This window comes from Stegostoma tigrinum, chromosome 1 (genome assembly GCF_030684315.1).
Source record: "Stegostoma tigrinum isolate sSteTig4 chromosome 1, sSteTig4.hap1, whole genome shotgun sequence".
NCBI classification, from domain to species: domain Eukaryota; kingdom Metazoa; phylum Chordata; class Chondrichthyes; order Orectolobiformes; family Stegostomatidae; genus Stegostoma; species Stegostoma tigrinum.
In genome coordinates, this window is record NC_081354.1 from 51507885 (window position 1) to 51796242 (window position 288358).

The following is a 288358-nucleotide window of genomic DNA, read 5'->3' on the forward strand; positions in this document are numbered from 1 at the left end:
GCAACCCAGAATCATATACTACCCAGCACTGCTGACAGCAAGATCCTTCCTATATCTCCACTGGCAGTCTGGAAGTGACTGAATCTGAGTAAATTAAGGATGGTGTTAACTTTCACAGTCACTGGTAATGAACAGCCAGCAGAAAGCAGGTCTTCTTAAAGAAGAGATAGTAGGAACTGCCAATGCTGGAGAATCTGAGATAACACGGTGTGAAGCTGGATGAACACAGTAGGCCAAGCAGCATCAGAGAAATCCTCTGACACTCACTTTTTGTAGGAGACTCCAGATATCTGAACTGACTTGACATCAAATGACCCTCAAGGTAGGAAACTGAGCTTTTATGTACCTTATAGATTAGACAGTGCCTTCAGTCATCTTCTTCTCTATGTTCTTTCTTTCTTTCTCTTGTGGCCATCTACAGGTCCCTCTTGTTGCAGTAGATTTCTTTGTGTTCTCCTTCTCCCTCCCCAGCCCAATGGAAAGCAGTCATGTTGAGGTTGCGAGTCTATAGAACTCCAAACATTTCGAGTCATTGACACACACCAAGTACTATCACCAAATAAATGCCCAGTGGCAACTGGGAAACTGTGAGTACTGAGCTTTTCCCTTTTATTCTAATCAATCATTCAAGATGTTACTACACATCTCGTATGGAGGTGGGACTTGAACCCTGGGCTCTCAGTGCATGGGTATGGACACTTCCACTGTGCCACAAGAGGATTCCACAGCACTGAACTTTTGTCTATTTTTCAATCCAGCCTCTTCAATGAAACATTATTACACAATTCTGGAGCAGGGGATCTTGACCTTTAAGCATTCTGATAAAAGAAGTACTCAAGAATCTTACCTTTGTTTCTCCGGCACCTTTGGTGGGTGGGGGTTGCACTCTATAAATATTACATGTTGACCCCAAACCTCTCCTTCCCAATTTGGGCAGGACTGAATGAAATTCCTTTAGTCTGGTTTCCAATTGACACACAACAGTCGATTACACTGCTCAAGGGAATGGAAAATGGCAACGTCCTTTTGTTGCAACTTTCCACAGACTCTTGCTGGAAAATATGCTTTTGCAGATGTTGGACAAAAATAAGATAGGTTAAACATGTAGTGTTCTCAGTCTGAATGTGCTATCACCAATGAAATTAAATTCTTCAAGATTCAGCATTTAGGACAGCAAGAGTGACATTTGGAATACAAAGAAGGAAAACAATTTTTTTTTATTAATTCAAGAGATGTGCATGTAGCTGGATAGGCCAGCGTTTATTGTCCATTCCCAATTACCCTGGAGAAAGTGATGGTGATCAACCTTCTTAAACCTCTGCAGTCTACAGGGGTTAGGTTCGTCCACAATACTGTTCAGGAAGGACTCTCAAGATTTTCATCCAATGACAGTAAAAGAACAATGAAATAATTCCAAATCTGGGTGATAAATGGCCTGGAGGACAATGTACAGGAAGGCGGTGATATTCCCATGTATTGGTTGCCTTTGTCTTTCTAAATGGTCGAGGTTTTGGGTTTAGTGCATGCTGTGTAAGGAGCCTTGGTGAGTTACTGCAGATCGTATTTAGATGGTACACATTGCTGTCACTGCATGTCAGTGCTGAAGGTAATGAATATTGAATGTGGTAGATAGAGTGCTACTGGGTTTATCCTGAGTGATTTCAAGCTTCTTGCGTGTTGTTAGAACTGTATTCATCCAGGCAAGTGGGGAAATATTCCTTCACATTGTTGGTGTTATAAATGGTGATTGTCCCAATATAATGCGATGCTCAAATGTTAGCTATTAATTGAAGCTAACTTTTTTTTAACCAGTTACCTTAAGTTAAGTGTAATTTTTGAGAATGTTCCCTGAAGTATTCCTTTAACAAACAGGATTTCAATCTTTCACTTGGAACTGCTGTATATTAAATATGACATACCCAGGTGTGGAGGGATGTGGAATTATTTTATTTGACAAAATATATGACAGTAGAATATTTTAATAAAATAAAATGTTAAATGCCACTAAATTCTGGAGAATTAATACAGGGCAAAGTCAAATCAGATAAATCCTCTACTTATGGAAAGTATTTTATTTGACCTCTTCCTCTACTTTATTCGCAGTGACTCAGCTTAAATGATTGTATACTCCTGGCAGTGATTCTGATCTCACATTTGAACATGTCAAAGTTGATTACTGTTATGCAAGTGAAGTATGAATATATAAACACTTGACTGCCATCAGCACTAACAGGGGTTATCCTCTAATGTCTAACAATGATGTTTGGAAAGTGGAGCAAGTGGAGAAAATTTGGGAATAAACTTTACATTATGACAACTGGGAAACTAGGATCAGACTGAATACTGCTGAGGACCCTCAGAGAGGCTTGCTGACCTTAGGATACTTTCCAGGTTGTGAGCTGAATTATGTAACTTACTGCAGTCAGACAGCAAAGTGAAGCCAGCAATGTAGACAATGAATTTTGAAGCCAAAAGATAGAAGATTTTGGCAGAGTGCTTCCAAGCTGTAAGAAATGTTCTGATCTGACGAAGTTGAAAAAGTGAAATGTTTACAGTTGATCTTGCCACCTGACCTTTTGGCACCACAGCTGAAAGCTGAACAAAAAAAGAGTTGGAAGAATATCTTGTTTTTTTATCATACCTGTCCCTTGATTCACACAGGAGCATGTTAATGTGTCCTTAATCTTGCTGTAAGGCCTACTAGTTGTAGCCTCATTGAGTAGGCACATAGTTACTGTTTGGTAATTCCATATTGTCAGTGTGCCTGGCAGTGTCCATTTCCATAGCTGATGTATTTCACATGCCTTCCTTCTTATCATAGCAGAATATCCATATGGCCAGAGAAAGGTTACTACAGTAGATATGGGAGACTGTCATGAGGCAGTAATTCCTGTGTTTTCTCTCACCTACCCAGACTACAGGGGAGATGTAATAAAATTGCTGGGGATACCTGCTGCAGTTTGTTGATGATGAAGAAATAGAGGGCTTATGTATGCACTGGATTACTTCCCCTGATCATAATTGCCAGTCCTGATAATGGCGATGGAGTAGGATGCTCCAGCTGGAGCTCATCCACTCCATCCATTTCCTTTTTTTTTCTCTTTTTATGTTTATTTTTTGTGTTTTTTTCTTTCTTGGCAAGGGTCTGAACTCCCGGCTTCAGCGTGGACTCGAACTCTTGGCCTCAGTGCAGACCCGATATGGCAGTCTCCCCTGGCCCGGCATCGCCTCAGCATGGACGTCTAGTCTTGAGATGATTCCAGAACGATCTCCCAAACTCAAGGTGAAGCCTGGCGCAATCAGGAGTCAAGGGTTGGCATGGACTGAAGGCTGGGTACTAGTGTTGGAAGGACTGTTGTTCTGAACTTTTTATTTCTCTATGTTCTGACATAGTCCTACAATCTGTAATATTGGACTTTTTATTTCTTTATTTTACAAACTTTTTTGAAGTACTTGTACTGAAGAATCTGTATCTAGGTATCGTGTCGTAAGTGGCGTCTTGTAAACTTTTCACTGTACACACTGGAGGACATGTGACAATAAACCTAATTCAAATTCAAAAACACCAAAGACCAAATGATTGCTCTCTCCTCTGAGCTCTGAGGATGTGTTAACTGAGTATTTGCAGACCTTCAGCATATGACATACTTCAGTTTCCTGATATCAAATTATCATTATCTTGAGATCCCAGGAAGCTGCAAGTCAAGTCATGGAGGACAATCAGAAACAGAAGGAAGGAAGAAATATGTCAAGATAGTGTGGAACTGGAGGAACACAGAAGATCAGGCAGCATCAGAAGAGCAGGAAAGTTGATGTTTTGGATCAAGACCTTTCTTCAGAAATGGGGAGGGGGGAAGGGAGCAAGGAAATAAATAGAGAGGAGGGGTGGGCTATGGAAGGTAGGTGGGATGGTGATAGGTGAGTGCAGGTAGGGCTGTAGTTCCTCCAGTGCCACCATGACGCCACACACAAACTGGAGGAGCAACACCTCATATTCTGCCTCGGGAGCCTCCGGCCTGATGGCCTGAACATGGAATTCATAAGTTTTAAAATCTCCCCACCTCCTGCCTCATACCATACCCAACCCTCCCCCTCATCTCTGCCTCCCTGACCTGACACAACCTGTTCATCTTCTTCTCCACCTATCCGCCCCACCCTTCCCACTGACCAATCCCTACTACCTCCCACTGCATCCACCTATCACTACCACACCTCCCCTCCCCAAACCCTACCCCTTCTCCCTCTGTTTCCCAGCTCCCTTCCCCTCCCCTACTCCTCTGATGCTGCCTGACCTGCTGTGTTCCTCTAGCTCCACACTGTGTTGCCTCTGACTCCAGTATCTGCAATTCTTGGTATCTTGAAGGAAGAAATCTTGTCTCTCAAGCTCCCAAGCATCTCTCAGTTCTTTGAACTGAATAAGATCAGAATGAACCCAAAAACAGATGGTACTGATGGCTTGCATGCGAACCTGCTGCTCCATGGCAGTCCACGGATTTTTGTAACAATGGGAGTAGGGTAGGTTAGGGCAGATAAATAAACTTACTTACAGTAATGATCAAGCCAAGTAAGACAATTAAAAAAATTCTTTAGAACTTTCATAGAATTCCAGCTGTGTGGAAGCAGGCTATTTGGCCCATTGGGTCCACACCAATCCTTCAAAGAGCATCCCCCTATCCTTACCCTAGCTTGCATTTACCACCTTAGACACGATGGGCAACTTAACATAGCCAATCCACTTACCCTGCACATCTTTGGACTGTGGGAGGAAACTGGACCACCCGGAGGAAATCCATGCAGAGACTTGGAGAATGCGCAAACTCCACATTGACAGTTGCCTGAGGGTGACTTTGAAGCCAGGTTCCTGGCACTGTGAGGCATCAGTGCTAACTACTGATTCACTGTGCTGCATATATACTAATATTCTGAACATTATTTATGTCGCTGAATTTATATTCTTCACATTCTGTAGATTTTATAAATTTTCATGGGGAATGTAGCCTTTGGGAGCTGTCCAACAGAGGCAGTTCAAGGGTGACATGAAGAGGGATTGCTGTGGTTTGAACGCAGAATATAAATTTTACAGGCTACTCTGAGATTCAGTGAAGTTGCAGGGACCTGCTTCATCGCAGGAGAAGCTGACATTTATTTTTTAAAATACTCATGTTCTTGACCTAGCCCATGTTCTTGTCTTCATCTGTTCTCTGAATTTTTAAAAATGTACTTCCCATTTTTCCAAATGTAAAAATTACTGATCGAACAACCATCCTCAGAACATGGCCTTCATCTCCAGTGACCTGGCTGTAACTCAACTCCCTGGCCATTAATTGGCCAGGAGGGAGATAATAGGAACTGCAGATGCTGGAGAATCCGAGATAACAAGGTGTGGAGCTGGATGAACACAGCAGGCCAAGCAGCATCTTAGGAGCAGGAAAGCTAATATTTCGGGCCTAGACCCTTCATGAGTCTAGGCCAGAAACATCAGCTTTCCTGCTACTAAGATGCTGCTTGGCCTGCTGTGTTCATCCAGCTCCACACCTTGTTATCTCTAATTGGCCAGGAGACCTGTCTCTGAGCCACTGCCAAAATGCTAATTTTCACTGGGACTGATTGTCCTTCCATCATGTAAATCCAGCTATTTAGATCAGACATCACCTTAGATCACATTACATAGGGGTCCACACAGATTTGCAGTTGCAGAATCTCTCAAGGGAAATCACTGAAACTAGATGTCATATTAAGGGTGCAGCAGAATACTAAAAGATTTTGATAGATGACTGAAGGTACAGTTAATATCAAGCAACAGTTGAAGAATCAATTGATCCTGAATTCACCAGCTTAGAGTTTAGAAAGTGGACATTAGCTAAAAATTGACTTCATTTGGAAATTCTGCAAAGACTCCCATAATGTCTTCAGACAAGTGACAAGTTCATTGATACATTACGCTATGTTTTAGAGATGCCTTCTGGTGCCTGAAGATCATCATACATAAGGAGTGGCTGTTGCAATAGGCTCACGGGAGACGTTACTTATGCAGAAAGCACAAAGACATCTTATTTCTCTACACTGGTAACCTTGGGCAACCAGGTAAAAGGTACAATATGCAATGATTTCTCATGATTGAATGATGGACTAGTTCTGACTAGGCTGTTTTGAAATATATTGTATCCTTCCAAGTTTTAAGCAGCAATTAAATGTTCAATGGACATAGCAGCATTAGATAAAGGCCCTTTGTTTGATAAAACTTTTCCAAAGGAAATATTTTACTACAAATGTGAGACTATAATTTGGTTATGTTTTAATGTGTCTCTTTTAGATTATGGCAATATTGAAGGATGGTTTGTGTGATCATAACATGTCTTCAGGCAGAATTGTTAGGCCTGTGACAGGAGGGACGTGCTGAAATTCAAGTCTCACTCGTCACCCCATTAATGTAAATGTGTTCAATGAATTGCCAAAATGGCTTCTTTTTTGTATTACTATCCAGAATAAAAGTTATTTCCACTAGGCTTCTTTAATTAATTCAAAATAATCCATTGATTTTTACAAACAATATTCTTAAAATAAGTGGCAAAAATTGGTTAATATCTAAGCTATGATCTGGAATTAAAAGTACATTCTTTTAATACTGAACATAGGTTACATGTGTAGGTGTGCGTGCCTATCTCTGTTGGCCAAGGGTTGGGAAGCAAAAGATAGAATTTAGTGACTTCTCACAGTCCTCTAGGTTTTCAATTGACAAGACTGAATGACTGACAGCCATAGACTGATGGGAAGTCTTTAGTTCTGGATCCGACTCTTTGGAGAGTGGTTATTGTCCAGATTTTCAGGTTTTAAAAGGTAGTCACAAATGCTAGTGTTTTAAAACTTTATTGGGTATATAAGGATCTCATCACCTTGTACCTTCTTGAAACCTTTGCTTGCCTTTGTCAAAGGAGGTAGATTTTTCTGTAAATAGCAAGTGGCATATAGCCACCAGCCAGATTAAATAACAGAGTGCTGGGGAAACACAGCAAGATGTTCTGATGGGGGATCACTGGACTTGAAACGTTAACTCTGTTCCTCTCTCTACAGATGCTGCCAGACCTGCTTTGTTTCTTTAAGAACTCTGCTTTTGCTTCAGATTTCCAGCATCTGCAGTTCTTTGTGTTTATCATAGCCAGATTAAACTATTGACCTAATTTCATGATCAAGCCACATGATACCTTTTTCAATCCTGGAAAAGGTCCAAATTTTTCCGTGCCTTCCAAGTTTTCCACACAGTACTTAAACATAAATATGTTTTCTCAAAATAGGTCAATATAATTTTGTTGCCATGGGATAAAAGCTCAGGTTAAAACCTGTTAGAAATTATGTGATAGATTTCACACATCAACAAATTTGACTCCAATACTCCTGGTTAATTTATCCAAATCATAAATACAGATTGACCCCTGTGCCACTCCATTTATTTTGGCAATCCTCTATCCATGGAAATATATTTCACCATGAGTTTTTGTGCAGTAGTCTTTTATATGACTTGAGGAACTCCAAGTACATTATATCTACTAGTGCCCCTTTATCCACCTTGCTCATTAAATTCTCAAAGTGTTTTAATAAAGTTGTCACATGATTTCCCTTTCATTAAAGCACACAGACTCTCTTTGTATTATGATTCTTTAAAGTCCTGCTATAACTCTATAATAGTGGATTCCAACACTTTCCCTATGATAGTTATTAGTGTAACTAGAATAAAGTTCATGCTTTCAGTCTCCATGTTTTATTTTCTAGTGGTGTTCCATTTGTGGTTTTCCAATCCACTGGGATCGCTCCAATGTCTAGCAAAGTTTTGAAAGTGATCACCAATGGATCCATTGTCTCTGCAGCTCCTTCTTTAAGCAGCTCACAATGCAGGCGTTGGGTTCAGGGAACTTGTCAGTTTTGGTCCCATTCATACTACTTCTTCCTTACAGCCTTACATTTTAACCCATTTTCCCAGTCAACTATAATCACCTCTGTCTTCATAATTCTGCAACTTCTGTTATTTAATTTTAGGATACTATTTCAGATCCAAGTTTCTTACCCACAAACTGTATGTGAAAATCTATCATTCTATGAGTACTGTTGTCTTGAGAATTCTTTATTATGAGATTATTAATTAATTTTGTCTCATTACACAGATTTAAAATAGTCTGTTTTCTGGTTTGTTCGAAGTACCAAAACCCTCTGAACTCATTCCCTATGCTACCTTTGCCACTTTGATTTGTATATACAAAGATTAAAACTGCTCATATTTATTGTAATATCTTTCTTACAAGTACCTATTATATTGTTAGAGGCCAATTAATTCTCCTACCAGCGACTTTTTGTCTCCAGCCACACTGATTCTCCATCTTGATCTTCCATGTCAAGATCATTTGCCATGACTGTACTAATCTTAACTTTAACTAATAAAGTTCCTGTAGCTTACTTTTGTTTCCTTCTATCTTTCTGACAAGTCAAATACCCTTGATTATTCAGTATCCAGCCTTGATTCTGTTGCAACCACATCTCTGTAATGGCAATAGCAGACCTATTTACAATATTTCAATTTGTGCTGTCAATTCATCGATCTTGTTACAATTGTCTCCTGTGTTCTGAAAAAGAGCCTTTAATTATATGTTTTAATCAATTTCCCTACTCTGACCCAATTTGCTGGCTGACATTTAGATTTGTATGCTGTGTCTCTTCCTGTCACAATCTGGTTATCATTTCTCATATCACAGCCTGGCATTACTGCCTCATTAGGCCATAAGAGATTGGTGTGGAAGTAGGGCATTCGGCCCATTGAGTCCACCCCGCCATTTAATCATGGCTGATGGGCATTTCAACTCCACTTACCTGCACTCTCCCCGTAGCCCTTAATAAGACCATAAGATATAGGAGATATTCTTATTCATTGTTTCTTGTTAACTTTCTGTTTCCTTTTAAGTGAACCTTCACCCTTGTTCTCTGTAATTTAAAGCCCTCTCTGTCACCCTAGTTATATGAATCACCAGAACACTGTCCCAGCACAGTGAAAGCCAACCCAATTATACAGCTCTTTCACTCGCTGCTATACACCCTCAGCAGAAACCTTTTCTTTGTCCTGACTACGTTGTTAGTACTGATAAAGACCAAGACAATAGGACTCTTCCCCTCTTACTCCAAATTCCTTTCCAGCCCTGAGGAGATGGCCTGGGCCCTGGCACTAGGCATGTAACAGGTGTTCAGGACTCATGCGCTCAACTGCAATGACCCTGTCCACAAACCACAATCTGAAGTAATAAGCCTCAGGAATGTGACTGCCTCCTGGAATCAAGAATCGAGGTAACTTGCCCCATTGCTGATGCTCAGACTGCAGCTCATTGGCTCTGAGCCAAAGTTCCTCAAGCTGTAGACACTGACTGCAGATGCTGTTGCTTGGATCACACTGATAATCATCAAATTCCATATGTTAAAGCTGCAACTCCCCACCTCTCCTGCCAGCTTTGTTGTACTTTATTTAACGAACAAGCATTTCTAATTTAAAAACACCACTTGATGTTATTAGTATTTATTCACATACTTCAACTAGTTAAGCTAGATAGAATTCAAATAGTAAATAAAAACCAAAAGAACTGTGGATGCTGTAAATCAGGAACAAAAATAAAGTTGCTGGAAAAGCTCAGCAGGTCTGGCAGCATCTGTGGAGGAGAAAACAGAGTTAACGTTTCAAGTCAGGTGACCTGAAACGTTAACTCTATTTTCTCCTCCACAGATGCTGCCAGACCTGCTAAAATTAATACAGTCCTTATTTCTCCTTGGTACTTACTTAAACGATTAATCCAAGATCAAAGTTTAAAAAAAAACTTAAAAGTCATCAACCATTCACCTGTGTGCTCCCTCAACTGCTGCCTCAGGTCTCAGGTATAACTACCTCTCATTCCCTCACCCTGGGCACTCCTTATTCTATAAATGACCGAGCCTCTTCCATCACATCGTGAGTTCCTTCTTAATCATTACATTCCTTTGACTTAAGCAAGGAGTCTGTCTCAGTCTATTGATCTGGACTTTGTCCTACTTCTTGGAAACTCAGTATCATTCTGATGTGTTTCAATAATGAATTGTTAAGCTTTCACAGCATTCCACTGCCACTCTATAATCTTACTCATTCCTGCCCTTGTAGGGTACTGCGATGAAAGACCTTACGGCTACAGTGACGTTAATTTCAACTGACGAGACAGTTGGATTTCTTCAAATAGGTTTAAGATCGTTTGAATAAACAATAGATTTTTTGAATGATCTCCTAGAGGAAGCATATTGTTTGGCTATAAGGCTCTGAGGATGACTTCTCTCTCTGCATCTCCTGGGTGGCGGTAGAGTTTCATGGAAGCAAACATTACCTGTGTAATCTCATTTTTGCCCTCTTTCTCTGATTCTGCCTCACCCCACCCCTCACTGTCCATCATAGCCCATGAATGATAGGACTCTGGAAAGGAGAATCATAGGTTTTCAAACAGTATTTTGTGGGACGATGTTAAATTGAAGGGGAATGAGTAGCAATAATGATTGTCTGTTCGAATTGAGCTGATGGAAGAATATCCTAAAGATGAACAATTTAATTCCACAAATAACAAGTCAAGAATAATTAAGAAACAATAATAGGTATATTTGGAAAAATAGAACAATTTCTGAACTCAGTAGCAACATTTGCTTTTCTTTTCATAGTGTTAGGAGTATACAGATTTCATGGCTTTGCATAGATTCTTTATCATAGACTGTCTTTAAAGAAGGGCACAAAGCAAGGGTGTGCCTCTCTAACAGACTTCTTGGGCTCCAGCTAGAATATTGGGTCAAATGAGAAGTAATTTCTTCTCCCTGAGATAGATGAGCTTGTGGAATTTGCTGCCAAAGAAAGCATCTGAGGCAGCTTTGAATTGAATGTGTTCAAGGAGTTAGATACAGTTCTTGGCGCTAAAGGGTTCAAGGGTATAGGGAGGAATAGGAACAATGTACTGAGTTGGGTGATCAGCCACGATCATATTGAATAGCACAGCAGACTAAAAAGGCTGATTGGCTTACACCTGCTCTTTTGTCTGTTTTTAAATTCTAGACAACACATTTCAAGCCTGGTGTCTCTGTCTAGCAAGAATGCGGTGATGACAGACCCTGGTTTTGCAAAAAGACATTGGGACGGGATTGTTATTCTTAAAGAAAATAAGGTTCGGGGAAGGGTTGCTCAAACTACTGAAGGATTTTGAAAGAGCAAATAGAAAGTTACTGTTTCCATTGGATCAATGTTCGAAGACGCAGACTTAAGTTCATTAGCAATGAATCTGTGTGGAGATGGGGTGGACTGCTTTCATGCAATGAGCTGTAAGTGTCTGAAGAGCTGATGGATGCAGATTCAATAGTCTCATTGAAAGGGAATTGCTTACATACATGGAGTGTATAGGAGGAGTGGGGAAATGGGATTAAATGGGCAGCTCTTTCAAACAGTGGACACAGGCATAAGAGGAGAATGGTCTCTTTCAATTAATCTACATACAAACCAAGACCCTGCTTAGCATGGACAGAATGTTGGTTCATTGAGATTGGCCTCAGCATCGACTGAGGTGACTGGAATTCATACATCCCTCTATGAATGCATGGATAGCTCCAAGCCCCAGTTAGATCTTTATTTACCTAAAGAATATTAGTACTGGTCCTGCATGGTAGGCTCAGAGTTAGAACAACAGTACTCATTCCTTGCTGAACCCTGTAACAGGGCACTGGCACAGATCCTGTTGAGCCCAGTCTCAGGCACTAGCACAGTCCTTGCTGAGCCAAGTCTCAAGTTGTAGAGTCACATAGCAAAGAAATAGGGTTTTTGAACCACCATGTCTATACCAATCATCAAACACCAACCTACACTAACACATTTACCTGCATTTGGTCCATACCCGACAATGCCCTGGCATTTCAGGTGCTCATCCAGATGCTTCTTAAATGTTGCAAGGTTACCAACCTTCATAGGCAGCATGGTGCATATTTCTACACCCTCTGTGTGAAAAGATTATTTTTCATATCTCCTCTAAACTACCTGGTTCTTAATTTAAACTTATGCCTTCTGTCTTAGACATATTCTCCATGGGGAAGAGATTCTCATAATTTAATCTGTCTATACCTCTCATAATTTTGTACCTCAACCAGATCCCCACTTGGCCTCCTCTTCTCCAAGGAAAACAAACCCAGACTATCCAGTATCTCCCATAACTGAGACTTTTCATCCCAGGAAACATCCAGACGAATCTCCTCTGCACCCTCTCGAATGCAATGATGTCCTTCTGACAGTGTAGCAGTCACAATTGGACACAGTAGTCATCCAAGCCCTAACCAATGTTTTATGAAGTTTTAATAAGACTTCTTTGCTCCTGTATTCTCTGCCCTGGCTAATGAAGGCAAGCATCCTGTATGTATGTATCCCTACCTACCTGTGCTGACACCTTCAGGGATTTATGGGCTTATACACCAAGGCCCCTTTGTTCCTCACTACTCCCTAGGGACCTATCATTCATTATTTATATTCTTCCCTTATAAGACTTCCCAAAATGCATCACTTCATACTTACTGATATTAAATTCTGCCTTGCTCCACTCAATTTACTAGACTGCAGCCTGAGACCATCATCCTCCATATCAATACCACCAATGTTCATGTCATCTGCAAATTTACTAATTATACCTTTGACATTCACATTCAAGTCATTAATGTAAATAACAAACAGCACGAATCCCAACACCAATCCCTGTGACATACTGCTAGTTATGGGCTTCCAACTGCAAAAACAATCCTACACAATCACTCTTTGCCTCTTATGTGAAAGCCAATTTTGGATCCAGTTTGCCAACTCACCTTGGATTCCATGGGCATTTATCTTTTGAACCATCCTTCCATGTGGGACTTTGTCAAAGGCCATACTGGAGTCCATGTAAACCACATCAACTGCACCACGCTCATTAATATATTTTGTTACCTTTTCAAAATCTCAATTAAATAAATCAGACAGGATCGTCCTCTAACAAATTTGTGTTGACTATCCATGATCAATCCTTGCTTTTCCAAGTATTGATTATTGTTGTCCCTCAGAATTTTTTCCAATAATGTCCCTACCATTGACATTAAACTGACTGTTCTTTAATTATCTGGCCTATCCTTCTTAAACAAAGCAACCACATTAGCGATTCTCCTATCATCTGGCACTTCACCTGTAGCCAGCAAAATATTAAATATCTCTGCCCCAGCAATCTCCTCCCATAGCCTGGGATATATCCCATCACACGCTGAAGATTTGTGTACATATACACCTATTAAAACATCTAATACCTCTTTATTAATCTTGAAATGTTACCTCACCACTGCAAATGAAATCCTGGCTATAGTGTTTTTCTCCTCTGCTGATTTATTTAAGACCTCATTCTACACACAGATTTTCTCTTTGGTCTCTATTAGTCCTACCCTTTCCCTGTAATCCTGTATATTAATACTAATAAAAAGCCTTGGGACTTTTCTTAATCTGATCTGACATAGATATTTAATGGCCCCTATTTACCGTCTTAATTTCCTTTTTAAGCAACCTCAATTCTCTATATCCCTCATGTCCCTCAGCATCCAGGGTTCTGTAGTCCTGCTGCACTTGCCCTTCAATCTTAGAGGAATACTGCAGGCCTGAATTCTCACTGTACTACCTTTAAATGACCCCCACTTTCCAAATGTAGACTTCTTTGCAAGTTGCTCTCCCAAGGCTATGTTTGCCAGATCTTGTCTACTGATATTGAAATCAGCCTTTCGCCCCAATTTAGACAGTAATTTCTGCACAATCCTCATCCCTTTTCCTAATTACTTTGAAACTTACAGAGTTATGGTCACTGTTCACAAAGTAGTCACCCACTCAAACTTCACAACTTGTCCTTTGTGAGCCCAGTCCCAGGGTCTGGCACTGTCCTCGCTGAGCCCAGTTTCAGTGTATAACACAGACTCAGCTGAGCCCAGTCTCCAGGGTCTGACACTGTCCTCGCTGAGCCCAGTTTCAGTGTATAACATAGACCCAGCTGAGCCCAGTCTCCAGGGTCTGACACTGTGCTCGCTGAGCCCAGATTCAGTGTATAACACAGACCCAGCTGAGCCCAGTCTCAGGGTCTGGCACTGTCCTCGCTGAGCCCAGTTTCAGTGTACAACACAGGCCCTGCTAAACCCAATCTCCATATCTGCTTAGTGCCTGCTGAGCCCGTTTTGACCTGAGTGTGGAGAGCAGCTTCCTCTGGCGGTAGCGGCTATCCCAGGGAAGGCTGCGCTCCAATTCTTGCTTCGGCACAGGTTACTTCCGCAACTCCTCCCACCTCGGCCTGACTTTTGCACGTCGCTCCCCACAACGTGGGCACATTACCCTCGCTCTGGGGAATTGGTGTCGCTCAGGTGCCTTCGAAAGAAGCTGCTGAAGTTGTCAGTGTTTGAACCGCGAGGAAGTGATCCAGGGCATTAGAAAGTGAGGAAAGCTCTCGCTTCCCCCACCTACCCACCCACCTGGGCTCTGTGCTCCCGCCGAGGAGAAAACGGACTCCTCCCGGCCTGAACACGCGATCTTGAGCCAGGGAAGGTGGAGGCAGTAATTTTACCGTGTCTGCTCTGGGTAAGTGTAAAATGTGTTACTTTGTTATCAGTTAGTACGCCTGAGCTGCAGATTTGAGAGTTTTAAGGCTCCTTTACTGTTTTGCGTGTTTACTCCCTCCCTCTGCTGTTAATCTAGTGGCAGAATCCTGCGTTCGTTTGTGGCTGGCTTCCGGCAGCAAGGTAACTCGATGCTTTTTTATTTACACCCCATGAGAAGGGAGTACAACACCTCCCAGATGAGTTTTAGCCGCGCCATCAGGGAAACAGGGCTATTCTCTGATAATTGTTCATGCGGCCAACTTTACTTTTTATTCCCAACTCTGCGGTCTTGTACCTATTCGTGGCGACACTTGGTTTGCTTTTCTTGTTGTACCTGTTTTGTTGGGTGTGAGCTGTATACACGGCTTATTTGACCAGATGACAATATGTTTGCAAATGTTCCAGAGGGAGCTGGGACTTTATTTTTAACAGTACCTTGTTCAGTTGCTCTGACAGTCCCGCGATTTTCCAGATGACCCGAACACACAACTTTGTTGTTTTTTTGCCTGGAGGGAACACCACACAAAGAAACGGGATCTAACTCCATGTCAATTGTTGTGAGACGCTTCTTTGCTGCAGTTTTATCACCTCCCCACCCACCCCGGGCATGCTTGGTTCGCATATATTAACAGCTTGCTGTCGGTGGGATAAACTTGGAACTTCACCAATCCCTATTCAAACCCAGGACCGGAGGAACAAAACGCAACGAGGAGCGATTTTTAAAAGACATCTATTTCCTGGGGTAAGCAGGTTGACCTGACAATTATCATGTGACGTGTCCCTTAGGATTGAGCTGGCTCTGTTGTTAAGTGAAGTGTTTTGGGACGTTACATCACTATTAACTCTTTGTGGACTGCAGCACAACCCAGAGAAAGCAGGCAACATGCTTCTGTGGCTTAAGGTACACGGCCGGAGTGTATTTATTTGTTTTTCTTTAAGTACTTCGGTATTCATCTAAAATTCTGGGAAATAGTTTTAATAGTCATGAGTGAAAGTGCCTATTTTGAGAACTTTTAGAAGTTGAATTTTTTTTTGGCTTCAGACTTGTTCTTTGCAATGTTTTGTTTTCTGTTGGAGATGCCCACAGTGTAGTGAGTGCATGTGGTGATGTGATAGACTGAAGTGGAATTGCTGAGTTTGGATTTTTTTGCTTAAAAATGTGTAATAAAACTAGGTTTCGATTTATATTACTACTGTAGTTATTGGTAGTGAAATAATCTTATTGCATTTGGGGAAGTGTACCCATGTTTGGGCTGTACTATGCTTATCATCTGAAATAATATTCAGTGGTGTGTTTGTTTTGCCATAGCTTAATGGGTTACTTGGTAGCTACAAAGGCATTCTTTTTTGGTATTCAAATGGCTCACAACTGCTGAGAAAACAGACTAGCGTTCAGTTGTAGGACAGCAATTAAGATAAAATATTTTAAAAATAATTATTTCTGATAGCTGACGGGAATACATAACACAACACTGGTGTAACTCAGAGATAGTAGGAACTGCTGATGCTATAGAATCTGAAATAACATGGTATAGAGCTGGATGAACACAGCAGTCCAAGCAGCGTCAGAGGAGCAGGAAAGCTGAAGAAGAGTCTCGACCCGAAACATCAGCTTTCCTGTTCCTCTGATGCTTGGCCTGCTGTGTTCATCCAGCTCTGTACCGTGTTACTGGAGTAACTCAGTGGGTCTGGCAGTATCTGCGGAAAGTGGGACAGAGTTAAGGTTCTGAGTCTGTGACTTCAGTTCTGAAGAAAAGTTGTAATGAACTTCAAAATATTCTCTGCTTGTTTCAGATTTTCAGCATCTGCAGAATTTTGCCTTATTTGCCTAATTACATATTTGTAGGCAATCCTTTTCCAATTTACTGATCTCTGCTCGTGGAAGATGTAAAAGGTGAATTGGAAATAATTACAAACAATTTCTAACAAGTACGCTTGTCATTATGTTCAAAGTTTATCTTGTAAATCTTGAATTTTACAGTGTGATGACTACATGTGAATCTAGCTGATGAAAGTGAAAATTACAATTGAGAGAGCATGCTTTCACAACAAAATAATCACTTTTTATGTTACTTTATTTTTGAGTTTATTTTCCTTTTATAGCCCCATACCAATCTGTGTAAGTGATTCTTCCAATACCCACTACCATTTGAACAACATGATCCAAACTATCCCCTTTTTGCCACAGACATCTGATCATTTTATACCACACCCTCCACCAGGATGGTGTGCAGAATGTTTGCTTCTTGCTTCGATGTCAACTCAAACATTCCCTGTCTACCACAAGCCTTTTTTGTCTGGCTGAACCTGTTTCTAAATTGGCCCGCTTCTTTTTTTGATTTCAAATTAAAACATGTTGCTATAATCTGTATCTCAATGGGAACTAAACAGCTGTTGTTTTCCCTTCTCACCATCCAGAATCCTGGATGTGTTTTCCTGGTGAAGAGGTGATTTATTTTTTTCCCCCAGTGTGGTGTATTGTCAGCACTATACATGATGTGGCCTTACCCACACTGAGGAGACCCAGCATAGCTCAGTCACTTTGCTGAGCACCTCTCTTCAGTCGATGTGACCCTGACCTTCCACTGTTTTGTCATTTTAAGTGTCTGTTGCATTCCCATTCTGACTCCTCTGCTTGGCCTCCCATATTGTCCTGACAAAGTTCAACAGAAGCTAGAGGAATAGTACCATCTTTTTATTGGATAGCTTACAGGGGTCAGACCTCAATATTTTGACAAATAGCAGATGACGGTTGTGATCCTCATGTTGCTTTTACACCTTCTCTGGACCTGTTATTTGTTTACTTATCGTTTTACAATGCCTTTTTGCCTTGCAACATTGTCCCTTTTATTATTTAAATTATTATGCCTTCCAACATAAGCGTAGGCTTCTGTTCTTCCCTCGTCTCTATCTACGTTCCTTTATTTGACCTCCGACCTCTGTGTTTGATTAAAATCTGTTACAAAAGTTGGATTTTCCTGTTCTGACTCAAGTAAGTTGCAGACATGAAGCATTAACTCTTGATAACATTGTTGCCTGACTTGCTGACTATTCACAGTATTTTGTTTATTTTATTAAATGTTGCGCTTGATCAGTGATGTGACTGAAAAGAGTCAACTGGTAACGTTTTATTCATGACATTTTCAAAGAACTTTCTGTCAGTGGCGTGTTCAAAAATTGCCAATGATGTTGCACAGTTGCTTGTACTAATGTTAAGAATCTCATTCTTTAATTTAGAAGTACTGGCTTGTTTTAACTACTTGAGCATCCTATCATGCATGATAAAACTCAACACAAACAGCATTTCTATAGTGCTTTAAATGTATAAAATGACCCCAAGGTATGTCACAGAAGGGGTGGCAATGAATTTCATGAACTTTGGAAAAAAAAGGAGATTGGAGATGATGTGGTAGGTAGCAAGTGTGGAGGGGTCAAAGGCGGATACTTTGAGGAGATAATTATTTTGTCAGAGAGGATAACGTTACCTTTGAAGATGAAGCGATACAGTTAACATGGAGATCAGGAAGGGACCTGGAGTCGTCAGCCGTTTTGTGTGGATAGCGTGGAGAGGAAAGCGGGGATTCTCCAAGTGCATTTCAGAATTTCATGCTGAGCCGATCATGGAAATGTGGAAAACAACCTATAACATTTTCTGAAGAAGCGTTCCAACCTGAAGCATCAGGCTTTCCTGCTCCTCTGATGCTCCTTGGCCTGCTGTGTTCATCCAGCTTCACACTGTTATCTCAGATTCTCCGGCATCGGCAGTTCCTACTATCTCTGTAACTCTGGCTCTCAGTTTTAATCCCAACATCATTGTTGTTGCAATATATGCTGTTTATCTTTTCCAGATAATGGATTTGCCATAGTGTCCTCACTGGCTGAAAAGGAGGCCACTCAGCCAGTCTGCTTGGTTCCACATGTTAGCCTTGTGTTCAACTTTGAAGCTCATGGCAAGAGTATAATGAAGGAGAGAGAAGTTAGATTAGGCTTTGGATGAGATGGTGCTGGAGCTACATGTTTGAGAGACATGTTGAGTTAAGGGAAAGACAGAGTACAGGAAAGAGATTGAGTGCGTGCTGAACAGCATGGTATAAAGACAATCTCTGCATCAACAACTGCAAAATCAAGGAGCTGGTCAGTGATTTCAGGAAACTGTATGGAGGCCATGCCACGGTTTGCATCAGTGGTTCTGAGGTGGATGGTCAAGAGCATCAAGTTCCCAGGAGTGATGATCACCAATAATCTGTCCTGGTCCACTATGGTCATGAAAGCACAGCAGCACTTCTACTTCCACAGGAGCCTAAGGAAATTCTTCATGTCCATAAAGATTCTTGAATTTTTGTAGACACTACGCAGAAAGCATTCTGAGTGCATCACAGCAACTGTTCTTCCCAAGAGAGAAAGAAACTACACCAGAGTTGTGAACACAGCCTAGTCCAACATGCAAACCAGCCTCTCATCCACTGACTTTGTCTGTGCTTCTCACTGCCTCAGGCAAGTAACCAACATAATCAAAGACCCCTCCCCCTCTAGCTATACTGTTTTCCATCCTCATCCGTTGGGCAGAAGATATGACAGTTTGTATACACGTATCAACAGATTCAAGACAGCTTCTTCCCTGCTGTTCTCAGACTTTTGAAACCTGTTCTGAGGAAGGGCCACTGGATTTCTGTCTGATTTCTCTCTTCAGATGCTGCCAGACCTTCTGAGTTTGTTCAGCAATTACAGTTTTTATTTCAGATTTACAGCATCCGCAGTTCTTTCGGTTTTTCTTTGTTTTAACTATCATCAAAACCTGCCATAGGAATATAGTGGCAAGGAAAGGCCATTCAGCTCTTTGAGCTGGTTCTATCATTTAACTAGATTATGGCCGATCTTCTACCTTAATGCTACTTCCTCACACACTTCCCCCATATCCCTTGGTATTGTTAGTATCAGGAAATCAATGCATCTTGATCCTTAATATGTTCAGTGGCTGAACCTCTACACCTTCCTGGGTTAGATATTCTGTAGATTTGTTGTCTTCTAGGTAAATAGATTTCTCTTCATCACAGTCATAAATGGCCAACCAAATGTTCTGAGACTGTGCCTCCAGTTCTAGACCTGTAGCCGAAACATCTTTCTACTTTGTTGAGCTCTGAGGAATCTGTCTCTATGGAATCACTCTTATTCTCTAAACCCTAATACAGGTCCAGACTCCATCCACCATTCTGGGAATCAGTCTGGTGAATCTTCGTTACTCCAGCTTTCTGCCAACTATTGTATCACATCTGATGCTAATACTGAACAAGTTCAATCCTAGAGTGAGATCATAAGTTGTACATTTCATTTTCTTTTTGTTTACCATGGAGGTTTAGTTACTGAACGAACTCACAAGAGACTGCCAAGATGCTTTTAGCAAAGAGAATAATCAAGTTTACTATAGAAAAGATAAATGTAAACTGTTAGATAGTACAAGAACTATCTGAAGCAAACTTATTGCAAGTATTGGAAAGAAAGATTCAACCCTTTTATTCCTACAATACCCTTATTATCACGCAAACCCCAGTAACACAGCACCCATGCTAAAGCTCCATGTTCAGCTGGTGCAGCCGTAACTACTTCCTTTTTGGCAATTTCTGCCATATCTTGATGCTTTTTTAAAAAATCAGTTAATGGTGCTTCTTGATTCCTTTTTAAGAAAGTTTCCAACTCAGCTCACTTATTTCTTAACCCTTATTAACTTCATGCTTGAACAGCTTTGTCTGATGTCATCCTCTACTTCACCAGCACAACATTCTGTTTCTGATTTATTTTCTAAGCATCCCCAGCATTTCTCCTCTTCTATCCTTGACTGTTTTCATTGTTTTTTTGGAGACAGCTAAACTCACAGCACCTCTGTTGTTATGAACATATTGGTCCAGATACTCTGAGTCAGGATCCTCTAGAATTCCAGATGCAGCAGACTGTGTGGGAATTGGCCATGAAATTGAAGATTCTGAGGGGTAATTCCCCTGCGTCTGGAACTCCTTGTTAAGGTTAGACTTCAGAGGAGTCTGCTTCCATTAAGTTAATAGGTACACAGGAAAAGTTAGGTGGTTTTAAATAAAAAGTCTGACTCCTACGCACACAGACACAGGTGCTGACAGAGGCACATGCTCGCTCACTCTCTCTCCTTGTATACTTAGCTTTTTACAGCTTTCGAAAAGTCTAGCTGTGCTGCTGGACGATAAAATGTAAAAACACTCCAAATTCTGCAGAAGGGGAGGTGTTTTGACTTTCTCGGACGGTCCCTCACAGCAACTGAATTGATTTCAGGTACACTCTCTAATCCTGATTCCTTCGACAGTGTAATTATGGCGAGAAATGCAGAGCTCAATACTAACGTGGAAGAAAGGGAATGGAAAGGAAAGTTGGACTGCGACTGCAACTGCTGTCTGTCTGTCTGTCTGTTTCTCTTGGTTGTCCAGCTCAGTCAGCAAACACCGGAACAAATATCTTATTGGGCGCTTTGGATTAATTCCTCTTGGGAAGATAGGGGTTTAGTGGTGACATCGTTGGGGAAGATAGGGGTTTAGTGGTGACATCGTTGGACTAGTAATCCAGAGCCCTTGGCTCATGTGCTGGGACTGTGTTCAAGTTCCACCCAAATCTCAAATCATGAAATTTTTAATTCTGTAAAAATCTATAATTTAAAAAAAACTAGCCTAACGGAGACCATAAGATCACTGTTAATTGTTACAAAAACCCATATGGATCACCTAATGCCCTTTTGGGAAGGAAATCTGCCATCTTTACCTGTGACTCCAGATCCACAGCACTGTGGTTGACTCTTAATTGACAATGGGCAATTGGGAATTGGTAATAAACGCTAGTCCAGTCTATGATGCCTGCTTCCCATGACTGATTTTTTAAAAAATGCTGATTTTAGCTCACTGTTTAACTTTAATTTCGGACTTTTTTTTGGAAAAGAAAACAGGTCGGACTTTCACAGAACTGAAAGTAAAATCCATTTTTTTCACCACTTTAGGACGTAAATTTCGAAACTATATTCTGAACCGTCCTCACATAAATACATCCTTTCTTAGGTAAGGAGATTAAACTGCACAGAGTACTCGAGGTGGAGTCCTATCAATTTGACTCTGTTAGCTGTGTGTGGGAGAATTATTTTTTTCAGTGTTGGTGGAAATATTTTTGTTGTGAAATGTGCTTGGAAATAAATGGAAATTTAAGTCAAAGTTTTTGCATCACAACTAATTGAGAGAAGAAAATACAAGGACTTCACCAGTGGGTGATGGTGAAGATGATTAATCTGCAGTCTTAAAAGTCACAATGTCAACAACACTTACAAGAGTAGTGTTTCTGGATGGCCCTCTATCTTCTTTTTGTTTTAGAGACCAGATGTTCACCAGATGCTGGCCTTGGATACAGTTCCTCTTCTGGTAGATATTCCTTTGATATAGCTGCCCATAAATTTCTGTGAACAGTCCAGGTAGAATAGTGGTTGGGTTAAAATAAACTGCAGATGCTAGAGATCTGAAACAAACATAATGCAACATTGCTGCAGAACCTCAGCAGGGCTATCAGAATCTGTGGGAGAAAGCTGAGTTGACATTTTGAGTCCACCAACCCTTGTGGTTATATTACTGGGCTACTAATCAGGAGGCCTGGCCTAAAAAACCAGAGAGCATGCGTTTCAATCTCACACCAAAGAAGTTAAAACATTTAAGGAAACCTTTTGGGCGTTGCTGTTTTCAAATTAATGGAATTGTGCTCCTATCCACACACCATACACCAACTAATGCCAGCAAACCTGACTCTTCTGCACTGGAGGGATTCTATGAACGATGAGTTGAAGCAGTCAGGCACACAAAAAATTAGTATGAATTTTTATATGAATATGCAAAAAAAAAATCTGTCTGTATGTATGAATACATGGACAATCAGAACTGAGAACTAGTCATGGCACAGTACTAATCATGTCCTCAGAAGAAGGTGGAAATCATATTGTTAAACAGTAAAATACTTTGCTATTAAATGTCAGTTAATTCATTCCATTGACATCAATGACGTCCTGTTCAGTTTAGAGCTTCAGTATGTACTTGCTCATGATTATATGGGGGCTGCACTTTATAAATCCAGCCTCAGTATGTGAGGAGTGTTCATGTAAATTCAGATAAATTACAGTTAAAATATTGCTGATTGACTGCAGCTCTTTTTGTTATACTAGTCAGGGATTGGGATCTTGAGGCTGCAGAGAGAAACATAAAGATTTGTGTTTCTCATGAGCTGTCACCTTTTCCCAAGGTGGTGTTAAGATAATGGAGCTTGATGTGTAGCTGAGGGTAGCAAATTGGAAACAGACAGATGTATTGTTGAATCTTGCCTTCAGTGTGAGCATCACTTCCTTGCTCTCCTGCTCAGTGGCCTGCTCCTCAAAAGGATTTATGTCAGATATCTGCCATCTCCCCATCCCACCAGCTGCAGTCTGTGAATGTTTGAGTTTATTGTGAATGTTCTCCAGTGGCAGGTGAGAAGCATTAAGACGGGTACAAGGGCACAATGCCTGCTTTGGTAGAGGTGTCAGGCCCTAGGGCTGTGATTGTCCATGTGCATTCTAAGAAGAATGTGGTATAGGGGAGTTGGGCGTTAAAGGCTTCTGAATGAAAGGTAGTTTGTTGTCAAAGAGCTATATTTGAAATGATGTTTGTGCCCAAGATACCTGTACCAAAGAAGACCACTCTCAGTGGTTTCTGATGTCTCTGCTTTTCTTGAATTTGTGATTATCTCCCATTCTGTTCTGATGCTGATCTATACATCTAAGGTTTTAGAATAGATTTGTAGCTCGGATGATGGATTAGTTGGTTGGCTTGCTGAGCTGGCTTGTTGTTTCGCAGATGTTTCATTACCATGTTGGGTAACATCATCAGTGCGGCCTTCGATGAAGCGCCGTTGTGTCAAGCTCTGTGTTGCTGATGGCTTTCTCAGTGGAGTACCACATTTCTAGGAACGAGGTACAAGCAAAGCAGAGACAAGCACAAGAATTTCCAAAAGCATGGCACTCCACAACAAAAGCCATCAACAAACACATAGAGCTCGACCCCATATACGCATCACTGTGAAGGAAAGCTGGGAGTCAGGTAATCCAGCTCAACGGACTCCAGAGTCCAAATAACAGGCGGGAAAACACAGTGGCGCTTCATCAGAGGCTGCACTGATGATGTTACCCAGCAAGGTAACGAAACGTCTGCAAAACAACGAACCGGCTTGGCAGGCCAACCAACTACAACATGATCCATACATCATTAGTTTCACATTAAAGACTTGTGCGGAATCAAGGACACAAACACAAATGGTGGTTTCAGGAAACACCTCCTCACAAAGGCCTTAACTCTGTCAACCAGCAGGGAATCTGGCACATCCACCTAACATTTGGTTGCCTGCAGAAATTCATCACATTTGTCTGCTTGCTGCAGGATACTTTTCAAGTCATGGTCCTGACCAATAAACTCATCATTGACCCACTAAATGTGCAAACTCAAGTGTGCAAGGCAGTGTCATTGCACCAGTGCTCTTCTTCATCTTCCTTGCTGTAATACTGCAGCCCATATTCCATGAAGTGCCCAATGGTGTGGAGCTAATCTACTCAAGTCCATCAGCTGGGTTGCCTTTAGCTGCTATTCAGCCCCTGTGCTTCCTTGATATTGAAGCAAATTGCAGTTCTGTGTGTGCTCAACTCATTAGTTCAACTCCAAACTATTGCTAATGCTTTCACAGAGTCATATGAGAGAATAGGCCTTTGGTCAACCACCAGTAGGCACAGGTCCTACACCAGCCTGCCCCATTGTGCTTTACTCTCCCCTAGGCGCCAAGGTCTGTGGCCAATGTGCATCAAGTTTCATGCTTTGGGAGCTTGGTTGCAGTGAGGCCAGACCTCTATGATGAAATTTGACCATTTCCTATGTGTCAGTGCAGCCGTCAGCTGCCTGAGGATCAGAGGGCTTGTTTGATGATAAAGATCTTGTGCCAAACACCATGCTCAGTGTTATGAGCCCTACTGTCTATCTAGGAGACATGAACGTTGCAGACGAGACCTCTCCAATCCCTTAAGAAATATCACCAGCAATGCCAATGCAAAGTCCTACAAATCTACTGGCAGGATAGGTACTCCATGATCAAGCATCCCCTCTCAGGCCAACATCCCCACTGTCGAGACACTGGTTTCAGTCAATCATCTCAATTAGGTGGGCTGCATCATCCATGTGCTTTACACAAGACTCCAAAACCAAGCTCTGCTCTGAATTCTGTTGCCGTAAGTAGTTACTGAGGAGGTGGGTGGGCAGTGGAAATGTTTCAAAGATGTCTTTAAAGCAAATGCAATGCCTCCAATGACTTTGAATGTTATGACCTTGAAGTGCTCAAACACAATTTTTTTAAAGGTTGTGAGGTTTCCTGCTCCGACCGACCACTGAGGCAGTGTTTTCCAGATTCTCGCCATCCCCCACCCCCCCAACTGTGGGTGGAAATGTGATACCTCCAGACCCCTCATAACCTCTTGCCTTTCACCTGAATGTTATGCCTGCTCACCTGCTAAGTTCACCTATTTGAACTAAGGCCTGGAGTTCAATGGCCTTGGAGGAACCCAGTATTTTATTTAGCCACTTCAATATTTTTTAGTGTGTCTGCAGGTTAATTCCATGAATTATTGCTCTGAAATTTTAGGGAACAGATTAACTTTTATTTCCTGATTTTTTTTTTGTTTCTTTATTTATATTCCTTCAGAGGCCCATGACTAGAATTAAATCCTTTGGGTGAATATGAATTTATTTTGATTGATTCTAGGGATTTATGCCTATATGAGCTTTTATTATTGGTGGAAAACTAAAATAATTTGCTGTGTTATTTAAACTAGAACTGCATGAGCGTAGAAACAAAGAACTTAGCAGAAATTGCAGGCCGCTTGGTCCTTTGAACCTGCTGTATCATTTGTTGAGATCATGGCTGATCTGGTTGTGGTCTCTTCCACTTTCCTGTCTCTTGCCCGTAAACCTTAATTCACTTCATCAAAAATCTAACTTGTCATTGATTCAGCCCCCATACTTCTTAGATGTTGAAGCAAATTTAAAAGACTCCCAACACACTGAGAGGAAAATAATTTCACCTTTTTTCCTTAAAACTGAGCCTTCCTATTCTTAAATTGTATCCTAATTGTAGTCTCTTGATCAAAAGGAAGCATCCTTTCAGAATCTACCATGCCAAGTCCTCTCAGAATCCTATCAAGGCCTCTCAGGACCTTGAGAAGATCAACTGTCATTCTTCTAAACTGCAATATGTATTGGCTATCTTTCTTTGCAAACCCTTCATCTCAAGAATGAGTTAAATGAACCTTCTGTCAACTGTTTCTATTTCAATTTTATCCTTTTTCCAAGTACAGTCTAAAACTACACATGGTACTCCACACGAGATCTCACCAAGGCCCTGTACAGCTGCAGTAAAACCTCCCTACTTGTATACTCCATTATCCTTGCAATAAACAGCAATACTCCATTTACCTACCCGATCAATTCCTGTACCTGCAAAACTAACCTTTTCTTGCATGTACCAGGATATAGCTCTGAATTGATCAATCTTTCTCCTTTTAAATTATGTTGTTCTTCTGTCTGGCTTGCCAAAGTGAAAAGTTCATATTTTCCTACGTTATGGCTCACCTGTCAAATGTTTGATACTCGTTTGTACCACTTTGCTGGCTCTCTACCTCTGATAAATAACTTTCTTACCTATTTTGATGGCAAAATTAGCTACCATACGATCAGTCTCCTTGTCCGAGTCATGGACATAGAATATGAATAGCTGAGGCTCCAGCACTCGACACGGTGGCAATCCACTAGTTTTCCTTTATATTCATTCATGGGATGAGGGTATTGCTGCTGAGGGCAGCATTTATTGTGGATTTCTACTTGCCTTTGAATAATAGTGAGCTGCCTTCTTAAACGACTGCAATTCTTGGGTGGTGTGACAGTTGTTGTGCTGTTATGAAGGGACTTCCAGGTTTTTGACCAGTGATTACTGATGATATTTCTAAGTCTGGGTGGTGAATGAAGTTAAACATTGTAGTAACTGTAGTGCAGCATAAAACATTTAAAGTAAAGTTGAAAGTTAAGTTGCAGACCTTCTTGGTTTCAAGTATAAAATAAAAATATAAAGTTGAAAGATCAAACTGTGCAGTCTGAGGTGTTTAGCCAAGGAGGGTCTGCACTTTGAGGAATTCCCCTCGAGACCAGAGGTTCATGCTGGTTCCTTGAGAGACTGTTCAGCCAGGTCAAAGATCCACCTCCCCAAACTGGGAGGCTGCTATGTGGCTCTGTGCCGAGTTGAAGGCCAGAGAGAAGGCAAAAAACACAAAAGAGAGTGGGGGAGAAAAGAAGAAAAGGAAGCGAATGGAGCAGATGAGCTCTGTCTGAAGCAAACTACTTCGCTGCGATCATGTCTAACTTGTACAGTGTTGATGTTGGACATGGTTTGGGAGATAGGAGTTTCTTGTTTCAAAATTCCTACCCTCTGCCAAGCTGCTCTTGTAGCCACAGTATATTTTTGATCCTGTTCAATATCTAGTCAATAGTAAGCTCCAGGGTGTTGACAATAAGGAATTTGTTTATGGTAATGCCATTGAACATCAAAGGGTGATGGTTAGATTCATTCGTAGTCATTGCTTAGGACTTGTGTGGTGCAAAGCTTGGTTGCCAGTTATCAGACTTAGCTTGGACATTGTCCAGGCCTTGCTGCATTTGGACACGGACTGCATCAGTATCTGAGGATTGGCGAATGGTGCTGAACATTGTGTAATCCTCAATGAACACCCCTACTACTGACTTTCCCTCCGTCATTGGTGAAGCAGCTGAAGATGATTTGGCCCAGGACATTGCCCTGAGGAACTCCTACAGAGATGTCTGTGTCTTAGATGATTGACCTTCAGACGTAACTCTTTTGAGTCAAGATGACTCCATCTTGGTGGAGAGTTTGCTTCCGATTCCCATTGGTTTCAGTTTTGCTAGGGGTCTTGGATGACACACTCAGTTAAACATGGCCTTGATGTCAAGGGTAATCGCTCTCGTCTCACTTCTGGAATTCAGCTGTTTTGTCTTGGTATAGACCAAGGCTGTAATAAGGTCTGGAGCTGAGTGACACAGTTCTAGCATGCCAAGCTGAAAAAAGACCCATTTATGCCTCCTGTGTACCTCCTGGTGGCTAATCAATCATTTGTCTATGATGATATATAACGCCTTCACACTATGAACTCATCCTATGTCGGAATCTTTGTAATACGTTAGCGACTGCCTTTTTCTGGAATGCAAGAACACCACATTCACACATCTGCCTTTTATTCACCCGGTTTGTTATTCCCTCAAAATTTCTTAAAGTTTTTAATGTAATGTTCCCTTCACAAAACCACATGGACACGTTAAAGTAGACCCAAACTCCTAGCAGAATGTATAAACAGGACTATAGTAACGTTCAAACCATGAAAGTAGCAGAAAAATGGTGCGTTTATGGGCACAATTCTATTAGTCAAAGTGATGATGAACTATTGCCTACAACCATTGTAGCCTGCTGGGGTGGCACGATGGCTTTGTGTGTGTGTATTTGGAATTTGCACTTTCTCCCTGTGTCATTGTGGGAGAATGGTTTCCTCCCATAGTGCAAAGATATGCAGTTTAGGTGGATTGGCCATGCTCAATTGCCCATGGTGTTCAGGGATGTGCAGGCTGTGTAGATTGGTCATGGGAAAAGCAGAGTTGCAGGCATAACGTGTGGGAATGGATCTAGTTGGGATGTTATTTTGGATGGTCCGTGTGGAATCAGTGGGCTGAATGGCCTGCTTTTTCGCTGTAGGGATTCTATGGTTTGGTGTAGATAGACCCACAATGCTGTTGGGGAGGGAGATCCAGGATTTTGATGAAGTTAAAAGTAAGATAATGAATATGATTATGGAACAAATGCAGTTCTAACATCAAAATGTGTAATGATTCATAACAAGAAATTAGCAAGAAGGATAATTGGAACCTAGTAAATGTTACAGGTTAAGTCTCATTGGAAAAAGGGGTAAGGTGCCAGCAGGTAGATGTATCCATTCAGGATAACTTGATGATGGTAGACAAAAGGATGAAAGTAACCTTTAAGATGGAAGGTTAAGAAGGGATTGTTCCATGCTAACAGGGATATTGCACAGACAGCCTGGTAGGAGAATGGTTTGTACATGAAGAAATAGGTTCACAAGTTATGAAATTATGAAACAAACATACAATAATGAAGGTGAATCAGAGGAGAAAAAAGAAACAGGCACGTAGGAACACCAGGGCAATAAGTTACTGCAATATATTTTCAGAGAACAATCGAGTGGGATTTATGTAAGGTAAGTGCCAAAACAATGGATTGGAGGGATAATGATTTCGAGATAGAGAGAATGTAACCAAGGAAATAAACTGCAAAGAAATATAGACAACAAATGCAACATCATTGTGCACGTTAGACTTTAGGATATGTGTACTGTACCAAAAACCAAGCACAGACTCATCAATAATTAAACATGATGAATAAAATGGAAGCTTTGCATCTATGTAACTTGTTACTTGACCACTGGATGTTTTGACGCGCTTTTGGTGAATGAAGTGCTTTCAAAGTCTCGACGTTGTAATGTGGGAGATGCGGCAGTTCATTTGCACTGAGGGAACTTCCACCAGCGATAGTGGATAACCACGGAGATAATTTATTGGGTAAGGTTATATGGGTATGAATACTGGCCATGAGGCAAAATGCAGCTCCTGTTCTGTTCGAAGTAGTGCTGTGGCACAGTTTGCATCCACTCTAGACAGTGGCCTTGGTTTAATGTCTCATCAGAAAGACTGCACCTCTGGCACTTCACATCTCACTGTGCTACCCTTTAAGTGTCAGCCTCAATTTCAGTGCGCAAGCTGTGGGGTAGACTGGGAACCTTTATATTCGAGAGCCAATTGTGCCTCATACTAAGAAGCAGCTGACACACTTTGACGGTTACAAAAATGTCAATATTGAGCATCATACAGAAACATAGAAATTGTGTAAACTGGAGAAGATAGATATACAATGGGAACATAAACAACAAAAGGAAATATGATGTTGACAAAATGTGCAATGTTGACAAAGTAGATCTACAATGTTTCCTTATGGGGCAATCTCGAATGAGAGGTCATAGTTTTAGGATAAGGGACAGGTTTAAAACAGATGAGGAGGAATTGCTTCTCTCCCAGGGTTGTAAATCTGTGAAATTCACTACCTCAGAGTGTGATGGGTGCTGGGACAATGAATAAATTTAAGAAGGAGATAGACAGACATTTTAAATTAGTAATAGAGACAAGTGTTCTGGAGAGTGGGCAAGAAAGTCGAGTTGAGGCTGAGATGAGATCAGCCATGTTCATATTTAATGGCAGAGCAGGCTTAAGGGGCTGAATTTGCCTGTCCCTCATGGTTCTTGTGTTGGGATAGATATTAGACAAAGCAAAGAATTAAACAACAAAATTAAACTGTCAAGGAACATGAGATAAAATGAATTACCCTGCAGACCATAAGAAAGGAAAATCAGAATGGAGATCAGGCCACTGAGCGATACACAAGCATATTTCCACAGGCAGTGACAGTGAAATTGAATAATTACTTAGAAAATACTAAGGCAAAGGAGATTAACGGGATGGATGTAACGTTAGAAGGCAAGAGGTTAAAAAAAGCATTTAAGATAAAATGCATTGAGATAATAGATAAACTAATCAAATTCTTAGAAGATAAATCATGTTGTTTCAGTGGCAACTAAAATGAGCAAGGGAAGAGGCACTGCTATTTAAGTACAGAGTGGTAGGAAAGGTTGTGGATTCTTTATTCAAAAATGTAATTGAAAAAAAATCTACAAACCAAAAATACCATTAAAGAATAGTTAATGGATCAAAGCAGAATGCTAAACTTAACCAACCATTTGACTTTTGTGATGAACATGATGTAGGTAGACTAAGAGCTTAAGGTAGCATGGTACATGTGAATTTTCTTGAATCATAGAAGGCCCTTGATAAGATGTAAAACAAAGGAATCCTAACAAAGGTTACAGTGTGCTGAGTCCAGGAGCAAGTAGCAGAATGATTACTGACTGAAAAACAGAAAACGAAGGCATAGTGTTAAAGATAGTTACTCAGATTAGTGGAAGGTGGGAAGTTAGTGTTCCACAGGGGATCAGTTTGCATTCCATATACTCTGACCATGGTCATGAATCTACTAAGACCTTGTCAAAAAGTCTTTGAAAATCCAAATTTGCTGTCTCTGCATCAAGTATGAGCTTTGGTTTTGAAATCTGTGCTAACTACTTTCTTTCTTTATTTTGAACCCAGGGATATAATATTTTTCTGTGGGGCCAGAAGATCTGGGATCTAGCCCTACATGCCACAAAGGTGTGTTGTAACATTTCTGAACAGGTTGATTTAGAAACATCTATAATAAACTTTTCTTTTACATTTTTGAGTGAAGATTCCATTACTTTTCCTGTTGCCAATGTTAAGTGAATACGTTCTTAGAATGCATTCAGGAACTATGTCTTTTCACTAATGACAAACAACAGATCAGTTGGTGCAAAAAGCATAACTGCATTACATGGGAAGCTAGATAAGTACATGAGGGAGATGTAACAGAAGAATGTGCTGCTGGGTTTATGCGGAATAGAATGGGAGAAACTTTGTGGGGAACATAAATACTGGAATAGAATAATTGGGCTGAAAAGCCTGTTCCTGAGCTTCAAATTCTGTGACTTTGGAAAATGAATATGAACGTGTTAATCCTTTCAACAAGTACTATCCCAGGAATACCACTGTCTCAATATGTGGCCTCCTCTTCTTTTTTTTTCTTTGCTTCTTTCTTGTTTTTTTTTCACTTTGTCCTCCTCTCTTAAAGCTGTGGAAAAATGTTAACCATTAACTTGTGTGGGAGCAGCAGTTGGCCATTCAGCCTTTTGTAACTGTTCTGCAATCATCTACCGCAGTGGTACTTTCCTGCACTTTCTCCATGACCCTCATAGTTATTAGTCTTCAGAAATCTATTGATTTCTGTCTTTAGCTAGCTCAGTATTGAACTTCCATGCTCTCAGGGATAGAGAATCCTAAAGATACATCAGCCTTTGAAGAAATACCTCTCTGTGTCAGTCTTAGCTTGTCCCTTATTCTAGATTATGTTCCCAGTTCTAGAGTTAACAGCCAGGGCGAAATTCTGATTTACACCCATCCTGTCACGCCGTCTAAGAATTTTGTAAGTTCCAATGAGATCATCTCTCATCCTTCAGATCCAATTTCTCATGAGACAATCCTGCCAACTTAACCTCTGTTGCACCCCTTGCTGTGGGAAGAATATCCTCCCTTAGAAGACCAAATCTGTGCATTGTATTCCTGGTGCAGTCTCACCAAAGCTGTATACATTTGTATCAAGACATATTTACTCTTATACTCAAATTCCCTTGCTATGAAAGCAAATGTGCCATTTGCCTTTCTTACCAGGTGTTACAACTGCATGCATCTTTTAGTGACTCGTGAACAAGGATCCAGGTTCTTTTTGACAACAATACTTTCCAACCTCTCACCCTTGAACAAATATTTCACACTTATTCGCATTACGCTATGTCTGCCATATTTTTTGTCCGACCTATTCAAGCTTGTTGTAGCCTTCTTGCATCTTCCTCACAACTTGCATTGTCATCCAGTGTTGCGTCATAAGCAAATTTGGAAATATTGAAATTGGTCTGTACATCCATATCATTTTACATAATTTGTGTACAACTGTGGTCCTGGCCCTAATCCTTACCTACCTCATTAATACCAGTTTGGCAACCTGAGATAGATTAGTTACTTCTTAATCTCTGATTTCTGTTTGTTAACCAATTCTCAGTCCACATTAATATATTGCCATCAGTGTCATGAGCTCCAATTTTACTAACCTGTGTGAGACACTGTCAAAAGTCTGCTGAAAACCGAAATGCTAGGCATTCACCTGTTGTTTCATCTATGCTACTGTAACATCCTCAAAAAATTCCAACACGTTTATCAAACAAGACTTCGCCTTCATATATCCATGACAAATTTGCCCAATTCTTGGTTATTTTTAAACTATTCCATTTCCACATCTTTCTTCTGTAATAAATTGGCACATTTTCCCTACTACTGATGATACATTAATAAGCCTGTAGTTCTCCATTCTCCATCTCCCTCCCTTCTTAAATTGTTACATTTCCATCTTCATATGAGCATGGTGGCTCAGTGGCTAGCATTGTTGCCTCTCAGTGCCAAGGACACGGGTTCAATTCCACCCTCTGGAGACTGTCTGTGTGGAGTATGCACGTTATCCCCGTGTCTGCGTGGGTTTCCTTCGTGTGCTCCGGTTTCCTCCCCGTAGTCCAAAGATGTGCAGGTTAGTTGGATTGGCCATGCTAAATTGACTGGAGTGTTCAGGGATATGTAGATTAAGTGTGCTATTGGGGGTGGAGGGGGAGAGGAATGGGTCTGTGTGGGTTGTTCTGAGAGTTGGTGTGACTTGTTGGGCCTGTTTCCACATTGTAGGGATTCTGATTCCATGGTTCTAGTCCGCAAGAATTTTTCTGTAATCCATAGAAATAATGGATGCATTGATGAATATAATTCATTATTTCTATAATCACCTCCTTTAACACTCTGGGGTGCAGCTTGTCAGGTCACAGATTTATCAATTTTCAATTCAGTTAACTTTTCGAAAAGTTATGTCTCCACTATTACAATTTCCATCTATGCTGCCACACTTCTATGACTTACTGCATTTTGCCTCGCTGTTAGGTAGTCATGGTCAAGTCAATCTTGTTTAAACCCTCCTGAACAGCAGTTAAATACCTCACTGAGAATATTAGTCCCAGTTGGGTTGCTGAGATGCAACCTGCCTGTCTCTTACAGGCCCATCTGCCCAATAATCTATCCCAGTACCTCTGAAATCTAAAGTGTTCCCTCCTACTGCAATTCTCCAGCCACATGTTTACTTCCTGTGTTCTCCTATTCCCATGATCATTAACACATGACACTCACCTTAGCTTATCCTCAGAATACTGTTTTTGAGATCCTACTTCTTCTTCACTTTCCTAGCTCCCTAAAATCTGCCTTCAGCCCCTCCATGATTTTGTTGACCCTGGCCCCAGGGAATCAACATATTGTCATGCAGAAATGCCTGCCTGTTCCCTAAACCAACACATTCCCTCTCAATTATGCTTTTCCACACTTCCTACTTCCCTTTCTGTCCAACTTAGCCAGGTGTAGTGCCACAGGCTAGGCTTTTGCAGTACACCACTGAGGAACCATCCTCCTCAACAGTATCCAAACTGGAAATCCGATTACTGAGTAAGACTGTCTTGGGGACACCTGCACTACTCACCTGGCTTCATTAAATTGTTCAGTGTCCACCCATTCCATATGTGGCTTCATGCTCCTATGGTGTGACCAGCTCCTTAAGCATGCTAACCATGTAGTCATGTGCTGTGCGGATGTACCTCAATAACCGTGGCTACAGCTTGAGGTTTGAAATGCAGAGCTCCGGGTTGTGCAGCTGCTGACGCTTTCTGCTGATGTGTTCCTCCAGCACAGATTGTGCGACTGTAACTTCTCACATGTCACAGGCTGGATGTTCCACTTGGCTGAGCTGTCCTGTCATATCTTAACTTTACACATTATTTATTTTAAGTAGAATAGTTTAACACTTACTTATCAACTAGTCCCTTCTACTACCTCAAAGTAGGAACCCAATATCACAGGTTGAAAAGAAAGGAGAAAAAAAAGCCTCATCCCCTCTCTCCTACTTCTGTGAAAGCCCCATTCACCAAATTCTGTTGCAAGCTGCACCGAAATATCGGTTTATTATCTTTGCAGCTAAACTGTAGTAGGCTGATTGCACTAGTTACTTAATGAACCAATATGCTTCTGACCAGTAAAGCTTTCATTTACACGAACTTAAAAGAGAGAGTTTCTACCTAACTGAGTTTTGCTTCTCTCACATACTGCATTTGCCCATCAAAACAATTGCCACAGTTGTAAAAAAATCTTTCCAGTTTTGTTTCACTGCATTCTGCTATTTCTATGCAATGAAGAAAGTCCATTCTTTGCTGTGTATTGTGATGTTAAATGCTCCAGCCCCTGGAACTTTAATTATTTAATTTGGTAATTACTTACTTTGATAACTCCTAACATCGATCAGAATGCCAGTTGTTGCTAAAGCACATGACTGTTTGCACGTTACAATAACGTGCCTAGTTTTGATTCACGTTTTATTATGTTCAAATTAATTTATGCTAGATTGCTGGAATTTAATCATTCACTGTTTAGTTCTCTGCACTGCATTGAAAAAGAACGCATAGTTATAGTTGTTTGAAATGCGTTATGCATGTGTTGGAATTTAACAGTGACCGGAAGAAAACTCACTTTATTGTACATTTGTCATGAGCCGAGGGAGGCTTCAGGCAGTTGTTAATGTGACCCTGAAACACTGCTCAACATTGTTACTGGGTTGGAAAAAATCCTTTAACTTGGCTTCATTTCACGTATTAGTATCTGAATCCAACATGCCAGATGGTATTCCAGCCGATCAGAGAAGGAACATATTTGACCTGAGAATAGAATTGATATATCTCTGCCAAGACAATTCTCTAATGTTTTCTAATTCCTATATCAGAAGGGTAACCCTGTTGGAGAGGAACAATGTGTGTCTGTATATGCTTGTATGCAAACTTGTGTGAAAAACACAGTGACTTGAGGGACTGTGTAAGTGTAATTGAGAAGAATCTCACCACAATTGTGTATTTTGATGTGGATAGTGATTATCAGCAGCAGTTTGCTTGTGAGCATTAAGGTAAGACTTGGGGATTAATTTTCTAACTCTGGGAAGCTGATGTTGTTGTTGGTGGTGCATATGAGAAGCTTGAATGTGCACCATACATGAATTACCCGGCCACTTCCTTTTTAATGTGCTACGCGGAGCTGAATTTCCAACATAGAATTCACATTTAGCAGGAGAGACGCTCCATCACATTGTGAAATCATAAAATGGCCCCTTTGATTTTGTGCAGGCTTCGCTTTTTAGCCAAAGTCATTTGGATGATAATCAGAATCAAGAAATTTGACTGATTTTATTTTTGCCCCTCCACTTTTCTGTCAAGCCAGGGACAATAATACTTGAGAGTACTGCAGAACCATCAGGCAATGTGTTGGTGTACATTTTAAAGATGTAGGGATAGAAATGAGCTACTCAACCCATCGAATTCACTCCTTGAATTAAAGAATGTTATACATAAATGAGTGCCTTGAAAACGTACCATTTGTGAGCCTTTTCTGAATAATTTATTTGAAGTTTCTGTTTTTGATGCATTCCACAGTTTGAAAGTTGAAAACAGTTGAGTCCATTTCTTGAAGGAATGTAGATACCCTGCCAGCTTGCTTTCTGAAAATATTATTCCAGTCATTATGGTTATTTGGAGACTTAGAAAATATTGTTAACTTTCCTTGAATTTCAAAAAAAATGTTGATTTGGCCAAAACACATCTTGTGAAGCAGTAGGGAAGAGGGGCTGTAGAATTCACGAATGTTCTGACTGTCAAGCTATTTCAGCACGACCTAAATGAAGTGTAAAACGTTGATGCCACAGGAAAGATCAGATGGTGATTAAAAATAAACTATCCTATTGCAATCATTTCAACAGAACAATGAGGCAAGGTCAGTGGGATGGAGGAATGTTTTATCCTGCACACCCAAATTCTCCCACACTAGTGCAAAAAGCTGTTAGACTTATGCCAAGGTCTAACATGGCAGACTGGTTAAGAAGCTAAGACCCTATGGGATACAGGGTAATTTGGCAAATTAGATTCAAAGCAGACTAGGTGGCAGGAAGCAGAGTGTGATGGTCAAAAGGTGTTTTGTGACTGAAAACCTGTATCCACTCAGATAACACCGAAATTAGTGCTGGGTCACCTTTTGTTTGTAGTGTACATTAATTGTCTAGACATAAGTTTGTAGATGACATGAAATTTTATGTAGTAAATAGTGCAGAGAAAAGTCTTAGACTGCAGGATGATGTAGGCAGGCTCATCAGGGGGGTTGAACAGTGGCAAATGGAATTTAGTTATGAGAAGTGTAAGGTGATACGTTTTGGGAGGACAAACATAGCAAGGGAGTATATGTTGAATGGTGGGGAATAACAGAGGATTAGAGGAACACTGATGTACATGTCCACAGAACTTTTAAGGCAACTGGGCAGGTGGATAAAGTGGTTATGAAGGCACGTGGGACACTTGCCTTTATTACTCAAAGTATTGAACACGAGCAAGGAGGTTGTGATGGAGCTGTATATGATGTTAGTTAAGCCACAACTGGAGTAGTATATTCTGGTCAGCACAATATAGAACGGAAGTGATTGCACTAGAGAGGGTGCAGAAGAGATTTCTCAGGATTCTGGACTTGTGAATAGAGGCATAAAGTGCAAAAACAAAGAAGTTTGAATTTTTACAAAACACTGGTTTAACCTCAACTGGAATAATTGTGTTTAATTCTGGGACACAATTCTTTTTGGGATTTTTATGACGTCTTTAGAGGGGGTGTGCAGGAAATATTTCCAGGAGGGGCGTGATTTCACTTGTGTAGACAGTTTGGGGAACCTGGAGTTTTCCTTGGCGATGGTTGAGAGGAGCTTTGAAGGAGGTGCTCAAATCTTAAAGAACGGAGGGACTCAAGAGCAGTATTGCTAATGGCAGAGAAAACCAAAATTGCTGGGCTTTAATTTTAAAGTGGTTGGCAAATAAAAATCAATTTCATTATGCTCCAGAATTTAGTGCTTGTGACTGTGATTTGGGCAGGTTCAGTTATGGCTTTTAAAGGGAATTTGATAAGCACCTGAAGAGACAAGATCTGTAGAACTGTGGGGTGGGAAATGGAAACTGGAAGGAACTGCCTTACTCTTGGGGAAAGCCAGCACAGACACTGGATCAAATGGCTTCCTTTTCTGCTGTTAGCACTTTATAATTCTAGGGTAGGTTAGTTGACAAGTGGGGCAAAAAAAGTGAACACAAATCACACATCAGCATTTTCACTTTCTTTGTTTGTATACTTTATTTTACAGTTGTTTATTTATGATTTGCTGGCAGTTTCAGCAAGATGTGAATTAAAATACCTGAAATTTGGTGCTATTGCAGTTTAATTATTGTTAGTGATGGTGGAATGGTCACAGTTGCTAATTTTCCATGGACTCATCATTACTTCACAGAAGTGAATTAGTTGATACAGAAAATACAGGGCTAGGAAATTAACTGAAACATATTGCATTGATGGTGTTTCCAATTGATTCTCTTGCAAAAAATAGTATGAAGGGAATTACTAAAGAGTCCTATTACATCAAATGGGTATCTGATAAAGAATTATGGACATTTATAACACAGAAAGTACTGTTCAGCTCACTGAGTCCACATTGGGGCTAAAAATGTGTCCCAGCCTAATTCTATTTATGATCTGTGCATCATACCCTTGAAGTACCATAATCTACAAGGCTATATCTAAGTGATTTAAAATATTAAGATGGTAGAGGTAGAAATTCTGACTGCGGGCAGTGAGCTCCGGATGCCCACTAAGTGAAATCTTTCTAAGGGAAAATACTTCCCTGAATACCTTCTAAGTTTCCCTTTGTTTACCTTAAATTTATGGTTACGGCCCCCTCAACTAAGGGAATAGGGCTTACCTACCCATTCTCTTTGTACCCTTCATAGTTTTATCTACTTCTGTTAGGGCCCTCTTAGCCCTTTGTTCCAAAGAAAGCAGGCCTGGCCTGTGAAATCTTTGCCCATAACTGAAGTTCTCTCATGTTGATAACGTTCTTGTAAATCTGCTCTGTGCATTATCTCTAATACTATCACATCTTCTATAGAACTGCATACAGCGTGTTATAATTCTTGTTTTATTTAGTTCCGTGTTGAGAGTAGCTGTAATAAGATATGATTGGAAAGATTCAGTAAAGATTGACTTGGAAAATTTTAAATCTTTGCAATCCAGGAAATTTTGAATGTTGGCACTTGTGCATTTGACCAATGATCATGTAAATTTTTAATTTGATGGTAGCCATGATGTGGAGGTGCTGGTGTTGGACTGGGGTGGACGTAAGTCACACAACTCCAGGTTATAGTCCAACAGGTTTATTCAAAATCAAAGTTTCATAGCGCTGCCCCTTCATCAGGCAAAGTGAGGAGAGGCACACAGGCACAGCATTTATAATCAAAGATAATACAAATGGTGTGAGTGGAGTGTTGACAGGTTGAATAATGTCTCTGCAGGTGATCAAGAGTAGCAGATGATGTGAGTAAAATGTCAACAGCTAATTCACAAATGAAGTGATGACCGATAATCAGATTAATTGAGGCAGAGAGGTATTTAGAAAAAAATCAATACTAAGGTGGTGCTGGAGACAGACCAAATGACTAGAATAACATGGGTACGAGTCACGTGCTGTGGGTCTAACTAAGGTAAAAAATAATCCAAAACTGTACAAATTAATTAAGGTTGAGAGATCATAACAAGTTATCAAGGTGATGGTGTCTAAACAGGACAGTAAGGAAGATTTTACAGAACAGTGTGGTGGTGTCACATGTCACGTGACAAGAGCCCAAGATCACAGTTGAGACCGACTTCATGGGTACCGAACTTAGCTATCAGTTTCTGCTTTAGTAATTCTGTGTTGTTGTGTATCTCGAAGGCTGCCTTGCAGGTCGCTCACCTGAAGATTGGAGTCTAAATGTCCTTGATCGCTGAAGTGTTCAGTGACTGGGAGGGAACATTCATGTCTGGCGATTCTGGCGCGGTGTCCATTCATCTGTTGTCTTAGTGTCTGCATGGTCTCACCAATGTATCACATCTTGGGACATCCTTGCCTGCAGCAAACAAGATGGACAGCATTGGCTCAGTCAGAGGAGCATCTGTCATGTACCTGGTGGTTGGTGTTCCCATATGTGATGGTAGTATCCCTGTCAATGATCTGGCATGTCTTGCAGAAGTTGCTATGGCAGTGTTGTGTGGTGTTGTGGTTGATGTTGTCCTGGATACTGGGTTGTTTGAGGCAAACAATGGTCTGTTTAAGGTTTGGTAGTTGTTTTGAAGCCAAGAAGTGGAGGTGTGGGGGGTGGGGATGATCTTGGCAAGATGTTCGTAACTGATAACATGCTGAAGGCTGTGAAGAACATGGCACTTCGGGGACGTATTGGACGATGAAGTGTACTGTATTGGTTGTGCCCTGCGTTTATCTTCTGAGGAGACTATTGTGATTTTTTTACTGTGCAGCACTGGAACTGGAGATCAATGAGTTGAGGATCGTATTCTGTTCTTATAACAGTGAAAAACCACAACAGCCATGTCACGAGACACTACGCCATGCTGTTGACAGCCTTCAACATGTTAATGATGATGACGAACATCTCGCCAAAATCATCCCTACGCCTCCACTTCTCTCATTCAGACAACTGCCAAATCTTAAACAGATAATCATTTGCAGCAAACTACTCAGCCTTCAGGACAACATTGACCACAACAACCCCTGCAAGACATGCCAGATCATCAACATAGTACCATCACACGTGAGAACACCACCCCCATCACGTACATAGCAGATATTTGTGGCTGGGCCAATGTTGTCTGTCTCATACACTACAGACAAGGATGCCCCAAGGCATGATACATTGGCGAGACAATGCAATGGCAATGGAGAATGAACACGGCACAACAGCAGTCAAGGGCATTTAGCCTCCGATCTTAAGATAGGCTGTCTGGAAGGATGCTTTTGAGATACACAACAACACAGAATTGCCGAGAAGAAACTGATAGCCTAGTTCTGTACCCGTGAAGATGGCCTCAAGCATGATCTCTGGTTCGTGTCATATGACGTGTGACCCCACCACACTTTTCTCCATCGTTAAAATCTTCCTTACTGTCCTGTTTTGACACCATCACCTTGATAACTTGTTATGATGTCTCTATCTCAAGTACTCCAAAACTGTACAAATTAATTCTTACTTTTGGTAAGACCCTCTGCATGCATCTCATACCCATCATGTTATTCCAGCCATTTGTTTTGTCTCCAGCGTCACCTTAGTTTTGTTTTTTTTTTAATTGGTATCTCTCAGCCTCAGTTAATCACTCCACTTGCGATTTAGCTGTTGACGCTTTACTCACATCGTCTAACGCTTAATCACCCACAGAGACTTACCATTTGGCCTGCTGATACTCCAGTCCCACCATTTGTATGATCTTTTGATCTCTCTGATTGCAAATTTTGTGCCTGTGTGCCACTCCTTACTTCACCTGATGAAGGGGCAGTGCTTTGTAAGCTCATGATTTCAAATAAACCTGATGGACAGTAATCCGGAGACTTCTGGCTGTAAATTTTTAGAGTCTTATGTCTCAAACCCTCGAGCTGTGCACAATTCCCAGCTAAGAGAATGGATATATGCAGATCACTCTCAGCATTTATGTAGGTCTGTGATATACTTATCCTTTTAAGAAATGTGCAAAAGCAGATCAGGATCATGTTCAGCATCCCGCCCAGACCTACCCTCCCCACTCCACTCCACGCAGTCTCTGTGACCTCACAGCTAATATGGCTAATCCACCTAATCTGCACAAGATTCCTGGTCCTTGAGTTCTCTTTTTTTTCTTCCTTTTGCCTTTACAGAGCAATTTAAGGAAATTTGTGCTGGCATGACCTACCTACCTTGATTTACTGTTTGAAAATACTACAATAAGTAACAATGACTTTTTAGACTAAATCCGTTTCCAAGTACTAAGATTTAAGCCATGCTTTCTTTGTTAGCTTGCAGAAGAAGCTGTTTAGTTGAAAGAAACGTTCACTTAATATTTTAGCTTCTCCAGCTGAAGTTGGCACCTTCAGTTGTGGTTTTATATGAAATACAATAGTTGGGCACAAAAGAGGCTTCAAAGTCATTTCTGGTGTAGGTGTGGCAGCACAGCAGCTCTGAGATAACCCTAGACTGATGTGTACTAGTCAGTTTAAGAGTCGGGTTGTGTGATTTTTTTGCTGACATCACTGGTTATTTTGGAGGGAATGAACTCTATCTTGGTGCTTGTAGAGTGAACATCTCCTTTTAATAACAGCTTGTTGTTAAACACTTTGACCGCTTATCCTTGAAAAGTAATATTGATGATCTTTATAAATTTGCACTGGTAACGTGAAGTGTTGTTAGACTAGAGCCTGGGTGTACGTTATTCTTAACTTTGCATTTTTTAAAATGAACAGAGAGAAAATCCTGTGGTGAGTATACTTTTGTTTGGCTGCTTGATGTCCACAGCTGGAACACTAGTTTGTAAAATGACCCCTTGTCATAGTCGTACAACAGAGAAACAGACCCTTCAGTCCAACCAATCCATGTTGACCATAATCCCAAATGAAACAAGTCCCACCTGCCAGTGCTAACCTGCTTTTAATTATTTTTAATCAACCTGACCCAGCATGTTATGACATGTTGGGTGCAAGTGGAACTTGAATTGAGACCTTCAGGCTGAGAAATTGGGATACTACCACTGCATCATATGGACCTTTTGAGTGTTGCTTCTAGATTGTGTAAAGGAGCCTAACTGATTATCTTAGACAAGTTGTTAGTGTAGCTATTGGCGCACTCAATTGTACAAGAACTGCCACCCAATTACAAAATCATAGAACAAACCATTCTTTCTGCAGCCAAAACAAGTGCATTCATCACTTTTGCCTTTTTCACTTCGGAGCCTGGCCACCTATGGTTTACTATTGCGTTTCCATTGGCAAGACCTTGGCCAATTAGAATCAACTTGCCAACCCAACAGCATCATTTTATCATTTCATATAAATTGTGATTATTTGAAACTTTTTACTTTCTTGAGCCTATCCTGATGTGTGCAACAGGAAAGAAATATTGACAGTGTTTCTTTTTTTTGGAATAATGTTCAAGTTTTGTAATACCAAATGACTTCCAACAAGTGAAGTGTAGAGTTTGACCAAAATAATTTTCAAATGCATCCACAGAAGTGCACCTCATCCTTTTAAATTCAGGATTCCTTGATTAGTAAGTGATAAGACAAGGTTCATTTATAGTCACTAAATGCATGCCTTTTCTTGCTATTCATAAATAATGATGGAGTATATTCCCTGTGAAATGCAGCAGTTGTGGTTGACACAAAGATATCTAACGTAAGTGCAGAAAAGTTAGGTTGCTGTTTTGCCATTGGCATTATTTTCCACCCGCCAGTTCAGGTAGCTATAAAAAATCCCGAAAAAAAAAAAAAAAACCGGGAATTTTCCGATGTCTTGGCCAACCTTCATCCTTCTTATAACACCACAAAAGATTAGTGCTTTGTATATGTGGCTCATGATAATCTGACTTTAGTGCTGACCTGCTGACCACTTTTTTTTTGCTCTTTCCTGTTGGTAGGGTCTTGCTGTGCGCAATTTGATTACCAACTTGTCCTGCAAAACAGCGGTTGTTGCACTTCAGAGGTAACTTATTGGCTGTGATTTACTTCGAAACATTTTGGAGATGTTATGTAAAGGTAAGTTAATTCTGTCTGTTTTCTACATAAAGATCTAAGTGAACAATACAAGGAATAAAATCTGAATTATAATATGAATAAATATTTTGAACAGCATAACAAGACATATATGAAATAATGACATGTTGAGGAAACATTCATTAATCGTGAGGGAAAGTGTTAAGTGTGTGAGATTATTTCTTTTTCGTTGGAGTGAACAAGGTACAGGGAAACCTCCCATGATATTTCAGTTGTGATCCAAAACAAGTTGCGTAGATCGTAAAGTAGAGTGACTTTGTAAAACTGGGGATGATTTGAATTGTCACTTGTGGTGCATTGGACATTTACTACTTCTGCCTTGGAACACTAATACTTACACCCTGTTCATTGTTGCACAGTTATGATGGCCAGATGGCTCAATTTTGCTTGGCAGTACCAATTTTTCACTAAAGGGCCTGGTGTCCCAACAGTTTTCTTCAAATTGCTCAAATGTCTGCGTTTTCCCCCCCCCTGCCTTTTTTACAACACGGCATCTGTATACTTTCTCTTCTTCGAGGCCCTTTTCCTTTTAGCTACCATTAAATCTGAGATTATAGTTTAAGCACGATCTCCTGCACCATGTCAACTGTGATATTTTAAAGCTCTGGATCAAAGCTTAAGACTTATGATTTAAGTTGACTATTTTTGTTCTCCCCCCCCCCCCCCCCCCTCTCTCTTCACATTCTCTCTTTACATTCACAATATCGATACGAAGGGGCCGTTTTGCAATGTGGGCAACTGAATCAAAGAAAACTAGGAATCCTTTTTGTTTGTCCCCAGCGATGCCTTTACTGTTTTGACAGGAGAGAGAGTACACTCCTTCCATGAGGCTAGAAATCGAACAATTGATGAAAGTGCACTGAATTCTTGAATTGAACATTTGGTACAGAACAGTGTACCTGCCACCGATACAAATAATTCAGTGCTTGCCATTTAGTTTGGAAGTGGTCTCCAATGAGATCTTGTTGCTTTAGGATATCATCCTTTCTTTTAATTTGCAACTTTTAATCTTCATAGAATCTCTACAATGTGGAAGTAAGTCTTAGGCCCATCGAGTCCACACCAACTCTACAAAGAGCATCCTACCCAGCCCTTGGCTAATGCACACAGCCTGCACATCCCTGGACACAATGGGAAATTTAGCACGGCCAATACACCTAATCTGTACATCTGTGAACTGTGGGAGGAAACCAGAGCACCTGAAGGAAGACATTCTCCCACACAGACACGGAGAGAATGTGAATACGCCACATAGACAGTCCCCAAGGCTGGACTCAAACCCAGCTCATGGTGTTGTGAGGCAGCAGTATTAAGCACTGAGCAACCATGTTGATTTTCATAGACACTTTACATAGTTAGGTAATTATTCTACTAGTATTGAAGAATGACAGGGAAAGTTTAGATGTATTGTAAATCAAAGTTTTGTTATCATCCTTAATTTATCTATGGGTCGATAAAACATTTTTCTCCTGGCACCGTGCCATCTCACCAAACCATCTCTGAAAGCCACACAATCTTGTGGCTTTGTACAGGCAGCTAATAATTGACTGTACTAATTGGATTTCCTACTCTGCTGGTTGTTATAGTGTGGTAAGGAAAGATGAGGCAACCACGGCTGATGAGGGAAATCAGGGACAGTGTAAAAGCAAAAGCCTACAATGTAGTGAAGATCAGTGGGAAGCCAAAAGATTGCGAAGCCTTCAAAAACCAGCAGAAGATAGCTATCAAAGCAATGGAAGGAGGAGGAGATGAAATATGATAGTAAGCTTGCAAGTAATATAAAATATAATTGCAAGAGTTTTTTTTCAGGTATCTAAAAGGTAAGGGAAGGAGTAGTAAACATTGGACCACTGGAAAATGAGCCTGGAGTAGTAATAATGGGGAAGGAAGAAATGGTAGAGGAAATGAATAGGTACTTTGCATCAGTTTTCACAGTGGATGACAGCAGAACTTTGAGAGTTTGCGGTAGAGGTGAGTGTAATGGCCATCACAAAGGAGAAAGTGCTGGGGAAACAGAAAGGTCTGAAGATGAATACATCACTGGAGCAGATGGGCTACACCCCAGGATTCTTAAGGAAATAGCTGAAGCGATTGTAGAGGCATTGATGGTAATCTTTCAGGAATCACTGGAGTCAGGGAGGGTTCCAGAGGATACAAAATGGATAATGAAACATTCCCAGTTAAGAAGGGAAAGAAGCAGAAGACTGGGATTATAGGCCAGACAGCCTGACCTCTGTCCTTTGTAAGATTGTAGAGTCCACTATTAAGGATGAGATTTCAGAGTACTCGGAAGTGCCTGGTAAAGTAGGGCTAAGTTAGGATGCCTTCATCATGGGGAGATCATGCCTGACAGATCTGTTTAAATTCTTTGAGGAGGTAATGAACAAATTAGATGAAGTAGAGCCAGTGGAGGTTATCAGTTTGGGCTTCCAGAACGCCCTTGGCACAGTGCCACATAGAAGAGTGCTGAATAAAGTAAGAGCCCATGGGCAAGGTACTAGCATGGATAGAGGATTGGCTGACTGCCAGAAGGCAGAGTGGGTTTAAAGGGTGTCTTTTTAGAATGGTAGCCGGTGACTAATGGAGTTCTGCAGAACTCTGTGTTGGGCCACAACTATTTATGTCATTTGTGTTTGGACGAAGGATCTGAGGTTATTGCTGCAAAGTTTGCAGGTGACACAAAGGTGGAGGGACAGGTCGTATAGAGGACACGGGCAGGTTGCAAAAAGACTTGGACAGGCTAGGAGAGTGAGCAAGGTGGTGGCAAATGGAATGCAATGTGGGAACGTGTGAGGTTAATCACATTGGTAGGAAGAATAGAGGCGTAGATTATTTTCTAAATGTGGAAAGCCTTTGGAAATCTGAAGCACAAAGGGACTTGGAGGTCCTAGTTCAGGTTTCTCTTAAGGTCAACGTGCATGTTCAATAGTAGGGTAAATGCAGTGCTAGCATTCGTTTCAAGAGGGCTTGATGACAATAGCAGGCTGTATAAGGCTCTGGTAAGACCACATTTGCAATATTGTGAGCAGACTGGGCCCTGTATCTAAGGAAGAACGTGTTTGCCTTCGAGGGAGTCCAGAGGGCATTCACAAGCATGATCTGGGAATGAAGCGTTTGTCACATAAAGAGCGATTGAGGACTCTGGGTCTGATCTTGATGGAGGTTAAGGGGAGATCTGATTGAAACTTCAAAACCTGAGAGGCCTGGAAAGATTGGATATGGAGAAGATGTTTCCACTAATAGGAGAGACGAGGACCCAAGGGCACAGATAGGTGTGTGTGCAACTTGATACTCTGAGTTCATCCACATGTTGCCATCTCCATGTATCGAACCAGACAATCGTCTTAGCATCTACATTTGGGTATTATGTTGTCCTGAAAGAAATTGTCATTTATTTATACATACCCCAGGAGCCATACCTGAAAACCACTTGCACAAAAGGGCTGCCTGAGTCATGGCAATGAATATAATAATTCTTTTGACTATCCCTGTGAGTGGGGAGTTTAGGTTGCTGGGCTAGGTAAGCTTCAGTTTCTAAAATTAACTCTGTAAATAAAAGGGAAACTTTAATAACGTGAGGCTTCCTTTAGTTTTTCCAGGATTTGAGTGTTGGGGAGTTGATAAAAAGGTGTATTTCTCAAAAAGAAATAAAAACTGACACTTTCAAGCCTTTGTTGCAAGAACAATAGAGTGGTTCATTAGACAACGCCTACAGTTAGAGGAAACCACAAAGATTTAAAGATGTTTTGCAGCAGTTGAAAAATAAAGCTCTAACTCCACAGTAGCTATTGCTACACTGGAGTTTAGGAAGCCCGGGCTAAGAGGATCAAACATGTAAAATGAGATTTGTATGACTGATCAGTGGGAATACTGCAGTCTGTGGAAAGTAGCAGTCAAATGCGGAAGGTGAGCCTGGCAAAGAGTGTTTAGATAATGATTCAATCATTGAGCACGGCTGTATAACCTTACTCGATGGTTCAATTGAAGTTTTACCTTATTTGGAGGAAAGAAAAAAAATTGCATTAATTAACCTCAAATAAACTATGATTAGGTAGTCAATTAATCTATGATGAGATTATGTGAGTGTGATTAAATTATAGAGCTAAACTAGGGCTACAGTGGCATGATGATAATGTCTTAACATCTGAGCCAGTGGTCTGGGTTCAAGTCCCACCTACCCCCATTATAGTTGTCTGAAAAGGTTGGTTTCAAAAATAACCACAGAACTGAATCTGATACAAGGTCTTCCATTTTAAGTTGATCCATTGAATGTCATTTTATTGTAATGGTATTCCAAATAGAGTCATTTTTGATGCTGTTTTGTGCCATTTCCCTGTGTTGTGCTGCATTGCCGTCCTCATAAACACTGTGTGTTTCATTGTATGCTGTATCCCTAAACTGATCTTGCTGCTCAGTATCTCTGGGCTTAGTTTAATGAAAAATAACAGTGTACCCTTCACAAGGTAGACCCCTGTAACTATACAATTTTCTGTTCTATTCAGTAATTGTTGTTATCCAGCATGTTATTTCAGAAAGGAACTCTGCACGTGTATTTCTCTGCATTTCAACACGTACATTTTTGTTCTGGACAAGAAATGTCAGCAGGAACCTAACTCTGGATTTAATGGTATTTCGTATTAGATGCGGAGGACGGCTATTGTTTGAGGGGAGAATAAGAGAGTTCTTGCAGTGATTGGTTATCAGTCCATTACTGTGTTATTGTTTTAAGAGCTAGATATGCTAATGTGCCAGGAGCAGGATAAACCCAGGTGGCCAAGGACCAGTTGCAGTCCAGGGGAAGTAAATTACAAGGAGAATATGGAGCTGGAGGAACACAGCAAGTCATGCAGCTTCAGAGGAGCAGGAAAGCTGATGTTTCGGGTTGGGACCCTTTGTCAGGACTAGGGATGGGAAAGGGAGCTGGGAAATAAATAGAGGGAGAAGGAGTGGGGATGGTGATAAGTGGATACAGCTAGGGGCTGGTAGACATTGGCCAGTGGGAAGAGTGGGGCTGATAGGTGAGAGAGAAGATGGACAGGTTGTGTCAGGTCAAGGAGGTTGGGAATGAGAGGGAGGATGAGGCTGGGGTGTGGGAGGATTTTGAAACTGGTGAATTCCATGTTCGGGCCATGGGACTGTAAGCTCCCAAGGTAAAACATGAGGTACTGTTCTTCCAGCTTGTGTGTGGCATTATTGTGATACTGGAGAAGGCGCAGGATGGACATGTCACTAAGGGAATGGGGGGGTGGGTGGCGTGCAGGGTTAAAACAGTTAGTGACCAGAAGGTGGTGTTGATGAGAGCAAACAGAGCAGATGTTCTGCAAATCAGTCACTGAGTCTGCACTTTGTCTCACTGATGTGGAGGAGGCCACATCAGGGGTGACGAATACTGTAGACCAGGGTGGAGGATGTACAGGTAAACCCCTGTCAGATGTGAAATTTTTTTTTGTTTTTGGCCTTGGATGGAGGTGAGAGGGGAAATGTAGGGGCAGATGGCGAACCTTCTGCAGTGGCAGGGTAAAGTGCTGGGTGTGGTGGGATTAGTGGGGAGTATGGAATGGATGAAAGAGTTGCAGAGTGAGTCCCTACGATAGACACATAGGGAGAGGTAGGGAAATATCTCTTTAATGGTGGGGCCAGATTGCAGGTGGCACAAGTGGTGTAGGATGATATGCTCTTTGCGGAGGTAAGTGGGGTGGTATGTGAAGACCAGGAGGACTCTGTCCTTATTTATCGAGGCAAGTGTGTATATGATTATAACTACCGATTGTAGTTTGAGCTCTGAAATGAATGTGCATGAGATTTTCAAATTAACTGAGTCCAAGCTATTTAACCTGTTTAATTTATTGATTTTAAAAAAAAAGGATATGGTGATCAGCACTTGGGACTTCTTTAAAATCAAAGAAGCAAACTTTCAACCACAGGAAAAGACCTTAGTCAAGATTTGAAGCAGTACAGAAGTTGTATCTATGCTTGGACACCAGAAAATTGATCACCATGGGAACAATGAATACTTAGTTTATGAAACTGAGAAGGAACAGGAGTAGGCCCTTTACCTCATTGAATGTGCTCTGCAATTTATTAAGACCATAGCTGATATGATTATTCACCATTCTTGCCTATCCCCAATAGCTTTTTGCACCCTTGTTTCTTGCGATATAATCTTTGGGATTCATGTATGCGCAAAAAATGGCTCAGAAGCTCAGCGGGTCTGGCAGAATCTGTGGAGAGAGAAACAGAGCTTCGAGTCTAGCACTGAGATAATGTGCACTGCAGATGCTGGAGAATCCAAGATAACAAAGGTTGGGCTGGATGAACACAGCAGGCCAAGCAGCATCTTAGGAGCACAAAAGCTGACGTTTCGGGCCTAGGCCCTTCATCAGAAGGGTCCTAAGATGCTGCTTGGCCTGCTGTGTTCATCTAGCTCCACACTTTGTTATCTTCGAGTCTAGTACAACTCTTTTAGAGCCCTTTGATTTTTTTGCTTAATTTCAGTATTCTAGCATGTACTTTGGTTTTAATTTGAGGATTTAATTATACATGTGTGTTGTAATATTATTTATTGTAATTTTGGCTTTTTGGTTTTTGAGTTTCTAACCAATGGGTTCACTGTATATCATGTAAATTCCATTGTGATTTTTTTTTAGGTAAGTTTTGATGCCTGGCTTTAGAGTGAACGTTTTTTGTGTACATCAGTAATGGACTTTGTGTCTTTTGTGGCCCAGCAAGGTAAATAATGGGGCCACAAGGACATGTTAGGGATTTCTAGAACATGTTCTTCATAAGCTTAAGGGGGATACCCATAGGTCAGACAAGGAGAATTGTTTTCTTTTTTAGTTTGGTGTGGTTCCTGTGACATCGTTGATGTAGGATGCTATGTAGATCAGTGCTCCTGAGAGGGGAGAGATTTTTGGGCCTAGACCCTTTTCTGATGAAGGGCCTAGGCCTGAAACGTCAGCTTTTGTGCTCCTGAGATGCTGCTTGGCCTGCTGTGTTCATCCAGCCTCACATTTTATTATCTTGTGAGAGATATATATGCGCGATTCAGCTGCACAGAGCAGCAGGCCTTTGGAATTTGACTATTTTATATTTGTTGCAACTTTTTGATGGCTAACCAACAAGACAGGCAATGTTCACTTTATTTGGCTGACCAAGATTAGAGCTCAGAAAACACAGAGACATAGTTTAGTAAAGTTGAGGTTGTCCTGAAGTGCATTCTGAGTCATGGGAAGCACAGAGACAGAAAGAAAGTGTGATCAACAAAAACAGGAACAGTCAATGGGGATAATAAAATGTGAGGCTGGACGAACACAGCAGGCCAAGCAGCATCTCAGGAGCACAAAAGCTGACGTTTCGGGCCTAGACCCTTCATCAGAGAGGGGGATGGTGGGAGGGAACTGGAATAAATAGGGAGAGAGGGGGAGGCGGACCGAAGATGGAGAGTAAAGAAGATAGGTGGGGAGGTAGGGAGGGGATAGGTCAGTCCAGGGAAGACGGACAGGTCAAGGAGGTGGGATGAGGTTAGTAGGTAGCGGGGGGTGCGGCTTGGGGTGGGAGGAAGGGATGGGTGAGAGGAAGAACCGGTTAGGGAGGCAGAGACAGGTTGGACTGGTTTTGGGATGCAGTGGGTGGGGGGGGAAGAGCTGGGCTGGTTGTGTGGTGCAGTGGGGGGAGGGGACGAACTGGGCTGGTTGAGGGATGCAGTAGGGGAAGGGGAGATTTTGAAACTGGTGAAGTCCACATTGATACCATATGGCTGCAGGGTTCCCAGGCGGAATATGAGTTGCTGTTCCTGCAACCTTCGGGTGGCATCATTGTGGCAGTGCAGGAGGCCCATGATGGACATGTCATCAAGAGAATGGGAGGGGGAGTGGAAATGGTTTGTGACTGGGAGGTGCAGTTGTTTTTTGCGAACTGAGCGGAGGTGTTCTGCAAAGCGGTCCCCAAGCCTCCGCTTGGTTTCCCCAATGTAGAGGAAGCCGCACCGGGTACAGTGGATGCTGGTTCTTCCTCTCACCCATCCCTTCCTCCTACCCCAAGCCGCACCCCCCGCTACCTACTAACCTCATCCCACCTCCTTGACCTGTCCGTCTTCCCTGGACTGACCTATCCCCTCCCTACCTCCCCACCTACACTCTCTCCACCTATCTTCTTTACTCTCCATCTTCGGTCCGCCTCCCCCTCTCTCCCTATTTATTCCAGTTCCCTCCCCACATCCCCCTCTCTGATGAAGGGTCTAGGCCCGAAACGTCAGCTTTTGTGCTCCTGAGATGCTGCTTGGCCTGCTGTGTTCGTCCAGCCTCACATTTTATTATCTTGGAATCTCCAGCATCTGCAGTTCCCATTATCTCTGATACAGTCAATGGGGAAGCAGCTCTTGAGAGGGAGTTTTGAAGGCAGATTGGCCAAAATGAAGGATTGAAATCCCTTGAAGTTCTGTTGGGATTTGATGACTCACTGTGCCATGAATATCTGGGGCAGATAGTGGTGTATTCAATCTTGATCACACTCAAAGTAGGCTGTGGACCATTCAATCGCAATCTAGCACCATCATTACCAAATATTAATTTTGTGTTTTAGAAATAAGTTGTGTATTGTAGAATAATTAACTGTTCTGACTGACATAATATTTTGCGTTCAACACAGTGGAATCCTGTGGCTTTTATTCTTTTTGTAACAATCTTGGTCTTGCCTTTGGGCTTCTTTTGAAGATAATGTTTATCATATCTGTACCTAGTTTGGAGCATAATTTGGTTGTCTCCACCAGGATCATACAAAAGTTAGCGATCTGGTCTGGGAGATTACAGCTCTCTTAAATACTACAGCAACTGTAATTGCCATTTAAGTGAGTAATTCACTGGTGTTGTTCGTGTAAAAACCACTGCTTTGATTATGCAGGGTGTGTAAGAACATCATTGGTGTTTGCTCAATCTGTCATGATGGGTTTGCGTACTCCTCCAGATTATTTGTGTTGACGATTACAAAGTTGTTTCAAAGAAGAAAAACATTTGCATTTATATGGAGCCTGTAAATATCTGAGGACATCCCAAAGCTTCACAATCCATTAAATTAATTTAACTTAAAAATGAATTTAAGTTGTTATCATTGTTCTGTCGAAAATACGCATCACACTGCCCATAAACAACAATCAAATCGATACGAAATGATTTGATGCAATGATTTTGGGGGATAAATATTGACCTGTCTCTTTGTGGGGTACATGGAATGTTCCTCACTCCAGTCCTATTCCGTCCCCCACCACAACTCTTTCCCCAATATCTCGATGATATCATTGGTACTGCTTCCCCCATCATCTGGAATTTGAAAAGTTCACCAATTTCACTTCTGATTTCCATCCACCCTCACTTTCACCAGGTCAGTCTCTGACTCCTTCCTTCCCTTTCTCGACATGTGTTTCCATTTCTGGGGATAGACTGGCTACTATTATCAATAGAAGCCCACTAATACCCGCAGCTGCCTGGACTATACATCCCGCACTCTGCTTCCTGCAAAGACTCTATCGTACTGCCCTCGTTCCTCTGTCTCCGTCACATCGGTTCCGATGAGGCCAACTTTGACAAGGAAGCTTCTGAAATGTTCACCTTCCTCATCCAAGGATTCCCCAGCATCGTTGTGAACAGGGCCATCAATCAGGTCTGGCCCATTTCCCACACTGGTGCCCTCACCCCCTCCCCTCCTGCCCGCAACAGCAATAGGGTTCCCCTTGTCCTTGCCTACTATCCTACTATCCCACCAGCATCCAAGCCCAGAAGATGATCAGCTGCCATTTCTGCCACCTACAGTGAGATGCCACCACCAGACACACATTCCCCTCTTCTCCCTTGTTTGCCTTCAGCAGCAACCGTTCCATCTGGGACACCCTGGTCCACTCTTCCTTCACACCCCCCCCCCCCCCCCCCCCGCCCCCCGCAACTGGCCCACAGCCCTACAGCACCTTCCTCTGTAACCGCTGGTTTTCAGGATTTGGACCTTGATGGCAGCTGCTGCTGTTGGAATGTCTTTCTTGCCACAGGATTTTGAGGATCTGGTGACATCTCCATGGTTTGAGGTGCCTTCTGTAGTTTATGCAAGTCTCTGAGCATTTAAGAGGGTCACTGCTGTTTGGTAAAAACACAACCTTAGTCTTGGGTTTGAGGATCTGGCCTTGAAGTACCCTTTTACAACAGCCAACTGAATGATGTGCTGGCATTTGGAGGTAATGATGAATTTAACTGAATGAACGTTATGGCTCAGTGCTGTTCGCCTGTATCAATTTAAGTAATCATCTATGCTGTCTTGAAAGTCTCAGTTGAAATGGCGTCCATTGTATTTCCAGGCAGTGTGTTCCACACCCTAACCATTTGCTGTGTGAAAAGTTTTTTCTTCCTCACGTTTGCTTCTTTTGTAAACTTCCTTGCATTTGTGTCCTCTCATTCTCAATCCTTTTAGAGAGAGAACAGTTTCACTTTATCTATTCTGTTCAGCCTTGTCATGATTTTGAAAATTCCTAGGAGAAGAGATCTAATAGGAAAATAATCCCAATTTCTTCAGTCCTCTATCCTCAAACCTATCTTCTTTGGAACCACTCCTGCGCGCTTTGCAATGAGCTCACAATTGTACACAATTCTGCTGCTGAGGTCTAACTTTTGTCTTGTACAACTTCAAGAGCTGATGTGTTTATTGAGATAATGTGTGTAGATGGAGCAAAAATATCTTTGGCGGAATATGCAGAAAAACCTTTATATTTGGATAATTTAGAGCATAGAGAACTCAAAAACAGTTTTGAAGTGCTGATGTTATGATAGGATCTGAAATCAATCTTTGAAAGTTCAGTTTTTTTGAACCAGATGTTGTTAGTGTGTTGAACAATGCTTGGGCATGTGCACTATTGTGTTGTCACAGAAATGCTGATTTTAATTTTTATTCATAGGCTTCATAAAATAGTCGCTAGTGGCTAGAAATTGACAAGTTTGGTTTTTCAAACTTCTTCTAAACTTAGAGCATACACTGGTGGTTGTTTCCTATCTAAACCTGTAATTCTGTCTGTATGAATATTTTATAGTCAGATGGCTTGGATGCAAACAGCTGGAAACAGCACAATGATAATTGACTTCTTCATACAGCTGCTTTCTGCTAACTCTGTTGTATTCTGAAAAAAGATTTTACAGTTCAGTATGTACTCGAGTGAATGCATTGCCTGTTCTGTGCAGAGTCCGCAATCTTCCAGTGTAAACTGGGGAAAGCTCATAAGTTTGAGGCACTTAGTCACTCATCCATTACTGCTCCACTTTTCGTTTGTTAAGGATGGGGGCTTGTATTGGAAACATTGTGATTAACAGAATGTTTTCTTTTCAGCAATTAACTGATTGAAGCTGAATACTCCACAGGGTTTTTAAACTCTATTTTAAGTTGAGAGGAATACAAGCAGCTACTTCATGAGCTCTTAACTGTGTTTGTTGTGATTACATAACTCAGCAGGAGCACATCCAACTTCTTACAATTGGCAGTGGAGAGCCTGTTGTGCATTTTGATTTTGGTTATCCCTGGCAGTTGCTTTAATGGAAAATTGCAACATTGGAAAGTTTTCCCCTTTTATTCTCCAAGTTACTGCTGAAGTATCGTTCCTTATCCAATGGCAGACTTCTAACACATCGCCCACACAACCACGTTTTATGGCAACTGTAAGAAGACTGTTCAACCATAGAGGGTATCTCAGGTTAGCAGAGATGATTTTTTTTCCCCCAAGGCTTTTGTCATTTCCTCTAGGACTATTTTTTTTTATTTTTTTCAGTAACTACAACTTTGAGTTAAATTGGCTGTTGAAGATTTAAAGAATGAAGGAAGAACCTGAATTATTGTTGAATGAGGAATTTGAAAACTTGCTGTACTCCTCTCTATTAAAGATACAAGAGACATTAAACTGGGGAGGCTGCTTAGGATCCAACAATTAAGAAGTTCGCTTCAGTTTACTTCCAGATCCCATTTCCTCTACAGTATTCATCTCCAGTAGTGAAGGAAGCTTAAATCCTGGAACATGTGACTCTTTTGGATCAACTGGCCCTCTGTGTTTTCTACAGATGAAAACTTTCTTTCCACAAAACGAAGTATACACAATGATAGCCAAACAACATCTTGAATGCAGATGGACACTTCCAAAACACAAACCTTTCAGAAGAACCTAAAGGGAGCAAAGTAAGCCGGATTTCCCCATAATGTTTTTTCTCTCATCCCCAGATTGCTTGACATCAAAATGTACACACAAACAAGTTTGTTGGACAAATGTGAAAGAGGAATAAAGCTATTGGAAAGGATGTTACTGCTTTTATTCTTTTGGTTATTGTTATCGCAGTAGGAGTTTGTAAACTTCAAAGCCAGGAGCCCAGTCTAAGAGTAGGGCTGTGGAAAGAAAAATAAAGATTTTGTTTGAATGCTGGGAAATCATACATAAGTAAATTGTAAGAAAGGTAACAATGTTATCTAATGTTTACGTGCTCCTTCACTCACCCCGAGATGCTTCCTTCTACTCGTCCACATTTCTCCCTTTTTCATCATCAGTGTCTGGCTCTTTCTGTTTCTTCACACTCTTATCTACAATGGGTGCACTCTCATCTTGGCTTACCACTGATAGTAGCACCAAGATCCCAGCTGTCTTATTCATTGAGATAGGAGGGTTGTTGTAACTGGGGTTGGGGAGGAGATTGTGAATTTATAAATAATTTTTAAAAAGACTAGATCTTTGCATATTCTCCCCAGTAGGCTACCAGTAGAAACCACCCTCTTCCTAACTACTCTTCTGAAAAAAAAACTCACAATGCTGAAAGAAATTTCAAAAATACAACTCCAACGGAAGAAAGAAAATGTCAACTTCCCATTGATTCCAAGGCTCTGGCGTTCTGCTCTGAAGAGAATTGTTTCTATAAAATAAAACGAAGAACTGTGTATGTTGGAAATTTGAAAGAAAAACAATGCTGGAGAAACTCAACAGGTCTGGCAGTGTCTGTGCGGAGGGCAACAGTGCACGTTCTGAATTCCGGGATCTTTCTTTTCAGACAGAGAGGGCAGGATCAGGCTCAAGTGTTCAAAATTAATTAGGGCAGTGGGAATATTTGCCCTTGAAACTCTGAGTGAAAAACGAAGAACCTGAGGCAGAAAATTCAATAAAGACCACCCCTTCATATATTACTTGACTTTTAAGGCTCCTCCGTAGGTCAAATGTGGCTGAGCGATTGCAGGTCGAGCATCTCATTGAAAGTGGGAAAATAATACTCAATTTCACTGGAGGACTTTGTCTCTCTGACAAAGGGTCACTGGACTTGAAACTTTCACTCCGTCTTTCTCTCCACAGATGCTGCCAGACCTGCTAAGTTTGCTCCAGTACTTTCTGTCTTTGTTTCAGAATTGCTTTTGTCTCTTCCTCTGTCTTCACCACAAGGAAAAAGACCTTGCAGCTTCTGTCTCTCTCTTGCTGCTCCTCCAGGGAAGTTCTGCATTTTTGTTTTCCCTCCACCTTCAATGAGATACCTGGACCTGCAATTTTTTTCCATCACTTGAACTATGGAGGAACCTTATTGTAATTTATTATATAAAGGATGATCTTTTAATGAATTTTCCTCCCTAATTCTTGATTTTGAGCTTTTGTAGACAAATTTGCCCACTGCCCAACTGTAGTCAAGTTCGATCCTGCCTGCTTCTGTTAACCACCTGGGAACAGCTGCAACAGCCCCTGAATAACAATCTGGAACGAGAATCTTGGCTGTTTGTTCTTGTTTTCAGGTCCAGGCTGGTAAACAGTGATTAACTTGCACTTCAATTTTTTTTAATAAAACATCCTAAGATGTTTCACAGGAATATTATCAACAGAAAGTTGGAACTAAGTCACATAGTGAGCAGGCGATTAATTGAAAGTAGTGTAGGTTTTACAGAGCATCTTTAAGAAGGAGGAAAAGGTGGGCAGGTTTCGAGAGTGAATTCCTAAGCATTTTAGTTTTATCTGGTTTTGCTGTCGAATAATGGGATGTCATTGTTATCAAATCATTAAAAAAAAATCATGCCGTCCAAATCAGTGCAGGGAGAGAAAGATGATTTATTATGGAGGGATAATTCTGAAGATGAAAGAGTCTAACTTGATCCAGAGTTAGGTTCCTTACAATGATACCACAGCCTAGTGACTCTGAACTCAATGAACTGTTAGCATTGGGTGTTGAGGGCACTGAATTTGATGATTTTAAAATATTTCAATTGTACTTAAAGTTAACTTTTTTGAATGAGTTCATTCAATAAATTGCCATCTTAATTTAATAAGAATACGATGCAATTTCTTTCATGTTTCAAATGTTGACTACCTGCCCTTGATGGTGTTCACATTTTATATTGCCTGTACATGTCAACCCTTGTTTTTAAGAAGGATTTTCAGAGGCGTCAAAGATTGACTTGCCCTCTTGTGATCTAGGTAATGTGTTTTGTTGAAGTCTAATTATGTTTTTTGCATTTTTAATGCTGTGGTTTCCATTTTGAACTGTGTAAACAGTAAATGTTGAAGAAGCAGACTTCACAGATTGACTAGACTAATTAGCTGAAGGGAGGCATTAATTTGAAGGTAATAAAGTGTGAAGCTGGATGAACACAGCAGGCCAAGCAGCATGTCAGGAGCACAAAAGCTGACGTTTCGGGCCTAGACCCTTCATCAGAGAGGGGGATGGGGTGAGGGTTCTGGAATAAATAGGGAGAGAGGGGGAGGCGGACCGAAGATGGAGAGAAAAGAAGATAGGTGGAGAGGAGAGTATAGGTGGGGAGGTAGGGAGGGGATAGGTTAGTCCAGGGAAGACGGACAGGTCAAGGATGTGGGATGAGGTTAGTAGGTAGGAAATGGAGGTGTGGCTTGGGGTGGGAGGAAGGGATGGGTGAGAGGAAGAACAGGTTAGAGAGGCAGAGACAGGCTGGCCTGTTTTTGGGATGCAGTGGGTGGAGGGGAAGAGCTGGGCTGGTTGTGTGGTGCAGTGGGGGGAGGGGACGAACTGGGCTGGTTTTGGGATGCGGTGGGGGAAGGGGAGATTTTGAAGCTGGTGAAGTCCCCCTCCACCAACACCCTTGTCTAGCCGAACTCGTCCTCACCCTCAACAACTTCTCTTTCGATTCCTCCCACTTCCTACAGACAAAGGGGGTGGCCATGGGCACCTGCATGGGCCCCAGCTATGCCTGCCTCTTTGTAGGTTACGTGGAACAATCCCTCTTCCGCACCTACACAGGCCCCAAACCGGACCTCTTCCTCCGTTACATTGATGACGGTATCGGCGCCGCCTCTTGCTCCCCAGAGGAGCTCAAACAGTTCATCCACTTCACCAACACCTTCCACCCCAACCTCAAGTTCACCTGGGCCATCTCCAACACATCCCTCACCTTCCTGGACCTCTCAGTCTCCATCTCAGGCAACCAGCTTGTAACTGATGTCCATTTCAAGCCCACCGACTCCCACAGCTACCTAGAATACACCTCCTCCCATCCACCCTCCTGCAAAAATTCCATCCCCTATTCCCAATTCCTCCGCCTCCGCCGCATCTGCTCCCAGGATGAGGCATTCCACTCCCGTACATCCCAGATGTCCAAGTTCTTCAAGGACCGCAACTTTCCTCCCACAGCGGTTGAGAACGCCCTTGACCGCGTCTCCCGCATTTCCCGCAACACATTCCTCACATCCCGCCCCCGCCACAACTGCCCAAAGAGGATCCCCCTCATCCTCACACACCACCCTACCAACCTCCGGATACAACGCATCATCCTCCGACACTTCCGCCATCTACAATCCGACCCCACCACCCAAGACATTTTTCCATCCCCACCCTTGTCTGCTTTCCGGAGAGACCACTCTCTCCATGACTCCCTTGTTCGCTTCACACTGCCCTCCAACCCCACCACACCCGGCGCCTTCCCCTGCAACTGCAGGAAGTGCTACACTTGCCCCCACACCTCCTCCCTCACCCCTATCCCAGGCCCCAAGATGACTTTCCATATTAAGCAGAGGTTCACCTGCACATCTGCCAATATGGTATACTGTATCCATTGTACCATGTGTGGCTTCCTCTACATTGGGGAAACCAAGCGGAGGCTTGGGGACTGCTTTGCAGAACACCTTCGCTCGGTTCGCAATAAACAACTGCACCTCCCAGTCGCGAACCATTTCAACTCCCCCTCCCATTCTTTAGATGACATGTCCATCATGGGCCCCCTGCAGTGCCACAATGATGCCACCCGAAGGTTGCAGGAACAACAACTCATATTCCGCTTGGGATCCCTGCAGCCCGATGGTATCAATGTGGACTTCACCAGCTTCAAAATCTCCCCTTCCCCCACCGCATCCCAAAACCAGCCCAGCTCTTCCCCTCCGCCCACTGCATCCCAAAGCAGTCCAACCTGTCTCTGTCTCCCTAACCTGTTCTTCCTCTCACCCATCCCTTCCTCCCACCCCAAGCCGCACCTCCATTTCCTACCTACTAACCTCATCCCATCTCCTTGTCCTGTCCGTCTTCCCTGGACTGACCTATCCCCTCCCTACCTCCCCACCTATACTCTCCTCTGCACCTATCTTCTCCTCTATCCATCTTCGGTCCACCTCCGCCTCTCTCCCTATTTATTCCAGAACCCTCACCCCGTCCCCCTCTCTGATGAAGGGTCTAGGCCCGAAACGTCAGCTTTTGTGCTCCTAAGATGCTGCTTGGCCTGCTGTGTTCATCCAGCTTCACACTTTATTATCTTTGGATTCTCCATCATCTGCAGTTCCCATTATCTCTGATTAATTTGAAGTAGCTTGTTTCTGGCTTGGGAAGGTTTAATCACAGGAACATCTTTCTGACTTCCCCTCAGGCCTGGCATGTTTAAACCACACTGAATGATGAATTCTCTTCTTGTTAATGATTCAGCTAATACTTTGGGGACTCGGGCATGTTACTTCATGAATTGTGTTTATGTGACCCTCCGCAGTGTTTTATTCGTTGTTGTCTGCTGAACTGGGGCTGAGATACTGGTGACGTTGTTTAACTAACTTTGCAAAAAGTTTTAATTTCTATCAGTTGCAAAACTATTTTACAGAAATGTTTCCAAGATGAGACATAGCCTGGTAGTTCAAAAGGTCTCTTGTGCTTCTACCCCTGGACTGAGAGGCCTAGGTTCAAGCCCCACCAGCTCCAGAGGTATGTCGTAACACCGCTGAACAGGTTGATTAGAAAAATAGATTTTTAAAAAATCAGCGCAGAACAGGCCCTTCGGCCTTCGATGTTGTGCCGATCTGTGAACTAATCTAAGCCCCTCCCCCTACACTATCTCATCATTATCCATATGCTAAGTCAGTGTTGGCCTGTAAACTAGAAAGAGTACACTATTGAATTCAATTATGCCTGGGAACTGGTAGATGACATTTATGTAAAGAAATAAAATTCAATTCAGTGAAGTCTAGGAAGAGACTTAAATGAGGAGTAAAAAAGGCTCAGATTTTGTAGCCGAAAGTGAGCAAAATGAACTCCCCCATGCCTTAGGGATCCATTCCATTGCATAAGTGCTGTGTGCTGAAGGTAGCTCCTTGGCTCATTGCCTGCCAATACTTTGTCCTGAGCCATTTTTTTTCTCAGTTTTATTAGTATTGCTTGGCCATTGTTCCCCACTCCATTGTCTCCTTATTTCCTCTTCATCTAATCTCTTCCTACCTAATATTCACAATTCTGTTGACACATTTCAATGCAGCAGTTTTCTGGTCCTTACATATTTCCCATACCTGTCCCTCTGATTGTAGCAAAAGAATCTCTTGCAGTGACTTTCTTTTTTGTTGCTCTTGCAGCATTCTGTCTGTTGTGTTCACAGGGCCTAACTCTCTGGTTCCTACCTGTTTCCCATCTCCATGTTTTCCCTCGGTGACGTCATCCATTAGTTTTCATGTGTAGGGTAAGGATAGCCAGCTTCGTATGAAGCTGGTTGTTAAGTATATTTAAGGCAGTCCACTGCTGCCTGTTGTTAAATTCTCAGATGTTGTTCTGACATTGACATCTGGATGAACAGAAAAATTTCCAACCAAATAAATGTAGGGAAGACTGAAACCATTGAATCTGGTCCCTGCTGCAGACTCCATTTCTGATTCAGTATAAATTCGTAGTGTGTTCGGGACAGTTTCCTAAGAAAATATATTGTGGATCAGACCAGGAATGAGGTTAATTTGGATCTGGTGAAGTTTAATGAAGCAGGTTTAACAAATGATATCAAGAGTCTCTTACTCTGATGAAACAGTAACCCATAATTTAGTTTAACATTCAATTTTAGAGGGAGGAACTTGAGTGAGAAATAACTGACCCAAGCTTTAACAAGAATAGTTGCAAAACCTCCATGCTTTCATACTGTCTGCCCTTTGAATGGAAGGCCAACATTCCATTTGACTTCCCTATTACTCACTGAACTTGGATGCTAGCTTTATGATTCATAGAAGAGGACTCCTAAATCTCTCTATTCTGTAGCTTTTTGAAGTCTTTGTCCATTTAAATAATCAGTTCCTCTATTCTTAGCAAAGTGAAAATCTCACATTTCCCCCATTATATTCCATTTGCCAAGTCTTTGTCCAGTTGCTTAACTTGTCATATCCCTCTGCAGATTCTATATGTCATCTTTACCACTTGCCTTTCCACGTATTTTTGTGTCAGCTGCAAACTTGGCTATGGTACATTCATTTTCCTCATCCAAGTCATTAATATATAAATGTGTGCATAAATTGGAATGTTGGCCTTTAATTCAGAGGAAATGGAGTATAAAAAAGTTTTAGTAAAATTGTAAAAGGCACTAGTGAGACCACAACTGGAATATGTCAAACAGTTTTGGTCCCTTATCTAAGGAAAGATATATTGGCATTGGAGGCAGTCCAGAGAATATTCCCTAAAATGATAGCAGGAAGGGACTGTCTCATTGCTTGTACTTGTTGGAATTTAGAAAAATGAGAGATGGCCGTCTTAAAACTTAGAAGATTCTTAGGAAATTTGACAGAGTAGACGCAGAAAGGTTGTGTCCCCTTGTGAGAGTGTATCGGGCCAAAGGGCATATTCTCGGGGTGAAAGGTTGCACACTTAAAACAGAGATTAGGAGGAATTTCTTCTTTGGGGTTTGTGAATCTGTGAAGTACTATAGTAGACTGTTAATGCTGGGTTGTTAAGCGTATTTAAGTATGAGAGAGATTTTTAATCAGTAAGGCAATCAAGAGTTATGGGGAAAAGACAGAAAATTGGAATTGAGGATTTTCAGATCAGCCCTGATGCCATTAAATGACTGAGCAGACTGAATTGGCTGAATGATCTTCTTGTGCTCTTATATCTTATAGCCTGTATCTCTCGTAACAGTCTCTTAAGCTTTAGTATCGTATTTGACTCCCAGATGAAGTCCTGACTTCCTATTCAAACCATTACCAAAAATTCCTATTTTCATCATAATATTACATAACTTTACTCTCTCACAACTCATCTGCTGCTGAAATCTTTATTCACACTTTTGTTACCTCTAGACTCCATTATTACACAGTCTCTCTCTCGCAGTTGAGCTCATCTTAAACTTGCCCATTTCTCAAGTGCTGTTCTCCTATCACCCCGAGCTTCCTGACCTGCAAGACTTCTCCTGATCAAGCAGTATCTTGACTTTTTCAAATACTTATTTATGACTTCAAATCCCTCTGTGACCTTGCCTGTCTCCAGCCTCTCGCCTTTCTGGATATGTGCTCAGATTCCGGCTTCATCAAGCCAGAATCAAGGTGTCACGTTCAGTTTGAGCAAGAGCCTGCAGAGGACAATAGATTCAGTTTTAGGGCAGTGGGACTGATGAATTTCTTCATCTTGAAGTCCATTTGAAGGAAGATTCGGTACGTTTGTTCATGAAACTCGGCAGTAGCTTTGAGAGAATGATGGGGATTACAGGTTAGTGGAGTTGCTGGGGGTTGTCAGTGTACCTGTACAATCTAACCCTGGCCTCATGCTTGCTGGTAATGTGACAAGTGGCAGCAGATAGATGAGGAAAAGGAAGGATTAGATGAAGACCCTTGAGAATATTGGAAGGTATTAGAGAGAAATTGCTACTAAGATGCTGTATCAGGCTACACAGGCATAGACCTACACCAGTGAAAAGTCCCATGGAGCTGAACATGAAAAGAAAAAGATGTTTGAGAGGTTCTTGTATATCAAAAGCTACAGAATTGAAAGAGACTGAGGAGGAATATCAGCCACAGAGGATCTTGTGTGTGGCTTTGGTCAGGCCAATATGTCATGTCAAATGGCACATGAATATGCAAGTGAGGGTGATATATGACATCAGTCTGACATCAGAGCAGAAGACCAGATTTAAGGAATCTTGGAATGGAGCAGGAGGAAGATACTGCCACAGACTGCTGTATTGAGTCACCTTTAACCATACAAGTGTAAGCAAGGAATGTAGCAGTACTGAAGAAAGTGGGAGTGAGAATGAACTATGGATGTGAGAGACCAAGAAGAATGGCAGCCTTGCAATAACGCAGCAGCTTCATAGCGTACCTACGTACAACACACCCAGAGTAATCGGAGATGGTTCAATGTGTTAAAAATAACATGCTAGCACTGATGTTGGTGTAAAGCAGACTGAACATGGATCAAATTAAATCAAACTTAATGCTGCAAGAGACTACAATCCTCGGTGTAGGATCCTAGCATGTTTGTGAGAGATACTGGAACATAAGAAAGTTGAAGGTGGGATAGTGGATGTATAGAATAGTGAAGTTGGAGATTTGTATTTTTTAAACAGGCGAGTGGTGAGTTTTTTGTTGAGGAAGGTGACTGGGAGGAGATGGTGTTTTCCATGTGCTGAGGAGGGACTCCTGGAAGTAATGTATCTCTGTTTAATATAATTTATGCTGCATGTCCTCTGCCTGTGAAAGTTAATTAGTGGTGTTTTCTCAGGCTTCCACAATATGCCACAGGCCAGTAGTAGTCATGGCCAACTTTAACAAGAATGTTTCTATCAAAAGGGAGTGTTTACATTGGGAATGAGAACCACAAGATACTTGGTTGGAATTAGCTGTGACTTACAGTACCAAATAAGATTTTAGAACTTTATTGAGCATTTAATATAAAATTGTCTCCAAAATGGAATAATTTTAAAAACAATTGTGCTTTTTGGCTTCATTGTGAAATAATTTCTTCCATTCCCTGCTGGAAACTGATTCTAGTTGTTATGTTTGATTTGCTGAATTTGCTTGACAAAACAAAATGTCCATTTTCATCATGTCTATTACCCTTGTGCAAATAGAAGGATGAAATGTATGTTTATGTTCATAAATCATTTCCCTTGAAAGAGCACCATGGAAACCTTCTGCTTCCTAATCCTGAACACCATGCAGGGCAATGACTTATGCAACAATGGCACTGTGTACATTAAGGCTGCTCAACAGAGGTAAATAAGCACAAATCTTAGTCATTATTGAGGAAAATAGACACAAATCTTGACCACCATTGAGACAGCTTTTCCCAGAAAAACTGCAGAGTTGAAACGGCCAATGAGATGAAACAAAGAGAGAGAAGGTAAAATAGTCGCAGATGAATGGTGAATATCTAAATACCTAAAGTGCAGATTATTATTATTTTGTTTTATGGTTTGTGTACAGAAAAATGTGAAGGACTGGTAAAATTAACCTAGCTATTCAGAACCTAGGAAGTTCTAACATAATTAAGTTGAACATTGGTAGAATGAATATGGAAAACAGTGCTGGAGAAACTCAGTAGATCTAATAGTATTTGTGGAGACAGAAAAATAGAATTAAGGTTTCGAGGCCAGTATGATCTTTCACAACTTGCCTATCTAGCTACCATAAATGATGGATGCATTTGGCACTTGTTATTTCCTCTAACGTATCACCACACACTCCGATTTCTCTGGATGAGTTTAAGAAGAAACAGTATCTTAGTGATACAAAATTGTTTCTGTGGTATGGAAATATTCTTCAACCAAAAGCATTTCACAGAAAAATGGCTGCTTCCTGACTGGTCCCTGTAATTGCAAGGTACTCTGTGCACAAAGATTGAGGGTAATGTTTACGTTTGCTGCCACAGACAGTGAATGAACTGGCTAGTAAACTGATGCTGGGCAACTTCTATAATCAATTAGCTGGTCAGAGCTGCTAGGTCAAGATTTCACAAGGAAGCTTTTCTTTATATTGCTAAAAGAGCTGCTTTTGCTGTTTTTTTAATCTGTTCATGGAATATGAATATCATTATCAAAACCAGCATATATTTCCCATCCCTGATTTCCCTTTGAAATGCTGGTGGTAAATCAATTTTATGAACCAGTACAGTCTAAATTATTATAAATGCAGCCACAGCATTGTTCAGTGGAATGGTTCAGGAGTTTGATCAGCATCAGTATATTTTTTCCAAGCCAGGGCAGTATCTGTGACTGGCTGAAATTTTGCACTACGTTATTCTCAGCTTACCGTCTTTACAGGAACTCAATGGTGATAGCTGTTTCCATATTTGAGAAAGAAAAGTCCACTTTTCAAAACTATTTCATGTTGTGGTTATATTTTAAAATGTAAGCCTGAGAGATCAGAAATTTTGTGTGTGTGTGATGGAATCCTACAGCACAGGAAGATCCCATGCAGATCGATGTCCTGTATTCACATTTTTTAAGTGTTATTCAATTTTCTCACTTACCCATTCCCGTATACAACATCTTCTTAAGTTACGAACAGCCCTTTCAATTATTTTCCATTACCTTGCAATTCTGCAACATTTTTCACAATTGGCACTATTTATCATAATTAATAAAGCTTTAATAAATGAAGTAAATCTGTTCGTACTTTTCATCAATGTGTGTCTGAAATGGGAGGAATCCATAGAGAGGTGTTAGACATGGATCACCCGGTGACCTTTCACAGGCACTCAGCTGTATTTTAATGTCTGTTTTCCAAGAAACAGAATGAAAGAAATTGTCTAAGATGATACCACAATGTATTAAATTTGAATACAATACCTCTCTGTTCTGGTAGTTTCCACACCACATTTAAGATTTCTGGGAATACCAAGTATTGTTTTGAGAATTGGGTAAAGTTAGTCATTTCAGTTTTGAGAGAATGCAGCAATAATGCACAAATCTACTGAGCATCTTTAGCATGCATTGTCCTGAGGCAGTGGTGTATAGCGAGTCATGTATAAACCAAGTGAGGTATGTGAGAGGTGGGGAAATGTGGTTTATTGAAACTTGTATAGTAAAGTGAGATGCTGAAGACATTTCTCTGATTTAGAGTTGATCTGAATTAGTACTATTTAAAATCTTTTTTACAAACTTAGCTTTATTCTTTTCTGTTTTTGTTTAATTGAGATTTAAAATGCTATCTTCACCTGCTCCAGTTAGGAGCACTGGCAGCTGTTGTGCTGGATGGCAGGCAAAACAGGCCAGAAATATGTACTCTTAAGGAATCCGAACCAGAGTGGCAAATCTAACTTCAACATGAATTTATATTGTAAATAGTTGTGACCCAAGTATTAACTGGTGGAGTTCTGCGTTCAAGCTGCATATCTGGGTCAATAACTTTATCACTGGTCCCTGACAGCTGTTCTGGTAGGCTTTGAGGGAAGGTCATTGTGGCCTTTCTGTCAGAAGCAGGATGAGGAATTGAGGCCATCGGAGACAAACAGTAGTTATTCTCCCTCCCTTGTATATTCCTGCCTTTGCCTGCAGGGCCAGGTGGAGAAGGAGCGACATTAGCACTACGCGACTTGATCAGTTCTATAGGCGTTAAGTCTGCCACAGACTGTTCAGGTCAGAGTAAACTGGATTACTTAACATCCTGCAATCCAGGATAACGGAGCTGCAGGAACCTGTTTCTTCGTCAGCAAGGTCAGGTGTAGCATCTGCTTTGATTCTGGGCCCCTGAAGGAATGGTTAGCCTTAAACTGCCACAGCTTGCTGCTCCCTGAGCATAACCTCCTTCCGGTAACTTAGCCGAACATGAGTGATCAATGCTTTAGTAATTGTTTATGGTCTTTTGTTGCTTGACCTTTCACCCCTAGTGGGCACAGGCACTCTTACGTGGATAAGAGCTAGAATTTAAAGTGTGTAGGGTGCAGGCTGCAGTTATGGTGATGGAGGGGTTTTTGGGAGTGGGTTATAATTGGAGGAATTTGTGCTCATCTTAGCCATATCCACGGTATTCCAGCTCTGTTAGTAGCTCAGTTACATTCTCCACTCTAAGAGACTAGTCATCTCACCATTGAATGGCGCTTAGTGACTTGTGGAAATGAGACACGGGTTGAAGTTGGCATGTGTTGTCGGTGGTTTTGAACTCTGTGCTGCTAGCAAGGCCTCTCCCACATTGATGCCTTATGTTTTTTGGCATTTCTGGCAGGCACCTGGAAAGTAACACTGGCACTGCCAATTTCAGGGCCATTGGTGAAAACTAGACGAAGGATACACCAGGCTCTGACTATCCAATTCAGTTCCACAGAGATCTGCATAATGGTACTTAAAGGGATTACTGGAGGCTAAAGGGACAGCAGTTATTTTTAACCAGAGATTCAATCATTATCTTCACAGCAGGGCCACAGTCAGACTTTTGTTTTCCCCCACCCCCCACCTTCCAAGCCCCCTGCTATTATTCTGTGCCCATTTCTTATCTGGGGGCTGCTATTATTGAGGAACTAGGCTGTCTTTGTAGGTTACGTGGAACAGTCCCTCTTCCGCACCTACACTGGCCCTAAACCCCACCGCTTCCTCCGTTACATTGATGACTGTATTGGTGCCACCTCATGCTCCCCAGAGGAGCTTGAACAGCTCATCCACTTCACCAACACTTTCCACCCCAACCTCAAGTTCACCTGGACCATCTCCAACACATCCCTCACCTTTCTAGACCTCTCTGTCTCTATCTCAGGCAACCAGCTAGAAACTGATGTCCATTTCAAGCCCACCGACTCCCACAGCTACCTAGGATACACCACCTCTCACCTACCTTCCTGCAAAAATTTCATCCCCTATTCCCATTTCCTTCGCCTCTGCTGCATCTGCTCCCAGGATGAGGCATTCCACTCCCATACATCCTAGATGTTCTTGTTCTTCAAGGACCGCAACCTCACCCCCCCCCCCCCCAGCGGTGCTCGAGAATGCCCTCAATCGTGTCTCCTGCAATTTCCGCAACTTATCCCTCACACCCTGCCCCTGCAATAACCGCCAAAAGAGAATTCTCCTCACATACCGCCCCACCAATCTCTGGATACAATGCATCATCCTCCAACACTTCCGCCATTTACAATCTGACCCCACCACTAAAGACATTTTTCCATCCCCACCCTTGTATTCCTCCCGGAGAGACCACTATCTCCATGACTCCCTTGTCTGCTCCATACTCCCCTCCAAACCCAGCACTTTTCCCCTGCAACCACAGGAAGTTCTACACTTGGCCCCACACCACCACCCTCACCCCCATTCCCAGGCCCCAAGATGACTTGCCATATTAAGCACATGTTCACCTGCGCATCCACTAATGTGGTATACTGCATCCTCTATACACAGTGTGGATTCCTCTACATTGGGGAAACCAAGTGGAGGCTTGGGGACTGCTTTGCAGAACACCTGCTCTCAGTTCACAATAAATAACTGCACCCCCCAGTCGTGAACCATTTTAACTCCCCTCGCATTCTGCAGACAACATGTCCGTCCTGGGCCTCCTGCAGTGCCGTAACGACGCCACCTGTAGGTTGCAGGAACAGCAACTCATATTCCGCTTGGAAATCATGCAGCCCAATGGTATCAATGTGGATTTCACCAGCTTCAAAATCTCCCCTCCCCCCAACTGCATCCCAAAACCAGCCCAGCTCATCCCCGCCTCCCTAACCTGTTCTTCCTCTCACCTTTCACCTCCTCCCACCTCAAGCCACACCTCCATTTCCTACCTAGTAACCTCATCCCGCCCCCTTGACCTGTCCGTCCTCCCCGGACTGACCAATCCCCTCCCTACCTCCCCAACTGTACTCTCCTCTGTCCATCTTCAGCCCGCCTCCCCACCTCTCCCTATTTATTTCAGAATCCAGACCCCATCCCCCTTTTCTGATCAAGGGTCTAGGCCCGAAACATCAGCTTTTGTGCTCCTGAGATACTGCTTGGCCTGCTATGTTCATCCAGCTCCACACTTTTTTTATCTCTAAATCCATAACTGTCTGCTGTGAGATTTTTATGTTCAGAACTCGGCCTTCTAGCTCAATAATAGCCATGAGTGTTTCAGGAGGATGGTGGAAACATGTCATCAGTTATGTATCTGAAAATATGAACCAGTATTTTTCTGTTGTGAGGAACTATAGATCACTTCCCAAATTTAGATCTCAATTCAGTGGAGAGTAATCAGCAAAAGAAAAAGCAGCTTGAGCTCATAATTAGAATCAATGTGATGTTTTTAGCTCATCTAACAGTACATTTGAGGGATGGACTAGGCCAGTCTGGTGTTTCATCACATGAGCTAATGGCTATTTGTTGTCAAGCTCAGTACACAGAAGATGTGAGTAGCTCTCTGCAGCTAAAGGTGACCCAGTTCCTGCAAACATAAAGTTCTATAGTTATGATGAAGGTTTACTCTTCTGTTGCTCTGCTTTGTTCTTCTAACTATCAACATTTGATGAGTATAATTTCATCACCTTTCTTTCTCTTTACCCCATTGCAAAATTAATGAGGATACCAAGTATTCATTTCTCAGTGTTTAGACGTGGTTCAGTTGAAGCTTTCTGCAGTCTGAAACCCGTCAGCATGTTACAACTTGATAATTTCAATAATTCCCTGTTTTATGTCAGCAGTTAAACCTTGACGTCCCAGGCTTAGTATGAATGCAGAGTTTTACCAGCTTTTAGTCCGATCTGGAACTAAGGCTAATTTAATCTAAACAAATGGGATCTTTTTCCCTAAGCTGCAGAAATATAATTGGTCTGGGCATCAGCAGAGATCCTTAAGTTAGTCTAGCTTTCTCCTGTCTTGGTTAGGGAAAACATGAAAATGAAAGTAGATTAATATGCGCCGTACTTTGATCAAACTCCACTATTGTGAGTTTTAAGTTGTTGTGCATCAAAATGCTATTACAATCCACAGGAGGGGAAGTTTTTTTTAAAAAAAGTGCTCTTGCATTTTATCTACGCATTAATTGCACCTGGAGGTGGGCTCAGAATTGACGTACTCTTCCTCTTGCCTTTGCTGAAAGGCTATAGTTCTATTTATTATAGTGTGAGAGTGATTAGACATAGGACTGTGATTCTGCACAGTGGAGCAAATTTGGACATCGTGTGATGGGATATAAGGAACGATATTGTTGATTCAGCCACTTGGTATACTTCTCTTTTCATTCTCATTTTCCTTACAAGTTGAGAAAATAATCAATGGATTTTGTCTCCTTTTTTTAGTCATTTTATTGTGAGATTAGATCCTATTTATAGAACGTAGAACATTACAGCACAGTACAGGCCCTTTGGCCCTCGATGTTGTGCCGGCCTGTCATACCAATCTGAAGCCCATCTAACCTACATCATTCTATGTACGTCCATATGCTTGTCCAATGACGACTTAAATGTACTTAAAGTTGGTGAATCTACTCCCATTGCAGGCAAAGCGTTTCATACCCTTATACTCTCTGAGTAAAGAAACTACCTCTGACATCTGTCCTATATCTTTCACCCCTCAATTTAAAGCTATGCCCCCTTGTGCTCGCTATTTGAAGTACTGTGCTACAAAACTGACTTTGATCATACTTAATTTGACAAACTTTTTAAGGAGAAGTTTGAGATATTTTTCAAAAACTTTGAAATTCCTTTTTCCTTCAATGAAGTTGTATCTCTTCGCCCCTGTCTGAATTGAACTAATGTAACATTCACTGTGTGGTGAACGGTGTCACAAGAGAAAGAAAAAAGCTTGGATTTTAACAATGCCTTTCACAATACCATATGTATTGATCACACAAGAGCTCCAGATCTAGCACAGCACTCGCAAGTGAATGCTTAAGGTTTGTGTGTGTATGTGTGTTCAACGGTTCAATAATTTTGTATTTGCCCATGTGTGTCTATTGACTGATCTAGCTCATTGTGCCTGATAAGCTTTCTGCAGCGTGTGCTCAATGCCAAGTTGTATAAAGAGCTGGTAACCAGAACGATCTCTGCATTATTGTCTCCTATCCTTGGGCATATACTTAAATAAGGTACATCAATGTTAAACACATGTGCAGATATACCTGTAAATTTACCATACATAGTACTTGGACAGAATATGGACTTAATGGACCAGGAAATATGAAAACTTGTAAAAAGTGATTTTGCTTTGATAAATTCATCCATAGGTCATTGGAAGGCTATGCTTTATCAATGTCCTTATTAATAGAGCAAGGCCAATACATGCCAGTGAGCAGTAAGATTGCAAACTGTTGAACTGTAAATTTCCTTTGCAATAAAATGCCTTGTCGTTCATCATGCTTTACAAATTGAGCCTGTTAAAACTGCATTCAGGAGGAAGTAATATCAATGTGTCAAGGCAAGGCAGTTAAGTGAAATTTTACAAATAGAATTTGCTTTCGACAATATTAGTTTGTCAGGCATGTGGCAAATTATTTATTTTGTATTTTTCTCGATGGCTATGTACTGTTAGCAAGGAATGTTAAACACAGCTTTTCAATAGTAACAATACAGTTACAGTTACAAACAAATTAAATATTATTGATTACCTTTCTTGGTATCAGAGACGCAAGCAACTTTTGTGAATTTTGTACCGGAAGAAGCCATTTTAAATTCTATTCCTTATTGTCACAGAATCAGTAACATTGACTATACATATATTTTTAAAAAATCACGTTCCTAGTATTATAGCTACCATAAATTGCATTTGAAGAATGCCATTTATTGCAATGAAATACCTCTTGGTGTTACACCATGGCCTGTTGTAGTTGATTAAACACTTTTTTAAAAAAAAAACTCGTTAATCGATATTATCTTCTTGCACCTGATTACCATATGGAGCACAAGCTGCAGCAACAGCCTGGGTCATGATTAACCATCACATAGGCCACAACAGTTAGATTCCACAGACTGATGTTCTATGTTCTATGAAAACATTCCGTCTTGTAAAGCGGGCCAGGCAGCATCAGAGGAACAGGAAAGTTGACGTTTCCGGTCAGGACCCTTCAGAGAGAATTTCTGAAGGGTCCTAACCGAAAACGTTAACTTTCCTGCACCTCTGCTGCCTGGTCTGCTGTGCTCCTCCAGCTCCACACTGTGTTATCCCTGACTCCAGCATTGGCAGTTTTTAGTATCCCTGTTGTAAAGCATTTGTTTTGATTCTGGAAGGATATACCAGCAACAGGTGAAGAAAGTTGATTTGGCACTTCCTTTTCATTAACATTTTTGGTCATTTTAATTCTCATAAATCTAGTTCTTCTCTTTATAAATTAAAAACAATCACGTTGACTTGCGAATAAATGGCATCATTGTGGTGTTATGGGCAAATCACCATAAGTTACCTTTAATTCAGCTACTTATTAAGAAATCTCTTAAACAATCAGGTACGGAAACAGTGATTTAAACTTTATTGCATGTAGCAACAAAAATCAGACCCCTCAAGTAAGCAAGCATATCCTTACAACTCAGCTTGGCTATTAGCTAATTAATGGTTGAACATGGCCATGATTCCACCCACAGTGTCAATCTCTGGATGTGTTTGGGGTTCGAACCTTGTGCAGTGCTGTTCTTTTGAGGTTCTGCTAAAGGGGGTGGCTTTGGTGTTTGATTCTTCTACAAATTTTCATCCTTCAGGTCTGTGATGTTATACATTGATAATTCTTTCAATCCTTTCATCCAAAATATTGATTATTCTCTTGGAGTCCTCGACACTGCAGTTTGTTTTCTTATCAGAAGTAACTTCTTTGTTCCTTGTTACATGTTGCCATGACTATCTGTTTGAAAACACAGTTTTAATGCAGTTAACTCTTTAAATTCTTCTTCAGGGCAATCATTGTCCTTTTGTGGCAATTAGGCAAGCAGGTGCCTGAACAGTTTTGTTTAGGTAATCTTCACTCTGTCCGTTCCAAGACGTGGCTAATTGCTTTCAGTCTCTAGGTAACAGCTTACCCCAGACAGAGTTATCACATTCAAGATTTTGTGAAGATTCATAGCTTGGGTTGTGAATGAGGTTGTAGCCTTGCTTGTTGAGCCATTGGGTTTGATTGCAGAAATTTCGTCGCCCTGCTAAAGTAATATCATCAGTGCGCCTCCGGTGAAGCGTTGGTGTTCTGTCCCGCTTATTATTTATGTCTCAGTTTGCTACTGATGCTTCACCAGAGGCGCACTGACGATGTTACCCGAGCAGGGTGATGAAATTTCTGCAACCAAATACACTGGCTTGGCAAGCTAATCTATGACCTAAGTGTTATTGCTTCTGCTCCCCATGTGTAACAGCTTATCTTTTGTTGATTCATCTAATCCATGAACGGTTACTGAAGTTCTGAAGTTTGTAATACCACAATGATGTATCTGAAAGCTATGAGCTTATGTGGAATGCATGTTTCCAGAAGTGGTCACCCTGGGGCGGCACGGTGGCTCAGTGGTTAGCACTGCAGCCTCAGAGCACAGGGCCCTGAGTTCACTTCCAGCCTCCGGCAACTGTCTGTGTAGAGTTTGCACATTCTTCCCGTGTCTGCGTGGGTTTCCTCCGGGTGCTCCAGTTTACTTCCACAATCCAAAGATGTGAGGCTAGGTGGATTGGCCGTACAAAATTGCCTGTGGTGTTCAGGGGTGTGTGTGGGCTATAGGAGAATGGGTCTGGGTGGGATGCTTCAAGGGGTGATGTGGACTTGTTGGGCCAAAGGGCCTGTTTCCACACCGTAGGGAATCTAATCTACCACTTAAAGATGTGAAGGCAAATGGAGATTCAGTGTTTCCCAGGTAAATTAAAGTGGACCAGGCACGTAGATAGTTTACCTCACTTTTCAACTAGTGTACAGTTATCTATCCTGGATGTGAGTTGGCTCGCTGAGCTGGAAGGTTAGTTTTCAGATGTTTCATCACCATTCTACGTAACATCATCAGTGAGCCTCTGAAGAAGCGCTGGTGTTATGTCCCGCTTTCTATCAACATCAACAAACACATTGATTTGGAGCCAATCTACCATCCTCTGAGAAAAAGAACAGGAAATGACATCACCAATGCAGGAAATGGCATCACCAACCCAAGTAAACCTAAACAGATAAATAGAAAGTGGGAAATAACACCAGCGCTTCATCGGAGGCTCACTGATTATGTTATCTAAAATGGTGACGAAACGTCTGAAAACTAACCTTCCAGCACAGCGAGCAAACTCACATCCAAAACCTCAACCTGAGCTACAAATCTTCTCAAAACTCGCTAATTATCTATCCATCTGGAAGTGACCATTCCTCTGGGTAGTGCAGCCCAAGCTAAGTCCATGGCACCATGGAAGGCTCAGGTGTGCAGGAGGGAAGAAGGAATTGGAGAAGCAATAGTGTTGCAGATTCTATAACAGGGGAAACAAATAGACCTTTCTACTGTCATTGAGCTACTATAGTGTGTTATGGACAGGAGGGTGAACAGCCATAGATTGTAGTCAATGTGATACCAACAACATTGGTAGAAAGAGATACAAGAACTTGGAGGTGAATTTTACTGTTAGTGGCATTTGTAAGCGAGTCTAGGAGGATGGCACAGATCAATGATAATTAAATGTGAGGCTGGATGAACACAGCAGGCCCAGCAGCATCTCAGGAGCACAAAAGCTGACGTTTCGGGCCTAGACCCTTCATCAGAGAGGGGGATGGGGAGAGGGTTCTGGAATAAATGGGGAGAGAGGGGGAGGCGGACCGAAGATGGAGAGAAAAGAAGATAGGTGGAGAGGAGAGTATAGGTAGGGAGGTAGGGAGGGGATAGGTCAGTCCAGGGAAGACGGACAGGTCAAGGAGGTGGGATGAGGTTAGTAGGTAGGAGATGGAGGTGCGGCTTGGGGTAGGAGAAAGGGATGGGTTAGAGGAAGAACAGGTTAGGGAGGCAGAGACAGGTTGGACTGGTTTTGGGATGCAATGGGTGGAGGGGAAGAGCTGGGCTGGTTGTGTGGTGCACTGTGGGGAGGGGACGAACTGGGCTGGTTTTGGGATGCGGTGGGGGACTGGGAGATTTTGAAGCTGGGTGAAGTCCACATTGATGCCATTGGGCTGCAGGGTTCCCAAGCGGAATATGAGTTGTTGTTCCTGCAACCTTCGGGTGGCATCATTGTGGCACTGCAGGAGGCCCACGATGGACATGTCATCTAAAGAATGGGAGGGGGAGTGGAAATGGTTTGTGACTGGGAGGTGCAGTTGCTTATTGCGAACCGAGCGGAGGTGTTCTGCAAAGCGGTCCCCAAGCCTCCGCTTGGTTTCCCCAATGTAGAGGAAGCCACACCGGGTACAATAGATGCATTATACCACATTGGCAGATGTGCAGGTGAACCTCTGCTTAATATGGAAAGTCATCTGGGGGCCTGGGATAGGGGTGAGGGAGGTGGTGTGGGGGCAAGTGTAGCACACAGATCAATGTTTGGCTGGAAAGATAGCTTAGGAGGGTAAGCAATGGGCTGCTGAAATATTGGGACAATTCTAGTGGGGAGTGTGGCTCAGCTGTGTCTGGATCAATGCTCTTGCAAGAAGAAGGCCAGTTTCAATGAGATGGGAATGAATGTGGTACAAGCAAATGGGAATCAAAGACTAGAGGCAATCCTGCAATGGAATAATGGGCCGCCTTTAAAGCAAAGACAGTTCGGGTATTGTGGAGATTCATTGCTTCAGGGGTGAAAGGTGTTTATGGACCACAAAGGTGACCAATGCTTGAGTGCAGAGGGGACTGCTGAGGTCTTCAAGTACTTTGTATCCAATGTTACCAAGTAAAAAGATATTTCATGGTTGGAGTGAAAACGGAGGTGGTTAAAATAGTGGCTGGGTTAAACTTTTCGTTAAGGAAGGAGGTATTCAAACATTTGGCTAGGCATAAAATTTGCTTAGTCGCCAGTAGTGGATGGGATATATCCGAACACACTAAGAGTAGGACTTGTGGAGGTACTCGCTGTAATTTTGTAATCCTGCTGGAAGATGGAAGTTCCAGACAATGGAAATTTGCAAATCCTTGTTTAAGGATGGGTGTAAAGATAATCACAAATACTACCAGCCAGGTGATGTTGGGAAAGCTTTTCAAAGCAACAGTCTCAATCAAAGTAAAGTCATTGGGTAACGGTGGATCAATTAATAACAGGCAATGAACACAGATGAGTTTTGAATGAGGTTATAGAGGGTAGATGAACGTAATGTGGGTGATGTGAATACTGACTTCAGTAGGTGTTTACGAAGTTGAAGCTCATGAAATAAAAGGGAGAGTGGCAGTGTACCTACATGACTGGCCGAGTGACTGGAAACAGGAGTGGTGAATGGTGGTTTTACAGATTAGACAAAAGCATTGTTTTGTGTTCCTCAGGAACTAAATAGTGTCACAGCTTTTTTGGCTGTATCTTACTTACCTATTTTTGAGTAATTGGGCACAATTTGAAATGTGGTAATGACGTAACACAATTGAGTATTATGAATCATGAAAAGGATAGTGATGGACTTCAGGAAAACACAGTTGCCTGGAAAAAGTGGATAAGTACTGGATGAAATTTAATGCAAAAAAGTTTGAAGAGATATACTTATGGGAAAAAAGAAGAGGAGATGCAATGTAAAATAAATGATCTAGCTCTAAAAAGGAAATTTGAGCTGAGGTTTAGGAGCATATTCAAGATGGCAGGACAGATTGAGAAAACAGTTTCAAAAGTATCTGGGAGCCTGGGCTTTTAAAATAGAGGGTAGAGTACACAAACGAGAAATTCATGGAAAACCTTAAAACACGAGTTCGACCTGTTGTGTTAGATTCTGAAATTGCACTTTCTAAAGGATGTGCAGGGTTTAGATGGGGTGTGGAAAAGATTTAAGAGATTGGTACATTGAGTGAGGAGCTTCATTATGTGAATAGATTGAAGAAACTGGGCTAGCTTTTCCTGGGAGAAGAGAAGGTTGAGACAAGATTTGATGGAGGTATCAAAACCCCGAAGGGCCTGGATACAGTAGAGAGAAAGAGACTGTGTTCTCATTTGGCAGTAATGTTGAGAACAACAGACTACTGATGAAAGGTGAATGGGGGTCATGCTGTTCAGATGGTTGGCATGGATATGATGGACCAAATGGCCTGTTCTGCCCCAAAGGGCTCCTATGATACTGTGGAGTGGTTTAAGATATACCTGTATGCATGTACTGAAATCTAGCTGGCTGACAAAACAGGGCAGAATCTCACCAGATAATGAAATGTGAGGCTGGATGAACACAGCAGGCCAAGCAGCATCTCAGGAGCACAAAAGCTGACGTTTCGGGCCTAGACCCTTCATCAGAGAGGGGGATGGGGTGAGGATTCTGGAATAAATAGGGAGAGGGGGGGAGGCGAACCAAAGATGGAGAGAAAAGAAGATAGGTGGAGAGGAGAGTATAGCTGGGGAGGTAGGGAGGGGATAGGTCAGTCCAGGGAAGATGGACAGGTCAAGGAGGTGGGATGAGGTCAGTAGGTAGGAGATGGAGGCGCGGCTTGGGGTGGGAGGAAGGGATGGGTGAGAGGAAGAACAGGTTAGGGAGGCAGAGACAGGTTGGACTGGTTTTGGGATGCAGTGGGTGGAGGGGAAGAGCTGGGCTAGTTGTGTGGTGCACATTGATGTCAATGTGGACTTCACCCAGCTTCAAAATCTCCCCTTCCCCCACCGCATCCCAAAACCAGCCCAGTTCGTCCCCTCCCCCCACTGCACCACACAACCAGCCCAGCTCTTCCCCTCCACCCACTGCATCCCATAACCAGCCAACCTGTCTCTGCCTCCCTAACCTGTTCTTCCTCTCACCCATCCCTTCCTCCCACCCCAAGCCGCACCTCCATCTCCTACCTGCTAACCTCATCCCACCTCCTTGACCTGTCCGTCTTCCCTGGACTGACCTATCCCCTGCCTACCTCCCCACCTATACGCTCCTCTCCACCTATCATCTTTTCTCTCCAAATTCGGTCCGCCTCCCCCTCTCTCCCTATTTATTCCAGAACCCTCACCCCATCCCCCTCTCTGATGAAGGGTCTAGGCCCGAAACGTCAGCTTTTGTGCTCCTGAGATGCTGCTTGGCCTGCTGTGTTCGTCCAGCCTCACATTTTATTATCTTGTATTTATCTTGCACCTTTCGCATACCCTCTGGTTAGAGTTCTTCTCAGGCAGCTTGTGACTTCAGATGTAGCACTTTGGTCTGGATCTTGGCAACTTGATCTTTGTAAGCTGATCCCTATGTAAAATATTTAGACAGTTGGTGGAGAACACTTGTTGGCTAAGGCAACGAGACACTGCCCTTGCTTTTCAAATAGTGCCCATCTACCATTCCCTTGACTGGAATTGGCTAACCCTCCAAGGACCAATCTGGCCCCATGTTTGCTCCCCAACTTTTGTGCCTCAACTACTTGCTGGTGACAGTCATGGAGCCATCAGAAGAGATTCAGATGCTAACATGTCTGCTATGAATTTCCAACGGCATTTTGGAACCATCAAACTCTTGACTATTGGGTTAGATTTGGCATTAGGCCTGCCTCTGTGGTGGTGATAAGCCCAGCAAAGACAACAGAAGGTAAAGTTAGCACTTCAAGTGCTAGTGATCCTTGCCTGCTGTGTTTAAAACCACATTCAGATGGCTTCAAGCATTTGAGGTTGAAAATGCTGCCCAGATCAACACAGGGGGCTGTGTCCTGACCTCCACGTTTTTTTATTTCTGTTTTTCTTTTGAGTTAATTAGGCATAGCACAGGTTTTGTGCTTCCATCCCTGAAGGACAGAGCCAGGAAACATGAATAATCATTACTGAGAAACAAAATGACAGAACAAAGGATGCATTGTTCAGAGGTAGAAATTGTAACCAGTAAAACGTCGTGATATCAGAATTTGAGGTGGAGCAAATGGTAGAGATGGCAGTTATGATTCCTATTCGGATTTGCTGATCTGTAACCCCTGGGCGGGGGTGAGTGTGTGTCTGTGTGTCTGTGTGTCTGTGTGTCTGTGTGTCTGTGTGTCTGTGTGTCTGTGTGTGTGTGTTTTGGCATTGAATGAGGGATAGGATTGAGCTTGACTGTCTCGCACTATTAAAGAACCAGCTGATACCCACAGACTATCTCTGTCTCATATCAATTAAATCCTGCAGTTCTTCCCTCCATCCCTTTCCTGTAGCTCAAGGGAGCTTGGCTGCACTACCAACAAGCTGCCCCACATCCGCTTCCTTGTACCCTCCCACTCCATCACACACGTGCGTGTGTGTGTGTGTGTGTGTGTGTGTGTGTGTGTGTGTCCTACCCTGGCCACATTGAGATTGTGCCCCTGTTTTGTTGATGTTGAGCTACCTGCCTTCTTCACTGTTCACTGTCTTTCCGCCCATCTTCTCACCTTGCCATCATTTTGGGCTTGGTGTAGTACCACTCGATTATACCTGATTATTCTCAGACCTCTTTTATATATCTGTGTAAGAAGTGAACTCGAGCTGCCACCACCTCAGTGAGTGAATATAAAAATCGGTGCCAACTGCACCCATCTGAGCGAGGTGAAGCTATGCCCAGGTTTCCACATAAACTAATTGATGGGAGGTTATACATTAGACTTTATTTTCAATCAGTCCTGACCAAACCGAGTAATCAATTTGTGACATGGAGCAGTGAGGCTTTGCGCTGCCAGGGGCAGTATTATAAAAGGTACTAAATCAGTTCCCCTCAGTTTGGAGACAACAGGCTAAGTAGCATTTAAACCTGTGTAAACTTTTGCAATGATTAAATCTCTCTACAGACTTAATTACTTTTTTAAATAAGCGTTTTCCTCCCTGTTGTGAAGAAATATCCTTTTTAAAGCTATTTAGGAAATGAAACATAAGAGCCACAATCATGGGCCCTATCTAAAATAATCAGATGCGTTTCTGTTCAGTAAGTGGATTTGACAGTGTTCTTATCTGTACATTTTATCCATATATTTTAACTTTTTTTCCCCTCTGTTAATACAGAACACAAACTAGGCAGCCTTTGTACAGTATGGTGATTGGAGCAGTGGGATTGCAGAAAGAAACAGGATATTTTCTGCTGGCACATTTCTGATATGGTCTAAAAGAGATTCAACGAGCAACATGGCTTCAGCTGCCATCAACAAAGGAAACCAACCGTTGCCAAGTCTCTCGGGTGTGGACTCTGAAACCTGCACCATTGTGTTTAAGAACCACTGGGCCCAGGTAAGTCTGATTGTAAGTCCTCCAAATGAAATAACATTTAGATGGGAAGGAGAGGTGCCAAGGGACAACGTTGTAATGTGTTAATAACTGAGCTTCAGATTAACGGGGACACTCTCCAAAGGGAGGGCTCTGTCTGGAAATCTGGAATAGGATTTCCCATTTTGTGCGTGGAGTTTTCACTGTGCCACTTGACCTTGGCGGGTTCTGCTCTGGAAGTCTGCCTGATTGGCTTCCAGTAAGACAGAGAGCACACCAATGGGTCACGTGATAGAAGCCTGCAACACAGAAGAGGCATTTTGGCCCATTGAGTCTGTGCTACCCTATGTACGCCAATCCCACTTTCCAGCACTTTGCCCATGGTCTTGAATATTGTAACATTTCAAGGGTCTTCCACATACATTTTAAATCTTGTGAGATTTCTCGCCTCTACTACCCTCCCAGGAAAGACTTGCAAAAAGCCTTTGATAAGGTGCCTCATGGGAGGCTGCTGAATAAGGTGAGGGCCCCGTGGTGTTTGAGGTGAGCTACTGGCTTGGATTGAGGATTGGCTGTCTGACAGAAGGCAGAGAGTTGGGATAGAAGGCTCTTTTTCGGAATGGCAACTGGTGACAAGTGGTGTCCCGCAGGGTTCAGTGTTGGGGCCGCAGCTGTTCACCTTATATATTAATGATCTGGATGAAGGGACTGGGGGCATTCTGGCGAAGTTTGCCGATGATACAAAAATCAGTAGACAGGCAGGTAGTACTGCGGAGGTGGGGAGGCTGCAGAAAGGTTTAGACAGTTTAGGAGACTGGTCCAGGAAATGGCTGATGAAATTCAATGTGAGCAAATGCGAGGTTTTGTACTTTAGAAAATAGTCCATGCCTGTATTCTTTTTCCAAACGGTGAGAAAATTCATAAAGCTGAAGTACAAAGGGATCTGGGAGTGCTAGGATTCTGTAAAGGCTAACTTGCAGGTTGAGTCTGTGATTAACAATGTAATGTTGTCATTTAACACAAGAGGTTTGGAATATAAAAGCAGCAATGTGCTTCTGAGACTTTATGAAGCTCTAGTTAGGCCCCATTTAGAATACTGTATCCAATTTTGGGCCCCAAAACCTCAGGAAGGACATACTGGCCTGGAGCGTGGCCAGCGGAGATTCTCACGGATGATTGCTGGAATGGTAGGTTTAACATATGATAAATGGCTGAGGATCCTGGGATTGCATTCATTAGAGTTTAGAAGGTTGAGGGGAGATCTAACAGAAACTTACAAGATAATGTATGGCTTAGAAAAGGTGGACGCTGGGAAGTTGTTTCAGTTAGGTGGGGAGACTAGGACCCATGGGCACAGCCTTAGAATTAGAGGGGGTAAATTTAAAATGGAAATGAGGAGACATTTCTTCAACCAGAGAGTGGTGGGCCTGTGGAATTCATCGCCATGGAGCACAGCGGAGGCCAGGACATTAAATGTCTTCAAGGCAGAGATTGATAAATTCTTGATCTCACAAGGAATTAAGGGCTATGGGGAGAGTGCAGGTAAGTGGAGTTGAAATGCCCATCAGCCATGATTAAATGGCAGAGTGGACTCAGTGGGCTGAATGGCCTTACTTCCACTCCTATGTCTTATGGTCTTAATTGTATTCCAGATTCCCCCTACCTTCTGGATGAAAATTTTCTTCAGATTCTCTCTAAACTTCTAGCCTTTCACCTTAAAGTATGGCCCCTCCTTATTGAACCTTCAACCGAAGGGAACAGCTGCTTCCTATTTACCACATTCATCCCACTCATAATCTTCTTTTCATGTTGGCTAGGTTCCCCCTCAGCCTTCTATGCTCTAAAGGTGCTAACCTGAACCTATCCAGCCTCATAGCTAAGACGCTGCATCCCGAGCAACATCCTGGTGAATCTCCTCCGCTCCCCCTCCAGTGCAGTCACATCCTTCCTATAATGTGGGAACCAGACTGCACACAGTACTCCAGCTGTGACATAACCTAAGTTTTGTACATCTCCAACATTACGTCCCTGCTTTTATGATGTGTGCTATGACTGATAAAGGGACATGCTCAGTGTGCCTTCGTAACTACCCCTTTAACCTGTCCTGCTGCCTTTCTGGATCTGTGAACAAGCACCCCAAGATGCCTCTGTTCTTCTGAGTTTCCTAATGTCCTGCTATTCGTTCAATACTCCCGCATCTTGTGACTTCTTCCAAAGTGCATCACTTCACACACCTTTCAGTGTTAAATGTCATCTGCCACTGATCAGCCTTGCTAATTAACCTGCCCATATCTTCCTGTAAACCCAGACCTCCTTCCTCACTATTAATCACTCAGCCAATCATTGCATCATCTGCAAATTTATCATACCCTCCACGTTCTCATCTGTTTTGATTTATATATTTCATGAAAAATAAGGGACATAGCTGTGATCAGTAATCTACGCTATCTTCTGATCACATAAACAGTCATCACCACCCTCTGTTTTCAACCCTCAAGTCGATTTTGGATCCCTGATCTCTCTTCCCCCCCCCACCCCACCTGTTTGAATGTGTTCTCAGATTGAGCAAATTTGCGCCTGTTTCATCCAAATACATGGTGCCACTTTGGATGCCCATTTGAATCCTGTCGAAGTCTGTCTTTGTGTGAGAAAAGTTGTATGTTCTTTGGTCCTTCAATCCCTTTCCTCATGTCTCTTTTAGTATATTTTGTTCACTAAACAGCTTAACATCAAATTTGACATACATTGAATTTCTGCCAATATATTCTTACCCTCGCTGAGACCACCTGTTTCCACCCGTGTAACGTTGCCTGACATTCCCTGTGTGTTGGCTCATCTGCCGCTGAAACCCTTATTCCTGTCTTTTTTTACCTCTGGACCTAACTCTTTTATTCTGTTCACAGAATCCCTATGCAGTGTGGAAACAGGCCATTTGGCCCATCAAGTCCACAGACCCCCTCCAAAGAGCATCCCACCCAAATCACTTCCCCTACCCCTGCATTTCCCATGTCTAACCCACCTAACCTAAATATCCCTGAACACTATGGGCAATTTACCATGGCCAATCCGCCTACCCTGCACATCTTTGCACTGTGGGAGGAAAAACCACACAGACACGGGAAGAATGTGCAAACTCCACACAACCTGAGGGTGGAGTTGAACCCTGGCTGGAATTCCACATGCTATTCTCTGTAAACTGTCGGAAGAACCATGTCTTTACTTGTTCTGGTCGAAGTTCAGGTCACCCACTGACTCCTGGTAATTTATGTCTGACAAATTTATTAGTTTTTTTGAGGTATAACTAGACGGTAAAGGGGAGCCAATGGACGTGGAGTGCTTGAATTTTCAAAAGGCATCTGATAAGGTACCAGGCGAAGATTGAATATACAAGATTAGGGCTCATGGGACTGGGAGTAATCAAGTAGGATTTTAGAGTATTACTCAGCAAACAGGTAGCAGGCAGTAGGAAGAAGTGTGACATTTTCAAGTTGATGGGCCATGACCATTGGAGTGCCACAAGGATCAGCGCTGGTGCCAGAGCTGCTTACAATCTATGTTAATGACTTGGACGCCATGACAAAGAATCACGTATCCAAGTTTGTTCATGATACGAAGCTAGGTGGGAATTTAAGCGGTGAGGAGGACACGGCTGCAAGGAGATATAAACAAGTTAGTGGGAAACAAGGTGAAAGATGTCAGTTTCACGGAGGAACGTATAAAATTCTTTCCTTGGCCATGCAAACAAAAATGTAAAATATTTTTTCAAAGGCATGAGGCTTTCACATGTTTTATACTCAGCAAGAAGTGCATCTATTTTTACGAGAATCACTGAATATTAGAATATAATTACATCTTGAAATGAGGAACGTTGGCTTTTTCTTCGAGTGACCTGGAACCAGAACAAAGACGGCTTAGGGTTTCAGTGAGATGACAGTTGGAGCATCGTACACCATTCTGGTATCCATATTTAAGGAAGTTATAGTTGCCATGGAGGCAGCACAAGAAAGGTTCATGAGATTAGTTCCTAAGAGTTAACCAATGATCAGCGGTTGAGCAAATTGGTTCTATACTCTCTGGAGTTTCACAGTATGAGAGGTGATCCTACTGCAATACACTCCTGAAGGCTTGACAGAGTAGACACAAAAAGATTGCTTGCCCTGCCTGGGGAATGCTGAACAAGGGGACACAGTCTCAGGCTAAGGGATCCATCATTTAAGAAATTTCTTTTGAATGTTTGGAATTGTCTGCCCTAGCTGCTTCATGGTTGAGTATTTTGAAGAATTGAAATAGATGTATTTTTCAGTCCCTTGGAAGTCAAGGGAAATGAGAAGGGTGGGTGGGGGCTGGGGCCTGGGGGGCCGGGCAAGAAAGTAAAGTTGAGGCAAAAGATCGATATCGAATACCAGAGTAGGTGCAAGGGACCTTTATGGTCAACTCCTGCTCATGTTCCTTTTATTTTTATGATGGATTTAATTAACCCCAGTAGATTTGTTGGGCAGCATGAAATCTTGAATCCTATGCTAAATAGCTCATAAAACCATTACCTTTAAAATATACATCTATCCTATTTAAACTAGAATCATAGAACCCCCCACAGTGTGCAAAGAGGCTATTCAACTTATCAAGTCTGCACTGACTGCCCAAAGAGCATTCACCCAAACCCAGAACCCTACCCTATCTTCGTAACCCCGCATATTACTATGGCTAACCCCCATATCCTGGGACGCCACGGGGAAATTTTTCATAGCCAGTCTACCTAACCTGCAAGTTTTTGGACTGCAGAAACACATGCAGACATGGGAAAACATAGGAATTAAGAGTGGGAGCAGGCAATTTGGTCCTTTCAGTCAACTCTGCCATTTAACATGGTCATGGCTGATCTTATCCTGGTCTCAGCTCCACTCTCCTGCCTACTCCCCATAGCCCTAGGGCCACTTTTCATTAGAAATATATCTATTTCTTTCTTGAATCTGTTGATTGATTCTGCCTCCACTGCACTCTGTGGCAGTGAGAATGCACAAACTGCACGCAGACAGTTGTTCGAGGCTGGAATTAAACCCAAGTCCTTGGTGCTGTGAGGCAGCAATGCTAACTACTGAGCCACTAAATTCATTGTCTCTTGTTGTATTAAGAGTGGTTCACACATTCTTGGGATTTAAGTGATAAATAGAATACTAACAAATTAAAATTAATTTTATGTGCTCGGTATTTCTTAATTTATTAAGAAATTTTACTTAATCCAGAAGAAATTGATTCTCCATTTCATGTTTTGTCACAAAGTTGAGATTTTTTTAATCTCCATTTTCAGGTTGTGAGCATTAGTGCCCTTGAGAACAGTACCGTTGATCTCCTGTCCATTGAAACTAATTTCCGAGAAAATGTCATTTTTTTTCTTTTCAATTCACTGGTTTTTTGAAGGCTGTTTTCTAAAGAATGGTGAAGTATGGAGAAAGTGCTGTCTTGCCCCAAAACAATGTAACTCCCTCCCAATTCCTCTGTAATAAGTATCTTTTGACTTAATTTTCTTTTCCTCAACTTCCCTGCTTTATTTCAAAACAAGCATGTTATTAAGCAAAATGGTTTTCCTCGTGGTTTGTCACAATAGTCCAGTAAACTGCTGAACTATGTGATCATGTTGGTATCAGATTTGACTCTATTTTCTGGGTGCAGTTGTTGATATGATCTGGTTTATTGTCACATACTGCAGATAATTTAAGTGCCTCTGAGAATAGAGGATAAAATCTAGCCAGGACCCTGCTCACTCACACTCTGGGAGGTGTTATTATCGCTTGACTATTAATTCAGAGATCCCAGTCATGTTCTGGGGACCTGAGTTTGAATCCTACAGTGGCAGATGGAGGAATTTGAATTCAACAGAAGTCTAGAATTAAAAATCCAATGATGACTGCTGTTGAATGTTTAAAAAATCCATCTGGTTCACTGTCTTTTAGAAACAGTGACTGCCATACCTACCCATACCAACGTGTGACTCCAGATCTGCAGGTTGACTCTTACATGCCTTCTCAGCGCTATTGTCCCATGAATGATATAAAAAAATTGTACAGTAATTAATTCAACCCTACTTGCCTACACTCAATAATATTTCACATTCACTTCCCAATATTGAGATTATTGGGCAGCAACATTGGCTTTTTCCTGACTGTCCTCACTATCACTGATGCTCATTTTAGCTCTGAGCTGTGGCCTTAACTGAGATTTAATTTTTATTGCTGCATGTTAAACTTTTGTAATGTGAATAATGTCAACAAATTTTATTTATTCCTGTACAGGTGATAAAGATCTTAGAGAGGCACGACCCACTGAAGAATTCAAGTGCAAGACATGGGAATATCCCGCCAGATGAAGCGAGCGCCGTTCAGAATTATGTTGAACACATGATCTTCCTGCTGATTGAGGAGCGAGTTGAAGATACTTCCATGGGTCCCATTCTGGAATTTGTAGTGACAGAAAATGTCATGGAGAAACTTTTCCTGTGGAGCCTTCGAAGGGAGTTCACAGATGAAATGAAGATTGAGCAGATAAAAATCTATGAAATGTTGATCTCACAATGCCATCAGCCTTTGCTGCACCACAAGCCGATCCTGCGGCCTTTGATGATGATGTTAAGTGTGTGTTCTGGGACTACTACTCCCGCTGTGGAAACTGAACTGGTCTTACTCCTCAATCAGCTTTGTTCCATTTTGGCGAAGGATCCTTCCATCCTGGAACTCTTTTTCCACACGAGTGAAGACCAGGGAGCAACGAACTTTCTCATTTTCTCCCTGCTGATTCCTTTCATTCACCGAGAGGGAGGAGTGGGACAGCAGGCTCGAGATGCATTGCTGTTTATCATGTCTATGTCAGGTGAACATGATGTGGCGAAACACATTGTGGAAAATACATACTTCTGTCCGGTAAGATTTTAGGCATTTAATGCTAGTAATTGTGGGTCCTTGTAATTGGAGGGAACCAACTACCATTATTATGTGAATAGTTGTTTTGGTAACACAGAAAATTGCTGAAAATGGCACATTTTGTCAAAACTTTTCATCTTGTATTCAGTAGGACAATTAGGACGATGAAAAGGGAAAGCAGCATTTATTGTGTACAAGAAGAGAGTGCTAATTGGTTGATATATTACCATTGAGAATGTACCAAATATATAATAATGGACAATTGAGTACTAGATTTTGTTCAAATTTTAACCCAGACAAGTTGACTGTGGTCAGGGCATTGCGCTAAGAAATAAACTAGACAATAGTTGTTGCAGTAAAGGATAGGGTCTTGTGTATTAATATACATCACTTCCAGTGCAAGCTGAACTGCAAGCCTGATTGATTATCCTAAATCAGTTTGCAACATAGTTTGTGTAATGCTCAGAATTATTTAGCAAATATTGTCCAATCATGGAATCACACCTAATGTTGGACAGTCTGTTGTGAGTTTTGCAATCGTGGACTGATTGGGTATGGTAAGTACTATGTTGTGAAGAACCAAAAGGGCATGCTATTTGATAATAGCCTTTGGGATGTAAAGTCTCCACACTATGATCACACTGGCGCTGAAATTCATATCCCATATTAATTGTTTGTGTGGTTGATGGTTGTCTTTTGATTCAATGGCAGTATCTAGTTAGAGGCAAATCTACTTGTGTTGCTACTGCGTAGTATCATGAAACATCTCGCTTCATCTGTTGCTTAAATATTTGAGATACTTTCCCCTTCCAGGGTGATCTGAGGTAGATATTGCACTTCCAAGGACCAAAGTCCTGACCTTTAAATGGCTTTAAATCCATTCATGAGCTTCTGTAATATGCAGTAGAAAATTATCTGATCGGAATAGTTGTTATCTTGTATAGTATGAATGCTTTCGCTTTACTTTGGTATTTCTTGCAAATTTTCCCAGCAAGTTCGAGTCAAAAATCTTTGATAAAACGGATCATGGAAATTGCATAAGAATTATGAGATCTGAATAAACTGTCCAGTTGGAAATTTTGTTCTGTAATTCAGTAAGCTAGCATTTGACCTGTTTATTGCGCTTTATGGGGCCAGCTCTGTTGACCTCTGAGTGCTTAGTCTGCTTTGCCTGATTGGGCACAAACTGCGTCCACTTTTACATTGATGCTTTTTGGCTATCTGTCCTAATGTCTTCTCCTTTGGCTCAGACCCTGTGAAGCAGCTTGGGATATTTTGTTACATTACAATCACTATATAAACACAAGTTAATTGTTATACAATTATGGGATCTGTCATTGCCTGGATGTACCATCTAATCAGCTACACAGCTTTATGATATTTGAAGTGAATTCCATCCATGAATTGGCTTTTTTCCATGATAGTAAACATATCCTGGTTTACACAGTACCTCTGGTGTGACTAGCAGTGCAAGGCAAAGGCTTAATAAAGAAGACAGCAGATTTACTATTAACCATGTTGCTGTCCGAGCTGACGGATTCTAGTTGTGCAATTACAAATGACTGACGCACAATAGAGAAGATTGTTAAAGCACGTCTTCAATGAAACTAATATTATGCTCATAGCCACATGTCATTGCTTTTCAGACACCTATTCATGAATTACATGAATGCAACGAACAGTCTATAAAATTTATCATTTCTGTTGGATCTATAATCCAATTTATTTAGCACTAAATCAGGGTTTATTTATAAATTCACATTGTGTGGGTAAAGTTCTGGACTGAAAGCACAAATTTCTTCTCTGTGGTTAATCTTTGAAATTCAGTACTCCACAGAGCAGTGGAGGCTGGGTCATTACATCAGTAGGTCAATTCAAAGCTGTATTAGGTAGGTTTTTGATCCAGAAGGAAATCCAAGGTTATAGGGAACAGGTAGGAAAGCAGAATTAAGGACACAGTAAGATCAGGTTTAATAATATTGAATAGCAGAACAGGCTCAAGTGGCTAAATGACCTGCCCCTGTTTCTTTTGCTGTTCATCATAGATACTCTGCACTGCAGAAGCAGACCATTCAGCCAGTTGAGTCTGCACTGACCCTCCGAAAAGCACCTCACCAAGACACTAACCCCAATCCCCGTAACCCTGCATTTACCATGGCTGACCCACCTCAACACCTACACATTCCAGGACACTATGGGACAAGTTAAAAAGACCAATCCACCTAACTTGCGTATCTGTGGACTGAGAGAGGAAACCCACACAGATATGGGGAGAATGCGAAAGGTCCACACAGACCTGGCACTGACAGGCAGCAGTGCTAACCTCTAATCCACCATACCGCCCTCTTCTGTCGAGCTCGATATTAAATCACTCCGCAACGTGCTCCCCCCGCCCCCGCTCCCAAACAATGGGTGGAACGGGGAGTCGGAGGGAATTTAATGGGAAATTCTCCTGCTCTGACATGGGTACTCCTTTTTACTTTAACAACAGTGGCATTTGTATTTTAATGAGGCTATCCTCCCGCTGTGCCCTCTTCTTTAAACTCTCTCATACTTTTTTGGCCTCCCACATATCAAAGATAATGTTTTTAAATTTTAGTTGTGAAATTGCTTTCATTCAACCTGGTCATTTGTGCACTAGCACCAGGAAGACCTACCATGAAAACTGCTGGACTGTTCAAAAAAAAATGTAGCTAGTTTCCTAATTCAGAAACTTACCCACCACTGCCCAGTTGGCCTTTATGTGACTTTGGACTTTTACAAAATTGCTGACAACACTGTTTAAGTTGGCAGTAAATGCTGCCTTGCCAGTGTTGCTGACATTCCAAGAACAAGACAAAATCCAAAAATAAATCTTTTTAAAAGAATCTTATACATTCATAAACACTAGCAGGGTGGTAAATAGTGAGGAGGGTAGTGTAAACTGCAGAAGGATATCAATGGACTGATCAGCTGGTCAGTGGAAAATGGAGTCCAACTTAGAAAGTGCGAGTTAACAGTTAAGAAGGTATTGGGTTTCACAATGAATGGAAGGGTCCTCAAAAATTACTTGGTGTGCCTGCCTTCGGATCTTGAACATAACAGGGCAACTAAGGTTACATGGTTAAGAAGGCATATGGGATCATTGCTGTTATTAGCCACAACATAGATTACAAGAGCAGGGAAAATCACTTGGAGATTGGTGGGAGTCTGGAACTCATTGCCTTGAAAGGGTGGCTGAATTCAAAACACTTAAATACTCACCAGTGTTGCCATACAATCCAGAATTAGGGACCTAGACCTAGAAAATGAGATTAGTTTAGTCAGATCCTTGTTAACTGGCACAGGCATGATGGGCTAACTGGCCACCTCCTGTACTGTAAATGTTAGTGAGTCTATCAGTCAGAAAAGAAGTTCATCTACAGTTTGGACATTACTGTTAAAATCAGAGGAAATGTGTATTTGACTTGTTATCCTGAACCTGCTATTTTAATACCGGTCTATACATTATTGTTGTGCTGAAGGTTACCATAAATAATTAATGGACAATTTCTTTGTGTCTCTATATCTAGCTACCCAACGCTTCTCACTGAAACCTAAGTTATATCTCATTGTCTTCGTCTTCCTAGTTTTCACGTCAGCACTTAAGAGTATTTTAAACTAAGACCCAAAGCAGCCATATATGTTGAGGTTAATCTGACATCCTTGTGGTTTACTTTATTTTCCTTGCGTCTTCGAGCTTTGATTAACTGCAGCTAAAGTATGTTGCAGTCTCCTCATTAAATTCATGGGAAACGTGAATTTTGTTAGGCTAAATGTTTCAAACAACAATTTGTCATTATTATGAATTGAATAATTCTAGGCATGATCCACAATACTTCCTGCTGTCTCCAGTCACAACCTCCAGCAGAAAACAGCGAAAGATTAATTAATGTATTTCCCTTGCACTTAGTGTTTTGGATGATTTGGTCAAGGAGGTCGGTAGACTACAGGATAGTCAGTCCTTTGAAATTAGCAGAAGGAAATCCTTCATGAACTCAAGTCTTTGAGTTTCCAGTGTGTGTTCCAAGGCATGTGATGCAAATTTATGAAACAAAGTTGCTCTTTTAAATCAAATAACAAATATCATTAACAACAACAACAGAAACAAAGTTGCTGGAAAAGCTCAGCAAGTCTGGCAGCACCTGTGAAGGAGAAAACTGAGTTAACGTTTCGGGGCCCGTGACCCTTCCTCAGAACTGCAGTTCTGAGGCAGGGTCACCAGACCCAAAATGTTAACTCAGTTTTCTCCTTCACAGATGCTGCTAGACCTGCTGAGCTTTTCCAGCAACTTTGTTTTTGTTCCAGATTACAGCATCCACAGTTTTGTTTTTGGTTTTTAACAAATATCATTAGATGTTCTGAACTTGCCCTGGTCTAATTGCCTTTATTTTGCTGATTATTCTTTTTGTCAGTGAAGGAACTGATATAATGGTGGGCGTGGAAGATTGCTTACATCATTCTCCCTCCTTCTGTCAAATGTGGAACTGAATGTTAGTGCAATCACACCTGCCCTTCTGTCATCTCAAATACAAAATTCTATCTATTACGTCTGTTAGTCACACACAGCCAGCACAAGTTACAATCAATTCTGCTCATAAAAATCTTAAAGATACAGAACGTAAAGGGCAAAAAACTGCAAGTGCATTCTTTCTGCAATTTCTATAGCTATTTCTTTAATGCCTTTGCCTAATCCGTCCTTTGTAACTTCTGCTAACTCTTCCCATCATCTTTATTGATTTAGTTGTTGGTTGTTCTAAAGACAAACTTGACCTTTGGATGACTTGCTCTTTGCTAAATTCTTCCATTTTGCTCCAGTAAAATCAATATTACATTTTATTCCTCTGATTCCCCTTTCTCTGGCCTCAATAACAGTTCTAATCTTGAGGGCATCCTTTCAAGGTGTCTCTCCCCAAAATTATGCCTCTAGAATGTTCTTACTTCCAGTACCTTTTTGGTTGACTGATAACTTTGCTTACTTCGGCCTGAAGAAATTTGATTGTTTCTGCTGTTCCAGCAATTGCCTTATTGATGCATTTTATGAAATTCTGGAAACTGCTCTGAACTCAAATTGTGAATTGATTTGACAGTTTTGATCCAGTATATGAATAGTAAGGTTGCCACAAGTTTATTCATTCATGGAATGTGGTTCGGACAATATTTATTGCCCTCTTCCAAATTGTCCGGGGGCAGTTAAGAGTCAAGCACTTGGCTATGGATTTGGAACCACATGTGATCCAGACAGTCTAAGGATGGCAGTTTTCCTTCACTAAAGGATGTCAGTGATTCAATTGGTTTTTACAGCAATCAACAGTGTCAACCATGTAACGGCAGTTATTTATTTTCCCGATTCCAATGATTTATGTGTATTTACAAAAATCATTTGATAAGATATTGCATCCTTTGTTAGGCTCATCAATAAAACAAGTGTGTGTGGAATTGGGGCGGAGGGGAAGTTACAGAGCAGGTACCAACTGGCTTGAAGACAGAGAGAAGAGGGTCAAAGCTAATTTAGTTTAGCAAATGGCACAATAGTGATCTTCCATAAGGATCAGTGCTCTGCAGCTTTTATATAAATGATTTGTTCAAATGTAACCCATGATTATGTTACTCATGTAATGACAGATTTCTTCATTCTCATTTCTGTCATTGTGTAAGAGATTTTTGAAGCACGTTATAAGATTTTAGAATTGCTGTTTGTTGTATGATTTGAGGAATTTCTAAATTTGCTTCTGATATCTAAAACAAAATTTTTAATTGATTGCAGACAACCAATGTTAACAAAGTCAGAAAAAGTGAACTTCATCTTGCGTGACAACATAAACTGGCTTTGGTGAATTGACTGCTCCTATGATCTGGGTGTGGTGGTATTGACAACTCCCCTGAACTTGTTTGGTGAATTGACAGCTCCAATAAATAGTGATTAAAGATTCAGAATGGGAATCACTATTTCAAAATGAGAAAAATAGACCGACTGTTTTCTATGAAATACAGAATAGGCTGGTGCGATATGACAGAAGCAGGAATGTGATGCCACCTGGCAACACTGAAACACAAGGTAGCCATCCACACAATCTGTAAAGACTATTTCTTTCCACAACAGTGTTTTGACACTATTTCTTCCCAAGGACAATCTCACAGTCAGACATTTACTCAAGGAAATCAGCACATCCCTATAACTTGAATTCTTTAAGACCTAGCTTCAGATTAGCTTTCAGTATCAAGACTGTCATTTCAGCATGTTGAGTCTGTCTATTGGCAGAATATAGATATTAGTCAATGAAACTGACACAATGGAAGCAGAAGGGAGGAAGGTCACATTGTGGCATTCCCATTTTGGGATTCTGTACTTTCTTTTCGAATGGTTTTGTCACTGTATTTCTATGTACAGAATCACAGATGTGTTGTGGTACAAAAGGAACTGTTAGGTCCATTGTGTCTAAATCAGCCCTTCAAATGAGCATCATTACTTAATGTCAATCTCCTTTGTTTGCATATTCTTGAACTTTACTTCTCTGCAGATATCCATCCAGTGCCCTCTTGAATGTCTCGATTAAACCTGCTTCTATCACACTTTCAGGTTTCCATACCTAATGTGAATGAAATGAATGAAAATATTCTTTTCTGTCACTGCACGTTAGCTCCTTTTACAAATTAGTTTAAATCTATGCAGAGATAGTAGGAACTGCCAATGCAGGAAAATCTGAGATAATGAGGTGTAGAACTGGATAACACAGCAGGCCGAGCAGGAAAGCTAATGCTTCGGGTCTGGACTCTTCTTCAGAAATGGGGGAGAGAAAAGGGATTCTGAAATAAATAGAGAGGGACGGCCAGGCAGATGGAAGATGGATAAAGGAGCAGATAGGTGGAGAGGAGATGGGCAGGTCAAGGAGGCGGGAATGGAGCCAGTAAAGGTGGGTGTAGGTCGGGTGGGGGGGCGGAAGTTAAGATGGGGGTTGGTCAGTCAAGGGAAGACAGACAGGTCAAGGAGGCAGGGATGAGGCTGGTAGGTAGGATGTGGGGGTGGGACTTGAGGTGGGAGAAGTGGATAGGTGGGAGAAAAGACGGACATGTCAAGGACGCTCAGATGAGGTGGGCTAGTTTTGGGATGTGGTCGGGGGTGGGGAGATTTTGAAGCTTGTGAAGTCCACATTAATACCATAGGGCTGCAAGGTTCCCAAGCAGAATATGAGGTGTTATTCCTGTAACCTTCAGGTGGCATCGTTGTGGCACTGGAGGAGGCCCAGGATGGACATGTCATCCAAGGAGTGGGGTGGGGGGTGTGGGGTCAGTTGAAGTGGTTTGCGACTGGGAGGTGCAATCGTTTGTCGCGAATCAAGTGTAGGTGTTCCACAAAGCAGTCTCCAAGCTTCCGCTTGGTTTCCCTGATTGTCGAGGAGGCCACATCAGAAACAGTGGACACAGTATACTACATTAGCAGATGTGCAGGTGAACATCTGTTTAACTTGGAAGATTTTCTTGGGGCCTGGGAAGCGCTCCTTCTGGAGGGACCGCTTCCTCAGTGACTCCCTTGCCTGCTCCACACTCCCCATTAGCCCCACCACCCCGGCACTTGTCCCTGCAACCACAGGAAGTGGTCACCCCCTCCCAGGCCCCTAGAAAACCTCTCTATTTATTTCAGAGCCCTTCTCTTCTCCCCTATTTCTGAAGAAGAGTCCAAACCCAAAACATGAGCTTTCCTGCTCCTCTGATGCTGCTTGGCCTGCTGTGTTCATCCAGCTCTACACCTTGTTGTCTCAGTTTAAATCTATGCCTTCCTCTTCTTTTTCCTTTTATGAGCAAAATCAGTTTCTTCTTCTTCATTATACCCAGCCTGCCCCCCGTGACTTTTGAAACCGCTGTCATAACGCTTCCTCACATCCATCTCCCAGGAGTTTCAACTTCTTCAATTTATGCAATTAAAGTCACTTTGGCACTCTTTCCAATGCATTCCTTTCTAATGCATTCGCACTCTGCTTGTAATGTGGCATCTAAAGCACTTTGTGGAGCACTTACGCTTGGTTCGTGGCAAACAACAACACCTCCCAGTTGCGAACACTTCAACGCCCACTCCCTGGACGACATGTCCGTCCTGGGTGTCCTCCAGTATCACAGCAATGCCACCTGGAAATTGGAGGAACAGCACCTCCAATTTCGCCTTGGAACACTACAACTCAGTGGTCTCAACGTGGACTTTACGAGTTTCAAAATCTCCCCACCCCCAACTTCATCCCAAGACCAGCCCCCCACGTCCTTGACCTGCCCATCTTCTCTCCCACCCTATCCCCTCCACTATCTACTTGCCATCGCCGCCCCCTTTTCTCTCTTTATTTAAAACCCTCTTCCCCTCCCCCATTTCTGAAGAAGGGTCCCAACCTGAAACATCAGCTTTCCTGCTCCTCTGCTGCCTGGCCTGCTGTGTTCCTCCAACTCCACACCTTGTAATCTCAGACTCCAGCATTGGCGGTTCTTACTAACTCTCCTGCACTTTCCTTACTTACCTCATTCAATATCCTTTGGTATATGTAATCTGGTCCGGGTGTGTTATCAGCTTTTAAATACCAACAGTCATAGAGATCTAAAGCACAGAAGAAAAGTCTACCATGTCTGTGCCAGTCAAAAATCACCTAACTGTGCAACTGAGTCTCTCCATGCCTTCTTTTCAGGTTTGAACCTTTCAAGTGATAGAGATTCTTCCTCTGTCTCCATGGCCTGGTAAAGACTGATGGAAGGTTCCCATTTAAAACCTCATCCATCTTTTGATCTCTAATTAGCCTAACTGTCCCTTTTAACCACTTTTTAAAGCCATTTTTGCCCAAAGAAGGCTTTGGGACATCCCTTTATATTGGCTGCCAGTCTTTTCTCATAATTTCTCTTTGCTTCTCTTATTTGCTTTTTCACCCCCAATCTGAACCTTTGGTTTTCAATTGTATTATCTCTATGACACCTATCATAAGCGCATTAAGGTTCCCTCTTTCCTTTTATTTGAAATCCACACCAGAGTCTGTTTCACACTTGATAATTGTCAATCAAGACAAAGATACCTGGATTAGTTTTGTGAGATTAAGGGGGCACATTCCTCAGAGAGACCTTAGTATCAGGACTGCCCTTTGACTGTTTTGTGAGGGCTCAAAAACAAATTAAATTTGTTGATTTACTTTGACTAAGGAAAAATGAGCTTTGGAAATTATTTCTAACCAACATTCAGTTGATGGAAATAATCAATTTAGAAATGTTCAAAGTAAACCAATTCATCAAACAATCTTTACTTACAACATCACAAATAACTTGCAATCCAATTCATGAGAAATTTTTAGGGGTTTATAGACAAAGGCTTGTGCGTCAATGGTGTTATCAAATTGTAACATGCTGTTTTGGTTTCAACAAAAGTCAATTCAGCTTCAATTATACAGAAGCAGAATAACAGCTAGACGTTAATCTTGTCTAAAAGAAAATAAATAATTTACACACCTTACTATTGAAAGATTAAACTGAAACCAGGCTTTTGAAATGTATTTCATTCAAGTGGTGATAATGTAGGACATGACACAATAGAAGAGATGCAGTCACTCCTGGAGGGATGTCAGGAAAAGAATTTAACTTTCACCTTTCAAGACTGTGTAGGTTTTGAGTGGTTCTTTTGACCTGTTGCAGAATGTACTGTAACAAAGGTCTCTTCATGGCATAACACAGGTAAAACTATAAATTATACATGGGGAGGACATGGGGGTAGGAAAGCAGTGTCTTCAATGAATTAAAAAGAACAGTGAAATGAATATGATGAGGCATTTAAAAAATGGCAGGACAGTTTCAGTAATGGAAGTATTAAGAGCAATAATGAGTGGGGAAAAAAGTAGATTTAAGAGAAAGGTATCTCATTTCGTATATCCTTCTTCTGGGATAGATAGTATCTGTATGACATGCTGATGCTTTCAAAATTGAGCTAGTTTTGATTGCTATTTTTCTTCAAGATTTTTCCCAAGCTTATTTATATATCGACCTCATTTGCATGTGAAATCTGCTATGCAGCAGTACAGTCAATATTTTTACAGAATATATTTTTTAATCAAGGTTGTTCTTACTTTGAAAGCTATTCCTTGATATATTTGTGTGGCAGCATGACATAATTTGATGAATATAGTTGAACTGAGTATGTTGGATAAAATGCATTGTTAATTAGTGTCTAATCCACTGCCTGTGAGTAACCCAAATTTAAAAGACCAAAGGTGGCTCTAAAGACTATATAGAACGATTTGAGAGTTACATTGATGATTAGTAGTCAATTTTACTTAAAATATTCAATAGCTCTTAGAATGTGTTGGCACCTGGCACCAAAAATCAAAACATAATGACAACATCCTCTTTGAGGGCCACAAATTGGACCTTGAGAGATTCTGGTTGCAACGTCTATGACAATCCAAACAAGGGTCAACATTTTGCATTTTAGTAAGAATTTTAGGAAAGAATGTACACTGTTGATTGATGCAATATTTATCCACTATTTCCAATTCATTGGCCTTAATTCTCGTTCTCTCCACAGGGCATTTCTAGTATTTCCTATTTTTGTTTGATTTCTATCAATTGCAGTATTTTTTTCTTGATTTAAGATTTATGTCATTCTGTATTGAGAAAGGTATTTGAATGGATTTGTTTATAATTTCAATATTTTGGTTTCTTCCTCTGTCTCAATTATTTAACCCACAGGTGTTAGCCACAGGACTGAGTGGTCTGTACTCCTCATTGCCCACTAAACTGGAAGTGAAATCTGATGAATGGCACTACCTGCAGCGGGAGGACTGGATACAGATTCCTGCACTTGTACAATTCTTGAACTCTCTGGAATTCTGCAACGCAGTAATACAGGTAAAGACATCACAAGAACATTTTCCAGATAGTTTGGGGCACTGATCTTTTATTGTTAGGCCTGGATAAAACCCTGCAACGTTTGTATGGATCTTAAATGAAATGAGTCTTGGGCTTCAGATGAGCTTGCAAGATAAAATATTGAAAATTCAACACTGTCTAAGAAACATGGATTGTGGTCCAATCTTGTCCCATTGTTAACCACTCGATCAGTGTGAAAAAGAAGTTGCACAAAATGTATTTATTTATTTCGCTTCCCTTTATGGGCACACAGAACTTTGTTAATATTAAAGAAATTAATTCTGAATCTATAATGAATTCTTGCAAATGGCCCATACCACTTGATGCATTTTAGCAGTTGTGCTACTTCAGACATCTCACATTAGTGCAGCCTCTGACTAAAGTGAGAGTCATTCTACAGGAGATTTTACTGATACTATTGTTTGTGAAGTACATGTGTGCGCACACTCTATTTGAGTCACACTTTAGCCCACTGTACTTGGTTTCACATTTAGGACATCAAGTTGACTCCCATTCTGATTTCTTCCACCTGATTGGTTAACTGTGTAAACTTATTAATTGATTTATTCATACACCAATTTCTTAGCAAGAAAAGTTTGCAAGTTATTCAGGGTAAACTAACAGATTAATGCAAGGTACATTATGAAACAAAAGTAAATGTTTCATTTCAAAGCCATTTATGAATTGTGAGAGTCCAACTCTCAGACATGTGCCCAGATGAAGCAAAAGAATTTTGCATTTCAGATGAAACATTTCAGAATCTGTCCTTGTGGTGCCTAGAAATCCAAATAAATTATTTTTGACCAATTTAAATAGTTCCTTGTCTAAGTCTAAAATATTGCAATTGCATTGCTAAAATTCTCTCTCTAACAATCTCCATGTTTTAAAGTGGATGAATGCAATCATGCAAGTGTATTTCTTGTTTTACTCCACCTTCTCTTGCAGTCTTGTTGATCTTTGTAATGCTTGGGACATGGCTCTGTCTTTAAGCTGAGGCAATAAAGTATAATCTGTTACATTTGGATGATTTCAACCTTTTGTTTAATTCTGTTTCTGTTTTAGGTGGCGCATCCTATGATATGTAATCAACTTGTGAACTACATCTACAATGGATTCCTTGTGCCTGTCTTGGCTCCTGCACTGCATAAAGTTAGTAGGTTGTTTGTTGCAAGTCCGTAGATAGACTTTCCAATGATATATTGCACTGTATTAAAGTTTTGTATACGTAGTGCTGTATTCTTAGTCTGACGTGGTAAATATGCACAAATTCTTGGGGGAGATGATGACTATATACATAGGTATTTTAGCTCCCCCACCAATCTAAGAATATAGAAATATGTAGCGCATAACCTCAGGAGTACAGGGGAATGAGGACTGCCAGCATTCAGAGATTTGCATTGCAGTAATTGTTAGATGTTTCCAGAGTAAGCTATTAATCATAAACAGAAAAATAAAATATTTCCTGCTGTTCTCAGTAACATGTGTGGAATTATATTGACCTGAAAGTATTTAGATCTTTGTTTTTATCTTTGGTCTGTGTTGAATTTGCTGATCTCCGTTGTGACAACAATAACATGTTGAGCCTTTATTGTGGGAGCGGAGGGAGGGGGAATCTAACGGTGAAGAGCTACACTTGGAGATGTGAGCATAAATGGAGAAGATTGAGGGAGACCAGGAATTAGAGTCTCTGGAGAGAACTGGAATTAGGCTCGGGCTATGTGGAAGTTAACAGGCAGTCAGAGGATTGGAATTGAAAGGAGCCAGGGAGGGAGTGAGATGGGAGAGGACATGGTCATCAATATTTCTGTCAGAGTTGAAAACTGTAGCAACCTGGTGAGTAGGAATAACACTGAAAAAAGACAGTAAGTAAGAATGCAGGAGATGAGGGCAGATACTAAATGATCATTTTGAGCTCACTGAGGAAGTGGTAGATGCAGGTACAATTCCAATATTTAAAAGACATTTGGACAGGTACATGAGAAGTAAAATTTTAAGGGATATTGACCGAACGTAGGGAAATTGAACTAGTTCAGTTTGGGATACCTGGTCGGTATGGATGAGTTGGGCTGAAGAGTGTTTCTATGCTGTATTTCTCTGAGGAAACATAGGTCAAAGATTCTCATTCGAAGCCCAAAGGAGAAAAAAGGAGGAAGCTATGAATTGGGAACTGTTACTGTATGGCATCCTTCCTGTGGTTTTATGCTAGAAGTCAAATTTTATCAAAAGGCAAAGGGAATATTCAGAATTAAGGGATGTGAAATATCTTTGGGGTTAGAATGGAGAGAGTGCCAACACCAGGAGCCAATAGTCACCTCTGGTACTGTAATTTCTACAATTTTGCAAAAACTTTTTTTATCATATCTGGTGCTCAGGAATTGCTCTGCGTTGGTGCTGAGTTTAGGATGAAGTAATCCCAAATCCACTGATGTTGCTGAATTTAGTTTAGTTGGAGAGAATTCACATGCCCTGCGCATCTCACTGTAGCTCCTGTTCCTCAGATCTCGCATCTTTTCAGTACCTGGAAATAGTCAGAGTGGGTTTGGACTCTTTTATGCAATACTTGTTGACTGTTGCACTCTATTCCTCTACTTACAAAGTCTGTTAAGCCTTGTGAGAATGTGGCTTTGGGCAAACATTTGTTCTCTGTTATGTGTGCTAGGACTTGATGTCTGAGAGGATGGGTATTGAGCTGACAGGATCCCAGAATGTACTCTGGCTCTCAAAACAAATGGCTGCATGGACTTAGGCTCTTATGAACTCAAGACCACCAGCTTTGCCCCTGAACAGAGCGCCACTGCACATGCATTTGAAAACATACTGAGGCCAGAGTGGGCTGATGCTGCCAAGCCTGAGTTGCTGGTGATTAGCACTTTGTGTACCCCTCTGACATGGGCTGTGGGGTTAGTCTATACTGCTCAGTTTAATGTGCGTAATTCAAACACGCATCAGTCCTCATGGACTAACACAGTTCAGAATTGTTGCCTTCACTGGGTACTGGAGCTCTCTGAGATGGGAGAGAGAGTTTTAAAAAGAAAACCATAACTTGTGCTGAGTAACAGCACTAAAGCTGTGAATATTGGTTGGCTGTACAACTACTAGTTATAGGTCGGCTGTACCACAGAGTCATACAGAACTGAAGAGGCCTTTTGGCCCATATAAAGGCACTAACCCATCTTCACCCATCCTACTTATTAATACCAGTCACATAGATAATTGTAGCTTTGTGTTACAGTTAAAAAGTATCCGTAGCTGCAGTTTTCCCACGCATCAAAAAGCGAGAAACAGCCCAGGTTGTCTCACTGCTTTAAAGGTGTCTGTGTTCATGTTCAAGGTTGATGGGAAATTATGACACGCAAGTTACTTGTGCAAGGAAATACTTTGAAAGGTTTCTCTTCATCTACTTTTGGGCTTGTTTTTAGTTGTTTTTCACTATTGTCCGTTGTTTTTCACTATTGTCATTTCCTTTGCCTGACCTCCTCCCAATGCAGTGCAAGTATCTTTGTTGTGAAAGGTTGCTGTTCTGTAACATACAGGTGGTGCTGGCCCACATTATTTAGCAGCATGTGCTTGTAAGACATAGTCTTACATTTCTTGGATATTCAGAATGTTAAGCAATGAACGTTCTTGATTACCTATATATCTTGGGTTCCCCACTTTGTAAGATGTTATTATTTTTACTGTTATTTGTTTTCTACTGTCATGGAAAGTCAATATTTTGAAGCCATTAAGATGAGTGGATTGCCAGCAATTCGAAGGCATTGTACTCCCCCTCTCAGTAACATTGCTGTGACATTTCTATTCCTTTCAGTTGACTGTGGAAGAAGTGATGACGACAACAGCATACCTGGACTTGTTCCTCCGCAGTATCTCAGAGCCTGCCCTGTTGCAGACCTTCCTGAGCTTCATTCTGCTGCATGAGCATGAAAATGTGCCAATTCTAGATACGCTTGTTAGCAGAATTAACACCCCATTTCGGGTAAGGTTACTTCCTGCTTTGACCTAACCTGTGCCATTGATTTATGATTTGATAATTCTACAATTCTATTCAACACAATTATTTAAGAATGCACATACAATAATGCATTGAACATATTGCCTAAGGCACCTTAATCTAAATTGATGATGGTAACTCCAAAATCCTCTGGCAGGAGGGTCGCAAGCTCTTTCACTGATCTGCTAGATTTTGTAAGTGTTGGTTAGGAATGGAGACTGTACCATTGGCTCATTTAGATCAGGGAAGAGAAGAAAAATCAGCCAGGATTCTTGCCCCTGGCTGTGCAGTCTTTAACGCTGGAACGTGTGTATCAGTCATACGTAGGACAGAATGGGGAGGAGATTTCCCGTGGTTGTTAATACATAATACAATTATTATGGTGTGGAGAAGACCCAGCTCAATGAATGAGCACTATAAACTTAGTGATGTTCTCCCATCCTCTCCCCATAACCCTGCACAGTGTGTCTGTTTAAATAATCACCTGATACTCTCTTGAATGCCTGGATTAAACTGTCTCTACCATATTTCTGGGTAACATATTTCAGCCCTGAATCGCTTGCTGTGCAAAAATGTTCTTGATCCTTTACAACCAAGAATAGTCATTTTCTGACTACTCAGTTCATGTTTCTCATCATTTCGAACATTTCAATCAAGTCTCCTCTTAGTCTTCTCCTCACCAAGGAGAACAGTTCCAAACTCTCCAGTTGTGAAGTTTCTCATCCCTGGAATCATTCTCGTAAATCTCTTCAGCACTCTCCCCAATGTGTACATCCTTTCTAAAGTGTGGCACCTAGCTCTTTGCATAATATCTCAAATGAAGCCAAATTAGCGTCTAATGTAGGTTCAGCATGACTTTGCTGCACTCGTCCTCTATGATACTAAATAAATCCTAGATGCTACGTTTTTTATTAACTGCTCACTCCCTCTGTCTGGCTACCTTTATTAACTCATGCACATATACCCACAGATCTCTCTGCCCCTGCATATCTGTTATACCAGTGTCCACTATTTTATGCTGTATCTCTATGATCTTTCCATCTCATGCAGTTTTGCATTGAATTTCGTTTGTACCGCCAGGTTGTTAAAGTCACACACTGTCCGTCTGCACAGTTCAGTGTTTCCAAGTTTTGATCATTGGCAAACTTTGACATTGGCCCAGGAAAAGCAAGGTCCCTAATATCAGTTGCTGGGGAACTCCACCACAAACCTTTCTTAAACCTGAAAGTATGTCAGATAATTATTGCTTTTTGTTTTCTATCATCCATTCAATTTGGTATCCAGATTGTCACTGTCCTTTTCTTCTAACAGCAGATAACTTCTCTCAGAAGTCTAATGGGTGGCACTGTACAGAACGCCATGTTGATAGTGTTATCCTCATCAAGCCTCTTTATTACCTCTTCAAAGATCTCTAAGTTAGTTAAACATGAGTTCCCTGAAACTCTTCCCACTAGTTGTTTCTCCGTATACTAAACTGGGCAATGTGATTGTAGTTTTTTGCTCCTAAGCTCTTAACTAATTTATGTACTTCAAAAGCAATAAAGTTTGAAATGTTCTTCCTATTACGTTTACACCTCCAATAGGCCCAGGAAGTGCTGGAAACACGCAACATAACAAATCATTTCTAGGCAGAGAAACGAAGCTAAAGTTTAGGTCAATGATTTTTCATCAGAATTGGAAGAGAAAATGAGATGGGCAATGTTTGGGGGCGGGGGGGGGGGGGGGGGGATATGGGTCAAGCACATGCAGATGGTACTAGTTTGGTTTGAGATTATGTTTGGCATGGACTGATTGGACTGAGCGGTTTGTTTCAATGCTATCTATGACTCCATGGAGGAGAGGATTTAAAAAGTGACTTGACTGAAGGTAGTGCAAGGCAAAATGAAGAAAGAACAAGAGAAGTGTAAGTCCAGAGGTGATCGAAACAGTTGAATAAGTCAGATGAATGAAAAATCTTGCTAAGTATTTAACTTGATTTTATTCTTCCAAGGCTTCCTTTGATTTCCAGACTTCCGTCACTTGGCGCTGGCTCTACCTCAAGTGTTATGTATGAAAAGCTGTTGGCAGGTGTGACTTATAGACCACAGAACATAAGCAAGTGGTTATTGTAACAACTGCTGAAGCCATCACTCTCATCTCATTATTCTATGGGTCACCAGTAGAAAATTGTTAAAGATGGCCAATTAAATACATTATTGAATTAGGATGTAAATTTAAAAAGCTCCATCAACCCAATGTCTTTATCTAACCAAAGCTTGCTCAATGAAGATGCAATAAATGATTAATTTGGACTGAAAAAGATGAGGGTTTTTTCTGGATAGTATGAAGTTAAATACAGTGGATGCCTAAAGAGACCTGGGGGTGCAGATGCATAGATCTTTAAAATGCCACAAACACATCAAGAAAACTAATGGAATGCTGGCCTTTATATTTACAGAACTGGAGAATAAGGGCACAGAAATTATGCTGCAGCTACATAAAACCCTGGTTAGACCCCACTTGGAGTACTGTGAGCAGATTTAGACACCACATCTTAGAAAGAATATGTTGACCTTGGAGGGAGTGTAGTGTAAGTTTACAGATAGATACCTGGATTTCAAGGGTTAATTTATGAGGAGAGATTATACAAATTAGGCTTGCTTTCTCTAGAATTTAGAGAGTGACTTGCCTGAAGCTTCAAGATATTAACATGAAAAGACAAGGTAGATAAACTGTGTTTTCACTTGGTGATTTTGGAACTAGGGGGCATCGTCTGAGACATAGCGCCAGGGACTGTTCAGGGGCGATGTTAATAAACACTGCTACAGACAAGGGTGGTAGATGTTTGGAGCTCTCTTCCACAATCCACAATGGTTGGTGTATCAGTTGTTAATTTTAAATCTGTGCTCGATAATTTTTTTGTTAAGCAAACGTATCGAGTGATATGGTCCAAAGGCAGGTATGTGGAGTTAGGCCACAGATCAGCCATGATCATTTGAATGGTGAAACAACTCAAAGGGCTAAATGGTCTAAACTTGTTCCTATGTTTCTACATTAATGTGCACAGTCAGTAATCTGGAAACTAAAACGTCAATCCCTTTAGGTAACCTCATATGCTTTTCAGGAAAAGAGGAAAAAATATTGATTTCTCTTTGCAGAAGTTCACTTTTTGAAGTAAAACACAATCACTCTCTGGGGTCAATAGGGTTATTCCTGAAAGCAAAAGAGATAAAGCTAATGTGCCCCAAAGTCTGCCAATATATCTGCAGTTCTTACTATCTCTGAGTGAGTTATGCCCCAAAGCCTGTTGTTTTTCACCCATGTGGGCAAGTCACTGATCATTCACAGTTGTCACTGGAGTCTTAGCAGACACACCCTGCTCAAGAAATACAATGTTGTGCAGTGCTTACAGTCACTCTCCTAGAGAAGAAGCAAGTTTCACCCTGAGCTCAACAAGATGCTTTGGAATAGGAAATATCAGCTGATAGTCCTTCCTCTCAAGTTGAGTATTCCCTAACTATTTCCAGATATCAAAACACTGTCTATCTGGTCACCCTTCAAACAACCCAAACAGAGATTTACTAGAGACAGGATTTCTAGGAAACCTTGTTTTTGCAAAAAAGTCTCCCAATTAACAAGTTCTTTTAAAGAATTCACACAAGGTAACTGTACAAAATTTGAAATAAATCAAATTTTCCCAAATCCTTCAAACTTTAAACCTACAAGATAAGTTAAATATGAAGCTGCTTTGTAACGTAGCCTGAAATGCTATGACCTTCTCCCCTGGTCTCCACAACAATATATCAATTGGACTGAAAGTCAATGTGAGGCCCCTGCCAATATTGGTTAGCCACCTAATAGTGCACCAACAATAAGCCAGCTTCAGAAATGGGTTAAACCAATTTCATTACATATTCAATTCTGAAAGAAAGTTACTGGATTTTGGATTGACAAAAGATTCAAGACTAACAGTGTTGGGTTCATGGATTCACCGTGAGAGTCTATTTAAATAAACATTTTTTAGGAACAAAGTGATGTTAACATATATGAGATGTTTGAGGAATTATTTGAATGTCTTTTGTAGAAGAAATTTCATCATTTAAGAGTTTTGAAATATAACTGCTGTTTTTCTTTTTCCCTTAGCCCTGCTAAACCTCTTTAAATTAAATATCCAATTTATTTTAGAACCCCATTATTTAAAATGTCTTATTTTAGGCAGGTTGTTATAATAATGATTAAATCCATAAGAATGTAGTCTCAGTATGTTTCCGTCATTATAACAGCACCATTTTTCAAATCACATAGGCAACTGCTAGTTTTACAGATGTATTAAAATAAGAATCCTGTGATGTAGTCAGGACCTCCGTGCCACTTCAGTTGGAAGTTCCGATCCAATGCCTGTAAAACTACTTGATTGTTGTCTTGGAACAGGAGCTGGATTTAAAGGCCCATTTGACAATATTTGCTTTTCTCAGAAACATGACAGAACAGTTCTTACTTTCAGCTCAAAGTTATTTCATTTAAGCTACCTAAACTGTAAAGGCTGTGGATATTGAGCCCCCATTTGAGCACAGCAGAATTCTTGGCCTTGTGAGATTACACTACACTGGTTGGAGGCAGACTCCACACACAGTCAATGCTGAACCACATTGGACAGGCTTTCCATTACCTCTCGTAACTACTTGTGTGAAACTAACAGTTTCCTTTACAAGGTCAGAAATCATGTCTCACCAGTGCACTTCACCTGATGGAGTAGCACTCTGAAAGCTTGTGATTTCAAATAAACCTGTTGGACCATAACCTGCTGTTATGTAACTTCTGATCTTGATCACCCCATTCCAACACTAGCACCTCCACATGATAGTTTCCATTACAGAGTGGGGTTTGAGAAGCCATCATTTCTGTTCTGCTCAGTAGAGCAGGAGTCTGTCCTCTGGTGAACTGTCTCCTGCGTTCTCCCTGCCATAGGACTTGGTGGTGAGTTCACTATTTGCAGAGCCATTGTCTTAAACCCATGCAGAATGTCAGTATACAAACAGGTGCTGGGGAGAGAAGGAGAAAGAATATCTCTCTCTGAGGTATCTTCTGCTTGCTCCTGTGGAGGTCCAAGAAGAAAGGGGAAAGGGATAAGATGATGCATAGAAGCTAGACATCAGCAGATGGCCAACTTGGGAATATGCAACTTGAAGTAAGAACACTTTTTGCATTTTTTTCTGAGGCAAATGAGAGTCACAAACAATATGTAAAAGGTGTTCAAGTAAGATGCCAGTAAAAGCAGCTTGGTAATGTGAACGACTTGTTTGTATAGTGCCTGCAGTGAGAACTGAAGAATTTAGATGCAGTGAGGATGGTAGAGGGGCATAATGGATGTAAAGCCAAATCAAATGTAAGAAAAAGTGGAGACATTGAGAAGAGTTAATGGTTGTGTGAGGACTAGAGAAAAATTGTCATTTTATGACATGAAGAGAGCAAAGGAAGAGGTGAATATGGAATGAGAAACAGTATTTGTAAATTAGTGTGCCGTTGTGAGAGAAAGTGATGGTGTGGAGAGAATGGTTGAAAGTAGTAGGTCAAGGGGTGAAAAGAGTGTTTTATGCCTCTGTTGAGAAAAGAATTAAGTATCTAGGGCTTCAGGTACATAATTCTTTTAAAATTTACTGACAAACAGGGTGGTTGAGAAGGTGTTCAGCATGCTTACCTTCATTGCTCAGACCTTTTGCGTATAGGAATTGGGATGTAACGTTGAACTTGTGCAGGACATTGGTGAGGCCTTTTCCAGAGGACTGTGTACAGTTCTGGTCACTGTGTTATAGGTAACATATTATCAAACTGGAGGGGTCCAGGAAAGGTTTAATAGGAATGGAGGGTTTGAGCTATAAAAATAGGCTGGATAGATTGGGACTTTTTTTGCTGGAGCAAAGGAAGTTGAGGGGTGACCGTTATAGAGGTTTATAAAACTATGAGCAGACGTAAGGTGAATAGCAAAGGTATATTCCCTAGGGTGGGGGATTTCAAACAAGGTGACGTATGTTTTTTTTATGGTGAGAGGGGAAAGATTTTAAAAGGATACGAGGGGCAAATTTTTTCCACCGTGTGAGTTGTGTGTGGAATGAACTTGCAAAGTAAGTGGTGGCTGTAAGTGCAGTTGCAACATTTAAAAGATATTTGGATAAACACATGAATAGCAAAGATTTGGCAGTATGTTGGCCAAGTGCAGGCAGGTGGGACTAGTTTAGTTTGGGAATATGGTTGGCTTGGACTGAAGGGTCTGTTTCCATGCTGTGTGACTGTATAACACCAGGATTGTTATGGAATGGCTTACCTATTCAATGATAGAGTAGTTGTTGTAAATGCAAATTGTAACTGTTGCAAATGGGAAACAATTGAATTGTTTAAACAGCAATCAAGTGAGTTAGCCAGACATAACCGATGAATCATCCTAAATCATTTATCTCAAAGAATAAGTCTTGTGGCCATTTTAAAGTCTAGAAGAATGGAAGGACGTAACAATTAAGAACTGGAGCAAACTATCCGATCTGTTGAACCTGATCTGCCCTTCAATTCAATCATGGCTGATCTTCAGTTTCCACTCCAATTTTATATTTGCATCCTATATACCCCGATAGCCTGAGACACCAAAAATTTGTCTGGCTCGGCCTGAATAATATTCAGCGATGGAGCATTCAAAATCCTCTGGGGTGTATTTGATTTTCAGCAGTATCTATGGAGAGAAATGGTATTTTGAATCCTGCACATTTAAGGTTGCTTAATTTAATCATGAGAAATACATATTTAAAAAATGCTTTATTCTCATCTGTGTTAGAGGAATTTTATGGATCTATCTGTGGCTAGCTTGCAACTTGTTTGCAGTTGTTCTGAAGCCATCAAAAGTGGAGGCAAGCCAGGGACTCCATGCATGAGTGCAACAAATTGCCATGTAGTACTGGAGACTGTAACTCTAGTCACAAGCTCGATGAGAGTTGGTTCAGGAGAATCTCCCTTATCACGTAAATGTTCTGGACATACCTAGTAAGTTGTGTGTGTTGACTGTAAATTTACTGTTTGTATTTAATACAGTTTACTTAATCACTTACCATTAAATAAATCTTTCATCTTATGTCATTACTCAATTGAATGTTTATTCATTGTCTTTTCAAGACTAGAAAACCACACAGCAATGATAAAATTAAAATGCAGCAACTTTTCTCTAGAGTTTGCTGTTAAAGAAGTGATCAGTAATGTTATATCCAAAGGAAAATATAATCTGAGGACATAAAATAGTTGGTCGTATTTATTTAATAATCTAGAAAGTGAGCCTGTTTTTAAGTGGGTGAGCTCCACATTCATTGTTGATCAGATATTTTTGTGAAGCTAGGTTATGGTTGCGAATACTGGCTGAATGTGTTGCAGGAAATTTATTGTCACTATTAAACCAACAGCAAAGGCATATTTTTAAGGCACTTGTGATTTATCTCTGCTTCTTTATAGCAATATTCTAGAGATTAGTTACCAGTTCCAGGTCATGGTTGATCATTTAGTTTGATGCCTTTTCCCAATACTTTCTCCATGTCCCTCTCTGTCATTGGCATTCAGAAATCAGTCAGTCCTTACTTTGAACATACTCAATGACTAATGTTCCACAACAGGCTGGATCGTTACTGCCAAAGATTTACAAATCTCAAATAAAAGCAATTTCACCTCATTTTAGTCTTAAGTCGCTTTCCCCTTATTTTGAAATTGTGTTTCCTGGTTCTAAACTCCCTAGCCAAGACTAACATCTTACCTGCGTCAATCCTATCTATCTCTAAGTATTTTGTAGATTTCAATGAGATAGAATATAATAGAATCCCTTTATTCTGGAAGCAAGCCATTTGCCCATTGAGCCACAGAGACCTAGGGGTTCAGGTTCATAGTTCTTTGAAATTTGGGTCATATGTAGACTGGGTGATTTAAGAAGACATTTAGCACGCTTGCCTTATTGCTCAGACTGTTGAATGTAGGAGTTGGTACGTCATTGAGGTTGTACAGGACATGGGGAGGCTGCTTTTAGAGTACTGTGTGCAGCTCTGGCCACCCTGCTATAGGAAGGATATTAGTAAATTAGAGAGGGTACAGAAAACATTTACCAGGATGTTGCTGGAACTTGAGCAAAAACAATAGTCTGGACAGGATGGGACTTTTTCACTGGAGCGTAGGAGGTTGAAGATGACCTTAAAGAGGCTCATTAAATTATGAGGCGCATAGATAAGATGATTAATAAGGCCTTTTCCCTAGAATGAAGAAGTTCAAAACTAGTGGCATTTTCTAAGGCGCGCAGAGAAAGATTTAAAAAGAACATGAGCAGCAACTTTTTTACACAGGGAGTGGTTCATATGTGGAATGAACTTTCAGAAGAAGTGGTAGATGCAGGTACAATTCCAACATTTAAAAGACATTTGGATAAGTACATGTGTAGGAAGGGTTTGGAGGGAAATCGGCCAAATGCAGGTAGATGGGAAGAGTTTAGTTTGGGAAACTTGGTCAACATGGACCAGTTGAATCGAAGGGTCTGTTTCCATGCTGAATGACTGTGACTCTGTGACTCTGATTTCTTCCTCAGTGAAGACAGGTGTAAAGTAAAAATTAAACATTTGTGCTGTTTCTCTATTCCTCAATATAAAGTTTTCTGCTTCTGCCTTTAAGGAACCCACATTTGTTTCCGCTAAACATTTCCTTTTTAAATACCTGTTGAAGGTTTTATAATCCTTTTTATTATTTTTGATAGTTTACATTTATATTATGTTCTCCCATTCTTTATTAGTTTCTTGGTCGTACTTTATAGTATGCTGAAATCCCAATCCTCGGGTTTATTATTATTTCAGTGACTTTATAGGCCCTTTGTTTTGATGTTGCACAATCATTAAATTCTCTTGTTAGCCGCAGTTGACTGCCTGTTCTGAATTTTGTGCTTTTAAGGAATGGATAGTCACAGCAAACTATCATAATTATTTCAAGATTATCCATTTTCCATATACTGTCATATTTTCTAATGAATTTTCCCAATCCATCTCAGCCAGGTTACCCCTCATACCTTTATAGTTTTCTTTCTCCAGATGCAACCATCTTTGAATGAGCTACGTCACATTCAAACAATATATAATTCTATCATATGGTCTCTGACCCTTAAAGCATTATTTATACCAGGTTATTAATAAGATCTTTCTTAAAACGTAGAAATACATTTTAAAAAACACATTCTATAGCCAATTCCTCAATGTACTTCTCTAGAAAACAATTCCTAACACATTCCTAACACTCTAGAAATTCATTTGTCATGTCATTATTACTCATTAGGTTTTCCCAATTTACATGTAGGTTGAAATCACCCATGATTATTAGTCTCCTGCTTAACCATGTCGCACACTGCCATGATGGGTTAGTGGCCTATTAAAAAAAGCTAGCAATGTTTGCTGTGCCTTGCTTAGTTCCACCCAAACAGATTCCTGTTTTGTTCTTCCAATCTAAGATCCTCCCTTCCTGAGATACTGATCCACCATTGCTCAGTACAATGCCACCTCTATTTTTCTTTTTTACCTGCTCTTCCCAAATGTCGCATATGCTTGAATACTCTGTTCCCAGTTGTGAATATCCTGCAGCCATATTTCTGCAGTGGCAATGGGAGTATAACTATTTACCTTTCATTTTTGCCTTTAAATTATTTACCTTGTTATGAGTGTTGTGTGCATTTGGGCAAACTCTTTTTGATGTTATTTCATGTTCCAAGCTAAGGTGATGCACACCTTCATTTCACTTTCTAATTTCACTTGCCACTTTTATACTTCCTGTAATCAGTGTTACTTCCTTCTAGTTTGAGCGACCACTCAAGTTCCCAGCCCCCTTACAAACTAGTTTATCCCCTCCGAACAGCACTCAGAAGTCTCTAGATGTCCCTCTAATGCCAAATCTCCAACAGTGTTGATGGGCGTGTGGCTGAAGAAGTAATCCTCAGATTATTGCTCTTGAGGTCCTGCTTTTTAATTTTCTTCCTCACTTTATAAAATCAAGAGTTTCAGGGTCTCATTCCTCTGCTTATTCATGGTGTTGGTAACAAAGTGGACCACAACTACCTAGTTCACGGTCTCCCAGAAGAATATTGTGTAGCTGCTCTGTGACATCCAATACTGTGGCACCTGGGATGCAACATACTCAAATTCTAAAGAAGTGTCACTTTGGACTCAAAACATTCACTCTTTCTCTCCCTATAGGTGTTCTCCTCCTGAACTTTATTTTTCACCTCTGCTTATATTAGTCTCCCATCCTGGAGTCATGTTCACTGCTGCAGAAATGCCTATCTGATCTCCTGCCTATGTGAGTCCTCCATTGTCTTTCACTTCTCTTCCCCTCCTGGATAACCACGTCGCCAGTGGAGCCACAGACCTGGTTCTGGCTGCACTGTCCTGAGGAGACCTCTCAGTAAAATGAAAAACTAGGTAGCAAGCAAGATTGACTCAGGGGACTCTGGTAGTCACCCAGTCCTTGTGCTCCTACCCTCTGGTGTGACCATGTACCTAAACATGTTATCTGTATGGATTCATAGCAGTGACTGCAGCAGCTGCTTGAGTTCCAAAACCTGGAGCTTAGGTTCATGAAGTTGTTTCTGCTTCTGGCAGATGTGTTCATCCAGACACATCTGAATATTTATTACTTCTTACATACCATGGAACACACATTCCACCTGGCTGGGCTGAGCTGACCTGCCGTACCACAACTTTTAAAAACTATTTGTTACAGTAAGATTAAATAGAATAACTTACCAATTACTCAGCAGTTAGTTTCTTCTCTGTGTCAAAATAACCAATTACTGAAGGCTGAAAAAGGTTTAATAAAAAAGGGGAAAAAGGAGGACAACTTCCTAGCCTTTCTCACCAAACTCCCAGTTTACACTCTTTGGACCAAAAGCAGCACTTATAGTCAGGGCCTCACTGAGGAATACCCTTTTTATCTTTGCTGAAAGACAACTGAATTCAAGCTTCTGATGGTCAGTTTTAATTTGCCATGTAGATAAAGTTGCTGTTGAAGAACTTGTACTTCCTTTTTTGAGGCTAGGATAAAATATAACTCTTAACAATGTTCAGTTAATAGCTAAACTACACCTCACTATGTTTAAACAAAAGATTTTTCTTCACTCGTTCTGCCCCTTGCCCAGCTTTTGCAAAGATTTTTAAGTCTGTGACCCCAGTTTGTGTAGCATCAACTAATGAGGCCAGTTTTTCTTAGTCTGTCTTATCGAGGTCTGTTATAACCTTGAAAATCTCAATTAAATCTCTTCAATTTCCTTTTCTCCAAGGAGAACAACCTCAGCTTCCCTAAATTGTAACTGAGTTCCCTCATCCCTGGAACCATTCAGGTAAATCCCTCTGTACCATCTCAAGGACCCTTGCACCTTTCCTCAACAGTGATGACAAGAACTGAACTGGATAGTGGGATTAAAAGAAGGGAAAAATTGAGATTTACAATGTGCATCAAGAAAAATACCTCAGAAGTGAAAACAGCTGGAATATACAGAATGGTTATTGCCTTCACCTTCTCCTGTTTATTTGTTGGCTTCTCTTGCTCTTTCCTTTTTTTGTCTTTTAATGAAAGATGGCAGTGAGCAAGGATGGAGAATGTTGGTAACACACTCAATTCATTAGACGAGCACAACTGTGTGCCACCTGTCAAAAAGGTGCCACACTGTCAGTGAGTGTGAACTGGAAGTACATGCTACTTTGTTGTTTCTCTGTGCATGAAAGTCAGGACAATACTTGAGCGATGGTCCCTGATAATCCAACCTCTGGTGGACTTGGGAAGGAAAAGTTTACTTGGTCTAAAAGTCCAGGGTGTGTGAGAAAATGGAACTCCTATCTTAAAAGACTGTGGAACAAGAGGTCTGCAACGTAAGATGACGCTGATGCTTATATGCAAGAGGTCACAGGAGCCATAAAATCTTGGAGCAGAAACAAGCCACCTAGCTCACTAAGTCTGATCCCACTGAATGGCAGAGCAATGGCTGGTTTGGTTATCTTCAAATCCACTTCCCAGCCTTTTCCCCATAAATCTTATTTCCCTTACTTATTAAAAATCTGTCTGTTCCAATCTTGAATATATTTAATGAACCAGCCTTGACAACCCCCTGTGGTGAAGCATTCCACAGGTTCACTACCTACTGAGAGAAGAAATTCGTCCTCATCTTTATTTAAAGTAGGTGACCCTATACTATGTATTTATGCTCTGTACCTCGTTCAAGGAAGGTAACCCCTCTGCATCTACCCTGTCAAATCCACAAGAATTTGTATGTTTCTAAGACGTCTCCTGTGGGTCGTTTCTACAGTCCTTCTTCATTTAAATAATAATCATCTCTAGTCTTCCTGCCAAAGTGCATAACCACTCATTTTCCTTCATTATATTTTCATCTGCCAAGTTTTTGCCCACTTGCTTAGGCTATCTATATCCTTCTGCAGACTCTGTGTCATCTTGACTCTTTGTCTTCCCCTTTAATTTTGTCTGTCCAAAAAATTGTCAATAGTGCAGCCACTTTCTTCATCAAATCACTAATATTTATGTTATAATAAACAAAGGATAATGATTAGATGTTTTTGCAAATGTGAAAGCAAAGTGTGGCTCCAGCACAGTTCTCCATTAGTTTCAGGTAATCATCCTGAAAATGCCCCTTTTGCCCCAACAATGTTAGCTGTTATAGAGGTAATAGGAACTGCAGATGCTGGAGAATCCGAGATAACAAAGCGTGGAGCTGGATGAACACAGAAGGCCAAGCAGCATCTTAGGAGCAGGAAAGCTAACGTTTCGGGCCTAGACCCTTCTTAATCCTCTATCCGTGCTAATTATTCAATCCCCAAAGCCATAGGTTCTTGTTAACTAACCTTACGTGTGGTACCTTATCAAATGCCTGCTGAAAATCCAAATATATTATTTTCAATGCTTTTCTTTCATCTATCGTGTTTGTTACCTTCCCAAAGAATTCTAATAAATTTTCCATGTACAGTTTCCCCTTTGTCAAGCTATACTGACACTGCTTGAGCATAATATGTACATCAAAATGTTTTGCATCACATCCTATGTAATGGACTTGTAAAGTTTTCCCAATAACACGTTAAGCTAACTGGCCTATGGATACCAGACGTTGGCCTCTTTCCTTTATTAAATAAACGTGTTACATTGGCAGTTTTCCTGCTGTCTGGGACTTCTCGAGAAGTGTTGGAAGACTGCTGCCAGTGCAAGCACTATCACTGTAGCTACTTCCATCAGTATTCTTGGATCTATCCCATCAGGCCCAGGGGACTTATTGGTCCTTAGCCCTATTACTTTTCCAAATACATTTTTTTAGTGATAGTGATTGTGTTTATTTCCTTCTTTCTTTAGCCCCGTTACTATTTAGTATTTTTAGAATGCTATTAGCACCCTCTGCCATGAAGGCTATTGCAAAACACTCATTCAACTCCTTCGCAATTGTGGTGTGAAGTATGTGTCGCTAACACTGGTCTTAGAAACCAAATTTCCATTTAGGGAAATCCCTTGAAAAGATGATAGGTTCAAATCCCAGCCAATCTCTTCTCACTGTTTGCTGAACAAATTTCTAGATTGGAGTAAATTAAATTATTTTGACTGCTACTCTATCAGGAAGGGAGATAGGAATAGAGACATCTAGAATAAAGAAACAATGGCTTGGGGATTTTTTGCACTGTGAGAAAGTGAAATTGTTGTTTTAAAAAGGATACAGGTGGCGAATCAACAGACACTTTTGAAAAGAAGTGTATGAACTTAGGAGCAAGGTGTATTTAGGCTGTGAGGTAATAGTCATCTACAATGACACAACCTCTATGGCTAATAAAAATGATGGATCTAGCTATATGCCCCTAATGCCTATGTCCCCCAGTTCAAACTCAGCAAGAGTATTACATTATCATGGAATATTTTGAAGGGAGAGCATTCGCAGTGATACATTGCATGGAAGAAGAGGTCGTACCTGTTTCAAATTTGTCAAGAATAAGAAACAAGTTTGCAAGACAAAAGACACTTTAAATGACTCTTAGATGATATAAATTATATTTTTACATTGCATGTTATTATAATAAAGCATCATTCAACAGTCTGGCACATTTTATTTGACTTTGTTTAGATTGCTGTTTGTATGTATGTAGCTGGTTAAATCTGTGCATAGAAATAATTTGAATTAATATATTGCCTTTGCCTCCTTAATGTTCCGAACATTTCACAGCTAAAGTAAAACTTTTGTATTCTTTTGTATTATTTTAGGGGGAAACAGGGCAGGTGATTTTGTTCACTGGGCACTAAGACACCAACTCTATGTTGGTTAAGGGATAAATATTGTACCTGACACAGGGTGAAAACTCTCTATTCTTCTTTGAACAATATGTTGTGTTCTGAGATCACTGCATCAGAATTTTAACCAAGGCGTTAGCATCTTTTAAGATATATTTGGACAGGTACATGGGTGGGCAGGGAGCAAATGGACGCAGACCCTTAGAAAATAGATGACAAGTTAGACAGAGGATCTTGATCGGCGCAGGCTTGGAGGGCCGAAGGGCCTGTTCCTGTGCTGTAATTTTTTGTTCTTTGTTCTTTGTTCTTTGTGATGTGCTTTAAGTCACCAGAATGAGAATCACCAAACTCATAGGCAAGTGTATTGTTACCGAGCCAAGACTGACGTCATATGTACTGGGTTGCAACCTTTTGCTATGGTGCAGAAGATTGTTAAAGATTTTGCCCTTCAAAATTCTGATTGGTAAAGGGGTCTCAAGGAATTAATCCTAGGGTGCAAACAGTGGTGAAATTTTAAGCATTTCTCACTGAAATGGACTAACCAATATTTTGTTAATTATTCAGCAATTCCTGGTAAAAGTATTACTCTGGTTTTTCCAAACATGCAACTACCATGTAATTTGTACTTCTTAAAACAAGCACGTTTTTCTCAAGATCAAACAATATTTGTGTTATTTAAATCACTTGTTTATAGAAGACTTGAGTACTGTCAGTCACAAGCTGATCGTCTTTTTTAATTATTCTGACAGTTGTGTGTCGTATCTCTGGCCCTGTTCAGAACCCTTATCAATCTGAATTGTGAGGATGTTATGTTGCAACTTGTCTTGAGGTAAGAAAGTGCTGAATACAGTACAGAAGATTTATTAGTTTTAGTAGTATTAAATATTAACTAGCAAAATGGTTATGACTTGAAACTGCTATAATATTCAAGTTAAATGTATTAGTGTGCTAAGAATTTATTTCAACAGTTTTTAAAGAAGAAAAAAAATCAGACATAAGATAAGGTACCGAGCATTTCCATACAAACATGAACGACATGTTTGTCAAATATCTCGCACAATGTAACAATGTGCAGCTATTTGTTCCACTAATGTAATGGTTGTAAGTTTTTAAACTTCTTGGATTCTGGAGAAGATAATCTAAGAAGACAATGGGATCTTAATCAACTGGGCCAGTGGCTGAGAATGGCAGATAGAGTTTAATGCAAATCAGTGCAAGGTGTTAGATTAATTCTGGTCACCCTGCTACAGGAAGGTTGTTATTGAACTGGAAAGGGTGCAAAGAAGAGCTGCAAAACACACAGATAGTAAGAACTGCACATGCTGTAGTCAGAGATAACACCATGTGGAGCTGGAGGAACACAGCAGGCCACCCAGCATGGTCATTTCTGAAGAAGGGTCCTGACCTGAAACACCAACTTTCTTGCTCTCCTCTATTGCTGTCTGGCCTGCTGTGTTCCTTGAGCCCGACACTGCAAAACAGACATCTCCCTGAGTCACTGGAAACTGCTACATTCTCCTTTGAGGATTGTGGAGGGACCAAGAGTTTCTGTACAAGCACGAATGTCACATTTGTCGAATATCTTGCACGATGTAACAATATGCAGCTATTTGTCCTTCTATTGCAATGGTTGTAATTTTTCAAAACTTCTTGGATCTGGAGAAGTAACAGGGGTTTGGAAAACTGCCAGTGTAACACAAAAATTCAAAAAAAAGAGCGAGTCAGAAAGCAGGTAACAGTAGGTCGATTAGTCCAACGTCTAATGTTGGAAAAATGTTGGAATCAATTATGAAGGGAGTATTGGCGGAACATTTGGAAAACCATAATGTGATCAAGTAGAGTCAGCGTGGCGTCGTGAAGGGAAAGTCACGTCTGACTAAATTTATTGTTTCTTGAGTAAGTCTGAACCAAAGTGGGAACCAAAGAGAGGAACTAGTAGGTGTTTATATTTGGACATGGAGGAAGAATTCAACACGAGCCAAAGTCATAAGACGTGAACCAATGATGTAAGAAGTGGTAGATTGACATGCATAGAGAATTGCTCATAGACAGGAAACAGTGAGTGCGAATAAAGCGTTCTTTTTCAGATTGGCAACGTGTAACCTGTGGGGTTTCACAGGGATCATTGCTGGCGCTGCAACTATTTGATGTATCAATAACTTGGACAAAAGAAGCGAATGTACTGTAGCTAAATTTGCAGATGGATCAAAAGTAGGTGGAAAGGCAAGTTGAGAGGGATACATTACAGTTTAGACAGTTATTAATAGGTTAAGTGATGGGCAAAATGTTGGCAAATGGCTTACAAAATTGGAAAATTTGTAGTTGTTCATTTTGAAACGGAGAACAGTGTATATTTAAATGGAGAAAAACTGCAACACAGGACTCTGGACTAATTGTGCACAAAATGTAAAAACCTAACAGACCAGTAATCAGAAAGGCTAATGGAATGTAGAACTTTACGTCAAGGGGTATGTAGTATAAGAATAGGGAAGGCTTACTGCAACTGTACAAGGTGTTGGTAAGACCAGATCTGCAGTATTGTGATACTGTAGTCGTCTTAGCCAAGGAAAGATATTATTTCATTGGAGGCAGTTCAGATAAAGTCCATTTGGATGAGCAAAGGCTAAACAAGTTAGCACTTTTGTCTTTTTCTGATGAAGAGTCTAGGCCCGAAACAACAGCTTTTGTGCTCCTAAGATGCTGCTTGGCCTGCTGTGTTCATCCAGCTCCACACTTTGTTATTTCAGATTCTCCAGCATCTGCAGTTCCCATTATCTTTTGGCACTTTTGTCATTGGAGTTTAGAAGAATGAGAGGTGATCTCATTGAAATTTGTTAGATTCTTAACGATTTGACTGGGTAAATGCTGAGAGGATGTTTCTCCTCAGGGGAGAATGTAGGACCAGAGGACATTATCTCAAAATTAAGGAGTGCCAATTTAAGACTTAGATAAAGAGAATTTTTTTTTCTCTGAGGATTAAAAGTCTTTGGAACTCCATGCCAGAGAGCTGTGTGGGCAGAGTCTTTGTGTATATTTAAGACACAAATAAATAGATTTGTGATCAACAGGGAAAATCAAGGGTTATGGGGGAATGCTGGAAAGTGGATAATGAAGAATGTCAGATCAGCCAATGTTCTATTAAATGCTGAAGGAGGCGCAAGGGCCAAACAGCCTATTCCTACTACTATGGTCTTACTGAAAGTAAAGATGTTTATGTAGAAAGAAGGCTAAAGACAAAAGCTGACTCTGTGCCTCACTTGTATTTAATACTTTGTGTATAAGTTGGCATGGAAACATGCTATTCTTTGAGTTCTAATTTATATTATCAAGTATACATTATTGTACATTAGATGTAATACAATATAGGGATATATCTTTTGCAAAAAATGAAAACTGACAGTGTTGAATACCCACATTGACTTATGCTGGCAGTACAAAGCAGAGGCTTGACTCGCCTCTGAGAACTAAAGCTGAAATATACAGAGGAGCACCTCACCCTATAATCTGCAAAAGGAGTGTGAAAAGTGGTGTAACCTGCTTTTCAGCAACTTCTAGGGGTCACATAAAATAAATTCCTGACACTCGGCTTAAAATCAACAAGTAACAATTTATTTATCTGACTCTAACAGTGAACAAATTAGCTGAACTATTAACAAACCGAGTAAATCCCTTCCAACTAGTAACACATCCCAATAAAGCAAAATTCCAATGGTATGCTGTTTCAATAAATGCAAGTTCCACTTATATTTAAAAAATGTAATCTCTCAAAATTACAGCCGGGTTATGTGTCTTCTGGAATTTTCAGTGCCTTCTCCGTTGATTCTTCTGTCAGGAATATTAACTAGTTGCGCCTTTGGTAGTGTTGGTAGTTAGATGGTGCTTTCTCTAAGACGTAGAGTAGGCTGTGGGAGGCAGCATTCTCTCTTAAGAGCTGAGGGCCGTTAGCTTTGACGAATAGCAGCTAGCTCTGGGTGTTTTGTCTAACTGCTCCCTTCTATTTATACCCTTAATGAGATGCCAATATTTCTTCTAATAGGATTGGTCCTATGTTGTCAAAACCATCAGACTTAAATTGAATAGGTTTTTGCTATCTAAGTGCCTGATTCAAATTGATTGATTGGCTAAATTCAAAAGCTTGTTGTCTTGCTAAAAATTGTTGCTTGGCCTGCTGACTGTACGGCCTTTTGATGCAAATGTTTCAATTCGGGTGCTGTCTGTGTGCTTGCAGACTTTCAAGCTGCTGTTCACAGACGTCCATAAGACCATAAGACAGGAGTGGAAGTAAGTATGGCTGATGGGCATTTCAACTCCACTTCCCTGCACTCTCCCCGTAGCCCTTGATTCCTTGTGAGATCAAGAATTTGTTGATCTCTGCCTTGAAGGCATTTAACGTCCCGGCCTCCACTCCACTCTGTGACAATGAATTCCACAAGCCCACCACTCTCTGGCTGAAGAAATGTCGTCTCGTTTCCGTTTTAAATTTACCCCCTCTAATTTTAAGGCTGTGCCCACGGGTCCTAGTCTCCCCGCCTAACGGAAACAACTTCCTAGCGTCCACCCCTTCTAAGCCATACATTATCTTGTAAGTTTCTATTAGATCTCCCCTCAACCTGCTAAACTCTAATGAGTACAATCCCAGGATCCTTAGCCGTTCATCGTACATTAAACCCACCATTCCAGGGATCATCCATGTGAATCTCTGCTGGACACGCTCCAGGGCCAGTATGTCTTTCCTGAGTTGTTGGGCCCAAAATTGGACACAGTATTCTAAATGGGGCTTAACTAGAGCCATTTTAGAACTCTAAGCACAGAAAAAGCACGTGATCTTTTAAAGGGGCTACACAATGCCTTCTCATCCCCCTCCCCTACTCCAGCACTTTACAAACACCAAATTCTAGCTTCCTGCCTCCTAATCCACAGGTACTCTACCCAACTTCACAACATTGGGATGTTTTGATCTGGCCTAACTCTGTTGGATCATCTATCTCTGGCCCAGCTCCATGCCAGTCAGAGTGATGAATACAACGGAAAGCTGCTTTGTCTTCATGTTTCCTTCCTATCCCATGTGAGCTTGATGAATCTCCATTGTGTGAGGAAAACCATATTCTTTAAGAATGGCCACAGAAAATTATATCTGACATTATGCCTTGTGATGAGAGATGCGACCTCTGTTCCCATCTTATAAGGCGTCCAGGGCCTGTATGAGCTCACCACATTTTCTAGCTTCAAAAATCCTTCCACTTGCAGTTTCCTGACCTATAGAGCCAGGCACAGCTGCTCCTGAGGAGGGGTAAGCTCAGTGTTAAAACTTTTAACTGAATTCTGTTTGGCTGTTGTAATATTATGCCTTTTTCAGTTCAAAATGTTAGTATGTAACTTTGCTTTTTTATCCCACAGAATTATTTAACTCTTAAGTCTGTAATTTTGGGATCCCAGTAAAATCTGTGCCAGACAGTTTAAACGGCCAATGTACAACAACCTGTGTGCAATTTTTTGGGCTTGAATAATCAGCAGGAGCTGACAGGAAAGCTTTGGCCTCCCAGTAATGACTAGGACCCTGAGAGCCACTCAAACGCTGGTTAGCAGCTCACATTTAAACAAATGTTAATACTGAAAGATCAAGTTGTTGACAATGAAGGGGAGTATTATTTCTGACTTTGTAAAGATTAAACGTAAAGGATGTAAATATTTCATTAGCCTTTGTGATATCAAAGCAAGATTGTACACATGAAGAAGGACTAGATAAAGATTAATTGAAGGAAGATTCTGTGCGGAGGCACAAAACCAAGTTAGTGTGCAGGTTAAGATGAAGCTCAGAACTTGAGGTACCTAAACATCAGTCTGGCAAAGTGGTCAGAGTGCTGCATTAGTTGGACCTAGCAACACTTGTCATACCAGGGCACTATCACTTGGTGCACAGGGCAGTATGCCTCTTAGGAAGTGGGGATTGGAGTCACTGGTCTTTTTTCGGGTGCTTTCTCCAATGTTTTGCACTTCTTAGGAACCTTGCATCTGAGAAAACGTCTGTACCTTATAAGTTGTTACGTTATATTTTTGGGCAGCCAACTTATGATTACATGGTAGGACTGTAAGAACTGTGTAACAGAATCATCTAACGCAATAAAGACAATGACAGAAACAGCTCTATTGACCCTGCAAAATCATCCTCACTAACACCTGGATGCTAGTGCCAAAATTCAGAGAGTTGTCTCTCAGACTGGTCAAGCAAGAGCTTGACATGGTCATGCTTACGAAATGATATGTTTCAGGCATTACTCCAGACAATCATTATCCCTTGATATGTCCTGTTCCACTGGCAGGACAGATCTAGCACAGGTGGCGAAACAAAGATATACAATTGAGAGGGATTTACTCTGAGAGTCCTCAACATTGACTCTAGACCACATGGAGTCTCATGGCCTCAGGTTAAACTTGGGCATGGCAACCTCCTCTGATTACCACATACCATCCTCCCTCAGCTGATGAATCAGTACTGTTTAATGTTGAGCAACACTTAGAGGAAGCACTGAGGATGGCAAGGGTTACTGAGTGGGGGATTTCAATATCCAAGAGTGGCTCAGTAGCCGTACTGTTAATCGGGTTGGTTGGGTCTTAGAGGACATAGCTGCTAAACTGGGTTTGCAGCAGGTGATGAGGAAACCAACAAGAGGGAAAAACATTGACCTCACCCTTACCAATCTGCCAGCTGCAGGTGCGTCTGTCCATGATGGTATTGGTAAGAGTGACCACCACACAGTCCTTGTGGAGACGAAATGCTGCTTTCATATTGAGAAAGACCTCTGTTGTGGCCCATATTAAATGGAACAGATTTTGAACAGATCTGGCAGCTCAAGACTGGGCATCCGTGAGGCACTGTGGGCCATCAACAGCAGCAGAATTGTACTCCAGCACAAGCTGTAACCTTATGCCCCGGCATATCCCCCACTCAACCATTACCATCAAACCAGGGGACTAACCCTGGTTCAATCGAGATTGCAGGAGGACATGCCAGGAGCAACACCAGACATACCTATGTGAGGTATCAACCTGGTGAAGCTATCAAACAGGACTACTTGCATGCCAAACAGTGAAAGCAGCATATGATAGATCTAAGTGATCCCACAACTAACAGATTAGATCTAAGCTCTGCAGCCCTGCCACATCCAGTGTGAATAGTCGTGGACAATTAAACAACTGACTGGAGGAGGAGGCTCCACAAATATGTCCACCTTCAATGATGGAAGAGCCCAACGCATCAGTACAAAATATGAGGCTTTAGTGGATGATCTATCCTGGCCACCTCCAGTGATCCCCAGCATTATGGATACTATTCTTCAGCCAATTCTGCTCACTCCACGTAATTTCAAGAAATGGTTGGAGACACTGGATACTGCAAAAGCTATGGGCCCTGACAACATTCTGGCAAGGATTGGCACGGAGTCCACTGTTGTTTTCATTTATATAAACAATTCGGATGAGAATGTAAGAGGTATGATTGGTAAGTTTGTGAATGACGTCAAAACTGGTGATATAGTGGACAGTAAAGAAGATTATCTAAGAGTACAATTGGATCTTGATCAACTGGGCCAGCGGCTGAGGAATGGCAGATAGGGTTTAATGCAAATCAGTGCAAAGTGTTGCATTAATTCTGGTCACCCTGCTGCAGGAAGGTTGTTATTGAACTGGAAAGGGTGCAAAAAAGGGCTGTGAAACACACAGATACATGCTGTAGTCAGAGATGACACCATGTGGAGCTGGAGGAACACAGCAGACCAGGCAGCATGGTCATTTCTGAAGAAGGGCCCTGACCTGAAACACCAAATTTCTTACTCCTCTATTGCTGTCTGGCCTGCTGTGTTCCTCGAACTCTACACTGCAAAACAGACCTCTCTCTGAGTCACTGGAAACTGTACATTCTCCTTTCACTTGAGGATTATGGATGGAGCTAGGCCCTGACAGAACAGTGGAACCTCTGCCCACCCAGATTCTACGTTTTTCTTCAGCCCTCTGATTTATCTGTTATTGTCTTTTCTCTTGGTTCCCCCCCCCCACCAAGCCCCAACTACAATGTAGGGACACACAGAATTCAAATGTCTGCTGCCGCTTTAAACTCATTTTCTGGCCTTAATCAACCATATCTCGGGAATTCACTCCAGTGTTCTGCAGATTTTCACCATTTGGGTGTGGAAGGCACAGAGAGACAGGCAACAACCCACAGTCAGAACCAGGATTCAAATAGCTTCTGTGTATGTTTGAATCTTAAAACTTCTTACTGAGCCACAGTCATGGTGAGAATTGGTAATTATGGGTTCAAGTAAAGGACAATATTTAACTCCACACCTTTTCGGGTGTGCTCTGAAATCATAGAGCATGGAACAGTACAGCTTGGGCTCAGGCCCTTCAGCCCACAATGATCATGCTGACCATAGTGCCATTCTGGACTGTTACCATCAGCCTGCACATGCTCTGTATCCCTGTATTTTGTGCCTGTTCATGTGTCCGACTGGATACCTCTTGGACGTTGCTGTCATGTCTGCTTCCGCCGCTTTCCTTGGCAATGCATTTCGGGTGCCTACCATACTCTGTGTGGAGGGACTTTACTTGCACATCACCTTTGGACTTTTCCACTCACACCTTGAGGCTATGCTCTCTAGAATTTGACATATCCACCCTGGAGAAAGACTTGGACTATGAATCATTATTTTACAGGATCGTTGTCGTAAATTTAGGGGATTCTGCAGGTAATTTTCACATCCAATGAATGCCTGCACTACTGAAATTCACTCGCTGATTGCAGGTGTTTTCATCCCTCAGACTGTCTCTCTGAATCTTTCCCTGTCTTCCTTTTACTCGCTGTCATACAAACCTTGTCTCCTTGTGCACAAGATTCCCCATCTCTCCCAAACAACCCTTCTCTTGTTTTGCTTTCTCTCTCTTTACAACTCACACTGTCTCTCTCTGTCGCCCCCATTCAGATAAAACTGCTCCCTTTCAGAATGAATACACACAGATACAGACACAACCAAGCCATATGCATAGCCAGATGAACTGGTAAGCAGTGAGTGTTCAAACAATACAGCAAGGTCCCAGGTTATAGCCCCTCAGTTCCATGAATATTCTACATCACTAAACTCCAATAGGAACACATCGTATAGTTTTTATCAACCCGAGGCTGCAAAGATTGGGATACTGTCTCCTTTGTGTATCTCTTTCGTTGTCTCTTTCCCCATCTCTGTTTCTTTCTCTATCCCAGGCCGTAATCTTTACAAATGTGCTGGGAACTATTTCTGCTGCACTTTTAATGGTAATCCAGTTGCTGGACTTAATGTGCTGTAAATGAACAGAATAAGAGCTCAAGAGCGATAGAGGGAAGAAAGAAGTCCCCTATCCCCAGGCTGTCAACCCTCAAATCCTGGGTCAGTTGCTCTCTCTTCAGGACAGAGTGAATTGAAATGGTTGCTGTACCTTCAAATTGCCCCATAGTCTAAAACGCCACCATTCTTCAGGCCTTGTCGCAAACGTTCACAGCACCTTCACAGTTTGTACATAGAAAAGACCTTGGAAGAGTTGGAAATCTTGGGAGGTGGGAGTAGTGTTCTTCCCTCCCTCCACTGTTTTGTATTCCAGAGGTAGAGGGGAGTGCAACCTATCTGTTCACAGAGGGGGAAGAATCTTCCGTCATTCCAACTGGAAAGAGGTAAATGATCTCTTCAGTGCAGTTTTTCATCACACCAACCCAGGATTGAATTTTCCACATCATAGTTTCTGGAGAGAGGTCACTGGCGTTGGGCACTGATTGGGGACCCTCAGATCCACTTTCTCTTCACCCCCCCCCCCCCCCCCCCAACTCCATATCCTTCCATCTCCCTGTTTCCCTGACTCTATCCCTTCTCTCTATCTTTGTCTCTCAATCCCAGGAGATGTGCTGACGGAGGGGCACAGAGTCAGATACTGCATTCGAAAGGCTCCTGTTTTGAAACACCATCATTATTTGGAATTCTGGTGGATTGAAGTGAAGGATATCAGCTGTGCCTCCTCAGGAATGATGTGCAGCCGGTGAATTAATTTCAAAAGTATGTGGTCACTTGTTATAAAAAGGGAATTCCATTGGCAATTTGCGCACAGCAAATAATGATGAGACTTTCAAAGTCCAGTTTCTGATGATGGGGCTGTCTCGCTCTCGCTCTCTCGCTGTCACACACTCTTCCCCATCTTTCCCTGCTTCTCCTTCCCTCACTCACATATGCCTTCAGCATCTGCTCTGACCTCAACCCCCAGTGTCTGCATCAAGTGGTCATGGTAATCTGTGCACAGCAGGATCTCACAAATTGCAGAGCATGAATAACCAGACATCCTTTAGGTCCCAAAAAGGTCTAAACTCTCTTGCACTGCTTTCAAGTTGATTAAAACGCTTCAGGAAAGCTTCACAGGCAATGAATTAATGCTTACTGTCTAAAGGGATGTTTCTTCCGTGAAGTGGGAAATGCAGCAAGTAATCTACACACAGCAGAGTCCAACAGTCAGTCATGTGTTGTCCCGTCATGTCCACAGTCTCTCTCTGGCCCTAATTCGCTCTTTCTCTCTCGGATTGAATAGGTTGAAATACACTCTGATGTCTCTGTCTCATGCTCCTCACCTCATTCTCTCATCATTTCTGCCTGTAGGAAGGATGTTATTAAACTGGAAAGAGTGCAAAAAGGATCTACAAGGATGTCACCAAACGTGGAAGGTTTGATTTGTAGGAGAGGCTGGATAGGCTGGGGCTTTTCCCTGGAGAGTAGGAGGCTAAAAGGTGACCTTGTAGAGGTTTAGAAATTCACGAGGGGCTTGGATAGCGTGAATAGACAAGGTCTTTTCCTTGAGGTGGGGAGGGGCTTTCCAAACTAGAGAGCATAGGTTTAAGGTGAGGAGGAAAGATTTAAAAGGGATCTAAGGAATAATATGCAGAGTGTGGTGCGTATATGGAATGAGCTATAGGAGGAAGTGGTGGAGGTTGGTATAATTACAACATTTTAAAAGGCATCTGGGTGGGTATATGAATAGGAAAGGCTTAGAGGGATATGGGCCAAATGCTGGCAATTGGGACTAGGTTAGATTGGGATGTCCAATTCATGTGGAAGAGTTGGATTGAAGGGTCTGTTTCTGAATTGTGTAACTCTTTGAGAGTAGGTACATGAATAGGAAAGGGTTTAAAAGGGATATGGGCCAAATGCAGGGAAATGACAATAGTTCAGTTCAGGAAACCTGGTCACAATAGATGAGTTGGGCTGAAGGGCCTATTTCTGTGCTGTATGACCATATAAATCAAGCCCAGCCAATTAACTGCCCCATCAGCCGCTCGATCATTGATAAAGTGATGGAAGATGTCATCAGCGGTCACCTCAGGCAGCTCCTGCTCAGCAATAACCTACTCAGTGACTCCATTTCTTTCTACATAAATAGAAGTACAGGTTGCAAAAGCCAGGTCGTTAAGCTAAATCTACATAACACACTTGTTTAACCCCAGTCAAAATATTGTCCACATTTCCAGGTTCCAGATTAGGAAGGAAAAGATTTTGGAGACAGTGCAGAAAACATAGGAAATAGGAGCAAGAGCAGGCCTGCTCCACCATTCTGTCTGATAACAGCTGAGCATACAATACTGTACCCTGTTCCTGCTTTCTCCACATACCTTTGGACCCCTTTTGCTCTAAGAGCAATATCTAACTCCTCCTTAGAAACATTTAATAATTTGGCTTCCACCACTTTGTGTGGCAGAGAATTCCACAGGCTCACTGTTCTGAGTGAAGAAATTTCTCTTCGTCCCAATCCTCAAAGCCCAATCCCATATCCTTCGACTGTATCCTCTGGTTCTGGACTCCCTGCTCATGGGGAATATCCTTCCTGCATTTATCCTATCTATTCCTGATGGAATTTTATAGCGAGTTTTGAGAAGATTTGTAGCTCAGGTTGAGGTTCTGGATGTGAGTTTCCTCGCTGAGCTGGAAGGTTCGTTTTCAGACATTTTGTCACCTTTATTTGAAAAAATATACTTTATTCGTAAGATGTACAAAAAAATAAAACATATTTACACACCTACCCAGTCATGCAAGCCGCTCTGGATTACCCAGGGGGTACATTCACCAACTAAAGGAAAAAAACTAAGAAGGAGAAAAAAACAAAGCAAAGAAAACACCCCGGCAGTCGACACCCCGCACAGTCCCCATTGGCCCCCTGACCAGTTGGGGAAGGCGCCAGCTGGGCCCAGTTACCAGATAGAGTTCTTTTTTCTATTCTGGACGAGGGGTTTCATACGGTGGTCTTTCCCCACCGCGCCTTGGTGTTGGCTGTCCCAAGCTTTAGCGCGTCCCTCAGCACGTAGCCCTGGACCTTGGAGTGCGCCAGTCTGCAACACTCGGTCGGGGTCAGTTCTTTCAGCTGGCAGACCAGCAAGTTGCGGGCAGACCAAAGAGCGTCTTTCACCGCATTGATGGTCTTCCAGGCGCAGTTGATGTTGGTCTCTGTGTGCGTCCCCGGAAACAGCCCGTAGAGCATGGAGTCCCGCATCACGGAGCTGCTCGGGACGAACCTCGACAAATACCACTGTATCCCCCTCCAGACCTCCTGCACGTAGGCACGCTCCAGAAAGGAGGTGATCGACAGTCTCGTCCCCCCCGCAGCCACCTCGAGGGCAGCGTGCGGTGGCGCAGAGATTCCTGGCATGCATAAAAGGATCTCACTGGCGGACCCCCTCTCACCGCCAGCCGAGCATTGTCCTTGTGCTTGTTTGAAAGTTCTGGCGATGAGGCATTCTGCCAAACGACTTTGGCAGTCTGCGTGGGGAACCACATGACGGGATCCACCCTCTCCTTTTCCCGAAGGGTCCCGAGGATACTACGTGCTGACCACTGCCTGACGGCCTTGTGGTCAAAGGTGTTTCTTTTCAAAAATTTCTCCACGAAGGACAGGTGGTACGGGATGGTCCAACTACTCGGAGCGTTCCGCGGCAACGAGGCCAGGCCCATCCTTCGCAACACCGGGGACAGGCAGAACCTCAGTAAGTAGTGACACTTGGTGTTTGCGTACTGAGGATCTACGCACAGCTTGATGCAGCCGCACACAAAGGTAGCCGTCAGGGCGAGGGTGGCGGTCGGTACGCCCTTTCCCCCCATTTCCCAGGTCTTTGTACATGGTGTCCCTGCGGACCCGGTCCATCCTCGACCCCCAAATGAAGTGGAAGATGGCCCGGGTGACTGCAGCGGCGCAGGTCCAGGGAATAGGCCAGGCCTGCGCCACATACAACAGTATCGAAAGCCCCTCGCACCTGACAACCAGGTTCTTACCTGCGATGGAGGGGGGCCGGAGCGTCCACCTGCCCAGCTTCTGCTTCAATTTGGTGATACACTCCTCCCAAGTCTTAGTGCATGCCCCAGCTCCACCAAACCAAACACCCATCACCTTCAGGTAGTCTGTCCTGACTGTGAAGGGGATGAAGGAGCGGTCGTCCCAGTTCCCAAAGAACATGACCTTGTTCTTACCCCTATTGACTTTGGCACCAGAGGCCAGTTCAAACTGGCCGCAGATGTCCAATAGTCTACTCACCGACCGACGATCGGTGCAGAAGACGGCGACATCGTCCATGTACAGGGAGGTCTTGACCTGAAGGCCTCCGCTGCCTGGGATAGTCACGCCCTTCAGGCTCACGTCCTTCCTGATGGAGGCGGCGAAGGGCTCCACACAGCACACGAACAAGGCAGGAGAGAGCGGGCAGCCCTGCCTGACTCCAGATCTAACAGGAAAACTGTCTGATTCCCACCCGTTGATCGAGACTGCGCTAACGATGTTGGCGGAGAGCAGCCGGATCCAATTGCGGGTGCCCTCCCCGAACCCCAATTTGAAGAGGACGTCCCTCATGTAAGCATGAGAGACCCTGTCGAAGGTCTTCTCCTGGTACAGGCTGACGAGGCAGGTGTCCACCCGCCTTTCCTGTACGTAGGCGATCGTATCCCTGATGAGCGCGAGGCTCTCAGCGATCTTCCTGCCCAGCACAGCAAGGTTTGGTCAGGATGAATCACTGACTCCAGGATAGACCTGACCCGGTTGGCTATGATCTTGGCCAGGATTTTGTAGTCCACGTTCAAAAGTGAAATGGGACGCCAATTCTTAATTTCTTCCCTCTCCCCCTTCCTCTTGTAAATGAGGGTGATGATGCCCTTCCTCATGGACTTGCACATTTCCCCTGCCCGAAGCGCACTATTGTACACCTCCAGCAGGTCCTGGCCGACCAGGTCCCACAGAGCGGAATACAGCTCGACCGGTAAGCCATTGCTTCCGGGAGTCCTATTCCTCTCCAAGGAACTTGAGGGCTCTGGTCAGCTCGTCCAGGGATATCGGCCGGTCCAGCCACTCCCTCGTGCCGTCGTCTAAGACCTCCGTGATAGACGACAGGAATGACTCGGAGGCCGTGCTGTCCGTAGGCTTCGTGTCGTACAGTCTGGCATAGAAGGATCTGCTGATCCTCAAAATGTCGGGCCGAGACGACGTCACCGAGCCGTCGTCCTCCTTCAGCCGACTAAGCACAGAGCTCTCTTTGTGCACCTTCTGAAAGAAGAAACGCGAGCACATCTCGTCCTGCTCCACGGAGCGGACTCTGGACCGGAAGGTTATCCGGGAGGCCTCCGCGGCGAAGAGCGAGGCTTGCTGGCCCCTCACCTCGGGGAGGTCCTCCGTGACATCGACCCCCATCAACTGCAGAAGGAGCAGGTTCTGCACCCTTTTCTGGAGTCACGACAGCTTTCCCCGCCTCTCTTGCCTTTGAACACCCTTGAGGACAAAGAACCTCTTGATGTTCTCCTTCACCGTCTCCCACCAGTCGCCTGGAGACTCAAAGAGGGGTTTCACAGTTCTGCAACCGGCGTACACCCTCTTACCTCCTCGACATTCTCTGGAGTCAACAGAGTTGTGTTGAGCTTCCACGTCCCCTTGCCGGCCGGCTGGTCGTCCTATAAGTGACAGTCGGCCAGCAGGAGGCAGTGGTCAGAGAAGAACACCGGCTCGACGCCGGTGGACCTGACCGAGAACGCCCGTGACACAAACAGGAAGTCTATCCTTGAGCGGATAGACCCGTCTAGCCGCGACCAGGTGTACCTCTGCTGCGCTCCGTCTGCAGGGGTGCTGAAGACGTCGAGCAGCTTGACGTCCTTCACCGTGCCCATCAGGAATCTGGACGTGACGTCCAGTTGACTCCCCCCACCCGCTGTCCCCACGCCGGACCTTCCATCTGCATCAATGATGCAGTTGAAGTCTCCGCCTAGGATGACCGGCCTGGACGTAGCCAGCAGGGGTGGAAGCCGCTGCAGGACGTCCAACCGCTCACTCCGTACCACTGGGGCGTACACGTTGATCAGCCTCAGGGGAGCATTCCTATAGGTGATGTCAGCCACTAGGAGGCGCCCCCCCCCCACCACCTCCTGAACTTGAGAGATGGTGAAGTTGTGCCCCCGCAGCAGAATAGCCAGGCCCGAGGAGCGACAGTCGTTACCCCCCGACCAGATCGAAGGCCCACAGGTCCAGGCGCCGGACCATTTCCCGTACCTGCCGAGGTGCGGTATCCCGCACTCCTGCAGAAACAGGAGGTCCGCCTCGATGGTGGTCAGGTAGGCCAACGTGGACACACATCTCGCGGTTGACTTGACGCTGCGCACATTAATGCTCACAACTCGTACCCCCATTGTGGGCAGTGACCGCAGTACCCTCCCCAAGTCCAAGGTCCAGCCCCTCCATCTGTCCCTTCATGCCCATTGCTCGGGCTAACTGCTGGATGCTCTCCGGGCTCAGGAAACCGTCCGTGCTGCCTTCCGGGTGGCATCCCCCCGTCAGCGGTGCGGAGGCAGGAGCGTCCGGCTCTGGGTCAGGCTGGGAACGCGCTGTTTCCTCCTTCCCGCCTGGAAGTTCCGGGGGGCCCTCCAGTGCTCCAGCGGCACTTGACTGGGTGTCGGAGGGAGCCTCAGGATGCCTCCCGTCACCTGGAAGTGGGCTGCTGCCTTCCTTCTCCCTCGAGATCTTTAACTTCTGCTTCGGGTGGGCCCTCTCCGAATCCCCCTCGTCAGAGGAGCTCTTATAGCCCCCCTGTAGCTGCCTCTTCCCGCCTGATGGTTGTGGTTCCTGGGCCCGTCGACGCACCTTCCTCCTCGCTTTCCGGACTGTTGTCCACTCCCCTGGGTCGCCTGTCGCCGCCTCCATCGACTCCGGGTTGTCGGGGGGGATCGGAGCCTGCAGGGGTGCTTTGCTGGCCTCGGGCCCATCCTGCGGGGCTGGGCCCTCCTGCACGGCCTGGCCCTCCTGCACATTAGTGGGGTCCTTGCTGGGCCCTGGTGCCTTCCTCTCCTCCAGGGTGGCTGGCCCCGCATTGCCCCTGCTGGCGACCTGGGCGTAGGTGGTCCCCCACCGCGAGCATGCCCTATAGAGGTGGCCCACTTCCCCGCAAAGGTTGCAGCTTCTCTCTTGTGGGCAATCCTTTGCAAGGTGTCCCTCCTCCCTGCAGTTCCTGCGGATGGTGGCTTTGCAGTCGGTCGCCACGTGACCTGACCTACCACAGGCATGGCAGACTTGAGGTTGCCCTGCATAGGTCAGGTAGCCCCTGCTCCCGCCGATTGCGAAGCTGGACAGTGGGTGTACGACATTCCCGTCCGCGCCCATCCTCAGCGTCACCTTGACCTGCCTCTTACTCGTCCAGATGCCAAAGGGGTCCATGATGTCAGTTAGGTCCCCTTCCACCTTCACGTACCTTCCGAGGAAGGTCAGGACATCAACTGCTGGCAGATGTGGGTTGTACATATGTACAGTCACCATACGGCTCCTCTGCGCTGGCATCACAAACAGCGGGACAGCGGTCAATACAGAGAGGGGCCCCCTCACCTCCTTTCTCCTTGAAAACCTCCAGGAAGCGCTCACAAAGCTTGGCACTCCTGAAGGTCACGTCGTAAAAACCTCCTCCGGGGAAATCCTGCAGGCAGTAAATGTCCGCAGCAGCGAACCCACAACAGTCCAACAGGACCCTCTTCATGAAGAATGTGCGGTTCACAGGTGCACCTTCATCCACCTTCTTTACAGAAACATGGATGGTGTTCTGGACCCCCTGACCTGGGGCATGAGCACTTGCCGCAGCCATCGTTGCAGGTTGGCTGCTCCCCTGAACCAGCGTTAGGCCGAAGCCAGCATCAAGATCCACTGGTTGCAAGGGTGCACAGCCAACCTGACATCCTCCTTTCACCTCCAAGACAGCACTCTCCTCCTCTCGGTCCACAAGAGAGTGGGTCTTTATTTTGTTCCAGATGTAAGCAGGTTGACTGAGTTGTAAGGTTTGTTCCCAGATGTTTCGTCACTTTTTTTTATTTGAAAAAATATACTTTATTCATAGAATGTACAAAAAAATAAAACATTTATACACCTACCCAGTCATGCAAGCCACTCCGGGTTACCCGGGGGTACGTACACCAACTAAAGGGAAAAAAAAAAACAAAACAGAGAAAAAAGAAACAAAGCAAAGAAACCGCCCTGGCAGTCGTCACCCCGCACAGTCCCAGTTGGCCCCCTGACCAGTTGGGGAAGGCGCCAGCTGGGCCCAGTTACCAGATAGGATTCTTTTCCCTTTTCTGGACGAGGGGGCTCATACGGTGGTCTTTCCCCACCGCGCCTTGGCGGCGGCTGCCCCAAGCTTTAGCGCGTCCCTCAGCACGTAGCCCTGGACCTTGGAGTGCGCCAGTCTGCAACACTCGGTCGGGGTCAGTTCTTTCAGCTGGCAGACCAGCAAGTTGCGGGCAGACCAAAGAGCGTCTTTCACCGCATTGATGGTCCTCCAGGCGCAGTTGATGTTGGTCTCGGTGTGCGTCCCCGGAAACAGCCCGTAGAGCACGGAGTCCCGCGTCACGGAGCTGCTCGGGACGAACCTCGACAAATACCACTGCATCCCCCTCCAGACCTCCTGCGCATAGGCACACTCCAGAAGGAGGTGATCGACAGTCTCGTCCCCCCCGCAGCCACCTCGAGGGCAGCGTGCGGTGGCGCAGAGATTCCGGGCATGCATAAAGGATCTCACTGGCAGAGCCCCTCTCACCGCCAGCCAAGCAATGTCCTTGTGCTTGTTTGAAAGTTCTGGCGATGAGGCATTCTACCAAACGACTTTGGCAGTCTGCATGGGGAACCACACGACGGGATCCACCCTCTCCTTTTCCCGAAGGGTCCTGAGGATACTACGTGCTGACCACTGCCTGACGGCCTTGTGGTCAAAGGTGTTTCCTTTCAAAAATTTCTCCACGAAGGTCAGGTGGTACGGGATGGTCCAACTACTCGGAGCGTTCCGCGGCAACGAGGCCAGGCCCATCCTTCGCAACACCGGGGACAGGTAGAACCTCAGTAAGTAGTGACACTTGGTGTTTGCGTACTGAGGATCTACGCACAGCTTGATGCAGCCACACACAAAGGTAGCCGTCAGGGTGAGGGTGGCGTTCGGTACGCCCTTTCCCCCATTTCCCAGGTCTTTGTACATGGTATCTCTGCGGACCCGGTCCATCCACGACCCCCAAATGAAGTGGAAGATGGCCCGGGTGACCGCAGCGGCGCAGGTCCAGGTAATAGGCCAGGCCTGCGCCACATACAACAGTACCGAAAGCCCCTCGCACCTGACAACCAGGTTCTTACCCGCGATGGAGAGGGACTGGAGCGTCCACCTGCCCAGCTTCTGCTTAAATTTGGAGATACGCTCCTCCCAAGTCTTAGTGCATGCCCCAGCTCCACCAAACCAAACACCCTGCACCTTCAGGTAGTCTGTCCTGACAGTGAAGGGGATGAAGGAGCGGTCGTCCCAGTTCCCAAAGAACATGACCTCGCTCTTACCCCTATTGACTTTGGCACCCGAGGCCAGTTCAAACTGGCCGCAGATGTCCAACAGCCTACTCACCGACCGACGATCGGTGCAGACAACGGTGACATCGTCCATGTACAGGGAGGTCTTGACCTGAAGGCCTCCGCTGCCTGGGATAGTCACGCCCTTCAGGCTCACGTCCTTCCTGATGGAGGCGGCGAAGGGCTCCACACAGCACACGAACAAGGCAGGAGAGAGCGGGCAGCCCTGCCTGACTCCAGATCTAACAGGAAAACTGTCTGATTCCCACCCGTTGATCGAGACTGCGCTAACGATGTTGGCGTAAAGCAGCCGGATCCAATTGCGGATGCCCTCCCCGAACCCCAATTTGGAGAGGACGTCCCTCATGTAAGCATGAGAGACCCTGTCGAAGGCCTTCTCCTGGTCCAGGCTGACGAGGCAGGTGTCCACCCGCCTGTCCTGTACGTAGGCGATCGTATCCCTGATGAGCGCGAGGCTCTCAGCGATCTTCCTGCCCGGCACAGCACAGGTTTGGTCAGGGTGAATCACCGACTCCAGGACAGACCTGACCCGGTTGAAAATGACCTTGGCCAGGATTTTGTAGTCCACGTTCAAAAGTGAAATGGGACGCCAATTCTTAATTTCTTCCCTCTCCCCCTTCCTCTTGTAAATGAGGGTGATGATGCCCTTCCTCATGGACTTGCACATTTCCCCTGCCCGAAGCGCACTATCGTACACCTCCAGCAGGTCCTGGCCGACCAGGCCCCACAGAGCAGAATACAGCTCGACCGGTAAGCCATCATTTCTGGGAGTCCTATTCCTCTGCAAGGACTTGAGGGCTCTGGCCAGCTCGTCCAGGGATATCGGCCGGTCCAGCCACTCCCTCGTGCCGTCGTCTAAGACCTCCGTGATAGACGACAGGAACGACTCGGAGGCCGTGCTGTCCGTGGGCTTCGTGTCGTACAGTCCGGCATAGAAGGATCTGCTGATCCTCAAAACGTCGGGCCGAGACGACGTCACCGAGCCGTCGTCCTCCTTCAGCCGGCTAATCACAGAGCTCTCTTTGTGCACCTTCTGAAAGAAGAAACGCGAGCACGTCTCGTCCTGCTCCACAGAGCGGACCCTGGACCGGAAGATTATCCTGGAGGCCTCCGCGGCGAAGAGCGAGACTTGCTGGCCCCTCACCTCGCCGAGGTCCTCCGTGACATCGACCCCCATCAACTGCAGAAGGAGCAGGTTCTGCACCCTTTTCTGGAGTTGCGACAGCTTTCCCCGCCTCTCTCTTGCCTTCTGAACACCCTTGAGGACAAAGAACCTCTTGATGTTCTCCTTCACCGTTTCCCACCAGTCGCCTGGAGACTCAAAGAGGGGTTTCACGGTTCTCCAACCGGTGTACTCCCTCTTAAGCTCCTCGACGTTCTCTGGGGTCAACAGAGTCGTGTTGAGCTTCCACGTCCCCTTGCCGGCCGGCTGGTCGTCCTGTAAGTGACAGTCGGCCAACAGGAGGCAGTGGTCAGAGAAGAACACCGGCTCGACACCAGTGGATCTGACCGAGAACGTCCGTGACACAAACAGGAAGTCTATCCTTGAGCGGATAGACCCGTCTGGCCGCAACCAGGTGTACCTCTGCTGCGCTCCGTCTGCAGGGGTGCTGAAGACGTCGAGCAGCTTGGCGTCCTTCACCGTGCCCATCAGGAATCTGGACGTGACGTCCAGTTGAATCCCCCCACCCGCTGTCCCCACGCCGGATCTTCCATCTGCATCAATGATGCAGTTGAAGTCTCCGCCTAGGATGACCGGCCTGGACGTAGCCAGCAGGGGTGGAAGCCGCTGCAGGACGTCCAGCCGCTCACTCCGTACCACTGGGGCGTACACGTTGATCAGCCTCAGGGGAGCATTCCTATAGGTGATGTCAGCCACTAGGAGGCGCCCCCCCCCCCCACCACCTCCTGAACTTGAGAGATGGTGAAGTTGTGCCCCCGCAGCAGAATAGCCAGGCCCGAGGAGCGACAGTCGTTACCCCTCGACCAGATCGAAGGCCCACAGGCCCAGGCGCCGGACCATTTCCCGTACCTGCCGAGGTGCGGTATCCCACACTCCTGCAGAAACAGGAGGTCCGCCTCGATGGTGGTCAGGTAGGCCAACGTGGACACACATCTCGCGGTTGACTTGACGCTGCGCACATTAATGCTCGCAATTCGTACCCCCATTGTGGGCAGTGACCGCAGTACCCTCCCCAAGTCCAAGGTCCAGCCCCTCCATTTGTCCCTTCATGCCCATTGCCCAGGCTAACTGCTGGACGCTCTCTGGGCTCAGGAAACCGTCTGTGCTGCCTTCCGGGTGGCATCCCCCCGTCAGGGGTGCGGAGGCAGGAGGGTCCGGCTCCGGATCAGGCTGGGGACGTGCTGTTTCCTCCTTCCCGCCTGGAAGTTCTGGGGGGCCCTCCAGTGCTCCAGCGGCACTTGACTGGGTGTCGGAGTGAGCCTCAGGACGCCTCCTGTCACCTGGAAGCGGGGTGCTGCTTTCCTTCCCCCTCGAGACCTTTAACTTCTGCTTCGGGTGGGCCCTCTCCGAATCCTCCTCGTCAGAGGAGCTCTTATAGCCCCCCTGTAGCTGCCTCTTCCCTCCTGATTGTTGCGGTTCCTGGGCCCGTCGACGCACCTTCCTCCTCGCTTTCCGGACTGTAGTCCACTCCCCTGGGTTGCCTGTCGCCGCCTCCATTGGCTCCGGGTTGTCGGGGGGGAATCGGAGCCTGCAGGGGTGCTTTGCTGGCCTCGGGCCCATCCTGCAGGGCTGGGCCCTCCTGCACGGCCTGGCCCTCCTGCACATTAGTGGGGTCCTTGCTGGGCCCTGGTGCCTTCCTCTCCTCCGGGGGGGCTGGCCCCGCATTTCCCCTGCCGGCGACCTGGGCGTAGGTGGTACCCCGCCGCGGGCATGCCCTATAGAAGTGGCCCGCTTCCCCGCAAAGGTTGCAGCTTCTCTCTCGTGGGCAATCCTTTGCAAGGTGTCCCTCCTCCCTGCAGATGGTGACTTTGCAGTCGGCCGCCATGTGACCTGACCTACCACAGGCATGGCAGACTTTAGGTCGCCCTGCATAGGTCAGGTAGCCCCTGCTCCCGCCGATCGCGAAGCTGGACGGTGGGTGTGCGACATTCCCGTCTGCGCCCATCCTCAGCGTCACCTTGACCTGCCTCTTACTCGTCCAGATGCCAAAGGGGTCCACGATGTCAGTTAGGTCCCCTTCCACCTTCACATACCTTCCGAGGAAGGTCAGGACATCAACTGCTGGCACATGCGGGTTGTACATGTGTACAGTCACCATACGGCTCCTCTGTGCTGGCATCACAAACAGTGGGACAGCGGTCAATACAGAGAGGGGGCCCTCACCTCCTTTCTCCTTGAAAACCTCCAGGAAGCGCTCGCAAAGCTTGGCACTCCTGAAGGTCACATCGTAAAAACCCCCTCCGGGGAAATCCTGCAGGCAGTAAATGTCCGCAGCAGCAAACTCACAACAGTCCAACAGGACCCTCTTCACGAAGAAGGTGCGGTCCACAGGTGCACCTTCATCCACCTTCTTTACAGAAACATGGATGGTGTTCCGGACCCCCTGACCTGGGGCACGAGCACTTGCCGCAGCCATCGTTGCAGGTTGGCTGCTCCCCTGAACCAGCGTTAGGCCGAAGCCAGCATTAAGATCCACTGGTCGCAAGGGTGCACAGCCAACCCGACGTCCTCCTTTCACCTCCAAGACAGCACTCTCGTCCTCTCAGTCCACAAGAGAGTGGGTCTTTATTGTGTTTGAGATGTAAGCTGGTTCACTGAGCTGTAAGGTTTGTCCCCAGATGTTTCGTCACCATTCTAGTTAACATCAACAGTGAGCCTCCGACAAAGCACTGGTGTTATGTCCTGCTTTCTATTTATCTGGGTTGGTGATGTCATTTCCTGTTCTTTTTCTCAGGGGATGGTAGATTGGCTCCAAATCAAACACATTGATTTGGAGCCAATCTACCATCCCCTGAGAAAAAGAACAGGAAATGACATCACCAACCCAAGGAAACCTAACCAGATAAATAGAAAGCAGGACATAATACCAGCGCTCGTCGGAGGCTCACTGATGATGTTACCTGGTATGGTGACGAAATGTCTGAAAATGAATGTTCCAGTTCAGTGAGCAAACTCACATCTGGAATTTTATAGATTTGTGATATTTTAAATGTTTATACAAAATTGTCTCTTGGCCTTCTCTTTTCTAAAGAGAATCATCCCAGATTCTACAGTCTATCCATATATCTGTAATGCTGTATCTCTCAAATCATTTCAGCAAATCTCTTCTGCACTTTTTCCAAATTTTAATCTCTGACCTAATCTGGTACCTGTAAATGAACATGTTACTTTGGTTGGGGTTTAGTCTATGTTTTATATAGTTTTAGCAACCGCTATTATGACCTGTTTTTGCAGTCTGTCCTTCTATTTATGTAGGATCCTATTTGTTTTGTTAATTAGTTCTGCCAACTTCAAGATATGTGGACAGACACCCCAAGGTGCAAAATCATACGTTCTGAATCTATTGGTTTTCTCCATTCTTCCTGTCAAAACAAATCGCCTCTCACTGTCTGAATTGAATTTCATCTCCCATGTGGTCACCAATTTATCATACCATGGCCTTGAAATTGTACCTACTTTCCTTAATGTTTGCTATACTAGCAAGTTTTTACATTTCTAAACTATGTCCTGTAACTCTCAGGTTTAAGGCATTAACGTATACTTGCTGGAGTATTGTTAGATTGAAATCAATCAGTCATTACTTTGTCTATTCGCAAGAATGAAAGATCCATGCTAGAGGTAGTTCAAACCACCACTGAGCTAGCGAATGGCTGAAACATAGAAAAGAATCTTAGAATCCATGCAGTGCAGATGGAGGCCATTTGTCCCATAGAGTCTGAACCAACCTCTGAAGATCATCTCATCCTATCCACGTAACACTTTACCAGGACTAACTCATTTAACCTGCACAACCCTGGACATTATGGGGCATCTTAGCATGGCCAGTCCATCCAAGTACACATCTTTGGACTATAAGAGGAAACCAGAGTGCTCGGCAGAAACTCTCACAGACGTGAGGCGAACATGCAGACTGTACACAGTCACTCGAGACTGGAGTTAAACTCTGATCCCTGATGCTGTGAGGCAGCAGTGCTAACCACTGGATCTCTTCTGAAACCATCGACTTCATGGTTTTGATTGAGCCTGAAAGACATCTGCTTGGAAGCTTGTTTCTTTTTCTTACAGACAGCCATTTGTACATACCCTGTTTCTGTTCTGAATACCTTCATTGTTGGAGAAATGCACAGACTAGAGGTAAAACTTTCCACTCTCTGGAGGTGGTAAGCAGGATAAATAATGGGGTGGGTCAGTACCGGAGAAATACTTGTCCCCTTCTCAGTTATGAAGTATTGGACAAGAAAGTCCATTGGGGACTTGAATCACCTGCACTTAAGACCTTAAATTGTCAACTAGTGATCACTTAACAACCTCAGGTCACCACCAATTGATTACCTGCCTTCCAGGCAAGTGAGAAGAATGACTGGGTGCCCTACCTGCTAGGTTGGGATTTGTCTTCCTTTACCCCAACCTGGGCCAATTGGGGTCGGGGCGGGAGGCAAGGAAGTTTGCCACTGAAAGGTAGCCTCTGTCCTTGCGTGAATCACCACACCCCCACTCTCCTCTCCCCACAACCCTCGCCCTGCAAGATCGGAGAAAAAAATGATGAAACTTCTCATCATTGGATACTGCCAAGTCTTGTCTTCCAAAAACTATCTCAGACCCGGAAGCTACTAGATTGATTAGCCAGCAGTTTCTGCTGAGATGGGATTTCAATATTGAGTCTTGTGACTGCTCAAGAAACCCCTGGTTAGTTCTTAACCTATAGATTGGAGCTTGATCTCGGTGTTTTCTCATGAATGGGAACAGTGTGTCCGTTGTCACTGCCCCCACTCTCGGGACCAAGTTTAATTCTGCAATGCCTGCAGTTAAGTATTGGTTATTTCATATTGGCTGATCAGTCATGATTTCTGCTAAAAACACAACCAGCATGTTCCACAGTTTCAATACTACACCCTGAACTAAAGTTATGTTGTTGAATAGCATTAGATTCTACATCCAGGTTTTCCCTCAGCTTTGCCTTTGAAGTCTAGCTCAATTTCTTGATTCTGTCCATTAAACAGTTTCTAATATGTCAGAAAACCTTTCAGAAGGTTTGAGGTTCATTCTGTTCTTGCCTTAAGTTTGCTATGTTTTGTAATAACTACATAAGAATTTGTCTGCAGTAAATTCTGTTTGAGAATGACCGATCTTTATTCCAGCCTTTCAAAGCAACTGTTTCAAATATGGTGAATTCACCAACCCTCCTTGTCTTACTTTCTGGCAGATATTGTTGATGAGTTCCCCTAGTTCCTATCTGGATTCTTAATTGATGCTTAATAGGTTGATGCGCCTGTTGTTTGAGCCACTTTGAGGCATACTTAGACAATTCTTACTCAGCTTTACTGGGGAAGCAGCTTTGTATGTATTGCTTACTTTGGCCTATAGAGGATTGTGGGTTTAGTTCTAAGTCACTCCTATTTGATATAGTGTGAGAGGCAAGTTCTTGCAATCACCCAGTTTCTCCTGAAGGTACTGTCTCAGTTTCATTGGGACGGAGTATTTTCTATAAATATGCTTTCCTATTTGAATGGATGATGATCCTGTGTAAATAATTAGAAATTCTAGCTGATGCTGATGCCATATGGTAATAAATAAAACCTGTATAACCAGCACTGGGCAATGTCTAACATAATGACTAATGAAATATAGTCTCCATACCATTTAACTGGAAAATGTCCTGGAGCTCCAACTGTTTCATCTGTTTTGTAACTTGCATTCCACAGCATTTGTGAGGCAGCACCCCTTTAATTTTAACAGATGTACTGAATAAATATGACCAGTGTAAATGAAAGTGCTGGGTCCTGTGGTGGTGCAGTGGTAGTGTCCTTACACCTGAACTGAGAGACCCGTGTTCAAGTCCCATCTACTCCAGAGATATGTAATTACATGTTTGAACAGCTTGGTTTAAAAAAAAGACTTATAGTGAAGACCCAATTGTGGTTCTTGATTCAGCATTTGAGACTGTCTGGTCAGATGCATTGCCAAGTAGAACAATATCGACATAAAGACAACTATGTGCATCGTCAACATCATGTTTTCCCTGGAACCGACTAACGATACTCATATTTCGATGGTGTGCCATTAGCATTGAGCACATAACAAGGAGGTAATCTCACTTTCTTGTGTCCTTCACTTCTTTGAGATAGCCCTGTTGTTTGTGCGAAAGTTATTGATCAGTCTGAATAAGGAATTGCTGCCTACTTAGGCTCTGTTTCAACACTTCACTAATCTGTTTTTAAACTTACAAGTATCAATACAGTGTTAATGATTAACTTAATATTAAATACTAGCAACTACCAATGCCAGTTAATACATAGCTTTCTTTAAATATGGCAGGTAATATAAACAGTATAAATCCAAGTGACCTTGGAGTAGAATTTGTACAGAAGCCTTCCCCTTTGATCTCCGGCTGCAACTTGCAAAGTCTAAAGGAGGATAGGTAGAGATCTTGTTACGTTGGTACTTGAGGGAACATTTTCTCTCAAAGATTCTTCAGGGTTAGGAGAAGATTATTACACTTGTAAGGCATACAGTGCTGTATATATGTGACCAATTTCACATCGTTTTTAAGCTAGTTTCATTCAGAAGGGAAGGAAACTGAACTTCGCAGTGCTCTTTTCCTTTGCCCAGAATAATGATTGACAAAACAGCAAGGTTCTAAGGATTGTATCAGAGATAATGGGAACTGCAGATGCTGGAAAATGCGAGATAACAAAGCATGGAGCTGAATGAACACAGCAGGCCAAGCAGCATTTTAGGAGCACAAAAGCTGACGTTTCGGGCCTAGACCCTTCATCAGAAAAGGGGGAGGGGGAGGTGGAGGGGGAGAGGGTTCTGAAATAAATAGGGAAGGGGGGAGGTGGATCAAAGAAGGATAGAGGAGAAGATAGATGGAGAGGAGATGGACAAGTTGAAGGGCTGGGGATGGAGCCTGTAGAGGTGAGTGTAGGTGGGGAGTCAGGGAGGGGATAGGCCAGTCCAAGGAGGACAGACAGGTCAAGGGGCGGGATGAGGTTAGTAGGTAGTAAATGGAGGTGCGGCTTGAGGTGGGAGGAGTTGGTAGGTGAGAGGAAGAACGGGTTAGGCAGCCGGGGACGAGCTGGGCTGGTTTTGGGATGCAGTAGGGGGGAGGGGAGATTTTGAAGCTTGTGAAGTCCACATTGATACCTTTGGGCTGCAGGGTTCCCAAGTAGAATATGAGTTGCTGTTCCTGCAACCTTCGGGTGGCATCATTGTGGCACTGCAGGAGGCCCAGGATGGACATGTTGTCTGAGGAATGGGAGAGGGAGTTGAAATGGTTTACGACTGGGAGGTTTAGTTGTTTATAGCGAAGCGAGCATGGGTGTTCTGCAAAGCGGTCCCCAAGCCTCCGCTTGGTTTCCCTGATGTAGAGGAGGCCTCAGTGGGTACAGCGGATGCAGTATAGCACGTTGGCATCTGAGCAGGTGAACATCTGCTTGATGTGAAAAGTCGTCTTGGGGGCCTGGGCCCCTCCCCCCACTGCATCCCAAAACCAGCCCAGCTCGTCCCCGCCTCCCTAACCTGTTCTTCCCCTCATCATTAAAACTGTAAGAAATAGTTTCAGTTCCTCGAGCCAGCTCCACCATTTAACACGTTCATGGCCGATTTCACAAACTTCTCATGTTCACTTTCTTGCCCTTTCCCCATAACCCTTGATTCCCCTACTGATCAAGAACCTGTGCCTTAAATCTACACGGACTTTGCTCCCATGCTGTCTCTGGCAAACCCTCTGAGTAAAGACGTTCCTTCTCATCTCAGTCTTAAATTGGCACCCTGTAAGCCTGAGACTATGCCCTCTGCTCCTAGATTATCCTATGAGGGGAAGCATCCTTTCAACATTTACCCTGTCAAGCCCTTGAGAATCCTGTGTTTCAATGAGATCATCTCTTATTCTTCTAAACTCAAATAAGTTGAGTCCCAACCTGTCAAATCTTTGTTTATAAGGCAATCCCTTCATACTGGGATAATCCTTGTGAACCTTCTCTGAACTGCCTCCAGTGATATTTTTCCTTAAAAAGGCAACCAGAACTGTTCACATTATTCCACATGTGTACACATGGTCTCACCAGCATGTTGTACAGTTCCCGTCAGACTTCCCAACTCATACACTTTAACCACCTTGAAATAAGGGCCAGCATTCCAATGGTCGCCCTGATTACCTGTTACATCTATGAGTTAGCTTTCTCTGTGCACATAAACCCCAAGGCCCTCTGTGTTGCAGCTTTCTACAGTTTTCTCCTTCTAAATAATACTGTATCCATTCATTCTCCCTTCCAAAATGAATAACTTCTTCACATTTTTCCTACATTATAATCCATTTGTTGACCTTTTGCTCACTTAACCTATCAATGGCTCTCTGTAAACTGTACGTATCCCTCTTTTAACTCACCTTTCTACCTGTTTTTGTGTCATCTGTAAATTAGGTTACAGAACATTTGCTTCCTTCCTCTAAATCATTAATGTATAGTATAAACAGTTGTGGTCCCACCACTGATCCTCATGGAACCAGTGGTTACTGTTCACCAAACTGAAAATGAATCCCCTTTCCCCACTCTCAGTTTCTGCCCATGAGACAATTCTCTATCCATGCCAATTTGCTACCTCCACCACTCTTGGCTTCTACCTAATGACTTAACCTTTTGTGAGGTACCTTGTCAAATGCCTTCTGTGAAGTCCAAATACAACACATCTACTGGTTTGCCTGCTATCCGCTCTGGTTGAGACTTCCTTGAAAAACTCTAATAAATTAGTCAGACACAATTTCCCCTTCATGAAGCCATGCTTAATTAGATTATGATTTTACAAATGCCCTGCTGATACTATTTTAATAATTGACTCTAATACTTTTCCAACAATAGATGTTAGACTAATTGGCCTTTGGTTATTTGCTTCTTTCCTCCCCATTTTGAATCATGGACACGTCGTCTGAGGAATGGTCACATCAGCAGTTTTTTAATCCTCTGGAACTTTTCTAGAATCCAATATTTTTGGAAAGTTGCAACCAATGCATCCACTATCTCTGTAACTACTTCTTTTTGGATCCTCAGATACAAGACATCAGGGCCAGGGACTTACCTGCTTTTAGGCCCATTAGTTTGTCTCCTACAACTTCTCTCGTGATTTCAGTGTTAATGGGATGTTTGACGTATCTTCCACCATACAGACTGATGCAAAATATCTGTTCAACTCCTCTGCCATTTCCTTGTTCCCTAAAACTGTCTCCCCTGCTTCTAAGTGCCCTGCGTTTACTTTAACCCGTCTCTTCCTGTTTATATATTTCAAGAAGCTGTTATTATCAGTTTTTTTGTTCCTCACTGGATTGCTCTTGTAGTTTATTTTCTCTGGCTTGTCTTTTTAGTCCTCCTTTGCCAATTTATCCCAGCCTTCAGGGCTGTCATTGACTTTTGCCTCCTTCTGTGCTCTTGCTTTCAACTCAATATTCTCCCTAATTTCCTTGATTAGCCGTGGATGGTTTATCCCACGCCTGGAGTCTTTCCTCCTTACTGGTTTGTATATTTTCTGAGAGTCATGAATTACCTTCTTAAATGTTTGCCACTTCTGCCCTCATTCCCTGCTAATCTGTCTGCCCATTCCAATCAATGACTTCTTTCCCTTGCTATTTTTTTAAAACTCTACCCAAGTGGCCTCTACTAAAGAGGTAAACATGTAGCTCAAAGATTGGTGGTGGGAGAAATGGGCTTGAATTCAGGGAACATTGGCACCAGTTCTGGGGAAGTAGGGAGCTGTTCCAATGGGATGGGCTCTACCCGAATCAACCTGGATCGTCTCTCTCACATGTACTCATTTCGTCTCTTATTTTACATCTTTTCTGTCTCTCCCAAATATTCCTGAGTGTTAAATTCTCCACTTTTTTTATATCCTTGTAACCATGTTTCCATAATGGCTATGAGATCATGTTCATTTACCTTGATTTGCGCTGTCATTTTTGCTTTGTACGTTCAGATGTGAAGCCTTTAATATTGTTCTATTATTGAATTTCCCCAAACTTGTATGGTTCCTTGGTACAATATGACATTCACACATTCTGTCCCATCCTTTGTGTTCTGATAAGAATCAGCCCATCGCTAGCCTGCAATCCTACCTTCTCCTTTTATCTTTGATTTTCTAATTTTCCGTACAACTGAACCCACCTCCCTGATTATTTAGTTTAATGCCCAGGACTCTGGTCCCAGTATGATTCGGGTAGAGCCCATCCCATTGGAACAGCTCCCTACTTCCCCAGAACTGGTGCCAATGTTCCCTGAATTCAAGCCCATTTCTCCCACGACCAATCTTTGAGCTACATGTTTACCTCTTTAGTCTTGTTGTCCCTGTGCCAGTGAGATTATGGCTCAAGTAGTAATCTGGAGATTGTTACCTTTTTTGGTTCTACTTTCAGCTCAGCCCCTAGCTGCTTATATTTCCCCAGCAGAACCTCTTGCCTCATTCTTCCTATATCACTGGCACTTACATGGACCACAGCAATTGGACCTTTCCTCTGCAGCCCAGATGAGATATCCTGAACCCAGGCAGGCAACACTGCCTTCAGGACTTTGATCCTGGCCACAGAGAATAATGTCTATTCCCTTGACTATTCTATCCCCATTTACAACTACATTCCTCTTGTCTCCCCTTGCTTGAATTACTCTCAGCATCATGCTGCTATGGTCAGTTTGTTCATTCCTCCTATAGCCCCTAGCGTTGTCCACACAGGAGGAGTAGCAATACAGTGGGATGCCCACCTCCGAGACCTGTAAGAGGATGTCAGTTAACTGGGTGAGTTGGCTTCGGGACTTGATTGGTGTTGGCAGCTTGTCGAAACCATTCTAGTGGACCCCAGTGACCTAATGGATGCTTGACTTTGGACATCTGCTCCATTGTATCACCAATTATAGGGCTGAAAACAGGCTTAAAAACTTTCCATAATTTCACATTTACACTCGAAGAGATTTTAGTCTTCAAATTGTCACATATTTTGGCAGCAGATATCCAATAAAACATTCATTTATTCCTTGGCCATCTTTATTGTGCACTGAAAGCCATTTCCATGAAATTTAAAATACCATCATCCTCTCAGATTGCAGTGCAACGTCAGGAATTGGCAGTAAGAGTTTCAGCTTAATTGGGTGTTAATTCAAAAATTGTTCTTTTGTTATAATTTGTTACAAAAGTTGAGTTCTGTGTTCGTAAATACCTAATACCTTGGTTTTACATGAAAGCCCTACTGTTCTCTCATTTTGGCTAAGAGGCAGAGTAGTGAAAAGAGTGTTTTCACAATCTCTCGATACCGAAGCAATCCGTTAAAATTATACATGTGAGTTTAAAATTGTTATATACAACTCCTTGTGGCAGTAGCAGAAGCATACTTTTCAAACCCATTTACTTCTCAGAGCTAGTATCATCCAGAGTAAATGATCTAGTCCAGGAACTTCTGAAGACACCAAATGTCTCCTTGGGCGACAGTTTCCCTGAACATTTTCAGTGGAAAGTGCCAGCCACTGCAAACTGCAGCTGTTCACACTAGTGAAGCATGATGTCCAGTCTGACACTTTGTATTTGGCCATGGGTAGACTGCCAAGTCAATCCACCTGTAGAAGCCAGCAATACATATTCCTGGCACATTGCCTCTCCAATGACTTTAATCCCAAAAAGATGAATAAACTCATAATGAGCTCTGTACATTTAAAGATTGAGCTTAGACAATTACTTTAAACCAATGCCAACCTTTGAGCAAGTTAACAAAGTGTGAAGCTGGATGAACACAGCAGGCCAAGCAGCATCTCAGGAGCACAAAAGCTGATGTTTCGGGCCTAGACCCTTCATTGGAGAGGGGGATGGGGAGAGGGAACTGAAATAAATAGGGAGAGAGGGGGAGGTGGACCGAAGATGGATAGAGGAGAAGATAGGTGGAGAGGAGAGTATAGATGGGGAGGGGATGGGTCAGTCCAGGGAGGACGGACAGGTCAAGTAGGCGGGATGAGGTTAGTAGGTGTGAAATGGAGGTGTGGCTTGAGGTGGGAGGAGGGGATAGGTGACAGGAAGAACAGGTTAGGGAGGCGGCAATGAGCTGGGCTGGTTTTGGGATGTAGTGGGGGAGATTTTAAAGCTTGTGAAGTCCACATTAATACAATTGGGCTGCAGGGTTCCCAAGCGCAATATGAGTTGCTGTCTGCCTCCCCCTTTCTTCCTATTTATTTCAGAACCCTCTCCCCATCCCCCTCTCTGATGAAGGGTCTAGGCCCGAAACGTCAGCTTTTGTGCTCCTGAGATGCTGCTTGGCCTGCTGTGTTCATCCAGCTTCACACTTTGTTATCTTGGATTCTCCAGCATCTGCAGTTCCCATTATCTCTGATCACAATTCCATCCTTTGAGCAGTTATTCTATTGTTGTCAGATCCTTGCATCTTAGAAGTTCTTCTCTTTTGCAAAAGTGACATGAAAGGAGTACCATTTGCCAGTATAAAGAAGCAGTTTTTTTCCCTTTAAGTTGTAAGCAATTAACCAGTTCCTCAACATTAAGAATACGAAGCCTCTTTATAATTTTCAGTGTTTTTGAACAGTCTAAAGGGTCAGTACCTTTGAAACCCCTTTGAAATACAACTACTCTGAAAGTGACACCTGACTTTGTGATAGTCCTGAGAAGGTTCAGTCTCAAAATGATGAATGAGGCAAATAGAATAGTAAATAAAATTACGAGTGGTTAGAGAAAAAGGGCAGCGCTAAAGGACCAGGACTAAGAGTCTTTTTACCTTTCTTCTCTTTGTACCGTATTGAGCGATTGCACTGGTTCAAGTTGTAATTGAAAAATCTTATTTCAATTAAAGTGCCTTGTTGATTGTATATCTTCTGCCTGTGATTGAAGATGGGATGTCAAAAGCAACCATTGAAACAGTAAGCTACTTCTACTTGCTGCACTTTTGGTTACAGATAGAGAATGACATTTCATTCTAGGAATATTTTGCCACTTTCAGTAACAAGTTTTGAATAAATTTTAGTCTGCAAGGTTATCTTCCATGAGACACTTAGCATTGGAGAAAAAGTTTGTATAAAGGTGCATTACAGGCAACTTTAATAGGGTGTAACCACTGGGTTTCACAGCTAATTTATAATCATCCTGACATTACTAATTAGAGGGCTTGGCTGTTACAGGTACCTAATACCATGCAATCACATGATGCTGAGCCAGCGTGGGGCAGTGAGGGAAAGAGATTGCTACTCAGTGTCTGCTGCCAAGCTGCTTGCCTTAACTCCAGCCTGCTGTAATTCTGGTATTCAGATGACCCAGAGAGAACATGAGGGCGATGAGTTATTAGGGTCACAGATCACTGATCCATCCCATACTGTCACTGCAGGTATGAGGTTTATTTTTGGAGCATGATTTTATTCAAATTTCTGCAATATAAAATATGTGGAATGACATTTCATCTATTTACTGAAATGATAGTGTTCTTCACAGAAATAATTTATCCATCTTACAATGTGTGGAAGGATAAAACAACATCAACGGCCATAGAGAAATGATAACTTGTAACAGTTGCTTCTTCTATCTAAAAAAAATCCTTTGAGCTCCCAGATAAGACTGAATTGGTGCATTAAGGAAGAGATGGAGAATCCGATCCAGGAGATTAGCAGAAGCGTATATTTGATTAGTTTCCAAGCCTAGTCACTTGCATGTCCCCTGAATCTGTGTAGGCCAGCACTTTCCACTCTCAGCGTTTTAATCTTCTTTTAATCCTATTTCTGTTTAGTTTACAATCAACTCTGCTATGACCCTCTTCTCTCTTTCTTTTTAACATGTTGAAATGTTCCTTTTCCACCACCATATTATCTGCAGAAGGTCCATGACTCCTTTTTCTAAAGTAATGCATATAGTAGCAAACACAATAAATTTGATTGCTTGTCAACTACTGAGCAATGGTTCAGGCTTGGAGCGTGTACCACAGAAGATTTAAGCTAGCCAGCAATTTACAGTATGTTTTAGAACCCTGTTACACCTTGATGAGACACAGCATTGAAAGTCATTAACTTAAAATGCTGAAAGAAAAGCCATTAGGAAGTCACTTGTCTGGGGCTCCTCTGTATGATGGTAGGCTTAACAAAAACTTGACTTCCAGGGGCATCCTGCAGGGCATGAGATACAGTTATGTGACAACCCCTTTGTCATTGGACATATGTATAACACTGGAAATTATCTAAACCTGTACATATATCAAGTGCAGAGGATGCCTGATGTCTAGCACTGTACTGCCCACACATCTTCAGAAAGGTGAAGAAAAATTGTGGCGGAAAAGACCAAATTTTTTGTTTAAGTGTACATTGTACAGCTTCTGTATCACTGATGTTCTCCATTGTATTAACTTTATTCCCTTCTTCTCTCAGGTTCTGAAGGAATGGTGTCCCATACGCAAATTCTAGGGGATTGGAACAGACTCCGAAAACCACTGGATATCAGTTACCTGCAGTACCTATGGGAGGCTCGGGTCAACATCATCACCTGTATGAAAAACTGCAGAGCATGGTCTGCACCTTACGATGGGGAAATTCCAGATGCTGAAATTGTTAGCCCAATTTTGCCAGACAACTCTAGCAAGCCCAGCAATAGGAAATCAGCTAAAGGTCAATACAGTTCTGCCGTTAGGAGGACTAGATTGAAGTCCACTTCCACTAGGGAAAAGATGCAACTGGACTTGGAATGGGATAACAGCTATGACACTGGAATGTCTCCAGGCTCGGAAGAAGACTCCTTGCAGCCTTATTTACCCTTTACTCCTAATGAAGAAACTGGGAACTGTACACAACTAGTCGATCCTCCCAAACACATCCAGGAGATGAAGAAAAGCACATTAATGCTCATTAGAGGCTCTTACATCGAGGAGTCAGATTTTCATGATGATGTCATGGTTTATAGATTATGTGCAGAAAATGATGCTCAGGATATTGTTGAAAATAATTCTAAAAATGTCAGAAGATCAGCTTCTGTGAAAAGTACAGATCCGAAAACACTGACACGCAATGGGCCTGCTAATAGAATATTGCAGACCATGGCAAAGCGTACCGCTGCAAATAAGCAAACCTCTGAGAGTGGCAGATCTGAGCAGGGCATGGAAATGGAGCATTCAGGACAGGGACCTGCACAAATAGAAAAGAAACAGGAGGATGGTCTGTGTGTATCAAACACTGAATCCAAGCACTCCAACCAGCAAAGCTTGAATCTGGAGGCTGATGATTTTCTTTCTCAGTATCAGGATCTTCTTGCAAAGCTAAACTCTAATACAGGTGACTCAGTGGCACTGAAGCAGAATTCATCTGAACCTAACACTCCTACGGAAGAAGATGATGATTTTGAGAAGTTGACTGAGCCCCCACTTTCTGACAGTGTAACTTTTCCATTTGGTCCCAAAGTTCACCTGATGTATTCCAATAATCCTGCTAGAATACATGGAGCTCCATTCACAGGCATGTTATAAAAATAAACTAAATATGCTGCAATTTGTCTGTATCTGTGCCTCATGGAAATGGCAGCTAATGTTAAAGTGTGGCAACTCCCATGATCCAGTGAGTTTATACAGGAGTTAGCTTTGAATCCCCTCTAGTACGCTGGCCTGTCAGTCAGGAGGTTGAGAGTTCAAATTCCGCTCCTGAGATAAGTTGCGCTGTTAGAAGTGATGACTTTTGGATCAGGCCCTCTCTGCCTTGAATAGATATAAAAGAATATTTGAGTAGGAGCAATGTCATGAACAAGAAGTTCTCCAATAACATAAGCATACTGAACTTTTGAACAGGAGTTATTGCTAAATTTTGGCATTCTTTTGTCTTGTGTTACAAAATGTTTTGAAGAAAAGAGACAATTAGCTGGCCTGTCTAACCTGTCTGTTGGGCTGTGCCTTTTAGATTAGGATCATTGGGTGGCACAGTAGCTCAGTGGTTAGCACTGCAGCCTCACAGCGCCAGGGACCCGGGTTCGATTCCAGCCTCGGGTAACTGTCTGTGTGGAATTTGCACGTTCTCCCCGTGTCTGCGTGGGTTTCCTCTGGGTGCTCCGGTTTCCTGCCACAGTCCAAAGATGTGCAGGCTATGGTGGATTGGTCATGCTAAATTGCCGTAGTGTTCAGGGGTGTGTGGGTTTTAGGGGGACGGGTCTGGGTGGGATGCTGTAAGGGGCAGTGTGGGCTTGTTGGCCCTAGGGCCTGTTTCCACACTGTAGGGAATCCAATCTAATCTAATCACACAACCAGTGGTGTCATGTAAATGGCAAGAATTGATATTGTACCTCAGGAAATCTCCAATTACCTCATAAACAGTAGTTTACTTTCAAACTAACTATTTTGTATATACAACAAAATCCACGACACAACGAAGACTGAAGTGCAGGCTTTTTTAAGGTGATTCATTATGAAGTTAGAAAATTGGCTGCGCTGAAAGGAATAGAATTGAAAAAAATGGGCAGGTACTCCCAGTGGCAGGATGTGATCACTGGTATCTCTCAAGGATCTGTGTCAGCACCTCAACTATTTGCCATATTGATCAACCACTTTGATAATGGGATAGTAAACCACATTTCCAAATTTGCCTGTGAAACACAGGCAGAATTGTAACCAGTGTGGATTATAACAGAGTTATTGATAGATTATTTGAATGAACTAGGAAATGGATTTCAATGTAGATGAATTTGAGGCCAACTAATTTTGACTTAAGAGAATGGAATAGGTTTGTTCTAAATGGTAATGAAGTAAAAAACCATGGAAGTTGGAAGATAATTAGGCTGTAGGTACCCAGAACTTTAAATGTCATGAACAAGTACAGAAAATAAGCAAAAAAAATACCGGATAGGGAATATAATTCCAGGTGGCTAAAGCGTAAGGAGGGAGAAGTCCTATTTCAGTAAGCTGTTACCCTCCCTTCCTCAAGCTCAAATCATTGAAACCTATTGTAGACCTTGGTAGAGATCAATTAACTTAGCATAGGTTAGGAGCTGCTGCAATCATAAAGATTGCATTACTTCCAAAAAACACTTTTTTAAATCACTCATCCTTATTGATTTATATGCAGACAACTAATTACGCCCCCCCCCCCCCAGCTTGTCTTTTTCTCTTTTGTATGTGTTGATTTCTGCCAAGGTTCTGTTCCATGGGTAGAGGACACCTCTGACGCCATGCTCAACTATCCCTTTCTTTTTCCTCAGAGATAATGGGAACGGCAGATGCTGGAGAATCCAAGATAACAAATCCTCTCCCCATCCCCCTTTTCTGATGAAGGGTCTAGGCCTGAAACGTCAGCTTTTGTGCTCCTAAGATGCTGCTTGGCCTGCTGTGTTCATCCAGTCCCACACTTTGTTACCTCTTTTTTTTCCCTTTTCATTTGTGGCATGTGGGTTGTACTGGCTGGCCAGAATTTCTTGCCCATCCCTAGTTGCCCTTGAGAAGGTGGTGGTGAGCTGCCGCCTTGAACCACAGCAGTCCTCCTGCTGTGGGTTGACCCACAATGCTATTAGGGAGGGAATTCCAGGATTTTGACCCAGTGACAGCGAAGGGATCTTGCTTTATTTGCAAGCCAGGACGGTGAGTGACTCGGAGGGGAACTTGGAGGGAATGGTGTTCCCATATGTCTGATTCCCCTGTCCTTCTAGATGGAAGTGGGTGTTTCAAAAACCTTAAGCGTGATAGCAAATGGGATGATGGAGGGAGTTACATACAGTACAGTCAGACAATGTAGGAAATGTAATTGGTGTCACTGATAGTGAAGGCAGCACCTTCATCTTTTGCTGCAAGTATTGTGTTCTCTCCTGACTCACTTGCCCTTTCTCTTTACAGGGCCATTCATCAGCGTTTTATTGTCAAAGCTGGAGAATATGCTGGAAAATGAATTACATGTGAACTTGCTGCTAACTGGGATTGTTGCTCGACTGGCATGTTACCCACAGCCCCTCCTCCGTTCTTTCTTACTGAACACAAACATGGTCTTCCAGCCCAGTGTTCGCTCCCTCTATCAGGTACAGTGAGATTAATCACACTCCAACAAGTTCCATCATTTAGAAGCTTTAAACAGCAGACTTTAACAAAGAACAAATTGTGAGTTTGACCTCGCTTTGTACAGTAAACTTTGTTTAAACCAGCATTTCGTGAACCAACAAAAATTATACTAGCGAGTTTTTAGAAGATTTGTAGCTCAGGTTGAGGCTCTGGATGTGAGTTTGCTCGCTGAGCTGGAAGGTTCGTTTTCAGACGTTTCGTCACCATTCTAGGTAACATCATCAGTGAGCCTCCGACGAAGCGCTGGTGTTATGTCCCGCTTTCTATTTATCTGGTTAGGTTTCCTTGGGTTGGTGATGTCATTTCCTGTTCTTTTTCTCAGGGGATGGTAGATTGGCTCCAAATCAATGTGTTTGTTGATGGAGTTCCGGTTGGAATGCCATGCTTCTAGGAATTCTCGTGCATGTCTCTGTTTGGCTTGTCCTAGGATGGATGTGTTGTCCCAATCAAAGTGGTGTCCTTCCTTATCTGTATATAAGGATACGAGTGATAGTGGGTCATGTCGTTTTGTGGCTAGTTGATGTTCATGTATCCTGGTGGTTAGCTTCCTGCCAGTTTGTCCAATGTAGTGTTTGTCACAGTTCTTGCAAGGTATTTTGTAGATGACGTTCGTTTTATTTGTTGTCTGTATGGGGTCTTTTAAGTTCATTAGCTGTTGTTTTAGTGTGTTGGTGGGTTTGTGGGCTACCCTGATGCCAAGGGGTCCGAGTAGTCTGGCAGTCATTTCAGAAATGTCTTTGATGTAGGGGAGAGTGGTTATGGTTTCTGAGCCCATTTTGTCTGTTTGTTTGGGTTTGTTGCTGAGAAATCAGCGGACTGTGTTCATTGGGTACCCATTCTTTTTGAATACGCTGTATAGGTGATTATACTCCTGGAATACTGGATGTTTACTGGATTATCGTGATTACCGCGATATCAGAGTAGTCAGTTGAGGGTGTGAATGAGAAGGCTCTCTGTTGGAAAGTTTTTTATTTAAGGTAAAGTTGCATTATTGTTATGCTGTATAACAGTAATATGTATACCCCAACCCCTGCCACATTTCTATTACTTAGTGTGTTTTTTACATTGATCAGGTGGACTTCATGATCAACTGGCACACTCCTGTTCCCGTAGGTGTTGGATAATAAAAAGTTTGCATTTAAAAAAAATACTTCTTACTAGTTCCATTTGATACATGGAGGCCTTTATTTAAAGGAGTTTTTATATTTGGCAGGCTATATTCCTGGCTTTTTTTAAGCGTTTTAGTGGATTATTTTAATGTTTTAGTGATGTTAACTCTGAAAATTGAATCAATTTTTGTTTAAATGATAGATTTTTGGTCTTGCCAACTAGTTTGTCATTGAGCTGCTCTTGTTCTGGCCAATGGTAATTGGTTTCTTGCCTTAAGCCATTTAAATTTACAGCCCTGGACATATGGCTGTCTTCTGTGTGAGGAGGTCAGCGGGAATGAAAGGAAGATACAAGTTTCAGATTTTCCAGACCTTTGGCTGTGTTTTGACTCTGGAAACATCGGAATAGGGGCCTGCTTGTCCACTATTCAGTGAGTCTAGGGTTGCTCGTGCGCCCTCTCAGGGTTTTGGTGGCTGTAGCCTTATTTAAATAGATCTCACAGACCTGTGCCTAGTGCAAGTGCAGACTAAGCTTTGCATGTCACAGAAATGCCCAGGGCAATGTGAAAGGTTGGGAAATGTGCATTATGGTGTGGTGATTATACTCAGATGATACCCCCACCCCACCTCCCTCTCAGTATGGGGTACCTGCTGAGAATGTCTTGTGAATATACAAGCATTTGAGTTAGGAGCAGGAGTAGGCCATTCAGCCCCTCAAGCCTGTATGCTATTCAATAGTGTCATGGCTGATCTGGTGTTAACCTTAAATCCACATATGCTTGGGAGATGGATGCTTGGTTTGTTGACAGGCCTCTGGTATAATTTGATAGGAAAGGAGTCGAAAATATTGTTGATCTGTTTCCTTTGAATGCATGGAGAAGAAAGGAGAAAAAAATACACACTGGACTGAGCCTTATGGGTTTTTTCCCACTGGGTTGTGTCAAGTTTTTTGGAAGAATTCTTGCCATGAGGTCCAGCGAGATTTCTTGCTGCCTCAGTCAGTACCTACTCTGCCTCTATGGTATCCCACACACTCAATTCTATCTCCATTTTACCATACACTATTCCTGGTACTCACTGAATATCAGCTGAAAGACTGCCATTCCTAGCACTGTGCCATCTTTAAAAGGCTGCTGTGTACCTGGAGCACTGGAGTTCCTGCTCAATTAAGGGCGGTGTCAGAAAATGTCAGAGAAGGGCAAGATTTTGGAGAAGGGGAAAATGACTTTGTGATTGAGGGGTGGGTGCAGAGGAGAATCCTATTCCTGGAGGACTGACAGAAAAGGCCATGCCACCAGATCATGCCGGTCTAGAGCCCAGTTCATCACCTTGGTCTTAATGGCACAAGGAAACAGCCAGCAATGCAGAATAATTAGTAAGCTCCTCTGCTCTGCCAGGATAAGTGCTGAACTCACTGTATCTTGTATGCATCAGCCACGGGTCAAGGGGAAGATTTCTCGAGGCATTGGCGACTTAATTATTAAGAGGGATTGTTGCTTGTTTAAGACCTACTCATGGCTCAGATAAAATTCTGTGGATGTTGAAGTTGTGAAGAAAAGTCACACTGGATTTGAAATGTTAGCTCTGTTTTTTAGATGCTGCCAGACCTGCTGTGTTTCTGTAGCAGTTTCTGTTTTTATTATTATTGGCTCATCTCACCTCATTAATATGCAGATTCTTATCTTACCAAACACCCAGCACAAGCCGGACATGGAGAAATCATGACATGGAAACCAGGGCCGGGTACTTGGCGACTTCAGCTTGCCGCATGCTTCAAAGGATCTCTGTGTTAAACACCAGGCACCAAAATCTCAGGGCATTCTCCAGAGGACTAGCCACGTGCACTCCATGATCACAGACAACTGACAGGTGGCAACCCTTCAGTAGCCAAACGGCATGTTCCTGCTCCAACCTCAGTGCCCTCCTGTACTTCAGTGATGCACCTTAGCCTGCACCAGAATCTCATATAATGCTGCAGGAAGGACACTGTGCTCAGGACCACCCACACCCAGCTCATGGCCAGGACATAGTTTATTCTCTGCCTGTCTGAATGCTCTCATAGTACTCAGTCACATGAGTCCCTAGCATCCCTGCCTTGCCTTCTTGTGCCTTGCCCCCTCAGCCAGAGTACTGCTGATATAACAAAGTGTGAAGCTGGATGAACACAGCAGGCCAAGCAGCCTCTTAGGAGCACAAAAGCTGACGTTTCGGGCCTAGACCCTTCATCAGAGAGCAAAGGCTGTCCTTTTTGACTGACTGAGCACTGTTGACATGCTTCTCAGCTTTGTGTCTACACAAAATGGCGCAGCAGGACAGCAGTACCATAATCAGAGATAATGGGAACTGCAGATGCTGGAGAATCCAAGATAACAAAGTGTGAAGCTGGATGAACACAGCAGGCCAAGCAGCCTCTTAGGAGCACAAAAGCTGACGTTTCGGGCCTAGACCCTTCATCAGAGAGCTCTCTGATGAAGGGTCTAGGCCCAAAACGTCAGCTTTTGTGCTCCTAAGATGCTCCTTGGCCTGCTGTGTTCATCCAGCTTCACACTTTGTTATCTTGGATTCTCCAGCATCTGCAGTTCCCATTATCTCTGATTATGGTACTGCTGTCCTGCTGCGTCATTTTGTGTAGACACAAAGCTGAGAAGCATGTCAACAGTGCTCAGTCAGTCAAAAAGGACAGCCTTTGCTCAGGGGGTCCCAGCAGAGAAAGTCAAGGGCAGCTTCCAATACCAGACCAGGGCCGGACAGTCACGTGGAGCAGTCAGAGCCAGGATACTCTCCAAAGATGGGCCTGAGGAACTGAACCCTGGACATCCCTACATCTGTCTTTAATTTTTCTTTGCACCGGGGATTCTCTCCCTCCTGTAATGAGAGGGAGGGAATATTAAGAGAGATGAAGGTGCGTGGCCCACCTGTTACTGTTGGTGTTGGTGGGGAGATTTCCAGAAAGAGTGAGTTGGCAACATAGAAGGTATGCAGAGTTGACGGTGTCAGGGGTTGGGGTAGGTCACAGTGACTGAGGAAAGACGTTGGAGGTGGGTAGAGAGAGTGAGTGTGAGATAACAGAGAGAAGTTAGTGTTACTAATCTGGCAGAGTGGAGAAAGACGTTGATATTCTTCCGACATTGCTGTACATTCCTCAAGATGACTGAAACTGGTTTAACCAGGCTGACATCCTCAGATCAGACAAGCATGCTCTGTTTGGTGACCCCCACTGCTGGTGCTGAGGGAAGAGGATCTCCCCAGTTCTGTACCATCCATCCAGCAACATCTCCAGGTCTCTGTCCGCATGAATTCTCAGGTTCAGTAACTAGATCTTTTCAAACTCTGCCCCATTTAATATGGCAGTGGTGCTACAAATGTAATGGAGGGTATCCTCAATGTGAAGGCAGGATGTTGTCTCCATGAGAACTGTGAGGTGGTTACTCCTACCAATAATATCAGGGCAAGTTGTACTTACTACAGGTAGAATTGGTCAAATATGTTTGCTCTTATTTTGGTTGCCTGTCCACTTCCTGCAGGCCCAACTTAGCAAATATGTCCTTTAGGATTTGGCCAGTTTAGTTAGTAGTGGTGCTGCCACGTCCCTCTTGATGACAGACATTAAAGTTCCAGTTTCTAGCTAAATGACAGATGGTTGTCTGTTTTTGTCCTTTTATCAGATTCCACACTGGTTTGATACAATAATTGGGCCATTTTAGAAGGCATTTGAGAGTAAAATATATTGTAATTGAGTTTTTTTTATTAGAACTTACAGACATTCTAAAATATCTTGGTTATAGACAACTCTCAATTTTACACAGCTGCTTTTCACGAAGTAGACCTGGGTTAGCTGTATCCCTGCTGATGAATGATTGGTACCCTCCTGCAAAAATTCCATCCCCTATTCCCAATTCCTCCGCCTCCGCCGCATCTGCTCCCAGGTTGAGGCATTCCACTCCCACACATCCCAGATGTCCAAGTTCTTCAAGGACCGCAACTTTTCCCCCCCGTAGTGGTCAAGAACGCCCTTGACCGCGACTCCCGCATTTCCCGCAACACATCCCTCACACCCCGCCCCCGCCACAACCACCCCAAGAGGATCCCCCTCGTTCTCACACACCATCCGACCAACCTCCGGATACAACGCATCATCCTCCGACACTTCTGTGATCTACAATCTGACCCCACCACCCAAGACATTTTTCCATCCCCACCCTTGTCTGCCTTCCAGAGAGACCACTCTCTACGTGACTCCCTTGTCCGGTCCACACACCCCTCCAACCCCACCACACCCGGCACCTTCCCCTGCAACTGCAGGAAATGCTACACTTGCCCCCACACCTCCTCCCTCACCCCCATCCCAGGCCCCAAGATGACTTTCCGTATTAAGCAGATGTTCACCTGCACATCTGCCAATGTGGTATACTGTATCCATGATACCCAGTGTGGCTTCCTCTACATTGGGGAAACCAAGCGGAGGCTTGGGGACCGCTTTGCAGAAAACCTCCACTCTCTTTGCAACAAACAACTGCACCTCCCAGTCGCCAACCATTTTAACTCCCCCTCCCATTCCTCAGACGACATGTCCATCATGGGCCTCCTGCAGTGCCACAATGATGCCACCCGAAGGTTGCAGGAATAGCAACTCATATTCCGCTTGGGAACCCTCCAGCCCAATGGTATCAATGTGGACTTCACAAGCTTCAAAATCTCCCCTCCCCCCATTGCATCCCAAAACCAGCCCAGCTCGTCCCCTCCCCCCACTGCATCCCAAAACCAGCCCAGCCTGTCTCCGCCTCCCTAACCTGTTCATCCTCTCACCCATCCCTTCCTCCCACCTCAAGCCGCACCTCCATTTCCTACCTACTAACCTCATCCCACCTCCTTGACCTGTCTGTCTTCCTTGGACTGACCTGTCCCCTCCCTACCTATACTCTCCTCTCCACCTATCTTCTTTTCTCTCCATCTTCAGTCCGCCTCCCCCTCGCTCCCTATTTATTCCAGAACCCTCTCCCCATCCACCCGAAACGTCAGCTTTTGTGCTCCTGAGATGCTGCTTGGTCTGCTGTGTTCATCCAGCTTCACACTTTGTTATCCCTGCTGATGAACATGTATGAGTTTGAGGGATGTTGTTAGCTGGAGAACTGAGCTTTGGTGTAACAGACCTGGTGATATATCAGTGTTACAGAAGTATGTCGGCATTTTAGAGGTAAACCAGTATCCAACTTAACATAAAAAATCGAGGTCCTTTAGTCATATTTATTATTTAGCCTTTATTTAATGTTCTGTTGTGCACTGTGAACGCAATAACATTAAGATATCTAATTGTCAGTGGTGGAGACATTTAGATCTGCAAAGTATGACACATATTTATATAAATATCGATATTTCATAACACAGCTTAAAAAAATTCTTTTTACATATTGATTTGTCAAATTTGATGTGTTTGGTGTGATCTTAGTAGGTATTAAAATGTATGTGTAGAATATGATTAAATCTTTTTCTATATTACTACCTCAAACTTAGGAGTTTGTATAGTTTTAGTTAAAAAGAGAAATGCAGTACCAAAATACTGATGACATCTAACATAACATCTGTGTCCGAATCTGTAGTCATTGATTGTTTAGATATGGAACATCCATCATTCTACTTTAACAAGCTTCTCATCTTGGCGTGCAACTCCACATGTACATAGTCCTTTAATGCCAGCTGGTGATTGTTGGCTTGGTCTATTCATAGAATTTCATCTGATCCTAATTGTTCAAGCTACTCTGCACACACATTCACAGCTCAGGTCACTGGCTGGCTGACTTCAGACGGAATAATGAGTTTTCATCCTCCAAACTGCAGACGTTGAGGGCAAGTGGGGTTTCAACACTGTGTCCTTGCTGAGCTCAACTTACAGAGCCCAGATTAATCAGGCTTATGATCGTCCTGTTCTGTACAGCACTGTGCCACGATTTATACTATTTGATTATTTTCTTTAGAAAATAGATAGTTGAGAAAAAAGTCTGTTCAAAACAGTCAAGGTAAAATATTACCATATAATCACATCAATCTTGCAAAACATTCAGTTGGCTTATCTAATCGAGGTTTTGAATTCCTACTGATTCTGAATTGGACATGAATTCAGAAACTATTTCTATGACACCAGTGAAATAAATTGGTAGAGGTAATTTCTGATTGCTCAAGTCAAACCATTTCATTGTTTAAATTAAATACAAGAAGCAATTTGATAATTACTGTTTGTGTTTACACAGGTGCTGGCATCTGTAAAAAATGCAATTGAACAGTTCGCTTCTACAAGGGAAAACTTTTCAACATACCTGACCGATACGCGCGAATATTTGCTCTCTCGGGTAGAGATCTCCACTTCACACAAAGCGGTCTTGACAGGCGAAGGTATCTTATTTAAACGCTCATCTGAACTTTGTGGAATCTAACAGCCATAAACTGCCACCATTTGATCCACTGTGCCTGAAAGAGTTATCCTTCCCTGTAGCCTTGCAAGATCTTAAAGTATTTAAACCTTTTTTTAAATCCCCAGTTAGATCTAAAATTCCACTGAAATTCTGATGTCTAACTTTCAGAATATTATGACATGCAAGAAACCAAACTGAAACAGTAGTGTACCAGTTATTATTCCTTAACCTGTTTAGCAGTTAATGTGCCTTGAAGAACTGCCAACTTTCAAAATGAATGCTGCTATATTTGTTTAATTTTAGGCCTTATGGTGAAATAACATAATTCTTGTATTAAAATTGACTCTACTGATTCCAAATTGATCCAATTCTGAAACCTTTATTATTTCTGTTGGGAATTTTGTGCCTCACAAAGTTTTAGAATGAGTTTAAGGTCATTGAAAATTCTTCACTTTTTAGGGATGTATCTGTGTGCAGGATTATAGCAGGGTGATGAGACGATCAGTTGGCCCATTGAGTCTGTCACAAACAGTAATGTGCCTTCACTCTCAAAATTCATAAGATGCTCCTTTGCAATCCCCTGAGTGAGGCCAAATAGATTAAGAAATCAAGTCCAAATCAAGAAATTAAATATGGAAATCTTCAGGGAAAAAAAAATCAACTTTGATTAAAACTGGAAACCTTATTTTACATGGGATTCATTTATTATGCTTCACTTTGGGGCAGCACGGTGGCTCAGCGGTTAGCACTGCAGCCTCACAGCGCCAGGGACCCGGGTTCAATTCCAGCCTTGGGTAACTGTCTGTGCGGAGTTAGCACATCTGCGTGGGTTTCCTCTGGATGCTCCAGTTTCCTCCCACAGTCCAAGGATGTGCAGGCTAGGTGGATCAGCTATGCTAAATTGCCTGTAGTGTTCAGGGGTGTGTGGGTTATAGGGGGATGGGTCTGCGTGGGTTGCTCGAAGGGGCAGTGTGGACTTGTTGGGCCGAAGGGCCTGTTTCCACACTGTAGGGAATCTAATCTAAAACTAGGATAAGGTGTTAGAAATCACTCACCACTATTATCACAGTTGTCACAATAGTTAAAGATTTATAAAAAATAGACCAGATTTCCCCAATTTACTTGACCTTCAGACCCAGGTTGAGTGAAAACATGGCTAAGTTTCATAAACAATTCTGAACCGTTGGCATATAACTCTACTAATTAAAATTCGTAACTCTTTCCAAACTTCCCCCTTACACTTACACAGATACAGGAATAAATAAAGGGTGTTATGGATGGGGAAAAACTAGGAAAGCGCTTCAGAGATTCCGGTTCACAGGATCTACTGAGATGATTCTAGTGCAGATCAGACTTTCTTGCTTAATTTTCCTTCTTTGGGTGCTTTCACTAGTTTGCAGGAGGCACAAGGTAACTGGTTCATATGTGGAAAGAGTCCCTTATTTATAACCAGTCACAGCTTTAGCAACTGTTAAAGGGAAAATAAATTGGCTTTTTTCAGGTTTAAAGTGGCTTTTACTGCAAGAACAGAGAGAGCTCCTCACTATCTTGTTCATAGCCCCAAGTTATTCAGCTACCTGGTAGCTAATTGTTTGATTATTGGCAGGAAAACGTCTTCTTCATCATTAACTAGTTATTAGTCCACAGACAATTCAGCCACTGGTTACCAGCTGAATCATCTTTTATACTTAATCCCTAGTCTGCAGCTCATCTGCAAACTACACTTCAACTACCGCTTGAACGAACAGCTGTGAAAATGGTCTTCACAGTAAGTGTCAGGTCACTTGCTTTCAAAAACTGCAGTTATTTGGCTATTATAAACCGTTAGCAAATTGTTTTTTTTCCTTTTTCAGTTCAAAATCAAAAATACAGAAATACATGAAGTCTTTACATATTACATTCACCCCAGCTGACCTTAGCTGTCACTTATACTATATTTGAGCCTCCACCCATGTTTCCTCGTTAAATCTATTGTCACAGCACTCTGTATCCTTTCTGATATACTTTTCTAGCTTCCCAAGCTCTCAACTGTACCATTTGCTTCAGTCAGTCACTGTGGGAGGGAGTTTCAATCACAGTCTCTCACTCGCGGCAAAAAGTAGTTTTTCTGAATTTCCTATTGGAATTCTTCATGATTATCTAGCAATGCACATCCCTGCAAAAGGAAGTATTCTGCCTGCAACCATTTTATCTAAACCTTTCTTTCATAATTTTGAAGAGTTCTATTAGGTCACCAATGAGCCACCTTCAAAGAAAACCCTACCAATTTTTTCTGAAGTATACCCGCTCACATTTTTGGCAGCATCATTACAAATCTACACCATTATCTCAGTTGTGCTTCTATATCCTTATAATATAGTGACCAAAGCTGCATGTAATAACCAAGGTTCAATGTAGATTTAGCTTAACCTCCCCACTTTTCAATTACCTTTCCAGAGAAATAAAACCTATAATAGAGCCTCCACCCACCTTTCCTCATTAAATCTATTGTCACAGCACTCTGTACACTTTCTGATGAACTTTTCTAGCTTCCCAAACTCAAACTGTACCATTTGCTTCAGTTAGTCACTGTGGGAGGGAGTTCCAATCACAGTCTCTCACTCGAGGCAAAAAATAGTTTTTCTGAATTTCCTATTGGAATTCTTCATTTTTATCTAGTAATGCACATCCCTGCAAGAGGAAGTATTCTGCCTGCAACCTGGTGCTTTGTTTGCCTTATTTAAAGACCTTGCTAACCTGGGTGCGACTGTTGATTGTGTTTGTACTCCCAAATGATTTTTTGTTCCTCTACCCATCTAGGCTTGCACATTTTCCATTCTTCTTATCAAAGTGTATCACATTATATTTATCTGTGTTGAATTTCATTTGCTAATTATTGGTCCACATGTAAGTTGCTGATCTCCAAGTATTATCTTTTTTTTTCTACCATGCACCCCAAATTGAGATTATCCACAAATGTAGGTATTAAATGTTTAATTCCAAAGTTGAAATAATCACTGTAAATTGTGAATACTCCTCCCTCCCATCTTCTGCTACTCTGAATAACATCCCTTTACTCATCCTTTCAGTTTTGTCTTGAAGCCAGGTAGTAGTCCATTCTGCAAATTGTCCTCTGACTATATGTTCCATAACCTTATTCATTAGCCTATTATGGGGCATCTTAGTAAAAGGCTTTTTGAAAATCTAGATACAGCTAATCCAGGTCTACTTCGTGAAAAGCAGCTGTGTAAAATTGAGAGTTGTCTATAACCAAGATATTTTAGAATGTCTGTAAGTTCTATTTTAAAAAAACTCAATTACAATATATTTTACTCTCAAATGCCTTCTAAAATGGCCCAATTATTGTATCAAACCAGTGTGGAATCTGATAAAAGGACAAAAACAGACAACCATCTGTCATTTAGCTAGAAACTGGAACTTTAATGTCTGTCATCAAGAGGGACGTGGCAGCACCACTACTAACTAAACTGGCCAAATCCTAAAGGACATATTTGCTAAGTTGGGCCTGCAGGAAGTGGACAGGCAACCAAAATAAGAGCAAACATATTTGACCAATTCTACCTGTAGTAAGTACAACTTGCCCTGATATTATTGGTAGGAGTAACCACCTCACAGTTCTCATGGAGACAACATCCTGCCTTCACATTGAGGATACCCTCCATTACATTTGTAGCACCACTGCCATATTAAATGGGGCAGAGTTTGAAAAAATCTAGTTACTGAACCTGAGAATTCATGATGTGCAGTGGACCATCAGCAGCAGCAGAATTTTGCTCAGACAGAATCTGTTACCATGTGACCTGGCATATCCCCCACTCCACTGAAGAATGCAAGAGCAGACATACTTAAAAGATGTCAACTACAAGCTAAACACAGGCCTATTTGCACACTGAGGAGCGTGAGCAGTAAGTGATCGAGCTAAGTGATTTCACAACCAACAGATAGATCTAGTGAATGAACAAACAATTCAGTGGAGGAGGAGAGTTCACCAATATTTGCATTGTCAATGATTGGTGAGCCAGCACATGTATACAAAAACCAAGACTCAAGCATCTTAGCTAAGGCTGCAGCAACATGAGTGCCAGTCATCAGCCGATTTGCAAAGCAGATGCACAAAGGAATCTGGGAGTGTTGGTCCAGGATTCTCTAAAGGTTAACTTGCAGGTAGAGTCCATAATTAAGAAAGCGAATGTAATGTTGTCGTTCATCTCAAGAGAGTTGGAATATAAAAGCAGTGATGTGCTTCTGAGACTTTATAAAGCTCTAGTTAGGCCCCATTTAGAATGTTGTTTCCAATTTTGGGCCCAACACCTCAGGAAGGACATACTGGCCCTGGAGCGTGTCCAGCAGAGGTTCACACGGATGATCCCTGGAATGGTAGGTTTAATGTATGATGAAAGGCTAAGGATCCTGGGATTGTACTCATTAGAGTTTAGAAGGTTGAGGGGAGATCTAATAGAAACTTACAAGATAATGTGTGGCTTAGAAGGGGTGGACGCTAGGAAGTTGTTTCCGTTAGGCGGGGAGACTAGGACCCGTGGGCACAGCCTTAAAATTAGAGGGGTTAAATTTAAAACTGAAATGAGACAACATTTCTTCAGCCAGAGAATGGTGGGCTTGTGGAATTCGTTGCCACAGAGTGCAGTGGAGGCCGGGACGTTGGATGCCTTCAAGGCAGAGATTGACAAATTCTTGATCTCAGAAGGAATCAAGGGCTACGGGGAGAGTGCAGGGAAGTGGAGTTGAAATGCCCATCAGCCATGATTTAAATGGCGGAATGGACTTGATGGGCCGAATGGCCTTACTTCCACTCCTATGTCTTATGGATTCGACTCACTCTGATATTAAGCAATGGTTGAAGGCATTGGATACTGCAAAAGGTATGGGAACTGACAACCTTCCAGCAATTTAAGATCTAGACTTTGCACCCTAGGCCAAATCATTCTAGTCAGTTACGACACTGGTATCTACTCAGCAATGTAGAAAGTTACCCAGATATGTTCTTTTCTTAAAACTTATGACAAATCCAACCCAGTTAATTGAAGCTCTATCAGTCTACTCTCACTAATCAGCATTGTGATGGAAGGTGTCTTTGACAATGTTATGAAGGGACACTTACTAAACAGTGTCCTCTTCATTGATATTTAGTTTTGGTTACACTAAGAGCCCTCAGCTCCTGACCTCATTGGAGGCTTGGTCCAAAGATAGACAAAAGAGTTGACCTCAAGAAGGGAAGTGAGGATAACTGACCTTGACGGAGAGGCATTTGACTGATCGTAATGACAAGGATCCCTAGGAAAACTGAAGTTAGTGGGAATAGAGGAAAACGTTCCAATGTTCAGAGTCATTCCCAACACAAAGGAAGCTGGCTATGATCATTAGAGGTCAGTTATCTCAGTCACAAATGGCCGTTGGAGGAGTTCCTTAGGGGAGCAGCCTAGGACCAACCATTTTCACTTGCTTCGTCACTGACCTTCCTTCCATCATAAGTTCAGAGGTGGGATATTTGCTGATGATTGCACAATGTTTGACAGCATTTGCCATGACACAGATGTGGAAGCCGTTCCTATTGAAATGCAGCATCACACAAATGACAGATAATGACGATTTCAAGGAAGAAAGAATCTAAGTTCCACTTGAAATTCAATGGCATTACCATGCTGAATCCTTCGCTGGTAACCCCCAAGATGTTGATAATGACCAGAAACTGAATGGGACCAATCATATAAATACAGCAGTATCAAGACTAATCAGAGGCTGAGAATTCTGCAGCGACTGTCAGTTGACTGTGCAAACTCCAAACAGACATTCTCCCCATGTCTGCATGGGCTTGTGCTGAGTGCTTCAGTTCAGTGCCACCGTCCAAAAATGTGCACATTGGGTAGATGGGCCATGCTAATTTACCCATAGCGTTCAGGGATGTGCAGGTTAGGTGCGTTAGCCATGGGAAATACAGGGTTGCAGAGATGGTATGGAGGGGGTTCCCAAGCAGAATGAGTTGCTGTTCCTGCAACCTTTGGGTGGCATCATTGTGGCACTGCAGGAGGCCAATGATGGACATGTCATCTAAAAAGTGGGAGGGGGAGTGGAAATGGTTTGCGACTGGGAGGTGCAGTTGTTTATTGCGAACCGAGCGGAGGTGTTCTGCAAAGCGGTCCCCAAGCCTCCGCTTGGTTTCCCCAATGTAGAGGAAGCCACACTGGGTACAGTGGATGCAGTGTACCACATTGGCAGATGTGCAGGTGAACCTCTGCTTAATGTGGAAAGTCATCTTGGGGCCTGGGATAGGGGTGAGGGAGGAGGTGTGGGGGCAAGTGTAGCATTTCCTGCGGTTGCAGGGGATGGTGCCAGGTGTGGTGGGGTTGGAGGGCAGTGTGGAGCGAACAAGGGAGTCACGGAGAGAGTGGTCTCTCCGGAAAGCCTCACCCTCAACAACTTCTCTTTCAATTCCTCCCACTTCCTACAGACTAAGGGGTGGCCATGGGCCCCAGCTATGCCTGCCTCTTTGTAGGTTACGTGGAACAGTCCCTCTTCCGCACCTACACAGGCCCCAAACCCCACCTCTTCCTCCGTTACATTGATGACTGTATCGGCGCCGCCTCTTGCTCCCCAGAGGAGCTCAAACAGTTCATCCACTTCACCAACACCTTCCACCCTAACCTTCAGTTCACCTGGGCCATCTCCAGCACATCCCTCACCTTCCTGGATCTCTCAGTCTCCATCTCAAGCAACCAGCTTGTAACTGATGTCCATTTCAAGCCCACCGACTCCCACAGCTACCTAGAATACACCTCCTCCCACCCACCCTCCTGCAAAAATTCCATCCCCTATTCCCAATTCCTCCGCCTCCGCTCCCACGATGAGGCATTCCACTCCCGCGCATCCCAGATGTCCAAGTTCTTCAAGGACCGCAACTTGCCCCCCACAGTGGTCGGGAATGCCCTTGACCGCGTCTCCCGCATTTCCCGCAACACATCCCTCACACCCCGCCCCCGCCACAACCGCCCAAAGAGGATCCCCCTTGTTCTCTCACACCACCCCACCAACCTCCAGATACAACGCATCATCCTCTGACACTTCTGCCATCTACAATCCGACCCCACCACCCAAGACATTTTTCCATCCCCGCCCCTGTCTGCTTTCCGGAGAGACCACTCTCTCAGTGACTCCCATGTTCGCTCCACACTGCCCTCCCACCCCACCACACCCGGCACCTTCCCCTGCAACCGCAGGAAATGCTACACTTGCCCCCACACCTCCTCCCTCACCCCTATCCCAGGCCCCAAGATGCCTTTCCACATTAAGCAGAGGTTCACCTGCACATCTGCCAATGTGGTATACTGCATCCATTGTACCCGGTGTGGCTTCCTCTACATTGGGGAAACCAAGCGGAGGCTTGGGGACCGCTTTGCAGAACACCTCCGCTCGGTTCGCAATAAACAACTGCACCTCCCAGTCGCAAACCATTTCCACTCCCCCTCCCATTCTTTAGATGACATGTCCGTCATGGGCCTCCTGCAGTGCCACAATGATGCCACCCGAAGGTTGCAGGAACAGCAACTCCTATTCTGCTTCGGAACCCTGCAGCCCAATGGTATCAATGTGGACTTCAGCTGCAAAATCTCCCCTTCCCCCACCGCATCCCAAAACCAGCCCAGTTTGTCCCCTCCCTCCACTGCACCACACAACCAGCCCAGCTCTTCCCCTCCACCCACTGCATCCCAAAACCAGTCCAACCTGTCTCTGCCTCCCTAACCTGTTCTTCCTCCCACCCATCCCTTCCTCCCACCCCAAGTCGCACCTCCATCTCCTACCTACTAACCTCATCCCACCTCCTTGACCTGTCCGTCTTCCCTGGACTGACCCATCCCCTCCCTACCTCCCCACCTATACTCTCCTCTCCACCTATCTTCTTTTCTCTCTATCTTCGGTCCGCCTCCCCCTCTCTCCCTATTTGTTCCAGAACCCTCACCCCATCCCCGTCTCTGATGAAGGGTCTAGGCCCGAAACGTCAGCTTTTGTGCTCCTGAGATGCTGCTGGGCCTGCTGTGTTCATCCAGCCTTATATTTCATTATCTTGGATTCTCCAGCATCTGCAGTTCCGAGTATCACTAAATCTTAGCCATATTGTGTAGTGGGCTTCTTCTTTATCCTTGTTCAGTGAATAAGTGAACAGTTGGTAATATCAAACCTTAACATGCCAGTTAAATCCACCATTCAGTTCAGTGAAGCAAGTAATGTCAGCATGAGGAGGTTGTGAGATGACACTACTGGTTCAGTAATGTCTGTACAATGTTTGAATAGCCTTTGGGCACCAACAATTCAGACTTGCCCAAATGGCTGTTCTTTAAATAAGAGATATTGATGCATGTCAAAACTTCTTAGCTAAAATGAGAATATAAAGGTCTACAAAAAAATTCAACTATTTTTTGATGTGGAATTAAGACCATTGCGATGGGCAACAAAAAGACCTGAACAGTAATTCAGAAAAGTGCCTTGTGCAGATACAAGATCAGGTAGCTCATATAATTAAAATGTTTAAAGCCTTTTTTCTCTCTATTCTGTTTCTGAGAGCTGAGCAAGTAAGGATTTAAAGGGAAAAAAAGCTTAATGCAATAAAACGTGTTGATTGAGTAAAAACATAAATTGTATTACAGGAAAAATACATACATTATTAGTAATTTCTTTTTCTTTCCTGGCAAACATCTTGCAGAAATTAAGCACAATCGAAGTATTGCTGATAATGGACACAAGCATCAAGGCAGTGCTCAGGAAGCACAATACCCACCTTTAAGAAAGCCAGTGGCTCGACTTACCTCGCCTGTGAAAAATTCGATCAATGCAGCTGTCATCTTCATGGAATTTCTTAAGGAACTTGCGGCCATTGCACAAGAACATTCCATTTTATCTCACGTTCCACTGGAGGCATGTGAGGAATGATTGTTACATGTTTGAAGAAGTGTTTTAATGCAATTGATACAGTCTACTTTTAAATCCTTTCCAAAGTAATATTGTATTTGTACCTGGCCTTAACTACAGTAAGAGAATGAGTAGAACAATTTTGTCTCATTTTGTTGATGCTCGGAATTTTTGAGAAATGTTGACTTTTAAACGCAGCAGCCTTATTGTCATAGAAAACTCACGAGTGAAATTGTTTCACTATGCAAACTACAATGTATGTATGTGGGCAAGAATTTAATTGATTATCGGTGTATTGAATTTTTGAGTATATATAAATGTTATAAATATACAAGCACTTCTGGTGGTCGCTGAACTTTAGGTGTGAGCATTCGAGTCTGTTCTTTTAATGTCTGATGATATTCATTTTGTAAAGGTTTGTTGTGAATAGTACCAAAGATTAAATGAATGAGGACTGAAATTTTCTGCCACTTTAATGCTAATGAAAGAGCTTTTTAAATAGTACCGTCATATTATGAAATCTCAAATATTCTATCATAGTGTCCAGCAGGTGAAAAAGATCATTGCAGAAAAGTGGCAAAGCAGTAAAATTGTTTGCTTTATGGGGAGGTCTTCAAAAGATTGTTTTTATATATGTAAAGCTGTTTGTTTGTACACGTAAGTCAATGCCAGATTATAGGGAAAATTAAAGAACTGCAGATGCTGTAACTCAGGAACAAAAACAAAGTTGCTGGAACAGCTCAGCAGGTCTGGCAGCATCTGTGAAGGATATAAGAGTTAATGTTTCAGGTCCGGTGATGTTTCGGGACCCTCAGGTTCTGAGAAAGGGTCACTGGACCCGAAATGTTAACTCTGTTTTCTCCTTCACCGATGCTGCCAGACCAGCTGAGCTTTTCCAGCAGCTTTGTTTTTGTATAGGGGTAAAACCATGGTCTTGGTGATTTTACTGTTGTGTTGATTTATTTTTGCAACGTCAGTAGGAATTATAAAATCAGATTTCTAAAATTTAATATTACGGTGTGGAACTACTCTGCTGGATCTGAGGGTTGGTGGTATTTATAAGTACCTTCTGCAGAGTAAATTAACTTATTTACTTGAATGTACTGACAATTTAATAAAGTTTGTGACTCTCTGTGCAGGATACTATTTTAAGTAAGTTTAGTAGGGAGTTGCTCACTTTGTCTACTGCAACAATTTTAATTCCAAGCATTAAAGTTGTCTTAAAATGGGTTCTGAATGGTTTTTATTTGAGATATACATTAAAGCTAGGAATTAACTTTTAATGCTACTGTTAAATTATCTTTTCATGCAAAATGTTGCAGTTAAGTATCTTTTGTTATAACATGAGTACTTGACTAATATCTTTGATAGGCAACAGCATTTGTATGGTTCCACTGCAATCAACTGCCAAAAGATGATGTAGCTCCTAATAATTGTGATCCCATGAGTCTAGGTTTAATGGATATTGAACATCAATACTACAAAAAGCATTCCAATGCACAAATCAAACTCAACTCAACTAATTAACATTCATAAATAGAAATTACTGTAAATATTCAACAGAATTTCAGCTCTGTGACCTTTCATTAGAATAGAATGATACTGCACATACACTGCATAACAGTAGTTCCACCACATCTGCAATATATTTCATAACACAGCTAATGTGCAAATACATGTTTTCAATATAGAAATCTCAGGCAGACATCTGAACAGGAGTTTGCGTTCATTTCAATCCACTGCATGTAAATTTGATCAATAAAGAACAGAAAATAACAGCCATTGTTCCTACATTTAAGTAAGTTACTGGACTGTCCTGTTGGATCATAGTTTCAATCAATAAGTTACATTTAGTATGAGTTGTACTTTACATGATGATTTACTGACAGATTGCAAGTCAATTGTATGAATTGTGAAATAATCATGTTCATTTTACTGAGGCAGAATTGTGCAATTACTGCAGGCAACCAGTAGGATAGATTTTTAACAAGAGTAAACACTTAAAAAATGAAGGGGCATTCAACCTTGTGGACAAATAAATGAATGCGTCTCAAGATTTTGTCAGTGATTCAGTTATTTTAACAGGTTAAGATAACACTTGTAAAATTTCAATTTTGATCAATTTCCTGTAACTGCTGAACTAAAACAGCTCTGCTTTGTCTTGATTTCCATTCTTTCAGGATAATTTCTTTTCCAAAATAGATTTCACTAGGGTTGGGGCAGTCCGGCCACGTGTTGCTCTCTGAACCTGGCCAATAAGTTTATTTAACACTTTCCAGTTTCCTTGTTGTATTTCAGAAACCTATGAAACAAGTCAAATAATTGATAAAGTACAATCTAACTCCAGTTACAAAGACAAGTTTAGCTCAAGAAATTAATACTGCATTTATCAAAACTCCTGAGGGATGTGAATGATTACATTATTTAATCCAGTGTGGACACCATGAACAGGTTGTTTTAAATTTTAATTTTGAACTAAACATTATTAATTGTTAATGGCATATTACAATTACATCATTAATCACCACTTCTTGCTAACAAATATTGGGGCATTCAGTTATCAACTGAAAGCATTATTATTTTGGATGTATGAGCTACTAATATTTCTATTCTAGTTCTCACATTTGTGTTTGGTGTGCACTTTCTGGGACTGTCCAGTGATCTGCCTTTTAAGTCCTGAGTCAGGCCTTCTGGATCATGTTTTGTCTGGATTCTGTCTGCCAAGGTAGGCTGTATATCTCTGCATGTGTTGGCCATGGCAATTCAGATATTTGTATTCAAGCCAGAGCGCACACCTCTATCACAAACCCATGTCATGGTGTCTCTCAATTTCTCCTGAGAATTAGTCACTGGATATAAACATAAGTTATTTTGGTATTGAACACATTTTAGCCAGAGTACATTCAGGAATACTTATGAAATTCCCCTTGCAACTGCTGAATATATCAGTAAGCGACACTAGGCAACAGCTGAGATAGCAGTTTGATAACCAACTTCTGATCACAACTTTACTGCATCATATTATTGCTCAATGGAAGTCAATCTTGCCAGAAAAAAGATGACTGGTATCTTTGATTCATTAACTATAGTTAGCCATCTGGCAGCATGCATAGAGACATAAAGCCAAAGAAGAAGCTTGTGCCAACCTATCTACCCCAATCCCAATTTGCAGCACTTGGCCCACAACCTTGAATGTATGACATTTCAAGTGATCATCCACATATTTGTTAAAGGGTGTGAAGTTTTCTACCTCAACTGTGCAGTGCACTCCAGATTCCCACCTCCCTTTTAAGGACAATTTTCCTCAAAATCCCTCTAGACCTCCTGCCCATTGCCTTAAAATTATGCCCTTCACTACTGGCCATTCAACTAAGGTAAACAGCTGCTTCTTACTCACCCTGTCCATGCCTCTCATCATCTTAAATACACCTTTGTGTTCACCACCCACCCACCCTTCTCTGCTCTGAAAGAAACAACCTGAACCTGTCCAGCCTCTCTTCATCGCTAAAATGCTCTGGGCAATATCTTAGTGAAGCTTCTCTGCTCCCCTCCAGTGCAATCAAATCTTTCCTCTAGTGAGATAGTAAGAACTGCACACAATAATCCAGGTGTGTCCTAACCTAAGTTTTGTATAGCTCCATCATAATATCCTCTTATAATCACTGTTATGACAGATAAAGCAAAGTGTCTCATATACCTTACCTACCCTATTAACCCCACCATCTTCAAGAATCTATGAACAAGATCCCGGTTTCTCTGAGCTTCCTAGAGTCTTCTCATTCACTGGGTACTCCCTTATTTTGTGACTTCTTCCAAAATGCATCACTTCACAACACACACCTTTCAGTGCTAAATACCATCTGCCACTGATATACCCACCTGATCAACTGTCTATATCTTCCTGTAGCCCTAGACTTTCTTCCACATTATTAACCACTCAGCCAATCTGTGTCATTCACAAACTTACTAATCATTATCCCTCAGGTTTTCATCCTTGTTATTTATAAATATCATGAACAATAAGGGACCCACCACTGATCCCTGTGGTACACTGTGGCACACCAACTTCTACCATCGTTTCTTGTCTCCGACAATTCAGCTCATTTTGGATCCAACTTTCCAAGTTACCCTGGATTCCATGTACTTTTACCTTTTTCATCAGACTCCCCTGTGGGATCTTGTCAAAGACTCTGCCCAAAACCCATATGAACTACATCAACTGCACTACTATCGTTTACACACTTTATCACCATCTCAAAAAATTCTATCAAATTTGTCAGGCGTGACCTCCTTCTGATAAAGCCACAGTTACATTATCATTAATGTAGAACTCTCATGCCTTTAAATCCCTGATTTAGTTCTACCACCTTTCTTGAAAAAGTGGAACCAAATTAGTTGTCCTCCAATCCCCAAATTCTGTACCTACCTTTACCTTCGTCTAAGTGACAGCTGATGTAAAGTACTTACTTTACACCCTGCCAATGTCCTCTGAGTTTGAAACTTGGTTCTCGCCTTGTAATGACATCTAATGAGTGTCAAAATATGAAAATAGAGCAGATAAATGAGTGGGTAAATATTGGAGCAGAAGGGAGGATTTCGGATACCTGGATCACTGGGACAGTTTCTGCAGAAGGCAAGACCTGTATACGTGGGATGGTCTGCACCTGAACCACAATGAAAATAACATCCTTGCAGGTGGGTTTGTTAGTGCTGTTCGGAGGAGTTCAAATTAGTTCAGCAGTAGGAGAAGGTAGCTGGGCAAGTGGAGGGTGGGGACAGAGTGTACAGTGTTAGTATAATAGGGACATAGCAAGTTGTAGTAAAGTAACCAAGACGCAGAGACAGTGTTTATCGACAGTGGCTTTCAAGGGAGTAAGACACGGCTGGATGGCCTCTACTTTAATTATGGCAGTATCATACACATGCGAGATGAGTTAAGGGTGTGGCTTGACACATGGAATTAATGATATTGTTGCCATGGCAAAGACATCGTAGAGAATTGTCTACATATTTGCTCTTCTACTGTCTGCTAACTGTTCGGCACCTATAATACATTCCCAGGAATATCCTTTTTTATTCCTCACCTCTACACATAAAGTCTCATTTGCAGACCCTTGCAGGATATTGTCTCTCCTTACTGCAGCAGTTGACTCTTATTTAATAACAGACCAACACCTCCTCTTCTCCACTCTTCTTCGTCTCAGCTGGAGATTCTATACCCTGGAATGCTGAATCACCAGTTCTGCCCCTCTCTCAACCATGTCTTTGTGATGGCAACAAAATCATAATTCCATGTTAACTCATCTCATATATGGATAATACTGCCATCATTAAAGTAGAGGCTATCTAAAGTAGAGTCTGACACTGGTGGAGGGTAAGTTGTTGGAGGTAGACCTGTTGGGCTGAATGACCTGTTTCCACGCTGGCAATTCCATGATCTATGACATGAGGGACAATTTCATTTGTTTAAGTATACAGAGAGTGGTTTGTGTGTGAAGTGAACTGCCAGAAAAAGTGGTGGGTACAGGTAAAACATTTAAAAGATTTCTAAATAAGTTCACGAATAGCAAAGGTTTGGAGGGATATGGGCCAAGCACTGGCAGATGGAACTAATTTGGTTTGGGAACATGGTCGACATGGACTCAATGGACTATGTGAGGTTGATACTGGTGGGATTCAGATGAGAACGTTCGTATTCATCCTCAATATCTAGCAAGATAATAATACATTACGTGCACTATATAAATGGAAGTCATTGCTGCTTCCTAGCTAAGTACTAATGTTGTGTTATGTTGCTTTTCTCCCCACTGTTACCTCACTTTGTATTGACTCCCAGGCAGGTCTAAGTTCGGTTTTGAACTGAAGTCACTGCCCCCGAAACATTAACTCTGATTTCTCTCCACAGATGCTGCCAGACCTGCTGAGGTTTTCCTGCAATTTCTGATTTTGTTTCTGTTGTTTTCAGCATCTGCAGTTCTTTTGGTTTTTATTTAGTATTTAATTCACTGCTTTATCTCTTCCAGATATGCCCACCTTGAAGATGGTGTGTTCCTCTCTCTAACAGCATTTCTGTTCCAATTTTTATGGCCCACCATCATTCATGTCAAACACCAGAAGTGACATTTAAAAGTTATTTGCCAAAACTTGTTTGCAGAGCCACATCACATTCCTTAGTGACTGCCTCCAGCTCAGACTCACCCAACTTGGATTCCAAATCAAGTTTCATCCTTCATGCTTTGAATCCACCCAGGATCATTGGACATCTCTGCAATGTTCAACGTTTCACAGGCAGCTGCTCTAGTCACATCTTGAGATCCACAGTCATGTGTCATCATGTGCACTCTCTTGACCTCTCTCTCCAACAGCACCACATCATACTGCTCAAAGCTGCATTACACTCCAGTTCCACTTCATCCGCCAGCTCAAGCAATACGCTAACAAGAAACTTTTCCTTTCAGACATCAGGACGCATAAGATGCAACACCTCAGACATACCCACGGCCCTCTGGAACCTTCCCCAACCCACTTCCTGTCATGTATTCATCATCATGCCTTCTGATATTCTGCTCTCTGATGTTGAACATTCTGTATTCACCAAAGGTCTGTTTTATCCTTCTGCATTCCCACCTTAATGAATTCCAGACACAACATGATGTTGAACTCTTCTTCCGTCATCTTCACCTCTGTGCCCATTTCTTTGCCTGCCTCTTTGCCCACCTCCAACACTCTTCCTCCATTTGGACTCCTTCCTTTGGCCTAGTACCTGCACTCAACCTGTTCATTGAGAACTGTCTATGTGACATTGGCTGCCTCAATTTCTCTGCACATCTCATTCATGTTAATCTATCCTCCTGGGAAATGACTGCACTCCATGCTCTCAGATTCAACCCTGACTTCGTAATTAAGCCTGCTGGTAAGGGCAGTGCTGTCGTAGTCTGGCATACTGACCTCTACATTGCAGAGGCTGAGTGCCAGCTCTCAGATACCTCTTCCTATGATGAAGAGTCATCTAGACACGAAACATTCGCTTGTTTTCTCTCCATTGATGCTGCCTGACTTGCTGTGAAACAGGCGGCCCTCCGCTCCAACCCCAACCTCACTATCAAACCCGCAGACAAGGGAGGCGCAGTTGTAGTATGGCGCACTGACCTCTACATCGCCAAGGCCAAACGCCAACTCTCGGACACCTCCTCCTACCGCCGCCTTGATCATGACCCCACCCCTCCGAGGACCAAACCATCATCTCCAATACCATCCATGACCTCATCACCTCAGGTGACCTCCCACCCACAGCCTCCAACCCATTGTTCCCCAATCCCGCACGACCCATTTCTATCTCCTTCCCAAAATCCACAAACTCGCCTGCCCTGGCCAACCTATTGTCTCCGCCTGCTCCTGCCCCACCGAACTTATCTCCACCTATCTGGACACCATTTTCTCCCCCTTGGTCCAGGAACTCGCTACCTACGTCCTTGACACCACTCATGCCCTCCACCTCCTCCAGAACTTCCAATTCCCTGATCCCCAACACCTCATCTTCACCATGGATGTCCAGTCCCTATACACCTGCATTCCTCATGCAGATGGCCTCAAAGCCTTCCGCTTCTTCCTGTCCCGCAGGCCCGACCAGTCACCCTCCACCGACACCCTCATCCGCCTAGCCGAACTCGTCCTCACCCTCAACAACTTTCCTTTCGACTCCTCCCACTTCCTACAGACAAAGAGGGTGGCCATGGGTACCCGCATGGGCCCAAACTATGCCTGCTTCTTTGTAGGTTATGTGGAACAGTCCCTCTTCCGCACCTACACAGGCCCCAAACCCCACCGCTTCGTCCGTTACATTGATGACTGTATCAGCGCCGCCTCTTGCTCCCAACAGGAGCTCGAACAGTTCATCCACTTCACCAACACCTTCCACCCCAACCTCAAGTTCACCTGGGCCATCTCCAACACATCCCTCACCTTCCTGGACCTCTCAGTCTCCATCTCAGGCAACCAGCTTGTAACTGATGTCCATTTCAAGCCCACCGACTCCCACAGCTACCTAGAATACACCTCCTCCCACCCACCCTCCTGCAAACGTTTCATCCCCTATTCCCAATTCCTTCGCCTCAGTCGCATCTGCTCGCAGGATGAGGCATTCCACTCCCGCACATCCCAGATATCCGCGTTCTTCAAGGACCGCAACTTCCCCCCCGCAGTGGTCGAGAACGCCCTTGACTGTGTCTCCTGCATTTCCCGCAACACATCCCTCACACCCTGCCATGGCAATAGCCACCCTAAAAGAATCCCCCTCGTCCTCACATACTACCCCACCAACCTTCGGATACAACGCATCATCCTCCGACACTTCCGCTATCTACAGTCCAACCCCACATTTTTTCCATCCCCACCCTTGTCTGTCTTCCGGAGACACCACTCTCTCCATGACTCCCTTGTCTGCTCCACACTCCCCTCCAACCCCACCACACCTGGCACCTTCCCCTGCAATCGCAGGAAATGCTACACTTGCCCCCACACCTCCTCTCGCACCCCCATCCCAGACCCCAAGATGACTTTCCATATTAAGCAGATGTTCTCTTGCACATCTGCCAATGTGGTATACTGTATCCACTGTACCCACTGTGGCTTCCTCTACATTGGGGAAACTAAGCAGAGGCTTGGGGACTGCTTTGCAGAACACCTCCACTCGGTTCGCAATAAACAACTGCACCTCCCAATCGCGAACCATTTTAACTTCCATTCCTTAGGCGACATGTCCATCCTGGGCCTCCTGCAGTGCCACAATGATGCCATCCGAAGGTTGCAGGAACAGCAACTCATATTCCGCTTGGGAACCCTGCAGCCCAATGGTATCAATGTGGACTTCACAAGCTTCAAAATCTCCCCTTGCCCCCACTGCATCCCAAAACCAGCCCAGCTCATCCCCGCCTCCCTAACCTGTTCTTCCTCTCCCCTATCCCCTCTTAACACCTTAAGCCACACCTCCATTTCCCACCTACTAACCTCATCCCGCCTCCTTGACCTGTCCGTCCTCCCCGGGCTGACCGATCCCCTCCCCACCTATCTTCTCCTCTTTCCATCTTCGGTCCGCCTCCCTCTCTCTCCCTATTTATTTCAGAACCCTCTCCCCATCCCCCTCTCTGATGAAGGGTCTAGGGCCAAAACGTCAGCTTTTGTGCTCCTGAGATGCTGCTTGGCCTGCTGTGTTCATCCAGCTTCACACTTTGTTATCTTGCTGTGATCTCCAGCATGTTTTGTTTTCAGTGTAGATTTCAGCATCTGCAGTAATGAGCCACTCCTCCTATCTCCCCCAGACCATGACCCTACCATGGAACATCAGGCCAATGTGTGCACCACAGTCACTAACTGCATTTCATCTGGTGATCTCTGCCCCACTGTCTCCAAACTGATAATCTCCTAACCTCATATAGCTCGCTTTTACTTCCTTCCCAAAATCCACAAACAGGACTGCCAGACCAATTGTTTCTGCATGGGTCTGCCCCACAGAACTAATTTCTTCCTACCTCCATTCAATCTTTTGTCCCCTTTTCCAGTCCCTGCCCACTTACATCAGCGATTCCTCTGATGTTTTTGTCAATTTCAGAATTTCTAGTTTGTGGGCTCCAGCTGCCTCCTCTTTACCATGGAAATGCAGTCCCTTTACATGTCCATCCCCCAGCAGGATGGTCTCAGGGCTCTCTGCTTCTTGCTGGAAAATTATCCCCATCCACCATCAGCCTCCACTGCCTGGCCAAGCTCATCCTCACTCTGAACAACAATTCTTTTAATTCCTCTCACTTCAGGTCAGAGAGGATGCCATGAGTACCGACCTGGGTCCCAATTATGCCTGTCTCTTTGTAGGGTACATGGAACATTCCTTTATCTAGTCCTATTCAGGTTGCCACCCACAACTCTTTCTCTGGTATATCAATGACATTATTGGTGCTGCTTCCCTCTCTCATCCAGAATTGTAAAGTTTATTGATTTCACTTCCAATTTCCACTTGGTCTTTCTTTGACTCCTCCTTTCCATTCCTCGACATCTCTGTTTGCATTTCTGGGGATAGGCTGGTCAACAATATCCACCTCAAAACCACCAACTCCCACAATTACCTTGACTACATATCCTCATGCTCTGCTTGTTGTAAGTTCTGAGGAAGGATCACTGGACCCAAAATGTTAATTCTGATTTCTATCGATAGATGCTGCCAAACCTGCTGAGATTTTCCAGCAATTTCTGTTTAGAACATAGAACATAGAACAGTACAGCACAGAACAGGCCCTTCAGCCCACAATGTGTTTAGGTCTCAGCTGCTGGATGAAGAACTTTTATTCAATAAATCATAGATCATCTACAGACAAATGAACTTGAAATGGTAAAATGAAAAAAACGAGTACATTTTTAAACCCATCCAGCCTGCACAAGTAATTTGTTAGCCATGCGTGAATGCCTCTTTTTTTAATTCCTGTTCCCTACCCTTTCTACATGTTCCTTTAATGTCCTTGCCTCTCAGCAAGTATGTAACTTTTTCAAACATCTTATTACGTACGTCAGGTGAGAGAAATATGAAAGGACCAATTGTTGCTTTCTAGAAATCTCACGTGCAAAATATGCTTTTAGCCAAATATTAATACTTTTTTAGAAAATGTAAGAGTGGCATTAAATAATCTAAGATTGTATTTTATTGACTGTTAAAATCTCTTTTCAATATTCCATTACCATCTACTCTACTTACAAAAATACATTATTAAAGCAGCTGAATAGCAGAGAAATTAACAACATTTATGAGAAGAAAAAGATTTCATCTTACAGCAATTATTTGCCACATAGTTATTTCCCCTAATCTGCCACTCAAGTAAACTTTTTAAAAGGCAATATGTTGAAACAGCTTACCTCTACGGGATGATCTTCGATAACACACTGACAGATTTGCTCTAGTTTCCTGTGGTCTTGAATCAGCCCCAGTTCCTTCTGTTCAACTATCTGGACTGCAGTTTTCCCTTCTCCTTTCCATAGTTCAGCAAATACCTACAAACCCCATACAAAACCAGGAATAATTTACATTACTACTCAAATTATCAATAAAAAAATGGCAAACGCATAACCTACACAATTAGCCAATCATGTGATTCAGTAAATTATAGACTAGTGTAACTAGCTTTGTTCTTTCAATTGCTGTTGTTACTTTATCTGGTATGAACTAACAGCCCAACTGGACAGTTGAATCGAATATCAGTTTGTCCTGCAATCTGGAAAGCCTGACACACACCATTCAATAACATTAATTAATATATTCTGTATCAACATTCTGCATAGTACTGAGGAATTTGAATACCAAAATCATGAGCACATAGTTGTGTGCCCCGTGAGATTCAGTTTAGGTTCCTCCAGGGGCAATCAGCACATGATCTCATTCGAACCTTGGTCCTAACATGGACAAAAAGTGCTGAACTCAAAAGATGAAGTAACAGTGACTGCTCTTGACATCAAGTTAGTATTTGACAATGTGTTATCAAAGGACTTAGCCAAAAGTGAAGTCAATTGGAATCATGGTGAGGGAGTCTCTCCACTGATCTGAATCACACCTCATACAAAGGAATATGATTAGAGTTTTTGGAGGTCAATCTTCTTAGTCCAGATGGCATCACTGTAGGAGTTCCTCAGAGGGGTGTTCTAGGCCTAACCATCTGCTTAGGTCAGGAATGGGCATGTTTACCATTCTCAGTACCACTTCCAGATAATAAATAGTCTGTGTTCACATGTAGCAAGTTCTGGACAATATTCAAGCTTTGGGTTGTATGTCACAAGTAATTTTCACACTACACAATGCCAAGTAATGGCCATCTCCCCCTGAAATTCAACAGTAATACCACTGCTGAATTCCTGAACACGAACATCCTGGAAGGCTGCCCATGGATCAGATACTTAAGTAGACTTGCCCCAAAAATACTGTGCTTATGCAGTAGGCCAGAAATCGGAAATTTTTGTCAGAAGAATTTACCTTCAACTCTCAATACCTGCTCCCTAGCAACAGAGCACAAGTCAGAAATATGTTGGAATACTGTACACTTTCCTAAATGAGTGCAGTTCCAAAATCAAGCAAACTGTTCAACATCCTGCACACCACTTTCAATTTCAATGCTTTACATTTAAAGACATCATGTGTACCATACACAAAACAGATTATAGCAACTCACCAAGCTCCCTTCACTATCACCAAGACAAGGGTGATACACACATTGCAACATCACCACCAACAAGGTGCACTCCAGGTCTCACACAATCCTGACTATGAACTATAATGCAATTCCTTCACTGCTGCTGAGCCCAACCTGGAATTCCAAGGTAGCATCGTGGTTCAGTGGTCAGCACTGCTGCCTCATAGTGCCAGGGACCTGGGTTTGATTCCACCCTTGGGTGACTATCCGTGTGGGGGTGTTTGCACATTCTCCCATACTTTGCACGGCTTTCCTCCCACAGTCCAAGGATGTGTAGGCTAGATGGATTGGCCATGCTAAATTGCCCACAGTGTCCAGAGATATGCAGGCTAGGTGGATAAGCCATGGGAAAGACAGGGTTAAGGTTTGGGGTGGGACTGGGTGGGATACTGTTCAAAGGGTTATTGTTGGCTCGAAGGGCTGAATGGCCTGCCTCCATTCTACGATTAATGAACGCCAAGTCTGAGGTTGTTGACTGGCTTGCTGAGCTGACTTGTTTTTGTTTAGATGTTTCATCACCATGCTAGGTGACAACATCAGTGGAGCCTCCGATGAAGCCATGTTATTCTAATCTGCTTGCAATTTATACTCTCCCGTCCGTCTTGGTGAGTACAGTCATTTCCGGTTTTGATCTGTTTGGATTTGTGTATGGAGTCCAATTCTAAATGTTTTATACTATATATTCTGTATGTGCCATATGTCTTCTTGACTACCTTACCCAAATATGTTGCCATTTTCAGGGGACTGTGAACCCATATGCCTAGGTCCCTCTGTATGTTAATGCTACTAAGAGTTTTGCCATTTACTGTTAACTTCCCTTCTAATTAGATCTTCAAAAGATCATCCAAAAATCATCCCGCATTTGTCTGGGAAAATGCACTGGTGTGAATCTACTTGAAGATGTCTAGCACTCACTGAACCATTTTCAACAGGGTGTTAATACCTTGAGGATAGGGATGGGAGACAGAAGGAATTTTGAGAGAAAAAATTTTATATTTTGAAACTATGAAGAATCCCATCAGAAAATCAATGCAAATGCTTTAATGTCGAAAGAAAGAATTAAGAATAGGTATTACTTGACTACCAAATAGTATTAGACACTTCTGTTTTTCATGAAGTAATCAATCTTGCACAAATGAAGACTTTTCAGCAGTTGCTATTTACTCACTTGCTTTGCTGCAGATGAAGATATAAACCCTTTTTCTAAGAGGTTAAGCAATTCTGACAAAGCAGAAGGGCTAATGGGGCTGAAAAGAATATGCATAAAAATCAGATGTTAAAAATCAACTAAATATTATAAATTCACGAATAGCATTTAAGAAAATACACTATAACTTCACACAATCAAAGTACAAACCAGTGTAAAAGGAGTAATACAGTAATTCTACATTAATATCATATTTCCTTGGTCAAACCCTGGCCTAAAATAATCAACTTATTCTTAAAGTATTTTCTGAGGACAGCACTGTGATCTCAACCTAACCGTCTGCTAATACTCTCAGAAAACAGCCAACTGGACAAATGACCAGCCATGAAACTCCTGATGGGAATCAGCATCTATCGGAAAGCTAGGAAGAAATTAGATGTGAAAATTAAATACAACTGTCATATGATCATGAATAGATATTCAGCCCCTTCAGCCCACTCCTGTATTCATTTAGACCATGGTTGATCTGGGTCTCAAATCCAACTCTAATATGCATTGCAGCCCTCCAAGACCAATATGCACTTGAAAGAAAAACTGAAGGCTGTTTTCAGATGTGGTATAGGCAGAGATAACTTCCACCCCTTTAACTAATTGTCCTCTTGAGATAAGGATCAAAATTCCAATAGTCTCATGATTAATTTCTGTACCTGCCTCTACCTCAGAGTACTTTCTAGGACTTTGACTCATCAACATCTCTGCTCATCCACAGGTACAAGTATTGTGCTATTTAGAAAGTACACTGATCTATCTTTCTCTAGTCTAAAGAAATGACCTCACACTTTACTACATTAACTATCTCCTAAAATTTAAAGTTTTTGAGAAGATTTGTAGCTTGGGTTGTGGAGGAGGGTGTAGACCTGCTCACCAAGCCAGTGTGTTTGACTGCAGATGTTTCATCACCCTGCTAAGTAACATCATCAGTGCACCTCTGGTGAAGCAGTGGTGTTCTGTCCTGCTTGTTATTTATATGCCTCGGTTGGGTGGGGTGGTTGGCATTACTTCGGTTTTGTTTTCCAGTGGTTCGTATATTGGGTCCAATTCAATGTTTGTCGGTTGAGTTCTGGTTGGAATGCTAGGCCTCCAGGAATTCCCGACATGTCTCTGTTTGGCTTGTGCTATTATGGATGTGTTTTCTCAGTCGCATTTGTGTCCTTCTTTGTCTGCGTGTATTGAAAGATTGAAAGCAGTGAGAATTGGCCATGTCCCTTAGTAGCCAGTTGGAGTTCATGTATTCCTATGACAATTTTCTTCCAGTTTGGCCTATGTAACGCTTCTCACAGTCCTTGTATAGTATTTTGTATATTACCCCAGTTTTGCTGGTTTTGGGTATGGGATCCTTTATGTTCATCAATAGCTGTTGTAGGGTGGTTGTCTGTTTGTGGACTACTGTGATACTGGGGTCTGAGTATTCATAGTCATCTCTGAAATGTCCTTGATGCATGGTAGAGTGATAAGTGTTTTTAATCGTGTTGTATCTTCCTGTTGTAGTCTGCCTCGGAGGTAACAGCGGATTGTGCTTTTTGGGTAACCATTTCTTCTGAAGACTTGTACAAGTGTTCCTGTTCTGCTTTAAGTACTTCTGGATTACTGCAATGTGTTGTGGCTTGTTTAAATAGTGTCCTGATGCAGCTCTGTTTACGCATGTTGGGGTGGTTGCTGGTGTAATTGAGTACATGGTCCATACGTGAGGTCTTTCTGTATACGTTAGTCTGGAGTTCCCCATTGCTCCTACGTTCTACCATTATGTAGAGGAACGGTAGTCAGTTATTGCTCGCTCCTTCTTTTGTGAATTTTACTCCAGTGAAGATGTTATGTGGCGACAGGTTTCTTTTAGTTTTGAGCATTTGATAATCCCTTAGGTGTCATATACGTAGCAGACCGACAGTTTGGGTTGTATAGTGGGGAGCGCTGTACCTTCTAACCTTTATTACTGCTTCTGAAATCAGTCCTGTTATTGGGGATCCCACTGGTGTTACGTTTATTTGTTTGAATATACGGTCGTTGAAGGTAGTGAGTTGTGAGGCACAGATCCAGCAGTTTTAGGGTGCTGTCCTTGATGCTATTGGTGTCATGGGATGCCTAGCTTCCTGATTCATCCAGCAGTGAGACAACTGTTTTTTTGGTTAGGTCGATGTTTATGGACATAAATAGTGCCATTACATCGAAGGATATCATCATATCATCCTCTTCCATTCTGGTGTCCTTGATGATGTTGAGGAATTCTTGGGATGAGTGGATGGAGTGGGTAATGTTGTCAACAGGATGGCTGATGGTGGTTTAACCTGAGGATCACCGCACCTTAGGTGACGGGAGAGGTTGAGAAGGAGAATCCTTTATGGTAACTTCAGCCAGAGTGGGAATTGAACCTATACTGTTGGCATCATTCTCCACTGCAAACCAGCTATTAAGTCAACTGACCTAACCGATCTACAGAGTGAGGTATATGCCAGGTCCTGAGGTTACAGACTGTGGTTGAGTACAATTCTGCGAGTGCTGACGACTCACTGATACCCAGTTTTGAGCTGTTCAGAATTTATTCTTTTAGCATCAAACAGTATCTCACAACATGACAGACAGTATGCTCAATGTGAGGATGAGACTGGTCTACGTAAGGGCTGTTAACAATACTGTAAGTAACAGGGGTACCTATGACAGGTGGTCTGGTGAGGGCGAGGTCAAATAGGTTTTTCCCTCATCGACTGCTGTAGATCGGTGCATCGCAACTTATCCAGCTCAGTCAATAGTAATGCTACTGAGTCACTCTTGTCTCACTGCCAAAGTATGTTATGTCCTAGTTATCCTTGATACTTCTTCTAAGGAATGCTCAATGTGAAGAGAATTGCATGATTCCTTGCTCATGTATGATCTGATACTATGGCAATCAAGAAGTCCTGAGTCAATGCTGAAAATTCTGTTGCAACTTTCCCCTTGCCAACTGTATATCACTCAGCAGTTAGCTTTTTGCAGTTGCCCTACGGGTGGGACAGAACATAGAGATAACAAGGTTTAGAGCTGGATGAACACAGCAGGCCAAGCAGCATCAGAGGAGCAGGAACACTGACGTTTTGGGCCTGGACCCTCCTTCAGAATTGAGCCATCTCAGCCATTTGCTGCAAGGTATATCATACTCACTGAGGAGGAAGTTTGATGATCAGACATGATCACATTGAATGACTGAGAGGCTCATTGGGCCAAATAGCCTGTTCCTGCTCCTAATTTCTATGTTCCTGTTTCCATGCCAGGCTGTTGCTTACTAGTCTGTGAGACTGCTCTCCTAATTTTTGTACAGATCCTTGGCTATTGGTAAGGAGGACATGACTCACCGGCAAGGTGAGTTGTTGTCATTTGCAGTATTTGAGGGATAATGGGTAGTCCCTCCAGTTTGATTCCTTTTCAACATGTCTAAAATGGTTTGGTACAGCTTAGTAGCTTGCTCGACCATTTCTGAGGGCAGTTAAGAGCCAACTATACTGTGGAGATTTGGGCAAATACAGGGTCAGTAAATTTCCTTCCCTAAAAGATCTTTATTTAACCCGCTAGGCTTTAAATAACAAGCCAAAAGTTTCATTACTTATCTTAGTCTTTACTTCCAGATCTATTAATTAATTGAATGCAACTTAAACTGGCTGCTATGATGTGGTTTCTGCCCATGAGCCAACAGCATTATCCTGGGTCTACTGAAATATTACCACTTTGCTTTCATCCTTATGAACCTAAATATTCCTTTTAATAAAATCTAACTTTAAACATAAGTTGTTCTGTCTAATTCCAAAGTGCACTTAGAGGAGGAATTCATGCTTTAACAGAAAAACCTTACATTACATGTAAGCACTAGAACACTGCAGAAATAGGGGTTTGGGAATAATGTGGATTTTCATTTCCACTCATTCCTCACATTTGAATGTTCTACTTAAGACATTTCCCCTTTGGACACCTTCTCTCTTGCCACAGGTCTTTATTTGTATATCTATTTGAATAAAATCAATTTCTACAATAACTTGGATTATGCTTATTTCCCCAAACAAATTACTGAAAGGTTTCCTTGCCTTTCTTCCAGTTTGTGTCCTGATTTGTTCACAATTGTTCGGATAAGTTTGGCCATTACACACCTTTGAGGTTTAGATTACATCAATCTGTAAGAACAGAGTTTAGGCAAATACTCAAGCCCCCAAGAGAGCTTTATAGGGCTTCAAATGTTCTAGGTTAAAATCATTCAACCAATTTACCATTTAATTTTTTCTAGGGTTTACTCTTGGAGTTTTTCCTTCAAACATCTTTCCTATTACATCTATTTCTGTGAAGTTATATTGTGCAATGAGGGGGAGTACTGTTTTACTTCATGCATCACGCACCACTCATCACAACAAGGATGAATTCAGGAGCTCAGCTTGAGACTAGTGAGTGAAAACTAGGCTTTAGCAATTCTGTGGCATCTATGAATATTTAGGTAAGAGCGTAAGTACTTTAAAAACAAAAGACGCTATTAGACCTAGAACTTACTCCCTGTTCCCAAAACGCACTTGCCTCCTTCCTAGATCAAACCCATTTTTCAAGAAAATTATCTATTTGTCCCTTGAGCCAATAGTGCAATCCCTTCCAATGGTCTCCCTTTCCAAAGTGTTCTACAGCTCTGTTTTGCCTTGGATTCTGCTTTAGCTTATTTCTCACTTGCACTTCATCTGTCTTGAAGTCGTGTCCCTTTATCACTGAGCCCTTTGCTGCAGCAAGCAAGATCCCTGGGTGATTCTTTGACAGTTTCCTACAGAAATTTGAAACAAGTGTTGTTCCATAAACAACAACATCCCCTTCAGAACATACCCTAAATGACCCTCATCATGTGCAAACCTGACAGTGAAGTACCAGGTCTAAAACTGAGTGGGTATCAGAGCCTGGTTTAAAAATATCCGGCCATGTGAACTTGCGAACTGAAGTCACTGGATAGTTAAGAGCAAAGGAAAGATGGGTTATTATTCTTTTCCCCCTTCTTGGCTCAATAAAATGAGCCAGTTCATTCAAGTGGTCCTGCACCCCCAATGATTAAACACTTAAGCTCTTTTGTGACCACCTGTCCAAAACGACCTTTTGTTGACACTTGCTGGTGCTGATGGAAACCAGAATACAACATACACAGAATGTGAAGGGACTACCTACTAGACAGACAGGACATCATCTTGGTTAGCAGCTGTGCAACCTTTAGGCCCTCTTTCATAATCTTCCCAGGGCCAGTTTGTTTGTTATCCCTAGAAAATGTTTGGGAAGTGTGATCTGTGCTCTTCCTTATGAAGGAGGAAACAATCAATACATTTAACTCCTACTTAACAGTTGATTTGTTAAGGGAGAAGAGGGAAATTCAGAGGGAATAATGTTAACACAAAGTATTTCGATAACTGAACATTTTCAAAGCAAATTAGATCTATATTCTTTGTATTAGTTTCATATTTCTACTGCTATGCAGATTTAATTTTTTAGGTCTTGCGATTGAAACACCTCTGCTGTTGGGTACTGGTGAAACCTGTTTGCACATCTAGGCAAGCTTTGCTTTCGAATGAGGTAAAGCAGCAATTTTCAGCAAGAAATAATGGGCTGTCATCAGCTGAGTTCTGTTTCATATTTGATTGGTAAGAATCCATCTTGGCACAGATCTTCCAGATCAGTAGCCAAGGCTCCACAGACTCTGCCGATTTAGATGAAAGATGATTAAGGACTCAGATTTTTCTTCTGCCTGTACATTGCACACCTATGGATGTTGACAGTCAGCCAGAGACTTCTTCCTCGAGTGGAGGTAGCCATTATGAGGGGGCATAGTTTTAAAAGTGAGTGGAGGTAGATATAGGGGAGGTGTCAGAGGTAGGATCTTTACTCAGAATGATCGGGGTGTGGAATGCATTGCCAGAGAGGGTAGTGGAGTCGGCCTCCTCAGGGGCATTTAAGTGGCTGTTAGATAGGCACATGGATGATAGTATAAGGTAGGGGTGGAGGTTAGATAGACCTTAGGTTTAGGGTAAAAGTTCAGCACAATATCGTGGGCCAAAGGGCCTGTACTGTGCTGCACAGTTCTATGTTCTACAGCTCCCAAAATATCATTTTCTTTAGGCAGGACCCTTGACATTTCCATCCATTTCCTCGGACTCTTACCTAGTATACTGTCTTCACTTAACAGCATCAATATCCACCTTATCTTCGCTTTTCACAAAGTATCTGTCATTCCTACTACCATGATCAAGACCAAACATATTTGCCCCCTCTCCTTCTGTAATACCCTCGAACCCTCTTCCATTATTCTCATTTTCAAATGCTGTTTTTCTAGACGCCTTCCCATGCAACTGTGTAGTTGCAATAAGTCCATTCATTTATTTTTTGATCACAAGATACCTGTTCTTGAGCTGTGTGAAGTAAATGATAACTGTCATGATGTGACATGAAAGCGCCATCTTCTGGCAGCTATGGGTACTAGTCAAAACAGTATAATGCAAAATTACAGGGCAGGGACAGAACCTTTTTTGTAATAGGTTAAATATTTGAAATTGTGGTTAAATAATGAGAAGGTAAACAATTCACCATCCAGAAAAATAAAAATTTATTGCTTAAAGGATGGCATTTAACTCACTGTGTCCATGCTAACTGAAAAACAGCTATTCGGCAAAATTCCACTTACTAAGTTTTGGGTCGACAGCCTGGTAGGTGTTATACAATTTCAAATAATTATCCAAGTATTTTTAAAAAGTTGAGGAATTATACCTTTATTGCTGTAATGGACAGTAAATTCTGACAACCGCCAATCTTTGGGAGGAGATTTCCACTCTATTTAAGCCCATCGTAATCTTATGCATTTCAATTAAATCTCCCAGCTAACCCCACAATCTCAAAGAAAACAATCCTAGCCTACTCAATCCTTACTCAGAGGCTAAAATTCTCCATTCTTGTGGAGAAGCAGCAGCATAGTAGTAATGTCACTGGACTAATATTCCAGAAACCCAAGCCATGTCCATCATGGGCCTCCTGCAGTGCCACAATGATGCCACCCGAAGGTTGCAGGAACAGCAACTCATATTCCGCTTGGGAACCCTGCAGCCCAATGGTATCAATGTGGACTTCACCAGCTTCAAAATCTCCCCTTCCCCCACCGCATCCCAAAACCAGCCCAGTTCGTCCCCTCCCCCCACTGCACCACACAACCAGCCCAGCTCTTCCCCTCCACCCATTGCATCCCAAAACCAGTCCAACCTGTCTCTGCCTCCCTAACCTGTTCTTCCTCTCACCCATCCCTTCCTCCCACCCCAAGCCGCACCTCCATCTCCTACCTACTAGCATCATCCCACCTCCTTGACCTGTCCGTCTTCCCTGGACTGACCTATCCCCTCCCTACCTCCCCACCTATACTCTGCTCTCCACCTATCTTCTTTTCTCTCCATCTTCGGTCCGCCTCCCCCTCTCTCCCTATTTATTCCAGAACCCTCACCCCATCCCCCTCTCTGATGAAGGGTCTTGGCCCGAAACGTCAGCTTTTGTGCTCCTGAGATGCTGCTGGGCCTACTGTGTTCATCCAGCCTCATATTTCATTACCAATGTTCTGGAGACTTGGGTTTGATACCCACCAAAACAAATGGTGAAATCTGAATTAAATAAAAATCTGGAATTTAAAACAGGCTGGCCTTGTGGCAACCATATAACCATCACTGATTGTTGTAAAAACTCATCTGGTTCACTAATGTCCTTCAGGGAAGGGAATCTGCCTGGTCTAGTCTATATGTAAATCTACACCCCCAGAAATGTGGTCGAATCTTAACTATCCTCAATGCAATCAGGGATGAGAAATAAATGCTGACTTAGCGAGCAATGAACAAATCTCCTCTTGTACCAGTTCTTATTTAATTGTTTCTTTTCTGTAATGTAGAGTCACAATGTCATACAGCACAAAAACAGCTTGAACTGTATGGACTACTCTAGTTATGGCTTAACTCATGACTTATACAGTTCCAGTATAATCTTCCTGGTCTTATGTTCAATGCCTTAGCTAATAAAAGCAAGTACCCCATGTGTCTTCTGGCAAACAAGAAGATTCTTCAGAGTATGTGACAATTTATTGTGTTATTGCACCTCATTTTCTCTTCCCAGTTCAGCACTTAACACTTCTCTGTGTTAAATTTAATTTGTCATTTTCATGTATAGTGAACTATACAGTAAATGGAGAAGTCCTGGGGAAAACTGATGTACAGAGAGATGTGGGTGTGCAGATCCATTGTTCCCTGAAGGTGGCAACACAGGTCAACAGGGCAGTCAAGAAGGCATACGGCATGCTTTCCTTCATCGGACAGGGTATTGAGTACAAGAGTTGGCAGGTCATGTTACAGTTGTATAAGACTTTCGTTCGGCCACATTTAGAGTACTGTGTACAGTTCTGGTTGCCACATTACCAAAAGGATGTGGACGCTTTGGACAGGGTGCAGAGGAGGTTCACCAGGATGATGCGTGGTATGGAGAGTGCTAACTATGAAGGAAGGTTGAGTAGATTAGGATTATTTTCATTAGAAAGACGGAGATTGAGGGGGGACCTGATTGAGGTCTACAAAATCATGAGGGGTATAGACAAGGTGGATAGCAAGAAGCTTTTTCCCCAGAGTGGGGGACTCAATTGCTAGGGGTCATGAGTTCAAAGTGAGAGGAGGAAAGTTTAAGGGAGATATGCGTGGAAAGTTATTTATGCAGAGGGTGGTGGGTGCTTGGAACGCATTGCCAGCGGAGGTGGTAGACGCAGACACGTTACTATCTTTTAAGATGTATCTAGACAGGTACACTGATTGGCAGGGAGCAGAGGGATACAGACCATTAGAAAACAGATGACAGGCTTAGACAGAGGATCTCGATCGGTGCAAGCTTGGAGGGCCAAAGGGCCTGTTCCTGTGCGGTAATTTTCTTTGTTCTTTTTTCACCTGATGAATCCATTCATTATCACCCCGCAATCTACAACTTATCCTTATTATTAAGCACTTGACCTTTTCTTTTCAGAAACATCCAGAAATTTCTGAACGATGCCCCTTAGAATTATGTTTAAACGACTAATATATATCCTTGAACCCTACAGAACCCCAATGGAAATCACTTTCATGTAAGAAAAGCACTCATTGTTCCTGACTTCTTTGTACTGAATCAATTTTCGATTCAACTTGCCACTTTCTCTTGGATCACACGGACTCTTAATTTTGTGATCTGTCAGCCATTTGGGATCTGTGAGGATGGTGTAAAACAGACAAGCATGACATTTCACGACAGCAGATTTCCTAGGTGACATAGCTACAAGTAGGATAAGACAGTGCAGGGGATAATGCAGACATTTATAATTACAGGCATTCCCTGAGGAGAAGAAATGTGAAATATTGGGTGTGATAAGCATTGTGAATGAATACATGTTGAGATATTTGATATACTTGAATGTTGACAAGCATCCAGGCCAAAACCCATGTTGAAATCCATGCAGACTTCCTTACTGTCATTGATGGAGAATGGCAGAGAATGAAGAAATATCTCATATATGTCTTCAAAGTCAAAGACACAAGTTGTATACAGAAATAAACAGAATGAGATAATCAAAATCGGTGGAGAAACCTAATAGACTAAAATCTGACAAATCCCACACCTGACATCACACACCAGAAGGTTCTAAAATATACACTCAGAGTTTGCAGTTGTGCCAGTTATGAATTTCTAAAATTCCTTAGATTTGGGAATAGTCTCATCAGATTGGAAGTTGGTAAATACAACACTAGCCTTTGCGAAAAGACAGATAAACAAATCAGACATCGAAGGTCAGTTAGCCTCCCATCAGTTGATGTAAAATTGCTGAAATGTGTTATTAAGAAAATCTTTACAATGCAACTTCAATTAGAAAGGTATGTCATAATTAAAACAGATCAACATGGTTTTATGAAACTGAAATTTTATTTAAGTGTTTTTTTAAAGGATGTAATTAGCATAATAGATAAAGGAGAACCAGTAGCTATACTAAAGCTGGATTTCTGAAAGATATTTGGTAAAATGCCACACAAAAGGTTAATAGGCAAAATAAGGATGCATGGAGTTTGAGCTAATATATGAGCAAGGAAAGAAGATTGATTCAATAGACAGAAGGCAAAAAGTGGGCATAACAGGACATTGAGCTGACAATCTGCGATTAGCAGGATGCCACAAGGATTAGTACTTAAGCTTCAACTATTTTAAATCAATATTTATGATTTAGGTGAAGAGGTAGTTAATATATCTATGTGTTGTTGACACAAATTTAGGCAGAAAATTAAGCTGTTAGGGATAAGACAATGCCAAGAGATTAGGTAGGTTAAGTGAGCAGGTAGCAGACAGATTGTAACATAGGAAAATGTAAAATTATTCACTTTGGCAGTAATAATAGAAAACTAGGATACTTTTAAAAAGACGTGAAACTTACATGGGCTCAATAAGCAATTATGAAAACAAATGGCATGTTGGTTTTTACTGCAAGAGGATTGGACTACAAGAATGAGAAAAAACATCTTTCTAGATCTGTACAGGATTTTGACAAGACCACACCTGCAATTCTGATTTCTATTATAAAGAAAGAGAAAAGTTGAATTGGAAGCAGTACAGCAAATGTTCACTAAATTGGTCCATAGGATGATAGGGCTATCCCAAGATGCGAATGTCCTTGATTAATTTGTGTCTTTTTACATGACTATTTATGATGTTCATCAAAGTTTTCCAATAATTCACTGAAACTAAGATGCCTTGCCTGTAGTTACTTGGTATATCACATTTTTAAAAAAGCAACAGCGTAATGCTGAGTGTCCATTAATATGGTAGATTTTCAAAATGACAGTTAAAGCCTTTCCAATTTTGCTCTCTGCTCCTTGGGATAGATTTCAGATGAACTTGGACGCTTATCAACATTCAGTTACATCAAATATCTTAACATTTATTCATTCACAATATTTACCACACCCAATATTTCACCTTTCTCCTCAGAGAATGCCTGCAACTACAAATGTCTGTATTATCCCCTGCACTGTCTTAACCTACTTGTAGCTATGTCATCTAGGGAATTTGCTGTCACAAAATGCCATGCTTGTGTCTTTTGCACCATCCTCACAGATCCACTCTAGCTCATCCATAAACACCTTCATCTACCTCAGCTGGGTCCTTTCTGCTGCCCTCCATTTTACCATCTAGAAGCATTTTCTGCAGCTTTTCAGGTACAATCAAATGACAGAAATACTGAAATTTTCTTTAACTAGAAGTCATTTTTTAAAAAAGTTCTATTTGTTGTTTCTATTTTAAGCACTTTTCATTTGTCTTCTATTCTGTATGTGGAATATGTCTTAGCATTCACATTTCAAAGGCCTCGATCTTCTTCCACAATGTGTGGGTTTCCAAAGTACAAAGGAATTTGAACCAAATCTAACTTCTCATCAGTTTTTAAAACTGATAATAAGTTTGTGCCTTCTCGTTAACAAAGCCTTCATTTTCACAAAACTTTGTCTGTCTATCTATATCCTTCTTCTAACTTCTGCATTATGATTGCTGTCTTATGTTAAATTTATCCAAAATAGATCAATTTACCTACCTGAGATAACAAGGTGTAAAGCTGGATGAACACAGTAGGCCTAACAGCATCAGAGGAGCAGGAATGTTGACATTTCGGGCCTAGACCCTTCTTCAGAAAATCAGATTCTCCAGCAACTGCAGTTCCTACTATCTCTGAAGCAATTTACTTACCTGTTCCTTTGTGACAGCAGTTACTCAATCTTCACTGTTGTTTCTTTTATGTAAAACTACTGGCTTCCACTGTTTTATTCAATTTAATTTTCATATTCAATCCATATACTATGCTTCTTCAATGTACTTGATTTACACTATTTTTGTAGGGTCTGTTCTGATTTGGTTGTATCACCAGCATATCCCAAGTTTGTTACACCCTTGCCTCCACATTTTAACCCTGAAGTATCTCTGATTTGGTGATATTTTTTGATCTGTATGCAGGCTGAATAATTTTGGCAATAGTACACAACCGTGCCGTACTCCTGTCTTCATTTGAAACAGATCAGATTGTCCACTTTCTAGTCTGCTGCTTGCTATTTGGTCCTAATATAGTCTTTGGATAAATCCCACATCTCTCGTGTCAATATTACATTCAGCAGCACATTAATTAGGTTGTGAGGAAAGATTTGATCAAATGTTTTTTCCAAATTTATGAAGCGTATACAAATGCCTTTGTTTACAACTAGATATTTATAGACCATTATTCTTAGATTAAATATTTCCTTATTTGTTCCTACTTCAGGCCCAAATTTAAAGATTGCATTCTGCCATTTTCTGCTTCAAATGTACTGATTCTTTCTGTTATGATTTTCAAGATCATTTTAATGAGGTAACTTACTAAGCTTGGCACTCTTGCACTCCTTTCTTGCAGATTTCTTAAGTGTCACAAGCCCTTGGAATGTATCCTGTGGTGTATATTTGATCTGTTACCACTTCTATTCATCTTTCTCAAAAAGCTTTTAGACATTGTTGTTTTATCTATGCCCAGAGGTATTTTAAAGCATTCTTTACTCCGAGAGCATTTTATTTAGTCCATCATTTGCCTGCATATTTTCAAGGATCCCTGAAGTAAACTGTATCATACTGCCCATTCTAATTCCATTTAGCAGCACTTCATCTGTAGCCTTGCAAGTTACAGGTCTTTAGGTGCAGGTACAGGTTCCTTTTAAATGAGTGAGAGCTTCTGCCTCAACCACCAAAGTGGGTGGCGAATTCCAGATACCCACCACCCACAATATGAAAACGTTTTTCCCTCATGTCCCTTCTAATTCTTCTGCCAATTAGAAAGAATTTGTGCCTACTGGTAATTGGGCTTTTGCTGGATCCTCCTGCCCACTGTATTCAACCTTTCATTATGTTGTACACCTTGATTAAGTCACCCCTGAGTCTCCACTATTCTAACCAACCCTAGCCTATCCAATCCCTAGCTTATCCAATCTTTCCACAAAGGTATGACTTTAAGCCCTGCAGTATTATTGCAAATTTCACCTGTACTTTCTCTTGAGCAATGATGCCCCTTCTGTAATGTGGTGACTAGAACTGTATACAAAACAGCAGCTATGGCCTAATCAGTACCTTATAATTGTCCCAGTATTACATCCCTCACCAATGAAAGCATCCCACAAGCCTTCTTTACCATCTTATCCATCTGTCTGCCAATCTCAGGGACTTGTGAACTCTGTGGTCTCACAATACCCTCTCCAGTATTGCGTATTACCTTGTTTTATTTGTTCTCCTCAAATGCAAAGTCTTAATTCTCTGGATTGAATTTCATTCGTCACTCAATTATCAACCTCGTTCATCTCCTATCATTAGCACCCCCTGTGTCTTATTCTCAGCACACTCACTATCTGTTCCACTTGCTTCTCCTCTTTTTGTGATGTGGACAAAACAGACCATTATTCAGCCCCCTTCAGTTCTGAAAATAATACTGAACGCAAAGCATAAACTTTTCTTCCATTCGATAGATGTTGTGAAATTTGCACGTTCTGCTTTTATTTCCAATTTCCAACTTTTGCAGCACCTTGCTTACCTTTCTGCAATCAACATCCATTTCTCTTCACCAATCACCATCAACAACTTGGCCAATTTTTGTATCATCTGCATATCTGCCAATGTTGCTCCCCACATGTAAGTCTAAATCATTAATATATTCTGCAAACAGCAAGGGACTCTAAACTAAGCCCTGTGGAGTACCACTGGAAACCCACCACCATCCTTTATTTTCTGTCACTGAATCAATTTTGGATCCAACGCACCACATTTTCCTATATCGCGTAATTTTTCTTAATAGTATGTTAGATTGGGCCTGGTAATGCTCTAACAAAATCCACTACACTACCCTCAGCAATTTCCTTGTTACTTCCTCAAAAACTTTTAAGTTACAAGATAGGACCTTCCCTCAACAAAACCATGCTTACTCTTCCTAATTAACCTGCGCCTCTTCAAGTAACAGTTAATCTGATGTCTCAATATTGATTATAGTAACTGATTCACCACTGGAGTGAGAGTGACCAGAATATAATTATTCAGTCATCCCTGGCACCCTTCTCAAATAATAGTAAAATATTTGCATATCTTTAATCTTCTAGTACCTCACTTGTATTTAGTGAGATTGGAAAATGATCCCCACAACATTCACTATATCCTCCCTGGCTTCTTTTAATAGCCTAGGATATAATTCATCCAACCCAGTGATTTAGCAACCTTCAAGAAAGTCAGTCCCTCCTGTACTTTTTCTCATCACACTTATTTCATCTAATATTTCACATTCCTCCTCTTTAACTAGAATATCTCCATGACTCCTCGCCCTCAAAAAGACAAGATTAAATACTCATTTAGAACCCCACACACATCTTCTGTAACATAAACATAAATTGCTGGAAAAGTTCAGCAGGTCTGGCAGCATCAGTGGAGAGAAATCAAAGTTAATATTCTGTTAACACATCTTCTGTATCTGTGCACTAATTACGATGTACATTTGTTAGGAATCCTCTTGGTCCTGATGTACTAATCAAACATCTTTGGATTTTCCTTAATTTTACCAGCCAATATTTCTGCATATTTATTCTTCTGAATAGCCAGGCAACTCCAGATTTGGCAGTATCTGCTTTTGCTCCTTGATGGGATAAGTCGCATTGTGGGCATTGATCTTGCTTTTGAATGCCTCCCATGATTTGCCACTGACTTTCCTGCAAAGTCAGAAGACACATGACACCAGGTTATAGTCCAACAAGCTTATGTGAAATCACAAGCTTTCGGAGTGCCATTCCTTCGTCAGGTAAAGTCACTTAACCTCATGACGGAGCAGGACTCTGGCAGCCTGTGATTCCAAATAAACTTGTTGGACTATCACCTGGTTTTGTGCGGCTTCTGACTTTGTCCATCTGGTCCAACACCAGCACCTCCACAAATTGACTTTCCTTCAAGTTGCTGTAACCAGTCTATTTTTGTCAGTTCTACTTTGCAAAGTTTTCTACTCCTAAACCCTCTCAAATTTTGAACATTTACTTCTATCTGTCACTTTCCATAATAAAGTGAAGTCAAATCATATTATGGTTATTATCTCCAAAATGGTGACCCACTGCTATTTCGTCCACCTGGTCGGCTTCCCTCCCTACCACTAAATCTAGAATTGGCTCCCTCTTCTTGGGCTTGTTACGTGCTGGCTAATGAAGTTCTCTTGAATGCAGATCAAGAATTTTACACCTTAACTGCCCTTTGGGCTTTTGTATCCCTGTTGATGATGTCACAAATTATTACTAAATAGTCACAAACTATTATTGCCCTACTGTTTTTATAAGTAGTAAGCAGTAAATTTTAATAAATTCGGTATTAGTTACATTGGCACATTGTTCAAGCCATCTTTCTGATGGAGTAACATGATACATACTAAAAAAGGATGAACATTGTTTACAGAAAATTACAGTACACCTTCTCACCTTTGGTTTACATGGAGGTTATTCTGTTTCAAGAGTGCTAGGAAATCATTAAGGATCCAACCAATCACTTTCCTTGGATTAGCTTCGGTTTGTTCCACAACAGTTTCAAAGAATTGTACAAGTCCATCTTCATTCTGTGAAACAAAGTAAGAAGGAAAAATGCAAAAGCTTCACAACATATTCTACCATTTTAATTTTTTTGTTTGATGTTCCCCCCAACCTTCCATATCAAAGACCATGAGAAAAATACATGGAAAAAACCTAGTGAGGAGATAATGACCGTTTGCTATATTACTACTAATAATAATGCCAGAAAACTAACAAGGGCCAGTTGTAGGTTTCCTTCCCTCTCTAGCTAAATTTAGCCAACACACTACAGACCACGTAATAAGTCTGTATGGCCAGGTTCTGTCATTTAGCCAGTTGGAAACTTTGTTTCTGCTTGTTTTAAAAAAAGCATCCATTAGAAACAAAAAACAGTAAGTTTCAATTACAATTGAAATTAATACAGATTCATTTATCAAAAATGTCAATATATTTGATAATATTGCAACATAAAATATAGACGCTCCAACTAATGCAACAAAAGGATAGTACAGCATTCTGAAGAAAACAGCACATCAATTCAATGTTTTTAAAGTTTCACACTACCCTATTGAAATGTAGCAGCTTCACAGGATCTCCATCAAGCTCCCAGTCCACAATGGGAACAAAACGCCAGTGTAACTTAGCAAATATACGAATTTCTAACAAAATATTTATATTTTCTTTTTGTTACAAAGCTAGTGCAACACTTCCCTCAAGTATCTTTTAACTGAGAATACTGACCAATACCAGGTTCAAGTCGCCCCTGTTTCAGAGGTGTGTCATAATATTCCTGAACAAGTTGATTAGAAAATGGCTTTTTCTAAAATGTTTATAAATTTCAGATTGGAAAAATTCACTAAGCCCCTCAAGAGTAACCGTGGAATGCTTCACTTGGAGGGGGTCCTGGATTTCCAGACAACAATGATTCAAAGCGAGAGATGCCAATCAAACAACTGAAGTGTAATTTCCTTTGGTTACAAAGATAATTAGGGTCTGTTTAGTCTTCTACGCAAAAAATTATCTTCTGTGGGCTGTGTCCAGACTCTGGACAATGATATGAGATGAAAAAAAGGCATCTCTGCACAAAAGACTTTGTGTGCTTGGGGTTTGAGTTACACTGTACTAAAAAGTCTGCTGTGAACGTAAACAGCTAAGAACTTCCATTAGACATTCCTGCAAGTGCAAGTAATAACGAATAAAGTCTCTCTCACTCTCTGATCAGTTGAGTAATCAAAGCCACTATTGAAGGAAACTGGACAAATTCTTTTCAGCTAACTTCAAGGATGTCCAGACAACTAACCAATTGCCAACATTAGAGCTGCCAGAATAACCCATATTAATAATCGCAATGTTTCACAAATTATTACAAAGAAGCCACAGATGAATTTGTATGTTCTCTTTTTATTGACCTGCACCTTTTGGACTCACCTCTCGCTTCTAATCCGTGTGGGTCAGTTATATTACATTTTCCTGCCTTTTAGTAGTCAATAAATCCACAGTTTTCTTTATGTAAAGACAGTCTGGTTAAATTAGTTATTATTGAAACATAAATACATTTAGATTGGGAAATTATATTCATGAGGGCAAGGATCCTTTTTTAAAAACTTGTTGCAAACCAAACAAGGGTGGAGTTGAATAAAGAAAGGAAGTCAGTTCACTCCTCTTCACATGGGAGCATTACCATTTGGGGGTACCCCATACGGAAACAAAATGATTTTCCAGGGAATGTTCATAAGAAATCCCACTAGTTCCGATTCTCTTCCCATTAGTTAATGGTACAGGAACTCAGGGATAGAGATTTAAGATTTTGAGCAAGAGATACAGGGAATTGTGAAAAGCATTTTTTTATACAGCAAGTGATAATGACATGGAACACACTGTCACCAAGGAACTGGAAGCAGAAACAATCAATGACTTCAAAAAGGAAACTGGATAGGACTGTAGAGGTTAAGTGGGACTGGCTGATTTGATTTGCAGGCAACCACCATAAATTCAGTGAGCCAAATGGCCTCTTTTGTGCCTTGAATGACTTCTGTGCTCCCTTATCTCTCCTGGCCAGCTTGCAAACTTTGTAAACATAACTGAAGCCATAAGACACAAGAGCAGAAGTAGGGCATTCAGCCCATCGAGTCTGTTCTGCTATTCAATGATATCATGGCTGATCTGATAATCAATAGCTCCTTTCCTGTCTTTATCCCATAATCTACAATTGCTTAACTGAGATCTGGATATCCTAGTTTTGAGTATACTTTATAGCCTGGTCACAACAGCCCTCTGTAGTAAAGAATTTGACAGATTTACAACTCTTCGAGAGAAGAAATTCCTCCTTATCTCTGTGTTAAATTGTCAGCTCTTTTTCAGAGATTATGCACATTGGTTCCACACTCCCCTACAAAGGGATACAACCTTTACAACACGCACCCTGTTCAGTCTCTGTAAAGTCTTGTATTTCAATAGGGTCGCCTCTCATTATGCAACAAAATTTCTATTGTTCACTTCCTAACTTCTATCAATCCTATATGACCAATACATTGCATTTGATGAATTACGGAGTCTTCTTTTTCTGGAAGTGCCTTGACTTCAAAATCCTCATCCTAATTTTCAAATTTCTACAAGGGCTCACTCTCTATTTTTGTAACTTTCTCCAATTCTCAAGTCTTCCAAGATTTCAGAGGTCTTCAAATTCTGTCCTTTTGAGCATTCTTGATTCACTACTGAGTCTAAACTTTTGCAATTTCTTCCCCAATCCTCCCCGCCTCATCATTCTCTGTGAAGATATTCCTTAAAACCTACTTCTCACCTGTCTTAATACTTAGGATATTCTGTTACATTAAAAACCCTATATTAGTGCTGCTGTAAAGAGTCGCTGTTTAAAAATAGATTATTTGTAGGGTACTATAATTAACTTGCAATCCTTGAAGAAAAGAGTGAGTGTATTTCCATGATAAGTACAGAATAATACTCAGCTGTGATATGCCCTAACTTTGAAGATTGCACCAATACTAATTCAACTGATATCTTTTATCCTAAATAATTTAAAAATTACTAATATTGTCCCAAATAAATACCATTTAAATTATTTATTGGGTGACCATGCAGTTAAAACATCATCTTTTACTTTTTGGCTGTTAGAAACATATGTTTTGCAAAGGCATCGTTCCCAACATGACAGCACATAAAGATACAAAGCACTTATGCATAAAACACATCACTTGCAAATGAAGTCTGCCATGTTTTTGTACTAAATCTGTGGCAGGAAAATGTTTACATGTTCTTAACAATAGAATCGGTGGAAATTATTTTGAGAAGCATTTTCTGGTGATTTTTTGGGATCAGAATTTCAATTAAGTTACATTCCAAAAGTAAAGCAGGTCTTGTTAACCACCTTGTCAATGGCAGTGTGATCAACATGTCAGTGGAATTTTCAGATGGCAGCAGCTTTGAAATTTTTACAAACAAGATTGGAATTGCTAGAGTGACTGCCAGTTGGTGCATCAGTTCATGTAAAAATGAATGTAATAACTGAAACCGAATTCAGAATTATTTATACAAACACATCAACAAAAAAACTGGATGGGCCTTAAACTTGGTCTGCCACTTGATAATATAATGGCTGATCTGATAGTAACCACAAATCCATTTTCCTGCCTACTCCTAATAACATTTCATCCACTTGCTTACCAAGCATTCACCTATTCACCTCTGCTTCCACCTTTTCAGGAAGACGGCACCAAAGGCTCATGACCTCCGAGAAAAAAAATGTACCCTGTTTCTTAGTTAAATGGGTTATGCCTTATTTTTAAACAGTTCTAGATTTTCCCACAAGAGGTAACACCCTTTCCACATCTACCTTGCCAAGATACCTCAAATTCAAACAAGTTTTAATGAAGTTGCCCCTTGTCCTTCCAAATTGCAGCAGAATAAAGCGTAGTCTGTCCAGCCCTTCCTTGTGAGACAACCCACCTATTCAGGCATTAATCTGGTAAACCTTCTCTGAACTGCTTCCAACACATTTACATCTTACTTAAACAAGGTGACATCAATAATATACACTAAAACTAAAAGACGTAGTCTCACTAATGCCCTGTATAACTGAACATTATTTTCATACTTTAGCATTCAACTCCTCTCATATTAAATGATTACATTCTATTAGCTTTTCTAAATACTCGCCATACCTGCACACAAATCTTTTGCGTTTTACACACAAGGGCATTCAACTTTCTTTTTAACTGAGCTCTGGTTTATAAGAAACATGTATTTACGAAAATAAACCATATACTGTGAATCTTAACATTAAATACAAGTACTTACCACTAATGTGAAGCTATGTTCAGCAAGAATATTGTACTTTTCCACCAGTCTTTTTCTTTTAGCGTTAGGTAGCTCAGGTAGCAGCTCACGAATTTGGTCAATATTCACCACTTGTTCAGGATTCACATTAGTAGATAGATTTTCATTGTCATAAATAACGAGTGGAGGCAAATTTGGTTCGGGCATGAACCTTAAACATTTTAAAGATGTTAGCAAATTTAAACTTCTCAGGATTAATTTTAAAGTTGTTTAATCTTGAATAAGATAAATATTGAATAGAAGGCTTACAAAATAAGTTTTCACAACTGTGTTTCTCAATTCCTAAAATGGATTATTAAATGTCCAGTTATTGGCACGTCACTGTACAATGTTAATCTTGCACTGCTCCATTTAAGGATATGCAATTTTTATTTTCAAATGTTAAAGCATCTAATCAAAATATTGGTTAAAATGAATGTGCACAGTTTAACACTTCCATTTGCAAATCAATTTTTTTTTCCTATTTACAAATTTAAGGTACATAAAGACTGCTTGCTGGGAAGCAAGAAAATTTTAGCTAAAATCAACATTGGCTCAATGTTTGACTGCATATCCTATTCACTCCAAGTGTTTCATGTAATCATGTATCAACAGTATTTCAAGAATGAACACTGAAACAAGTCCAGTTCTTTTAGTTTCTATCTTCTTCTTTTCTGCTTTAATTCCTTGTGATTGTGAAATTTCTCAACAATCAATGACAAAATTTGTCAAAGGTTTATTGGGCTAGCATCTAATGACTTTTGCTGTATCTTTTTCAATATTGTTTCAGAGCTTTTCTGATCGCAGTCTGTATTCCTGACGGTTTCTTCTGCCATATGAAAGAAAGATAGTAATGGAAGAAATCTTAATGATGAAAACTGTAACTTCAAGTTTACCATTTGTGGCTTGAAACTGCACTGTTATTTACCATTAGGCAATGGATTCAGAGAGAAGTTGGAAAACGCCAAAGGCATTTTCAGAAACAAACTACACTAGCTACATATTATTAGCAATTTTGTTTTCAAGTAAATATAAAATATTATGTTTGACCTAAAAGCAAAATGTAAAATACTCTTACTAAAATACATGTGAATGATAAAATATGCAATAACTAATTGTAACAGATAATGAATGGCCTTGTTAGATTATACTCTGCAAGGATAAATATCAAGCCATTTTGAATTGAACAGAGGTTGAACCTTCTGAGGATAACAAAGGAACATTTTTCCTTAGGTTACCACACGTTCAAAACAAAGAAGAAAGAATCAGGAGTTCAATATTCATTATATACATTGTCTATAATTAATCCTAATTACCTATAGTCTTGCTTTCCTTCTTTGTCTCTCATAGATATGGTCTGCCTGAAAATCATTAAAATGTTAATCATTAAAATTAACATCTCAGCCAAAATATTATTTTCTAGAATCTAACATATTCATGTCTTTAAAATCGTTGTCATCTCAATTTATCAAAATACAACTACACAGTTCTGTTTTGGTCACTTAATAAAATATTCTAATTGGTGGCCCAATACGGCATTATGGTTCTCCAGGACTCATTATTAGATAATATGGAACTTTCCACTGTGGAGCAAGTAGTATTTTTCCAATAGATTAGTGGATAAGTATGATGTATGGTAAGGGTTGGAACCAGAAGCTCCAAGGCTTTGTTGCCAGGTTATACAATATAGGTGTTGTCAGTTTCTACAATTGGCCTGAATTTCACTGGACTGATGTAGTAGTAGGCTGAAGGACAAGCAATAAGCAGATACTTCTCATCACTAATGATTGGCGGTAATTTCCCATCCACTCACAAGCATCTTCAAATAATTATGACAGAAAAATTGTCAGAGGAAGTTCAGAAACTAAGTTTTAAGAAGTGCATCAACCCAACTGTGTGTGAGTGAGAATGTATTTTAAAGTGGTCTTAATCTATGACTAGCTGTTTGAATGTGAGCAGCTAATATTCTGCACTAGAGATAAAGGCGGGCAAAGATTCTACATTCTTAGTATTAAGGATGGCACTGACATTGTTTCTCAGCATAATGAGGATAAAAATGGAGTCTATGTAATGTTGAGACATAGGAAACAAAACTGAACTGAGGCTGAAAATGAGCATGAGGATCATGATGTCTGATTAGCAGATAGAGTGAAGTCATTTGCCATGACTGTAGAGGATAACCAGCACTAAACACACTATTTAGTGGGTGCATACATCATGAGGGTATCCAAGGTTAATAATGGCTAACAACATTTAAAACTACACATAACTAGATGATATAACAGTTCTCAGCTCACTAAAGGTTAAGACTGTAAACATGAACGGCCGCTGAGGGCTGTGATGAAGATTTTGATGGACGGTCTACAGAAAAAGGCTAATGCTTTTGTGCACAGAAATGCATGATGAACTGATAGGTCAAAAAAACTGCAAAATAGGCAAGAAGCATGAGGTGTTCAACATCAGCCTTGCACAAACTTTTGTGAAAAACCTGGAGCCTATTCTTTTCAACTGGAATATAGTGACCAATCCTATTATAACTATGGACCAGATGCTCCAGCCTCAAATGGTGATGATCCACTGTTGTCAAGTAATTGGAGGCTACTGCAGCAGATATGTGCAAAAGAACTTGAGGAGTGTCACAGCAGTTCAATAGTCTATCCTTTAATACATTATTGGCATTGCTGAGGTGCAAACTTACAGAGGCAGTAATGGTTCTGCAGAGAATGAACTTTATGATGTTGGGAGAGGCGGTGGCTCAGAGTCTTGGATTCTGGGGACTTGGGTTTGAATCCCACCACAGCAGATGGTGGAATCTGAATTTGAAAGAAATTGAAACCATTGTCAATTATCATACAAACAGATCTGGTTCACTGATGTCCTTTTGGGAAGGAAGTCTGCTGCCCTTATCTTGCCCAGCCGACATGTGACCCAAGACTCGCAGCAATGTAGTTGATTCAGAAACGTTACAAAATGACCTTGCAATACATTCAGTCACATCCAAACCACCGAAACGTCTCAAACGTAAGAAAACTGGATAATCCACCTGGCGCAACCTGGGCACGAGAAATGACCTCAGCAATCTCAGCCTTGTAGACCCCTGCAAAGTCCTCGTTGCAAGCATCTGTGGACTAGTATCAAAACCGAAACAGCTGACGCAGCTGACTATTGAAGAAATAGTTTTTCATAGTCAGTCTCACACAATCACACTTTCCAGGCACCACCATCACCATTACCATCTCTGGGTATGTTCTGTCCCATCAGCAGGACTGACCCAACAGAGGTGGTAGAATAATGGTACACAGTCGTGAGGAGTTAACCTGAGAGTCCTCAATATTGAAGACATGAGTCATGGTACCAGGTCAAACTTTGGCAAGGAAACCTCAAACACATTATCATGTACCCCTTTAACACCCCTGCTCAGTTGATAAATCAGTAATCCTCCATGTTGAACACTACTTGGAGATAGCACCAAGGGTAGTAAAAGCACAGAATGTACGCGTGGTGAGTGACTTCAATGTCAATTGCCAAAAGGTGGCTCCGCAGCACCACTACTGACAAAACTGATTGAGCCCTAAAGGATATGGCTAACTAAACTGGGTCTATATCCGCTGATGAGGAAAAAACATAATCAACCTCATTACTCTATCAGCTGCAAATGTATCTGTCCGTAATAGTATCTATAGGAGTAACAACTGCAGAGTCTTTTTGAGATAAAGTCCCAGCTTTACATTAAAAGTACCCTCCATTGTGCTTTATGCAGATCTAGCAACTCGAAACTGATCATTCCATGAGGTGCTGTCAATTATCAGCAACAGAACTGTTCTCAAACAGAAGCTGAAATCTCTCAGACTGGCATATTCCCCATTACAAACAAACTAGAAAAACAACCATGTTCCAATGAATAGTGCAGGAAGGCATACCAGGCATGCCTAAAAATAGGGCATCAACTTGGTGAAGCTACTTCACTGACTACTTGCGTGCTGAACAGCATAAATAGCAAATCAGACAAAACTAAGCTGTTCCGATCTAATCCAAATACTACCGTTCTGCAGTATATTCACACCAGCTGTGAACAGTGGTGGACTATTAAGAAAATCACCTGCCTCACTGTAAGACAAAATACAAATTTGGAAATAATGGGTGTGTATATGGAAGGCACTACAATTGTCATGGGTGATATTAATCTGCATACTGATTGAACAAATTAGACGGGCAAGGGTAACATAAAAGATGTATTTGGAGACAGTATCAGAGATCGTTTATTAGACCAGCAGGTTGTAGAAAACTGACACATCTTATCCAAGAACAAACTATTTTAGATTGAATAACGAGGTAGGATTAAGAAGAGATCTTGCTGTTTGAGATCATTTATAGGGTTGCAATCACAATAGCGATCATAACGTGTTGAATTTCAAATTCAGCTTGAAGGAAAGCAACTTGGATCTCAAACAATTTCAAAGGTGTGTACGAAAAGTTGTGTCATGCTGGCTAGGAAAATTGACTGAGGAGAAGACCAGTCAACGAGCAGTGGCAGACCGTTAAGACTGATATTTTGTAATGTTCAGCAAAAATTTATTCTGATCAAAAAGGCATTGAGAAGGAAGAACCACCTGCGATCAATAGTGGTCAAGAAAAACATTGAATTAATAAAAAACTGAGACATACAAAGTGCCAAAAACTAGTGGTCGGCCAGAGGATTTTTGGGTTTAGGCACCAGCAACAGATGACTAAAACGCTAATAAAAGATGAAAAAATTGATTACAAAAGTCAGTTGGAAGAAATGTGAGAACAAACACCATGAGCTTCAACAGGTACATAAAAGCAGAGCAATTGAAGCAAATATGGGACCCTTGCAGAATACAGCTGAGGAATTAATAATGGGGACAGGGAAACAGGAGATAACTTAAATCAATATTTTGCACGTCTTCATGGAACACTATAACGATCCCAAAGATAACAGATAAGGTGCTAATGGGAGCAATGATCTTGTAACAGTTTCCATCATGAGGACAAAGTATTTGTCAAACTAATGGAATTAAAACAGACAAGTCCCCAAGACCTGACGGCCTTTGTCCAAACGTTTTAAAGTCCATGGTTACAGAGTTAGTCCAGGCACTGATCAAATATTCCAAAATTCTCTAGATTCTTGGATGTCTCCAGGAGATTGGAAAATACTAATGTGACATCCCCTTCAAGAAGAAAGAGAGACAGAAAGTAGGAAACCACAGGCCAGTTAGGCTTACATCTATTGTTGGGAATTGCTTAGGGCTCATTACTAAGGGAAAAAACAGCAAGTCATTTGGAACAGCTAAACATAATCAAACAAGAATCAACATAGTTTTAACACCTCATTAACAAATTTTATGGAGTTCTTTAGCGATAAAACAAACAGAGTGGATAAAGAGAAACTGGATGGATTCAAAGTTTGGATTTCCAGAAGGTATTCAAAAGATGCCACATAAAAGCTATTACACTAAATGGAATGAGAACAAGTAACAATCAGAAGATATCATTTCAGCCACTGGTGATGCTGTCTCACACTGCTGAAACACTGATTCTTTCTGCAACAAATGGCAGATTTCAGGTAGTCTTTTTAGTGAAGCAAAGATGTTGCAGTATTCTTCACTAAGGCTGAGACAGATTAATTCCTCAGTGAACAGTCAGGTTGAATATGGATGCCTACTTTAAGTTTTAGCAAAGAATTGTAGCTCAAGGTGTGGGTGAGGTTGTTGACTTGCTCATCAAGCTGGCTTGTTTTCATTCAGACATTTCATCATCATGCTAGGTGACATCATCAATAGGTCTCCAACGAAGCAACATTGCTCTACTCTGCTTGGAATTTATACTGTCCGTCCGTTCTGGTGAGTACTGTCACTTCCGGTTTTGATCAGTAAGGATTTGCATATGGGGTCCAATTCTATGTGTTTGTTGATTGCATTACGGGTGGAGAATCATGCCTCTAGGAATTCCTGTGCGTGTTTATGTTTGGCTTGGGCTACAATGGTTACCTTGTCCCAGGTTTAACTGGAACAAGGTAATCATAGTAGGCCAAGCCAAACATAGACACACACGGAAATTCCTAGAGGCATGATTCTCCACCCGTAGTGCAATCAACAAACACAGAATTGGACCCCATATACAAACCCACACAGAACAAAACAGGAAATAACACTACTCACCATAATGGACCAGACGGTATAAATGCCAAGCGGAGTAGAACATCACTTCATCGGAGGCCTCACTGATGATGTCACCTAGCATGGTGATGAAATATCTGGACGAAAAGAAGCCAGCTTGGTGGGCAAGTCAACAACATCATGGCTGCCTACTCTTTCCCTCTTTTAGAGTTTCTCATCTGTGTTGCTTCTGTTTTTTCACCATTTCATGCTAAAATAGGGAATCTTTCTTAATGTATAAACCAAAATGCAATAATGACTTGCCTCATCCTTAGCTATTTTGTGATCTTGCCATTTCTAATATGTGCTGATTGGTCTTGTCATGCTGAAACCTAATAAAATTTAACTTAAAACTGCAAGAGAACTAAAGATATCACTATCGTCAGTGAAATGGATTCCTGTCATAGCTTGGCAATTTGATGCAAAGATTAACCGAGTCTTATATGTAGAGTCTGAACGTGCCTCATGATCCGTGCTGACTTAGCTGATTTCAGTTACAGCAGTGAAAGGACATCACAAATAACATTAGGATATAATAACTAAAACAGAGAAGACTCCAGTTGATGATGTACTTATGTAGGCATCAGCTGAGACAGTATTGAGGTTTGCTGTAAAGTATTTGCAGTTAAATAGCCCAGCAGCACGCACTGCCTTTTGGGTGCGCTATATGTGGGAGTATCTATCAAAAGGTTAGCAAATTCAAAAAAGGAAGGAATAAAAATCATGATTCATTCCCTTGCCCCTCTTCAGGTAAACAAACAAACAAAAAAAAACTCAAGGTGTAAAATGATTATTAACAAATGATTGCCCTGCACTTTTTATAAAGAGAGTTAGACTTGTATCATATTCATCAATTCCACCTTTAATAACATATAAGGCATAACAGCTTGGATTTATATAGTTCCTTTGATGTAGAAAGTAACACACTTAAGGATTTCCAGGGACACAATTAAATATGCTAAGACAAAGCTAAAGTAGCCAGAATAGGCAAGGAAAAGCTTAACAAGTTCAATTTTTCAAGAACAGTCTTAATGGCAGGGGTGGCATGGTGGCTCTGTGGTCAGCACTGCTGCCTCACAGCGCCAGGGATCCGGGTTCAATTCCATCCTCGGGTGACTGTCTGTGTGAAGTTTGCACATTCTCCCCATGTGTGCATGGGTTTCCTCTGGGTGTTCAGGTTTCCTCCAAGATGTGCAGGCTAGGTGGACTGGCCATGCTAAACTGCTCATTGAATTCAGGGATGTGTAGATTAGGTGGATTATAGGTGGATGGGTCTGGGTGGGACACTCTGAGGGCTGGTGTGGACTTGCTGGGCCGAAGGGCCTGTTTCCACACTGTAGGGATTCTATGAAAGAAAAAGAAGTTGACAGGCACAAGGTTTTAGGGAGTCAATTTCAAAGTGTGGGGACAAGCTGTTAAAGCCATGATCACCAACGGTGCAACAATGAGACTGGGAGTCATAAGAATCAGTTACTCAGATTCAGAAGAAGAAAGTTCAAAATAAGGGTTTAAACAGTTTCTTTAGTTCACCCAATTTTTAGTTGGTAAATAATTTGATTCAAAGACACTATATTGAACAGACAGTCTGGCTGCACTCCGATGGTACTGGGTCGAGGGAATTGTTGGCAAGGTGCAGTTAAATGCCACCATTTTGAAGTTGATTCATCAACAATATACGAAATAGGAGTAATGGACTGTATTACTACTTGGGCCTCTCTGCCATTTACTAAAATCACTTCTGATCCTTCATCTCTCCGTTCCACCCGATTTGGGTAACTCAATTTCCTTTGATATAAATAGACTTTTAGATTCTATCATATCAGAATATAACTGTATAACTATGCCTAGCAGTCTAAATTATTCTGTCAAAGGAAGTCAAACGCTCAAAACTTTATGCAATTCAATGGATCATGTTTTCAGATTAGATCATCTTAAAAAGCATACATGAACAAGAGGAAGGACTCAAAGACAGATTTGTGGGAAATTCCAAAGTTGATTATGCACAGGCAGGAAGACAGGCTACACATAAAGATGCACTGCTGGATTCAGGCAATTTGCAGTTGTTATGTCTAAACACAGTCACGTGATGTCAATACTTAAAGAATGACTGCCAGTAGGATAGCATGACAGATCATAGGAAATGCCGTGGAAAGTGACGAAATCGACGAAAGATAACACCCAAGGATTTTGGTGACAGTGAGTTGAGGAGTTTGTTATGATGGGTTCGTGAAGTCATTTACATGAGTTGAAAGCGAGTGACAGAGACAGACAAGAGAGACTAGCTATTGGATTGCATCAAATATGAGATCTGTAGGGAGGCCTGAAGTGGGCGTGTTCCTCCAAGAATCAATTTGACGTATTTCATATCTTAATTCACTTCCTTTTTGAAAGAATAGAGTCAATGGAAGGATTTGCAGCTTTTAAAAGTCTGATAGGTCATGATGCAAATAATTCCTTCCATAACTGTAAAACTACCTTTACATTAAACTATTCAGTAGTTGGTCCTGTACAACAGAGATTTTATGAACACCGAGAATCCATACAATAAGGGGGCACCACCCAAACTAATAAGTAATTCATAAATTGCCACTCATTGGGATGAACTCCAGAAGGATTCAAACCTTCGATCCTCTGACTAAAAGATCAATACTAAGCCAAAGACTCGGTCCTGTTTAATTATCAAATGCCATTGTCCAATGACGGCCATCATAACAGAATTCAATTCTACTCTCACTTCATTTCTAGAGAGGCACACTTTGCACAAGAGACTGCCAGAGAACATAACTGGTCTAATCATCCTCAAGATCAGACGTCACATGATACCAGACTACAGTCCAGCAGGTTTACTTGAAATTGCAAGCTTTTGGAATGCTGTTCCTTCAGGGCTCTGAAAGCTTGCAATTTCAAATAAACCTGTTGGACTATAATCTGGTGTTGTGTTGCTTCTAACCTTGTCCACCTCCGTCCAACACCGACACCTCCACATCATGATCATTCCCAACAGTGGGGTTTCTAAAGTCATTTGAGGTATCTGCACTGCATTGCTTGTAAGACTGTCACTTTAGCAGATATATAATCAAGGCAGAGTTCTTACTGATCTGAGCAACTTAGTAGTATAATGGAAACCTTAGTCCACAAAGTCAAGAAGAAACTGAATTTTAACATTTTAGATTCTCCTTTTCCACTGAGTGGGCAAAAAGTCCAATATAAATTCTCACCCGGTTTTATAATCAAATGCTCTGGTCTCATTTAATATTTTCCCTCCATTCTCCAAGATGTCAATCTGTCTCTGAATTTCATAATCTGTTACAAATAAAACAAGTATTATATTCCAGATGATTACAGTATGATTTCTGTAACAATTTTTTTTTAAGTTCTATCAAATAAATTGTTTCAAAACACGTTTTCCATTTAGAACTTCAAGTTATATCTACAAAAACAAACAACGAACGATAACTTCTTTTGATGTAGTTTAGGTAAATGATCCTTAGTTGGAAACACTATCAAGAGGAAAAAAATAATCCTCACAATTCAATGCAGTTAAGAATTTAGATTAGGACAGATGGAGGACATTCACAGACCGATTGCTCTTGCCAAAAATCGGGCACTGTTAATATTCTTCACTTCTGCTCTCACACCATATGGCTCACCACGATGATGCACAGAAACGTTGGCGTCAACTCTTAACTGTCCCTCTGCATAAATTAAAACAAGACATGACTGTAATCTCCACTTACTGAAACAGAATGCAGACAATCCATTTACTGTCACAAGACTGTAAAATAAAGATACGTTAAAATTAAATTTCAAACGACTAATGTAAAATTCTCCAGAACTACATTTCTAAGCAGGGTCTAGCATCAAGGAAGAATATAAACAAAGTATGATGTACACAAGTCAAATTACACTAAATTTCTAGGACAGAAAAATTTTCCACAAATTGAGGAATGCTTTGTGATTTTTCATTGAGTCTTGTACTGCATCATGATGAATAATAAATTAGAACTGTTACTTACATTAAGTGAGAAAAATATTACATTTCCTATTTATTTAAGATCTAAAAAAGGTTCAAAGCCGTAAGGAATTATTAGATTAACAAAGTAAAATTATGTTTGAGACAATCCCCTTTGAAACAATTTTCAATTTAGTGGACAAAATATAGTTATTGATAATGTTAGCCCAAAAGAAATTTTAATATACTGTGAAAATAAAAGATAAAGATGGAATTTTGCTTAAACTTTACAAAGGCAGGTGTTGTTTCCAAACCATAAAGTGTGAAAAATAGATACGAGTTCTTTAATAGGAAATGCAGCTACTCTCACTATGTGGTTTTTTAAAGTTTTGGTATATAAACACAGGTAGGATTGTGCAGACAATGCATGATATAAAATACTTCGCTATCTAAAACAAAAACAGTTAATTTCAGATTCAACTTTCAATGTAGCGCAGCTTTCTCTAACTTCTCCAATCAACCTCCATCTTTATAGGTTCCCTAATCCAATGGAAGAAAAGTAGAACTGGAAATTGAAATTCCTATTCTATTTCACCTACAAGTCATCGATGCTCCTTCTACAAGCACAAGTCGTTGCAAGATCTAAAATCACATGCTCCTATCACCAAGTGAACTGACTTTAAAATCCTTGCCCTCTTTTACAAACTCCTCCATGGTGTTCCTCTACTGAACGTTCCCGTTTTCCTCAATCCAAAGCTCAACACACAACTTTTACTCTGGCACTGATATGTGCACCCCTTCTTTGTTGGGAGCAGAGTCTTACAATATGCCTCTACACACTAGAAGTCTTATGCAAACACTTTGCATAATTTCAAATACTTTCTCAAACTATTCCTTTTTCTTCATGTCACATGGTCATCAATGGCATGTCTATCGCCCATTAGAAGGTGGAGATGAACTACATTCTCGAATTGTTACAACTTATCAAGTGTAGGTAACAGCAAGTTCTGCTAGGAAGGAGATCTAGGATTTTGTCTCGTTGGCAGTGAAGTAATGGCAATATTGTTCTAAATCTGGATTGTTTGGGAATTGAAGAAAAACTTACAGGTAATAGTGTTTTTATGCATCTGTTGTCTATGTTCTTTTAGGCAGTCGAGAACATGGGTTTGGGAAGTCTACTGAAAGAGCTTTGGCAAATTGCGATAGCACATCGCAGACAATATTGGCTGTTGCCACTTTGTGCCAGTAGAAGCAGTAAACACTTAAGGTGGAAAATGGGATGTGATCAAGTTTGGTGCTTCTCTGAATTGTCTAAGACATTAGATCTTTCCAAAGGCATGGTGCTCAGAATTGGACATAATGGGCCAAGTTTTATGGAAACCGTAACAATCAGAGGAGGAAGAGGGTGCTGGCAACGAGACGGGAATTGGACTCTCAACAAAGCAGGCTTTACCATGATCATTAACTCAGCCACTACATTAGCATCCTACTTCCAGATTTAATGACTAAAGTACATGCATAAGTATGTCAAGAACTTGGCAGTGGAAAGATTTCTGCTTGAAAGGTCATGGATCAGAATAGCTGTGGGCTCAGTCCTGTCTGTATGATTATAAAGATACATATTTTTATAAGAAGGCTAATCTATTTTTGAAACGTACATAACATTTCAAAAAGTGACTCCCAGAAGTCACATATGTTCTATGTTCTAATACATCAAAAAAAAACAGACCCACTATGTGCTACTTTGGCATCAGTCACAAAGGAAGACACTTAAGATTTGATTATGCCTTAGACAACACAATATGAGAATTCAAATCTTCTGAGAGAGCAGGAAGCTGGAAAGATGCCAAAATTGCTCTACAGAGGCTGTCACCAAGTCACTCTTTATTTACTCATGAACAGTCCTTCACTATAGTCCTGCCACATATAGAGTCAGGCACCAGAGTGTCAGTAGCTCTGACATAAAACCTTTTTATGTCTGCCACGACTCCCCAACTGGAGCTGTTAATCTGGTCAATCAGGGAACTCTGTTTTACGAGGTCCAGCTGACTGACCTCGTTACAAACATTGCAGACAGCACAAGGAGTTCGAACACGATTTATTTTGTTTTATGAAACAATGATTCAAAGTTAGGAAAGCAGCTTTAGCGGCTGTGATAACCATTTTGCCAGAACCACAAGAGTCTCACAGATACCATACAACACTTCATCAGAGACAGGGAATGTTCTCAATGAGGACAGAGGACGTAAACTAGCTAAAGGACTGCTGTGTTGAAGCAGGCCACCAAGTGCCAGTCTCCAGTGCTGTAAAAGTGAGAGAAAAGAACTTCACAGAAACTGTTCAGCTCAGTCCACATGTGGAAGGAGCCACAAACTATTTGACTACAGAACCATCACAGCTGTTGATCCGTGACTTCAAGTTTTCAACCTCTTTACTTCAGAAAGAGAAATCTTCAAGAAAGCCAGGCCTGCAATGATAACAAACTGATCTCATTATCTTTGATATATTTTATCTGTACCCACTTTCAAACTTTGCATATATGCACCAGCTAATAACTGCATCACGTTTTACTTAATAACTTTCACAAATAGTTAACAAACTAACCTTTCATCTTGCTTAAGATTGACATTTTGCTAGTTATTTCTAACTTGGAACACTCAAAAAACTAAAAGGAGCCTAAACCATGCTATTATACATAAAGTCTTTACACTGAATTATATCTCCATGGGATGAGTGAGCACCTGCAAGGACCTCTTTGGAAGCAAACTTGTGCATGACTCTAACAGACAGCAGGACCCATGAAGAAATATTGTTTGCTGTGAACTTGGCAAGAAGTCACCTAGCATGGCTGGAAGTGACAGACAGTGAATGGTAGATGTGTGTCACAAGATTACCCAACAAAGACAGCAAATTGAGTGGTGAAACCTTTAGGTACCGAAACATACTGACTTCTTCTCTGCAGCACTCCTCAGACGAACACACTTCATAGCTCAAGACATTTCTTAATCTCAACGTACTTCTGCACATTTTCATTTGAACAACCAACAAGGACACATCCTCAACTTACAGCCATCTGAAATACATATCTTAGTCACCCTCCACAAATGTTACCATTATCTATTCTCCACACAATCTGTTTTTCACACTGATACTTTGCTTTCTCTCCTTGCAGGAGAAAAGCGTACAGGACTCCAAAGAGACAAGGTACAAGGAGTAGACACCCCGAGGTGATACAAACGATCTTCACTGTCGAGTTAGCAGCCACGGAGATCACAGGTTAGAAGAGTGCAAAGAACAGTGGCAATGCAGGAATGTGGATCTTACAACTGGTATCAAAATTATATATTGCACTAGTATGAGGCACTTAGCAGTAAATTTCCTGCTTAACATTAATTGCAATGTAACATCTGCAAAAAGACAGTGAATCCTTTCACATGGCGACTCATACACACCCTCCACATATCAGGCCCACTCTTCAAACAAGCAACATTTGTTGAAGACAGGATCATCAATGGAGTATCTCTAATGCAGCGTGCAAGATACTCCAAGCTTTGCTCAGTTGTACTAATTATTGAGCCTCGGGCGTCATCCATAAAGAAGACAATTTTGATGAAGCAACAGAAGACATGTTGACAAAATCTCATTTTCAAAAGCACTGTGTACACTTGGAAAAAGATAGCTACTAGAGACAAACTCCGCTATTATACATCAAGTCTTTACACTGAATTATATCTCCACGGGATGAGTGAGCACCTGCATGAAAAATCAAGTTCAGCAGTCCACCAATGCATCCTTACTTACTCTTGCCAAAACCCTGCGCACAGACTGCCATTTTGAACAGGTGGATTGAAATTCCTGTCTTCACCCTTCAGCACTTAAGTGAAGTGCACCAAAGTGCTCAATTAGCAAAGAAGTTCTGGTAGGCCACAAGGCTGCAGATGGAGAAAAGGTATAGCAAATGACAACTATTCAAGGTTTGGCATAGACTGCATCTTATTAGACTGAGGACACCAACAAGTCAGTTAGGCCTCCATTTCAGGCATAGAAAATACTAACTATCGTTTACCCTTTGGAATGTAGGTGGTGCCAATCAACAGAATTAGCTTGGTAAGTTAAGAGAAGGCATTTGGGTTTATGTCAGCAACTCAAACAAAAGAGCCAAAGCTGCCACAGTTAACAGTCATGTAAAGCATACGTGGGTGGTTGCCAGGCAAAAAGCTAAAACAAAAGCCCCTCGGAATCTTAGACTGAACTCTGAAGTGAATTAAAGTGAAATGTAAGCACACCTTTAGATTGATCTCCTAGGGGTCAATGCAGCTCATGATGGGGCGGGTGCAAAATAAAATGTAACATTGTATTGACAATGTACATAGTTATGAACGGTAGTATTCACTTATTAAAGTGAACATTATTTAATTAATTTTCTTTCAGTAAAGTTTTTTGTTTAAAATAGAGAAATCTTGTGGCATAGTTGTCAGTTAACTATTTTCTTTAAATGCTGACTGTCCCTCATTGGGTTCTAATAGTAGCACACTGGGATTCATTTGGGTGATTTTCTTTACTATCCTTTCATTGACAAGTCCAGCATTTATTCAGCACCTCTATTCAGAAGGCAGCTAGGAGTCAACTACGTTATAGTAGATCTAAAGTTACATGAAGGCCTGGCCAGATAAAGATGGTAGATTTCCTTCCTAAAGGGAATTAGAACAGAATGGGCTTTTATAGCAATCAATTGTACTTTCATGACATCATTACTTAGATGAGCTTTATGTTCCAGATTTATTAATTTAATTTAAAATTCCACCACCTGCTGTGGTGCAATTTGAACCTATGGGCCCAAGTCTCAGCATTACTGGTCCAATAATATTACTACAACATCACTTACCTCCCCCAATTAAAATAATTATCATAATGTTTAAAGTTTTTGAGAAGACTTTTAGCTCGCATTGTTGATGAGGTTGATAATTTGTTCACTGAGCTGATAGGTTGGTTTGCAGACATTTCGTCACCATACTATGTAGCATCATCAGTGCATCTCCAATGAAGCATTGTTGGTCTGTCCCACTTGTTATTTATGTGGTCTGGTCTGATGGGGTGGTTGGCCTCATTTCCAGTTCTGCTTCGTAGTGATTGGTATATTGGGTCTATTTCCCCGTTTGTGGACGGAGTTCTGGGTGGAGAATCAGGCCTCTAGAAAACCCCGTACTTGTCTTTAGTTTGCTTGTCCTAGGATGGTTATGTTTCCTATTCGAATTGGTTGCCTTCTTTGTCCAAGCATATGGAAATAAGTGATAGCTGGTCACATCACCTGGTAGCTAGTTGGTGCTCATGTTCTGTGATAGCTAGTTTTCTCCTAGTCTGTCCGATGTAGTGTTTCTGGTAGCCCTTACACAGGATTTTATATATAATGTTGGTCCTGTCAGTTGTGGGTATGGGATCCTTTGTTTTTGTCAGTAGTTGTCATACTGTAGCTGTGGATTTGTGTGCTACCATGATTCCTAGTGGTCAGAGTAATCTCGTGGTCAAAAACAACGGCTACCCAAAAAGCATAGTCTGCCAGTACTTACTCAACAGACAACAACGGAAGACACAGCACACCTGGATATACTAGTGACTCTGCCGTACATCAAAAACGTATCAGACATGACCATCAGATTACTCTGATCACTAGGAGTCGTAGTAGCACACAAACCCACAGCTACACTACGACAACTACAGACAAGAACAAAGGATACCATACCCACAACTAACAGGACCAATGTTATATATAAGATCCCATGTAAGGACTGCCACAAACACTACATCGGACAGACAAGGAGAAAACCAGGGTACATAAGCACTAACTAGCTACCAAGAGACACAATGAACTATCACTCGTTGCCATTTACTCAGACAAAAAAGGCTGTCAACTTGACTGGGACAACATAATCATCCGAGGACAAGCCAACCAAAGTCGCACACAGAACTTCCTACGGCCTGGTACTCAATCCGGAACTCCATCAATGAACATGTGGAAATAGGCCCATACACCAACGCTACAAAGCTGAACCAGAAATGAGGCAAAGCACTACATCAGACCAGAGCACATAAATAACAAACAGACCAAGAACGCTTCATTGGAGGTGCACTGATGATGTTACCCAAGTATGGTGATGAAACATCTGCAAACCAACCTACCAGCTCAGCGAACAAATCAACAACCTCACTATCTTAATGTATTTGAAAATGTAAATAAATCACAAGTCATTTAAATGACCCATAGTTGCTTCCCAGCTTCAAACTGACATCATATTTCAGGAGAAAGGTAAAAGTTCGGAATTGTACAAAGCATGAGAGGTTATAAATCTGGGCATTCTCCTCTGCTTGTATCATGTAAATGAATAACAATTGGAAAATCTATTGTTCATTCACTTGAATTTTTAAATTAATTTTATACACTGGAAATTGCATTTTTTTCTATTACTTTGAACCCCAAAACTAGGATAACTTTACTGAGCCAACCTATTCCCACATGACTTAGATTAACAGAGTTGTACAGCAATGAAACAGGCCTTTCAGTCCAACTCGTCCATGCCAACCAGACATCCTAAATTAATCTAGTCCCAATTGCCGGGATTTTGCCCATATCCCTCAAAACCCTTCCTGTGCATATACCCATCCCGATAATGCTGTAATTGTACTAGCCTCCACTATTTCCTTTGGCAGTTCATTCCAACACTTACACCACCTCCTGCATTTAAAAGTTCCCCCTTAGGTCCCTTTTACATGTTTCCACTCTCACCTTCAACCTATGCCCTCTGGTTTTGGACTCCCTTACCCTGGGAGAAAGATCTTGGCTGATCACCCTGTCCATGACCGCCATTTTATAAACCTCTATAAGGTTATTCTTCAGCCTCTGATGCTGCATGGAAAATAGCCAGCCTATTCAGCCTTTTCTCATAGCTCAAACCCCCCAGCCCTGGCATCATGCTTGTAAATCTTTTCTGCAGCCTTTGAAGTTTAACAACATCTTTCCTATAACAGGGAGACCAGAACTGAATGCAGTATTCCAAAAGTGGCCCAACCAATGTCCTGTAGAGCTGCAGCAACTCCTATAATCAATGCATTTAATTCACTTTGACTTCAAAATTTTGTCAGTCTTCACTACACTCAATAATGAAGCATCCTTTAACCTCTGAGATAGGGAATTCAAAAGATTCACAACTCTTAGTGGAGGAATTTTTCATCTCAGTTAAGGTATTAAATGGCTAACAGTTTATCCTGATATTTTGGGTCTTAATTGTAAATTCTCCAGCAGGGGTAAATACCTTCTAAGGATTTACCCATTAATCTTCTCAGAATCTTAAATGTTTCAATGAAGTAATGTCTCATTTTTTAAAACACAAAACAGAATATAAATGATACAAGCTCTTCTCAAAAAAAAATTATCTTCTCTCAAGAATAAATTTACTGAAACTTTATTCCATCCTTTCTAATGGAAGTAAATGCAAGTAAGGGTGGCATGGTGTCTCAATGCATCACAATGCCAGGAACTCAGCTTCAATTCCAGCCACGGGCAACTGCCTATGTGGCGTTTGCATGTTCTCCGCGTGTCTGCACGGGTTTCATCTGGGTGCTCCAGATTCCTGCCACAATCCAAAAATGTGCAGGTTAGGTGGATTTGCCATGCTGAAATTGTTTGTAGTGTTCAGGGATGTGTCAGCTAGTTTGATTGGACATGGTAAATGTGAGGTTATGAGGATACAACAGGGGGCTGGGTCTGGGCAGGATGCTCTTCAGAGGGTCAGTCCAGACATGACGGAACAAGCAGCTTCCTTCTGCATTGTAGGAGTTCTAAGTTCTTTAGGTACAGAATCAAAAACTGGATGCAATTGCTTCTTACGGTACAGAGACCAAAGTTATATAGTACATTCAACTTGGTCAGGGCTGACTCTGGATGTGACGTTCTTTCAGAGTTAAATAGCCTGCTAACGTTCACTGTTCAACAACTAATGTTGACCACTTAGGTGGTGTATCTCAGCACTTTAGCCAACTCTACAACTAGAACTACACACTGATGTGCATTCTTGGCAGGGACTGATCAAGTACATGCTTGTAAAATGTAAGCTTCCTTACATATACTATTTCTACTGATACAAAGTAACAATATATACAGTTTCTCATTTATAATTTCTTTCCTTTCTCTGTTAAAACTGACGTCAGCATGCTTTCCAAATGTCTGCACCTTTTGATCAATGAGACAAACTCAATAACTAAGACTAATTCATTTCCTTCTTGCCAAAATTGCTGTTTTCTAACAATGCAGTTTACATGTTAATGTCACTTTTAATATCCTGATGGAAGCTATTTCAGAATTATAAAACATCTTCTTTACCTGCCATATTTCCATGACATGTCCCAAGTGTGTGTAGGATAAGTTGAAGTTCCCGAACAGCTGCTGCTGCTTCGTCGCCACAACACATATCTGGCTCCATAACAATCTCCATCAAGCCAACCCCTGCAATCAAATAACATCTAGCAAACAAAACTGCACCTTTGCTTTTGTCAAAATGTAAGTGCAGAAAGGGGAGAGTTAGATTGAAAAAAGACAAATGCTGAAGTGAAAGGACTTGCATTTATATAGCGCCTTATCATATCAGCTAAACATCTCATTGCACTTTACAGTCAAAGAACACTGAATTTTGCTTGGCAAATCTTTTAAGTTGGGCCCTTCTTGGCCCCATAGCAACCAAGCTGCCCAGTCAAACAGGGCCGGATTCACAGTTTACATCCCTTCATTTTGCCTAAAAATTAACAGACAACCTAACATGCAATTTTATAAACCTCATACTTGCACATGTAAAAATTAGTAAAAGGCCATTTTTTATATTGTGAATTTTACTCTTCGTACTTACCTGCCCTATTTAAATCAATTAACGTTTGGGTTCTTGCATCATCATGAAGACTTTTGCCACTATCCTGCTCCAGTTGGATTTGTCTAATTCTCACCAATTTAGATATCAAATGGTCTCGGTTTCTCCCAACATAAAGACTATATGCAAGATTTCCATTGATGGCAACTGGACATCTCTGCTGTGTAATCTGATAGCCAACCTACCACGTATAACAAAAAACAGTTGTCAAAATGTTTGTACAAGATTCTTGACATGAACCAGACAGAATTCAGACATTTAGTTACAACAAATCTTTAATATTTCCTTTGGGATGTGTTTATAATTAGAAAAAAAAAATTCAACAGTTCTTTTTAAAGATCACCTGTATTTTTAACTTATCTCCTGCCAGGAAATTGACATTATTGAACTAGTTGAACAGCATGCATTATGCATTTACTTTGTAACTGTGTCGTAATAGCGATATAATAGAAACTAAAAACTGGTTACAAAAAAAGCAAATAAAGCAGCACTTAGAGGATTCACATAAAAAATTGCTAAAGAAATAGAGATGGATGGATGAAGCATAATAAAATCAGTTGAGCACAAACACTCAGGTACACACTTGGACTCCTATTTATTTTTCAACTGCTGAACAGCTCAACAGAACCTTTGGATAGCAATGAGAATCTCTCTTGACTGCTCGTGTAAGCCTTCTGCTGAATGGATAGTACCCACAACAGTTGGTGGTGTGAGAATTTTTTTTTGCCCATATAACATGGGAGTCGCTGGCTAGGCTAACATTTATTGTCCGTATCCTTGCTTCTCAGAGGGCAGGCAAGAGTCAACTACATAGCTGTGAATTTGAAGTTAAATGTCAGTTATACATAGGAAACCTGGATGGCAGATTTCCCCTTTTAAAGGACATTGGTGAATCAAATACATTTCTATAACAATCAACAGTAGTTACACGAATCATCATTATGCAAACTTTTGTTGATTTCAGATTGCAGCATCTGCTACAGTGGGATTTGAACACACGTCCCCAGAACATTAGCATGGAGGTTCTGGATATCCATTTAAATTACCACTACACCTACCCCTTCCTATATATACAAGTATACGAAATCTGGGGGAGATTGGGAGTAGTTTTGCAGAGAATGTGAACATATCGGGACATTTGGGGGTAGTACTGGAAACTCAATGTTGCATGCTTCCAACAGTTAGTCAGAAGGAAACACACAGATGGATCTTCAAATTATAAAGAGGAATAAATTACTCAAATTCCTTTCTGACCTCTTCACATGGTCAAAACTGGCCCAGAAGTTGGCAAAGATTAAGAGGATTGATGCAAGAGGTCTGATGCCTTGACCTTGTTGCAATAATTGATCTTAGCTAGATTAATAGTAGGCCTATAACTGACTTTAATACCATTGTTTGCGAAATAAAGGAAACATGAGCCTGAAACGGTGTCCCATCTTCAACAGAAATGGTACAGCAATTGGCAAAAATGAAGATCAAGGTGAAAGCAGAGGCATTTAATGAGCAACAAGAATTTGTTATTTAAGGTTCGAATTTAATGCCATCAGACGTTTGCTTGACTTTGGAACTCGCAGCCTCAGAAGGTACAGGAGGCAAGATCATTAAATTTTTTAAAGGTAGAGGTAGGTGGATTTTTGTTAGACAAGGGAATCAAGGGTTATCAGGGTAGGTGGAAATGTGGAAAATTTGAAACACTAATAGACCAGCATTCACTTTTCTGAACATCTTACAGGCTCGAGGGACCTAATGATCTATTTCTCCCTTATTCTATACTCATAAGTTATGCATATAAAATGTCTTGAAAATATTTAGAATCGAAAGAGCACTCAGTATTTCAGAAAAATTAACTACTTAATACAAGTTACTTGATACATGCACAGGCTTACCGGCAAGTCAGCATAGAAGTAGTGCTTCCTGTCAAACTTGGATTTCTTATTAATGGTACAGTTTAGGGCCAAACCAGTCAGCACAGCTGCTTCGACACAGTGTTTGTTAAGAACCTTTTGAGGATGAAGAAATATAATTATATTGTAAACATACAGATTGTCACTATGAAAGGCATTCAATTCAAAAACATGTTTTGCCCCAATTGAAGAAATCACAATTTCATACACTGTGCTCGTGTAACATTCCCTGATATGTATTAAATTCTAATTCTTTTCTGTCAGCATGATTGATAACACAAACCTTAACAGCTCAACAGTGCATTGTTATTTACAATGAAATTAATGGGGGTGCATTAAAAAATCATATTGAGATAAGTCAGTGAAGGTCACGTGCAACTGCTTGCACTGCTAAATACAGAATGAATTTAGACAAAATCAACTTGATATAAATTTGATTTCTACTAAAAGCATTAAAAAAACGAAACCCTTAAACCTGTGAAAATCAGAATGGACTAGCTTAAAAGAAATTGCTCAACTTCAATGGTTGCACTTTGCAAAAACTGGCATAAAGTTTGGCAAGAAGCAATGAAGCAATAAGTGTAATCACATTCAGTCAGAGCAGGTTAATTGTTCATATAAAAACAAAAGCTAGAAGACTCAAAGCAGGGCAAAATGTTGGGAATGGAGACTTAACTTGGTTCAAAGTCGTTTATCCATGCACCAGTTTCAATATTCACACACTGTACACCAACGAACAATGCAACATCCATAGGATGCACTGTGGATAAACTCATCAAGGTTGCCTTAAACAACACGCTGCAAATCTGCAAGCTCTACTGCTTAGAAGGACTTAGGCAGCAGATGGAGAGGGGGAGGGATATCATCACTAGAAAACTCGTCTCCAATCCAGTCATAATCCTCAACCAAATCATTGTTCCAGCAATAATAAAGGATCAAAATCCTCAGATGCCCTTCCCAACAGTACTTCGGGCATACCTACACCCCATGGTCCACAGCACTTCCAGGAGACTGTTCAGCAATGCATTCTCAAGGATACTTAGCCAGCAAAACAACAATTTATTAAACGCTGATAGTTAATGAAAAAAGAATCAAATTAATCTCCAAATACATAATGTAAAGGTGTAAAGTTTTTGAAGATTTCTGAGGCAGAAAAGGGATGTTCCATATGTGCAGACAAATATTTGGGCACACATGATAATTTGACAAGCATATCAGTTCTAGCTGCTTTAGCTTATGTAAAATGTATTTGAATTGAGCTTGCAAGCATCTTAATAATCTGACAATTCTTACAAATTGATCTTTCACACCTTGATGCGTTGGATGTGGTTCTGGTCTACTTTTCTACATTTCAAAACTTGTTAATCTCCAATTTTGGCTAATCACCAATCACACATCACTGTTCCATTGTTTACATTTTAATTATAAAGTAATTTTGAGGAATTCCAAAATATCAATAGCTTTTTTAACATACTTTCCATAATACTGGCTCAATAGATTAGGATTATACAGACAGCCCTACATAGGTTTTAAACAAATCTAAGTAGGGAGGTTATAAGACAGACAACATTAAATGATGAAAGAGTGGTGGAGCAAGGGGCAAGTATCAATGGGACAAGAGAAAAAGTCTCGTTCAACGGAGGTATAAACGTAGAGTAGTGAACAGCTACCATGATAAAACAAAACAGATCAAAAATAAGGTGAGAGCTAAAACATGCAAAGGAAAAGAAACAGAATTGGAACAATGAAATTAATGTAAAGCACATTTTTATTTGTTTGTAGGATATTGGCTAGGCCAGCATATTTGCTATCCCTAAATTTCCTCAATAAGATACTTGTGAGTTACCTTTTGAACTACTCTAATCCATGTGGTGTAGGTTCACTCACAATGCTGTTTGGGAGTCCAAGCATTTTGGCCTAGCAATAGGGAAGGAACAGCAAATTAGTTCCAAGTCAGGACGTTGCGTGACTTGGAGGAAAACTTGCAAGTGGCTGTGTTCCATTTTGCTGCCCTTGTCTGTCTAAATGATAGAGTTTGCAAATTTGGGTGATGCGACTAAAAGAGCCTTGATGAGTTTTTGCAGTGCATCTTGAAGTTGTACACACTATTCCCATTGCACATCAGAAGCGAAGGCAACAAATGTGGAAAATTATAAACTGGATGTCAGTCAAGTGGGCTGTTTTGTCCTTGTGGATGTCAAGCTTCTTGAGTACTGTTGGAGCTGATCCAGGAAAGTGGAGAGTGTTCCAAAATGTTCCTGAGTTGTGCCTTATATACAGTGAATAGACACTGGAGAGACAGGAGGCAAGTTACGCACTGCAATCTTGCTCTTTTCGTCATAGCACTTAGCTGGTTCAGTTCAGTTCCTGGTCAACGGTAGCCCTCCCAAAATTTTGACAGGAGTGGATTCAGCAATGAATGAATGAATATCCTTTATTGTCAAGTGCATTCGATATAAAATACAATGAAAAGTGCTTACCGTCACTTGAACATAAGCTCTATTCACAGAATAAAATTTTAAAAAAACTTAAAGAGAGCCCAATTTTTCCTTCTCTGGTGCTACCGCATATTGCCACCAGAGTCCCGCTTCAATCTTCTCAACCCATGCCATGCCACTGAGACAGTGTCCTGCTCCCGGCTTCCCAGGTCACACCATGCTGCTATCATGGGCCCACTCCACATGGAAACGAAAGTCCTACTCAGGCTGACTAACAATCTCGTTCTGAGGAAGAGTAACCAGACCCAAAATGTTAACTCTGTTTTTTCCTTCACAGATGCTGCCAGCCCTGCTGAGTTTTTCCAGCAACTTTGTTTTTGTTATGTCTACAGCCAAGCTGCCTCCAAAAATTGCACCACCACTCTGGAGCCATCAAAGCCACCTGCTACCGTAGAGCTCTCTTTATCAGATAAGTTTGAGAAGAAGGGAAAAGCAGAAAAGGAAAATGCAGACGAGGATGACAAGCCCGGGCACATGAGCCTGAACGCTAATGCTAATGTCACTGAATATCAACGAAGGGTGGTTGGATCGTCACATTTGTAATTATCATTCCCTGGCACTTGTACGGTGTACATGCTACTTGCCCAAGTTTGACATTGTCCAGGTCCTACCACATATGGGCATGGACTGTTTCAGTATTTTGGGTCATGAATGGTGCTGAGCATTGTACAAGCATCAGCAAACATCCTCACTTCTGACCTTATGATGGAGGGAAGGTCATTGATGAAGAAACTGAATGGTTGGGTCTAGGACACTACACTGAGAAACTCCTACAGAAAAGTCCTGGAGCTGACATGATTGATCTCCAAAAATAAGCATTTTTAATCATACTTATAACTCCAACTGACATAGAACATAGAACATTACAGCACAGTACAGGCCCTTCGGCCCTCGATGTTGTGCCGACATGTCATACTGATCTCAAGCCCATCTAACCTACAGTATTCCATGTACGTCCATATGCTTATCCAATGATGACTTAAATGTACCTAAAGTTGGCGAATCTACTACCGTTGCAGGCAAAGCGTTCTATTCCCTTACTACTCTCTGAGTAAAGAAACTACCTCTGACATCTGTCCTATATCTTTCACCCCTCAATTTAAAGCTATGCCCCCTCGTGCTCACCGTCACCATCCCAGGAAAAAGGCTCTCCCTATCCACCCTATCTAACCCACTGATTATTTTATATGTTTCAATTAAGACACCTCTCAACCTTCTTCGCTCTAATGAAAACAGCCTCAAGTCCCTCAGCCTTTCCTCGTAAGACCTTCCCTCCATACCAGGCAACATCCTAGTAAATCTCCTCTGCACCCTTTCCAAAGCTTCCACATCCTTCTTATAATGCGGTGACCAGAACTGTACACAATACTCCAAGTGCGGCCGCACCAGCGTTTTGTACAGCTTCACCATAACCTCTTGGTTCCGGAACTTGATCCCTCTATTAATAAAAGCTAAAACACTGTATGCCTTCTTAACAGCCCTGTCAACCTGGGTGGCAACTTTCAAGCATCTGTGTACATGGACACCGAGATCTCTCTGCTCATCTACACTACTAAGGATCTTACCATTAGCCCTGTACTTTGCCTTCTGGCTACTCCTACCAAAGTGCATCATCTCACACTTGTCTGCATTAAACTCCATTTGCCACCTCTCAGCCCAGCTCTGCAGCTTATCTATGTCTCTCTGCAACCTACAGCATCCTTCGTCACTATCCACAACTCCACCAACCTTAGTGTCGTCTGCAAATTTACTAAACCATCCTTCTACGCACTCATTCAGGTCATTTATAAAAATGACAAACAGCAGTGGGCCCAACACCGATCCTTGCGGTACACCACTAGTAACTGGTCTCCAGGATGAAAATTTCCCATCAACTACCACCCTCTGTCTTCTTTCAGCAAGCCAATTTCCGATCCAAACTGCTATATCTCCCATAATTTTATTCCTCCGCATTTTGTACAATAGCCTATTGTGGGGAACCTTATCGAATGCCTTGCTGAAATCCATATACACCACATCAACCGGTTTACTCTCATCTACCTGTTTGGTCACCTTCTCAAAGAACTCAGTAAGGTTTGTGAGGCACGACCTTCCCTTCACAAAACCGTGCTGACTATCCCTAATCAATTTATTCTTTCCTAGATGATTATAAATCCTATCCCTTATAACCTTTTCCAACACTTTACCAACAACTGAGGTAAGGCTCACTGGTCTATAATTACCAGGGTTGTCTCTACTCCCCTTCTTGAACAGGGGAACCACATTTGCTATCCTCCAGTCGTCTGGCACTGTTCCTGTAGACAATGACGAGTTAAAGATCAATGCCAAAGGCTCGGGAATCTCCTCCCTGGCTTCCCAGAGGATCCTAGGATAAATCCCATCTGGCCCAGGGGACTTATCTATCTTCACCCTCTGTAGGATTTCTAATACCTCTTCCTTGTGAACCTCAATCCCACCTAGTCTAGTAGCCTGTATCTCAGAGGATATTCCTCCTGATTTTGACTGATTCTAATTTTGCTAGGACTCCTTGGTGCTATAGTTTGTCAAATTTCTTACTATCAAAATCAAACAAACAGTCACCCTCACCCCACCTCTAGAATGCAGTTCATTTGCCAATGTTTACACGAGGGCAGTAATGAGATCAGGAACTGAGTGGTCCTCATGGAGCCCCAAGTTGAGAGTCATTGCAGGCATCATACATTTCCAGATCTAAAACAGGATGGTAAAATTTCTTTATTGCTTCTTTTGTGAGAAGAGAACTATGGATTCATCAGGCTCAATAGCACTTACTTCATAAGTCACCAAAGTCCAGCAGTCTTATGAACAATTGTAACCAGTGAGATATTAAACTCTAATGCCAATTTGAGCACTGTGTCCACCACTTCACCCATTAATTCACTTTAATTATCCTATTCATTCCACCACAATCTTTATCTATGCAGCTTTAGTTTCCTTATTCAGGTAACGAGGGACCACTTGCCTGACACATCACATCAACTGAAAACAGTAAAGAAGGGCTTGTTTGGAGGAGTGCATAGGATATCACAAGAAAAACTCAATTTGGCAAGAGGTATCATGTAGAATAAGGTCATTTATTTAAAATACCATTATTTCTACTTCAACAAGTCCAATAGGGACACTTTGAAAATACTCACGGGTAACGTGCCTGGAAGTGAAGCATCTAAGAATGAAACCAATGAATTTGGAGGTGCTGAAAATTCAACCTGGGACCCGGAGAATAATTTGGAGTTGGAACGTAACTGAGCATGGACTTCCAATCCCACAACTCCCATCCATTTGCTGGAAGAAAAGGATTTTTTGTTTAAAATGAGACATAAATATGACTAATAATCTAAATTAGAGTTGCTTTGCAGAATTAAAGGACATCTCATAATTAGGTAAGACTTTGCCTTTTGGACGAGACATAAAACCAATGCTCCAGCCGTTAAAAAAATCCAATGGCACTACTTTGAAGACGACCAGGGCAGCTATTCTCAACGTCCTGGCCAATATATACTCTCAGTCAATATCATTAAAAACAGATTGTCGTCATTGTCATATTGTTACTTGTAGGAGGCTGTTCAGAAACTGAATTCTGCATTTCCTATATTTTAATTGGCTGTGAAATTCTTTGTGACATCCTGAGATTGTGTAAGGTATTCTTATCAATGCAAGCCTCTTTTTAAGTACTAATAAATTTCAAACAAAATATTTAAATGTAAAGGCATTTGATTCACAAAACAGACACATGCCATAAATTGAGTTTACTTCAAACAAATGGTCACTCAAACATACAAATTAAATAATTAGATTAATTGAAAACAAAGCAACACTTATGATGCACTGTTTAAAAATTATCTTTTTCTTTGTGGAATAACTGAACAAAGCTAGCTAGAATGTCCCAACCAGCCTTTTGGAAAACTACCAATGAAACAACTTATGCAAAAAAGGAGGGAGACAATAAAAAAGGAGGGAGACAAATAAAAGACAATTAACCAGTTAGCTTAGTATAATTTGAAAAACATTAATGACCACTATAGATGATGTTTAATTGCAGAGCATTTGCAAAGACATAACACAATCAAGTAGCATCAGGATGGCTTCATGAAAGGGAAATCATAAATGATAAATTTATTAGTTCTTTGAGGAGGTACAAGCAGTACAGATAAATGGAGTTAATAGATGTTATGTATTTGGATTCCCAAAAGAAATTTTAACGTACTGCACATAAGGCTACTTAATAAGATGAGCCGTTGGTTTTGGGGGTAGTATAGTAGCATGGTTAGAGAACAGAGCGTTGGGATAAACGACCCATTATCAGCACGCCATCCTTTTCTTCTACTGGAATACCACAGGGATCAGCACTGGAACCATAATTATTTACAATATATAGCACTGACTTGGCTGAGTGAAATTAGTAATCACTAAATTTACAGATGACAAAATTAGGTGGGAAGCAAGTAGTGAGGATGGCACAAAGAGTCTACATAAGGATGGGGACAGGTTACATAATGAATAAAAACTAAGCTGATGGACTATAATGTGAAAAAATGTGGCATCATGCAATTTGGCAGAAAGAATAAAAGACCTGGATGTTATTTAAATGGGGAAAGACTGTAGAAAGCTGCAGCCCAGAGGGATTTGGGGTCCTCAATCACAGGAAAACCAGCACACAAGTTTAGGAGGGTAATAGGCAAATAGGCTGTTGGTCTTTATTTCAATCGAAATAAAGTATAAAAATAAGGACATTCTGCTAAAATTCTATAAAGCACCAGTCAGACCACATCTAGAATGCTGTGAATCTATCTAAGGAAATATATACCGGCATTGAAAGAATCCAGAGAAGGCTTACCAGGTTGATTTTCTGATGAAGAGGCACAGAATAGGTTGGATCTACATTTGAGTTTAGAAGAATGAGAGGAGGCCTTAGTAAAATATACAAGACTCTGAAGAGGTTAGACAGGGCAGATGTAAAACGATTGTTTCCATTTGTGGGTAAGTTTAGGACCAGAGAATATAATCTCGGAAACAGGGGTCACCCACTTAAAATGAGGATTATTTTCTCTCAGACGATGGTGAATCTGTCAAATTCTTTACTGCAGAGGATGACAAGGCTGAATATTTAAGGATGAGATAGACAGATTTCAAAAGCAATTTAAAAAAAAACAAAGATTGTGGCGATCAGGCAAGAAAGTGGAGTTGGGGATTATCAGCAGCCATGAATTCACAGAATGGCAGAGCAGATTTGGGCCAACAGCCGACTTCTGCTCCTTCTTACAGGTGAGTTGATTTAGTTAGCATCACACAGAGGATCATCTTGGGTTCTGTACACCATGATTTACTTATTTTGATGTGTAACTTATTAATGCATGGTATTTAACCAGAAAATCTACATCCTGTATGCAAAAGACCCTTCCAAAAATAGAATAATGCCAGTTTTCATATGCTGAAAAAGTCTGAGATTAAAATTTGTGCAATAACAGCTGCCAGCATTGATCTAAGTAAAAAATGCGCTAATTAAATGACAACAACTCAACTTGACAACAAAATCACACAAATAAACCCTGTAAATTACTTTGCTAGACACTTTTAAAGAACACCATTTTGTTAAGACGTGTTTATAAACAGATCCCAAATTGGTTTGCCCTGCAGTGATGCGAATCGCGTCAATCTTTGCTCCGACCAATAAAACACGGATTAGCAAACCTTTTTCAATTCGACTACGTCCTATTCCGACATTTCTGGCAGTGCCCATTACTCATTTAAAAAAAAATCAAAATGAGAACGCACAAATGTAATAATCGCCGTGCTGGGTAATGAAACAATTCTGCACCACACAAATATGACATTATCGATGTTTATGTGATGATTGAAGGTCAATTTGGGCTGAATATTCTCAACACCGGTTTACGAATCCGACTCTTGACATTGGTATAAAAGGCAGTGGATCAAACGGTCGCTTTTAAAGCAGCAGCCATACGATGCCACAAGTCTACTTTTAACCAGACACCTATAAACATATTCCTTACACTATCACCTTTTGCTGCGACCATCCCTTGTTGCTGCAGTACCCGCGCTCCCTCTGACAACAGTTAAACGGTTCGCTGTTCGATTCGCGAGCGCTCTCTGACACCATGCGCACAGACTAACTAGCAGCAGCGCCATGATGATTCACACCGGCGGGATGGGGTGGGAACATAACCTCATGGGAATTGTAGTTCTCACTGACATCAAAATACCGATCAGCCAACGGATCTTGGGACTACAAATCCCAGGACGCTTTGCAAAGAAAACTTCCGGGACAACACTGGGTGGTGCTGAGCGAACACAGCCGGCAGGCCATGTCAGAGGAGCAGGAGAGTTGACGTTTCGGATCAAGAAGGGTCCCGAGCCCAGTTCCTCTGATGCTGCCTGGCCGGCTGTGTTCTTCCAACTCCAAACTGTGTTGCCCCTGACTCTAGGGTCTGCAGTTCTTACTATTTCAAAGAAAGCTTCCGGCTTATTCGTATAAGAGTCATTGCATGTGGAATGTTTGGCTGGATTTTTAAAGGAGTGGCAGCCTCGCAAAAAAAAGAGCTGCGGCTGTTGGAGAACTTCAGCAGGTCTGGCAGCCGGACCAGTAAACCTTCTTCAGGGCAGAATCTCACTCGTTGCCATTTTCGTCCTTTAAAGGAGCTCGTCATTTCAGAGGAGATTCAACTCAGGGCTCCTTCAGAAGTGAGGAGGCTTTCTTCCCTTATGACATTTTTCCGTGTGGGAGGAAGGCAACCCCTTACACCCTTTTCACAGCAGTTAGCTGCATGGTTCTGAATGTCCTCGCAGCCACCTTCTGTCATACACTAAGTACATAAAGAATGGGTGATGTTGGAGAGTGGGCTTAACTGGATGAAGGTAGGGTGCTAGGTGAGTATAGTGACAGCTGGGTTGGATGCTGTGTGACAAGAGGTAGGATTCCGAGTGGATAGGGTGCCAGGTGGCTAGGTGAATGCTGCAGTGTTTAAGATAGTAGGTGAAATTGGTTCTGAGGGTGGGTGTTAGATATGGGGGCTTGGACCTGGTGTCAGGGGCTATTTGGATCACACACAAGGGGACTTAAGGTGGGATGGAATGGGATCAAGTCACCTTGGGGGTGGGGTGATCATGTACTGGGGAAGTGCTGAGTCAGAGTTTGGAGACTAAAGTGGTCTAGGGGAGGTATAGTTGGGCAGGGTATGAGCTAAGTATGTGGACAGTTGAATAGTTTGTCAAGAAATCTACTTAATTTCATTAGAAACATTTGAATCCTGATTTAAATCAAAGCTTTTGTAGAAATTCAGGAAATGCCCAGCAGAATCTTCAACTTCCGGGACATTTGCTTTGGAGTTGGACATTGTAGACACGCTCGTTGAGCCGGTCGGTTTGGTCGTTTGGTTGCAAATGTTTCGTTACCCTAAGAGTTAACATCATCAGTGCACCTCTGGTTGGGCGACTGTGTTCTGTTATGCTTGTTATTTATATGCCTTGGTTGGCTGTGGTGATTGGTATTATTTCCGGTTTTCTTTCTCAGTGGTTTGTACACAGGGTCTAATTCATTGTGTTTGTTGATGGAGTTCTGGTTGAAATAGCAGATTTCCAGGAATTCCCTGGCATGTCTCTGTTTGGCTTGTGCGATTATCAATGTGTTGTCCCAGTCGAATTCGTGTCCCTCATTGTCCGTGTGTAGTGAGACAAGTGAGAATTGGTCATGTCTCTTGGTGGCTAGTTGGAGTTCATGTATCGGTATCGTCAGTTTTCTTCTGGCTTGGCCTGTGTTGTGTTCCTCAAAGTTCTTGCATGGTATTTTGTATATTACCCCAGTTTTTCCAGTTTTCAGTACTTGGAATCCTACCCCTTTTTGCACAGCATACTCACTTAGCACCTTATCTTCATCCAGTTAGACCCACTCCCCAACATCACCCTTACTTTATGTATGGAATCATTTACATTCATCAGCAGCTGTTGTAGGATGGTTGTCGGTTTGTGGACTACTGTACTGGACTACTACCTAGGGGTCTAAGTAGTCTTGTAGTCAACTCCGAAATATCCTTGATGTATGATAGGGTGATAAGTGATTCTGGTTGTGTTGCGTCTTCCTGTTGTGGTGTGTCTCTGAGGTAATGGCAGATTGTGCTTTTGGGTATCCATTTCTTTTGAAGACTTCGATAAGTGTTCTTGAACTGCTTTGCATACTCCCGGGTTAATGCAATGTGCTGTGGCTCGTTTAAATAGTGTCCTGATGCAGCTCCGTTTGTGGGCATTGGGGTTATTGCTATAAGTATTTGGTCTGAATGTGTAGTCTCTCCATAAACGTTAGTCTGGAGTTCCCCATTGTTTTTGCGTTCTACCATTATGTCCAGGAAGGGTAGTCGATACCACAACAGGAAGACACAACACAACCAGAATCACTTGCCACCCTACCAATAATACCAATCACCCCAGCAAATCGAGGTATATAAATAACAAGCAGGATAGAACATCAACGCTTAACTGGAGACGTGCATGACGATGTTACTTAGCAGAGTGATGATATGTTTGCAACCAAACTCCCAAACCCACTGGCTCGGCGAGTATGTCTACAACCTCATCCACAACCTGAGCTACAAATCTCCTCAAACTTTAAACTTTGGAGTCTACCATGATGGGGATTCTGCAGAATCCCTTTAGGCAAGTCCAATCCATGCTATAATAAGCAGTATCCCACCATCAGAAAATCCAAGTAGTCAGCTCAGTTTCAATCTCCATAGATGCAGTCAGATTTGCTGAGTTTCTCCAGTACTATCTGATTTGTAATCCTTTTCCTTCTGCACAGGTATGACTGCATCTTTCTGAATGTAAAAAGGTTATGTAATATATCATAAAATAGGTACAATGTCAGAGCTGTGATTCCAATAGGATTTTCCAAGCAGAGTTGTCAACAATAATTTTGTTTGATGCACTGTTCCAATGTGTTTCCCACTCAAGCATTATGTAAGGAAGTATGAGCCGCATGAGGAAATATTAGATTAGGTGACCAGAGGCTTGGTCAAACTGGTAGGAATGATGTTTAGGATAGTATCACATTAGAAGGAAAAACAATAGTGTGGCAAAGATTATTGCTAAACCAGAGGTTAAGAAAATTTAATATCCAAAACAAATGAAAAAGTCAAAATAAGGAGGGCAATACTAAACCAAGAACTAAACTCTCAAGTAACATAGCATGAGTTTCTTAAATATGTATTCGAGAAAGTGCGTGTTAAAAACTAAACATAAGCTCTTTAGAGAGTGCAGAGAGGAAAGTAATAATGGGAAACCAGGAAATGACAGAAGAATTGTATCAATACTTGGCATCAGTCTTTACTGTCGAGGATATTAATAACATCCCAAAAATACCAAATAATCAAAAGGCAAAAGGAGTTAGGTATAAATTAAATATTACGAGTACCAATTGAGAAAATACTAGGGAAATTAATGTGGCTACTGGCTCATACATCCCTGGACCTGATGGGTTACATCCTAGGATATTAAAAGAAGTAGCATTTGGATAATGGATGCACTGGTAGTAATCGTCCAAGAATCCATAACTTCAGGAAAAGTCCTAGAGGGCTAATTCACAGAATCACAGCAACGTTATGGCACAGAAAGATACACGTTATGTCAGCACTACATCTTAAAATTAACATCATTACCTACTGCAAATCTGCTGCTTTTTTAAATTTTTCGTTATTTTTTTTATCCAAATGATCATCCAAGATGCTCTTGAATGCTTTAACTGAACCTGCTTCCATCATACTTCCTAAATACTAGCCGTGTAAAAAAAAATTTTCTCGCCTCACATCAGCTTCTTTTGCAAATACTTTCAATCTGTACCTTCTTTTCTTGATTCCTTTATGAGCCGGAACAGTTTCTCCCTAGCTACTTTATCCAGCTCCCTCACGATTTTGAAAGCTACCAGATCTCCTCTTAGCCTATTATTTCCAAAGAGAACAATTCTAACTTCTTTACTAAATTCTCAGAACTGAAATTTTTTGGCCCAGGAACCGTTCTTGTAATTAATTTCTGTACTCTCTCCAATGTATTCACACCCTTCCTATAATGTGGCACCTAGAACTGTACGCAATAATTTTCTGAGGTTTAACAAATGACTTATACACTTGAAAACTGCCAATGTAACACCCCTTGTTCAGAAGGGAAGGAGACAAAAGAATTAGATAACTATAGGCCAGTTAGATTAATGTCTGTGATTGATAAAATGCTAGAGCCCTTTCCTCAAATTTTTCTTCTCTTACAATGTTTATGTTAAAATTTGAGTATCGCAGGTCATTTTTTATTAAATTATTAAAACATTGCTTTTTGCCTTTAATTTTTTGTATTTGTTTGGGCTTATGATTTTTTTTTTAACTATTACTTCAGATCCTTTTACATATTCACTATGCTGTGACACATTTGAGGGTTGTTAATTTAGTACGGTATGTTAACCAGTTCCACATGCAAAAAAGTAGTTAAATTAGCATTAAATCTTTCAATACTTAAAAAGAACTAGATAATTAAAAACATTTTGTGATTGTAGCACTTTGAATTATTTATTTAATTTTCATGCAGTGCTTGTTATAAAACAAACAATTGGGGAACTGTCCTAAATAGAGAAAGGCAAGGAAATATTCATATCAGTCACTTCAACTCCATGCCCTGATGCCTAGATACACATTAGTTTTGAGAGAAGCTTGATATCATGATTTGTTGTTTCCTGACCACAGTTTGTAAGTTACCGCTAGATTCCGTAAGGAAGAGGGTGCATAATAACTGATATTTACGTTGTAACCATAATGTAATGAAAGGTCCCAAGATGTTTCACAGCTGCATTATAAAATAAAGTATAACAATAACGTATAAAATAAAGTGTAAAATAAAGAGATATCTTGGCAGATGGCAAAAATCTTGGTCAAAGAGATAGGTTTAAAAGTTCAAGGAGAAAGCAAAGTAGAGAGATATAGGGGGAGAATTCTGAAGCTTGGGGCCTTGGCAAGTGAAAGCATAACTATCAAAGGTGAAGCAGTTCTGATTAGAACTCACAAAGAATTGGAGGAGGTCAAATATTACAGGGAATTGTGGGATTGGAAGAGACTACCAGGATGGGAACAGGCGAGGCCATGAAAGGATTTAAAAACAAGGGTGGGAATTTTAAAAGGAAGACATTGCTTAACTGGGAGCCAATGAAGACCAGAAAGCAGGAAGGGTAATGGGGAAGTAGGGCTTGCAGGTAGTAAAGATACCCACAGCAGAGTTTTTAATGATCTCAGGTTTACACAGAGTGGCAGACTAGCCAGGACTGCATTGGAAAGTCAAGGCTAGAGGTGAAGAACTGAGTCTGAATTTCAACAGGAGGTAAACTGAGACAGGAAGGCAGGTGAGAATAAACAGGCTTAAGTGATGACATGAAAATCGAAACAGAAGCTCAGCTTATGATCAAATGTCTAATCAAGGTTGTGAACGGACTGGCCTATTTTCACACTTTTCTATGAGGGAACAGAGCTGCTAAGTAAGGAACAGAATTTGAAGTGGGGACAAAAACGCTGGCATCAGTTTTCCTAATTTTGACTGGAGGAAACATCTGTTCATCCAGCACTGGATATCAGATCAATATTTCTGGTAATTTAACTACAGCAGAGGAATTGACAGAGATGGTGGTGAGATAGAGCTGCATATCATCAACATACATGTGAAAATGTGATGCCTTGTCTTTGGATGATAACACTAAAGGAGCAAAATGTAGATGAGAAGTAGGAGGGGACCTGGGAAAGATCCTTCAGGTCACCAGAGGTGATGTTGCAGGAGCAGGAAGGAAAATTGTATGGAACATGTTAGAAATATGGTATGCAAGATCTATCTGCAGATGAGTCAAACTGATTAGCCATTGTATGTTTTATAATTCTGAATGATGTTTTATGTGTAGTTGACCATTTCAGCGTCCAAAATCCACAAGTCAGCAACAAAACATGCTGAATATTTTGGCCCTGCCACAGCCTACAAGACTTATAATATATTGGATGTTCATGGAGAAGCAACTTGGCTGTACAATATACAGGTGAATTGGTAATTATCCAATGAAAAATCCATCATGTGTTATCAAGATGGAAGAAGTGTATTGTCTCTCTATTTCCACTACTTCATGGGTGACAATATAATTTAAACTTGTTTTATCCAGTTCCAGGCATGGTTAATCATATGCTTTCTCTATATTAGAGTTAAAAATATTCTGAACTAGATTTCTCCAATAAGCACAAAACAGAGGTATTGCTAGGTTAAGTAAGAGGGCAAGAAGTTAGCAAATGGAGTATAATCTGGGAAAATGTGATGTTGTTCATTTTGGAGGGGAAAACAAGAGAACAGAATGTTATTTCATAGAAAAAAAACTACAAAAGGCAGCAACCCAAAGGGGTTCGGGGGTACTTCATGAAATGCAAGCAGCTAGCACACAGGTGCAGAAGGTAATCGGGAAGGCTAATGGAATGTTGGCCCTCATTTCAAGGGGATTGGAGTATAAGATTAGAGAAGTTTTACTACAACTGTTCGAGGTGCTGATGTGACCACACCTGGAGCACCGTGAACAGTTTTGGTTCCCTTATTTAAAGAAAGATATTACTTCATTGGAGGCAGTTCAGAGAAGGTTCACTAGGAATGAAGGGATGAAAGTTCATTGGAATGGAGCAATTGCCTTATGAACAAATACTAAACCGGTTGAGACTCTATTCACTAGAGTTTAAAAAGATGTGAAGTGTTCTCATTAAAATATATAAGATTCTTAAGGGGCTTTTCAGGGTAAATGGTGAAAGGATATTTCCCATCATGGGAGAGTCTAGGTCCCGAGAGTATAGTCTCAGAATAAAGAGGTGCAAATTAAAACTATGATTAGGAGCTTCTGCTCCCATTCGTTGTGGGTCTTTGAAACTTCTTGCTACAGAGAGCTGTGGGGGTAGTGTCCTTATGTATATTTAAGACAGAGGTGGTTAGGTTATTGATTAACCAGGGAATCAAGGGATGTGGGGAAAGAGCAGGAAAGTAGATGTGAGAAATATCAGAATGGCTGTGACCTGTTGAAGGTAGAGAAGACTGAAGGGACTGAATAGCTTACCCTTGTACCTATTTCTTACAGTCTTCTTGATTTATTATGGAACAAAATTTACTCATGAAGTTGCAAAATTGGTTAATATACTTAGTTTGTAATATGAAAACATGAATGTTTATTCCTCTAAATAACTCTGAATACGTGCATGCCTCTGCTCACACATAGACAGACATCCTGCCAAAAGAGACCAAAAACAGATTTCTAACTTTACAGGGATTCACTTTGGAGAAAATAAATACTTTAGACCAATAAGGCTTGACTTCTTGAAGGCAGACTGTCCAATGTGACATTCTGGCATGTGCAGATGTGTGACATCAAACATAGACAGTCGTCTCTTGTATCTGATAGATACAGCTTGCTCAAAGACCACTGCACCAAGAAGTCCTCCAGTCACTTTAAGAGGCCAACAAGGGCCCACCCTGGCTTCACATCAAGGAGCAATCCAGGAAAAGGAGAGCTGATGAGCTGAGAGATAGTAAGAACTGCAGATACAAGAGCCAGAAATAACATAGTGTGGAGTTGGAGGAACACAGCAGGCCAGGCAGCATCAGAGGAGCAGGAAAGTTGATGTTTCAGGTTGGAACCCTTCTTCAGAAAATGTCCAGCTGATGAGCCGGACAGCCTTGCCTTAACCAACTTTTTTCCTAAAATAAAAACACACAGATACCTCCAACCTGTTTAACATTGTTCAAACAGAACAGCCAGAAAACTCAGTCACAAAAACAGCTTTGTGTTTGCACTGAACTGAAGTCAAACCATTAAGATCAGCAATTATCTGAGCCATGTGGTTCCCAAGAAATACCTTGTTGAAAAAAATTGTTCTAATGCATCTTTTTATTGACCTTTCAAACAGAAATGAAGTATTTCCATAATCCTTGAATCTTAAGTCCACAGAAATGATTTAAAATGAAGTCATCATAACACCTTCACACACACTTCTACAGAGTGTTCGTAAGGTTTATTGCAAAATCAGCTAATTATAATTTTCTAAATAAAGCTCTAATTGTTTGAAGTGCCCGTTCCAAGTGTCATTATACACCAGTGAATCTTCAAGATAAACCACTCAGTTAGGAAGATAGGAAATTAAGCATGTATATAAATATATAGTGGTTACAAGCATGGGTTAGAGGCTAGGAATTCAGTGACAAGTAATTGGCCTCCTATCTCCCCAGTCCCTATCCATTGTCTGCAAGGCACAAGTCAACAATGGGATGGAAAACCCCCCCACTTGCCCGGATGTGTCCAGTTCCACTGACACTTGAGAACCGTAACAAAATCCAACTAAAACAGACCACATGATTGTAAAGGGGGGAATAGACTACTCTCAAAGGGTCCCAGCACAAGAAGCTATGGCAGGCCCTGATACAGCCCAGGGGCTTGGACATGACCATTCAGTTGCTTGCATGGTCAGTCAGGCTTCTCTTCTTATAAGGTGTGAGCAGCCGAATGTCGGATAGCTTGCAACTTGAATTGACAACTGTCTGCTGTATTATGGGCTGTTTTCCTTTAGCAGTTAGAGTGAGGTTAAGGCAAGTGATTGAGGGGGATGAAAGTGGGTGGCACAGCTGTTATTTTTGATGTACATGGGGAGGTGTCCCAAGCTGGTGGTTCAGAGGGCATGCAGTTAATGACATTGAGGTTTGAGTTCTGAGGAAGGCCCACCAGACTTAAAACGTTAACTCAGACATTTTTCTTCACAGATTCTGCCAGACGTGCTGAGCTTTTCCAGCAACTTCTGATTTTGTGTTGAAAGTTGGGGTGGGTGAGGATCAGTGAGGAAAGCATTATAAGCAATAGTGAGAGTGAGAGAGAATGAGCCTTGGTGGGAGGTGAGTGCAGGACCATAGATAAAGTATGAGATGTGAGAAAATGGTGGCACTTACGCTGGCCGAGTGGAGGAGGTCATTGACATTCTTCATACAGTGCTGTGCATTCCACAAAAGAGTTGAGACTGCACTGACCCAGGTGCAGCTTCAGACCAAGCTGGCATGTTCTGGTGTCGTGGCTCCACTACTGAACCTGGAAGAAGAGAATGTCTTGTATCTGCACCAGCCTTATCCAGCAGGATCCCAGCTCCCTGCCCACAAAGTGGATTACCAATCTCCCCTGTGCCATGTCTGGGGCAAATCTCTAAATCTGTGCAGGGCATTTCAGACTGACAGTGCTTGTCCAGGTGCACAACGGGCTTCTAAATATGGCAGTGGTGCAAGGGATGAGGGTCTTTTGTCAGACATCCATTGAGTGGTGAGTTGTTCTGGGATTGACATGTGGTAGAATGGGGCTAGCATCAGACATGAGGGACTTCATGGGATGGAGTAGGTGGTTAATGAGGTGCATTTAGTAAGATACGACGAGAAATCTCACTGGGACTCAAAGTGAGAATCTGTCCAAAAATATTGACACAACTCATGTTGAACTTAAAATAATAATAAGTTTTAACCCATTGTAAAATTTGATTTACTCACTGAATAATTTGTTAAATTTATGGCCATCAAGATATGACTGAAACAGACATGCATTGTCATTAACAGTGATGTTTACAGGCACTGTGACTGAATGGGTGATGAGTGCGCCCCCTGCAGTTGTGGTGGCAGCAAACGCAGTCTTTTGTAAGATATAAGTATATTGAAGAGCTAGTTGGAGCTGATCTTCCACTATGTTTTAGTATTGGCAAAAACTAAAGTTCCTTAAAACAGTCATTTCCATTTATGGTGTAACATATGCCAAACAGACATTTACTCCCATGATAACAAAGCGTGGAGCTGGATGAACACAGCAGGTCAAGCAGCATCTCAGGAGCACGAAAGCTAACGTTTCGGGCCTGGACCCTTCACTCTCTGATGAAGGGTCTAGGCCTGAAACATTAGCTTTTATGCTCCTGAGATGCTGCTTGGCCTGCTGTGTTCATCCAGCTCCACACTTTGTTATCTCGGATTCTCCAGCGTCTGCAGTTCCCATTATCACATTTACTCCCATGATAAATTTTTAAAAATATATTGATACTGAACTGGAGTTTCCAATTTGAGTGCAATCCATGGGTCTTCAGCTTATCCTAGACTTTAGAAGTTTTATTTGGTAATTTTCTAAAATGTTTGATATACTAATACAAAGCAACTTATATACAGTCTGCTGGCCTTTTCCTGGGCTCATCCACTTTCAATTTATAAGCCTTTTTGCCTTTAGTACACAGAGCATGCAAATGTATAGGAACAGATAACCTACTGTAGTGCATCTGGCTGCTGCCTTTCATTAATTAAGATATACCTTTTAATTCAGTAAGTCACTGCGTGGCTTTCCTGAGTATGTGGAAGCAGGCCATTATCTTGCCCACTATGAGCACGTTTGGGAAAATTTCAGAAGTGCATTGCTGACATATGCCAGTGACAGGTGAAATAAATGTTAATCATCCATTCCAAAAAAGAATTATGTTTGTCTTTTATCAAAACAAAACAATTACTCGACTTTTTTGCATGCCAGATATATCCCATGCAATGCAGGTAATTCAGTTATTCTGCCCTCTCCTCTGCATACTGGGCTGATGTTACTTTTGGGCAGTGGTATGAAATAGGCAACATCATTTTAGTCATTTGATCTAATGGAAATGAAATCTGGACAGATGTTTAACATATGGCTATTCTAATGTTGCCCATTTTAAAAGTTCACCAAAAGACAAATGACCTTTTCCATCTGGAGCAATATTCTGTGAAGGGGAAAGCAAAGACGAAATTAACTACACACATTTAGATGCTTCTGAGTTATCACTTTCAATATTAAAGGTTTGCCATGGCACTTTACCTCTTCACACAGTATTAACTGGCAGTATATCAAATATGGAACTCTAATTTTTTTAAATTATAAAAATAAAATGAATTGTGATGCGTCTTTGCTTAAGAAGATATGTAAGGAACAACTGAGAAACTTAGAGTTGTAAATCTAACTTTAGTGGTGGGTAAGTTGTTGAAGGTGATTCTGAAAGATAGGATATATATGCAATAGGAGAGGCAAGGAATGATTAGGGAAAGTCGGCAGGTTTTGTGCGAAGGAAATCATGTCTCACAAACTTGATTGAGTTTTTTTAGGCAGTAACCAACAAAATTAATGAGAACAGGGCAGTAAATGTTGTTTACTTGACCTTTCATAAAGCTTTTGACAAAGTTCAGCATGGTAGACCAATTAGTAAAGTTAGATCACTTGGGATTTAGGGTAAGCTTGCCAATGGAATACAAAATTAGCTTAATGATAGGAGACAGAGGGTGGTGGTGGAGGGTTATTTAAAACTGGAAACCTGTTACCAGTGGTGTTCCACCACAGAGATTGGAACTGTGTCTTCTTTTATTTGTCATTTGTATAAATGATTTAGATGAGAATATTGAAGGTGTGGTTAATAAGTTTGCAGACGACGCCAAAACTGGTAATGTAGTTGACAGTGAAGAAAGTTATCTGAGATTACAAAGAGATCTTATTCAAATGGGTCAAAGGGCTGAAGAGTGGCAGGTAAACTTAATTTGGATAATTGTGAGATATTGCATCTTGATAAAACAAACAAGGGCAGGACTTATACAATTAAAAGTAGAGCCTTGGTTAGTGTTGTAGAGCAGAGACACCGAGGATTCAGATATGTGATTCTTTGAAGTTTGTGTCACATGAGGACAGAGTGGTTAAGAAGGCTGCTGGCCTTCATTGCTCAGACCTTTGAGTGTAGGAAATGGAACATCATGTTGAGGTTATACAGGATGTTTGTGATGCATCTTCTGGAGTAGCATGTCCAGTTTTGGTCACTGTAGTTGGAAGGACGATATTAAGTTGGAGAGGGTTCAGAAAAGATTCCAGAATGTTACCAGGAATGGAGGGTTTGAATCTTAAGGAGAGACTGAATAGGTTGGGACTTTTTTAAGTGGAGCTTAGGGGGTTGAGACATGACCTTATAGAAATATATAAAATTGTGAGGTGTGTAGATAAGGTAATTGGCCGGTATCTTTCTCCTGGGGGGGGTGGTGGTGTGATTTCAAGACGTGGTGGGCATATGTTTAAGGCAAAAGGAGAAAGATTTTAAAAAGACATGAGGGGAAACTTTTTTACACAGAGAGTGGTTCATGTGTGAAATGAATTTCCAGAGGAAGTGGTAGATGTTAGTACAGTTACAACATTTAAATGACAATTTTGATAAGTACATGAATAGCAAAAGTTTGGATGGATATGGGCCAAGCGCAAGCTGGTGGAACTAGTTTAGTTTGGGATTATGGTTGGCCTGGCCTGGTTGGACTAAAAGGTCTGTTTCTGCTGTATGACTCTATGAACACTATTAAAAATAATAATGGTATCATGTTTGAAAATAGCCTGGAACTTCCACTAGGTTGTGCTATTTTATTCCTCACAGCTCCTACAAATTCAATCGAAGCAGTGCAGAAAATCAAGAAATTTCACAAATTATGACCAAGGCAAATCAAATTTCCTTACTCTTTTATTATGGATTAAAAACAGGTGCTGGAAACAAACCTCACCAACAAAATCAGTCATGCCACAAAAAAAGGAAAGTTGCCCCCTAACCTCCAGCTATAAAATCTCAGTTTTTATAGCCAATGCCCTCCACAGACTAGAGGATCTGCAGGATCTCCTAATTTGTATTACTAACCAATCAAGACGTCAAATCTATCAAAAATCTTGGCAGGCAAATAGCCAGGAATTACGTGACATATTTATCAGAACTTCATACCTAGTCACACTGTCTTCCTGGAAGAACACAGCAAGCCAGCAGCATCTAGAGGAAAGGAGAAGTCAACCCAAAACATTGACTTCTCTTTTCATCCAAATACTACCTGGCTTGCTGTGTTCTTCCAATCTCCTGTTTGACTACCTTGCATTCCAGCATCTGCAGTTTTTATCTCTAACTGTCTTCCCTCATGCTTTCAAAATTCATCCCAATACCATTGTCTTTGTTCCTACTGTTTACCATTCTAGTCTCACTGGTTTCTTTCTCAGTTCCCATGTGTGGTGTGTCTTATTTATTCTCATCTCAACTATAAAGTGTTCTGAATTATCTTCTGCCCATGTATATCACTTAGGCTAGAATCACTTGGGGTCAAGTTACTATGCAACACCTACAATGGGGATCATATCAAAGTTATCATCAAGTTTAGTACCTAAGAGACAATACTTTACATGGTCCCAAAAGCCTTTAATTCAGACAATGTAGTCAATGTTTTTTTACTTCCCTTGGTGGGGGTAGAAGTATAAGTTTATTTGTTGGTGATAGTGTAAAAGAGATAGTACTAGATTGGTCCGTCATTGTACACCATGTCCAATGTTATTGTTCATAAAGACTTTCACTTCAAGTAAAAGAAAATAGATATTTTCGCAGTGCACTTCTGAAATCATTAGCAGGTCAGAATATTACAACCGAATGAAACTATATTGAAAGGTGAATTGCTTAAAATAAGTTATGTACAAAATGATTCTTTTCAAATGTGACACTTAAATCAGGACTTTCCAAAGTGGGGTCACACGCTGAAATTTTTGATTGTAGATTGAAATGAGAAAAGGACATTTTTTAAATCCCAAAGTTGTGGAAAGGATTACTGTGCTACTTAAAAGCAAATTATCTGACCCTCCTTTTAAGTGTTGTTTACACTGCGCTTTGTTTGAGCATTGGGGAAGATTACAACAGATGAGCTGGAGTCAGGGGGCATGTGCAAAGGGATATTTGGCTACCAACAAGTATCTGATTGATCTGTGAAGCGGTGACCTCTTCCTGAGGACTGTCAAAGGATGCCATGCTACTAGTTGATGCCAGACTGGTCAGAGGTCATAACCAAGGTCAGTGCCATCTTAAGGGTGAGGCTGACATGCTGTAGTGCAGACAGAGTTCCACCAGGATAAGTGCCATATTCTGCTCTCTGCTACCTCACACTCACTCTACCATTGTTGCTGCACCCATCTTGCACCAAGGCTTATGCGAAACTTCCTCTGTTGCATGCAACACCTTCCTTCACTCTCTCACTCACCTGAGTCCCAATCTCTCACAGCACAGCCTTCTGAGCTGCCTCCTCACTCCCACAGAACACCCTAACACATTTCTCCCACATACCAGCCCTAACAGCCATGCATCCATTTTTAACTTGCACATTTCCTGCCTTTCTGTCATCACAGAGGAAGACAGCCTATAAAGCAGAGTGAGGCCATACTGGGGGGAGGGTGTCTGGTATTAAACTACTCACCCCTATGAAGATAGAACCCTTGCTTTTACAGAAGTCTGGGATCACACCTGGAAGGGTGCAGAGACATCCTGCCCTGACAACTGATGAAGTAACTCATGTAACAATGCTCAAGTTAACAGGTGGTCAGCGTCATTGATCACATGCCACATCTAACCATTGACTGTGATGCTTTCTGCCTCTTCTATCTTACAGATGCAGCCAGACCACTCACCAAGTATCATTGCAGAGATTTGCCTGGCTTGCTTAGAAGCTACATCCTTGACCTTTGAGGATGAGAGGACAGAGGAAATGCTGCCTCCTGCCCCACTACACTCACCAGCTCAGATGTGGACATCACAGTGGGGGAGATCGGTGCAGACAACATCTATTCGTAATCTGGTCAGCACCTCACAGTGACAGTTTGGTGGTTGGCTGAGGAGCAAATGGCGCAGGCTGCTGGCACTCGGAAGATCTTCCGGAGACCAGGCTCCTGCTCAGGCCCAGGCAGGACAGGAGCCTGTGGAGTCAGCAGTTAGGGGCTGTAACCACACACACACACACACTTACACACACACACACACACACACACACGCACACATACACACACACATGCACACACACTCATACACACACACACACACACACATACACACACACACGCACACATACACACACACACACACACACGTATACACACACACACACACACACACACACACACACACACACACACACACACACACACACATAGATAGCCATGGCCCAGCCACTCAGGGTCTGTTGGAGAGGCACACATGGGTCTACATTCAATTGCCCCAGCCATTGGTCCTCAGGACCGAAGACATGATAATAGGGCAGCACTGCAACCCCTCAGAAGGAGATAGGGTGGTTCCTGCAGGCAGAGAGCCTGAGGTAGTATCATACACAAGCCTTTCAGCAGTTTCCACTCAGGGCACTGCAGAAGTGTTCAGGCCCTCTACTCCCACTCCACCTGATCCTTGAAAAGTCGGGCCGATGAGTATTAACTTGCCTCAGGAGAGATGTGCCTTGGCATCCTGGACCATCTGGACACAAATGCCTCTGCATGAGTCCAAACCTTCAGGGCCAATGGGCTCCACTAGAGAGCAGGCTCCCTCTAGCCTAGCTGCAGAACAGGAGAGTGCACTGAGACCCAATGAGAGGGAGTGAGAGTCATAGGAAAATGTATTGAGGTGACGCAAGTGTTAATGTTTTGTAAATAAATGACAAATTCCCAATACATTTTTGTTTTTTTTCACTGTTCATATGGTTGTTAGTCCTTGCAGAGGACAGAAGTGTTTGGCATCATCTTCAGGGGGATCAACTAGGCTCAGTGGATAGGGTATGTATAGATCACCTACTACACCAGATAGGAAAGGGCAACCATATGTCTACATGACATTGAATCGCACTTCACGTTCAACATCCTAACTGTTCAGCTGGCTGTGTGTGTAAAAATGTAGCCAGTGGCTGGGCTAGAGACAGAGAGGGTCACTGCGGTAGGACAGCCAGAGAGTGAAGAGTCTGAATGCCCGTGCCCTGTATAGTGCTTGATAAATGTTCTTCCCCTTTAAAACCCCTTGATCAGTGTGTGCTATAGTCCCCTTCCTCACAGGGCAAATCACTTACCCCCACCCACTCCAAATATGTTCATAGCCATTTTCTTCAACATTGCACAATTTCCATTTATTTCACGCTGGAAGGTGACAGTGAACATTCCTTTGCCAGTGGTTTTCAGCCTCAGCCTCAACGTGCCAGCGATCTCCCAAACATTCCCATCCCCCTCTGAGCAGCCCATCGTAGTAACCCCACAGGTTCACACTTCCCCAAGTCTAGCTCCCAGGTGAAGGGAGTGCAGAAGTGGTTTGCTAGAATTGCCTCAGGAATGAGAATCTTCAGTTTTAAGGATAGATTGATGATTGGGACTGTTCTCCTTGGAGAGAAAAATGCTGAGAGGAGATTTGATAGAGGTTTTCAAAATCATGAATGGGCTGGGTAGAGTAGATAGTGAGAACCTGTTCCTTCTATAAAAAGCTCAAGAACAAGACGGCATACATTTGAAGTGATCTGCAAAAATGGCAAAGGTGAAGTGAAGAGAAATCTTTTCACTGCAAGTTCTTAAGGCCTGAAATGCACTGCCTGGAAGTGTGCTAGAGACAGGTTCAACTAAAGCTTTCAAGAGGCCAAAGGATTAAAATTAATGAGCAGGGTTTGGAGACAAAGCAGTAGATTGTTTCAAGAGCTGATGCAGGCATGATGGAGCAAGCGGCCTCTTTCCGTGCAGTGATACTTTTGTGATTCAGTGAAGTCATAAACCCGCCCATCTATATGCACCGACCCTTCCCACCCACCACCTAGTGTATGAGGTGAGCTGAGGTGTTCATACACTTCCCCTAGACCACCGTGAGACCAGCATGCTCCACGGCACCACCCTTGTCCCCGGTACATTGTTCTGGAAGCACAATGGGAGGCTACCCAATTGACTGACTCAAAGGCCTATTAACAGTGATTGGCAGGGAGTTTTCAGGCACTTGCCAGATCCCTGTTGGCAGCAGGACACAGTGCAGCCGCTTGGAGCTAGTCTCTTGTTGGCATATGGTGCTCCAGATGGGGTTAGTAGACCTCCCCTCATCCCTGTCCAATGTCTGCATGCATTCAGCAGTAACTGTTGACTGTCCTGTGCTGGGGAGTGGCATTCACTTCCCACAATGGCTTCAAGGGCCTTTTTTTATTTCATGTGTTTAAATTTGGAGGGAAGGTCCCTCAATTTTGGGTTGTCCTCTTTCTCACTTACCTGTAAGAGCATCCTGCAGCTGCTCCAAACTGAAGAGACTTCTATACCCTAAGAGAGCAAGAAGAGCCTCTCTGCTCTCCTTAACTAACAGCTTGATGTCTGGCCACTAGTTGTGCCACAAGTGAGTAAACCACAAGTGAATTCCATACCTGACCTCATTTGACTCTGATGGTGAGGTCCTGAAGCTACAGGTAAAGCTGCCCCAGGTCTTGGAGGTGCTGTATCATTCCAAATAGTTTGCTGCTGTGATCAGTTTACTTTTACCTTTCTTTCCTTCATTTTATTCTTCTCCAAAACTTTAAAAGTCTCCTTCGATTCTTAAATGTGATGACAGTATGTGTGAATCATACAATTTAATTGTTTGCACCATTTTTTATTTGACCAAGCCATTTGGTGGCATTACCACACCACACAAGAGGCAAGGTTTAACACACAAGATTTCCAATCCCAGCTTTGCCATTATAGGGACACACATAAGTACCCTTTGGCATACCATCAAACAGCAGTTATTAGGTGCATTGAAGGAGACCTAGGGATACTGAGAAGTCCACTGAAAGGGGAAATATGTAATAGGTAATTACCAAACAAAACATAAAGACCAGGAAAAGTTAAACACAGTCATAGGTGGGGAAATGCATTGTGGTAATGAAGGCATGAGCTCGAGTATTGGCAGCAGTGAGGGAGAGTTAAAGGCAATCCTAAGCAATATTGCAGCAGGGGGAAGAAAGCTATTGCCCAATTTTAGGCAAAGAACTCAGTTTAAGCTTGAACAAGATGTCCTAGTTGTGGACGTTAGGCACATTATGATGGAAAGCCAAAATGGCCTCAGCAAGGGGGAAGGAGTCACCAGAGATGAGTCAGGCGGAGCTAGCCAATTGGATACAAAAGTGCCTTGAGAGTAGGAGACAGGATGGTGGTAATGGACTGTTGTTCAGACTGAAGACCTGTGACCAGCAGTGTGCTGCAAGGTTTGGCGCTGAGACAACTGTTGTTCATCATTTATATAAATGATTTTGATGAGAATATAGGAGGCATGATTAAGTAGTTTGTGGATGGTACCAACATTGGCGGTATGGGGGCAGTGAAGAAGGTTATCTCAGAGTACAATGGGATCTTGATCAATTGGGCTTGAGGGGCTGAGGAATGGCAGATGGAGTTTAATTCAGATAAATGTGGGGGGTTGCATTTTGGTAAGACAAACCAGGGCAAGACTTATACAATTAATGGTAGGACCCTGGGGTGTTTTGTTGAACAGAGAAATCTTGGGGTCACAGGTAGAAATGGTGGTGAAGAAAGCATTTGACACGCTTGCCTTCCTCAGTAAGAGCATTGAATGTAGGGAGGTCATTTTAAGGCTGCACAAGACATTGGTAAGGTCAGATTTGGAGTACAGCATGGAATTCTGGTTGCCCTGGTATAGGATGGATGTTATTAAACTGGAAACAGTGCAAATAAGATTTAAAAGGATTTTACTGAGAATGGAAGATTTGAGTTAAAGGAGAGGCTGGATAGGCTGGGACATTTTCCCCCTGGAGCGTCGGAGGCTGATGGGTGACCTTATACAAGTTTATAAAATTATAGGAACATTGATAAGGTGAACAGCCATCTTTTCCCTACATTAGGGAAGTCCAAAGCAGGAGGGCATAGGTTTAAGGTGAAACGGGAAAGATTTAAAAGGGACCTGAGGAGCATTTATGGAAGAGCTGCCTAAGGAAGTGATAGAACTGGAAACAATTACAACATTTGAAAGACATTTGGACAGTAGACGCATCAGAAATGTTCAGAGGGATATGGGCCAAATGCAGGCAAATGGGACTAGTTCAGTTGAGGAAGCCTGGTTAGCATGGATGGGTTGGGCCAAAAGGCTTCTTTCTGTGCTGTATGACTCTATGAAAACGAGTAAAACTCAGTCATGCTTGAAAATTAATATTTTAGTTGTCCTGGAGCTCCATTTTAAAGTATACGTGTTTGACCAGCGTGCGTCATTTTCCTGATTTCTTTCTTCAGGGATAAATATGTCATGGGAATCAAGGACCAAGGCTACTTCCTGTCAGAATAATGCAATTCAGATATGGTGTCAGGTAGGTCTTGTGAGACATAAAGGTTCCCATCAAATTTGAACCGAAAGCTTAGTAAATACTGGAGAGACCCTTCGAGGGTGGTGATAATGGTCAGGATTTTCCACTTCAGTTCTTGTGGTCCATGCCTGGAGTTCAGATCAAGAAATTCCTTCACTGCAGTCTGTAATTTTTCAACCAAAAGGTCAGAAAATTATGGGCTGTGAATTTAGAGTTTTCTGATACGTTCTGTCAATGTGTGCCTGGTTGACCAGAGTAAAGCATTCCAGACGGTGAGTTCACGAAATAGTTCAACCATGAATCAGACACAACATTCCTGATTCTGACCTCACCACACAAAGCTCATTGAAGGTGAATCCTGACTGACTTCCCTCTTCCTTAACCTGTGCTTGCTGCGGTCCATATTACTTTCACATAATTTTCACAATATTTATGAATGACCAGATGATAAACGTGCATCAGGACAATATCCGTGCACAGTATGTTACTAATCATTGACTATGTAAACACTTTTATTTTGTGGAAGACTAGCTTGTAGCCCAAACCTGAGCATACTTAATCTTCACATTGTTCTCTGTTTGCATTTCTGAATATCAAGGTATTTTATATATATATGCAAATTGTTTATTTCTAAACAGGTTTCTGCTAACTATATTGTACAAATAAGAAGGCCTGGTGCCAATGAAATGTGGACTGTTTTTGGTTTCCATAACAGCCAGTTTAATGCAATGCTGTTTCTCAGCAGCTGTTTTGTATCTTTTCAAATTTACACCACCGTTGCAGTCTGCAATGTTGATCTATAAATAATAACATAGTGTCCCTTTATTCAGTTTCAAAACTATCAGCATTCTTTATGTGATAAATCAGTCTCCTTGACACTTAATGTACTGTAATTAAATTGGAGGACTGCTTGTGGGTCTTTTGAAGGTTGATGCTGTCTATCATTCTCTTATTTTAGTCCCCAGCATTCAGCTATAAGCACTTAACTGTGAATATTCATGATATACATTTTCTGAACAAAAGAGGTGATTTATTGAAGTTAATTTTAGTGATAAAATCTGATGCATATGCCTAGTTGGAAATGGTTTCAAGTGAATCATCTTTTCAATGTTAATATCTAATGAAACAAACTCTTCACCAAATACTCAACTTTTATTGCACCCAAGGGCGCAAACATTAAACAAACAGCAAATCAGAGTTGAAAAGTGCACTCTTTGCTTTGCGTAGGTTTATCTCCTGCCATCAAAATGACTGCAAGACCCATTTGATGGAAGAAACCACCAATAAATATTTGGCCACCAAATATACATGGGTGACTTGGCATACAATGAGTGCGGAATCAGAGCTGATGTATCAATTCATCATCCATGCTGCCCATTGGTTAAAGCAAGCTTCAGAAGCAAACATCATGGCAATGAATAGCAAATGTATTGGACTGCAACATCACACGTCTCCAGGGGTCCTCTACCGCTGCGTTCTATTATCGTACAAAAAACCTGAATGATGTCCCTTTCTTAAAAATAAAATTGAAGCCTAAAAATTTTGATAATTTTGAAAGTCCTAACATCTTAAACAATTGTTATCAAATTAATTATTGTGATCTGGATAATTTCATGATTATTTACTTACACAGGGTCATTTTTTTCCAAAACAAAAGTTGAATTTTTTTGAAAAAGCAATTAAAACATAAGAACATAGAAATGGGATTGACTCATTCAGCTCCTTACGCCTGTTTTGCAGTTGAATAATATGGTGGCTGATCTGTGATTTAACCCCTTTGGCCTATATCCCTTTGGTGAACAAAAATCAATCAATCTTGGATTTAATATGAACATCAAGCATCAGTTGCAGTTTGTAGGAGAGCTCAAAACTTCAGCCACACTTACTCTTTAGAAGGATTCCTCAATTGTACTCTTGAGAGTTTTGACTCTAACTTTTAAGTACAGATTTGGTTTCCAATCAAGCAAACCATTCACAGTAAAATAAAACAGAGAACTATGAATGCTGGTGATCTGGAACAAAAAATAGTGCTGGAGAAACTATGCGCAGTGTTTTTTTAAAAGAACTTATATATTTCCAGTGAGCTTGTGAAGGCTGGTCCAAACATCCCATGCTGGATTTCTGAAAGATTATGTAGAAATAGGTGTAGTACAAAGCAAGGAAACCTGTTGTAGAGTCATAAAAGTATACAGCACGGAAACAGGCCCTTCTGCCCAAACTGTTCATGTCGATCAGGTTTCTTAAACTGAACTAGTCTCATTTGCCTGCATTTGGCCCATATCCCTCTAAACCTTTCTCATCCATGTACCTGTCCAAATGTCTTTTAAATGTAACTCAACCCGCCTCTACCACTTCCTCAGGCAGCTTGTTCCGTATACGCACTGCCCTCTGTGTGAAAAAGTTGCCCCTCAGGTTTCCAGGGCAGGAGGGTGCACCATGTAGAATGAACTTTAATATAATGCAGTGAAACGTCTCTCTTCTACTCATCAGTTTACCGTGAGCAGGTCTCGAGAGAAAGAAAATCATTGATCCACACTGTTATATTTGTGCCATTTTGGTAGTGAGTTCAAAGAAAAGAAAAGGAATCAATTTGTGTTTCGCCTCCTGATTGTCTCTTGGTAATAGTGCTTGAATGTTGTGTGAGAATCAGGTTCATCTGTGATGGGCTCAACTGTTGTTTAACCTATTCACATACTTTGTCTTGGCTCACATCAGAATAATGACAACGTAGCTAAGATGTAGGAGAGCTGCTGTTACCTGTGGAATGGATCCTTTTGAGAAGCTGGGAGAAAAGTGGAAGAGAGCAAATCCACACTTTCTTCGCTCTTCCTAATGCTATCTGCAATCACTTAACAAAAGGAGGAAAGAAGAACCTGTTCTCTTCTTGAGTAACCTGTTTGGAGATAAATGAGAGTGTTTCAGACTGACACATCGCCCTTTCTTTCTCTGGCAAAACTTAAAACACATCAACATGAACAGTAAGACCAAGCCACAGAATGTGAAACTACACTGAAAGCAGTGGGACTTGTAATTTAGAGAGACATCAGAAGCAAGTGAAAACATTAGAAGTAGCATGCAGTAAAAACTCTAAGCAACACAATGGAAATTAAAAAGATTCAACAATATTAGAATTGGACTGAAGAAAATAAACATGGGTGGCAGACTACACAAAAGTTCAGGTATAAAGAAGCATTAAAAAAACACAAAACCCTGACAGTAGACTGCAAACATTATGGGGATATCCACGGACAAATGGTAAGAATGGGATTAATTAAAAGTATTTTTTATGGCATGGTGTGGAGTGACAGATACATTCAGAATGTTCAGGACAACGTAAGGTTAGGGAGAGTTGTGACTAGCGTTTGAGGAAACTTTGATATTGTGACAGTGAGAATGGAGTCAGATTGCAAGACTTCTCTTCACTGCCCATTTTGAATTGCATCTTGCATTTTATCTTGCTCCTTGCAAATATTGATCTGAGTGTCGACCCTTCCCCAGTCCCAACGTTTAGTTCATTTGCTGTACATCATGTTCCTTCTCCTACATACCTTTCCATTTCTCCTTCTATGATATCGCTCACTCAGTTTCCTGTTTTTTTAAAATTGCTGTCATTTTTCCAGTGTGACATTCCCGTTGCACCCCTTTTTGTTGTATTTTCCAAGTCCCATATCCTGTCATCTATCTCATCTATTTCCCTGTGGTTCCTTATCGTTCAATCTAGAGCTTTGATGTCCATTCTCTGAGCCTCTGTCTAACTCAATGTCTATCACTAATTTTACAACGCTTTTCCTTCTCCTTCTGACTTCCAAACTATAACCCACTGATTATTCTTCAACTTCCTTGTTTGCCTCATCATTATCCCATTGCTCTCCCTCTCTCTTTTCCATCCCCCTAAACCTCTACTTCTGTTCCCTAGTCAGCTGTATAGTTGTTCCATGCTTCTGTGTGACCGTCTTCTATTTCCCCAGTTTCCTGTACAGTCTGCACCCATCCTCCTGCTCCCTTCCCCTTCCATCACCAAGCTGTGTGCTGCCTCTCAACCCTCATTTTCTACCTCATTGCAACTATGCTCATATATAGTTTGTAGACATGAAACTAAAGAAAACATCAAACCTTAGCCTCTGTTCCATTCCATCTGCAGTAGGTTGTTCATTACTCCAACTTGGGCCCTGTTGGTCTTTAATTCTGTACTTGTTAAAAAAACACTCAAGCACAGCATTAAGCATGTCCTGCCTCCAACCCATCTATTTATATGTGGACTGTTGCAGAGATTACTTCATGATTGGGGATGAAGGGGTTCATGCCAATAGGACGCAAATGATGGAAAAACAATTTTGTTTTTGCCACAAAAGCAACACTCTCAATCCAATCCCCGGCCACATTTAAAGTGAAACGAATAATCTTGTTTTGTCTTTGGCAATCTTTCCGCCTCTGGAGGGATTCGACTTGAAGGATAGCTGTGCACAGCAAAGTTTTTGGAGATCATTTAAAGGAGTAGCAAATGACCCTAAAACCACTTGCCTTACCAATAGAAAGGAAGAGAGGGAAAGAGCAGAAATTCAGAAGATCAGAAGTCAGCCATGAATCTGAATTTGGGAAAACAGGCACATGCACAGACTGGATAATAAAATGTGAGGCTGGATGAACACAGCAGGCCAAGCAGCATCTCAGGAGCACAAAAGCTGACGTTTCGGGCCTAGACCCTTCATCAGAGAGGGGGATGGGGAGAGGGAACTGGAATAAATAGGGAGAGAGGGGGAGGCGGACCGAAGATGGAGAGTAAAGAAGATAGGTGGAGAGAGTGTAGGTGGGGAGGTAGGGAGGGGATATGTCAGTCCAGGGAAGACGGACAGGTCAAGGAGGTGGGATGAGGCTAGTAGGTAGCTGGGGGTGCGGCTTGGGGTGGGAGGAAGGGATGGGTGAGAGGAAGAACCGGTTAGGGAGGCAGAGACAGGTTGGACTGGTTTTGGGATGCAGTGGGTGGGGGGGAAGAGCTGGGCTGGTTGTGTGGTGCAGTGGGGGGAGGGGACGAACTAGGCTGGTTTAGGGATGTAGTAGGGGAAGGGGAGATTTTGAAACTGGTGAAGTCCACATTGATACCATATGGCTGCAGGGTTCCCAGGCGGAATATGAGTTGCTGTTCCTGCAACCTTCGGGTGGCATCATTGTGGCAGTGCAGGAGGCCCATGATGGACATGTCATCTAGAGAATGGGAGGGGGAGTGGAAATGGTTTGCAACTGGGAGGTGCACAGACTAAGTGTGACAGGAGTTTCAGATATTCTATTTCCCCAGTCCATAACATTTTATGATTATTCTGCTCACTCATGCTTTTCTTAGGGACTGGCTGATCTCACATTTTTCAGGGTTCAATAGCAAACTGTCACATAATGTTAGCTGCAGCCTCATTTTAATCAATCAGTCAAGTAATATGATATTAGCAGCTCTACCTACAGACCTTTGGAATCTTGCAATTGTCACCGTGTTTAAGCATAACGAGTATTAGTTGTATGAATACAGTAGGGGCTTTGAAGAGTGATGCGCAAGAAATGGGAAATTGGGTCATTACACACATTCTTATTCAAATTATATAGCATATATTAGACTAGCCTCAAATTCTCGAATGTAAAAAGAATGTCATTAACGTAATCAGTGAAATGGAATTTTATTTAAATTGATTTCCTGGTCTTTACACTGGGAACATGCATTGTGCTGAGCCTATCCATCTAAAATGGACGTTGAAGGTAGATGACGTTTTTGTGGATGACATTAGGGAGTAATAAATTAAAAAATAGTTGCTCAATTTTTGATCATTACAACCTAAATTCCAAGAATGGAAAGCACATTGAATGCTCTTCTCTGAGTTTTGTGGCATTAAAAGGAAATATGGTGGATGTCCAATGAAATTTAGGGGTCCAGATTCATAGATCTTGACAATGTTATGAAAAGATGCAGAAAATAATCAAGAAGGCTAATGAAATGCTGGTATTTATTTCTAAAGGACTGGAGCATAACGACGGAGAAGTTATGCTGCAGTTATACAAATCCTGGTTTGACTTCACTCGGAGTACTGTAAGCAGATCTGGCTACCATACCTTATTGACATTGAGGGGAGTATAAATGTGGGGTTACAAGAATGATACCTAGATCTCAGGGGTAAGGTTATGTGGAGATATTATACAAATTAGGCCTGTTTTCTCTAGAATTTAGAAAGTCAAGAGGCAATCTAATCAAACTCTTCAAAATATTAAAAGGAAAAGACAGGGCAGATAAAGATAAACTATTTCCACTGGTTGGAGATTCTACAATTAGAGGGACAAAATCTGAGAATTAAGGTTAGATCATTCAGTAGAGATGCTCCACAAATGACAGTAAATGCTAGATATATGGAGTTAAGACATAAATTAGCCATGATCTCATTGAAGGGTGGAACAGGCTCATTGGGCTGAATGGCCTACTCTTGTTCCTATGCACTTATGTAATGAAAGTATGGATTCAAGGCAGATTCACATATCCCTGAATGAAAATTCCCACAGTACCTTAACTATGGAAGCGTAACTGAACACAAGCCAGCCTGAGGTGCAGAAAACAGCTTTCACAGGTTCTGCTTGACTGAGGGAGACAGTGACTGAATTCCACCATCTGCTAAAATCTGCTTTAAAAGCAAACATTAACAACATTTGCAACAGAATTTTATGCCTTCAATTCTGTCCAAATACTTTCAAGGAGCATTTGCAATATTAGTCAGCCTTCAGTATGCTGATGTATTTTTCACAAGGCTTTATCAGATTGGTTGTCATAGAGAAATGGAAAGCAAATGAAAGACCAAAGCAAGTGTTACAGATACACAAATCTGAAGCCCTCTTTCCAACAGGATTTCTGTTTGCCTCTTTCACCATGTTCAGCATACCCCACAGTTCAAGGTACTGTTGAAGTCATTCATGTTCCTCTTAACAGATTATAGTTAGCAACAGGTAACACAGGATTTGGCAGCTCAATGTTCTTTCACAAGTAACTCTCCTGGTCTCGTTATTCTAATCTGATCCTTTGTACGTAGGTTATTTGAAAAGAATGGTAGACTGGAATTGATTCCTTGGCACATTGGACCAGAGAATTTATTATATGTAAGATTGGCATACTAACATTTCTGAGACACTGCAACTAAGCTAACATTGCCTGGCACTGGAAACTCAGCTGCTGAAATCTAACTTCCATTGTGGGTACCTGCAGAGATGCAAATAATGGTTTCTGCCATGGTCACTCTTCTTCACTTTTCTGGTCAAACCACATGCAGCTGCAGATCCAACTCACTGCATTCCCCACAACTGACAGTTCAGAGGAGGTTTACTAGATTATATCAACCAACAGATCAGATCTATGCTCTGCTGTACTATCACATCCAGTCTTGAATGGTAGTGGACAATTAGACAACTCACCGTAGGAGGAAGCTCCACAAATATCCCTGTCCTCAGTGATGGAAGGACACAGCACATCAGTGTAAGAGGTAAAGCTGAAATTTTCGCAGCTATCTTCAGCCAGACGTGCGGTGTGGATAATCCACCTCGGCTTTCTCCAGTGGTCCCAGCATTACAGATACCAGTCTTCAACCAATTCGATTCATTCCATGTGATCTTAAGAAATAGTTGGAGACACTGATACTGCAAAGGCTATGGGTCCTGACAACAATCCAGCAATAGTACTGAAGACTTGTGCTCCAGAACTTGCAGCTCCCCCTTGCCAAGCTGTTCCAGTACAGTTACATTAGTGGCATCTACCCTACAATGTGTAAAATTGCCGAGGTATGTCCTGTACTTAAAAAGGAGAGCAAATCCAACCTGGCTAATTATTGCCCCATTAGTCTACTCTCGATCATCAGTACAGCGATGGAAGGTGTAACTAACAGTGTTATCATGCAGCATCTGCTCAGCAATAACCTGCTCAGTGATGCCCAGTTTGAGTTCCATTGGGCCACTCAGCTTCTGACCTCATTACAGCCTTGGTTCAAACATGGACAAATTCCAGAAGTAAGGTGAAAGTGACAATCTTTGACATCAAGGAGTGTGGCATCAAGGAGCTCTAGCAAAACTGCACTCAATGGGCATTAGGGGACAAACTCTCTGTTAGTTGGCAGAGGTAGTCATACCTGGCACTTAGGAAGATGGTCGTTGTTGTTGGATGTCGGTCATCTCACATCCAGGACATCTGTGCAGGAGCTCCTCAGGTTAGTAGTGTCCTAGGCGCAACCATCTTCAGCTGCTTCCCTCAATCATAAGGTTAGAATTGGGTATGTTTGCCAATGATTGCACAATGTTCAGCACTATTCATGACTCTTCAGCTACTGAAACAGAGCATGTTCAAATACAACAAGATCTGCACAATACCCAGCCTTGGACTGACAAGCGACAGGTAACATTTGTGCCACACAAATGCCAGGCTATGACCATCTAACAGCTGTCCCTTGACATTCAATGGTGTTACCATCAGTGAATCCCCCATTATTAACATCCTTGGCATTATCATTGACCAGAAACTCAAATGGCCTTACCACGTAAACACAATGGCTACAAGAGGAGGGCAGAGGCCAGGAATATTGCAGCAAGTAACTCATCTCTTGACTCCCTACAGTCAGTCCACCACCTACAAGGCACAAGTCAGGAGTGTAATGGAATACTTCCCACTTACCTGGATGAGTGCAGCCCCAACAACATGCAAGTAGCTTGACACTATCTAAGACAAAGGAGCCGGCTTGATTGGCATTACATCCACAAGCATCCACTTGCTCCACCACTGACATTTAGTAGCAGCAGTGTGTACATATCTACAAGATGCACTTCAGAAATTCATCAAAGATCCTCAGACAGCACCTTCCAAAACAACAACCACTTCCAACTAGAAGGACAAGGGCAGCCGATGCATGGGAACACCACCACCTTCACGTTTCCCTTCAAGACACTCACCATTCTGGCTTCTTTTTAAATTCATTTGTGGGATGTGGGTATTGTTGGCTGGCCATCATTTCTTGCCCATCCCTAGGTGCCCTTGAGATGGTGGTATTGAGCTGCCTTTTTGAACCGCTGCAGACCTCCTGCTGTGGGTTGACCCACAATGTCCTTAAGGAGGGAATTCCAGGATTTTGACCCAGCAACAGTGAAGGAATGGAGATGTATTTCCAAATCAGGATAGTGAGTGACTAGGAGAGGAACTTGGATGTGGTGGTCCCATATGTCTGCTGCCCTTGTCCTTCTAGATAGAAGTGGTCGTGGGTTTGGAAGGTGCTGTCTGAGGATCTTTGGTGAATTTCTGCAGTGCATCTTGTAGATAGTACACACTGCTGCGACTGACCATCAGTGGTGGAGGGAATGCATGCTTGTAGATGTAGTGCAAATCAAGTGAGCCACTTTGTTCCAGATGTGTCAAGCTTCTTGAGTGTTGTTGGGGCTGCACTCATCCAGGCAAGTGGGGAGTATTCCATCACACACCTGACTTCTGCCTTGTAGATGGTGGACAGATTTTGAGGAGTCAGGAGATGAGTTACTCGCCACAATATTCCCAGCCTCTGGCCTGCTCTTGTAGCCAATCCGTTAATGTGGTGAGTTCAGTTGAGTTTCTGTCAATGGTAACCCCCAGGATGTTGATAATGGGGGATTCAGTAATGGTAACACCATTGAATGTCAATGGGCGGTGGTAAGATTGTCTCTTATTGGTGATGGTCATAGCCTGGCATTTGTGTGGCACGAATGTCACTTGCCACTTGTCAGCTAAGTCTGGACATTGTCTGGATCTTGTTGCATGTGAACATGGATTGCTTCAGTATCTGAGGAGTCACGAATGGTGCTGAACATTCTGCAATCATTGGCGAACACCCCCAATTCTGACCTTATGATGGAGGGAAGGTCATTGATGTAGCAGCTAAAGATGGTTGAGCCTAGGACACTATCCTGAGGAACTCCTGTAGAGATGTCCTGATGTTGAGATGATTGACTTCCCACAACCACAACCATCTTCCCATGTGTCAGGTATGACTTTAACCACTGGGGAGTTTGCCCTCAATTCCCACTGATGCCAGTTTTGACAGGGCTCCTTGATCCCCACTCGGTAGAATTCAGCCTTGATATTAAGGGCTGTCACTCTCACCTCACCTCTAGCATTCAACTCTTTTGTCCATGTTTGAACCAAGGTTGTAATGAGATCAGGAGCTGAGTGGCTCTGGCAGAAACCAAACTGGGTGTCACTGAGCAGGTTATTTCTGAGCAGGTGCTGCTTGATAGCACTGTTGATGACACTTGAAAATAGATCGCTGTTCCTTCACTGTCGCTGGGTCAAAATCCTGGAATTCCCTCCCTAAGGGCATTGTGGATTAACCCATGGTGGCTCAGTGGTTAGCATTGCTGCCTCACAGTGCTAGGGACTTGAGTTTGATTTCAGCCTTGGGCAACTGTCAGCGTGGAGTTTGCACATTCTCCCTGTATCTGCGTAGATTTCTGCCAGGTCAACGTTAGGTGGATTGGCCATGCTAATTGTCCATAGTGTCCAAGGATTTGTAGGTGCTTTAGCCATTGGAAATGCAGGGATAGGATAGGGGTGGGATGCTCTTTGGAAGATCTATGTGGACTTGTTGGGCTGAATGGCCTATTTCCACACTGTGGGAATTCTATGAACCCACAGCAGGTGGACAGCAGTGGTTCAAGAAGGTAGGTGCCCACCATCTTTTTAAGGGCAACTAGGGATAGGCAATAAATGATGGCCAAACAGCGATGCCCATATCCCACATGGGAAAAGTTCAACAAACTGGGCCTATTTTCACTCTATTTTAGAGCAGAGAGGGGTGACCTGTCTGAAACATTTAAGATCTTGAACAGTATCGACAAGATGGAAAGGAAATAATGTTTCTTCTTGAGATTGAGTCCCAAAGTAGGGGACACAGTTTTAAAATTAGGGATTGCCCTTTTAAGACAGAAATGAGGATAAGTTTCTTTTTACTCAGAGGGGAATGTGACTTTGGAACCCAGTGCCTCAGAAGGTGGGTGAAAAGGGGATCTTTGAATATTTTTATTAGGCTGGGAAATCAACACTTGTTCGGAGTGGCTGGGAATGTGACATTAGAAACACACATATAAGTCAGCTATGATATTATTGAGTGGCAGGTTGGTCCTGAAGGGCTGAATGGCCTACCTCTGCACCTATTCATGAGCTGAATTTCAAAATAAAAATTGGCTAAGTGTCAATTTCAGGGGATTTCACAGAGTATTTCACTTCATGAGCTCTAACATTTTAACCCATGCAATTCTCCGCTACTCAACCCATTGTGTTTGCACCACTTGCTATGACAGGCATGCTTGCATTATTTTATTGGGATGTCCAAGGATTCAGGTCACTGACACCATATTTAAACCTTAGCTATACACCAGCTTATTCACTGCTAGCCAGTAATGGCCCTTCACAGTAGCAGTGTTGGAAGAATTGCCCCAGGGAAGACTGGCAGTGCTAAGTTGGCACCCTGATTTTCTGATAGACACTTGGAGATCTAGGTAAACTGGGTGGTGGAAAAGTGGAACATCCTCTCTCTCCTACAGACTGGTAAAGGAGACCATGCAACCAGGCATTGCCAGCCTTTTCTGTGGTTGCCACCTGGATCAGTGTTGTGTCCATGAGCTAGAGGAATGCCCAGCCATGCAGAAAGTGAATGCCCTTCCGCATTCCACAAAGTGAAGTGCTAAGACTTTTTCTCCGCTAACTTACAATCACTCTAACCATGCCACTGCACACTCTTGCTGCCAAGGATTGTGGTCTACTACTTTCTCTCAATTGGATGCAGCATCTTCCCTCAGTGGCCTTCATCCAACCCATCCCCAACAGTACTAACCCTATGACCCTCTGTGCTAAATCCTTACTCAATCAGGCCACCTTACCAGCTTTTCTTCGCATGTACCAACACTAACAGCTTTGCCAGCCACTCCCAGCTCACGAAATCAGTCTCTCTGCCTCATTCCCAGAGCAAATAACCCTTAATGAGGTTGGAAGAGTGAAGATGGCTGGCTTGCCTGATATTTGTCAACTCACTCCCCATGAGAAGAGGATCTTGGAGCTTGCAGGAGAGGGTAGAGATCATTTATGTCCTCTATGTCACAGCAGCCAGATAAGATGCATTGTGTCATGCTGTGCAGCTCTCCCATTCCCAACATTGAGAATATGTTCTTGAGATGCTGAAGCCTCTACCCCTAGATCACTACTGATTCCCTATCTCGTTTTCAACAGGCACAATGTCATCCCTATAACCACCACTCTCAATACAGTAGCCCCTCCAGCCAACATCTCACAGACATACACAGGAAGCACCAGCAAGGCTGTGTTCTACACCTTCCATCCAACTCAGATACTGACACCTTGATGAGTCTGTTAGCCAGAGTACTGGCAGGAGCATATTCCGCTGAGCAGCTAGTGAGTGGAAAATAGCCCAAGTCACCAGCATTCAGAGGACTGCGAAGACCAGGTACCTCCTCAACTTCAGGCAGGAGAGGACGCACGTCCATTAATGACTTTGTCAAAGTGCACAAGCTGACACGAGAGCAGCAGGCAGGTTTGCTGGAGACACTCAGGAAACCGGAAGGGAGGTTGGATGAATCCATGACATCAATGTACAATCTGGCTCTAGTATGCATGACTCCAGCTGTCTCCATAGACAGGTTGGCAACTGACAGGTCCAGCACACTCCACATCTGCCAGATAGGCATGCAGACCTGTGCAGCATTGCTGTAACCATACATACTCAGCACCAATGGCAAGGCTTAGAATCTATACCAGGACTGATAAAGGAAAGTATCCTGTATGCCTTCATAACTATCCTATTAATCTATCCTACTGCCTTCGGGAATCTATGGACAACCACTCCAAAATCCCTCTGTTCCCCTGAGCTTCCCAGTGTCCTGTTATCATTGAATACTCCCATGTCTAGTTACTTCTTCTAAAGTGCATTACCTCACACATATCAGGGTTAAGTTCCCGCTGCCACTGATCTGTCCATCTGACCATCTGGGTGGCATGGTGGCTCAGGAGTCAGCGCTGCTGCCTCAGTGCCAGGCTTGATTACAGCCTTGGGTGATTATTTGTATGGAGTTTGCACATTCTCCCTGTGTCTGCCTGGGTTTTCTCCAGGTGCTTTGGTTTCCTCCCACAGTCAAAAGATGCGCAGGTTACGTGAATAGGCCATGCTAAATTTCTCATCATGTTCAGTGGTGTTCAGGCTAGCTGCATTAGCCATGGGAAATACAGTGTTATAGGAATAGGGTAGTGAGTTGGATCTGGGTGGGACACTCTTCAGAGGGTCAGTGTGGACTTGATGGGCTGAATGGCCTACTTCCACACTGTAAGGATTCTGTGATTAATTTGTCTATGCCTTCCCATAACCTGAGACCTTCTTCCTCACTATTAACCACACGATCAAGCTTTGTATTTATCAACCCCCTTCCACCATATTCCCATCTATATATATATTATAGGGCATCTGTTTCCAGTTACACAAACAGCCTTCTACCACCACTTTCTATTTCCCTCCACTCAGCCAATTCTGACAGGGAAAGGAAGAAGAAAACTACAGAGGTGAAACCTAATTCTAAATACTTTATCACATTTGAAATTGCATGTTCATCAGCTACGTGAGGAATTGTCAATTTAGCTGCAAGTATACGAATAATGCTAGACAGGCTAGCTACTCTTAGTGCCACACGATGTCCTAACCCTGACTGAATGATGGATATCTTTTCCATAGTATTCATACAACAATGAAATTTTGCATGAGGGAGCATTAGATGTTGTGGAGTCTTCCATCAGTTTGTAACCCTAGCTTTTTAAAAATAAAACAGGAAAAGCGTAAAAAGATCAGTGTTTAGCTGTATTTGTAGTTAGGATTATTTGGGGTGATCCTCGCATGTGTCTATAGCATCAAAATGTTTACAGTCCCGCTGGAAGAGGTTGACAAAGAAATTCTTTGCCTGGGTTCGTATGACCAATGCTGCTGCACTGCAAGGTGGTGAAAATGATGGTCCTTCTGATGGATATCCTCATTTTCCTACTCAGTACAATGCTGCAGTTCTCATGGATCATCATTGTCCATCAGGTACTCTTGTTTCACCAGATGTCTGGAGCAAAGCATCCAAGAATTAAGTGGCATCCTCTGTCTGCACTGTTCTGCATTACCCCAGACCTGCAAGGGAACCTGCATGATGGAGATATCTTCTGGCATTTGTTGATCTTGGTGGAAGAAAGTGTTGTATTGCAGATAATCTTCACATCATAGTGTGAAGTTATGAACATCCCCCCACCCCCAGCAAAGAAGAATACCCACAACATTGAATGACCAATGATGTGAACATTCGGGAGTCGCAGAACACACAAATAAAATTATAGCAGTGTTTTCAAAACAATAGGAGATGAGGGCCTATGACAAAGAGGGTAATGCAATGCCTCTATATGGACCTTTCACACTGTTGACCTTATTTATATATACTCTGCACAAGCCATTGACTCCCGTCCTGTTGGAAATTGTACATGTGGTGACAATAATGAGAAATTCTCCCACCACCCCTGACTCAATATTACCCAAGAAAAGCAGCATTGCAGACTTAACCAAGGCGTGGGCATTTTATAGATAAAAGGGTGACTTGAACAGCTCCTGGAGTTTGTGCTTACTGCAAAACCTCGAAATGTGATTGCAAATTGTGGAACTTAAATGAAACTTTACAGCTCAGCTGGATTAATTTGTAATCTTGAATGAGATGGTCAAGTTTGCTGTGGTTAAGGTTTAAAGTAGAGACAGTTGATCAAAGAATGAGGTTCCACAGTAATGAGACAACAGAAGTCTTTAATCTGTACATTGTGTCTGTTTAATTGTATTGTACCTTAAAGGGCATCCCATAAATTACAGTGCAGATCAAATAAAATGATTCCATTCATTCTGGGCCCAGAGATAGCTACTTTCCACTTTAATTCTGCCCTTGTGGTTTGGTTGAAGATGAAAGGCAGTGCAAGCATGTCATGAATCACAGTCTCAGTTTCTCAGTGGTAAGTAACTGCCCAAACCTTTGCACTCCTTTCTGACTGTCAGCCCCATCCACTTTGCTATTCCCTGTTCTCATGCAACTCTTTTATTTCCTCTTCGGCTCCCCACTTCTACCCCCGAGCCTCAAGCATGTGACTTTGTTTTGCCAAACATGGGTTATGCACCAACCTCTATTGAAGCCTGGGTGGTGATGACCATTAATAAACCCAACCCCACTGCAGTAGTCCTGACCACTTCAACATCTGCCATCTTCCTTCCTTCGAATGTGGAGTTGCCCAGCTTCACTATTATTGTCTGTGTACCAGCCTGCTGCCTCTCGTCCTCGCAGCTGAACTCTACAACTTCCCCACCACAGCAGTGACAAAACACCCCGTTAACTTTCAGTGAATAGAACGTCCTGTTCTGACTGCAGCCGACTGCACTGACTGACTTGAAAGCACAGCCCTGAGCAATAACTGATCAGATCCCTGACTGAATCCCGTGCAGTTCCCCAAATTCTTTTTTTGTTAATTCTTGGAATGAGGGCTTCGCTGGCTGGGCCGGTATTTATTGCCCATCCCAGACTATCCCAGGATAGTTAAGAGTCAATCACATTGTTGTGGGTCTGGAGTCACATGTAGTCCAGGTACGGATGCAAGTTTGATCCTCGAAAGTGAACTGGATGGGTTTTTCCGACAATCAGCAAACATTTCACGGTCCTCATTAGACTTGTAATTCCAGATTTTTAACAATTCAAATCCCACCAGGGCAGGGTTCAAATTTGGGTGCCAGAACATTACTTGGGTCCCTGGATTAACAATCCAGCAATAATACCATTAGGCTATCACCTCCCCAGTAGACTGACTTACTGCTAATGATTACAGTGGACCTACAGGACAGCTCATTCTCCAGGACTCAGAGCCCATGACAACAGTATTACTATGTAAAGGTGTCAGTGAACTCCAAAATTAATGCCGTGAGCCAAGTGCTGGAAAATGGGATTAGTGAACTTGGGTTAGAACATGCATGATGGGCCAAAGGGCCTCTTCTGTGCTCTATGACTCAGTTATTCTAAAGTGCAGTATTAAAGTTGTCAATTATACTCTAAATGAGTCAGAGATAAGGCATGATGCTGTAGTAAGGCTGGTGTGTGTCTGATGCCAAGCTATGTGGAATCAGATGGTTGTTGTCCATGAGTGTGAGCCTTGAGGTGATGGGCACTGCTGACCAAGATGGAGGAACAGGAAGTAAAATATGGCAGAGTCAGCATTGCTTTGTCAAGCCTGTAAAACCTATTAGAATTCTTTGAGGAGGTTAATAAGCAAGTTAGATGTGGAGAGCCAATGGATGTGATCTATTTCGATTTCTAGAGGCTTTTGACAAGGTGCCACGCAGGAGGCTGCCAAAGAAGAAAAAAGCCCATGGTGTTAAGAGCAAGATACTGACATGGATAATGGATTAGCTAACTGGCAGAAGGCAAAGAGTAAGGACAAAGGGGTTGTTTTCAGGATGGAGGTCAGTGACAACTGAAGTCCGACAGGGGTCAGTGTTGGGATATAACTATTTATGTTGTACATTAACAATCTGGATGAAGGATCTGTAGATGACTCAGATAGATGGAGGGATAGGTAGTGTTGAGGTGGCAAGGAGGCTGCAGAAGGACTCGGTTCGGCTAGGGGAGTGGGCAAATAAGTGCGATGGAATGCAATATGGGATAGAGTGATGTTATGCACTTCAGTAGGAAGAATAGAAATGTAGGCTATTTTCTAAATGGGGAAAGGCTTTGAAAACCCGAAGCACAAAAGGGCTAGTCCAGTATTCTTGTAAAGTTAACATACAGTTCAGTTGGCAGTTCAGAAGGCAAAAGAAATGTTAGCATTTTGAAAGGGCTAGAATATAAGGGCAGGGATGTACTGCTGAGGCAGACTGTATTTGGCATATTGTGAGCAGCTTTGGGACCCATACCTAAGGAAGGATGTGCTGGCTTTGGGAGTGGCGGTGGGGGGGATGTCCAGAGGATGATTACAAGACAGTTTCTGGTGATGAAATGGTAGGCGTACAAGGAGCAGTTAAGGACCCTGGGTCTGTACTCGATGGAGTTTAGAAGGATGAAGGGGATCTCATTGAAACTTACCGAATACTGAGAGGTCTGGATAGAGTGGACGTGGAGAAGAAGTTTCCACTAGTCAGATAGACTAGCACCCAAGGGTACAGCCTCAGAGTGAAGGGATAATTCTTTAGAACTGAGATGAGGAGGAATTTCTTCAGCCAGAGGGTGGTGAATCTGTAGAACGCATTGCCACAGAAGGCCGTGGAGGTCAAATCATTGAGTGTCTTTAAGACAGGGATAGAAAGGTTCTTGATTAGCCTCCCAGTTACCTAGCTCTGCATTGAAGAAGAAATTAAGTTGATCACCTGATAAGCAGGCTATCTTCTCGCACTTTCTGTCAGCTACAAACTGCCAGATTCACTTATGCTTCAGAATTCACTCCACAGGCCTTCCCCAAAGTGACTGAAACCACTTGTTTCCTGAGGCCATTCCTCTTTTGCTGATGTGTACCTTAAGCGATGAGGATAAAGCTGGATGGCCAAGGTGGCAACTCATGCTGGTTCTTGAGTCCTGCATTAGGAAGAGAGGAGACAGCAAAACATCCTAATTCCGAACAATACATGCAGTACATTGGAGGGCAGATTTTCCAAATTCTGTACATCTGACCCTGAGCCTCACCCACAGCAGTGCAAATTATAAATTGTGGACTGGTTCCTCCTGATTTCCATTCATTAATTTTTTTGTTGGGTTGCTGACAGGTGAAGCTTCATGATGACACTTTATACTGAGCAAACTGCAATTTTGGGAAGCACCTAGAGAGCCACATCCTGCACCCCAGTGAGTGTGTCAGTAAACAAACATACATTGTGAAGATTGATCCCCGTAGATGCTTGCTTTCTCTCTACAGACAAATCAAGCCTAAAAACTTCTTTCTCCCAATTGGAAAACCATTCAATCTCCTTAAATATGCAAGTATGTTCAGAATAATGTTCCGACATTAAGTAATAATTCAGTTTAGATTTCATTAAAGTAAGAATTAAATTGGATTTAGAACAATTCCTGTCCAACATGCTTCCTGCAGTTGTTACTTCATAGTGTTCAACTGTATTCCTTTTTATAGCTTCAGTAGATTAAGGTGTTATATAAATGTAAATTATTGTCATTTTTGTCTTCCAAAGCATTTAAAAGATTGACTTCCTGCCCACATTTGTCTTTCTGAAATCCCTCTGGGAAGTTATCCACCTACACCATAACACTTACTTAGGTGAAGGAGTCAAACTGGCTGTGTTCAGATATATTAGTGATGCGTTTCTTTAACTAATTAATGTCCTACAAAAGGTTACATCTACTATAGACTGGTTTTCCACACCCTCACCCCGATAACCAGTTTGTCAAAATTGTGAAACTCACCTTCAGGAAACCAAGTGCATTTACAAATGGAAGCATCGTTGTATGACCAGCATTATCTCATCCGAGCATTTTTGACATATAGAGGAAGCATTCAAATCATATTTACAATGAACAAGGCAAGCAAATAATTATTGTTGATACAAGTAATGTTGGGACTGATCTAAGATGAAAATCATGATGCAAATCTTGTTTGGTAAGTTGATCTGTCGTCAGTTGTGTACTGTCAGAATGAATCACATTGGAATACAATGATGTATGATTCATTTCTCTCAGATACGATCATAATGGGGTGAGGACAAATGTGTATTTTCATAAAGATTCCATTCCATTTGGACAGGGGTAAGAACAATGCATTGCTGCCCAGTGTCTTTAGCATGAGCACCCATTTTAATCTCAGCTCAGAGGTCATTTCAACTGATTCAGTGAGTTGTCAGTGCTCAGTGAGCAGTAATAGACTGTCGAAGAGGGAAGTAGATGGGAAATCTAGCAGATGCTTTTATGAGGCCAAACCACTTCCCCATATCTAAAGGTTTGTGAGGCATGTAGATGATTAGCATTGAACAGTAGGTGGGAAGTCTTATTGGTGAAACAAAATGAGAATTCCCCTTGGCTTTTGAGATCAATTGCCCAAAGTGCCTTCAAAGATTTCAATATTTAATTGAGATGCCATACGCTTTAGGCAGCCAATGGACAGATATTGAAATGTTATCTTCCTAAAAGATCATAAAAAATAGGAGCAGGAGTAAGCCATTTTGACCCACTCTGTCATTCAGGTGGAGTGTGGCACATCCAACATTCCTCTTGCCCACTTTCCTGCCTTTTGCCTATAATCCTTAATTCCTCTGCTGATCAAGAATCTATCAATCTTAACCTTAAATACGTAAGGACTCTTCTCCCACAGCTGTCTGTGTCATTGACTCTCAAACCTCCAAGAGAAGAAATTTCTCCTCATCTCAGTCTTAAATTGGCACCCCTTTAATCTGAGACTGTACCCTCTGTGCCTAGACTCTCCCATGAGGGGAAACATCATGTCAGCATTTACCTGTCAAGCTCCTTAAGAATACTATGTGTTAAAATTAGATCAACTCTCATTCTTCTAAATTCCAGTGAGTAAAATCCTAGATCATTCTAGTGAGCCTTCTCTGAACTGCCTTCACTGAATTACATCTATTCTCAAATAAGGGGACTAAAGCTGCCACGGTACTCCAGATGTAGTCTCACCTGCCCCTTGTACCATTGCAGTTAGACTTCCCCACTCTATTATTCCAACTCCCTTGAAATAAAGGCCAACATTCCATTATCCTTCTTGATTACCTATTGCAACTCTGTGCTAGCTTTCTGTTTTTCACTTCCTTAACCTATCACTATGTCTCTGTAAACTGTAAAACTTGCTGCAGTCAGCCTTTCAACCCATTTTGTGTCATATGCAAATTTGGCTACAGTACTTTTGCCTCCTTTCTCTAAGTCATCAATATACATTGTAAACAGATGTAGACCCAGCACTGAAACTTGTGGAGCCATTGGTTACAGGTCACCAATTCTCTACCCACACCAATTTACTACCTCCAACCTCTTGTCCACCGTCTACAAGGCACAAGACATGAGTGTGATAGAATGCTCCCTACTCGCCTAGAGGAGTGTGACTCCATCAACTTAAGAAGCATAAGAAACTTCGCACCATCCAGGACAAAGTAGCCCACTTTTTTGGTATCACATTTACAAGCAATCGCTCCCTCCACCCCTTACACTCAGTAGCAGCAGTGTGTACTATTTACAAGGTGTACTATAGAAATTCGTCAAAGACACTCAGACAATGCCTTCCAAACCCATGACCACTTCCGTCCAGAAGGACAAGGGAAGCAGATACATGGGAACACCACTAACTTCAAGTTCCCCTCCAACGCACTCACTATCCTGATTTGGACATATGTCACTATTCCTTCATTGTTGCCATGTCAAAATCCCAGAATTCCCTCCCTAGTGGCTTTCTGGGCCATGGACATGGACTGCAGCGGTTTAAGAAGGCAGCTATCACCATCTTCTCAAGGGTAACTTTGTTCTTTATTCATTCATGAGATGAGGGCATCACCGGCTAGGCCAGCATTTATTGCCTATCCCTGATTGCCCAGGGGGCAGTTAAGCATGAACCACATTGCTGTGGCTCTGGAGCCTCATGGACGTCAGAGCAGGTGAGGATAACAGTTTCCCTCCCTAAAGGACAATAGTGAACCAGACTGGTTTTTCCAACATTCAACAATCGATTTATGGTCATCACTTAGACTCTTATTTCCAGATTTGTTTGTAGAATTCAATTTCCACCATCTGTGATAGGATTTGAACTCAGGTCTCCAGGACATTACCTGGTCTCTGGATTAACAGCCCAGCAATAATACCACCAGGCCATCACCATTCATTTAGGGATGGGTCATAAATTTTAGGTGGCCAGTGACGCCCACATGTCATGAGTAAAAAAGAAATGACATCTCCGCCCAGTTCATTTTTGTGAAATCTATCCTCATTTCATGGTAATTCCCCTTAAATGAGTTAAACACAGTTATTTCTGATCCACGTTTTTCACTCTCAAAATGAATATTAAATTCTATCGTGGTATGATTGCTACTTTCTAGGGTATCTTTTACTTTGAGATCATTGAATAAACCTGCCTCATTATCCATTATAGATCCAAGATAGCCTGCTCCCTGGTTGGCTTCACAACATATTGTTCTAGGTAAACATACCTAATGCACCCTATAAATTTGTTGTTGAGACTACCATTTCCAATTTGATTAACTCAAGCAACAAGAAGATTAAACTCAAATATAATTATCGCTCCGTTCTTTTTACATGCTCCGATTATTTGTTGAGTTGTAGCCTTTCCTCCAGAATGACTGCTGTTTGTGAGTCTGTACATTGCTCCTACCAATTTCTTTCCCTTGCTGCTTTTTTTAACCTTTGCCAAATGGACTCTACGCTACCGAGCCTAGATCATCTCTCACAACTGTCCTTAATTCATCTCTTATTAATGGTACTACTGCACCTTGTTTTCTGTCCTTCCTGTCTTTCTGAAACATGAAATATCCATGACAGTTAACTTTCCAGTCTTGATTTCTTTGTAGCCATGTTTCCCTAATGGTTATGAGATTGTACTCATTTATCTCAATTTACACCTTCAGTTAGTTACCTTGGGCTTCCTCCAGCTCAACAGCTCGGGGCCGGAGTTCCTCAAGCAATCGACACTTGCTACAGATGTGATCACTGTGAAGCACAATGAAGTCTGCCAGCCTCATATCGCGCAAGTTCAAAGTATTACCTGACCTTGCACCAGTATTTTGTTCACTCAGTTCTTTATTTTTTAAAAATTTCCTATTAGTTTTTAATTTGTAAAATATTTCTCCTATATACCTTTACTTTGAAAGCAACTTATTTTAGGTATTTTATCAGTGATTACCAGCCCATGAATTTATGGATTTCCAGTCACTTTTCATTTTGTGTTGGGGGTCACAATTGTTGGGTTTCAATTTATCCTGTTAAATAAACCTTACAAGCTATGAAACAAAAAAAAGCAAAAACACCTCTTCCTCTATGCACCGGATTCCCATGCTGCTCCAAAATCCCAGAAATACACACTCACTCAGGCCGTGCCTCAGTCTGAACATGATCTCTCCTTAGTGAGTGCTTATAGCCTAATGAATAACTTTTGACTAAATGACTGATGCACAAAACTCAGTCCTTTGTAATTTTAACTTTCTGGCCATTAATACTTGGAGCCAACTGGAGACAGAATAACCACTGAATTAAAATGGGGATGTGTCAAAAATTGCCACCTTGCATTACTGAGTGAGAATTATTCTATTGTGTGTGTATCATATATTTATTCATTTGCTCAAAGGTGTATGTTTCTTCTACTGTCTCCAGTCCATTGATTCCCATGTCAAGCTTGTGTCCTATTTACAGATGACTGATTTGCATTAGTAGAGTCTGCTTGTGCTACTTTTACATCCCGCATCTGGGACATAATGCTGTGTATACTCACATAAAAAAAGAGGAATTTAGGTCACTGCCAATTGGTCTAAAATAGAGAAGTGGGGTCAGCAGGCAGGTTTGTTTTAAAAAGGAATCATCAGGAGTCCACACTCATCTGCTTTTTACCCAATTTCATTTTCCAATCTGTTTCAGACCCTCCTGCTCTAGTTACGTTTCTCCACCTCTTGACTTTTATTGCTCAGTTTCTCACATTTCTGATAACCCAGTGATTCTCCATTTCTTATAATTGTTTGCTTGCAAAAGAAAGCTATTTCTATGTTATAAACAGTAATTCTTGTTAAGTACAGAAATCTAACTTTACTTTCTGAAGGATCTGAAAAACAGTGAAAATGGAAAATAATTCTTTATAAAACCTTTAACTTTTGTGACGATTCTGGGAATAGTAGGCCTTGATTTCCAGTGTGCTACCCCAGTGAGGTGAACAACCCCCTTGTAATTGCTCCTGCTTCTGTGCCTAAGGATGGAACTTACACTGAATTTGTAAAAAGCTTAGTTAGAATTAGAATTATTTCAGGCTCATTCTCCCATGTTATGACGACAGATTTGACTTCATAGAACACACATTGCATGCAGAAAGCCTATAACCTGTCTATATTTTTTTGAAATTCATTCACAAACTTTGAAGTTGTGCCCCATTCATCAAAGGTCTAGGTCCTAACACCAATTGTTATGATCACCACAACCTTGCCTAGAAAGCAACACCCCAACCCCCTTCTCTATCTATTCTTGGCTCCTGTACCCTGTCACTCAGATTGCCTGTAGCTTGCTAAGTTGCCCAAAACGGCCTACGTGTGCAATGGAACCTGTGAGATGCAACACTTTGGGCAGGTTTTCTCAGCATTTGAGGGAGCGTGCATGTATGAACTGCCCATTGTAGCCTTGAATGGCAATGCACTCCCTTGAAAAGCTTGAAGTAGCTGAACGCCATCACCAATAAAATAGTGAGAGGTGAGCATTATAGTCCATGAGCCACGGTGAGAGGTGTGTGCAATGGCAGAGTTAGATAGTGGTAGCCCTGTGAGTGTATGATAGCAAACAGATGTTTATGGCACTTACTGACGTGGAATGCAGAAGAATTGTATACATTCTTCCCGTAGTGCTGGGCATCTCACTTCATCCGGGACACAGCAGTGATCCAGACTGTCATTAGTTTCCAGGTCGGTGTTGCCTGGTGACAAGGCCTGCTGCGGCAGTTAGCTGGAAGAAGGACTGCCCCATTTTCCAGTACCACCACCATGCCCACCATAATCTCTACCTCCCTGCCCATGAAATCAACAACAGCTTTTGTTTCCTCTGGGCCATCGACTTTGTATAAAAAGGGAAATTTTCCTCACTATAACTTAATATTTAAACTCTCCCCAAAGAAGAGTAATTAGTCAATAGTTCCATTCATCATTTGTTACAATAAGAGTTTCAAAGTTTGAAATCTTGACATTTCATTCTTTCACCTATTAACTGTAAATTCAAATTTACTTTTAGATATATTAGTCACTTTGGGGATCTATTCTGGTGAAGGATAGCAAGGAACAGAACCTAGTTGTAGATCCAATCGTTAAGATCCACCAAAGTGCAATTGTTTGTAGAAAATTCAACTTGAGCAAGATATTATTGTATCAAATGACTAATAGCACTACTGACTAAACACTTCTTTTTGGAGGGAACTTAAACATTAAGTTACAGAGAGGAAAGCTTCCCTTTTATGTTCTTCGAACATGACCACTGTCCAGAATTATAGTTCTTAAAGCAAACAGTCTGAAGTTGCTTCTAGTCTCCGGTAGGTTCTCATATTTCTGTTTTACCACACAGTAACTTTAAATGACCTTCTATAGATTTATTTTTAGCTTTTTTATTGACTTCCTTAAATCCACTACCTTCAGTAAAATCTATTCTGATCATTTGTTTGCCCCCAGGTCATGCAAAGCAATATCCTGGAAACTGTAGAAGGTTGTAGAATATATTTCTTTGACAAGAGATTGTCTCCTTGCCTCCTTCTTACTGTGACAGTTCACAAACGTATACAGTCTTTGATTTGTAGGGATGACTATAACCTGAGCTCCAAAATGGCTTCCTCTGCCCTCTTCTCCATTGCAACACGAAACACGTTAACATTACATCCAAATAGAAATGTTAATTAGAGATAACAAGGTGTAGAGCTGGATGAACACAGCAGGCCAAACAGCATCAAAGGAACAGGAAAAGAAGGGTCTAGGCCTGAAACGTCAGCTTTCCTGCTCCTCTGATGCTGCTTGGCCTGCTGTGTTCATCCAGCTCCACACCTTGTTATCTCAGATTCTCCAGCATCTGCAGTTTCTACTATCTCAGAAACGTTAATTCGATGCCTTTGATCCCAACTCCATGTCATCTTCGAAGTAAATGCACTATTTACAACAAGTCACTTACAACGCCCTAAGTATGTTATGGACAGGGGAGAGATGGTACAATGTTCCCCTTTTTATTTCTTTTGTCTGACCACAGAAAAATATATTTATTTTAAAGACAAAGTGTCTTAATCCTCTGGTGCAATAATTCTCAAGAAAGGACTAAAGTTGGATAAATGTTTATCACTTAACATCCAAAATTTATTCACAACAGCACTTGTGTACTCTGTCACAGAGACAAGAAAGGTGATTATTAAAGAGGTAACATGTACTTAGGTAATAAAGTCTAAGCAATGCATTGTTGCATTTGATTCTTTCAAGCTGAAAGTCATAGAGTCACAGTGTCATACAGCATAGGAACAGGCCCTTTGGCCCATAATGTCTATGCCGACCAGCAGATGCCAAACTGTACTAAACCCATTCAACTGCACTTTAATCCATAATCTGCTATGCTCTAGCAGTTATGTGTTCATCCAGATGCTTCTTAAATATTGTGGGAGTACCTACCTCTCCCACCCTCTCAGGCAGTGTATTCCACACTTTTAACAGCCTCTTACTTACAGTGTTATGTCACTATTCCCAAATGCTTGTCCACTGACACTTCATTCGCACAATCAGCTCCATGTTCTAAGATTAGGACTGGTACGCCCACATTTCTCATTGGACTTTTCATGTACTGGTGCAAAAAGCTCTCCAGGGTGCACTTTAAAAATTCCACTCAATCTAATCCTTTCATGCTAAGGCAGCCCCAGTTAACGTTCACAAAATTGAAATCACCTGCCATAATAACTGTATGTCCCTCACTCCTCTCTATGATTTCCTTCTATATCTGCTTCTCTATTGCTATCACCCTGTGACAATTGGGAGGGTCTGTAGTATAATCCCAGCCAGACAATCACCCTTTTTTTATTTCTAAGCTCTACTCAGATGGCCCCATTTGATGAGCTTTCTAGAATGCAAAGAAACATACAAACAGAAATTGGTGCAGGAGTAAGTCATTCAGCCCTTTAAGCCTGCACCACCATTCAATACGATCATGGCTGGTCATACAATCTCAGCATCCCATTCCCACCTGTTCGCCATACTCCTTGATCCTTTTAGCCACAAGGGCTATATTCAGCTCCCTCTTGAATATATCTAATGAACTGGCCCCAACAGCTTCCTGTGGGAGAGAATTCCATAGGTTCACAACTCTCTGAATGAAGAAATTCTTCCTCATCTCAGTTCTGAATGGCTCACCCCTTCTTCTCAGACTGTGACCCCTAGTTCTGGACTTCCCAACATTGGGAACATTCTTCCCGCATTTAGCCTGTCCAGTCTCATCAAGATTTTATATGTTTCTATGAGATCCCCCCCTCGTTCTTATAAATTCCAGAGAGTACAAGCCCAGTTGATCCAGTCTTTTCCCATATGTTAGTCCTGCCATCCTGGGTATCAATCTGGTGAATCTTTTCTCTACTTCCTCAACAGCAAGAATATCTTTCCTCAGACTAGGAGACAAAACTGCTCACAATACTCATGGTATGGCCTCACCAAGACACCCTTACTCCGATACTCAAATCCTCTTACAATGAAGGACAGCATGGCATTAGCTTTCCTCACCACGTGCTGTATCTTCGTGCCAACTTTCAGCGACTGTTCCACCATGACACCCAGGTCTCATTGTACCTCACCTTTTCATAAACTGCCACTATTTAGACAATAATCTGCTACCCTGTTTTTGTGATCAAACTGAATAACCTCACATTTATCCACATTATAATGCGTTTGCCAAGTATTTGCCTATTCTATCAATTTGTCCAAGCCACCGTTCAACCTCATAGCACCCTCCTCACAGTACACACTGCCACCCAGCTTAGAGTCATATGTTTCTAACACCTCCCTCATTACTGCAGAGATGGTTTCCTTGATCAATAATGCAATGACCCTGCCTCTCTTACCTTCCCTCACATTGTGCCTGAAGCTTCTATACCCTTGAACGCAGAGCTGCAATCCTGCCTATCCTTCAGCAATGTCTCAGTGATTGCAATCATTTTCCCATGCACTGATCAATGATCTTCATCATCTTACCAGTCAATTTCCTTGTATTAAAATGAAAGCAATTTAGCTTGTCCAGACATCCCTAGTGCCTTATCCTGCCCATGTCTTCTCCACCTACCGGGCTGTCTTGGCATGCCTTCAATATTCAACAGAACTTTGCTCCCAACTTCACATCTGCCCTGTGCCTCACTCCCTTGACAAATTTGTATAAAACCTGCCCTGTAGCACGAGCAAGCCTTCCAGCAAGGCGATTGGATCCCTTCCAGTTGAAGTGTAATCCATCTAACTTGTACAGGTCCAACCTGCCACAGAAACTGTCCCAATGATCCAAAAATCTGAAGTGCTCCTCCTATACCATCCTTTAACAGTGCATCCATTTAACTTAACTTCCTGTTCCTATATTCAGTAGCACATTGCAGGAAGTAATCAGAGATTACAATCTTAGTAGCGTTCCTCTTTAATCAACTACCTAACTCTCCCAATTCCTGTTGCAGGATCTCATTTCCTTTTATCTTTATCTGCATTTTTGGTACTGACAAGTACCACAACTGCTGGCTGTTCACTGTCCCCTTTCAGAGAGCTGTGCAGTTGCTCTGACACATCCCTGACTCTGGCACCAGGGAAGCAACATACTATTCAAGAGTCTCATTTGCTGCCACAGAACTGCTTGTCAGTTCCCCTTACAATTGAGTCTCCTATTACGAAAGCTTTCCCAGTTTATTCCCTCCCCTGCTGTGCAGCAGAGCCAATAGTGGTGCCATAAACTTGGCTGATGCTGCTTTCGCCTGAGAGGCCTCCCCAATAGTATCCAACATGTTTATATGTGTTTGAGAGTCATGTTCCCCTGCCATTGTCAAAACTAGGAGCCAGTTATGCACCCTGACTCACTGCCATCCAAAATCAAATTTCTCCCTCTCTCTCTCGTCCCAAATCACAAAAATAAAGACCTTGCACTCTATCTCCCTCCTACACTCTTGATCCCTAAAGTTGGTCCCTAAGTGGCCAATCGTCTCGCCACATTCCTATGCCATTGCCCTGATTGGTTCACCCTGTTTAGAATGAAGTTTCTTTTATCTTTATCAATTGCCACTCCATGCAAACTCCTTCCTCTGATAATTTGGGCATTGACACACAATTTTGTTTACAATGCTGTGGAATTCTACTCCAAAGTCGAGAAACCTACAAGCCCATTTTGAATTATCTTTTGCGGTTATCTGGGCAATGACAGACAAACACTTGAATTAAGAATCCAATAATGACCATGAATCAATTGCCAATTGTCAGAAAAGCCCATCTGGTTCACTAATGTCCTTTAGGGAAGGAAATCTGCCTTCCTCACCTGGTCTGGCCTACATGTGAATCCAGACCCACAGCAATATGGTTGACTTTTAAATACCGTCTGGACAATTAGCAGTGGGCATTAAATGTTGCTCTAGCCAATGGTGCCCACATCCCATGAATGAATATAAGAAAATTTAATCAACAAAAAGGTCAGTTGCATCTTAATGTCCTCTCAATGAAATGTCCAGAAAGACATGAGAAGGCCCTGTCCAGATTAGCAGGCTAGGTTCCAGCCTTGTGTATGTTGATTTAAATTGGCAGAAGGTGGTTAGCTGCTCACTCAACTCCAATTTGCTTCAAAGCAGAGAGTCTATCTCCTATTATAGTAGGAACTGCCGATGTTGGAGAATCTGAGATAAAAAATGTAGAGCTGGATGAACACTGTAGACCAAGCAGCACCAGAGGGCCAGTTTCTATTTTCTATCCCATTTTCAAAGTAAGTTATCCATTTTTCATAAATCCACGAGCATAATTGTATGAGGATGAAACCTAGAACACCTTCCTAGTCCTTTGGGAGACTCAGTGTCTTCTCATTGCTAACGCAGAGATTGTCATTGTCTGTATCATTGTCTTCAAGTGTAAATATCTTGCGATTTCTTCATGGGACATCAAAGCCTTCCTTTGTTCTCACAATCAAATTATCCACGTTTACTGTAAGGCAGCCTGCAGAACAGGTCACATGACCATTATAATTTATTACAAATTGAAAGCTGCTGTGCCAAATGTAATAGTCTTATAAACTTCATACTTGCAACAGAATGGAAAATATACTGATGAAAACAGATAGAGATGACTCATACTTATAGGAACATGATAGCTTCTTTGTTGCTTAGACGATGGAAAGCAAAACAGGCAACCAGCCAAAGATTCTTTACTGCAGGATTGTAGTTTTAAATATTCTCTTCCAGTATCAGTGCTACAGAGGCACTCATGCCATGGTGCTGGCAAGGTGTCAGAGGTGAGCCTTGCTGCTTTAAAAGACAGTAGGGAGGAATTAAAACCTTTTGGATTGATTGCTTTGCAGTTCTTGCTCTGCAACCACAGAATCAAGGAACTTCTATGCTCCCAAGAGCTGATGCAGTATTTTGTTAAACAGCTCAAAGTAGTCATCAGAAAATGTAAGAAAAATACAAGTAAACAACAATCCGACAAAGAAACTACTCAGGATGTATGAAAACTGTCAATCATGAATCACCAGGAGAAAAAAGTATGCAATTTCTTTTCAAAAAAAGGCAACTCTCTGTAAAATTGTAGACAAATTGCAGGTTGTAGAGAAGATGCAAGAAAGGTAGCTTGGGAAATTTGATGGGCTCCTCAGCCTGCAATATTGCCAGTGTGGAATTATAAGGCCCTGCTCCTTGAACTAAAAGCTAACAACAGAGGTAGTGGCCATGTAATTACCCTCAATTCTAAACTACCTTTGAAATGGTCTCACAAGCCTTACACCTTCTTTTATTCATGCATGGGATGGGGTGTCACTTGCTGGACCAACATTTATTACTCGTTCCTGATTGATTAGAGTTACTTAAGATTCACCTGCAGTGCTGTGAGTCTGGTGTCATATGTAGGCCAGACCAGATAAAGATGAAAGATTTCCTTTACTAAAGAACATTAAGGAATCCAGAGGGTTTAGGGGGAATGGGAGAAATTTAATTTGGAAGGAGGTGGGAAGTGATGGGTGAAGGTGGTGATGTTTAATTGTAGATCAGTATAATGCTTTTCCAAAAGTTAGACCGGGTTTTTAGCATCTAACCTTTCTTGAGTAACCAGTTAGTCAACTGCGGTGGCAATCTCCAAATCTTCCAGTTTAAGAGGGTACTTTCTGAAAGTTCCAGGCTACGGGGAATTGGCCATCAGAATCCTCGATTTTCCTGGCAATTCCCTCAGAGTATGCAAGATTCCAACACACAACTTCCACCGACACTGCAGAAATAGGGATTTGGCCATCACGAAATTCAGGCCTTATTCTAACTTATTAGCAAAGCTGCATGATAAATTCCTGACCTTACAGACATTACGGGGAGAATATTTCTTTAGAGACCATGAGAAGTCATGAATTTGTTCTGCTTACTATATGACATGATTCTAAATATATAAACTCCAGGCAGTCAGCAGAATGAATGGTTCTTGGCCGAAAATGCTGAAAAATTACGCCATAGTTTGTGCCCTCTGGGCCTGATGTACGGTCCTCACTCTCTCTTAACAATCTCAGCAGGGGATTAGACCTTGTTCAATGACTGTACAGGAGATCATGCCAGATTAGCACCAGGAAAGCCTATAAATTCGCTGTCAACCTGGTGAAGCTAAAAACACCTAATTATGCCAGGACTAATTGGGTTGTGCATTGGAAATCAAGCCTCACTTTTCCTGAAGACGTAATAAAAGTTAAAGATGTTAAAATAAGTATACGAAGTTCCCTAATTTCCCGACCCGGAATATTTCCTGCTCCTCTGATGCAGTCTGAACTGCTGTGCTCCTCCAGCTCCACACTGTGTTATCCCTAATTTACCTGATTTTCAGACCCAGGTTAATAGAAAACATGGACAAGGCTTCTGTACTAACTATTTATTAAAAGTAATTAGATTTTAGATACAAGTAGACAGCTTTAAATCATCAGCATATATCGGCAAATTAAACCTCTAATCCCTTTATAAACTCTATCTTACTCACACTGGACAAACAGATAGGAAAAAATGGATTATGGGCAAAGGGATATGGGTAGACAGTTCAATGGTCCAAATCCATGAGTTCCTGAGATAATCTTATAATTTTTATATTGATCAAAATGATGTTTTAGAGCTTTCTTCCTCCAGATGCTTCCATTGTTTCACGAGAGACACAGGATGGCTGGTTCACTTAGAGGTAAAAGTCATCACTTACAACAACTGCCGAACGAATGATGAACTGGGTTTCTTCAGGTTTAAAGTGGAATTTTGCGAATAGAGAGCATGGGTCTCGCCTAGTGGAGATTGAATCCCTTTTTTAAACTTCACTCATAGGATGTGGGCATCATTGGCTGGGCTATTGTTGCTCACCCCTTGTTACCTTTGAAAAGTTGGTAGAAAGCTACCTGCTTGAACCTTCAAACCTTGAAGCTTTCTGTATAACTTATCCTTGGTCTCAAGCTCTGCTGTCACCTGACAACGAATCACATTGCTATTGCCAGGAAAAAAAAATCCGCAATAACTCGTCACAAGTCTGTAGTCCAATTAACTCCTGTGGCCAACCAGAGCTCTATTTGTACACAGGACAGCTTAGATTTCAATTGTCTGGGAACACTTCACAGACTGCTTGTTCATAAAGCCATTTTTGCTGTTTGCCATCATTGTCAGGTCACTTGCTTTGAAACCATGCAGCCATCCTTTCAAAACATTGTTTTTTAAAAAACAGACCTTTCTCACTTCAGTCCACTGCTTTAAAAAGCACAAAAATCAAAAGACACACCCCTTACAATTAGATGCAAGAGTATGCCATTTTGCCCCTTGAGCCTGCTCTGCAACATTGACTAAGCAGAATGCAATAGGCTCAGCTAAGTAAAACCACCACCAGAATATCGGAGAAAACCCTATACTCCTGTCAGGCCAAACATAAACAGTGAACAAATACCCAACTAACAGGAGGAAGAGACTCCATGAACATCCCTATTATTAGAGACATCATAGCCCAGCACGTGAGGAAGACAGAGCTGGAATGCTTGCAAACATCTTCAGCCAGAAATAGCAATTGGATGATCCATCGTGGCCTGCTCCAACATTAGCTTACAGCCAATTTAATTTGTCCCACATGATATCAAGAAATTGTTAAGAGCACGCATTAAGCAAAGATTATGGGTCCTGATCCCATCCCAGTTCTTGGTCTGAAAACCCATGTTCCGGTACATCTGTAGCATCACACATAAAAATAAAGAAACATACAAAATAAACAGAGAAAGATTTGTGATCAGATTCACTTAGGTTTAATTATAATTGTTGATAGATAGAAATCATATTAGCAGGTTTATTTAAATAAACAAATGTATAACAATCAGCTAAATTATGACATTCTCAGATTATTCTATTGGCCTTTACAAACTCTCCCTGAAAGTTTGACTGCCTGTGTCGTATTCTGTTTCCAATACTGCGTACATGACTGATTGTACTTCTGGATTTTTATCTCACTGTTCACAATCAGAAGGGAAAGGTCTTTCACATCTCCTGCTATGTACCAAGCATCAGCAACTTTCGAACACAGCTAATGATCTGCCTCTGTTATTTATGGTCTTTGAAGAAGCAATATCAAAGTTAGCTCATTAGTATCTTAATCACCAACTACCTCAGATCACAGAACACTATCTACATTAAAACATCATATTAATAAGAACTCTTCTGTGAAATCACTGTTGTGAGAAATGGTTAAAAGCGTCTGTTCATGACAATGATTAATCTAAGAATTTCCCTGATCATTCAAAATTTCTTAGATTATAGAACACCCCCTGTGGAATGGAAAGTAGCAAATGTTACCCTGCTGCTCAAGAAAGGAACAACACAAAGAACATGCATCAGTTTTGACATAAGGAGTAGGAAAAATAATAGAATTTATTATTCGGAACATGGTAGCAGGTTATTTACTACCTTGGATTTATGAAAGGAAATCTGTGTTTGGTAAAAACTGAAAAAAACTGTAGATGCTGTAAATCACAAACAAAAACAGAAGTTGCTGGAAAAGCTCAGCAGGTCTGGCAGCATCTGTGAAGAAAAAAATCAGAGTTAACGTTTCAGGTCCAGTGACCCTTCCTCAGAACTGAACTTTTCCAGCAACTTCTGTTTTTGTCTTTGTTTGGTAAATCTGTTAGAGTTTTTGAGGTTGTAACTAGCAGAATAGATAAGTCATATAAGGGAGTATAGGTAGGTCCTATAAGGGATTGCAATGTATTTTGTCAGCAGTCACATGGCATCAGGTTATAGTCCACAAGTTTAATTGAAATCACAAGCTTTTGGAGTGCTGCTCCTTTGTCAGGTGAAGTGATAAAGGAGCAGTGCTCTGAAAGCTTGTGATTTCGAATAATCCAGTTGGACTATAACCTGGTGTCATGTGACTTCTGACTTCTCCACCCAAGCCTAACACCAGGCCTTCCACATCATGGCAACATATTTAGATTTCAAAAAGCATTTAACCGTGTTCCATAAACGGTTATTATACAATATTTCGGTTTATGGGGATGGTTCATGTACAGAAAACATAGCTTGACTAATTGGGCTAATTTTGGATTGGCAGGTTACTGTTCTGGGGTATGACTTGGACCCCAGCTTTTTAGGATCTATATTAATGACTGTGTGAGGGGTGTGGGTGTCATGTGTTCAGGTTTGTCAATGATACAAGGATACGAAAAGGCTAAAAGTGATATAAACAATTTGAGTAGATGGTGGGAAAGGCAGCAAATGGTATAATATACAGAAAATATGAAAGTATGCTTTATAGAAGGAAAAATAAAAATGTAGATTTTTTTAAAGCGGAGAGACTAAACAGAAATTCCGGGAAAAGCTCAGCCGGTCTGGCAGCATCTATGGGTAGAAACTAGAGTTCAGGTTTTGGGCTCAGTGACACTCCTTCAGAACTGATGACAACTAATAAAAAGTTGGTACATATGTTGATGATGGGGTAAGGTGAGGAGAGAGGAGTAAACAATAGATGGGGATGGAACCCAGAAAGAGAGAAAAACAGTCAGACAGACAAATGAATCGGTAAAGGTCAGCCTGGGAGAATGAATAGCTGCTAATGAGGACTATTAGTGGCGAAAGTAGTTTTGGTAACAGCCCACGAGATGGTAAGGACTAGTGTGGGGGTTGGAGTGAGGACTTGGGAGAAGCTGCGCAGGCCCTAAAATTATTGAACTCAATATTGAGTCCAAAAGGCTAGAGTCCCCAAGTTGGAAATGAGACGCTGTTTGTCCAGCTTATGCTGAGCTTTGCTGGAGCACTGCAGCAAGCCTGAGACAGAGATGTTGACCATGGAACACAGTGGTGCTTTGAAGTGGCAATAACTGGAAGCTCAAGGTCTCTTTAGTGGAAAAAAAACATAGGTGTTCTTCAAAGTAGTCACCCAGGCTATATTTTGATTCCTCAGTGTAGAGGAGACCACGTTGTGAGCAGTGAATTCAGTAAACTAGATAGTGGGAAGTGCAGATGAATCACTGCTTCACGTGGAAGGTATGTTCGGGGATTTGGATAGTGATGAGGGAGGAACCTTTGACTGTACCTCCCTAGATACATTCATTCAGGTAAATGGGCAGGCGTTACACATTCTACGATTGCATGAGAAGGTGCGATGGGGTGTGGGGACATGCTGGGAATGGACGAGGAGTGGGCCAAGGTGTCCCAGAGGGAATGGTCCCTGCAGAATGCTGAGAAGAGAAGGGAGAAGAATGCATGTCTGGTGCTGGCATCTTGCTCGATGTGGTAGAAACAGCAGCTAAAGATCCTTTGGATGTGGATATTGGTGGGATTGTAAGTGAGGATTGGAAGATGTTATCGTGTTGTGTGGCGGAAGAGAAAGGATGAGGGCAGAAGTTTGGAGACAGATCAGGCATAGATGAGGGCCTCATCTTCACCATGGGTGGCAATCCTTTTCACATCCATTCCACAGAAGGATGGCCTCAGGGTTTTTGCTTCTTCCTAGGAAAAGACAGCTGGGTTTCTCCATCAATTTCTGCTTTTGTTTCTGATTTTCAGATCTGCAGTTCTTTGTTCTTTTTTATTTAGTAAGAGAAGTTCTAAAGAATGGCCATCAACCTGAAACATTAATTTTTTTCTTCTTTCTGTAAGTCCTGCTA

General features: G+C 41.9%; 2 protein-coding genes across 8 annotated transcripts; one reads left to right on the top strand and one right to left on the bottom strand.

The window, feature by feature from the left end:
- The first annotated feature begins 14332 nt into the window (after nt 1-14332).
- Nucleotides 14333-173479, top strand: fhip1aa (FHF complex subunit HOOK interacting protein 1Aa). 4 transcript variants are annotated; one of them, XM_048526956.2, is made up of 13 exons: nt 14333-14644; nt 43157-43274; nt 80406-80627; nt 86894-87517; nt 98240-98398; nt 99482-99568; nt 102228-102395; nt 117458-117537; nt 149943-150145; nt 151173-152249; nt 154604-154782; nt 162177-162318; nt 171052-173479. In XM_048526956.2, the coding sequence occupies exons 3-13, from the start codon at nt 80526-80528 to the stop codon at nt 171276-171278; spliced, it is 3048 nt and encodes a 1015-aa protein (XP_048382913.1). In that variant the 5' UTR covers nt 14333-14644; nt 43157-43274; nt 80406-80525; the 3' UTR covers nt 171279-173479. The 4 variants fall into 4 exon arrangements, with proteins under 4 accessions (XP_048382913.1, XP_059501263.1, XP_048383002.1 ...); XM_059645280.1 differs by lacking the exon at nt 14333-14644 and adding an exon at nt 14842-15406; XM_048527045.2 differs by lacking the exon at nt 14333-14644 and adding an exon at nt 15520-15565.
- On the bottom strand, nt 172691-234228 carry gatb (glutamyl-tRNA(Gln) amidotransferase, subunit B). Of its 4 annotated transcripts, none has more exons than XM_048530344.1 (13): nt 234090-234228; nt 231208-231352; nt 225537-225650; nt 223633-223831; nt 223113-223235; nt 214368-214481; nt 214005-214089; nt 205927-205971; nt 204593-204782; nt 200192-200325; nt 184647-184725; nt 182154-182288; nt 172691-173559 (listed from the first exon to the last, which is right to left on the bottom strand). In XM_048530344.1, exons 1-13 carry the CDS (start codon nt 234215-234217, stop codon nt 173434-173436), a joined length of 1617 nt encoding a protein of 538 aa, XP_048386301.1. In that variant the 5' UTR covers nt 234218-234228; the 3' UTR covers nt 172691-173433. The 4 variants fall into 4 exon arrangements, 3 of the variants coding, with proteins under 3 accessions (XP_048386301.1, XP_048386320.1, XP_048386333.1); XM_048530363.2 differs by lacking the exon at nt 234090-234228 and adding an exon at nt 233759-233773; XM_048530376.1 differs by lacking the exon at nt 234090-234228 and having other exon boundaries at nt 231219-231346.
- Nucleotides 234229-288358: the final 54130 nt, after the last annotated feature.

What these genes read in the sequence shown, in the direction of transcription:
- gatb (XM_048530344.1), bottom strand. Translation starts at nt 234,217, where the DNA reads ATGGCGCTGCTGCTAGTTAGTCTGTGCGCATGGTGTCAGAGAGCGCTC. An exon ending in ACTTCTATGCTGACTTGCCG is followed by an intron (nt 223,832 to 225,536) that starts GTAAGCCTGTGC and finishes TATACGTGGTAG; the next exon opens with GTTGGCTATCAGATTACACA. An exon ending in GAAGGAAAGCAAGACTATAG is followed by an intron (nt 204,783 to 205,926) that starts GTAATTAGGATT and finishes AAAATGTTTAAG; the next exon opens with GTTCATGCCCGAACCAAATT.
- fhip1aa (XM_048526956.2), top strand. Translation starts at nt 80,526, where the DNA reads ATGGCTTCAGCTGCCATCAACAAAGGAAACCAACCGTTGCCAAGTCTC. An exon ending in AAAATACATACTTCTGTCCG is followed by an intron (nt 87,518 to 98,239) that starts GTAAGATTTTAG and finishes TTTAACCCACAG; the next exon opens with GTGTTAGCCACAGGACTGAG. An exon ending in TCTGCAACGCAGTAATACAG is followed by an intron (nt 98,399 to 99,481) that starts GTAAAGACATCA and finishes TTTCTGTTTTAG; the next exon opens with GTGGCGCATCCTATGATATG.